The sequence below is a fragment of the Myxine glutinosa genome, chromosome 4 (genome assembly GCF_964187855.1).
Source record: "Myxine glutinosa chromosome 4, kmMyxGlut1.1, whole genome shotgun sequence".
Classification (NCBI taxonomy): Eukaryota; Metazoa; Chordata; class Myxini; order Myxiniformes; family Myxinidae; genus Myxine; species Myxine glutinosa.
Genome location: NC_136264.1, coordinates 27,814,078 through 28,102,435, shown reverse-complemented (window position 1 = coordinate 28,102,435; position 288,358 = coordinate 27,814,078). Strand labels below are relative to the sequence as shown.

The following is a 288,358-nucleotide window of genomic DNA, read 5'->3' as shown; positions in this document are numbered from 1 at the left end:
GTGAACTGGGGGCCGCGGTCGGATGAGATGTCTGAGGGGGCGCCGAACCGGGCGACCCAGGTGGCGATGAAAGCCTGCGCGACATCGGCCGCCGTTGTCGACGCCAAGGGCACGGCCTCCGGCCACCGGGTGGTGCGGTCCACCATGGTGAGGACGTAGGTGAAACCCCGCGAGGGGGGCAGAGGTCCCACCAGGTCCACGTGGACGTGGTCAAACCGGCGTTCCGGCACCGTGAACGGGGCCAACGGGGCTGGGTGTGCCGGTGCACCTTGGCGCGCTGGCACGCGAGGCACGTCCTGGCCCAGCCGTGGACGGCCTTCCGGAGGCCATGCCAGACGAACTTGTCGGCGATCAGCCTTTGGGAGGCCCTCGCGCCCGGGTGGGACAGGCCGTGGATGGCGTCAAACACCTGGCGCTGCCAGCCCGCGGGCACGATGGGGCGAGGACGCCCGAGGGAGACGTCGCACAAGAGGGCCGCGCCCGCGCCGTCAAACGGCACCTCGGTGATGCGGAGGCCCGTGACGGCGGTCCGCAAGGCCTGGACGTCGGGGTCAGCGGCCTGGTCCGCTGCCATCCGGGCATAGTCGATGCCGAGGTGGACTGCGTGGGCGACGGCCCGGGAAAGGCAATCCGCCACCGGGTTGTCCTTCCCCGCGACGTGCTGGATGTCCGTCGTGTACTCGGACACGGCCGAGAGGTGACGCTGCTGCCGGGCCGACCACGGCTCGGTGACTTTGCCCATCGCAAAGATCAGCGGCTTGTGGTCGACGAAGGCAGTGAACGCCCGGCCCTCGAGCAGATGGCGGAAGTGCCTGACCGCCAAGTGAAGTCCGAGCAACTCGCGGTCGAAGGTACTGTAACGGCGTTCGGGCGGGCGAAGCTGCCGGCTAAAGAACGCCAGCGGTTGCCAAGCTCCACGCACCCATTGCTCATGCACTGCGCCCACCGCGTAGTCCGAGGCATCGGTGGTGAGGGCGATCGGTGCATCGGGCGCCGGGTGCGCGAGCATGGTGGCGTTAGCCAAGGCGAGCTTCGCGCCCGTGAACGCCGTGTCCATCTGCTCGGTCCAGGTAACGTCGCCTTTGCCCGGCTTACCTCGGAGAGCTTCGTGCAGGGGGCGCAGGAGCTGGGCGATACGGGGCAGGAACCGATGGTAAAAGTTCACCATGCCCAGGAACTCCTGCAGCCCTCTGATCGTGCGGGGGCGCGGAAACCCCTTCACCGCCTCCACCTTGGCCGGTAGGGGGACGGCTCCGTGCCTGGTGACACGGTGCCCCAGAAAATCGATTGTGGCGGCGCCGAACCGGCACTTTGCGGGGTTCACAATCAGGCCATGCTGGCCCAGGCGTTCGAAGAGCGTGCGGAGGTGGCGTAGGTGCTCTTCGCGGGACGCGCTGGCGACGAGGATATCGTCCAGGTAAACGTAGACAAAATCCAAGTCGCGCAGGACGCTGTCCATCAGTCGCTGGAACGCCTGAGCCGCATTCTTCAGACCGAAGGGCATGCGCAAGAACTCGAAGAGTCCGAATGGCGTGATGACCGCCGTCTTCGGGACGTCCTCCGGCCTGACGGGGACCTGATGGTAGCCGCGTATGAGGTCCACCTTCGAGAAGAAGGACCTGCCCGCCAAACGGGCGGAAAAGTCCTGAATGTGGGGGACGGGGTAGCGGTCGGGAGTCGTGGCGTCATTGAGACGGCGATAGTCCCCGCACGGTCGCCATCCCCCGCCGGGCTTCGGCACGATGTGCAGCGGCGATGCCCAAGCGCTCTCTGAGCGCCGAACGATGCCGAGTCGCTCCAGGGTAGCGAACTCCGCTTTTGCCACCGCCAGCTTCGTCGGCTCGAGGCGGCGTGCCCGGGCGTAGACCGGTGGCCCGACGGTGGGGATGTGATGGGCCACCCCGTGCTTGACGGCCCCCGCCGAGAAGGTGGGCCGCGTGAGGGCCGGGAAGCCGGGGAGGAGGCGGGTGAATGCGTCCGCTGCCGGAAGCGTACAGACCAACGTGGCCGGAACCGAATCGTTCGGCAAGCCGCTTGGCAAGCCGCTCGTTGAGCTGGGCAACGCACAAGCGAGCGAGCTGAACGTCTCGGCCTGGACAAGCCGTCTGCGCTTGACGTCGACCAGGAGCCCATTAGCGCACAGGAAGTCCGCGCCAAGCAGTGCCATGGGCACGTCGGCGGTGACGAACGTCCATCGGAAAACCTGCCCTCCAAACCGCAGAGAGAGGCAGCGTTTTCCGTACGTACGGATGGGCGTCCCGTTCGCGGCAAGCAGCGCGGGGCCCCCACCCACGGCGTGCTTGTCTGACGTGCCGGCGGGAATGACACTCACCTGCGCTCCCGTGTCGCACAGGTAACGGCGCCTGGAGAAGGTGTCCGTTATGAACAGCAGGCTGTTCGAATGGCCGGCGCTCATCGCCACTATTGAGCGCCGGCCCGGGCGTTTCCCGACCCGTTGAAGGAGCACGGCGGATGACACCGCCGAGCTTCGTGGCCGAACTTGGCGTGGAACCAGCACCAGGTGGTGGAGCTGGAGGAGCGCGGCTGGCTCCGCCAGGCCGGTGGAGTTGGCGGGTTTCCCCGCGGTGGCGGTTTTCGCTGCGGCGGTGGGCGGGGCGTGGCGGCGTTCACGAGGTGCATATCAGCATGCTGCTGAACATCAGCGTGCTGTAGAAGCTGATGCTGTGGAACATGCTGCTGAACATCAGCGTCGAGGGCCGTGACGGCCACGCCGACGCTCGCCCGCATGTCCGAAGCGGCGAAGTACCTGTCCGCCTCGGCCGCCAATGCTCGGGGTTCCGTTAGCTCGGTCCCGGCCAACGCGAGGCGGACCTGCGCTGGAAGTTGGCGCCGGAAAAGCGCCCGGAATAGCGAACCGGGGGCTTCGTCGCCCAACAGTGACAGCATATGGTCCATTCGGACCGACGGGCGCGTCTCACCGAGCTCGGGGAGATCCAGGAGGCGGTCGGCCCGTGCGTCGTCCGTAAGGCCGAACGTGGCTAGGAGTAGCCGCTTGAGTGCCTCGTACTTGTGGCCGTTCGGTGGGTGGCGAAGGACGGACACAACTCGAGCGGCCGTGCCGGGCCCGAGGGAGGCGACGACGTGGCAATAGCGCGTGTCATCGCCGGTGAGGCGCCGAAGCTGAAATTGGGCTTCGGCCTGGACGAACCAGACTTCGGCCTGAGCCTCCCAAAATTCCGGAAGTTTGACGAAGTCGGCCATGGCGATGGCGTCGCGTGTGGAAGGATCGCTCCAGCAGATCCAACGTCGAGGGTCACCAGTAAAGCGCGGCGTTACGCGCGCTGCTTGTGAGCAAGGAGGAAGCGGACAAGCGGTAACATATAAACGTCTTTATTGTAAGACTACACTGTAACACTGTCCCGGGCTGGGCGCCCGGTGTATATCATGAGGCCACGCCTACCCCTGGTGCGTGGCCACCGCCCACTTGGTGCGCGGAATGATGTCACCACGCCAGTGGGCTTTTGTGTCCGCCACACTTTATTATAAAAACACAAAACCGCAACAATATATATTGTTGTGGTTTTGGAATAAAAGATAACTCCCTCGTAGGTAGACGCACCACAACATGTACCCTCGCGATAGTATAGTTATTTCTAAGTAAAGGTAAGGTAGTCTCCTTTCCTGTGTTAGTTTTGCGTTGAGCAGGCCAGTGAGCTTCGGTGTTCTTTTGGCGCCGAAATGCCACGTGCTCGGCCTGAACATGTCTGGCAAGGCCGAAGGGAGGAGCTGCAGGGGGAGTGGCCGGTAAGAGCGAGCCGCCAATCAGAGCTCGAGGGGAGTGGCTAACAACGGCAATGGGAGGCGGAGCATGGAACATTCGAGTATGGCCGGGGCGGAGCCATAAAACCCTGCCCCGGGTACCCCCGCCTCAGTTGAAAGTCGCGCAGCCCATGACTCGAGTCGAGTCGGGGAATCAGAGTTGAGCCGGAGTTGAGTCGTGTGCACAGTTCTGAGTTCAGATCAGTGGAGCTGGAGTGCGAGTTGAGCTTGAGAACGCGAGTTGAGCTGCAGAAAGAGTGAATTGAATTGCCTGTTATACACAAACTTTCCCCGTGCCCCGTGCCCTGCGCTCTGCGCTGTATTAATCGCACGTTCGAGAAGACGACCCGTTCCGGGCCACAGACGCGCGATCTCCTCCTGCCTGCCTTCTCCTGCATACGTGCCGTGACCGCCAGAGGGCCACGCCGGGCGAGCTGCCCCGGAGCGACCGACGGCAAAGTGCGTTTGGCGCATGAACTTCTCTTCTTCCGCTCCCCGTGGGCGCGAGTGGGCTCTGTGTCTGGGTATAAGTTAAGATTGATTAAGCTTCTGCTCTGTGTCCCCTTTCCTTTATCCGAATCCTGTACATTGTGTAAATAAATTGTGTTATTCCTCTTAGTTGACCGTTCCTGTCCCTTCCATTAAATTGGCCTCGCATGGTACGAATAGAACCGCTCGAATCTGGTTCCATAAAAGTAACGGCACGATTTACATGATACGCACACTGCTCGGGCGTACTCGATGAGCGTGACTTGTGTGAGGTCCGGTCCCCGCTTTTGTGGTAGCGTAGGTCAAAGGTACGTGTGGCGTCGACCCGATACCCTTTTTCACGCTTGCTGCGGAAGTGGCGATTCGGCCTCATGGACACGAAGACCCAAGGGGAAAAAGGGGTTTAATCCCCCCTTTTGTAACGTGGACGGGCTTCGGGAGATCCGCAACAAATTGGTGTCTCGGAGTGGGATAATTGGACCTTGAGTGCGCTTCACATGCTCAAAATTACGAGTGGACGAAATATAGTTTTACAAACCAAATTATATTCGTACCATGGCTGGCCAAGGCGGTCAAATGCCGGTGGGGGTAGTGGAAGAAGAACTAATGACCCAGGCAGTTGGCGAAGGAAGTGGTGGTGCCTCGCACGTGGCAGTGGCGGCCAGGCCTGCTGTGCGGGCTGGGTTCGACATCGAGTTATACCTGGCCCAAATAATGGCAAAAATGGACACCCAAGGGGATAACATGAAAAAAATGAAAAATGAGTTGGAAAACAAAATGGACGCCATGATAGACGAATCCAGGTGCAATAGGCAAAAAATGAAAGCAGTATCAAAGAGGGAGATAAAAAAAAATGGGGGAGGACATTGGGCGCAGGTTGAGCGGAAGGTCGCAGTGGTACACGACCCGGTGACCTGGTGTGGAGAATGCGTAGGGAGCGAGGTAGAGCAGAGGACAGCCAAGTTGACCGGGGCTATGGGAGTCGCGACACGGAGTGTAGAGGCGCCGACGATCGTCGAATTGGGAAATAAAATTTTGGGGGCGCCGGCGAAGGTCGAGTTAGAGGAGGAAATTTCGGGGGCGCCGACGATCGTCGAGGAAAAAGAAATAATTGGGGTTAAAAAGACGGGAGAATCAGAAAATAAGTCACAGAAGAAAGAAATGGAATCCGCGCAAAGTCTGTGTTTGCACCGTGATGCCGGACTTGCTAACCCAATGGAAAGTTTGCAGGTGCTGGCAGAGAAGGAGGGTTCCGAGGTGAGTAGCGAAAATGGCGCGAATGTGTTTGGAGCGAACAGGTGTTCCGTGCGCTTGGGACAAAGGCGAGACCTGGGCGTTCGCGATGGGCCCATTGTGCGGTGTGAGAGGGAGTCCGTACCAGAGCGCATGGAGCGAGAGAGTGGTACGCGCTATGAAAGAGAGTGCACACCAGAGTATGTGGAGAAGTGTGCACCGGAGTGTGCAGAAAGAAGGTGTGTACCGGAGTGTGCAACACCGGAGTGTGTGAAAGGTGCGAGTGCGCCTGGGTGGTGTGCACCGGAGGGTGCGATAGTGGAGAGTGAGGAAGAATGCACACCGGAGAGTGTGTGGGTAGAGTGTGTGATAATGGAGTGTGAGCGAGAGTGCACACCAGAGTGTGTGGAGAAGTGTGCACCGGAGTGTGCAGAAAGAAGGTGTGCACCGGAGTGTGCGACACCGGAGTGTGTGGAAGGTGCGAGTGCACCTGGGTGGTGTGCACCAGAGTGTGCAATAACAGAGTGTGAGGGAGAATGCACACCGGACTGTGTGCGGGAAGAGTGTGTAACGGAGTGTGTGGAAGGCGCGTGGGCGCCTGGGTGTGCGAATGTGGAGTGGGTCGCGAGGTGTGAGGACGCGGCTCAAGCATCGACACCAACCGGGGGGGGGGGGTGGAGGTAGAGCTTAGCGGGACGAGTAGCGTACGTGAGCCCCCGGTGAATTGTGTGCTGCTGGGACCAGAGGGGATCAGTGCCGCGTCGGTCTCACAAGGATCAGCGTGCACGATTCGTGCCTCCGGCCCCCGCACTGTATGGTTCATGCCGTATGGCGGCAAGGACGATCGGCCGGGTTCAAGGGGAAGTATGAGATTTCGGAGCCATGCACCTGGTCGGGTGCGGTGATCCGACCGTGGCCAGCTGGGCCATCATGCGTGGGACAGCGAGGCCCCGCGCAGGGATGGAGCCCGGCACCTCGGCCCATCAATCCCTCCTCCCTTGGATCGAAAATGTCGGACGGACACCCCATACAGGCGACCAACCACCTGCATGGATCGCTCGGCCCTTCGAGGCCGAGCTGTGACAATGTACGTCCTCCATAGATGGGGGCTCGTAGTGTAGCGGACTGTGAAGAGTAGTGTACCCCACGAAGGGGAATGGTAGTGTCACCATTCCTCCCACGAGGGGGCCCATGAGCATTAGTTTAGGGGGATGGCAGTGTTAGGCACATGGGGGTGCCAGCAATAGTTGCCTCCATGGGGCACCGAAACTAGCCGAGGGAGGGCTAGGATAATGTTGGGGATCTAGAAGACTGTAGAGACTGAGAATTAAGTCATGACACCTGGACTATAGAGGGGACGTAGACAGTTTAGGTGGTTGTTAAAGAAAAGGGAGTGCATAGTGTAAAGGGACGACGGGGAAGCACGAGTTGTAGGGGAACTTAGTTAGGTAGATGATGCTGTGTGTTTGAGGAATAGTGTGTGGAAAATAAAAGGAGTTGTGTAGTTGTGTTTGAGGAATTGTGTTGAGGTGTGTGAGCACAAAAGGTGTGTGAATAAATGGTGTGGAATGCTTGGTGTGGAATGCATGGTGTGGGTTTCATGGTGGGAAGGAGTGAATGGGGGGAAGTGGAACCCATTCATGAAAGCCCGGGGTGGGTAGTGTAAGGCCAGGTAGAGGGCATAGGTAAATTACATGGATATTGACACCTGTGGTGCGGACAGTGGAAAGAAGTGTTTTGCGGGGTGCATGAGTCTGTGGAATGGCTGGGCGTGTGGCTTACTTAGTGCGTATGGTTATTGAGGCACTCCGCCACTGGTAGTTTGTCAGCCAGGTGAGGCCATAGGTATACTCTGGGGGCCGGTTAGTTGTAGTGTTGAGTGGGGCCCGAGGATCCCAGGAGAGGACCCGGGTTGCCCAATGCGAAGGTGGGCATCAGGGGTTAAAGAGCCAGGAGGGGCCTTCCCCAGTTCAGGTAGTCGCAGGAGCAGGTAAGCTCGGGTGGCGACTTCAGTGGCGGAGGTGCGCAGGTAGTTAGACCTGCTGGTAGGGCCACACGACCCAACCCCGAAATTGTGCGAGGGCACAGTAAGAAAATCCGTGGGAGTGAGACCCAAATTTGGAGGGCACCACAGTGTGGGCAATGGGAATTCGGGTTCTTAGAACCACATAGTTTAAAGAGGCCGATTGGCAGGGTACGACCCCAGGTAGTTTAGATGAGTAATGCTATTAGTGTAGTTAGGATGAGAAATCCCTTCTCACCATTCACAGCCAATCACCAAGGAGGACGAGCTCCACACCGAGGCTCTGTAAACTGTTTGAGTTGTGAGACGCGTCATGACGTAATGAGACATTGTGTTTGTTCCATTCCTTCCTTCCTGGGAGGGATTGGGAGACGAATTTGGAGTTAGAGGGGGATATGGGCGACAAGACGTAGTGACGGATTGTAAATACAAGGGGCGCTAGGGTAGTGTAGCCAACGGTGGGGGTATGGACGGTTAGGGACGAGCCTGCTCTGCTCGCGCTTCCGCGTCCCTCGCGCCGCACCACCTTGTTTTTCTGTGTGCCACTGCATCCTTTCCGCTTGCTTGTTGTGCTTTGTCTCTCCTCCCCACCCCAGGACCATTTTGGAGGCCGAACTGTGCAGCACCATCGACCTGTGCAGCATCCCTTCTGCACCTTGCTGCCCTGTCCTTGTTCCACCTGGGCAGCCGAACTGTGCAGCACCTTGCTGCCATGTCCTTGTTGCACCTGTGCAGCCGACCTGTGCAGCACTTTGCTGCCACAAGCCTCTTGCTGCACCTTGTCACTCATGGACCACAAGCCTTGTGGCCTTGCACCTCTACTGTGCAGCATCTTGCTGCAAAATCATCTTGCACCTTCGGACCACTTGTTTGAGTGGCATTGATGCCACGCAGTTGGACCACGTGAGAACGGCCCTGCTGGCCAAATAAAAGCATTTTCATTTATTATTGTGTGCTAGGGGTAAAGAAGTTCTGCAAGTTTAGATGGCCCCGATGCTTCAAATGGCCTGTATGCCGGTCAGGGGGGCCAGCCGGTTTGTTAGGCGCACACAGAAGAAGCAAGATGCAAGAAGCAAGCAGCAAGTGCCACATTTTTGAGTGTTTTGTTGTGTTTCTCTCCCCTCCAATCTTCTCTTCCAAAAAGAACAGGTCCTGGGTCATGGCATTGTAAATAAAGTTAAGTTGCCCACCGGCTATGTGTTTAATTTGAAATTCCGGAAATACTCGGGTAGTTGTGGGCGTGAAACTGTTAGGTAGCTGCTCAACGCAATAGGAGGGACATATCTAATGCTAAAACTGTCGCACACATGGGTCAGAATAAATGCTAGGGGGAACCACACCTATGTGTCACATTTAAACGTAATATAAATTTTGCATGTCAGGCCCTACTGGTCGTTCCATTGGTGGGTTCGACTCGGGACGAGTCTGGTGAGAGAGGGGTGTAGTGTTGTGGTTTTGGAATAAAGGATAATCCCCCTCATAGGTAGACGCACCACAACATGTAGCCTCACGATAGTATTGTTATTTCTTAGTAAATGTAAGGTAGTCTCTTTTCCTGTGTTAGTTTTGCATTGAGCAGGCCAGTGAGCTCAGGTGTTCTTTTGGCGCTGAAATGCAACATGCTCGGCCTGAACAAGTCTGGCAAGGCCGAAGGGAGGAGCTGCAGGGGGAGTGGCCGGTAAGCGCGAGCCACCAATCAGAGCTCGAGGGGAGTGGCTAACCATGGCAATGGGAGGCGGAGCATGGAATATTCGAGTAAGGCCGGGGCAGAGCCATAAAACCCTGCCCCGGGTACCCCCGCCTCAGTTGAGAGTCGCGCAGCCCATGAGTCGTGTCAAGTCGGGGAATCAGAGTTGAGCCGGAGTTGAGTCGTGTGCACAGTTCTGAGTTCAGATCAGTGGAGCTGGAGTGCGAGTTGAACTTGAGAACGCGAGTTGAGCTGCAGAACGAGTGAATTGAATTGCCTGTTATACACGAACTTTCCCCGTGCCCCGTGCCCTGCGCTCTGTGCTGTATTAATAGTGCGTTCGAGAAGACGACCCGTTCCGGGCCACAAATGCGCGATCCCCTCCTGCCTGCCTTCTCCTGCATACGTGCCGTGACTGCCAGAGGGCAACGCCGGGCGAGCTGCCCCGGAGCGACCGACAGCAAAGCGCGTTTGGCGCGCGAACTTCTCTTCTTCTGCTCCCCGTGTGCGTGAGTGGGCCCTGTGTCTGGTTAAGTTAAGATTGATTAAGCTTCTGTTCTGTGTCCCCTTTCCTTTATCCGAATCCTGTACATTGTGTAAATAAATTGTGTTATTCCTCTTATTTGACCGTCCCCGTCCCTTCCATTAAATTGGCCTCGCATGGTACGAATAGAACTGCTAGAATTGGGTTCCATAAAAGTAATGGCACGAGTCACATGATACGCACACCGCTCAGGCGTACTCGATTAGTGTGGCCTGTGCGAGGTCCGGTCCCCGCTTTCGTGGTAGCGTGGGTCAAAGGTACGTGCGGCGTCGACCCAATACCCTTTTTCACGCTTGCTGCGGAAGTGGTGATTCGGCCTCGTGGACACGAAGACCCAAGGGGAAAAAGGGGTTTATTCCCCCCTTTTGTAATGTGGACGGGCTTCGGGAGATCCGCAACAATATATATATCCATATTATGTATATATTGTTACGGTTTTTAGAACCTTCACTAGTAAATTTTAGTAAATGTTTCCCTTATAAATGTTCCCCTGTAAATATCCCCACCAATTGGTTTGTTAAAGGTCGCACCCTAGTTAGTCCATGAACAACACGTAGCGAACCATAGGACCTCTTCGTAGGTATTTTGTTATTATGTGTTTCAATTAAGGATCTGTTCCCAGTAGTTGAATCTGCATTGCATTCATGAAATAAGAGTAGGCTCCAAAGTTCCCTTCAAAAGCGGTGCGAGTGATTTTCTATCTCCCCACAAGACGCCATTGCCCATGTGCTTCATCTCGGAGAAGAAGGGGGAGGAGTCGTCGGAGCTCCAGGAATAAGGCGTGGCCCCGTCAACGCACCGTCAGGGGGCGGAGTCGGTGAGCCCTTGCGACCAAACAGGGCCGAGGCGAGCTCACCGGTGGGTGTATCCTAAAAGCCGCGGCTTGATACGCAAAAACCCAATATAAGAGTGGTGCGTGGACTACATGAGAATGAGTGGTTGGGGAAGCAAAGAGAGTGGTGAGGAGAGAGTCGTGCGTAGGTCGTGAGCCAGGAGACAAGGGAGGAATGAGCCAGAGAGAAGGGACGGGTCGGAGACGAGTGAGGAAGCCCGAAGTACGAGTGGAGAGAAAAGCAATATACCCTCCCCGATTTAATAACCCTGCCAAATAAGGTCTGCTCGCGTGCAACCAATATCATCAGCGCTGCCTGCCAGGGTTTTCCCGCCACGACGTGAGTCGACTCCTGGAGCCGGACATCGACGCCCACCGTCTGCCTGGGCCTTCTCATCCCTTCTTCCAGTCATTCTTGCCTGCTATTCCCTTGTCGTGTAAGTCTGTTTGTCTGTCCTGTTTGTTGTCCTGGGGAAGAATATAAGACTGCTTAAGGCTGCCCTGTGTCTTCTTCTTCTTCACTGTAAATTACTTTCGTTTCTTCTTTGGTTCTTTGGTTTTGTAAATAATTAATAAATGTCTGTTATTTCTTACTTTGGCTTCTTCTTTCCCCCGATCACTTTAGTCCCTTCTTCCCATTGAGTACCTGTGGCACGATTTGGCCAACGCTCGGAATCGGGTTAGTCAATTGCTAACGGCTCGAGCGGCGGACTGCTAAACCGCTCGGCAAATACCATCTTGTCCGTGGTTCGAGCGGTACTTGTCTCCCTGTTTTGTGGAGGGATTGGTAAAGGTATTCGGGAGAACAGCTTGACCAATAACCCTGATCAATTCCACCCCGCAAAAGAGAGTTACAAGTACCAGGACGAGAGACGGCCAGCTTAACAGGCCAAGGGGATTAACCCTCCCCCCCCCCCCCCCGCTAAGGGGAGTGCCGTCTCTGAGATCCGTAACAATATATATATATATATATATATATATATATATATATATAGTTACGGTTTTTAGAACCTACACTTTGTAAATTTTAGTAAATGTTCCCTTATAAATAATCCCCTGTAAATATCCCCATTATTTGGCTAATATTAAAGATCGCACCCTAGTTAGTCCATGTACAACACGTAGAACACCATAGGACCTCTCTGTAGTTATCTCATTATTATGTGTTTCAGTTAAGGATCTGTTTCCAATAGTTGAATCTGCGTTGTATTAATCAAATAAGATAGGCCCCTTCAATTATCCCCAATCAGCTCTCTCTCTTCAAAGTGCAGTAGCAGTATGGCAGCGTTCGCTGCCCTTTTGGTTGTTTGCTGGCCCCAAGCCGCCATTACGCACGCGGTAATCTGGAGGTAAAAAGGGAGGAGTGGGTTCGAGCGCCAGGAACGAGGCGTGGCCTGTCAATGTCTCCTCAAGAGGTGGAGCCAGCGATCCTTCGCCGGCCAACCAGGGCCGAGGTGAGCCGACCGGTAGGCATGTCCTAGGAGCCGGCGGCTGGATACAAGAACGCCCAATAATAGCGGCTGGGAGGGACTGCTTCACCAGAGATGAGTGCGAAGGTCTGAAGTACAAGGTACCAGATGAGAACACGACGAATCGTAAGGCGGGAGAGTGGGTCCGTTGACGATGACAATACCACGGTATATTCGTATTGTCCGACCGTGTGAAACCGATATGTGCAGCTGCCGCTGGGTTTTGCCTCGAGCCCGGAGCGTGGACCGGAGCGTGGACTGGAGCGGACCTCGACGCTGTGCATCTGCCCGGACCTTCCTGCCCTGCCATCTGCTTGGACCTTCTCCCCCTTCCAGCCATTCCTTCCTGCCATTCCCTATTCGTGTAAGTCTGTTCGTTCTGTCTGGGCGTATGGTAACATAAGACTGTTTTAAGGCTGCCCTGTGTATCTGCTTCTTCCTCTCCTTGTAAATGCCCTTCTTTCATTTCCTCTTCGGGTTTCGTGTACATAATTAATAAATATCTGTTCTTCCTTTACTTTGGTTTCTTCTTCCCCCGATCGCTTTAGTCCCTTCCCAATTGAGTACCTGTGGCACAATTCGGCCAACGCTCGGAGTCGGGTTTAGTCCTTTGTTAACGGCCCGAGTCGCAGCTCGCTTCGCTCGGTGCATCCATTCACGCTGCGGCCCGGGTGGGGGTATCTCCTCGCTTACGGCCGGTGGTGGTAATTAGGTAGTAGGACGGATTGGGCTTACAACCCTACTCACCACCGACCGGAAATGACATCATACTTCCAGGACCGGCGGACGGCCAGCTTAACAGGGCAAGGGGATTAACCCCCCCCCCCCCCCTTGCTGACGGGAGTGCCGTCCCCCGGATCCGTAACAATATATATGTATATATATATATATTGTTGTGGATTTGAGAATTGTTGTAAATATCACACTGTGTAGTGTAATGAATTGTTGTAAATATCGCCCTCCGTAGTGTATAGGTCAAAGGTCGTCCTCCTAGTTAATCCATATACATGCACGTAGCAAATCATATATCCTTCTAAATAGTTATTTCCTTATTGTGTGTATTAGTTTAAGGCTGTGTCTTCCATTAATTGACACTGCATTGCACCAAATTCAAATAAGGTAGATTCCCTTTCATTCCCAAAGCCCCCATTCCCAAAGCCTCGATTGCCAACTGCATTCGCCCTCCATTAAACACGCGGTCGATTCGGAGAAGAAAGGCGTGGCCCCCACCTCATCATGAAGGGTGGAGCCCCGAACGACCAACCAAGGCTCAGGGGTATGGCTTGAGAGGGTGTGGCCTATAAAACCCGCGGCAGGACGCCCCCACCAGAGATGAGTCTTTGGAGAGCACGCGACGCACCCCACCTGAGACGAGTCGAGACCAGAAGAAGAGACGAGTGGAGGAAGGAGGTGATTGAGGGAAAGAGAAGCACGCATGAGCTTTGAGACCACCGCAGTTGTGACCACCGCAGCTTTGAGCTTTTGCGAAGCAACGCCGCTGGGCGAACACGATTGAGGAAGGGCGGCGGCTGCTCACTCCCGGCCCGGCCCTCCTCCCTTGTCCAGCTGAACCTTCCTCCCCTTCCAATCATCCGTGCCTGGCCTCATCCATCCATTCGTGTACGTGAGTTTGTTTTGTGTGTCTTGTCCTGGGGTTAAGTAAGACTGCATAGTATAAGCTAGTAATTGCACTGTGTCTTCTGGTCCTTCCATTCTTTCTGTCTTTATTTTATTATCCTTCCTTCTCCTTGGTTCTTTTGATTGTGTAAATAATAGTTAGTAATAAATCATATTTGTTCTTCCTACCTTGCCTTTCTTTCCTTTACATCCGTTTCGTTTTAGTGATTTCCCCATTGGATACCTGTGGCACGATTTGGCCAACGTTAAGAATCAGGTCAGTTACCTGCTAATGGTTCGTGCCGCGGTTGCTAAACCGCTCGGCAATTAACATCTGTCCGCGGTCGCGAACGAGGTTGCGCACCTACCTCTCCGGAGGGAGCTTGTGCAACTTCAGGACTCACGTCGGTCAGTCACAAACAAGGGGATTAATCCCCCCTTCTTAAGGGGAAGAAGGCCGACGGAGAGATCCGCAACAATATATATATATATATATTGTTATGGAATCTGGTGGACGGCACTCCCCTTACCGAGGGGGGTTTAATCCCCTCGTCTTTTTAAGCTGGCCGTCCGACCGGTCCTGGTACTTGTAACGCTCCTTTTTGAGGTGGGATTGTTCAGGGTTATTGGTCAAGGTGTTCTCCCGAATACCTTCACCAATCCCTCTGCAAAACAGGGCGACAAGTACCGCTCGAAACCACGGACAAGATGGTATTTGCCGAGCGGGTTAGCAATCCGCGGCTCGAGCCGTTAACAAAGACTAACCCGATTATAAAGCATTGGCCGAAATTGCACCACAGGAACTCAATGGGCAAATCACTAAAGCGATCGGACGAGAAAGAAACCAAACGGGTAAGAAATAACAGGGAATTATTTACTACTATACAAGACTAATCAAAGAAGAAGAAAACGAAAGTAATTTACAGAAGACACAGTGCAATCCTTATAACAAGCTTAACATTTTTTTTTTTTTATTTTTTTTTTTTTTTGTATACAAGACTTATACCCCGGGACAAGACAAAACAAGCCAAACTCACGTACACTAATGGGGAATTGAAGGCAGGAATGAATGGCTGGAAGAAGGTTCAGGTGGGCCACAGGGCAGGAAGGTCCGGGCAAAATGCGCAGCAGAGAGGTTCGCTCCAAGTTCACAGTTCGGAAGCGAACAGCCGGCGGCTCCACATGGCAGGGCTTTCTGCAGCAGCAGGTCCCTCCTTACTCGTCTGCCTCGAAAGCTGCTTGCCAATCTGTTGCGTGGCGGGACGTATATCTCTCCTCATCTGCGCACGCGTCTCTGAAGCTCTCTCCTCTCTCTCATCTGCGGTGGGGGCTTTTTGCAACGGGTTTTATAACCCCGCCCTTGGAACCCTCGCGAACCTGCTCGATGCTTCGCTCCACGCCCTCTCAAGCCAAACCCACTGATTCCTGGTTGGTCGTAAGAACTGGCTGACTCCACCTCTGATGACGATGAGGTGCCACGCCCCCCTTCTTCTCCAAGATAAGCACATGGCAATGGCGGCTTGCAGGAATGGGAAAACCACTCGCACCCTTTTTGGAAAGAACATGGGCCTACTCTTATTTGATTGATGCAACGTAAGGTCAACTAGTGGAAACATAGCCTTACTTGACACACATAATAAGGATATAACTATGGAGAAATCCTATGGTTCGCTACGTGGTGCGATGGACTAACTAAGGTGCGATTATTTCATTTAACAGCCAATTAAGGGGAAATGTACACAGGGGTTATTTATAAGGGAATTTAATACTAATTTTCATGTGAAGGTTCTAAAAACTGCAACAATATATATATATATATATATATATATATTGTAGCGGCTACCGCTGGGTATACACAATCGCCTTGCACCTACCGAGGACGCGAAGCGATCACCATGCCGGGCTCGCCCAGGCCGCCCGGGCACGCCCGGTCTCGTCTTTCCAGGGCTCACCCAGGACGCCCGGGCATGCCCGCTCTCGACTTGCCAGGCCTCGGCCGGGCATGTCCAGACTCGCCTTTCCAGGGTTCGCCCAGGACGCCCGGGCACGCCCAGCCTCGCCTTTCCAGGGCTCGTCCAGGACGCCCGGGCATGCCCGCTCTCGACTTGCCAGGCCTCGTCCAGGACGCCCGGGCATGTCCAGACTCGCCTTTCCAGGTTTCGCCCAGGACGCCCGGGCACGCCCGGTCTCGCCTTTCCCGGGCAAACGCTCTGGGATAATGTGTATATATATTGCTGCCCGATAAACGGGCTTGTCAGAGTACCCGAGTTGATTTGACACAATAAAGAAACTCGGACGAATTCCAGCTTTTTGTCGCGTCCATTCTTCCGATTTACGTTGGAGCCCAGCTCCTACATTGGTGACCCGACATGGACACGGCAGTTGCCCTCAAACTGCCTACCTTCTGGGAGGCTCACGCGGCGGTTTGGTTCGCCCAGGCGGACTCCCTGTTCGCCCTGCGAGGCATCACAGCCGACGACACCCGCTTCCACCATGTGGTAGCAACACTCGGCTCAGCCACCGCGGCCCACGCCCTGAGCCTCCTCGAGAGCCCGCCAGCCGCTGACAAATACGATGCGATTAAAAAGCTCCTCCTCGATGCTTTCACCCTCTCATCAGCGGAACGCGCACGGCGCCTGCTCGACCTGCCCGAGCTCGGCGACACGCACCCGTCCGAGCGAATGGACTACATGCTTTCGCTGCTCGGCGAGCACTCTCCGGCTTTCCTGTTCTGGGAGCTGTTCCTCCGTCAGCTGCCTAGCCAGGTACGCCTCGCCCTGGCAAGCACGACGATCACGGATCCCCGCGCCCTCGCCAGGGAAGCCGACGAGATCTCCGCGGCAGGCCAACGCATTGGAGCAGCGACCTGGAGCCCACCGCCGTCCGAAGCAACGCCCATGGCGCCCGAGCACCCGGCACGGTCGACGACCAAACTGCCGACGCAATTGGCGGCCGCTACGCTGCGCCGACCACCTCCAGCACGACGACCGGGGCCTCCACCTGACCAGGCGTGGTGTTATTATCATGCCAGGTTCGGACAGAAGGCCCGGACATGCCGACCCCCGTGCACCTTCGGCAAGCCGGGAAACGGCCGGGCCGGCGTTCATTACCAGCCATGAGCGCCGGCCACACGGGCAACTTACTTTTCATCAGGGACAAAGCGTCCGGATGGCGCTTCCTGTGTGACACCGGCGCCTAACTGAGCGTCATAACCGCCTCCGATCAGGACAGGCAGTCCGCGGTTTGCGGCCCCTCCTTGGTTGCGGCCAACAGATCGGCCATCCGCACCTTCGGCCCGCGCAACGTCACCCTCTGCTTCGGCGGCCAACGCTTTAATTGGACTTTTGTAACCGCAAGCGTGCCCATGGCTCTGCTAGGCGCCGACTTCCTCTGCGCACACGGACTGCTGGTTGATGTCAAATGGCGTCGCCTCGTCAAATCCGAGACCTTCAGCTCCCTGGCATGCACATTGAGCAGCTCCGCTCCGACCGAGCTGGCATGCGCCCTCCTGGCGGCGAACGAGTTTGCTCGCCTGCTCGCGGAGTTCCTGGCCCTCATGTGGCCGACGTTTTCGGCCGTCGCAGTACGACATGGGATCGAGCACCACATACCAACCATGGGCCCGCCGGTCTACGCCAGAGCCCGCCGCCTCGACCCAGCCAAGCTCGTCGTGGCCAAAGCCGAGTTCGACGCTTTGGAACACCTCGGCATCGTGCGGCGCTCCGATAGCGCATGGGCTTCGCCACTACACATCGTCCCAAAACCAGGGGGCGGCTGGCGCCCATGTGGCGACTACCGCCGCTTTAATGACGCTACCACCCCCGACAGGTATCCGATCCCACACATCCAAGACTTCTCCGCCCGTTTGGCAGAACGGGTCATTTTTTCGAAGATCGATTTAATACGGGGATACCACCAGGTACCTGTCAGGGCGGCCGACATCCCAAAAACGGCCGTCATCACGCCGTTCGGCTTATTCGAATTCCTGCGAATGCCGTTTGGCCTCAAAAACGCGGCTCAGGCATTCCAGCGCTTGATGGACGGCGTGCTGCGCGACCTGCCGTTCCTCTTCGTTTACCTGGACGACATCCTGGTCGCCAGCACGTCCCGGGCCGAGCACCTCCTCCACCTCCGAACATTGTTTGGGCGCCTCAGCGAGCACGGCCTCATCGTCAACCCGGCCAAATGCCACTTCGGCACGACGGCCGTTGATTTTTTGGGCCACCACATCACCAAGAACGTGGCCGTGCCGCTGCCAACCAAGATCGAGGCCATCACCACGTTTCCGCGTCCCCGCTCCATAAAGGCCCTGCAGGAAATCCTGGGAATGGTGAATTTCTATCACCGCTTCGTGCCCCGCGCTGCTCAACTCATGCGGCCCCTTGACGAAGCCCTCCAGGGCAAGCCGGCCAAGCACGACGTCGTCTGGTCCGCAGCAATGGACGCGGCCTTCAAAAACTCAAAGCGGGCCCTCGCCGACGCAACACTGCTCGCTCACCCGGTGCTCAACGCTCCCATCGCCCTCACCACGGATGCCTCCGACTACGCGGTGGGCGCCGTACATGAGCAATGGGTGAACGGGGTTTGGCAGGCACTTGCTTTTTTCAGCCGGCAACTCCGGCCGAACGAGCTCAAATATAGCACGTTTGACCGTGAGCTCCTCGGTCTACACCTGGCCGTTCGCCATTTCCGCCACCTCCTGGAGGGCCGACCCTTCACGGCGTTCGTCGACCACAATCCGTTGGTTTACGCAATGGCCAAGGTCACGGAGCCGTGGTTGGCCCGCCAACAGCGCCACCTCTCCGCCGTGTCGGAGTTTACCACGGACATCCGGCACGTCGCCGGCAAAGACAACGCCGTGGCAGACTGTCTTTCTCGGGCCAGCGCGAACGCGGTCCACCTCGGCGTGGACTTCGCGCTTATGGCGGCGGACCAAACCACCGACACCACGGTGCAAGCCCTCCGGGCGGCGGACACGGGCCTCCGCCTGGCTGACATCCCCTTCGCGGACACTGTCCTGCTCTGCGACGTCTCTCAAGTCCAGCCTCGCCCCATCGTGCCCGTTACCTGGCAATGCCGCATCTTCGCCTCCCTCCACGGCCTTTCCCACCCGGGCCGGAAAGCTTCCCAGAAGCTGGTGTCGGCGCGATTCGTCTGGCACGGCCTTCGACGGGACGTCCGCGATTGGACCAGCACATGCACAGCCTGCCAACAGGCCACCGACACACCCAGGCCCCGCTGGAACCTTTCACCGTGCCCGAACGACGTTTCGAGACCACGTCAACGTGGACCTGGTGGGCCCCCTCCCCCCATCACGGGGTTTCACACACCTGCTCACCATGGTGGACAGGACCACCAGGTGGCCGGAGGCCGTTCCCCTCATCTCCACCACCATCACTGACGTGGCGCAGGCTTTCATCGCCACCTGGGTCGCCCGCTTCGGCGCACCGGCGGACATCTCATCGGACCGCGGACTGCAGTTCACCTCCGAGCTGTGGGGCGCGGTCGCCCGCAACCTGGGGGTCAAGCTCCACCGTACCACGGCCTACCACCCCCAAGCCAACGGGTTGTGCGAGCGGTTCCACCGCTCCATGAAGGCCGTGCTCATGGCCGGCCTTCAGGACGGCGGTTGGGCCGACCGGCTGCCATGGGTCCTTTTGGGCCTCCGCACGGCCCCCAAGGAGGACCTCCGGGCGTCCACCGCCGAGCTTGTCTACGGCCAGGCGCTACGCGTCCCGGGCGAATTTGTGCCCGACGCTACCAGTCCCTGGTCCGTAGCTCACCAGCGCTCGGACCTCCAGGAGACCGCCCGACAGTTTGCCCCCGTGCCAACGTCCCACCACGGTGACCCCCAGTCCTACGTCCCCCCAGCGCTTCGCACAGCGGAGTACGTTTTTGTGCGTCATGACGCACATCGGGGGCCACTCCGGCCGCCGTACGATGGGCCCTTCCGGGTCCTGCGACGGGACGACAAGTCGTTCGTCATCGACATCGGCGGCAGGTCGGACCGGATTGCGGTGGACCGCCTCAAGCCGGCGCACCTGGACATCGACCAACCGCCATGGTTGGCCCTTCCGCCGCGGCGAGGCCGCCCCCCATCCACGGTGCCCCCCCACTCGACCACCCACCACCACACCGGACCCCCCCCCCCCCACGACCCGCCAGGGGTCACTTCGGCCGGGTCATCAGGACCCCCCTTAAATTGACCCTGCCGGTGCAAGTCGATTCTGGGGGGACGTGCGTAGCGGCTACCGCTAGGTATACACAATCGCCTTGCACCTACCGAGGACGCGGAGCGATCACCATGCCGGGCTCGCCCAGGACGCCCGGGCACGCCTGGTCTCACCTTTCCAGGGCTCGCCCAGGACGCCCAGGCATGCCCGCTCTCGACTTGCCAGGCCTCGTCCAGGACGCCCGGGCATGTCCAGACTCGCCTTTTCAGGGTTCGCCCAGGACGCCCGGGCACGCCCAGCCTCGCCTTTCCAGGGCTCGTCCAGGACGCCCGGGCATGCCCGCTCTCGACTTGCCAGGCCTCGTCCAGGACGCCCGGGCATGTCCAGACTCGCCTTTCCAGGTTTCGCCCAGGACGCCCGGGCACGCCCGGTCTCGCCTTTCCCGGGCAAACGCTCTGGGATAATGTGTATATATATTGCTGCCCGATAAACGGGCTTTTCAGAGTACCCGAGTTGATTTGACACAATAAAGAAACTCGGACGAATTCCAGCTTTTTGTCGCGTCCATTCTTCCGATTTACGTTGGAGCCCAGCTCCTACAATATATATATATATATATATATATATATATAATTATATATATATATATATATATATATATATATTGTTGCGAATATGGAATTTGACCTCCATATCCGCTTGTAAATATTCCCCTATCTTCTCCGATACTCCCCAACTCTCCCCTTACCCCATTCCCTAGTCCCATTGTCTGTAAACAACACCCATTAGAGCCGATCTTCCCCTTCATTCCCCCATTAAATGTCGTGCCCAGGTCCCCCGCACCACACGTAGACAATTATAGGACATCTTGCTAGTTATTCTTAATCTATGTCAGTTAAGGACTTGTTTCCATTAATTATGACTCTTCGTTGCACCAGAATGTGATGATATGGCACCAGTAGGAGTTTAGGACCTTCCCATACCTCCCCGCATCTCTTCCCATCATCTCAAGCTCCAACAACAACCACAACAACAGCGGCTTTGCGTCCTCACTCCGGCTCGGTTGGCCGCCATTGAACATGTGCTCGACGGGGTTACCCAGAAGGGGGCTCCCTGTCGGCCCCTCGTCAAGGGCGGAGCCGGTAACCCCCGCACCCAATGAGAAGCCATGGGCCGATGCCATATGGGGCGGAGCTAACGAGCGAGGGCGTGACTCCCCGCCGGATATACGCGGCCCCGCGCCGGACGTGACGTGAGATGCGCCCCGAGCTTGGAAGGAAAAGACGCCACCCTCCCGAGCGCTGAGCGACCTCCCCAGCTTGAGACCAAAGTCGCGACCCACAAGCGCTGTGATACCTTCACGCATCTCTGGACACCACCGTACGTGATCCTGCCCTGAGCACAGGTGCACCTGGAGCGATCGCTACCCGCTTTCCTGGCCATCAAACCCCGTGTGAGTGAGCCTTGTCCCGCGTTTACCTGTCGTCTGTCCGGGGATAATATAAGTGTGTTTAAGTGCCCACCTTCCTATGTTTCCCTCTTGTCCCTGTAATCTAAACCTTCCGCAATTGTAATAACAACCTTTGAGAACCGTATCCCTGGTGTCGTATTGTGTGATTGTAATCCAGCCGGGTGTCTTCTTTTTCTTATTGAGCCAGCATAGCGCGATTAGTCAACCCCGGGTGCAATCGGGGTAACTTGTACGGATACGGCGGCCATCCCGCTCGGCCCACCATACCATCAAAGTCGTATCTGTAACAATTGGTGTCTGGGAGTGGGATTCGAGGCCCGACCAAATTTTGAAGAAAAAAAAAAACGAATAGAGGAAAAAAAAAAATTTGGTCAAAATTTGGAGCGGCCGAAATTTGTTTTGTTTTACGAAACTCGAATTTTGCAAGTCGCGCTATGGCGGATCAAGACGGCTGGGGTCCGGTAGGGGAGAGTGAGGTAGGGTCGATCCAGGACCAAAATGAGGGACAGGAGGAGAGCGAAGCAGTGAGGGCGGCAGGTTCGCAAAATAGCGCCGTCACGCACGAAGAAGCGGGCGCGCAAAATGGCGCCTCGCTGATCACCGCGCCAGCGACCGTGGCAGCGCCCCCGATGGATTGGGGCCTTTTTTTCATACAAATGAAGGCCCTTATGGCCCAGAATAGCGAGAAAATGAGGGAGGAAACGAGGGCTGATAGGGAACAAATGGGGAACCGGATGGATGCTCAGAGTGAGCAATTGGGGGTAATGAGGGACGAAGCGAGGGCTCAGAGTGAGCAAATGGGGGTAATGAGGGACGAAGCGAGGGGTACCAGTGAGGGGTTAGACAATAATTTTGAGGAGTTAGACAAGAAATTTGGGAAGATAGACAATAATTTTGAGGGGTTAGACAACGGGATAAAAGAAGTGAAAAATGGGTTAATGGGGGTAGAAAACAGAATGGCCGCTCAAGAGAATCAAATGGAAGGGATGCAAAAAGGGTTAGAGGGGTTAGAAAACAGTATGGAAGGCAAATTGAGGGACATGAGGGACCAAGCGGAAAGGGAAGTTAAACAAATGGAGCAGCAGATAGAGGGGGTCAGAATGGGGGTAGAAACCAAACTGGATGCTCACAGGGAGGAAATGGAGCAGATGAGGGTGGCATCTGGGCAGGAGATGCAAGTGATGGGAGAGGAGATCAGAAGAGGAGTGAGTGAGGAGGTCGGAGGAGTGCGCGAGGAGGTGAGGCACTGTAAGGAGCGCATGGAGAAAGAGGTGAGAAAGGGGACTGTAAAATTGCAAGGTGGTATAGAGGAGTTGACGCTGGGAGTAGAACAACTGACAGTGGGACAAAAGGAGCTGGGGGACCAGGTAAAGAAGAACACAGCGGTAATAGAGGGTTTAAAATCGACACAGAAAGAGATGAAAAAGGACGTAGGGGTAATTAAAAAAGAGTGTCAGACGGTACATGAGGACCTGACGAGGAAAATGGACAAGGTGGTAGAGGTAATGGAGGTTAAAGAGCGGGAGGTGCGGGAGCACATAGAAAAAAATAAAGTGGAGTTAGAGGAAGAACTTAAAGGGGCGCACGAAGAGATGAAGGAGATGAAGCACAAATTAGAAGAAGTGGAAGAAGGGATGAGCGAAATTAAGAAGCGACGGAGAGGGGATAACAAAGAGATAAAAGAGGAGATAAAAGAATTGGTCCAAAGTCTGTGTTTGGATCGTGATGATGTGCTCATTAACCGGATGAGGGATTCGCAGGTGATGGAGGAGAAGCGAAGAGGAAGAGGACCCGGTGTAAGTGGTGACCAATATGGTCGCGCGTATGATGCGCCGGGGGATTTAAGAAGCTTGGGGGTCGAGATGGACCCGGGTGTTCGTGAGAGGCCGTTGGTGAAGTGTGCGACAGGTCTGGTGTGCGAAAGAGGAGGTGTGCGAGAAAGTCCGACTCTGGGGTGTGTGAGGAAAAAGTGCGTGCCAAGGAGTGAGGGTGCTGGCGAGAATGAGTCGGTCGTAGCGCGTGTGCGAGGGAGCACATGGAAGCGTGGTGTGGTGAGTGTTACAGAGGGTGTAACGGGAGAGTGTGCGCGAGAAAGGTGTGTGACGGACAGGTGCATGGGGAAAGACTGCGCTGTCAAGAGTAAGGGTGAGTGCGCTGTCAAGAATGGAGGTGAAAGTAGTGAGAGTGACAAGGAGCGTGAGTTAGTTGTGACAGGTGAGCGAGGATGTACACCTGGGATGGAAGGATGCACACCTGGAATGGTAGAGCGTGAGTGGGAATGCACGCTGGAGTTGGTGGTGAGGCACGTGGATGGGTGTGCGAATGAGGGCACACCTGTGATTGTCACAGAGGAGGTGACCGAGGAGGGGGCGCGAAGCGGTGTATTGGTGAGGTGTGCGAGCAACGAATGTGTGCCACAGTGTTCGGTGGTCAGGTGTGTGACCAAGGCTGTGAGTGGAATGGGTGTACCTGGGTGTGTAAGGAAAGGTACGAGGAGCATGGGCACGGCTGGATGTGTGAGCAAGGAACGGGCTGCGGGGTGTAAGCGTCCAGGTGAAGCATCGACGTTACACGGGTTAGAGGTTAGAGCGACTTTTAGCCGAAGCAGGCCCTCGGTGCGTGCCGGGCCTCGCTTTGAACGGCCGCGTCCAGGCTCCACTAGGCGGAGCTGGCAGCCCGATAGGAAGGGTCGTTATGGCAACCACGTTTTGTTGAGACGTGCCGGCAGGTCGAGATCGGGACATTGGATGGCTCCACGCCGAGGTGATGCATGGGATCTCGGCCCGGGTAAGCCCCCGTCCCTGCACCGAGTGCCGGACGCATCCAGCCGCTGGCACAAAACAACCAGCATCCATTGCTTGGCTTTACGAAGCCGGGCTTTGGACAGGGATTGGCGCACCGAGAGGTATTAGTGAGTAGACTGGGTGATGAGGTTAGTGTTTTGGACCCAAAATTAGAGAAAAACAAAATTTGATGATTGGCAAGGGATTGGCAGTAGTGATTGGCAGATGATGGGCAGTGATTGGCCAAATTTTTGATTTGTTGAAATTTGATGTGCAAAATTGGTAGTGAGAGACCCCCGATGTGGTGGGATGGCAAATCCACCATCCCTCACAGGTGGGGGGCAAAGGAGCACTAGATTATGGGGTGTATGGCAGTGAAAACTAGCCCGGGTGGGTTAGGATATGGTGTGTAGGGATCTAGCGAAGATTGACATTAGGTAACGTTAAGATTAGTTAGTGACTGATACCTGTAGTGGGGACGCAGGTAGATTAGTATGGATGATAATGACGTGGGAGCGCAATAGTTTAAAGGGACGACTGGGAAGCGCAAGTTTCAGAAGGGAGTAGTTAGCTGAGATGATGCCGTGTGTGTGAGAATTGAACAGGTGTGATTGCACAGGTGTGCAATTGGACAGGTGTGTGGAGCAGTGTATGAGTAGTGAGTGTGTGGATCAGCACGAATGCGCTTGGGGAGAGAAGGGTGCAGGTGGCACCAGGTGTGAGAGCACAGGTGTGCAGGTACAGGTGTGTGGAGAGAGTTGGAGTAAGTGGTACGGAGTGGTGCGAAGGTGTGGATGGGGGAAGAGTGGACCCCTTTCACGAGTACCCGGGGCGGGTAGTGTAAGTGTTAGGTAGAGGGTGCAGGTAAATTGTGGTTGGATATTGGCATTTGTGGTGCGGTTGCAGAATGGTGTTGTGAATGGGTGCATTAGTGTTGTGGAAATGGCTGGGCGTGTAGCCTGTTAGTGTGTGTAGTTGGTTGGGCACTCCACCACTGTGAGGATGTCGGCCAGGTGAGGCCGCAGGTGGGCTCTGGGAGCCGGTAGTTGTGAGTGGGTGCCTGAGGATCCCGGGTGTGGATCGGGCAGCCCAGTGCCAGAGAGGGCACGGAGTGGGGAGAGAGCCAGAGGGCCTTCCCCAGGTAGTTAGGTTAGGGTGAGGAGCAGGTAAGCTCGGAGGCAACTGCAGTGGTGGAGGGGTGCAGGTGGGTAGACCCACTGGGAGAGGTACACGCCGCAGCCCAGAAATTGTACGAGGGCACCGGGAGATGAATCGGGGGAGTGAGACCCCAAATTGAAGAGCACCACAGTTTGGCCAATGGGAATTGGTTTTTAGAACCCATAGCGTAAGAGGGCCAATGGTTTGGCCGGAGAAAGACCCCGGGTAGTGTAAAGTTGTTAAAGTCATTTAGGAAATAGTTAGGATTGATGAACCTGTCGCACCATACGCAGCCACTTACCTGTGGTGATGATGATGACTCCACACCTGTGTTTTCTTTGTTTTGTGCAGGAAATGAGAATTGCTGTTGGATTTGTGAGACGCATCACGACGTGGATGAGACATTGGGGTGATTCCATCTCTCCCTCCCTAGGAGGGACTGATGATGAATTGGTGATGGCAAATTTTGATGTTGAGTTGGAGATGGCAAATTTTGATGAGAGTTGAAAATGGCAAATTTGATTGGTTAGGAGGGAGAGAAGACGAATTTGGTATATGGGAGGAACGGGGAAGACAGTAGGGATGTTTGTGGATTTGTAAAGTAGATGTTTATGGGTAGTGTTGTGTTTTGTTGATACAGTAAGGGGTAAGGGAGGGGCCATGTAGGTTACCTGGTGGGGGGGGCGTACGGTAGGAACGTACCTGTCTCACCTGGTTCCCATGTGCCCCCAGTGTGCATCACCTTGCATTGCGTGCACTTTTGCGCCCTTACCACCTTGCTCACTTGTCTTGTTTTTGTCTCCCACCTCCGAGGATCTGGCTTTGGGGTAGAGAGAGAGGAGAGAGAGGTGCTGGCGACGCAGTTGTGGGCCTGCACTTTCGCTGCTTGCCGCCGGGATCGATACACCATATGGACCGCAATGTTTGTGGCCACCCACGATGGACCGCAGTTCGTTTGCGGCCAAGCACCACCCGGGGATGGACCTATGGGTCAACGTGGCACCTATGCCATACAGGTGAACCACTTTTAAGTAACACCAAGTGCACCACAAGAAGAGCAAGAGACACCTGCAGGGTTAGGGGTTGTCGAATTTATTTTTATTCCAATGAACAATGGTGACTGCACCGATTGGTGGTGGGGTGGTGCTTTTGATGCGCGGGAAGGGTGCTCTGCACGTTATTAAAGGCCGTCGGCCACAGAGCACTCGTGGGTTGGTGTATCGATGTTGGCAAGCGCGCTCTCTCTATGCATAACATCTGCATGTGTTCCTCCAAAGACAGGTCCTGGATCGTAGTGTAAATATCAGCGTAGTCTTGTAAATAATGCTCCCTACCGGCTGTATGTTTAGTTTGAGGATTCTTTCTTTCCGGATTCGGTTATCCTGTGGGTGTGTTTCTGAGAGGAGAAGGGTGCAACGTCGCAGGGGGACATATTTACTCATTTGTGAATATCTATAAAACTGTCGCACTCAGGGTAGAGTTAATAGTAGAGGGAACTACATTGCGTGCCACACTAAAGTAGGTAAAAATTTATCGGGTCGGGACGCCCCGAGGGTAGAGAAGGGTGCAATGTTGCGAATATGGAATTTGACCTCCATATCCGCTTGTAAATATTCCCCTATCTTCTCCGATACTCCCCAACTCTCCCCTTACCCCATTCCCTAGTCCCATTGTCTGTAAACAACACCCATTAGAGCCGATCTTCCCCTTCATTCCCCCATTAAATGTCGTGCCCAGGTCCCCCGCACCACACGTAGACAATTATAGGACATCTTGCTAGTTATTCTTAATCTATGTCAGTTAAGGACTTGTTTCCATTAATTATGACTCTTCGTTGCACCAGAATGTGATGATATGGCACCAGTAGGAGTTTAGGACCTTCCCATACCTCCCCGCATCTCTTCCCATCATCTCAAGCTCCAACAACAACCACAACAACAGCGGCTTTGCGTCCTCACTCCGGCTCGGTTGGCCGCCATTGAACATGTGCTCGACGGGGTTACCCAGAAGGGGGCTCCCTGTCGGCCCCTCGTCAAGGGCGGAGCCGGTAACCCCCGCACCCAATGAGAAGCCATGGGCCGATGCCATATGGGGCGGAGCTAACGAGCGAGGGCGTGACTCCCCGCCGGATATACGCGGCCCCGCGCCGGACGTGACGTGAGATGCGCCCCGAGCTTGGAAGGAAAAGACGCCACCCTCCCGAGCGCTGAGCGACCTCCCCAGCTTGAGACCAAAGTCGCGACCCACAAGCGCTGTGATACCTTCACGCATCTCTGGACACCACCGTACGTGATCCTGCCCTGAGCACAGGTGCACCTGGAGCGATCGCTACCCGCTTTCCTGGCCATCAAACCCCGTGTGAGTGAGCCTTGTCCCGCGTTTACCTGTCGTCTGTCCGGGGATAATATAAGTGTGTTTAAGTGCCCACCTTCCTATGTTTCCCTCTTGTCCCTGTAATCTAAACCTTCCGCAATTGTAATAACAACCTTTGAGAACCGTATCCCTGGTGTCGTATTGTGTGATTGTAATCCAGCCGGGTGTCTTCTTTTTCTTATTGAGCCAGCATAGCGCGATTAGTCAACCCCGGGTGCAATCGGGGTAACTTGTACGGATACGGCGGCCATCCCGCTCGGCCCACCATACCATCAAAGTCGTATCTGTAACAATATATTGTTACGGACGCGGTTAAAGATGTTATATTTGCCGAGCGGAGGCTCCGCGACCGAACAGTGCTTCCCTGACTAAAACCCGATTTACCCCAAACTTTGGCCGGATCGCGCCACCGCTATTCAATCGGGAAAACTCTAAAGCGACCGAATGCAAAGAGGAAGAAGACGTACAGAAGAGTAACTGGATTTATTATTTACACACATATAAGCAAGAAGAAAGCAGTCACGTTTATTTATAGGGACATGAGACGCAGGTGACACAGTGAAATCTTTAGCTTATACAGACTTATTGTTACTACCCAGGACAGCATGAACAAAACAAACTCACGTACGCAAATGGATGGAAATTGCAGGCAGGAATGACAGGAGGTGGGTGGCTGGAGGAAGGCACGGAGCTGGCTGGAGTTTTATTCTGCACGGGACGTCGGGCTGGACCTCGACGGCCGCCGTGTCACCGATCCTGTCGTGTGCGCGGGGTAGCGGGTCGGAGCTGCTTGGTGGAGCCAAGCCAACGCTGCTGGTGGGGGGTCTGGCGTGACGGGTTCTCTCTCCCTCTCTCACTAACTCCAGGACTCTTTCTCTCTTGCTTAGTCCAACTTTTCCTCACCACCGACAACTCAACGCAACCCCTCCACTCTACGCAACCACTGACCACCACTGACGACCAACCCAGCTCTGACCAAAAAAACCACACACTTCGCTCTTGTCGTTGCTAATTCCGTAAAAGCTCATCTGCCTCGGGAAACGCCCTGCCGTGGGTTATATAGGCCCCGCCCCTCAACCTTTTCGAACCTCCCCGATCGCTCTTCCTCCGCCCTCTCTAGCCAAACCCCTGGCTCATGGTTGGTCGAGTGGGGCTGGCTCACTCCTCCCCTCTATGACGAGGTGGAGACACGCCTTTCTTCTCCGACCCTGCCTCGTGGTCAATGGCGGCAATTGGAGGGGAGGTAATTGAAAATCGACGAAAGGGGGAATGGAGGTTTTTGGGAATGGGAATGAAGGGAATCTATCTCTTTCACTTGGTGCAATGGAGTATTTAAGTTAATGGGAGACACAGCCTTACTCTAAGACACATAATAAGATATAAGCTACTGAACAAGGGTATTCTATGATTAGCTGACGTGTATGCCTTTGGACTAATTACCGAGACGCCCTTTTTACCTTTATACAACTCTGGAGGCAGGAGGGGCCATATCCAACAATGTTCATCACCATCTCCAATATAATACAACACAATCAAAAAAATGCAATCCTCATATCCGCAACACTGCACCCTCCTCCTCTTAGGTACGTCCGGGCCTACAACTTTTATTTAGTGTGACACGTAGGTGTAGTTCCCTTTACTTTTAACCTGACCCTGAGTGCGACAGTTTTAAAACATAAATAAATGTGTCCCGCTGCTCCATTGCACCCTGCCTAACAGACTTACGCCCACAGTTAACCGAATTGCGGAATGGTCTTCAAACTATACATTGACGGTGGGGAGCATTATTTACAATTGACACTACTTTTATTTACAAAACTAACCCAGGACCTGTAATTGTTCTTTCTGGGGGGGAGACAGTCTGCTCTGCATCGACGCACCATGAAAGCACCTATAACGCACCAATACACCCACAAGCACCAATCGGTGCAGTCACCATTGTTCAATGAATGTTCATGAATGTTCAATAATAAAAATAAATCAACAACCCCTAACCCTGCAGGTGGTCTCTTGCTCTTCGGCTCCCTCTGCTGGCTATTATTATTTCTTCCAGTTGTTGTCTTTTCCTTCATTTTCTTACTGGCAGCCTATTTGCAATAAAGCTTGCCCAAACGTGTCCATTTTATTTATTTTATTTATGGCCCACAGGGCCGACTACGTGTGGTTCACCTGTGGGGCATCGGTGCCCTGTGGCCAAGGTCCGCCAGCAAGATTTCGGGCCCTCATGGCCGGTTCCAGCAGAGGGGCCATGCCCCAACCCATGGGGTCCATCAGTGGTGCTCGGCCACAGACATGTGGTCCATAATGTGGTGCATCGATGCAGACAGCTGGTTCTGAGAGTTCCGGGCGCACAATGGCCGACTCACGCACGCTCCCCTCGGCGCCCAATGGCGCACAGGTCATGTGGGAGACAAAAGGGGGAAGACAAATGAGCGAGGGGTAAGGTCACAAGGGTACACATCAAACAAGGCAATGCAAGGCGAAATGCGTACGGAGAGCGAAATGAGAAAGCTCGTCCCTACCGTACGTCACCCCCCCTGTCACCTACACTACCCTTGCCCTTACCCCATTTTTACAAAATCTACACATTTACAAATTCGTCACTACTGTCACGTCTTCCCATATTTCCCTTATACCAAATTCGTCTCCACAATCCCTCTAGCCAAAATTTGCCATCACCCAATTCGTCATCAATCCTCATAAGGAGGAAGAGATGGAACATCAAGCACAATGTCACACCCACGTCATGATGCGTCTCACATTCCAAACATCTGCACAATAAAGAATAATCAAAACATGGCATGGTGTGGAGTACCTGTCACCTCAGGTGAGTGGATGTAGATGGTGCGAGGAGATTTTCATCCTAACTACTTTCTAAATGACTTTAACACTCTTTACTCTACCCGGGGTCTTTCCCTGCCAATCCATTGGCCAACTTACACTATGGGTTCTAAAAACCAATTCCCATTGACCAAACTGTGGTGCTTCTCAATTTGGGGTCTCACTCCCCCGATTCATCTCCCGGTGCCCTTGCACAATTTCTGGGCTGTGACGTGTAGCTCTCCCAGCAGGTCTACCCACCTGCACACCTCCACCACTGCAGTTGCCACCCGAGCTTACCTAGCTCCTCACCCTAACCTAACTAACTGGGGAAGGCCCCTCCTGGCTCTGTCACCCCACTCGGTGCCCTCTGGCACTGGGCTACCCGGGTCCGTCCTCCGGATCATCAGGCCCCATCCACAACAACTACCGGCTCCCAGAGCCCACCTGCGGCCTCACCTGGCCGACATCCTCACAGTGGTGGAGTGCCCAAACCAACTACACACACTAACAGGCTACACGCCCAGCCATTTCCACAACACTAATGCACCCATCCAAATACCATTCTTTCACCTCGCACCACAGATGCCAATATCCAACCACAATTTACCTGTACCCTCTACCTAACACTTACACTACCCGCCCCGGGTATTCGTGATGGGGGTCCATTCTTCCCCCATTCACACCTTCGCACCATCCACTCCACTCCACAATTTCCATCATACTCACTCCACGACCATCCATTCCAATACTCCATATATTCCACACTCCATGTATTCCACACACCTGTTGGTGCACATCTGTGCACTCACACCTGGTGCCACCTGCACCTTCCTCCTCTTCCTGGACCAGTTGGTCAACACAACACACCTCACCATTACCATCACTCAAACACTGCTCCATCCACCTGTTCAGTTGCACACCTGTGCAATCACACCTGTTCAATCACACCTGTTCAATCCTCACACACTGCTCAATACACTTGAATACACCTCCAACACTCACACGGCATCATCTGAACTACCTGTTGCCCTGCTAACTTAGTGCTCCCCGTCTTCCCTTTAAACTAAGCACATACCACGTCATTATCATCCACACTAATCTACCTGCGTCCCCACTACAGGTATCCTTGTCACTAACTAATTTTAACGTTACCTCATGTCATCTTCTAGGTCCCTACAAACGATATATCCTAACCCACCCTCGGCGAGCTTACAGTGCCATAAACCCCATAAAACTAGTGCTCCTTTGCCCCCCGCTGTGAGGGATGGTGGATTGGCCATCCCTTCACATGGGGCATCTCCCACTACCATCCCCCCAGTCCTCTGACGCTATGAGCCCCCGTTGCAAGAGGTACTGGGTCCTGCCTCGACATCTAGAGCCGAGGCGATCCATGAGGGCGCCTGCTCGCCGGCATAAGGTCTTATCCGGTCGGCATGGACGATCCGAGGGGGGGGCCATGGCCCCATTTTGATCTTAATGACCACGTCACAGATTTGCGACAGGACGACTCCCGGGCCTTGCCAGGGGGAGGTGAGTTTTGGGCACCTGCCCTTCCGCCTCCGGGGATTAAAGAACCAAATCTTCATCCCTGGAGCGTATTGACTCCCCTGGCTCCGGTCGTCGTACCTGCGCTTCATCTTGGCCCCCGCCAGATGGAGCTGGCGGCGGGCGAAGGCATGGACCCGCTCCATGCCTTCCTCCAAGTGACGTGCGTAACCCTCCCTCGGCGGTGTATCCGTGGTGTCTGGCACGGGACCGCATAGCAAGTCGGCGGGAGCCCGTAACTCCCGCCCATACATAAGCAACGCTGGACTGCATGCTGTGGCCCCGTGCTGGCTAGTTCGGTAGGCCATCAACAGGTACGGGAGATGTTCGTCCCAGTCATCCTGACGGGTGGTGGTGAACAATGCCAGTTGTTGGATCAATGTTCGATTGAACCTTTCCACCATCCCGTCAGATTGTGGCCGCAAGGGCGTGGTTCTGGTTTTCCGAATTGACAGGAGTCTGCACACATATTTTAATAATTGACTCTCAAAATTTCGTCCCTGATCGGTGTGCAGCTCCTGTGGAATTCCGTGCCGACATACAGATCCTTCTACGAAGGCCTGCGCCACAACCCCGGCTTCTTGGTTGGGGAGGGCGTAGGCCTCCGGCCACTTGGTGAAATAGTCCATTACAACGAGGATATACTTATTACCTTGGCGGGTGTGGGGCAGCGGTCCTAGAATATCCATAGCCACCCGCTCAAGGGGGGCCCCCACCTGATGTAATTGAAGGGGGGCCCTCATGCTCCGTGCTGGTCCCTTTTTGGCAGAACAGGCGTCGCATCTCCGACACCAGTCCTGTATGTCGCGCCCCATATTCACCCAACAGAACCTCTGGCGGACCCGAGATATTGTCTTTGTCCTGCCCAAATGGCCGCCGGAGCGGGTACCATGCACCTGTTGTAAGATGACGTTCTTGAATTTGTCTGGGACTATCACCAGCCAGGAAGTTCTATCAGAGGGAACCTCCACCCACTTGCGATATAAGATGTTGCCTTTCAACTCCAGGGTCTGCCACTGAGCCCAATACGCCTTTGTTTGCGCCCTGAGGGGGGTGACCTCTTCCCCCTTTGGTCTTTGCCCCAATTTGACCCAATTGAACACCGGCCCCAGGACAGGATCCGCCTGCTGGGCCATGCTCCAAGCCAAATCTCCAAATTCCTCGTCCGCGGTTAGTGGCAAAATTGGCCCTCTCACCCGGGTTGCCCGGACGACGAGAATCAGGGCAGAGTCGCCCAATTGTTCCCTCTCCTCGTGTCTCGCACAAAATTTGCAGTTTTCCCCCAGACAAGGACGCCGAGAGAGTGCGTCCGCATTACCATGGGCCTTCCCGGCCCTATGGGTCACATTGAAATCGTACTGCTGCAACTTTTCCAACCACCTTGCAATTTGGCCCTCCGGTTCCTTGAACCGCAGGAGCCATTGCAGGGAGGAATGGTCAGTTCGAACCGAAAATTTCCGCCCATACAGGTACGGGTGGAAATGGTTCATGGCAGCCAGCATAGCCAATAACTCTTTACGAGTGACACAATAATTTCGCTCGGGCCTACTTAAGGCCCGACTATAGTAACCAATCACTCTCTCCACGCCCTCCTGTGTCTGAGACAAAACTGCGCCCAATCCTTCCTGGCTCGCATCCGTGTCCAGGGTAAATGCCCCGTTACTAGTGGGGTAAGCTAGAAGGGGTGCGGATGTTAGACACCCCTTCAATTTTTGGAAGGCCTCGTGGCACTCCCGTGTCCAATTAAATCGCGTCCCCTTCTCCGTAAGCCGGTGGAGGGGACGGGCCAACTCCGCAAATTTTGCCACAAAGCGCCGGTAGTAGGAGCAGAGTCCTAAAAATCCCCGCACCTCTTTGATGGTACGTGGCGCGGGCCACTCCTCTACCGCTTTAATTTTGTCTGGGTCCGTTTTTACCCCCTCGCAGCCGATCACGTGACCTAGATAGGCCACCTCGCTTGCAAACAAAGTGCACTTACTCGGGTTCAGCTTTAACCCTGCCTGCCTGAGGCACCCGAACACCTGGTCCAAAGCAACCCCCAAGCCGACTGAAGCTCCCCTCACATCATATACTGTACATTTCCACGTATATCGCCACTCACCTTGGCACCTCGTCTCCGCACCTCCTTCGCCACCTGCAAACTCTTTATTTGGTTAGTGAGCACGCCATTATGAGTTGAGCACCGACCTTGTACATATTCCATCACCTCCTCCTGGATTTCTCTTTTAGTTTCTGTCCGTCTCTTCTTAATTTCACTCACCTCTTCTTCCACTTCCTCTAATTTTTGCTTCACCTCTTTTATTTCCCGGTGCGTCTCCTCAAGTTCGTCCTCTAAGGCTACCGTGACCGTCTCTATGTGCGTCCTCACCTGCCGGTCGTTCGTTTCCATTACCTCTGTCACCTCGTCCAACCTCATTGTCAGTCCCTCACGTACCATCTGACATTGCCTCTGTGTCGCTATCAAGTCGTCCTTGATGTCTCTTTGTGTTGCTTTTAACCCTCCTAGTACCGCAGTGTTCTTTTGTACCTGCTCCGTTAGTTCTTTTTGTCCCTCCGTCAGCTGTTCCACCTCCTCCGTCAGGTCCTCTATGCCCCCTTGTAACCTAGCCGTTCCATTTCTCACCTCTTTCTCTATACGCTTTTCACCTCGCTTTACCTCCTCGCGTACCCCCGAGACCTCCTCACTTACACCTCGTCGTATCTCCTCTTTCATCTCCTCCCTCTATTTTGTAGATGCCACCCTCATCTGTCCCAATTCATCCCTCTGAGCATCCAGTTTGGTTTCTACCCCGATTCTCACCTCCTCTATCTGGTTCCCCATCTGTTCGATTTCCCGGGCGGATTTGCTCCCCTATTTCCCACAATTTGTCTTCCATCCTATTTTCTAACCCCATTAACCCCTTTTTCACCCCCTCTAACTGATTCTCCTGGGCAGCCATTCTATTTTCCACCCCCGTTAACCCATGTTTTACCTCTTTTATCCCGTTGTCTAACCCCTCAAATTTAGCTTCTAGCCGTTCCCCCATTTCTCCCATTTTGCCCCCATTTCGCCCATTTTGCCCCCCATTTCGCCCCTCATTTGCTCGATACTGTGTTTCAAACCTCCAATTTGGTCTCCCATACTCATCTGTACAGCTGCCTGTAGCTGCGCAATGAGGGCCTGCATGTCAATCGGCTGCATGTTAAAGCCCGCTGATACAGCGGGCTCGGCTACCGCGCGCTCGTGCGAGGCGCCTTTTTGCGCGCCTGAAACCTCGTGCGCGAGAGTGCCATTTTGTGCGTCTGATACCCCCTCAACCACATTGCCAATGTTCTTCTCTACTTCGTCCCTCTGATCCTGGGTTACTCCTAACCCCTCCTCTAGCTCACCCACCGGCATCCGATCGCCTTGACCAGCCATGGCGCGATTTCAAAATTCGGGTTTTCCTTTAAAAACAAAACAATTTCCAGCTGCTTGTAATTTTGAGCGCGTTAAGCGTGCTTCGGGCCTCGTATCTCACTCCCGACACCAATTGTTACGGTAATAACACAATTGGTGTCCAAAATTTTGGCTAAATAAATTTAGTCCCAGGTTCGAATCCCAACTCCTGACACCAATTGTTACGGACGCGGTTAAAGATGTTATATTTGCCGAGCGGAGGCTCCGCGACCGAACAGTGCTTCCCTGACTAAAACCCGATTTACCCCAAACTTTGGCCGGATTGCGCCACCGCTATTCAATCGGGAAAACTCTAAAGCGACCGAATGCAAAGAGGAAGAAGACGTACAGAAGAGTAACTGGATTTATTATTTACACACATATAAGCAAGAAGAAAGCAGTCACGTTTATTTATAGGGACATGAGACGCAGGTGACACAGTGAAATCTTTAGCTTATACAGACTTATTGTTACTACCCAGGACAGCACGAACAAAACAAACTCACGTACGCAAATGGATGGAAATTTCAGGCAGGAATGACAGGAGGTGGGTGGCTGGAGGAAGGCACGGAGCTGGCTGGAGTTTTATTCCACACGGGACGTCGGGCTGGACCTCGACGGCCGCCGATGCCACCGATCCTGTCGTGTGCGCGGGGTAGCGGGTCGGAGCTGCTTGGTGGGGGGTCTGGCGTGACGGGTTCTCTCTCCCTCTCTCACTAACTCCAGGACTCTTTCTCTCTTGCTTAGTCCAACTTTTCCTCACGACCAACAACTCAACGCAACCCCTCCACTCGACGCAACCACTGACCACCACTGACGACCAACCCAGCTCTGACCAAAAAAACCACACACTCCACTCTTGTCGTTGCTCATTCCGTAAAAGGTCATCTGCCTCGGGAAACGCCCTGCCGTGGGTTATATAGGCCCCGCCCCTCAACCTTTTCGAACCTCCCCGATCGCTCTTCCTCCGCCCTCTCTAGCCAAACCCCTGGCTCATGGTTGGTCGAGTGGGGCTGGCTCACTCCTCCCCTCTATGACGAGGTGGAGACACGCCTTTCTTCTCCGACCCTGCCTCGTGGTCAATGGCGGCAATTGGAGGGGAGGTAATTGCCAATCGACGAAAGGGGGAATGGAGGTTTTTGGGAATGGGAATGAAGGGAATCTATCTCTTTGACTTGGTGCAATGGAGTATTTAAGTTAATGGGAGACACAGCCTTACTCTAAGACACATAATAAGATATAAGCTACTGAACAAGGGTATTCTATGATTAGCTGATGTGTATGCCTTTGGACTAATTACCGAGACGCCCTTTTTACCTTTATACAACTCTGGAGGCAGGAGGGGCCATATCCAACAATGTTCATCACCATCTCCAATATAATACAACACAATCAAAAAAATGCAATCCTCATATCCGCAACAATATATATATATATATATATATATATATATATATATATATATATATATATATATGCAATAGTCCATCAACTTAAAATGCATTCAGGGAGGGGATGGAGATGTGGGGATGGGAACAGTGGGCACGTAGGGCACAGACATCATCAAGGTGTTCCATATGTGTACATTTTAGAAAGACCAAAAATATTAACAGTATACATATTACTCTGATTTAAAATACTTTTTGTGTTTAAAATACTGTTGCGTAGGCTTCCAAGCTGGCAGACGGGAAGCCTCCTCCAATGGGATATGTTTAACTTTAAGTCGATACACAAATTGAATCACAATTTCAAAGGTAATTATTCCATTTTGAATTTTTAGGGCAATCACAATATATAGTCAAGTTCACCATGTTTTTTCGTTCATAATTGTTGGAGATTAGCAAAACTATGCATTTGTGGAATATTTAGAGCATGAGGAATACAAAAATTAATGTTGGCATTTGCGAATTAATTTTGCCGAAAATGACACTCAGGACAGTGATTAAGATCTGTAAAAGCATATTCCTGAACGGTATAGACCTAGTAGATCCTGTGTATAGGACTTATAGTTCAATCTGATACTAACAAGGCTGCTTTCTTGCTTTATAAACCCATACCTATAACTTCAAAGGACTTGCAATATCATGTATTATGTAAAACAGTTATATCACAAATATAAAGACAATGGTTTTCAATTACCTTTGTTTGTTGCTTTTCTATAATCCTGAGCACTATTTTGAGGCCTTTATTGGATTCCTTGACCCAGAAAACATAGGATTAGCATACTTAATTCAGTTTCTAGGTTGACTAGAAGCCGAGATAGCACAAAATATGTATTTTATGGCGGCCATTTTGAAAATTCCAAAATGGCGGCCATGCAGGTGTCTGTGCAAATGCCAACATTGATTTTCAGATTCTCCATGCTCTGATGATTCCAAAAATGTATGGGTTTGCTCATCTCCCAAAATTTTGAACGAAATTATATTTGTTAACATAGTGAACCTGACTAATACAGTTGGGAGGGAGAGGAAACTCAAGGAACCGTCCACGACCGGAACCAGAACTCCCCCCACCGAGGCCATGAATATGCAATGGCGTGACCTCTTTCCTTTTACATAAAACGTATCCTTGCATTATTTAGCATTGCCAAAAAAAGGATGAATACAGGTACCCAAGCTGAATATATGCATACAGCTTATTTGCAACAAAATGATGTCGGACAAATACAGGTATGCAAAGCATACAACAATGGTATATATGCAAGGCATAGCTTCTGAGGATATTAACGCAGTTCACATTGGTGGATGACATTGGAATAAGAAAACAAGTATAAATTGTCCGCATGGAAAATACTGTCGTGTGACTCCCCTTGGTTAATACCGGGAGAGTCACGGATAGCCAAAGCCAGCTTTAACTCCAAGGCGTTCATTTCAAATAGTAGGTTTCACTATATATGCGTGGGAGGAGGAAAGAAGCAGAAGCAGCTGAAGTGCTTACCTGAGGGATCCCGCCGGGCACTCAAACCTGCGGAAAATAAACTCAAACAAAAACCGGGTTTATAAATGTACAGAAAATAATAAAAGGATTTATTAAAAGAAATGCCGATAACAAGAAAATGCGACAGCAAAACTAAATTCCTATAGGATCCTTCACACCAGACTTATAACACAGGCAAATGGGGGAATAAACTAGAAAATAAAAATGTGTGATTTAATTGTGGCACTCAACTCAAATTGGTGCCTCGACGGCAATCGTCCAGGCCCCAGCGTGCAGCCTTGACGCGGCTCCGGTGTTGGCGGGAAACCGCTCGTCGTTTGGCGCGTGCGCACAAAGCCAGGCCTCGCTGCACGGTCCGTCTCAGACGGCAGGTGTGCAGCTTGTCTCCCCAGCCGCGTCGGCATCCGTTCTCCCCGCACGCCAAAGGATCGTGTCAGCAAGTGTGTCGAGGACCAGGGTTGAGCGAGAGGCAGGAACGTCGAGGGACAGAGGAAGATGCGAAAGGTGAGGAAGGACAAAATTAAGGTGTGAAGGGCAAAAAGCAAAAGAGAAAATGTCCGTCCTCGAGTTCTTTTAACGTTGGGTCGTGACGTCATCAGTGCTTCTCCACCAATCAGCGGGCCGCTTCTTGCTCATCTCTGACGTCCTCGGTGGTCTTTGCCAATTGGCGCTCTGCTTCCTCCTCGGCCTTCTTTCCACCAATCAGCGGGTAGCTTCTTGCGCCATTCACGAGTCCCTTCTTACCCCGACCTTCCCGTTGGTCAACTCCCACCCAATAGCGAGTCGCTTCTTGCTCCGCCCTGGCCAATCACGAGTCCTCGGGGTGTGTCTTCGGCCTGCCTGCCTTCCGTGGCGATGTAGCTGGTGCGTCCAAAATGGCTGTGCTCAGAACTGGATTTAGGCTGGTTTTATGGTTATTATTTCGTGCAATTAATGGGCATTTCCTCCCTCGTGTCCATCGTGCAGTGCCAAAAGAACCAAAGGTTAAATCACATTGGGTAAGACATACAAGGGATAATTTATCCTTATCCCCTAAGCTAGTTAACATGCCCCGCCCCCTCATGACAGGGACGAAGATACATCTTACTCCGACATTCGGCTAAACAGAACTTATTACATGTGGATGGTTCTTACCCGACATCCGGAGCACTTACCTATACGAATCTACCTGGCTCTACATATCACTACCCCAACAAACATAACAATACATTGTTGGTGCAACCTTAAACTGCATAACAAGGGGTCAAATACCTTGCCTGTATACAATACAACAACACTCCCAGTGAGAACATAAGCATATGGAAAACCAAAATAGATGATGCATTATGTAGGAAGAAACACTGAGTGAAATACCGTGTTAGGAAAAAAAAAAAGAAGGATAAAACATACCCAATACAACACTTCACAATACGTCAATAAGAGCGAGTTTGCCTTACAGTTACACTAGGCATACGGTATAATAATTTCAAAACACCAAACGTTAAAAACAAAAATAATCAGTGGGTGTCATTGAGTCTTGGTATCCCGCATTTTGAATCATTAAGATAGGTGCACACAGAGCCTCTGCTGGGTATGTGGGGGCCCCCCCGCAAACCTCGTGTGGGGGGCCCTTTATATTGGAGGGCTAATAAGTAATAATATGGTGACAGATCTTCAGGCGAAGAATCGATTTATACCTCGGTTCCGGAAGGGTTAGCGAAGTATTGGAATGACCAATTCTGTCTCCGTATCTGCGTGTATCTGTCTTTCACACCATCATGGGTACCGTAATGTATTGTCTATCTCAGCTGTGCCTGTACCGATTGTAACCAAACTCGATAGGACAGTAGTGTGGGTCAACCAGAGTGTGACATGTGGCCAACAATGAACCAAGTCAAATGTCAATCGCTTGTTCGTTATTTGCCAGGATAACGTATGTGGGCCTAATGCTGAGTATCTATCTATAATTCCAGTAATCTCTGTGTGTCTGTGTGTGTGTATGCGACCGCTGTTTCTCGACAACCACGGGTCCGATATACTTGAAACTTGCCAGGTATATTGCTGGGGACCCGAGGATGTGCCTTTTCAAGGTTTCATATTAATCGGAGAAGTAGTTACCGAGCTATGGCGATTTCTTTACCAAACTCCGCAAGCCGTTCGCTTTGGACCAAACCATTTCATGTAAATAGAGGGGGGGGATTGTCAACGTACTCGCAAGCCGTTCGCTTTGGACCAAACCATTTCATGTAAATAGAGGGGGGGGGGGATTGTCACCGTACTCGCAAGCCGTCCGCTTTGGCTTTGCGAATGGACCAAACCATTTCATGTAAATAGAGGGGGGGGATATAATTTTGTACGGGCATGCCCTAGTCTCTCTATAATTCCAGTAATCTCTGTGTGTCTGTCTGTATGCGACCGCTGTTTCTCGACAACTACCGGTCCGATATACTTGAAACTTGCCAGGTATATTGCTGGGGACCCGAGGATGTGCCTTTTCAAGGTTTGAAATTAATCGGACAAGTGGTTCCCAAGGTATGGTCACCGTACTCGCAAGCTGTTCGCTTTGGCTTTGCGAATGGACCAAACCATTTCATGTAAATAGAGGGGGGGGGGTTCTGTGGTCGTTACTGCCACGTGGTTTCAAAGTTTTTTGTTGTTGTTGTTGTTTGCACGCATGTTTTTTTGCACGCACGTACGGGCAAGCACGTACGGGCAAGCACGTACGTGCGGGCACGCCCTAGTGTTAAGAATGAAGATAACGCTGACTGACGTCCAGAAGGTACTTCCTCAAGATGGAGGAAATGACGTAAAGTCGAGTAAATTATTCACAGTAACTTTCATTTTATTTACTTTGAGGTCGATTGAAAGCTATTTAACAAGTAATAAAAACTTCTTTTTTTTTAAAATGAAAAAGGATGTAGGGATGCTACTGTGAAAAAGTATGGAAACAAGAAGAAATTAAAACTGCGAGCAGTGATGCCCCGGGACCAAAAGCACCATTCTGATTGGACAGGTGTGCAACAACATGGTGACAGGTGACAATGGCAGCCCGGACCCGATTATGCAAAGTTTGAACTGGAAAATGAAGGAGGTGGTGCATTTTAGAAGTTTTTCATGAAATCCAATATGGCCGCAATGCCACATGACCTATGTCGTCATCCAGAGGATATACATCAAGTCAAGTGGCACACTATAAGTGGTCAAAGTTTCAATTCAATCGATCAAAAAATTAAGGTGGAGATGCATTTTAAAGGTTTTCATGAAATCCGATATAGCCGCCTGGTCACGTGACCTATGACATCACCAATTTTGATCAATTTTGTTTTCTTTTTCATTGCCAGACCATGTGACCGATGAAAAAAAAAGTTTAATATTCAAGTTCGTATTGATACGTTGATGCCACAAAAATTGTTTTGTGTTAATCGGATAGATTTTTTTTAACCTCGGAGAGATCTCGGAGACGGTGGGAGGGATTTTCGAAGCTCCACACGGTCTCCACGTTTTTCGAAGTTAAGTCTGTTCACAATTGTATTTTGTCGAAACTGTATTTATCTTTCGGTGTGTGAAGTTATTGTGTGCAACTTTGGTTGTTTCTCGGTGTTTATCTTTCATAAATTGATCGTCTGTTTGCCGTGTCGCGAGCAAGGCCTTTGCCGCGTCGCGAACGATTTGAAATCGAAGTTAAGTGATTGTTCCCATTTGTATTTTCGTTAAAACTGTATTTATTTATGGTGTTGTACGTATATTGTGTCCCGACGAAGATTTTTCGGTGCAAATCTTTCATACCTGTATTGAAAATCGTGTTAATTCGTGTCGTGTCTTGAGGCCTTGTACAGTGTGCACTGTACAACCTTGAGGCTTTGTTTTTCTCTCAGTGGTCCGTCGTTTGTGATCCAATAACTTTCGTTCTCTGTATTCCCAGTCTTTTCACCCATAGCCTACTTCCTTGTGTAAATCTCAACTCAAAAAAAAAAAAAAACAACAACAACAACAACAACAACAACATTTCCTTCTCTGTTCTCATTCGTTTATTCATTCTTATTCGTTCGTTCGTTCTTCGACCACATGTTTCTCCCCCATTTCGCCAGATAGTTTTCACTCATTAACCTTCAATGTTTACACTTTCCCCTCAAGTTATGTATTCCGTCATATTTTATAACACCTTTTTCTTCTTCTTCTTTAAAAGGCTGCTTTCGACTTGCTCACCAAATCAATTCATCCCAAAAAAAATATCCATCTCCTATAGTGCCTTTTTTCTACATTCCCTAAACTCTCCTGCACTCCATCCTCCATCCAGCGTCCTTAAACGTATTTTTAACTCGAAGGTCACAAGAAACTCATTTTGCAATAAATGTTCGTTTCCCATAAATCGTACACTTTCAAAAATCCAATCTCACCCCTCCCCTCCAAATCTTCCCCATAACCCCTCCCCTCCAAATCTTCCCCATCACCCCTCCCCTCCAAATCTTCCCCATCACCCATCCCTTTCAAATCCCCCCCCCTTGCCTCGTCCCTCCTAAACTACCCCCTCACCCCTCCCCGCCAAGACGCCCCCTCGCCCCTCCCCTCCTAGACTCCTGCCTCACCCCTCCCCTCCAAATCTCCCCCATATCCCATCCCTTTCAAATCCCTCCCCTTGTCCCTTCCCTCCCAAACTCCCCCCTCACCCCTCCCCTTCAAATCTCCCCACCCTCATTGCTTCTCAATTTCCCCCCTCTCACTCCCCCTCCTCAAAGCGTCCTCCCCGCTTCTTCCCCCTTCAAACTCTCACCTCCATCTCCCCCAACCTTCTGCCTCGCTCTTCCCCCTCCTCAAATAACACCTCATTGTGGCTCACCCAATCACCATCAAACCTTTTGTCCGCCCCATCCTTCCCTTTCTCCGAGCTATTCTGAAATCTCTGACACACCTTCATCAGCTCTCCCTACCTCTTCCACCTCTTCCACATCTTACCCTACCCCTCCTTCCCCCTGTTCTGTATCTGATGCTCCCCCTTCCTCTTCATTAACGGTATGGACCTCAAACATCCGGGGCCTTCGTTCAAACTTAACTGATCTCTCCATACAGGTTGCTTCTGTCAAACCAGACGTGATCTGCTTAACAGAAACTTTCCTCCTTTATGATGTCTCTGATTCCATAGTATCTCTCCCGGGCTACTCCCTCCTCCGGTATGATAGACCTGAGCCTCGTCCTGGAGGCGGGGTTGCTATCTTTATCAAAAACTCTCTTCCTCACTCGCCCTGCACTGCACTCTCTCCACCTCACCCCCAGGAATACCTCTGGCTACGGCTTCCCCTTCGCTCCCACCTCTTGTTCATATGTGTGTTGTACCGTCCACCAAACAGTGATGACTCCATCTACATCTCGCTGTCTGATGATATGGACCAACTTCTATCTACTCATCCCAACTCTCTCTTCCTCATATGTGGTGATTTCAACTGTCCTCATGCCAGTTGGCTGGGTGTGGGTACCTCTCTCACCAGCCATGGCTCCTCAGCAAAGGACTTCTGCGACTCACTGGGACTGACACAATCTGTCAATTTCCCGACCCGGATCTCAGTCAACGGAACATCTTCTCTTCTGGACTTGGTTATGACTAACTTCCCTGAAAATGTCTGCTGCTCTTCTTCTGCTCCGATCGGATCATCTGATCATGTCCTTGTTAAAGTGGACATCTCTCTGACCATCCTCAGGGAGCCTGCTCAGCGTCGACGAGTCTGGCATTTCACTCAGGCCAACTGGCACGGTTTTCAAGCAGCCATCAATCATCTGGACTGGTCTCCCATCTCTACCACCTCTGACATCAACTCATCCTGGGAATTCTTCCAAAGTAAATTGCTCTCTCTCATGCACAGATTTATCCCATCTCGTCTTCAGTTGTCATACCCTTCCTCCCGTCCATGGTACACGGAATCTTGTGGTGAGGCTGTTGCCCAGAAACAACTTGCCTTCGTCTCCTGGAAAGCAAATCCAACGGAAGGAAATCTCATTTCCTTTCACAAAGCCCGAAACAAGTGTGTGTCCACCCTCAGGAGAGCCAGGAAACAATATCTCTCCGTTCTCAAGACCGAACTCTCTTATCTGTCTCCCTCTTCCAAATCCTGGTGGCGTCTGGTCAAATCCGTTTCTGGTGTTTGTTCCCCCTCCATCCCCTCCCTTACCTCAAACGGCTGCACAGCTGACTCTGCACGTGAAAAAGCTGAATGCCTCAACTCTGTGTTTGCCTCTAAATCTTGTGTCCCAAACCCATCCCTCTCTGTACCCACCATACCCAGCCGTACCCTGCTGCTCCTGGACTCCGTGTCCTTTCCTCCTGACAAGGTGGAAAAGTTTCTGTCAACCCTCGACTCTGATTCTGCAACTGGACCCGACGGCATCAGCCCACGGGTCCTAAAATCCTGCTCTGCTGCTCTATCTCACCCTCTCTCTGTTCTCTTCACCCTCTCTTTTGCTCAAGGTCAACTGCCATCTGCTTGGAAATCAGCCAACATCACCGCTTTGCACAAAAAAGGTGCAAAAACAGATCCTAGCAACTACAGACCAATCAGCCTTCTCCCAATTATCAGCAAAGTCATGGAATCCATCATTGCTTCGGATATGAAATCTTTCCTCTTCTCCAATGGCTTGATCTCTGATCATCAATTTGGTTTCAGACCAGGTCACTCTACTCTGGACATGCTGCTTCTGCTGTCTCAACAATGGATGGAGGTCCTCAATGCCAAACAGGAAATTAGAGCTGTCTCCCTCGACATATCACGTGCCTTCGACACGGTCTGGCACCCCGCTCTGCTCACCAAACTCTCCTCCTTTGGTATCCATGGAAATCTCCACGCATGGCTGGCGGACTTCCTCTCTAGTCGTCGTCAACGTGTGGCCCTGAATGGGTTTCTCTCATCTCCTCTTCCTGTTCAGGCTGGAGTTCCCCAAGGCAGTGTTCTGGGCCCCGTGCTTTTTCTGGTCTTCATCAATGATCTCTCTGACTCTCTCGAAAATCCTCTCTATCTCTTTGCTGATGACTCCACTCTCTGCCGCTCCATTCCTCTTCCCTCAGATCGGCAGTCTGCTGCCTCCTCACTCTCTGAAGACCTGGACAAAATCACAGACTGGTCAAACAAGTGGAACATGTCTTTCAATCCTGACAAATCTCACACTCTTACTATGTCTCTCCGAAAAGATCGACTGGACAACCCTCCCATCTACTTTCTCAACAATCCTCTCCAAGAAGTTCTGTCGCTCAAGATTTTGGGTCTCACTATCTGCCATGATCTTTCTTGGGAAAACCACATTTCCAAGCTGGCCTCCAAAGCCAGTCGCCGACTGGGCATCCTCCGTCGTGCGAAGTCCTTCCTCGGCACACCTGAGCTCCTCACCACATACAAGGCTTTCATCCGCAGCTCAATGGAATACTGTTCTCCCCTATGGGCCGGTGCTCCTGCCTCACACCTAGCTCGGCTTCACGCTGTTGAAACCAAAGCTTTCAGAATTATTGGAATCTCCCGCGATGAAGCTATCTCTGAGGGCCTTTCACTCACTCACCGCAGGCAGGTAGGTGGTCTTTCTGTCTTCTACCGACTCCTCTCCGGCCTTGCACCCCCAGCTCTCTCTGTGCTCTGTCCCCCAAATATTCCTACAGGTCGCACAAGATCTGCCAGCAACCCTCTGATGGTTAAACTGCCGAAATCTCGGCTCTCTGCTCACCTTCACTCTTTCATTCCTCTTTTCTCCCGCCTCTGGAACAAACTCCCTCACTCCCTTCAATCCCACTCCTCCCTCCAGGTCTTTAAAACAGCTGTTCACCACCATCTCTTATCTTCCCCCATCCAAAACCGTGATCTTTTCTACCCCCGCTAATTCACCCCAGATCCACCTTGTTTGAAATTCCAACTTCTTTCCTGGAAGTCCTGGCAGTGTCCATATGTTTTATACCTCTCCCACCGCCCCCTTCCCATGCCCCCCCCCCCCCAAAGCCCTCGCCCTCTCTCAGATCTCTCGATGTCTCCATGTCTCTCGGTCCCTGCTCTCAAATGTTGTGTTTGTGTCCTTCCCCCTCTCTCCCCATCTTGTCTACCGCTCCCGATGTTATATGTTTTATGTGTCGGTTTGTCTTTGTGTGTGATTAATGTTCGCTCTTTCACGAGCCTCGATCTTGTATACAAAAAAAAAAAAAAAAAAAAAAAAAAACCTCAACGTAGCTGCCAAACGGCTTCACCAATGACGTCATCTTCTACAACTTTTTTGCACCATGGGTAGTCGATCATAACATGACAAGATTCAAATCGATAGCATTTGCGGTTTTGGAGAAGAATTTTTTTTTACGTTTTCGCTTAAATCCAAGCTAGTTGCCATGGTGATTGCAAAATCTAAATTCGGAAAAAGATGATGGCATCAATCAATGATGATGATGATGATGATGATGGCATCAATCAATGATGATGATGATGATGATGATGATGATGGCATCAATCAATGATGATGATGATGATGATGATGATGATGATGGCATCAATCAATCAATGATGATGATGATGATGATGATGGCATCAATCAATGATGATGATGATGATGATGATGATGATGGCATCTATTCCCATTGGCTCCAACATTCCTGGAAAGTTTCAACTTGATCGTTAATCGGAGCAACAGGGCAGACGCTGCAGCCTCCACAAAATTTGGCGGAAAGAATAATAATAAGGCCAAAAACAAAAGGAGACAAAGTCTCTTATAGACAAAAGGAGACCAAGTCTCTTATAGACAAAAGGAGACCAAGTCTATTATAGACAAAAGGGGACCCAAGTCTCTTATAGACAAAAGGAGACCAAGTCTCTCATAGACAAAAGGAGACCAAGTCTCTCATAGACAAAAGGGGACCAAGTCTCTTACAGGCAAAAGGGGACCAAGTCTCTTACAGGCAAAAGGGGACCAAGTCTCTTACAGGCAAAAGGAGACCAAGTCTCTCATAGACAAAAGGAGACCAAGTCTCTCAGAGACAAAAGGGGACCAAGTCTCTTACAGGCAAAAGGGGACCAAGTCTCTTACAGGCAAAAGGAGACCAAGTCTCTCATAGACAAAAGGAGACCAAGTCTCTCATAGACAAAAGGAGACCAAGTCTCTTACAGGCAAAAGGGGACCAAGTCTCTTACAGGCAAAAGGGGACCAAGTCTCTTACAGGCAAAAGGGGACCAAGTCTCTTACAGGCAAAAGGAGACCAAGTCTCTCATAGACAAAAGGAGACCAAGTCTCTCATAGACAAAAGGAGACCAAGTCTCTCATAGACAAAAGGGGACCAAGTCTCTCAGAGACAAAAGGGGACCAAGTCTCTTACAGGCAAAAGGGGACCAAGTCTCTTACAGGCAAAAGGAGACCAAGTCTCTCATAGACAAAAGGAGACCAAGTCTCTCATAGACAAAAGGAGACCAAGTCTCTTACAGGCAAAAGGGGACCAAGTCTCTCATAGACAAAAGGGGACCCAAGTCTCTTACAGGCAAAAGGGGACCAAGTCTCTCATAGACAAAAGGGGACCAAGTCTCTTACAGGCAAAAGGGGACCAAGTCTCTTATAGACAAAAGGAGACCAAGTCTCTTATAGACAAAAGGAGACCCAAGTTTCTTATAGACAAAAGGAGACCAAGTCTCTTATAGACAAAAGGAGACCAAGTCTCTTATAGACAAAAGGAGACCAAGTCTCTTATAGACAAAAGGAGACCCAAGTTTCTTATAGACAAAAGGAGACCAAGTTTCTTATAGACAAAAGGAGACCAAGTCTCTTATAGACAAAAGGAGACCAAGTCTCTTATAGACAAAAGGAGACCCAAGTTTCTTATAGACAAAAGGAGACCAAGTCTCTTATAGACAAAAGGAGACCAAGTCTCTTATAGACAAAAGGAGACCAAGTCTCTTATAGACAAAAGGAGACCCAAGTTTCTTATAGACAAAAGGAGACCAAGTCTCTCATAGACAAAAGGAGACCAAGTCTCTTACAGGCAAAAGGGGACCAAGTCTCTTATAGACAAAAGGAGACCAAGTCTCTTATAGACAAAAGGAGACCCAAGTTTCTTATAGACAAAAGGAGACCAAGTCTCTTATAGACAAAAGGAGACCCAAGTTTCTTATAGACAAAAGGAGACCAAGTTTCTTGTAGACAAAAGGAGACCAAGTTTCTTATAGACAAAAGGAGACCAAGTCTCTTATAGACAAAAGGAGACCAAGTCTCTTATAGACAAAAGGAGGCCCAAGTTTCTTATAGACAAAAGGAGACCAAGTCTCTTATAGACAAAAGGAGACCAAGTCTCTTATAGACAAAAGGAGACCAAGTCTCTTATAGACAAAAGGAGACCAAGTCTCTTATAGACAAAAGGAGACCAAGTCTCTTATAGACAAAAGGAGACCCAAGTTTCTTATAGACAAAAGGAGACCAAGTCTCTTATAGACAAAAGGAGACCCAAGTTTCTTATAGACAAAAGGAGACCAAGTTTCTTATAGACAAAAGGAGACCAAGTCTCTTATAGACAAAAGGAGACCAAGTCTCTTATAGACAAAAGGAGACCAAGTCTCTTATAGACAAAAGGAGACCAAGTCTCTTATAGACAAAAGGAGACCAAGTCTCTTATAGACAAAAGGAGACCAAGTCTCTTATAGACAAAAGGAGACCCAAGTTTCTTATAGACAAAAGGAGACCAAGTCTCTCATAGACAAAAGGAGACCAAGTCTCTTACAGGCAAAAGGGGACCAAGTCTCTTATAGACAAAAGGAGACCAAGTCTCTTATAGACAAAAGGAGACCCAAGTTTCTTATAGACAAAAGGAGACCAAGTCTCTTATAGACAAAAGGAGACCCAAGTTTCTTATAGACAAAAGGAGACCAAGTTTCTTGTAGACAAAAGGAGACCAAGTTTCTTATAGACAAAAGGAGACCAAGTCTCTTATAGACAAAAGGAGACCAAGTCTCTTATAGACAAAAGGAGGCCCAAGTTTCTTATAGACAAAAGGAGACCAAGTCTCTTATAGACAAAAGGAGACCAAGTCTCTTATAGACAAAAGGAGACCAAGTCTCTTATAGACAAAAGGAGACCAAGTCTCTTATAGACAAAAGGAGACCCAAGTTTCTTATAGACAAAAGGAGACCAAGTCTCTTATAGACAAAAGGAGACCAAGTCTCTTATAGACAAAAGGAGACCAAGTCTCTTATAGACAAAAGGAGACCCAAGTTTCTTATAGACAAAAGGAGACCAAGTCTCTTATAGACAAAAGGAGACCAAGTCTCTTATAGACAAAAGGAGACCAAGTCTCTTATAGACAAAAGGAGACCAAGTCTCTTATAGACAAAAGGAGACCAAGTCTCTTATAGACAAAAGGAGACCCAAGTCTCTTATAGACAAAAGGAGACCAAGTCTCTTATAGACAAAAGGAGACCCAAGTCTCTTATAGACAAAAGGAGACCAAGTCTCTTATAGAAAAAAGGGGACCAAGTCTCTTATAGACAAAAGGAGACCAAGTCTCTTATAGACAAAAGGAGACCAAGTCTCTTATAGACAAAAGGAGACCAAGTCTCTTATAGACAAAAGGAGACCAAGTCTCTTATAGACAAAAGGAGACCAAGTCTCTTATAGACAAAAGGAGACCCAAGTCTCTTATAGACAAAAGGAGACCAAGTCTCTTATAGACAAAAGGAGACCCAAGTCTCTTATAGACAAAAGGAGACCAAGTCTCTTATAGAAAAAAGGAGACCAAGTCTCTTATAGAAAAAAGGAGACCAAGTCTCTTATAGAAAAAAGGAGACCAAGTCTCTTATAGACAAAAGAAGGGGTCTGCAGGTGATTTTACCCCCTCCCCAAATAGGTATTTGCTCTTTTCTTCAAAAAAAAAAATCGGCTTCTAGTTTTTGATTGGTGAACTATTTCAGTGACCCAATATGTGTACTCTCCTTATTCTTCTTTTATTTTGAGAATATGGAGAAGAAAATTATTAATTTGGTCAAAAGGTCAAAGGTCAGCATCACATAAAATCATCAATTTTGTTCGAATTGACCTGAAGTTTTAAGAGGTTTTATTATCCATATTCTCATAATCAAGCTATGTTGAAAATTTGATGACAAAGCTCAAATGGTAAATTAAAATTTCAGATCAATTGGATGAAAATTGATGATTTTATGTGATGCTGACCTTTGACCTTTTGAGCAAATTATTAATTTTCTTCTCCGTATTCTCATAATAAATCTATTTGGAAATTTGATGACAAAGCTCAAAGGGTAAATTAAAATTTCATGTCAATTGGATAAAAATTGACGATTTTATGTGACGCTACCCTTTGACCTTTTGACTTTTCTAACACATTATTAACTTTTACCAAATGCGTCGGGGTGTCGTCAGCACGTATAAGATCGTCATTACGCACTTCTTTTGTCTGGCATGAGACGCACATGCGAAATTGTTATATATAAAAAAAAACTGTCGAGGAGAATACTTCGCTTGGCCTAGACCGAGACAAAAGGTCTTAGCCTAGACATTTTTTACCAAATTATTAACTTGCCATTACCATATTCTCAGAATAAAGCCATGTTGGAAATTTGATGACAAAGCTCAAATGGTAAAAAAAAGTTATGGCATGGACAGAGACACAAACACACGCACAGACACGCATATGATTGCAAAACCCCATCTCCCACTGCGCAGGGGACCAGCCAAAAAGACTAAGTGAAATAGAGATAAAACTGCATTTAAATTGTATTTGGCCATGAAGAAAAAGGGTTTCTCCCATACTGATGTTTTTATCATATTTTGCCACCAAAACACCATGCAATCATGGTGGCGACGCGGAGGCAGAGCTGCTGGCGGGGGTGCCGGGGGTCCGACCGCCGGGGGGCGGCCCTGACGCGGAGGCAGCGCTGCTGGCGGGGAGTGGTCCGGATCGAGGTGGGCCGGCTTGAGGCGGTCCACGGAAATGTGATCCGGGGCACCGCCGATGTCGACCGTGAAAAATTTGACCCCGGTCTCCAGCACGCGGAAGGGCCCGTCGTACGGGGGGCGTAGCGGTGCCCGGTGGGCGTCGTGCCGGGTGAACACGTACTTTGCCGTGCGAAGCTCCGGGGCGACGTGGGAAGGCGGGCAACCGTGGTGTGCCGTTGGCACCGGGGCGAACCTCCGGGCGGTCTCCTGAAGGGCGGGGCGCTGTTGCGCCGCGGACCAAGGAGCCGTGGAGTCGGGGATAAATTCACCCGGTACCCGCAGTGGTTGCCCGAAGACCACCTCCGCCGAGGACGCGCGCAGGTCGTCCTTGGGCGCCGTTCTGAGGCCCAGCAGGACCCAGGGGAGCCTGTCGACCCAGCCGCCGTCGCGGAGGCTGGCCCGGAGCGTGGCCTTCATGGAGCGATGAAAGCACTCGCACAGGCCATTGGCCTGGGGGTGGTAGGCCGTGGTGTGGTGTAGCTTCACCCCAAGCCCTTGCGCCACTGCGGCCCAGAGCTCCGAGGTGAACTGGGGGCCGCGGTCGGACGAGATGTCCGAGGGGGCACCGAACCGCGCAACCCAAGTGGCGATAAAGGCTTGCGCCACCTCAGCCGCAGACGTCGCTGCCAATGGGACGGCCTCCGGCCACCGTGTGGTGCGGTCGACCATGGTGAGGAGGTGGGTGAACCCTCGCGAGGGGGGCAGAGGTCCCACCAAGTCGACGTGCACGTGGTCGAACCGCCGCTCGGGCACCGTAAACGGGGCCAACGGTGCCTGGGTGTGGCGGTGGACCTTTGCGCGCTGGCATGCGAGGCACGTCCTGGCCCAGTCGCGGACGTCCTTCCTGAGGCCATGCCAGACGAACTTTGCCCCAACGAGTTTCTGGGATGCCCTCGCGCCAGGTTGGGACAGGCCGTGGATGGCGTCGAACACCGGGCGCTGCCAGCCAGCGGGCACGATGGGGCGAGGCCGGCTGAGGGAGACGTCGCATAGGAGGGCCGTGCCCGCGGCGTCGAACGGCACCTCGGTGATGCGGAGGCCCGTGACGGCGGTCCGCAAGGCCTGGACGCCGGGGTCGTCGGTCTGGGCCTCCGCCATCCGGGCATAGTCGACCCCGAGGTGGATCGCGTGCACGACGGACCGGGAAAGGCAATCCGCCACCGGGTTGTCCTTACCCGCCACATGACGGATGTCCGTCGTGTACTCGGACACGGCAGAGAGGTGGCGCTGCTGCCGTGCCGACCATGGCTCGGCGACCTTGGCCATCGCGAACACAAGGGGCTTGTGGTCAACGAAGGCCGTGAACGGGCGGCCCTCCAGCAGATGGCGGAAGTGTCGGACCGCCAGGTGGAGCCCGAGCAACTCGCGGTCGAAGGTGCTGTACCGGCGTTCGTGCGGGCGAAGCTGCCGGCTGAAAAACGCCAGCGGTTGCCAAGCACCACGCACCCATTGCTCGTGCACCGTGCCCACCGCCTAGTCCGACGCATCGGTTGTGAGGGCGATCGGTGCATCGGGCGCCGGGTGCGCCAGCATGGTGGCGTCGGCCAAAGCCAGCTTTGCGCCCGCAAACGCCGTGGCCATCGGCTCCGACCATGCGATGTCACCTTTGTCCGGCTTGCCCCGGAGGGCCTCGTGCAAGGGGCGGAGGAGCTGGGTGACGTGGGGCACGAAGCGGTGGTAAAAGTTTACCATGCCCAGGAACTCCTGGAGCCCCTTGATCATGCGGGGCCGTGGGAAATCCCTGACCGCCTCCACCTTGGCCGGTAAAGGGACGGCCCCGTGCTCGGTGATGCTGTGCCCCAAGAAGTCGATGGTGGCGACACCGAAACGGCACTTGGCGGGGTTGATGATTAGGCTATGCTGGCCCAGGTGTTCGAAAAGCGTGCGGAGGTGGAGCAGGTGCTCCTCCCGGGACGCGCTCGCGACTAGGATGTCGTCCAGGTCGACAAACAGGAAAGGTAAGTCGCGCAAGACGCTATCCATGAGCCGCTGGAACGCCTGAGCCGCATTCTTCAACCCGAAGGGCATCCTGAGGAATTCTAAGAGGCCGAAAGGGGTGATGACGGCCATCTTCGTGACGTCGTCCGGTTAGACGGGGACCTGATGGTAGCCCCGGATGAGGTCGACCTTAGAAAACATGGTCGTGTTGGCCAACCGGGCGGAAAAGTCCTGAATGTGTGGGACCGGGTAGTGGTCGGGGGTGGTGGCATCGTTGAGCCGGCGGTCGTCCCCGCACGGCCGCCATCCCCCGCCGGGCTTCGGCACGATGTGCAGCGGAGAAGCCCAAGCGCTGTTGGAGCGCCGCACGATCCCCAACCGCTCCAGCGTGGCGAACTCCGCTTTCGCCACCGCGAGCTTCGTGGGCTCGAGTCGGCGTGCCCGGGCATAGACCGGCGGCCTGACCATGGGGATGTGGTGCTCCACCCCGTGTTTAACGGCCACCGCTGAGAAGGTGGGCCGCGTGAGGGCCGGGAAACTGGCGAGGAGGCGTGTAAAGTCGTCCGCTGCCGGAAGCGTGCAAACTAAACTCGCCGGGACGGAACCCTCCAGCAAGCCGCTTGGCAAGCCACTCGGTGAGCCGCTCAGTGAGCCGCTCAATGAGCCGCTCAGCGAACAAGCGAGCGAGCTAAAGGTTTCGGCCTGGACGAGCCGTCTGCGCTTCACGTCGACCAACAACCCATTCGCACATAGGAAGTCCACACCAAGCAATGCCATCAGCACGCTGGCGGTCACGAACGACCATTGAAAGCACTGCCCTCCGAACCGCAGGGAGAGGCAGCGCTTTCCGAATGTGCGGATGGGTGTACCGTTGGCGGCAAGCAACGCGGGGCCCCGGCCCGCGGTTCGCTTGTCGGGCATGGAGGCGGGGATGACGCTCACCTGCGCTCCTGTATCGCAGAGGAAATGGCGCCCGGACAAGGTGTCCGTAATGAATAGGAGGCTGCCTGAATGGCCGACGCTCAGGGCCGCTAACGAGCGCCGGCCTGGTCGTTTCCCGACTTGTGAAAAGAGCATGGCGGGTGACACGTCCTAGCCTTGTGGCCGAACTTGGCGTGGAAATAGCACAAGGCTTGCGGCGGCGGGGGCGGCGGCGGCCGCGGTTTTCTCGGCGGCGGTGGTGGTGGGCGGGGCGCGGCAGCGGCCACGAGGGACGCAGTAGCATCTGCCTCGGGATCCACGACGGCCGCACCGTAACTCGACCGCGTGTCGCAGGCCGCGAAGAACTTGTCGGCCTCTACGGCCAGGGCGCGGGGTTCCCTGATTTTGGAACCGGCCAGCGCGAGGCGTATCTGTAAAGGTAGCTGGCGTAGGAAAAGCGCCCGGAATAAGAAATCCGGGGCTCGGTCACCCAGCAGCGACAGCATATAATCCATCCGCACAGATGGTCGTGTGTCGCCGAGTTCGGGAAGGTCCAGGAGGCGGTCGGCCCGTTCGATCTCCGTGAGGCCGAACGTGGCGATGAGGAGACGTTTGAGCGCCTCGTACTTGTGGTCGACCGGCGGGTGCCGCAGGATGGACACGACTCGGGCGGCAGTGCCGGGCCCGAGGGAGGCGACCACGTGGTAGTAACGGGTCTCATCCGCCGTTATGCCTCGAAGCTGAAATTGCGCTTCGGCCTGCACGAACCACACATGGGCCTGTGCTTCCCAAAACTCTGGGAGTTTTACCGCGACGGCGTTGTTGGCCATGGCGCGTTCGGTGGTCAGCAACGGCTGAACCAATCGGGGTCACCAGTGAAGTGTGGTGCTGCGCACACAACTTGCTTGCCAAAGAGGTAGGCCACAACACGTTTGATAAAACCAAAAGAGTCTTTATTATGAAAGCTCGAACTGCAGCACTGGGCGGGCTCGAGCTTAGAGCCCGCATATATGTGCCGAGGCCACGCCTAGTCCCAGGGCGTGGCCGCTCGGTCGAAGGGCGGGGCATGTACCATCGGTTCCCGCCTGGGCGCTCTCGCCACCCACTGGTGCGCTGAATTATTACCCCTTGTGCCCGCCACATCATATTGATTATTTTCTCACAGAATGGAACCGACCTATCGCAATAATGGAAACAAAATGGCGTCCACGGCCCACGTGACCTGAATGTTCCCAGACACGTCATGTCGACTCGTCTAACTCTGTATACAGGGTCCTGCAAAAGGCAAGAGGCAAAATTAACGCCCTTTACCCCGTGCCAGCCACTTTAAAAAGGTCTCGGTCATAAAACGTGCCCCACTGTCGGTGGGTCTGACCTGCCCGTTATTTTTGGTCATTTAAACCAGAAGCATCCCCGGTTGTGCAAGGCGGTCCTAAGCTTTGTGAAAGCGTGTGGGAGACCTATATAGTTTTATGGATATCCCATAGGCCTCCTTTTCAATACATTTTCTTTTCAACACAGTCATGTTCAGCGCGTGGCGTGTATAGAGCCTCACAGCTCTAAAAATGCCATGAACACAATAGGAGAAGAAGCAGAAGAAACGTTCCCCCTGCTCCGGCGTCTCTGGGAATGTGAGAGGTTTGTAAATAGAAAGCGAAGGAGTTCGGGAGAGATAAAAGGGAAGGGGAGTGGCTTGTACAGATTATCTTTATGACATTCCTTGTGTTATACGAAGGGCCAGGGAGAGGGGATTGGGTCAAAATTCTGCCACTTTTGCGTACATAATATATGGATGGTCGCAAGGTCCCTTGTATTCTTGTTCGGGCTGGTCTGGTCTATACGTTCTATCGCCGCCCATTCGAACGTTCTCAGTTTTCATAAATCAATTTTCACGTTAAATTTAATTGTTGCTTTCATGTATTTCTAGCGTTTGGTGGTAATTAATTGTTGTTTTAATATCGTTGTAGCGTTGGGTAGTAATTAAGTTGTTGTTGTTGTTTTAATATACTTCTAGCGTATGATAATAATTAAATGTATGCTTATAGTGAATTTATATTGGCTCTTTCAGTGAAAATATATTGTTTCGCAAAGATAGAGCTAAGTATTCTCCTCGACAATGTTTTTTTTTTTAATAACCATTTCGCATGTGCGTCTCATGCCAGACAAAGGAAGTGCGTAAGGACGTCGGACGATCTTATACGTGATGACGACATCCCGACGCATTCCTATGTAAGGCGGAGCGCATGCGCGTTCGGTCTCTTGTTTCATTATGTCTCCAGCGGTGGGTGGGTGTTTTTGTGCTCGTCGAATGCTGCTGTATTTCTTTCGCATTTGATATCACTATTTATTTTAGTACTTCGTTATTGTACGTTTTGTTTACTTGTTACTTACTTTTGTGCATTCACGTGTGATTGATTTTGTGCCCATTCTCGTTCCACGTGGTTCTTGCGGACATGGCGGATTGCGGGCGACATTTCTTAAATTTCATTTCCAAGTCGAAGCATCAAATTTTCCAATTTTTTTTCTCTTCTTTTCTCCAAATATATATATATTTTTGGTGTGCGACACTATTGTACTATTTTAAGTCCTGATACCGGCTACCTACGGTGGATTCCGTGAGTTGGCTTTCTTGGCCTAGTCGATGGGTTACGGCCTTTACTTTCTTGGCCTAGTCGATGGGTTACGGCCTTTAGTTTCTTGGCCTAGTTGATGGGTTACGGCCTTTAGTTTCTTGGCCTAGTTGATGGGTTACGGCCTTTAGTTTCTTGGCCTAGTCGATGGGTTACGGCCTTTAGTTTCTTGGCCTAGTCGATGGGTTACGGCCTTTAGTTTCTTGGCCTAGTTGATGAGTTACGGCCTTTACTTTCTTGGCCTAGGTGATGGGTTACGGCCTTTACGTTCTTGGCCTGGTCGGTGATTTGCAAATTCTAACCTAGTAAAAATGTATTTTCCTGCATCCGTCAATTTTGAGTGAAGTAATTTTAGCTTTGACTTCATAAATTATATGCAAGTTTTTTAATAAATTGGTATATTTGCAGAAAATAGTTTCATAATGTAGGTTTGTGGTCCTATAAATCAAGTTTTAAAAGGTCCGATAAATAATCTAATCTACTGGTTTATCAGAATGATGGGAACAAAGGGGAAGTGGGTCTGCAAGTGTAAGGGGGAGGGGGAAGCACGATGTTATGATTATTACTAACATTGATTGATAACATTCTAACATTAGATCTGCGATAACAGGTACAGGGTTATGTATACATAAACTTAAGTAGTTTATAGTGGAACATGCATGCACATGTTTTTATATCTGGGTTTTCTTTTCTTACCCACAATGCAATGATGATTTTTTTTTTACCGCCCCAGGCTGAATCCTGATAGATTGGTTGTTCTGAGTATTGTGGGCAAAATGTTGTACTGTAGTGTACTTTTTTTTTTTTTTTGTGGAAGATTACAAAGTAATGAAGGTGATCTCTGCAGGCCAGAAAGAGGTTGGTTGCTCAGAAGGTGAAAGGTGGCAAGAAGAAGCGACAACAGCTGCATTTCACACTGGACTGCACTCATCCCGTTGAAGATGGGATCATGGATGCAGCCAACTTTGTATGCACCTTCTATTCTTCCTTGACCCTCACCAACACCCCCTTTATTGTTAGGTTATTTTTTTCCCCCCAAATTCTTTTCTTGTTAGGTGTGTTACTGAATCCCTTGAAACCTGAGCTTGGTACCAAAACTGTTGAAAGGGCCAACGCCAAAACTGTTGAAAGGGCTAATGCCAAAACTGTTGAAAGGGCTAATACCAAAACTGTTGAAAGGGCTAATACCAAAACTGTTGAAAGGGCTAATACCAAAAATGTTGAAAGTGCTAATACCAAAAATGTTGTAACGGCCAATACCAAAAATGTTGAAAGTGCTAATACCAAAACTGTTGAAAGGGCAAATACCAAAACTGTTGAAAGTGCTAATACCAAAAATGTTGAAAGGGCCAATACCAAAACTGTTGAAAGGGCCAATACCAAAACTGTTGAAAGGGCAAATACCAAAACTGTTGAAAGGGCTAATACCAAAACTGTTGAAAGGGCAAATACCAAAACTGTTGAAAGGGCAAATACCAAAACTGTTGAAAGGGCAAATACCAAAACTGTTGAAAGTGCTAATACCAAAAATGTTGAAAGGGCCAATACCAAAACTGTTGAAAGGGCCAATACCAAAACTGTTGAAAGGGCCAATACCAAAACTGTTGAAAGGGCAAATACCAAAAATGTTGAAAGGGCCAATACCAAAACTGTTGAAAGGGCAAATACCAAAACTGTTGAAAGGGCAAATACCAAAACTGTTGAAAGGGCCAATACCAAAAATGTTGAAAGTGCTAATACCAAAAATGTTGAAACGGCCAATACCAAAACTGCTGAAAGGGCTAATACCAAAAATGTTGAAAGGGCTAATACCAAAACTGTTGAAAGGGCCAATACCAAAACTGTTGAAAGGGCCAATACCAAAACTGTTGAAAGGGCCAATACCAAAACTTGAAAGGGCCAATACCAAAACTTGAAAGGGCCAATACCAAAACTTGAAAGGGCCAATACCAAAACTGTTGAAAGGGCCAATACCAAAACTGTTGAAAGGGCCAATACCAAAACTGTTGAAAGGGCCAATACCAAAACTGTTGAAAGGGCCAATACCAAAACTGTTGAAAGGGCTAATACCAAAACTGTTGAAACGGCCAATACCAAAACTGCTGAAAGGGCTAATACCAAAAATGTTGAAAGGGCTAATACCAAAACTGTTGAAAGGGCCAATACCAAAACTGTTGAAAGGGCCAATACCAAAACTTGAAAGGGCCAATACCAAAACTTGAAAGGGCCAATACCAAAACTTGAAAGGGCCAATACCAAAAATTTTGAAAGGGCTAATACCAAAAATTTTGAAAGGGCTAATACCAAAAATTTTGAAACGGCCAATACCAAAACTGTTGAAAAGGCCAATACCAAAACTGTTGAAAGTGCCAATACCAAAACTGTTGAAAGGGCAAATACCAAAACTGTTGAAAGGGCCAATACCAAAACTGTTGAAAGTGCTAATACCAAAACTGTTGAAAGGGCCAATACCAAAACTGTTGAAAGGGCCAATACCAAAACTGTTGAAAGGGCCAATACCAAAACTGTTGAAAGGGCCAATACCAAAACTGTTGAAAGGGCTAATACCAAAATACCAAAACTGTTGAAAGGGCTAATACCAAAATACCAAAACTGTTGAAAGGGCTAATACCAAAACTTGAAAGGGCCAATACCAAAACTGTTGAAAGGGCCAATACCAAAACTGTTGAAAGGGCTAATACCAAAATACCAAAACTGTTGAAAGGGCTAATACCAAAACTGCTGAAAGGGCTAATACCAAAACTGTTGAAAGGGCTAATACCAAAATACCAAAACTGTTGAAAGGGCTAATACCAAAACTGCTGAAAGGGCTAATACCAAAACTGTTGAAAGGGCCAATACCAAAACTGTTGAAAGGGCTAATACCCAAATACCAAAACTGTTGAAAGGGCTAATACCAAAATACCAAAAATGTTGAAACGGCTAATACCAAAACTGCTGAAAGGGCTTATACCAAAAATGTTGAAACGGCCAATACCAAAAATTTTGAAAGGGCTAATACCAAAAATTTTGAAAGGGCTAATACCAAAAATTTTGAAACGGCCAATACCAAAACTGTTGAAAAGGCCAATACCAAAACTACTGAAAGGGCTAATACCAAAACTGTTGAAAGGGCCAATACCAAAACTGTTGAAAAGGCCAATACCAAAAATGTTGAAACGGCCAATACCAAAACTGCTGAAAGGGCTAATACCAAAACTGTTGAAAGGGCTAATACCAAAACTGTTGAAAGGGCTAATACCAAAACTGTTGAAAGGGCTAATACCAAAACTGTTGAAAGGGCCAATACCAAAACTGTTGAAAGGGCCAATACCAAAACTGTTGAAAGGGCTAATACCAAAACTGTTGAAAGGGCTAATACCCAAATACCAAAACTGTTGAAAGGGCTAATACCAAAATACCAAAAATGTTGAAAGGGCTAATACCAAAATACCAAAAATGTTGAAACGGCCAATACCAAAACTGCTGAAAGGGGTAATACCAAAAATGTTGAAACGGCCAATACCAAAAATGTTGAAAGGGCTAATACCAAAACTGTTGAAAGGGCTAATACCCAAATACCAAAACTGTTGAAAGGGCTAATACCAAAATACCAAAAATGTTGAAACGGCCAATACCAAAACTGCTGAAAGGGGTAATACCAAAAATGTTGAAACGGCCAATACCAAAACTGCTGAAAGGGCTAATACCAAAACTGCTGAAAGGGGTAATACCAAAAATGTTGAAACGGCCAATACCAAAACTGCTGAAAGGGCCAATACCGAAAATTTTGAAAGGGCTAATACCAAAAATGTTTAAACGGCCAATACCAAAACTGCTGAAAGGGCTAATACCAAAAATGTTGAAACGGCCAATACCAAAACTGCTGAAAGGGCTAATACCAAAAATGTTGAAACGGCCAATACCAAAACTGCTGAAAGGGCTAATACCAAAAATGTTGAAGGCCAATACCAAAACTTGAAAGGGCCAATACCAAAACTTGAAAGGGCCAATACCAAAACTTGAAAGGGCCAATACCAAAACTGTTGAAACGGCCAATACCAAAAATGTTGAAAGGGCCAATACCAAAACTTGAAAGGGCCAATACCAAAACTTGAAAGGGCCAATACCAAAACTTGAAAGGGCCAATACCAAAACTGTTGAAAGGGCTAATACCAAAACTGTTGAAAGGGCTAATACCAAAACTGTTGAAAGGGCCAATACCAAAACTGTTGAAAGGGCCAATACCAAAACTGTTGAAAGGGCCAATACCAAAACTGTTGAAAGGGCCAATACCAAAACTGTTGAAACGGCCAATACCAAAAATGTTGAAAGGGCTAATACCAAAACTGTTGAAAGGGCCAATACCAAAACTGTTGAAAGGGCTAATACCAAAACTGTTGAAAGGGCCAATACCAAAACTGTTGAAAGGGCCAATACCAAAACTGTTGAAAGGGCCAACACCAAAACTGTTGAAAGGGCCAACACCAAAACTGTTGAAAGGGCCAATACCAAAACTGTTGAAAGGGCCAATACCAAAACTGTTGAAAGGGCCAATACCAAAACTGTTGAAAGGGCCAATACCAAAACTGTTGAAAGGGCCAATACCAAAACTGTTGAAAGGGCCAATACCAAAACTGTTGAAACGGCCAATACCAAAACTGTTGAAAGGGCCAATACCAAAACTGTTGAAAGGGCCAATACCAAAACTGTTGAAAGGGCCAATACCAAAACTGTTGAAACGGCCAATACCAAAAATGTTGAAAGGGCTAATACCAAAACTGTTGAAAGGGCCAATACCAAAACTGTTGAAAGGGCTAATACCAAAACTGTTGAAAGGGCCAATACCAAAACTGTTGAAAGGGCCAATACCAAAACTGTTGAAAGGGCCAATACCAAAACTGTTGAAAGGGCCAATACCAAAACTGTTGAAAGGGCCAATACCAAAACTGTTGAAAGGGCCAATACCAAAACTGTTGAAAGGGCCAATACCAAAACTGTTGAAAGGGCCAATACCAAAACTGTTGAAAGGGCCAATACCAAAACTGTTGAAAGGGCCAATACCAAAACTGTTGAAAGGGCCAATACCAAAACTGTTGAAAGGGCCAATACCAAAACTGTTGAAAGGGCCAATACCAAAACTTGAAAGGGCCAATACCAAAAATGTTGAAACGGCCAATACCAAAAATGTTGAAAGGGCTAATACCAAAACTGTTGAAAGGGCCAATACCAAAACTGTTGAAAGGGCCAATACCAAAACTGTTGAAAGGGCCAATACCAAAACTGTTGAAAGGGCCAATACCAAAACTGTTGAAAGGGCCAATACCAAAACTGTTGAAAGGGCCAATACCAAAACTGTTGAAAGGGCCAATACCAAAACTTGAAAGGGCCAATACCAAAACTGTTGAAACGGCCAATACCAAAAATGTTGAAAGGGCTAATACCAAAAATGCTGAAAGGGCCAATACCAAAATGATTGTTGTACACCTAATAAGGAAGTTACAGCTGCCGTCCTGATTTTCAGGGTCAGCTGTGGCCATCTTGGAACTGCCGCAATTTTAACCCACTAAGTGGTCAGGCTTTTGGTAGACTTTTTCTTCTGTAGTTTCAAACACCCAACCCAGTCGGTTAAAAACAAAACAAAACAAAAAAACCTTTTGTTAGAATTTGTTGAGGGCCTGATGGTATATTGACCCATCCATGCAAAATGTATTCCTCGAGTTTCTTGCCATGGTTCTGTGATGACAATCGCCATATTATTGAGTCCTGATGTCTTGATTGGTTTTGCTGATTGCCATGGTGCTCGGTTTCTTAAAATAAAAAAAAGTGCAATTGTAAATTGAGGACAGTTGTGTAACAAGGTGTGGCCGCTGCATGACATTGGCCATGGTTGGGTGTGTCCCACTCTGCCTTGCTCATTTATCAACCAACTTGTATGGCTAGGGGGTCACTTCCCTAGCCGACTCTAGGGTTACCTTCCCTAGAATCTGCCCCCTCCACCACCTCTGACTGCAGGAACAGTTCCTAAAGGAACGCATCAAAGTCAACGGCAAGACCGGCAAGGTCGGAGACAATTCGTCAGTCCAGGTTGAGCGGAGCAAGAACAAGATCACGGTGTCTTCTCAGATCGCGTTTTCAAAGCGGCAAGTGTATTCATTATATTTTTTTGGGGGGGGGGGGTGTTTCTTTTTTGTTTTTGTGTATACAAGATCGAGTCTGGTGTAAGAGCTAACATTGATGACAAAAAAAAAAAACGGACATGCTTAATAAAGCGAGCGGGAGACAAGATGGAGAGAGGGAGGGAAGCACTCGAGGACAACATTTGAGACATGGGAGATCTGTGGGAGGTAGAGGGCTTGGGTGGGATGAGGCATGGGAAGGGGGGGGGAGGGGTGGGAGAGGTTAAAAAACATGGACACTGCAAGGACTTCCAGGAAAGAAGTCGATATTTCAAAAAAGTGGATCTGGGGTGAATTAACGGGGGTAGAAAAGATCAAGGTTTTGAATGGGGGAAGATAAGAGATGGTGGTGAACAGCTGTTTCAAAGACCCGGAGGGAGGAGTGGGATTGAAGAGAGTGAGGGAGTTTGTTCCAGAGACGGGAGAAAAGAGGAATGGAGTGAAGGTGAGCAGAGTCTTGATTTTGGCAGTTTAAGCAGAAGATTGTTGCTGGCAGATCTCGTGCGACCTGCAGGAATATTTGGGGGGCGGAGCACAGAGAGAGCGGGGAAGGGGAGGGGGGGGGGTCGTACCAATACCCCATTTTAACCTTTTCCAATTGCATAAAGTTGTGGTGACATTTTCCTCGGTTAACCTTGGCATCTGCTTTTATTCATTCGCTTGCAACTCAATACAATTTGGCTGATATTTGTATGCGGAGGTTGCTGTGGTCGTGATGACTAATACCGCCCCAGACTGAGTTCTGATTAATCGGTTGATCTGATTGCCACGGTGTCCTCGTATGTTGAGTGTAAACTGTAAAAGGTAATTTCCTTAGGTGCTGAGGCGTACCTTTGGTGCTGTGCCGTATGCTTCCTTGCTTGTAGACAAACTTTTTTTTTTGGTTGTCCTTGGCCTGCTGTTCCTTTCGGTTGTTTTTATGTTCCTGCCTGCTTTTGCTTACTTTGTCATGGAATTTTGTTTTTTAAGATACCTCAAGTACCTGACTAAGAAGTACCTGAAGAAGAACAACCTGCGAGATTGGCTGCGTGTCGTGGCAGCTGCCAAAGATTCTTATGAACTCCGTTACTTCCAGATCAACCAGGAAGAGGAGGAGGAAGAAGAGGAAGATTGATTTTGCCATGTTTTGATCATTGGATGTCCGTCCTTCCCATTGTACTCAAATAAAAATGGCTGCATGCATTTTCTTTCCGTTTTCTTTTGTCTGAACCAGATTAGTGGAACTCATTGGTTTGAGGTTTGCTCCTTTCTGAGCAGGTTTTATTTATTTATATACCCAAAATATGAAGGAAGGTATTTGGAAATTGGAAGAATTTGACCTACCTGTCTGGTTCGAGGGTGAAAAAAAGAAAAAAGTTTTTCCTCCATGTTGAAGAAACTTTGTATATGGAATGTAAATAAATTCTGTGGAATCTTAATTTGGCTGATTGTTTTGGGAATGATAAAGCACTTGCGTTGCACTTGGTTTCAAATATAAACGGATCCATGGGAATCTTGCGACATTTGAAAATTTAAACTTTGCCTCCACAATTAAATAGGTAACCATGTCCAACAGGCCACTAACGTAGGTAACCATGTCCAACAGGCCACTAATGTCGGTAACCATGTCCAACAGGCCACAAACAAGTAACCATGTCCAACAGGCCACTAACGTCGGTAACCATGTCCAACAGGCCACAAACAAGTAACCATGTCCAACAGGCCACTAACGTCGGTAACCATGTCCAACAGGCCACTAATGTCGGTAACCATGTCCAACAGGCCACAAACAAGTAACCATGTCCAACAGGCCACTAATGTCGGTAACCATGTCCAACAGGCCACTAATGTCGGTAACCATGTCCAACAGGCCACAAACAAGTAACCATGTCCAACAGGCCACTAACGTCGGTAACCATGTCCAACAGGCCACTAATGTCGGTAACCATGTCCAACAGGCCACTAATGTCGGTAACCATGTCCAACAGGCCACAAACAAGTAACCATGTCCAACAGGCCATTAACAGGTAACAATGTCCAACAGGCCACTAACAGGTAACCATGTCCAACAGGCCACTAACAGGTAACCATGTACAGCAGGCCACTAACAGGTAACTATGGCCAACAGGCCACTAACAGGTAACCATGTCCAACAGGCCACTAACAGGTAACCATGTCCAACAGGCCACTAACAGGTAACCATGTCCAACAGGCCACTAACAGGTAACCATGTCCAGCAGGCCACTAACAGGTAACCATGTCCAATAGGCCACGAACAGGTAACCATGTCCAACAGGCCACTAACAGGTAACCATGTCCAACAGGCCACTAATGTCGGTAACCATGTCCAACAGGCCACAAACAAGTAACCATGTCCAACAGGCCACTAACGTCGGTAACCATGTCCAACAGGCCACTAATGTCGGTAACCATGTCCAACAGGCCACTAATGTCGGTAACCATGTCCAACAGGCCACAAACAAGTAACCATGTCCAACAGGCCATTAACAGGTAACAATGTCCAACAGGCCACTAACAGGTAACCATGTCCAACAGGCCACTAACAGGTAACCATGTACAGCAGGCCACTAACAGGTAACTATGGCCAACAGGCCACTAACAGGTAACCATGTCCAACAGGCCACTAACAGGTAACCATGTCCAACAGGCCACTAACAGGTAACCATGTCCAACAGGCCACTAACAGGTAACCATGTCCAGCAGGCCACTAACAGGTAACCATGTCCAATAGGCCACGAACAGGTAACCATGTCCAACAGGCCACTAACAGGTAACCATGTCCAACAGGCCACTAATGTCGGTAACCATGTCCAACAGGCCACTAACAGGTAACCATGTCCAACAGGCCACTAACAGGTAACCATGTCCAACAGGCCACTAACAGGTAACCATGTTCAACAGGCCACTAACAGGTAACCATGTCCAACAGGCCACGAACAGGTAACCATGTCCAACATGCCACTAACAGGTAACCATGTCCAACAGCCACTAACTAATGTGGATCTGTTTGGGCTGAATCGAGCTTTAAGGATGCGTTTTGGTCGCTGCTCAACGAGACCAACGTATTGGTGCCAGTTTTGGGGTGTTGAGTGTTTAACGTTACCTGGGTCGGGCTGTTGATCAATAGATGTGAATGGGGAATCAGCGGCGCTTTGGAAGTTGACGCAATTAGGATTTCCCAGACCGGGTTAAGGAGGGAATGAATTGGGAGGATGATGCTCACCTCGTTCTGTGAAGTGCAGCACACGTCAACCCCAGGATTTAAACTTTCGTGCGTTTCCTACCGTGTGCGAGGCCGTTCTTCCTCTTCCCATGGTGTCCGAGGAGGGAGGAGTGAGGGACGCACGTAGAATGGGCGGCGGTGGTTGGGGAGGGGGGGGGGAGTAGTTGACTCAAACGGGTAAAGACGAGGAGACAGAGCGGAGACGAGCGGAATCGCCATGGACACGGCACGGGGTACCCGGGTACGGCGGCCGTGCCTCTCCTCCTCGTCCCTCGCCGTGCTGTGCGTGCTGTGCGCCTCGCTCTCGCTATGCGTCACCGCCGTACCCGCGTGCACGGAACCCGCGCTGCACGAGCGTGCGTCTCGCGCCACCGTCGTGCTCACGGGCACGGTGCGCGAGCTGCGGCTGCTGGGTCGCGCGACGCCCGCATGGCAGGTCAGTGTCGATGGAACCCGCGAACCCCGTCCAAACCTGTCCGCTCGGTACCTGCCCGCCCCATGCACCTGCAAACGTTTCTCATGTTTTGTCGTTCTCTTCATAAGGACTGTACATGCCTTGTGCCGTATTCCAACCTTGCTCCAGTGCGTAAATATATTATCCTAAACTCGATCGTTAAATCCATTATTGATGAACACATTGACTACTTTTAATACTTTATAAATATCTTAGCGATAAATAAATATTTATTATGCATTCCACATTTATTCCATATTGCTCCATCTGATTCCGATATGGCAAAAAATTCAATTGCCCTGGACCTTTGAAGTCAACTTTTGAACAAAATTGTAAACTGGTTACCTGGATGGGTTAGTTATTTCATCGGAATGAGTTATTAAACAAAATTGTAAACTAGTTACCTGGATGGGTTAGTTATTTCATCGGAATGAGTTATTAAACAAAATTGTAAACTAGTTACCTGGATGGGTTAGTTATTTCATCGGAATGAGTTATTAAACAAAATTGTAAACTAGTTACCTGGATGGGTTAGTTATTTCATCGGAATGAGTTATTAAACAAAATTGTAAACTAGTGACCTGGATGGGTTAGTTATTTCATCGGAATGAGTTATTAAACAAAATTGTAAACTAGTTACCTGGATGGGTTAGTTATTTCAACGGAATGAGTTATTAAACAAAATTGTAAACTAGTTACCTGGATGGGTTAGTTATTTCATCGGAATGAGTTATTAAACAAAATTGTAAACTAGTTATCTGGATGGGTTAGTTATTTCATCGGAATGAGTTATTAAACAAAATTGTAAACTAGTTACCTGGATGGGTTAGTTATTTCAACGGAATGAGTTATTAAACAAAATTGTAAACTAGTTACCTGGATGGGTTAATTATTTCATCGGAATGAGTTATTGTTTCTTTCACTGTGTGCGAAGGGCGATGAATCTGAAAATGTAATCCAATATATGGAATAATCTATACACTACTACTACTACTACTACTACTACTACTACTACTACTACTACTTTTCCAGCCCAATATCATTCGGACCTTGTGGGATCAGCTGGAGAACGATTCACGTTCAAGACTTTCACGAACCGGCTGGACAGTCCTGACGTTTTTTTGTTGTTTTTTTTTGTATACAAGATCGAGGCTCGTGAAAGAGCTAACATTAATCACACTAAAAGCCAAACCGACACAAACCGACACATAAAACACAAATAAGGGGAGCGGTAGACAAGATTGGGAGAGAGTGGGGAAGGATACAAACACAACATTTGAGAGCAGAGACATCGAGAGAACTGTGGGAGGGAGGGGATTGAGGGGAGGTGGGAGAGGTATAAAACATATGGACACTGCAAGGACTTCCAGGAAAGAAGTTGGAATTTCGAAAAAAGTGTATCTGGGGAGAATTAGCGAGGGTAGAAAAGATCAAGGTTTTGGATGGGGAAAGATATGAGATGGTGGTGAACAGCTGTTTTAAAGACCTGGAGGGAGGAGTGGGATTGAAGGGAGTGGGCGAGTTTGTTCCAGAGGTGAGAGAAAAGGGGAATGAAAGAGTGAAGGTGAGCAGAGAGCCTAGATTTTGGCAGTTTAACCATAAGAGGGTTGCTGGCAGATCTTGTGTGACCTGTAGGAATATTTGGGGGACAGAGCACAGAGAGAGCTGGGGGAGCAAGGCCGGAGAGGAGTCGGTAGAAGACAGAAAGACCACCAACCTGCCTGCGCTGAGTGAGTGAAAGGCCCTCGGAGTTAGCTTCATCACAGGAGATTCCAATGATTCTGAAAGCTTTGGCTTCAACAGCGTGAAGCCGAGCTAGGTGTGAGGCAGGAGCACCGGCCCAGAGGGGGGAACAGTATTCCATTGAGCTGCGGATGAATGAAAGCCTTGTATGTGGTGAGGAGCTCAGGTGTGCCAAGGAAGGACTTCGCACGATGGAGATTGCCCAGTCGGCGACTGGCTTTAGAGGCCAGCTTGGAAATGTGGTTTTCCCAAGAAAGATCATGGCAGACAGTGAGACCCAAAAGCTTGAGCAACAGAGCTTCTTGGAGAGAATTGTTGAGAAAGTGGATGGGAGGGTTTTCCAGTCGGTCTTTTCGGAGAGACATAGTAAGAGTGTGAGATTTGTCAGGATTGAAAGACATGTTCCACTTGTTTGACCATTCTGTGATTTTGTCCAGGTCTGCAGAGAGTGAGGAGGCTGCAGACTGCCGATCTGAGGGATGAGGAATGGAGCGGCGGAGAGTGGAATCATCAGCAAAGAGATAGAGAGGATTTTCCAGAGAGTCAGAGAGATCATTGATGAAGACCAGAAAAAGCACAGGGCCCAGAACACTGCCTTGGGGAACTCCAGCCTGAACAGGAAGAGGAGATGAGAGAAATCCAATTAGGGCCACACGTTGCCTATGACCAGAGAGGAAGTCCGCAAGCCAAGCGTGGAGATTTCCATGGATACCATAGGAGGAGAGTTTGGTGAGCAGAGCTGGGTGCTAGACCGTATCGAAGGCACGTGATATGTCGAGGGAGACAGCTCTGATTTCCTGTTTGGCATTGAGGACCTCCATCCATTGTTGAGACAGCAGAAGCAACATGTCCAGAGTAGAATGACCTGGTCTGAATCCAAATTGATGATCGGAGATCAAGCCATTAGAGAAGAGGAAGAATTTGATATCTGAAGCAATGATGGATTCCATGACTTTGCTGATAATAATTGGGAGCAGTCTGATTGGTCTGTAGTTGCAAGGATCTGTTTTTGCACCTTTTTGTGTAAAGCGGTAATGTTTGCTGATTTCCAAGATGCTCGCAGATGACCTTGAGCAAAAGAGAGGGTGAAAAGAACAGAGAGAGGGTGAGATAAAGCGGCAGAGCAGGATTTTAGGAACCGTGGGCTGATGCTGTCTGGTCCAGTTGCAGAAGTTGCAGAAGGACACAGAGTCTAGGAGCAGTTGGGTTCGACTGGCTAAGGTGGGAACAGAGAGAGATGGGTTTGGGACACAATATTTTGAGGCAAACACAGAGTTGAGGCATTCGGCTTTGTCACATGCGGTGTCAACTGTGTACCCATTTGAGGTGAGGGAGGGGATGGAGGGGGAACAAACACCAGAAACGGATTTGACCAGACGCCACCAGGATTTGGAGGAAGGAGACAGGTTTGAGAGTTCATTCTTGAGTGTGGAGAGATAGTGAGTGCTTCCTGGCACTCCTGAGGGTAGACACACACTTGTTCCGAGCTTGGTGGAAGGAACTGAGATTGCCTTCAGTTGGATTTGCCTTCCAAGAGGAAAAGGCAAGTTGGTTCAGGGCAACTGCCTCACCACAAGATTCAGTGTACCATGGACGGGAGGAAGGGTAAGACAACTGAAGATGAGATGGGATAAATCTGTGCATGAGAGAGAGCAGTTTGCTTTGGAAGAATTCCCAGGAAGAATTGATGTCACAGACAGTAGAGATGGGAGACCAGTACAGTAGAGAGACGTTCGACTGAAAGTGATTTGCGCAGGAATTTGTCATTTTTTTACGATGCTGGTGATACCTCGCCTACTCTTCACGAAAGACAGAGCAACCTTTAACGTCCACCAACGAGCAGCAGCCTCCTCACTCTCTGCAGACCTGGACAAAATCACAGACTGGGCAAACAAATGGAACATGCCTTTCAATCCTGACAAATCTCACACTCTTACGATGTCTCTCCGAAAAGACCGACTGGACAACCCTCCCATCCACTTTCTGAATAATCCTCTCCAAGAAGTTCTGTCACTCAATCTTTTGGGTCTCACTATCTGCCATGATCTTTCCTGGGAAAACCACATTTCAAATCTGGCCTCCAAAGCCAGTCGCCGACTGGGCATCCTCCGTCGTGCGAAGTCCTTCCTTGGTACACCTGAGCTCCTCACCACTTACAAAGCTTTCATCCGCAGCTCTATGGAATACTGCTCTCCCCTCTGGTCTGGTGCTCCTGCCTCACACCTAGCTCGTCTTCACGCTGTTGAAACCAAAGCGTTCAGAATCATTGGAATCTCCCGCGATGAAGCTAACTCCAAGGGCCTTTCACTCACTCACCGCAGGCAGGTTGGTGGTCTTTCCGTCTTCTACCGACTCCTCTCTGGCCTTGCCCCCCCAGCTCTCTCTGGGCTCTGTCCCCCAAATATTCCTACAGGTCGCACAAGATCTGCCTGCAACCCTCTTATGGTTAAACTGCCAAAATCAAGACTTTCTGCTCACCTTCACTCCTTCATTCCTCTTTTCTCCCGCCTCTGGAACAAACTCCGTCACTCTCTTCAATCCCACTCCACCCTCCAGGTCTTTAAAACAGCTGTTCACCACCATCTCTTATCTTCCCCCATCCAAAACCTTGATGTTTTCTACCCCCGCTAATTTCGGTCCCCTTGTGTTTCATAACTCTCCCCCCCCCCCCCCCCTTCCCACGCCTCCTCCCCCCAAGCCCTCTCCCTCCCACACTTCTCCCTGCTCTCAAATGTTGTGTTTGTGTGCTTCCCCTTCTCTCCCCATCTTGTCTTCCGCTCCCTCTTTTTATATATTTTGTTTGTCTGGTTGATTTGTTTGTGAAATAAATGTTAGCTCTTTCACGAGCCTCGATTCAGTATACAAAAAAAAAGAAAAAAAAAGTGCTGGCAGAGGGGTCTTCTTGAGAAACAAGGACATGGGCCAGGTCTCCGAGCTGCAAACTTGATTGTTGGTGATGACATAAAATGCCGTAATATTTTGTCCAAGTACTGCTAAACGGAAGGGGTTTGAAAGTTCCAAAAATGTGATTTGTGTTCAACAGTTTTCAAGTATGTAATTCATTTGAAATAAAATAAAGATTTTAAAGGTCATAAAAATAAGACTAATAATCTAGCAACGCCGTCGCTGAGCTTGTTTGATCCTTTAGTTTGATGACCTGGGTGGGGATACCAGATATCAGTTAGTAAATAATGTAAGTATTAAAAAAATTTTTCATCAATTCCACATTCCTCTGCCACCTTCAGTCGAACGTCATGCATTGACAGCAGGTTCGTGAAGTACTTGGACACAAAACGTACCCAGTCTCAATGTTGCTATATCCAGTCAATGGTGAAACTGCAAATGGGGAATCCGCGAATGTCACGGCCGGAAACCCTTACGTCATTTCCTCATGCCGCTTTAAATTCAATATCTCTATATTTTCATTCCAAACAGCATCATTCATCATTCGAATCACAAATTAATACAATGATGTTGATATATCAAAATATAATGCTAAATCACGATTGTATTGAGATATTATCAAACCAGCGAACCATCGTCATCTGTTCACTTCCGGATTTGGGAGCAAGGTCCGTGTCGATCATATTTCAAACTCGTAATTGTATTGAGGAATTTCTGAAACTTCCTACCTACCTTACGACACCTGCTGGGACCCCAAAACGTTCCACAGAAGGTTATTATATTTCCTTTTAGTAAAATATGCAACTGTAATTGTTACTAAATGCTGTCTCCCTGTCATGTGACCCGATCCTCAGCTCTGATTGGTGTACGTTTGTGAGGGACATACATACATACATACATACATACATACATACATACATACATACACCGCTGTAAAAAATCAATTCCAGAACTTCACTTCTGTCTTTTACACCACCTTATCTAATACGTTACATTAGTTATTCGTAGCTGTTGTTTGTGTCCTTTATACTGTCACGGAAAAAAGATAGTTTCCGCTTTGGAATGACTTTCAATTTCGTTTTACCTCTCTGTGCACGCATGATCGGAAACAAATTCAGAGCCAAAGTACTGCTAAACTACAGGTTCGTTTTCCGATCCGTGTTCAAAATATAACACTCAATTGAAATTAAGTTGTTCCTCAATCATAAACATGTTTGTAGACAGACAGACAAACAGACAGACCCAGATATGAACCGTCATCCCGGTGTTTCACATGTCGGGTGATAGACACATTGATGTGTGCGCCATCTATCGTAAGAACATTAAGCCAGATGCCCCATCTGCCAGCACTGGTCATTGGTGGACATTAAAGATCCCATGGTGTCTTTCCCGAAGAGTAAGTGAATTATCCCCAGCACCCTGAACAACTTACAAATTCCTGGCCAAATCAGCTTCAGCCACACGTCAGGCCTGGCCAGGTGGGTTGTGAATGACTTGACCCAAAAAAGTTTCCTGTCCGACTGCACAAGAAGATGGGAAAAATTGGGATAATTAAGGTAATAGTAGTAGGTAGTAGTCGTAGGAGTAGTCGTAGTACTAGCAGATCTTTTGATAGATTTTTTTAAAATCTTAGCTGTCTCAACCTTGTCCATTTTCTATCTCGTATTCAGACAAATGCAGTCATTCAATGCTTCTATAGGAGTCTTAGATTGCTTGTTTTTCCAATACAGTAGTTCTCATAATGGCGTCATGTTTCAAACACCTGTGATTACAAACAAATGAGAGCTCGGTACTCTGCGTTCCTCCAGCGAACACCGATGCCATGGAGAAAAACGAAGAATATTTCGTCCTTCCTGAAGCACTTCTGTCAAAATGTCCTCTGTGACTCACAACATCGCCGCTTATGCCATTGAGAAAGCTCGATTTGCTTACGATATCGCAACATGGCCTGAAACACCTTCTTTTTTCTTTTTTTTTGTATACAAGATCGAGGCTCGTGTAAGAGCTAACAATCACAAAAACACAAACTGACACATAAAACATAAGATAAAGGGAGCAGAAGACAAGATGGGGAGGAGAGGGAAGCACACAAGCACAACAGCAGAGAGCAGGGACATCGGAAGATCTGTGGGAGGGAGAGGGCTTGGGGGAAGGGGGCACAGGAAGGGGGGCTTTCTTCAATGTCACGAATATCTCATACAGCCCATACCTAGCCACCTCTATACGGAGAAATGAGGGTGTTTAAGTAACTGGAAGCACAACAGTTTTGATGCTGTGGATGGGTTAGGGTTATGGTTAGGGTTATGGTTATGGTTAGGGTTAGGGTTAGGGTTAGGGTTAGGGTTAGGGTTATGGTTAGGGTTAGGGTTATGGTTAGGGTTAGAGTTATGGTTAGGGTTATGGTTAGGGTTAGGGTTAGGGTTAGGGTTATGGTTAGGGTTAGGGTTAGGGTTAAGGTTTGCAGTGTGTTTCTCATGGTGCTCAGATCTCTTTTCATGTTGAACTCGCTTTTCCATTCCCAGAGCTGAGTAAACTGATCCACGGACTTTATCGTTCCCCGGATGGCTCAGGGAAAATGATCCATTCACATTTCAGCCAGACTAAAGTTTTGATTTCATGAAGCTGCCTTGAGTTTGGACTAGGCCCCCAGATGTCCCATGAACCATGAGATGTACCATATTCTTTACGGACGGAGCGTTGGTGCTACCGAAGCAGTTCCTCAGGGCACCTGCAATAACCCGATTACTCTTAGCGAAGGACATCGTGGGATCTTAAAGTCCACCTACAGCCCTCCATGACCCATATTTGATAGTGTAAAATACAAATTAACTGTGGTTGGTCCACTGTAAGGTTGAAAATGATCTTCAACCAACAGAACTCTACTAAAAATGCTGATACTTATCACTCCAGACTAGAAAGGCCTTGCTTGATATACAATTCAAAACGTTGACTCACAAATGGATGTCAATTGTTATATTTACATGAACAAATGTTCTTCTTTCTTCCTGTTTCCCCGCCCCCCCCCCCCCCCCTCAACGATGCTCACGTGCTCAGGTGCAAGTCTGGCGTGTCATGAAGGGCATTGAAGTGCTGGGGGTGGACAACCCTTTGGATAAGACCTCCTCGGTGCTTATTCACAGTACACCAAGCAGCGCACAGATCTGTGACGCTGAAGCCCATGTGGGTGACACAAGGATTTTTTTCCTCGAGTTCGACCCAACAAGTACCCTGCAGTTGTCTTCGAGCCTTGTGCGGATATCTCTCAGGAACCTGCAAAATGTGGACAACGCCATTGTGGGTGAGTGCCAATTTCACAGAGTTGCTCTGTATGGAAGTCCTGATGATGCAAATGGGACAGATGATTATCAGCCTTTTTTTGGTTAACACGTATGTTTGTATTTGGCTACATGTATGTACAGTGTACACTCACTCAACTCTGAGCTGTTAGCCTCGGTTCGAACGTCGACCCGGTTATATCTGGTGTTTTGCAGGCAGGTGAATCGTCAATGTGTGTGCCGTCCCTCGGATGTGTGTATGTATGTCCTATGTTTGTGCAGGGTGTGTGTTTGGTGGTGTCCTTTGCGAAGAGTCATCGAGTTATCGCCGGCACCCTGGGATAAATTGTAAATTCCTGCCACCGTTTGACTGCCGGGGCGGCAATGGCAAACCACCCAGCATAAGACGTACCAGGAAACTGCTTCGGCAGCACCGACTCTCTTTAAAGAGTGTGGTTCATCATCTCTTCTCAACATTCACTCTTCTCAACCAGTCACTTTCATCCTTCCTCAACACATGACCAAACCATCTCAACCTGTTTCTCTTCACAGCATCCATCACAGGTTCTATCCCCACTGTTGTATAATTTTTTTGTTGTTGTTGTTGTTTAAAATGTAAAAGATTATATTAAAAAACAATAAAATGTATTTTAAAAAATTAATTTTTTTTACTTTATTTACAATTATTTTTAAAATTTAAAATTTATTTTATATTAAATTTATTTAATGTATTTAATTTTATTTTATTTATTTAATTTACAATTATTTATTTAGATTTATTGAAATTTTTTAAAATTATTACTCCCGCTCGGGAGTAATGCATTCGATCGTGTCCGTCAGTGTGTGTATTCGTGTGTTTGTGAACAAGATTGTATCTGGAAAAGTTCTGAACGGATTTGGATGAAAGTTGGTGGGATGATTGCCCTTGGGATAAGGAAGAATTGATTAGTTTTTGGTAAAGCTCAGGATATTATTCCGGCTCCAGGAATCTTTTGAAGGATTTTTTACCATTGGAAGATAGGGCTCATTTTTTTTTAACATTATCTTCTATATATTCTATATTTAACATTGTGATATGAAAATAGTTTTCATATTTGTTGTAAATGTAGTTTAAACTCGTGGTTATGCGTTAGAGCGGTGTATTTTGTTAGCAGCGTCGTCTTCAATGTTCATTTTTTTCTTTCTAATAAAGACATATTCTGTCATTTTAAAACCACCAAAGTGTGTATTAGGTTTCCCCGTTTCATAAAATGTATCGTTTGATACGTATAATGCTTTAAAACATTTTTTTTTTTTTTTTTTTTTTAAACCTCAGAAGAGATAATTTACCTCAGTGAATGTCAATCGCGGTGTCAGTATTTGATTAACTTATAAAGACTTAGGTGACTTATAAGTGTGACCAGCATGTGCACGGGATTCTTCCCAGAAGAATGAGTGGTCGCATTAGCTTGTACGACTTAAAATGAGCGAGTTTTGTTTTGACGTTTGGGCCAGTTTTACATGTTGTATCCCTAAGGAATGAACCGAACGTTTTCCGGGCTTACAATTTTATTTGAAGTCACACAGGCCTCAAAATACACTCACTTATATAGAATTGAACGCTGAATCCGAAAATGTAAGTGAAATTGCCTTGTTTTTTTTTTTTAACATTAACTTCTATATATTCTATATACAGTATATATCTCTATATATAAGTCTGTGTGTGTGTGTGTGTGTGTGTGTGTGTGTGTGTGTGTGTGTGTGTGTGTGTGTCTGTCTGGATGTCCGCTTATAACTCAAGAACTACACATCGGAGAAAAGTTTTAGACACAGATTCGGAATCAGCATAAAATCTCGGTGGTTTTAGGCTACGTTCTATTTTAATATCAATGGTTTAAAAAAACCGCACCAGCTGCAATTCCATGGTGTAGTTTGTGGCGGCGTAGACGTTTGGGGTGTATTGCAATGGTTTGTCGGGTTTGGCTGTGGGTCCAGAATAGCTCCCATTTCCTTATGTTCTTCCACTTTTATTTTGATTCTTCTGTTACAACGCCTTCCTTATCTACCTTATATCCCCCCGACGAGGCCTCTACATAATTTAATGCGGCAGAATTTCGTGCATTTTGAGTGAAAGAAGTGAGACGAAGTTGTAGGAGGAAGAAGAGGCGCGGTCACTGTGGAGGCCTCGATCGTGAGTGGAAATGGCGGGAATTGCGTTTGTATCGCAAAGTAAAGGATCTGCATTCATTTCTGAACTTGCATTGGTGGATTGTTATACATCTGCATTATTTTTCATTAAAAAACTTTATGTTGAACTTGAAGGCTCCAAGCACGGACTATATATATAGTCCTCATTGAGGTAAAAATAAAAGTAAAAAGCCTGCTATCGCTTGCCAAGCTAGCCGTTCCCCCCTCCCCCTCCCCCTCCACTCCCCCTCCCCTCCCCCCTCCCCCTCACCCCCCTCCCCCCTCCCCCCTCCCTCCCCTCCCCCTCCCCCCTCCCTCCCCTCCCCCTCCCCCCTCCCTCCCCTCCCACTCCACTCCCCCTCCCCTCCCCCCTCCCCCCTCCCCCCTCACCCCTCCCCTCCCCCCTCCCCCTCCCACTCCCCTCCCCCCTCCCCCCTCACCTCCCCCCTCACCTCCCCCCTCTCCTCCTCCCCCTCCCTCCTCTTCTCCCCTCTCCTCCTCCCCCTCCCTCCTCTTCTCCCCTCCCCACCCTCTCCTCCCCTCCCCCCCATTCCCCTCCCCTCCCCCCCCATTCCCCTCCCCTCCCCTTCCTCCTCCCCTCCCTTCCCCCGCCCGGCAATGCCGGGTACTTCCCATGGCCAGCTGTACGTGGGCTGCTCGAGGGTTGGAAAACCAAGCAATCTTTATGTCTTGGCACCAAGTAAGAAAACCAGAAATGTTGTATACCAAGAGGTTTTGAGAAATTGAAAATTGACAAAACGTCATGTAGGAAATGTACTGTGATATTGCTCTAAAATATACATGTTCTTTTCATCATATATTTGTATTATTCTTATTCAACCCGGGCGAAGCCGGGTACCTCAGCTAGTATATATATATGCAGTGTCTGTCTTGTGTTGTCTTGTCTTGTGTTGTCACTGAACTACTCCCTCAAACTTTTGTGAAATCGTACTATTCGAACTTGACCCATGGCGGGAGTATGCGCTCTACTGAGTGGCGTTCTAGTTTTATATTATTATTACAAAAAAAAAATATTAAAAAGGAAAAAAAAGTGTTTAATTTTAAAATTTAAACATTTTATTGTTGTTAAAAAATGTTGTATTTAAAAAAAATGTTGTAAATAAAAATTTTCGGACCACTTGTATTAAAATTGATGCTCAACTTATTTGAGACATCAGCTTGAGTAAGTACGATGCAGGATTGTATTATGATATATATTTTAAAAGAGGATGGATGAAATATGTTCGTACAATGGCATAAAGGTTGTGTACGCTCTGTACGCTTGTGGCATTGCAAGCGCAGGGCCTCTGATGACTGGAGTGACCACAATGCTTTGTGCCATTGATGACTGATGACTCGAGGGCAGCATTTTTCTGTTGGATAGAGATTATTTAGTGTCAATAATGGTACCCTCGAGCGAGCTGTCTCATGTTATCACAGCTGTTAACCAGTTAGGTCTTGCTGTGTCAAAAATGAGCTTTAGACCCCACCCACCATCACCTCCCCAAACCCCCAATCTCCCCCGCATCTCCACTGACCGTTACTTTCATAGTATAAATAAATACATTTCAGTATCAACGCAAAGGTAACAATAATCCTGATCCAGCATAACCCTTCCAGAAATTCTCAAGAAATCTGATGAGAATGTTGTCAGATTTATGTCGGTTATATACAACCAGTGAACCAATATATATAAGAAAATTTCAGGAGGAAATATCCATCACTCTCAGCCGTGCTCACCAATATAGGAGCAACATCCGTAAGCACTTGGAAAGTCAAAGAACTGACACACAAACCAGCATGAACCGAATTTGAAAAATGCTTCCCGGAGTGAGAAATTCCCTGAAAAATAAATTTCAAATCGATCGAGTTTTATTCAACTGATAAAAGGTTTCTTGGAGTTCCATTTGTTATACACTGAGGGAAGTCCCACGAAAAGGTTTATGACATGAAATACTTTCGGCATTTACTGTAAAAGTTGGTGTTTAGTAAATAAATAAATAAATAAATAAACAGTATTGTAAATAAATGTGATATTTTTGCACAATCGGACGTGTTATCGTGTCCACCGATATCTGATGCTGTGGAGGAAACCAGGTGACCTAAAGTCATGTTATGAAGCAGGTCCCATTTCCTCTGCACAAAGCCATTGGTTTGATTGGGGACTCCGTATGTTTCCTTCCAATCATTTGCCAGGAATGTCACGGTAAACTGCAGCTGATTACGGGGAAATGCCAGCAGGCTGCGAGCCTCAGAAGCTGCTGGAATAATAAATAGCCATGTAAGTAGAGAAATAAATAAACAAACAAACAACGAAACAAAAAAATAAACAAGAATGGCACTCGGTGGAGCACATATACCTCCGTCTGCCTGAACGGTTTACGTGTTGTATCCACGGATTGGCTCGATCTGGATCCGGACATGAACCAAAATCGAATTGGCTTATTCTTGTCACTTACCAAACTCATCCACCAAGTTTTGTCATAAATGTTTTGAGATATCGTGCTATGCATCGTTTTAGGCCCTATCTCCTCTCCAATCTCCTCTCCTCTCCAAGATCCTCTCCAAGAAGTTCTGTCACTCAAGCTTTTGGGTCTCACTATCTGCCATGATCTTTCCTGGGAAAACCACATTTCAAATCTGGCCTCCAAAGCCAGTCGCCGACTGGGCATCCTCCGTCGTGCGAAGTCCTTCCTTGGCACACCTGAGCTCCTCACCACATACAAGGCTTTCATCCGCAGCTCAATGGAATACTGCTCTCCCCTCTGGGCTGGTGCTCCTGCCTCACACCTAGCTCGTCTTCACGCTGTTGAAACCAAAGCATTCAGAATCATTGGAATCTCCCGCGATGAAGCTAACTCCAAGGGCCTCTCACTCACTCACCGCAGGCAGGTTGGTGGTCTTTGTGTCTTCTACCGACTCCTCTCTGGCCTTGCCCCCCCAGCTCTCTCTGGGCTCTGTCCCGCAAATATTCCTACAGGTCGCACAAGATCTGCCTGCAACCCTCTTATGGTCAAACTGCCAAAATCAAGACTCTCTGCTCACCTTCACTCCTTCATTCCTCTTTTCTCCCGCCTCTGGAACAAACTCCCTCACTCTCTTCAATCCCACTCCACCCTCCAGGTCTTTAAAACTGCTGTTCACCACCATCTCTTATCTTCCCCCATCCAAAACCTTGATCTTTTCTACCCCCGCTAATTTCACCCCAATTCCACTTTTTTGAAATACCAACTTCTGTCCTGGAAGTCCTTGGTGTCCTTGTGTTTTATACTTCTCCCTCCACCCCCCCCCCCCCCTTCCCACGCCTCCTCCCCCCAAGCCCTCTCCATTCCACACATCTCCCTGCTCTCAAATGTTGTGTTTGTGTGCTTCCCCTTCTCTCCCCATCTTGTTTTCCGCTCCCTCTTTTTGTGTGTTTTGTTTGTCTGGTTGATTTGTTTGTGAAGTAAATGTTAGCTCTTTCACGAGCCTCGATTCAGTATACAAAAAAACAAACAAAAACAAAAACAAAAAAAATCTCTCAATTGTGAAGAATCACTTTAAAAAAATTAAATTCTAATATTTGGATCCGGATCTGGATCTTTACCAAAATCTAATCATTTTGTCCTTGTTACACACTGAACCTGTCCACCAAGTTTCCTCTGAATCCGTCCGTAACTTTTTGAGATATCGTGTTATATATCGTTTTTTTGGCCTTATCTCTTAATGGTGAACAATCAGTTAAAAAAATGTAATAACTCTCGTAACCGAATCCATATTCAGATCTTACCCCAGAATTAAATCAATTCGTCGTTGTTACGCACCCAACCTGTCCACCAATTTTCGTTCAAATCCGTCTATAACTCTCCGTCTTGTTCAAATCCGTCGTTAAAATCTGTCTTGAGACTTGAAAATTTTTGAATACACTCCTGAATTCAATAAAAGATTTTCCCACAAAACCTTGAAATATGTACCTACATCCTGTAAATATTTTGTTTGATTTTGTTTCTTAGCAACCGAATTACAGGGGTTCAAAACCGGGAATAGATCAATGGCCCACCCTGTGTAAACAGCAGGGACGGTTGATGAAGGTCGGTAAAGCAACCGGTAGTTTTTCTAGTACGAACTGTACATTGGTCAATGTAAACACGATAGTGTGGACAAGCTTTTTTGCATCATGCTTTTTTTTTTGCATCAGCATGCATCAGCTTTTTCGTATACAAAGTCGAGGCTCATGGAAGAGCTGTGACATAGAGTCAATGTTTTATTTTTCATACCAAATCTCGGTTCATGGAAATAGTGAGGTGACGGTGTATAAAGACAACATATTGAGAGTGGGGCATTGCAGACACAGTTGGACAGAAAAAGCAAGAGAATGTACGGACAGGAAAAAGGAGAGGAACGAGGACACAATAACCTGTAAGTATCTTAATAAAGTTGGGTTAGTTTAGTTAAATGGGGGTAGAGAAGATTGTGGGTATAAATGGATGGATGGCATGTATCCATTGTTTTGACAAGGAAGCAGATCTTTTGGTGCTTGGTGAAAGTTTCCTTTGTTTAATGCACACTGACATCTCATTATCCAGGAACGTGCTTATCTTGGCCACCTTTCAATCAATTCAATGCATATTCCCTTTCTTATCAGTTACGTTAATAACTAATCACAGAATTGAACTTGCTTACACTTACATATCACTCGCCTCTAAGCCATCTAGCCTGGGTTCGAATTCCGACCCAGCTACAAACTGTCATTCTGGTGTTTCACAGGAATCGATGTGCTTGCTGTCACTTGGATAGACATTAACCTGGGCGACACTTCAGCTGGCATTAATTACCCTGCGCTCGCGGAGCGAAAACAGGGTTAGGCATTCGGTTGCGTACGTGTGGTGTACATACGCGCGTGCGTGTCTGCATTTTTAGAATTCATTTTCTCGGCAACCGTTTGTCCGATTGACACGAAATTTCGACCATAGGAGCGCCTCCTCCAGTAGAATTTTTTACGTTAATTATGACGTCATAGGTCACATGGTAAGGCGCCATCTTGGAAAAATCGAAAAACGTTGCACCTCTATATCTCCAAATCTGCACAATGGAAAAAATGTAAACGTGACTCATTGTAAAGAACTCCGCATGGGGAACTAGAACAGCACTCAGTAGAGAGCATACGTCCGCCAGGTGAACAGTTTACATTTTGTATCATAGAGTAGACCAGAAAATCACAATACAGAATCACATTTAATCAAAATCATCCGTCCACAACTTTTTGAGATATCCTACTTTGTATCGTTTTTGGCCCTTTATCTCCCAATGGTGAAGAATCATTTAAAACTTATACTATCCGGATCCGGATCCGGATATTCACCAAAATCGAATCGATTCTTCCTTGTCACACACACAACCGATCCACCAAGTTTCGTCCAAATCCGTCCATAACTTTTTGAGATATCCTGCTATGTATCGTTTTTGGCCCTGTCTCTCAATGGTGAAGAATCACTTAAGAAATTAAATAATTCTCATATCCGAATCCATATTCAGATCTTCACCAAAATGTGATGCGAGAATGCGAGATATTGCTGAGCCTGGCCAAAATTCCAAATTCCTGCTCTAACTTACAGGATGTACACGTTAATTTACTTTCATATGCAGCCTGTGGCTCCAGTTTCATCATTACTGGGAGTGCATATTTGCTGCTGATGCAGCTGATGCAGTGCCCCTTGTAGGTTCGAGCAGGAATTTGGAACATGTTCAGGCTGCCGGCAAAAGCTTGCCTACTCTTCCTGAAGGACATCGTGGGATCTTTAACGTCCATCGACAAAACGCCAGAAGACGGGGCGCCCAGGTTAACGTCCATCCGACAGACGGCGCACACACATTGATGAATCACCCTGCCTGGGAAATTTTAGCAGGAATTTGTAATTTGTTCACGGTGCCCACGATTACTCCCCCTCCTCTTCGTGAAAGACACTGCGGTATCTTTGACATCAGCCAGCTAATTCTAGCAGATGGGTCACCGTCGAGGGACGAAGCTGGACACACAGCTGGACACACGAAGACAATGGACACAGGACACGCATATTTATGCCTGGGACGGGAATTCAAACCCAGGCTAGACGGCTCAGAGGAGAGCGTGCATACATCTAGGCCTATGGCTTAGGTTATCCCGCTAGCCTTGCAGGGTGCTCCAGCTCCCAGCAATGATTTAACCAGCAGCCATGGGCTGCATACGCAATGAATGAACGGCCCTCTAAATGCTGAGCATAAGTGAAAAAGCAGCTCATAGCATTTTTCAAATCTTCGGTGTGGCTCAGCCGGGCCAGAATTCAACCGCTGACATACCAGACTCGGAGCAGAGGCTCTAACCACAATACCACCGAGAATGGTGTGGAGGTGCGCACAATGATCTTTTGAGCTGTCTGATCTGGGTTCAACCCGACTGTAAACTGTTGGATTGCTGCTTCACAGACAGGATGTCCCAAAGCAAAGCGCAACATGGGGTTCAGGTCGGCGGTTAATGATGACTGGTGCAGGGTCAGAGTCTACAACTGCCAACCTATCAGACTCGGAGCTCTAACTCGAATGCAAGTGACGTCGGAAGGAAGTAGGAGTATGTGGAATGGGGAGAGGAGAGGAAGGGTCTTGAGGAACAGGTGAAAATGGCCATTTATACCTATTGGATACACCTATTGAACCCCTTTCCAACCCACCAATTTTATTTTCTGTCCTTATAATGCCGTCAAATAATTATATATTGAAATGACAATATATATATTTAGTGCAAACATGAAATTTATAATGTACTTGGTTATTTCTGTAAATTTAATAATTTTGGCACCAACAGCTGAATCACAACTTCCATTTCTCTTACACTACTCACAATAAGTGAGGGATATCGGCGGGTTCTTCGGTGTGGTTGATTTTGTGTATTAATTATGTTGAAAAAAGTTGTTGGTCCTAATTCTATGGTTATTAATGAGTGTGAAAAAACACAGCATTCTTGATTTCAATACCCGAACCCCTAAAAAAAAACAAAAAAAACTCACTCCCACAATATCCCGAACTTATTGTGGGTAGTGTAAATTATGGACCAGTCGTGCAAAAGAATTGTCGACCAGAAACAAAGGGCCTAGTTGTTGGCAATGCCGGATAGTTTTGGCTTTTCTTCACAAACCCACCAAATGTGTTTTATACCTCCCACCCCCCGCCCCCCCTCCACCTTCCTGCGCCTCCTCCCCCCAAGCCCTCTCCCTCCCACAGATCTCCCGATGTCCCTGTTCTCTGCTGTTGTACTTGTGTGCTTCCCTCTCCCTCCCCATCTTGTCTCCCGCTCCCTTTATTGTACGTTTTGTGTGTCCGTTTGTCCTTTTTGTGATTAATGTTAGCTCTTACATGAGCCTCGATCTTGTATACAAAAAAAAAACAAAAAAAAAACGACAAATAATAACTAAATGGCCACACACGATGGATACAGCACGGCCCACAATCTTTAATGTCCACTGCAACCTAAGTCCACATCGGACTTATTCAGGCTACGTGCCCCGATCTGGACAGAGTGGTGCCAATCGTACCCACACTTGGGTATCCGTGCCATGCCTAACCCCCCGAGCGTTCTCATTTATGATTTTGTTTGCGGTTCTGTCCGTCAGAGCACGTATAAATGGAGCTTGGTCATCCATTAGCCTTGCCAACAATGAAGAGGTTTCATTCATTTCTGTTCAGTTATTTCAGTACTGGAAAACAGCTTACCGGTACATCCAGAAATAGAAGTACAGGTAACTGCATTATTGGGCAATCGCTTCTGACAATTACAGTGATGGTCGGGTGTCCGTGCCGTTGCCCGTATGATGATTGAGCCGTTGCATCACGCCCGCTGTTGCAATGGAGAATGGGAATCTCCCGAGGTTAACCTGTCTGATACAATGGCCAGAGCAAGTGTCTTCAAAGCTTTTGTCTCAAGGGCTCGGGAAGTAACAGTAGTCTGGGAAACAAACGGACATGCAGCTGTCTCCTTTTCCCTCCAGAACCATCACGAACTCAGAAGCTCATTTTCCCCGCTCATCATCAACTTCTTCATCATTCCTCTACCTGAAAAAACATGATATATTCCCCACAACACCCTCCTGTATGTATGTCTCGGATGTATTTTGTCGAGGTCTTTGGGGAGCATTTATGTATTATTTGTGCATACACAGCGATGGGTGAGGAAGAGGTGCGTACATCATGGGTGTGTACGCATTGGGAGGTGGCTAACAAAAAAATTGTCCTCAACATTTGTGTTCATTAGAGATAGATGGTGCTTTGTCATTTGTTGTTTTTTTGTCTCTCACAAATCCTTACTCATACGGTTACCCTCAGCTCACCAAAAAGTGAAGAAATCGAGACTATTAAGTTAGATTATTGCTTTGAAGTCATTCCTTTAATTTTAGCGCATTTAAAATCAGGGTTTGTCCGACAGGTTGGTACAGAGGTAGTGCACTTACAATTGAGTTGTTTAGTCTGGGTTGGATTCCCTCCCACCAAACTATAAACTGTTGGATTGGTGCTTTGTAGGCCGGGCGTTACATCACAAAGTGCTTCGTCCCTTGAGAACGACCCGTCTGCTAGAATTAGCTACTGGACCTTAAAGATCCCACGGTGTCTTTCACGAAGAGGAGGGGGAGTTATCGCCGGCACGTTGAATAAATTGCAAATTCCTGCCCAAATCAGGTCCGGCAGAACATCAGCCCTGGCCAGCCGTCTCGTGAAAGACTTGGGCCAAAAAAGGCTCTCTCGCTCTCTTTTGTTGTGTTATTTCCTAATCCGTTCTGTGTTCTCGCTCCTCCATGAGCTTCCACTTTGCATACAAACAAAATCTCCTGCTGAGATTCTGCAGACAATGGACTTTGTACATGTCAAGTGGGCAGGAAGCAAGCGAACTTTGTTCACAAAAATTTGGCTTGATGTCAAAAAGGACGTCTTCGTTGCTTTCCATCAGCATCGCGCGGAACTCTTCCATGACCATAACTTGGCAGCGGCGTGAGATAACTTCTGTCCCATCTTGATGTCTGCGGCGTCTTGCTAATCTCTGCGGTTTTTTTTTGTAAAGCTGACAAAACAAGCATTGTCATGTGTGGTGTCTGAGATCCTCTAGCTTGGGGAGATACTTATTTATTTATTTATTTTGTCTGTCTATTTAGTCTGGATGATTCGGGTGTCGCACTGCATTTCCATGGGGAGTATTTTAGTATGCATCCCAATAAACCATGAGGGCAAACAGTGTGGGTCGTCAAGACCATTACATCCCATGATTCCATATCCATAAAGGATAAATTGGGATACATACACAGCAAGACACCAATTAGCAAACATTGTCCTGTTTCATTAAAATATGTCTGCAATGCCATGGTTGACTCTTCCTCGGGCATATGCTTTGCATTGGATGGAAGGAACACGCAAACATGATGCTGACGTCTCTTGCTTCGAAGGGCTGGCGTCCAACATGGCAGTTAGCATACCTTTCCTCCCGCCACTATCCATAAATATGATTATGTTATCGGCACGAATTGCTGATGCGTCGGAGCCTTTCGTTCCAGGCACATTTTGGATAAGCCTTCTGAAGGACATTGGATCATGCTGGTGGATAACTTCAGGGCTTCTTTTATTTTGCAGAACCAATCCTAATTGTGATTTAAAAATCCCAATTACAAATATATTATGAATACAGTGCTGTAGTAATGTGTCGTGTCATTCCATCTTGGAGCTTGTGCCATACATACATTACAAGCTTGTAGACAATGGAGCCCAATCCAATGTACCATACTCTATGCTACAGAGCATTGGTTCTGCCGAAGCAGTTTCTAGGTCTGGGTCGTGCTGGGCAGTTTACCATCCATCTCCAAGCAGTAGTTAGGGCAGGAATTTGGAATTTGTCCAAGGTGCCTGTGATAGCTTGCCTACTAATCACAAAGGACACCTTGGGTCTTTAACGTCCACCAACTGATTTCAGCAGACGGCACACCAGTTTAATGTCCATCCGAGGAACAGCACATTGATGGGTCAGGATTCAAACCCAGGCTAGACAGCTTAAAGGCGAGTGTGCATACCTCTAGGCCAAGATAATGGACACACATATGTACTCGAATAAATGCGTTTTGTACCTTGCTTCCCAGGATCGTGCGCTGATGAGAGCACTAAACAGACCAACTCAATATAGCACAATTTTTTGGGGAGAATTTTATTATGCGCGCAATTATAGTGGAATTTTTATTTATTATGCACGCAATTATAGTGGAATTTTTATTTATTATGCACGCAATTACAGTGGATTTTTCATTTATTATGCACGCAATTATAGTGGGATTTTTATTTATTATGCACGCAATTATAGTGGAATTTTTATTTGTTATGCATGCAATTATAGTGGAATTTTAATTTACTAGGGCATGCCCGTACTATATCTATATCTAAAATTATATCCCCCCCTCTATTTACATGAAATGGTTTGGTCCATGAAATGTTTTGGTCCATTCGCAACGCCAAAGCGAACGGCGAACGCTTTACATGAAATGGTTTGGTGCATGAAATGTTTTGGTCCATTCGCAACGCCAAAGCGAACGGCGAACGGCTTGCGAGTACAGTGACAATCCCCCCGGGGTTTTTATTAGTTTTAAAACGGAGCTTGGCAACCGCTGGCGTTCTTTAGCCGGCAGCTTCGCCCGCCCGAACGCCGTTACAGTACCTTCGACCGCGAGTTGCTCGGACTTCACTTGGCGGTCAGGCACTTCCGCCATCTGCTCGTGCGAGTACAGTGACAATCCCCCCCCCCTCTATTTACATGAAATGGTTTTTATTAGTTTTAAAACATAGTTTAACGCCAACATAGCGCCAACATAGTTTGCAAACGTGAAATAAATGAATACGCTCTCAAATGTGCCATCCGAGGCAGAGTGTGTCCGCCACGTTCGGCACACGCGATAGTTCGCTGCTCTCTGATTGGTTGAATCGTTTTTTGGACATAGCTCGGTAAGTAATTGTCCGATTAATATGAAACCTTGAAAAGGCACATGCTCGGGTCCCCAGCAATATACCTGGCAAGTTAAAAGTATATCGGACCCGTGGTTGTCGAGAAACAGCGGTCACAGACAAACAAACAAACGTACAAACGTACAAACGTACAAACATACAAACGTACAAACGTACAAACAAACACACAGAGATTACTGGAATTATAGATAGATTATGCATGCAATTATAGTGGAATTTTTATTTATTATGCACGCAATTATCATGGAATTTTAATTTATCATGCATGCAATTATAGTGGAATTTTTATTTATTATGCACGCAATTATGGTGGAATTTTTATTTATTATGCACGCAATTATAGTAGAATTTTTATTTATTATGCGCGCAATTATAGTGGAATTTTTATTTATTATGCATGCAATTATAGTCGAATTTTAATTTATTATGCACACAATTATAGTGGAATTTCTATTTATTATGCACGTAATTACAGTGGAATTTTTATTTATTATGCACGCAATTATAGTGGAATTTTTATTTATTATGCACGCAATTATAGTGGAAATTTTATTTATTATGCACGCAATTATAGTGGAATTTTTTTTTGTTATGCACGCAATTACAGTGGACTTTTTATTTATTATGCACACAATTATAGTGGAATTTTTATTTATTATGCACGCAATTATAGTGGAATTATTTTTTATTATGCACGCAATTATAGTGGAATTTTTATTTATTATGCACGCAATTATAGTGGAATTTTTATTTAGTATGCACGCAATTACAGTGGAATTTTTTTTTATGATGCACGCAATTACAGTGGAATTTTTATTTATTATGCACGCAATTATAGTGGAATTTTTATTTATTATGCACGCAATTACAGTGGAATTTTAATTTATCATGCACGCAATTATAGTGGAATTTTTATTTATTATGCATGCAATTATAGTGGAATTTTTATTTATTATGCACGCAATTATAGTGGATTTTTTATTTATTATGCACGCAATTATAGTGGAATTTTTATTTATTATGCATGCAATTATAGTGGAATTTTTTTATTTATTAAGCACGCAATTATAGTGGAATTTTTATTTATTTTGCACGCAATTACAGTGGAATTTTTTATTTATTATGCGCGCAATTATAGTGGAATTTTTATTTATTAAGCACGCAATTATAGTGGAATTTTTATTTATTATGCACGCAATTATAATGGAGTTTTTATTTGTTATGCGCACAATTATAGTGGAATTTTTATTTACTAGGGCATGCCCGTACTATATATATGCCCGTACTATATATCTATCTAAAATTATATCCCCCCCCTCTATTTACATGAAATGGTTTGGTCCATTCGCAACGCCAAAGCGAACGGCGAACAGCTTGCGAGTACAGTGACAATCCCCCCCCCTCTATTTACATGAAATGGTTTCGTCCATTCGCAACGACCACAGAACCCCCCCCCCCCTCTATTTACATGGAATGGTTTGGTCCATTCGCAACGCCGGCACACGCGATCGTTCGCTGCTCTCTGATTGGTTGAATCGTTTTTTGGACATAGCTCGGTAAGTAATTGTCCGATTAATATGAAACCTTGAAAAGGCACATCCTCGGGTCCCCAGCAATATACCTGGCAAGTGAAAAGTATATCGGACCCGTGGTTGTCGAGAAACAGCGGTCACAGACAGACAAACGTACAAACGTACAAACGTACAGAGATTACTGGAATTATAGATAGACTAGGGCATGCCCGTACTATATATATGCCCGTACTATATATCTATCTAAAATTATATCCCCCCCCTCTATTTACATGAAATGGTTTGGTTCATTCGCAACGCCAAAGCGAACGGCGAACGGCTTGCGAGTACAGTGACAATCCCCCCCCTCTATTTACATGAATGGTTTGGTCCATTCGCAACGACCACAGAACCCCCCCCTCTATTTACATGCAATGGTTTGGTCCAAAGCGAACGGCTTCCGGAGTTTGGTAAAGCAATCGCCATCGCGTGCACAAATGCGCAGGAAAGCGAATGAATCGCAAATTCGTTTTTATTAGTTTTAAAACTTTATTAAAACATAGTTTAACGCCAACATAGTTTGCAAACGTGAAATAAATGAATACGCTCTCAAATGTGCCGTCCGAGGTAGAGTCTGATCGCCACGTTCGGCACACGTGATAGCTCGCTGCTCTCTGATTGGTTGAAGCGTTTTTTGGACATATCTCGGTAAGTAATTGTCCGATTAATATGAAACCTTGAAAAGGCACATCCTCGGGTCCCCAGCAATATACCTGGCAAGTTTCAAGTATATCGGACCCGTGGTTGTCGAGAAACAGCGGTCACAGACAAACAAACACACAGACAGACACACACACACACAGAGATTACTGGAATTATAGATAGATTATGCACACAATTATAGTGGAATTTTTATTTATTAAGCACGCAATTATAGTGGAATTTTTATTTATTATGCACGCAATTATAGTGGAATTATTATTTATTATGCACGCAATTATAGTGGAATTTTTATTTATTATGCATGCAATTATAGTGGAATTTTTATTTATTATGCACGCAATTATAGTGAATTTTTTACTTATTATGCACGCAATTACAGTGGAATTTTTATTTATTATGCACGCAATTATAGTGGAATTTTTATTTATTATGCACGCAATTATAGTGGAATTTTTTATTTATTATGCACGCAATTATAGTGGAATTTTTATTTATTATGCACGCAATTATAGTGGAATTTTTATTTATCATGCACGCAATTATAGTGGAATTTTTTATTTATTATGCACCCAATGATAGTGGAATTTTTATTTATTATGCACGCAATTATAGTGGATTTTTTTTTTTTTTATGCACGCAATTATAGTGGAAATTTTATTTATTATGCACGCAATTATAGTGGAATTTTTATTTGTTATGCATGCAATTATAGTGGAATTTTTATTTATTATGCACGCAATTATAGTGGAATTTTTATTTATTATGCACGCAATTATCGTGGAATTTTAATTTATCATGCATGCAATTATAGTGGAATTTTTTTATTTATTATGCACGCAATTATAGTGGAATTTTTATTTATTATGCACGCAATTATCGTGGAATTTTAATTTATCATGCACCCAATGATAGTGGAATTTTTATTTATTATGCACGCAATTATGGTGGAATTTTTATTTGACCCCAATCCCTCGCTATATGTAATATATTGTTATAGATCGCGGTTAGATGTTATAGACCGAGCGGTGGTGTAAGACCGCGACCTAACAAAACTCACCCGATTCCACCCGAACTTTGGCCGTATCGCACCGTAGCTGCCCAATGGGGAAAAGACAAAGGCGACGAATGCAAAGAGGAAAAAGAAGGCAAAGAAAGGTTTGGAAATACGACTGAATTTATTGGCTATTTACACACAAGCAAAAAGAAAGCAATCAAGGTTTATTTACAACACATAAGACGCAGGTGACACAGGGAAAATACTAGCTTATACAGACTTAATTAACCCAGGACAGAACAAACAAAAGACGGACTCACGCGGGGAATTGCAGGAGGTGGATGGCTGGAGGTGAACGCTTGGTGGAGCCAACGCGGAGCTTGGTGGAGCTGAACGCTTGGTGGAGCCAACGCGGAGCTTGGTGGAGCTGAACGCTTGGTGGAGCCAACGCGGAGCTTGGTGGAGCTGAACGCTTGGTGGAGCCAACGCGGAGCTTGGTGGAGCCAACGCGGAGCTTGGGGGATTGGTGTGACGGGTTCTCTCTCCTTCCTTAGTCCCACCCAGTCCAACAACTTCCTCTCGTGCTTCAGGACTCTTTCTCTTTCTTTCTTGGTCCCTCACTCTTTACCACCGACTCCTCACCGCAACCAACGCAACCACTTGACCACCACCTCTACTGACTGACTCTTCACCACTCTGCACTTGACGACCGACTCCCAACCAACTCAGACCAACTCAAAGTCCAACTCCAGGCCTTTCTGTCTTCTGCTCTCCTCTGTAAAAACGCATCTCTCCTGGCCACACCCCTGCCTTGGGTTATATAGGCCCCCGCCCCTCAACCTTTGCGAACCTCCCCGGCCGCTCTTCCTCCGCCCTCTGTAGCCAAACCCCTGGCTCATGGTTGGTCGAGCGGGGCTGGTTCACTCCTCCCCTCTCTGACGAGGTGGGGAAACGCCTTCCTTCCCCCAACCCTGCCTCGTGGTCAATGGCGGCAATTGGATCGGAGGTAATATGGGCAATCGAGGGCTCAGCGGTGACGAGAGGGGATGTAATATGGGATGGAGATTTTGGGGATGGGAAGGAAAGGGGATCTATTCTCTTTCACTGGTGCAATGGAGTATTTCAATTAATGGAAGACACAGCCTTACGCTAATACACATAATAAGGATATAACTGTCAAAAGAAAGGATATATCGTGTCCTGCATGTATGTTTTATGGACTAACTACGGAAACGCCCTTTGACCTTTATACAACCACAAACGGAGGGAGGAGGGGTGATATTTTACAACAACCTTTTACAACAACCTTTTACAACAACATTTTACCACAACAACAAAATAAAAAAACATTCTCATATCCACAACAATATAAAGCTCATTCTAACCCACTGACTGATATTCATGTTCAGTACCTTCCGGGTGACATAAAAAGCTGAAATTTGGTGTGCCGATGGACATCGAAGCCGATACCCTGGGAGAAATCACAGATCCGTTGGAAAGAGTCCGTAAATTAAAATTTTACGTAAAACACCATAAAAGCGTCCGTAAAAAACAAACCTCAATCGATATCTGGTAGGAGGTCAGTGATTCTTGCCCATAATGATAAATCTTCTACTTATTATGTACGTACATGGTTCGTTGTTGCTTCCAATGTGTAAGCATACCCCACTAGTACAGTATATGGCATTTCCCATCCCCATTTGTTTCTTCCTTATCTCAAACCTCTTTCCTTTCTCCTTCCCTCCCCCCACTCCTCCCATTTGTTCTTGCTCCTATTATGCCTCCTTTGATGCCGATTGACAAATTTTGAGGAAATTTCTATTTTCATGTTGGTAAAGTCAATATATGCACAACCACGTGTTTTCTGCTTTATTGAATGCGAGAGTGGAGAAGGTGACGAGTGAGTTAACACCTCGGGTGGAACGACGAGTGTGTATTAAATGTCATGGAGGCATTGCGATAGGTTATTGGTTTTCATACAAACGAGACGGGTTATTAATTGACGTTGGACACGTGAGGGGTCTAAAAATGGTTTGCATTTCCGCTTCGATTGAGCCTGTGTCCCGTTCGCTTCCTACATCCTTCCTCTTCTACCCCAAACTTATCTCAAGAGTCAAGAGTCATGTTGGTTGCCTTTCAACATGAGTGATGGATCCCGAACACAATGGCAGTAAAGGGGAATTGAGGAAATGGTAATGCAGCCATGAAGACTGGATGGGGGTTTTGTTGTTGTTTGTTTGCTTGTCCAACCACCTGGCAGTGAGAAATGGTGTTTTGAAATCGTGTGTGTGTGTGTGTGTGTGTGTGTGTGTGTGTGTGTGTGTGTGTGTGTGTGTGTGTGTGTGTGTGTGTGTGTACGGGACGCTAGTACGGGAGCTCCCTTCTTATTCCACCTTCGGGGGTAAACGTGCTGTGGCACAGTCTTGGAAATTTATGCGGCATTTCATAATTTTTGTCATGTTTTTCAAAGAAATTTTATTGATAACAACATACGATACTCTATATATCATACGATAAAGGGAGATGATTTGTAATATCGGCCACCACCAAAGGTGGCGCTATTTTCACCACTTGTCAATTTTGAAGTTTCGGTGACGTCCACGTTTGCTCCATTAAAAAAAAAAAAAAAAAAAATTAGAGGCCATTTTTTTGCCCTGCATGGCAGCGGTTGGCCTTTTTCTTGGGCACCTTGGTCCCCTTTTTGAAGCAATGTTTTGCAGCTGGATGCCCTTCCTGCCGCCAGCCCTGTTGGTCGCCTCTTGTGACACACAGGTAATTACCAGTGAGCTGGTACTCAATTTGCTGACCTTGGAAGGATGCCAGGCTGAGTCAACCCACTTGGCGTTAATTCAGCGATCGACCGGGATTCAAACGCAGGATCCATAGTATCCCAAGCCGGCACCCTAACCGCTAAGCCAACACCAGGCTCCATTATAGTGAATAAAAATATATTAAGAAAACTAATTAATAATTGGGTCAAAATCACAGCAAGGTGGCGAAGTCACAGTAAGTACCACTTGGCCTGATTAGCCCATTGGCCATGCAGTGTGAAACGGCCGGGTTTTGTAATCGCTTGTTTTTCTTTATTTACCATTTGAGCTTCACTGTGTTTGTCTGTGTTGACTAAAACGGTTTTCTTTTACCATTTGAGCTTTTCACCTGAAATTTTGAACAAACCTTTATTTTGAGAATATGGAGAACACTAATTACTAAATTGTAATTGTATTTTTAGGTGTTGTTTTCGTCAGGTTTACTTCCGAGTACAAAGAGGACTCATACGGGCTTTGCATTTTGAGATGCTTTCCAGTTCGTTTTTGCTATCAGGTTATCTGCACATGACTTGATCAACTTAGAAATCTTGGATCTTCCTTTACAATAAAACTTCCAGATCTGGCCTGCTACGCCAATTTGCACTAAAATTTTTTTGACATTTCCAGTAATATCTGCAGGTGCTTTGCTGACGGCAATGGACCCACACAGCTTCAGCAAACAATGAACAAGTGCCCACGGCATTATGACCGATTTTATTCGCTCATACTAGGTGTCGTAATGCACACGAAGGGACAGAATACACATGAGAAACTTAATGAACGACTCCACAAATTAGCCCGAATGATGAATGCAAAACCAGGCCAACCATTTCAAGTTTCATTTTCCCAATTGAATCTCAGTGCTTATCCCTGGAAAGTCCCCAATCATAAACAGAGGTGCCCTTTTATGTACAATTTTCAAAAATATATCTAGAATCTTTCATGTATATTCACAAACATAGGTGCAATACCCCTGGCACTCACCTGGTAGAATAAACATGATACTGCACTGACTAGAGGTATTTTAAACCAATTTCTATGCTTGTTAGAAGACAGGGCAGCATGTAGAATCATACTAACATAATCGTAAGACTTTAAACAAACAACAACCTATTTTGGGGGGCAAATCCTCTCACCCCGTGTGCTTCCTCAAACCCGAATTTTTTCAATGCCTTGAACAAACATTGGTACATCATGGATGATGAAGGTTGTGGTGAAGTTTCATCAAAATTGTGTTTGTAGGTTCTGAGAAAAAAGCAAATACCTATGTTGAGGGGCAAGGCCCCCCCCCCGCCCCCACCCCCATCGACCACCTAAGAACCCGATTTCTTAAATGCCTTGAACAAATATTGGTACATCATGGATGATGAAGGTTCTGGTGAAGTCTCATCAGAATTGCGTGTGTAGTTTCTGAGAAGAAAGCAAACACAGATTTTGGGGGGGCAACCCACCCCCTCTCCCCCGTACAACCCTATAGGGGCCTATTTTTTTTAATGCCGTGAACAAACTTCAGTCACAACACAACAAATATAATTCGTGCCAAGTTTGGTCACAATCCGTTCAGCGGTTTCGGAGAAGAAGCTGTGTTTATGGACTGACGGATGGACGACGCGCCATCCCATAAGCTCACCGGAACTGCGTTCCAGGTGAGCTAAAATCATTCCAAACAGTAAAGGTGCTATTTTTAGTAACATCAGAAAGGACACAAACAACAGGTACGAATAACCTAGAGTCCCTGTATATAGAGAGTTGTGTCAACTCAAATTTGGACGCCATTTTGTGTCTAAGTGTGTCGGATTAGATATACATGTACATTCGCGATATGGGGTGATATATTCTAAACCTGCTAAAAAAAAATTTACTACACATATTTAGTCTTATTATTACATACAGGTGATATTTGTTTTGTCAAAAACTCAGCTATTGCCGTGAAAAAGAGCTGTGTGGTGATATTAAAAGTGGTATGGCAATGCATATTACAAGCCAACACTGCATATAAGAGCTAACATTATAAGTAAGACAAACCAATGCTGTCGTTCTCTGAATTTTAATAACTTTTAGAAAGGAGTGTGGGCATATCCAATATTTTTAAAAGGGTGCCGAGAGCAATTCCGGTGTAGGACTTCCAGCCGACATATAGTCTAACACACTTAAAACAAATTCTGTACGTGGTATTGCCATATTTCTATAGTGTACAACTTTAGTTTTATCGACATTTATATTCAATTTCCATTGTAATGATTTAACGAGCTGCAAGTCAGCTTCTGTCTCTGACATAAGGAAAACGTCATCGGCATCTAGTAAGATTGAAACGTTCATTTATTACTACACCCTTGCCCAGAACTCTGATGGATATTGCCTGATCGATTAATGTTTCATAGCTGGCGACTTAATTAACACTTAATTTTCGACTGCGCCAAGCCGTAATTAAACAGAGAAAAAACTTTAAAAAATACCTGCAGTGTGCACGGTTCGTCTAGTCGAACAGATATGGAAAAGCACAGATAAGACGTCGTATTCACCATAACTTGTTTAATTTCCCAAAAATGTCCCAAATTTGTCTTCTGACTTTATCACTTGGAAATCTATACATCTTATATTTCCCAGATTGGTTTGAACAACCAAAAGCAGAACAACCAGTCATTTTGTTTGGCAATAAACAACATTCCCGTACCAAGCTGACGTTCACGCACGGTGAAGTTAGACACAAAATGGCGCCACGAAATCACGTGACCAGAAATCTCGGGTCAGCGCATGGCGCAACTCTCTTTATACAGGGACTCTAGAATAACCTATTTACTGGGTTAAATAAGATGGTGTAAGTATCAACGGTGCTAAACTTGCGAAAGTTTTTTTCCCTTCACCCTGGAAAACTTTTACTTTATTTCAAGTTAGTTATTTACTTTAACACTGTAGGACACAAATTGTCTTCTTTCACTTCCAAAAACTTCCAGTTTAGCTGTACTTGGACAAAAGATTACGCCATTTTATGCCATCTCGACCAATGAAATTTGCCTTTCGCGCTCCCAACGTTGGGGAATATCAAGATTCAGACAAAATTGCGGCTCGTTGGAAATATAGACCGTGCTCAGGAACGCAAAGCAAGAGTTTAAAAGACCCTTCCCACGTCCTATTTCTCAAGACTGGGTGGGGTATCATAAGGTGTTCTATGAACTCTCTAGTTACCCTCGCCAGAGGGGAGGGTATTGCATTTGAGTCCGTTTGTCTGTCTGTTTGTTTGTTTGTCCATAAATATGATTTTCTCTGCAACCGTTGGTCTGATTGACAGGAAATTTTCACCAAAGGTGCAACTCCGCTGCTTTAATTTTTAATGATAATTATGATGTCATAGGTCATGTGGTACGGGCACCATCTTGGAAAAAACGAAAAACATTGCACCTCTATATCTCTGAAAGTGCTGCATCAACAAAACTGAGACATGGCTCATTGTAAAGAACTCTCCATGGGGAATAAAATATGTTAATGACGATGTCATTATGTTATGATGTCAATAAAATATGTTAATGATGAATGATGATGTCAATTTATGATGATGTCATAAAATATGTAATGATGAAAATATGTTAATGATGGTGCCTCCATTGTGACGTCATAATTCGACAATTACAAAACGTCATCCGATCAAGATGAAATTTCTTGAGCGTCATCTAGGGATAAATTGGTGGAGAATAAATTGTAATGATGACGTCATCGGTCACGTGGTTCGGCCGCCATATTTGTTTTAACACAAAAGCCTTAAAACCACTAAAAACACGTCCTGGCGAGGGTCTGCAATCTCTGATTGCTCTTTCTTGTTGTTATTGTTGTTTTACATCCCTCCCATCCTAGAGGACGATTTAGAGCCATGCTAAGTGCCGTTTTTAATTGATTGGCGTTTAAAGGCATATAAATTTTTTATTAAAAAATTCTACCTGATACAGTATTTGTACTTTAGGTAACCTGAAATTCAAACTCTCCCGTTGTTTGGAGGTCAGTGGAGACTTTGTGGATGAAGGAAACAAAAAGCGACTCGAAAATGAGCTCTGCGAGCATTCAAGCCATTTCCCTCCCCTACCCCCCAATCCCCACACCCTCCAGTTTTCCCACACTCTCCCACACTTGATGAATCCCTCAAGCTCCGTATCACACGGCCTGTGTTGCAGCTGGGGCAGGATGGCAGAAAGTTTAATTTTGGGGTCATGTTTCTTCATCACCGTCATTACAACACTCATACCCCCACCCCCACGACCCTTTCCTTGGGAATCCTTATCCCTATTCCCAAACCAAGCCCAGCTTTCATGGCCTCACCCGTTCCCTCTTGGACAAGTCCAGGGCCTTTGTCCCTGTTCTGCCACCACAGGCTAGTTGCCATAGTCACCATGCTTCAGTCGACCTCAAGGGCAAAGGTGGCGGGGGTTGTGGTCTCACCACACCACCCTTTTACCCTCTTCTAGACTCCTCCCTCATCTTTTCCCCACCAGTCTATCCTCTTCCTGCTCATTAAACCAAGATTCATGTTAAAGTTGGAACACTTGCTTTTTATACTGCTTATACATCTCAAACTCTTTCATCCTTTGGTTTATCTGTATTATTACAGCGGTTCTTAAAACACGTCTTTGTTATTATTTTTTATGGCTGTTGCTCTCACTTTGTCCTTGCTGTCTGCTGTCTGTCTGTCTTCCTTTTGTGTGTCTGGGCCCAATCCTCTCACGGCCACAGTATCACTTTCAAAGGGGATTCTTATTGCTCTGAGCTCTCCCTAGCCCATTCTAACTCGCCTTTCCTTCCTTTCAGGAATCTTTCTGCCCACATCAATGTTCCTGCAAATATTTATATTCCGGTTATAATGGAGCATGGTAGTACTCCATATGGAGGGATGCTTTAATCTTTGCTGTAAAAAGTTATCGTAGTTGACAGAACGTATACTCTCTTGCTTTATAGAAATCCTTTTCTGGTAGTGATCGTGGAGCAGGGATTCAAGACAAACAGAAGGCAGTATTCCACATTCCCTTTGACTGCGAGTAAAGGATTATCACTGGGTGGTTACCTGTGCAGAGAATGTGACACTTGTCTGAAGTCCACCACCCCTTCCCAGAGCCCCCACACCCTACACTCGTACACATTGTCTTTGTCGTTCCTTGTCCCCGATCTTCTCTCTTATCCTTTATGAGCTCATCAGTGAGATCGCTTTAGAAAACCATAACTTACAGCAACAGTCGTTAAATAACATGACAGAATACACGGTGACTTGGTCCGAAGAAAATCGAGCATTCATAACAAAAATGAATGTGTTCTTATCGGAGTTATTGTACAAAGTCGATACAATATTGTGCAATAGGTGTTTGTACAATTTTTTAAAATGTATTGGTGAGTGAGAACGGAAAGCGTAAATCGTTTGGAAAACACAAACTTGGGGGGGGGGGGGGGGGGAAACTGAGAGCTCCAGTTGAACAGAACGGTTGGACTTTGAAATGGGGATGGGCCTTGAGGAATGAACACAAAGGCCCTTATCTGTCTTCACCCTGCAGGTGCATTCCTGACACATTTTTAAACAGTTAAAAGTAAAAATAAAAATAAAAATATATATAAAAAGGAGACTAAAATGGCAACTTCATTGGAACATATTGATATATTAATACTATTTACCCGTTCTGATTTAGGAGAAAACAATAAAGACGTACACGGAAAAAGGGAAAGTATATTTTGGGAGCAGCCAGATTAACCTGTCTTCCAGGTAAAGTTTTAGTGGCTTGCCCCAAAAGGCTTTTTTGAGACCCCCCAGCTTTTCAATTTGACAATGACTGCCGGACATGTCTCCGGACGCATGCTCACCCTTTACTGGGAAAGATCTTACGATTATTCCATCTTATGGGCTTCTTCTTCATTTTGCATATGTAACATTCCGTATTACTATAATAATAATAATAATAATAATAAGATAATATTTTAATAATAAATATTTTAATTAATAATATTTTAATAATAATTAATATTTTAATATTTTAATAATAATATTTTATTATTTTTAATATTTAATATTTTAATAATATTTAAATTTTGTAATATAATATATTGTTGCGGATCTCACCGTCGGCCCTTTTTCCCCTTACCAAGGGGGCATTAATCCCCTTGTCTGCGACTGACCGACGTGAGTCCTGAAGCTGCCCAGCTCCCTCCAGAGAGGCAGGTGAGCAACCTCGTTCGAGACCGCGGACAAGATGTGATTTGCCGAGCGGATTAGCAGCCACGGCTCGAACTATTAGCAATACTACACCCGATCCTAAACGTTGGCCAAATCGTGCCACAGGTATTCAATGGGGAAATCACTAAAACGAAACGGATGTAAAGGAAAGAAGGCAAGGTAGGAAGAACAGGGATTTATTACTAACTATTATGTACAAGACCAAAGAAACCAAGGAAGAAGGAAAAATACGAAAATAAAGACAGAAGGAGAAGAAGACACAGTGCAATTATTAAATTATACAAGCTTACTTATACCCAGGGACAAGACACACAAAACAAACTCACGTACACAAAAGGATGGAAAGGCAGGGATGGTACGGGTCGGCAGAGGAGGGTCCAGGTAGATGGTGGCGTCGAGGTTCGGCTCCAAGCTCGCGCTTTGGTCCACGCTTGTGGGTTCGAGGCGAAACCCGGCACACAGCTCCACGTATTCGGTTTCACACCGGCAGCTGTCTCACGCGTCCTCCGCCTCCTGCGTCTCCGACGCTCTTTTACTACTCCGCCGAATCTGCCTCTGGTCCAGCGCACCTCCCTCAAAACCCTCTCTCCGCTTCTCCTCAACTGGACTCTTACGCACTTCTCCCAAAAAGGCTTGCGCGGGCGCTTTTATATCGCGCTCTTAGATCAATCCGCGCCACGCCCGTGATGGTATCTCACCAGCCCTGATTGGCTGGTGGGGGCTCGCTGGCTCCACCTTCTGATGACATGGGGCAGGCAATGCCCTTGATGTAGCTCCTCCCCCCTTCTTCTCCGAGGCTTGACCACGTGCGTAATGGCGGCAAAGGCGCTGACAATAAGCCAAAGCAGTAGTGGCGAATGCCGCCGTACTGGCGCTTTGAAGAGGCCATGGGGGTGTTGGAGGGATCTATCTTATGTCATTTGGTGCAATGCAGGGTCAACTAGTGGGAAACAGAGCCTTAAACTACATAGAATAAGAAATAACTATTTAGAAGGGTATATGATTATCTACGTGCATGCGATGGACTAACTAAGGGGACGACCTTTGACCATTACACAAATGGAGGTATTTACAAGAATCATGACACTATTTACAGAGGGTGATATTTACAACAAAGGATTCTCAAATCCGCAACACTGCACCCTCAGCCTCCAGGCACGGCCCGGGCCTATAAAACTTTACTTAGTGTGGCACGTAGGTGTAGTTCCCTCTACAATTAACCTGACCCTGAGTGCGACAGTTTTAAAACACAAATAAGTATGTCCCTCTGCTGCATTGCACCCTGCCTAACAGATTCACGCCCACAGGATAACCGAATTGCGGAATGGTTTTCAAACTAAACATGTACGGTGGGGAGCATTATTTACAAGTGACGCTGATTGTATTTACAAAACGTAACCCAGGACCTGTGATTTTTCTTTTTGGGGGGGGGGGCAGGGGGGGGGGGAGACAGCCTGCACTGCATCGACGCACCAGCACCAATAAAGAGCACCAAAAAGCAACAGTCAGTGCACAGTCACCACAGTTCAAATAAAAAAACAAACCCCTGTTGGTGGTCTTGTTCTTCGGCTCCCTCTGCTGGCCGTTGTTCTTCCAGATGTTGTCAACTTCATCTTCTTGGTTGCGGCCTATTTGGTGGATATAAAAATTAAAAAATGCACAAAACGTGTCCGTTTTTATTTATGGCCCACAGGGGCCGACTATGGGTGGTTCACCTGTGGGCTTGGTGCCACCTCACCGGGTCTGCAAGCAAGATCTTGGGCCATCGTGGCCGGTTCCAGCAGAGGGGCCATGCCCCAACCCGTGGGGTCCATGAGTGGTGCTCAGCCACAGACATGTGGTCCATACGTGGTGCATTGATGCAGGCAGCTGGTTGCGGGGGTTCGGGCACACAATGGCGGACTCCCGCACGCTCCCCTCAGTGCCCAGAGAGCACGATCCATGGGTCGGGGAAGGAAGACAGAGAGGGCAGGTTAGTGAGGGGTAAGGGCGCAAGGGTACACATCAACGAAGGCAATGCAGAGTGAGGTGCGTCTGGAGACTGAGCGGAGAAAAGCTCGTCCCTACCGTACGTCACCCCCCCCCCCCCCTGTTACCTACTCTACCCTTGCCCTTACCCCATATGTACACAAAAAACCTACACATTACCAATTTGTCGCTACTGTCACGTCTTCTCCATATTTCCCCTATACCAAATTCGTCGCAATCCCACTAATCCAAAATTTGCCATCACCAATTCCTCATCAATCCCTCTTAAGGAGGGAGAGATGGAACATCAGCACAATGTCACACCCACGTCATGATGCGTCTCACAATCCAAACATTTGCACCAAAATAATAAAAATATGGCATGGTGTGGAGTGGCGTCACCGCAGGTGAGTGGATGTAGATGGTGTGAGGAGATTCTTAATCCTAACTATCCTCTAAATGACATTAGCACACTTTACACTACCCGGGGTCTTTCCCTGCCAATCCATTGGCCATCTTACTCCCTATGCGGTTTTAAGAACCAAATTCCCATTGACCAAACTGTGGTGCTTCCTCAATTTGGGGTCTCACTCCCCCGATTCAACTCCCTGTGCCTTTGCACAATTTCAGGACTGGGTCGTGTGGCTCTCCCAGCAGGTCTACCCACCTGCACACCTCCACCACTGCAGTTGCCTCCAAGCTTACCTGCTCCTTACCCTAACCTATCTACCAGGGGAAGGCCCTCTGGCGCTCTCCCCACTCGGTGCCCTCTCTGGCACTGGGCTACCCGGGTCCGTCCTTTGGATCCTCGGGCCCCATCCACAACAACTCTACCGGCTCCCAGAGCCCACCTGTGGCCTCACCTGGCCGACATCCTCACAGTGGCGGAGTGCCCATTTAACTACACACACTAACAGGCCACACGCCCAGCCATTTCCACGACACTAATGCACCCATCCAAACACCATTCTTCCACACGCACCACAGATGCCAATATCCAACCACAATTTACCTACTCCTTCTACCTAACTCTTATACTACCCTCCCCGGGTATTCGTGATGGGGTCCATCCTCCCCATACACACCTTCGCACCATCCACTCCACTCCACAGTTTTCACCATACTCACTCCACACCATCCATTCCATACTCCATATATTCCATACTCCATGTATTCCACACAACCATTCTCCATACACCTGTTCACTTGCACACCTGTGCAATCATACCTGGTGCCTCCTGCACCCTCCATCCTCCCAGGGTTCTTCAATCATTCAATACAATGCACAACCACAATTGTTCCTCATACACTGCTCCATACACTTCCACGCTCAATACAATTCACAATGACCTCACACTTTCCACAATACACTTCAAAATCTCCAAACCATTGCCTCAGGCATCCAAATTCTCCCACGCTCACACACACATCCTTCCCGAGCATTGCCCCACAATTCCTCATTTGCTCGATATCAAGACTCTCACACACACACGGCATCATCTGATCTACCTACTCTCCTCTGAAACTCGCGCTTCCCCGTCGCCCCTTTAAACTAAGCACATACCACGTCGTTATCATCCAAACTAATCTACCTACGTCCGCACTACCTGTATAATGTTGCTACTTAAATCTTGTCACCTATGGTCATTTCTCTAGATCCCTATCATTTTATCCTAACCCTCCCGGGCTAGTTTTCACAGCCAAACCCCATAAAACTATAGCTCATGTGCCCCATTTGTGAGGGATGGCAGAGTTGCCATCCCACCACATCGGGCATCTCCCACTATCAATTTGGCCCATCCAATTCCAGGCAATCAAAATTTGCCAATCACTGCCAATCATTCTACCAATCATTTGCCAATCATCAAATTTTGCCAATCACTTCTGCCAATCCTATTCACTATTCTAAATTTCGAATCCAAAACACTATCATCATCACAGTCCGCTATATCTGAGCCTCGGTGCGTCGTTACATCATTAAAACTCGGCTTCGCAAAGCCGAGCAATGAATTCGGGTGGTTTGGTCGCCTGCAGGTTGAATCCGTCCGGCATTCGGTTCAGGGGAGGCGGTTTGGTCGGGCCGAGATTCCACGCACCATCTCGGCGCGGATCCTTGCGGTCTCCGGCCCGATGGCTCAATCTCGCCCGGTCGGAACCCCGCCCCCGCCAGGGGGCACCGGTCCGCTTCCTCCTACCTGCCCTTGAACCGGACCGGTCGCCTTGCCCGACAAGGCCCGGACTCGACCGTGCGGGGTGGGGCCAGGCCCGAATCGGCAACGACGCTTCGAAGAGAAGCGCCGCAGCACCGACCCGCGCAGGGCCTCGCATCCAACAAAGCGCACCGCGCGCCGAGTGTTCGCGTCGGCTATCCATCGCCCTAAACGCTGCCCCGTTTAACGTCGATGACTCCTCTGCATGCTCACACCACGCGTTCCGTTTGTTGCTCATACATCCCATGCTCTTCGTCAATTCCACCACCGTACTCCCTGTTACACACCACACCTCTCGTGCACACTCGTCGTTCGCACACTTCGTTCCACACCTCTCCTCCGTTACGTCCTCCGTAACACTCACAATGGGCGTGCACTCTCGCATCCACCCACTCATGCGCTTCAATGTGCTCTCCCACACCCGCGCCACAACCAACTCAGGTGTGCTCTCTCGCACACGTTCCTCCACCACCTTACTCTCCGTGTCACACTCCGTACACTCCGACGTGCATTCTCGCTCGCACTCGGTTTCACACTCGCGCTCCGATGTGCCCTCTCACACCTGCGCCACCACCAACTCACTCTCCGTGTCACACTCCTTACACCTCGACGTGCATTCTCGCTCGCACTCGGTTTCACACTCGCGCTCCGATGTGCCCTCTCGCACCTGCACCACCACCAACTCACTCTCCGTGTCACACTCCGTACACTCCGACATGCATTCTCGCTCGCACTCAGTTTCACACTCGCGCTCTGATGTGCCCTCTCGCACCTGCGCCACCACCAACTCACTCTCCGTGTCACACTCCGTACACTCCGACGTGCAATCTCGCTCGCACTCGGTTTCACACTCACGCTCCGATGTGCCCTCTCGCACTCGCACCACCACCAACTCACTCTCTGTGTCACACTCCGTACACTCCGACGTGCATTCTCGCTTGCACTCGGTTTCACACTCGCGCTCCGATGTGCCCTCTCGCACCTGCGCCACCACCAACTCACTCTCCGTGTGACACTCCGACGTGCATTCTCGCTCGCACTCGGTTTCACTCCCATACTCTGTCGTGCATTCATTCTCCGACGCACACTTTTTTTTCACAAGCGCGCCATTCCCACTCACACAGCGCACCACGGACCCTCCACCAACGCCCGGGTGCTTTCTCGATCCCAAGCGCGCGAAAATTCTTTCTGCGCCAAACATCCTCCTGCAAAATCTCCCCGCACAATGTACAGCACGACTCACCTGGGGGATTCTTCTCCTTCGCTCCAACACCATCTGCAAACTTTCATTGGTGTTATTAAGCACAGCATCGTGATGTGAGCAGGGACTTTGCACATTTTCCATCTTTCCCTGCCGCGAGTGCTTTTCTCAGTTCCCGGTCTCTCCAATTTCAATTCCCACTACTTTTTCTTTACTCACCCCGACGACCGCTGGCTGTATTAAAATTCCCTCTACCTCAGCGGTCGCTGGCTTTTCCATACCCCGGGTCGCGATCTCTATACCCGTCATTTTACCCGCGCTTTTCTCCACCTCGCTCCACCAGCGCTTCTCGACCTGCTTTACCTCGTCGTGCACCGATGTGCCTCTCCCACCTCCCATGCTGTCTACGATCTCCCCCATTTTTTTTATGCTGGCGTTTATTTGCTCCCGATATCCCTCCGGGTTGTCCCTTGCTTCCTTCCTCCTTTTTTCCATGTCGATTCCCTGGGTAGCCATCATTGCATCCAATCCCCTACTGTCACCCTTCATAGATGCAATGAAATGCGTCATAAATAGGCAAAAGTCCATTGGCACTGCGGGCTCGGCTGCCGCGACCATGTGCGCGGCGCAATTTGGTGCTGCTGCAACCTCGTGCGAGCCGCCATTTTGTGCGCCTCCAACCTCATGCGAGGCGCCGCCATCTCGTGCACCTGATACCCCCACAACCCAATGCGTATTGCGCTCCTCCATTACTCCCAAATCCTCCCCGGGGTCCAGGGTCGATTCTAAACCCCTTCTAACTCCACTCCCACCGGCATCCGGTCGCCTTGATAATTATCCATGGCACGATTTTTAAAATGTGGATGTTTTAATAAAATTTTGGCCACTCGTAATTTGAGTGCGCTAAGCGCACTTCAGGTCCGAATCTCGCTCCTGACACCAATTGTTGCGGATCTCACCGTCGGCCCTTTTTCCCCTTACCAAGGTGGGATTAATCCCCTTGTCTGCGACTGACCGACGTGAGTCCTGAAGCTGCCCAGCTCCCTCCAGAGAGGCAGGTGAGCAACCTCGTTCGAGACCGCGGACAAGATGTGATTTGCCGAGCGAATTAGCAGCTGCGGCTCGAACCATTAGCAATACTACACCCGATCCTAAACGTTGGCCAAATCGTGCCACAGGTATTCAATGGGGAAATCACTAAAATGAAACGGATGTAAAGGAAAGAAGGCAAGGTAGGAAGAACAGGGATTTATTACTAACTATTATGTACAAGACCAAAGAAACCAAGGAAGAAGGAAAAATACGAAAATAAAGACAGAAGGAGAAGAAGACACAGTGCAATTATTAAATTATACAAGCTTACTTATACCCAGGGACAAGACACACAAAACAAACTCACGTACACAAAAGGATGGAAAGGCAGGGATGGTACGGGTCGGCAGAGGAGGGTCCAGGTAGATGGTGGCGTCGAGGTTCGGCTCCAAGCTCGCGCTTTGGTCCACGCTTGTGGGTTCGAGGCGAAACCCGGCACACAGCGCCGCTTCGGGCTGGCAGCGAGGAGCCGGCAGCTCCACGTATTCGGTTTCACACCGGCAGCTGTCTCACGTGTCCTCCGCCTCCTGCGTCTCCGACGCTCTTTTACTACTCCGCCGAATCTGCCTCTGGTCCAGCGCACCTCCCTCAAAACCCTCTCTCCGCTTCTCCTCAACTGGACTCTTACGCACTTCTCCCGAAAAGGCTTGCGCGGGCGCTTTTATATCGCGCTCTTAGATCAATCCGCGCCATGCCCGTGATGGTATCTCACCAGCCCTGATTGGCTGGTGGAGGCTCGCTGGCTCCACCTTCTGATGACGAGGGGCGGGCAACGCCCTTGATGTAGCTCCTCCCCCCTTCTTCTCCGAGGCTTGACCACGTGCGTAATGGCGGCAAAGGCGCTGACAATAAGCCAAAGCAGTAGTGGCATACGCTGCCGTACTGGCGCTTTGAATAGGCCATGGGGGTGTCGGAGGGATCTATCTTATGTCTAACCCTAACCCTAACCCTAACAACCCTAACTTGGTGCAATGCAGGGTCAACTAGTGGGAAACAGAGCCTTAAACTACATAGAATAAGAAATAACTATTTAGAAGGGTATATGATTATCTATGTGCATGCGATGGACTAACTAAGGGGACGACCTTTGACCTTTACACAAATGGAGGTATTTACAAGAATCATGACACTATTTACAGAGGGTGATATTTACAACAAAGGATTCTCAAATCCGCAACAATATTTTGCATATGTCGAAGATCGTATTTCCCTCCTCATATCACATAGACATGTTATGTTGAACAAGAAGAAGTGTTTCCTTCCTCTCGAGGCTTGCATTGTCCAAATGTAATCGGTAATCTGTCAGACCTTTCAGGATGTAGCGATAGAGGAAAGAAAGAGAACATGGGAGCATTCCACCGGATAGATGTTGGAATTAAAATTCCCTCCTCGTATTAAAATTCCAATGTGTGAAATCCTTTTAATCTTGTATTTATAAAAGTTTTTTGCTCCTGATGTTTTGGGGAAATTATTTTTGATCCAACAGTATTATTTTTTTGGCCTTGGCTGAAAACTGCCATTCAAGATAGTCTTTTAGAGTTGTTAGGATTTGGGTGAGAGGGTGTGTGTGTGTGTGTGTGTGTGTGTGTGTGTGTGTGTGTGTGTGTGTGTGTGTGTGTGTGTGTGCTGGCAGGGTAGCCAAGAGGTATGTACACTCGCCTGAGCTGTCTAGCCTGGACTTAAATCTCGATCCGGCCATAAACTGTCATCCTGGTGTTTTGCAGGCTGGGCAAGGCATCAATGTGGGCGCCGTCCCTTGGGTGGACGTTAATCTGGACATCCCGTCTGCCAGTTAAAGATCCCACGGTCTCTTTTGTGAAGCGCAGACGAGTTTTCTCCAGCACCCTGAACAAATTACAAATTCCTGTCTAAAACTGCGGGTAGCATTTGCTCTGGTCTTCTTGGCTATCCCTTGATAGCAGGTTACAAAGCTTACGATGTTAGTGGATGTTGTCTGGTTCAGCAGCTTCTATGCTACAAACAAATTCAAGTTTCCAGATTGCTCGCACGTCAAGTTTGAACAGCTGCCTTCCACTATGAAGGGCAACCATGATGATGATGATGTGTGTGTGTGTGTGTGTGTGTGTGTGTGTGTGTGTGTGTGTGTGTGTGTGTGTGTGTGTGTCCATCCCCACCGCCACCCACTCTATCCTGACAAACTGAATCACTGAAATAAAATCCTGGCTTCATCCTCAAACTTAGCTGTGATAAATCTGAAATAATCATCATTGGCCCAAATCGCTCACAAAATCCACCCATAACTTTGCCCTCAACATCGACGGTTTCCCAGTATCCACCTCCCCTCACATCCGGAATCTTGGCATCATCTTTAACCAAACCCTCTCCTTCGACAAATACACTAAACAGATCACAAAGACAGCCTTCTTTCACCTGAAAAACATCGCCCGTCTCCGTCCATCCCTCTCCTCCACGGCTGCAGAAACCCTCATCCACGCCTTCATCACCTCCCGTCTGGACTACTGCAACAGCCTCCTCTATGGTTCACCCTCAATAATCACCAATAAACTCCAATACATTCAGAACTCCGCTGCCCGTCTACTCACCCATTCCCGGACCCGTGACCACATCACCCCCGTCCTTTACAAGCTTCACTGGCTCCCCATCCCCCAGAGAATCCAGTACAAAATCCTCCTCTTGACCTACAAAGCCCTCCATGCATTTTCATCTTTGTGCAGTCTTTTTTTTGTCTAATTATAATTTCGACAAATTTGTAATCACTAACAAGTTGCCCGTGAACACACGGGATTTTAAACGGGGTAGGGATGGAGGCGGAAAAATGCAAATGGCGGCTTCTGTCGTCGAGCCGTCAAGCTGGGAGCAACAATTCACATTTATTGCCACATCTGATGCAATTTAAATGCTCTAATGGCGACGAGGTGCTCCATTTGAAACCGACGAGTTTGTTCGATATATTTTGTAGCTTTTTGATGCCTGTGGGGTCCGTAATAAAAACTTGTATTGGTGTCAAAGACCAATTGCAAATTAATTGTAGGATTTTTTCACCACTCATATCTACCTTCGCCACCAAAGGTGGATGGAGGTTATGTTGTCTTGTCTGTCTGTTTGCCTGTCCGTTTGTCCGTTTGTGAACAAGATATCTAAAAAATTTGTGGACGGATTTGGACGAAATTTGGCAAAGATGTAGCGTATGTGACAAGGACGAAATTATTATATTTTGATGAAGATCCGGATTCGGATCCTGCTAGTAGAATTTTTTAAGTGACTCTTCACCATTGGGAGATAGGGCCAAAAACGATACATAGCAGGATATCTCAAAAAGTTGTCGACGGATTTGGACGAAACTTGGTGGAGAGGTTGGGTGTCTGACGAGGACAAAGTGATTCGATTTTGGTAAAGATCTGAATATGGATTCGGATATGAGAATTATTTAATTTTTAAGTGACTTCACCATTGGGAGATGGGGCCAAAAACGATACATAGCAGGATATCTCAAAAAGTTGTCGACGGATTTGGACGAAACTTAATGGAGAGGTTAGGTGTCTGACGAGGACAAATATATTCGATTTTGGTAAAGATCTGAATATGGATTCGGATATGAGAATTATTTAATTTTTAAGTGACTTCACCATTGGGAGATGGGGCCAAAAACGATACATAGCAGGATATCTCAAAAAGTTGTCGACGGATTTGGATGAAACTTGGTGGAGAGGTTGGGTGTCTGACGAGGACAAATAGATTCGATTTTGGTAAAGATCTGAATATGGATTCGGATATGAGAATTATTTAATTTTTAAGTGACCCTTCACCATTGGGATATAGGGCTTAAACCAACATATAGCAGGATGTCTCAAAAAGTTATGGACAGATTTGGATGAACTTCTTGGACAGGTTGTGTGTGTGAAAAGGACTAATCGTTTCGATTTTGGTGAATATCTGAATATGGATTTGGCTACAACAATTATTTAATTTTTAAGTTATTCTTCACCATTGAGCGATCGGGTGAAAAGCGATATATAACATGATATTTAAAAAAGTTATGGACGAGTTATGAATAAACTTGGTGGATGAGTTGGTTCGGTGACAAGAACGAGCCGATTAGATTTTGGTTCAGGTCCGAATCCAGATCCGGCTTATCAGTGGGATACAAAACGTAGACTGTTCACCAGGCCGAGGTTGTTCTCTACTGAGTGCCGTTCTAGTTATTTAATGAGACACTACCACTTCATCATCTTTACCAGTTAGTTAACCTGACATAGGTTAACACAGGTTAAACAGGGTGTCCATAAAGTCTTTGTGCAACTTTGAACTTTTATAACTTTTGATGTGCACATGACTAATTAATTAATTGAAAACAAACTGTAACTAATTAGTTGATATATGTGGGAAAATTACGCACCCCAGCTGGGAATCGAACCCAGGTCCTCTGGTGAACCTACCAGTGCTCTGCCATCTGAGCTATCTGGGCGACCCTGACCGATAAATTTTCCCACACACAGAATTTCCACTCTCTTTCCGTCAATGCTTCCGGGGCACTCGCTGCCAGCCATAGGAGCACCTAAAAGCCTGATCACGAGAGGGTCTTCCTCCAATGGGGGAGACAAATCCATGTCCGCTATTACAAACACCACTGGAGGCGTAGAAACACAATTAAATAAATGAACAGGATCATAACTAATTAATTGACACATGTGGGAAAATTACGCACCCGAACCGGGAATCGAACCCGGGTCCTCTGGTGAAACATTCCCCGCGGTTCACCAGAGGTTGTGGGTTCGATTCCCAATCTCACTGTGTAATTTTCCCACATTTGTCAATTAATTAGTTATAATCCTGTTCATTTATTTAAACTGTAACTGGAATATGAAAGCATAATTCATCAAGTTTTGCTCATGTTGTTGTTGCTGTTGTTAAATCCACAATACCCCTGGTTTTCTTAACAAGTTGACATTTTCTGAAGAGACAACTTATACATCAGTGGTAAAGTCAACCTCCACAATTACCGCCTTTATTTCACAAACTACTACAATTAAATCTTTCACCTATCACCTTGTACCAGAAAGATTAGGCCCACTCCAGCTGTGCTCGGATTGTGCGACGGTTCTTGAATGATGTCTTCCGGTAGATGTGGACCAAGTAAGTAAGGTTGTGATGCAATAGCCCCCAAGACCCGCTAAAGCCGCACTTGTGTGATATTGTCTTATGGGAAGGCATAAAATGGCTTTATCGACATATACCGGTATTTGAAGTGATCACATGATCAATGGTGGTCGAAGTAGATGTCCACAACTAGTAATAGATGCCCACAACCATTCATAACCTTGCTTTGTGGAATGTCGGCCAAGGCCCTCACTTTGTGTTCTATCTTCCGCCCTCACTTTTGTACACCGCACATTTCCTATGCCATCTCCAGGCGCTGCATGACGTCATTGCCGGGCACCGAAGGGGCTCGGCAATGACGCACGGTGAAAGGGAGTACTCAGTTTTCACTCTGGTTGTTTGTTGTACACCGCTCCTTTCCTATGCCATCTCCAGGCATTGCAAATCGTCATTGCCGGGCACCAAAGGGGGCTCGGCAGTGACGCACGCTGAAAGAGAGTACCCAGTTTTCACTCTGGTTTCTTGTTTGTTTTCTTTCTTTCTTGTTGTACACCGCTCCTTTCCTATGCCATCTCCAGGCATTGCAAATCGTCATTGCCGGGCACCAAAGGGGGCTCGGCAGTGACGCACGCTGAAAGAGAGTACTCAGTTTTCACTCTGGTTTCTTGTTTTCTTTCTTTCTTGTTTTCTTTCTTTCTTGTTTTCTTTCTTGTTTGTTTGTCCGGACGATATCTCAGCCATCCTTTGAGCTAGGAAGCTGAAATTTCGGCACAATAGTGAGCAAGTCCTTTGTCAAAAACGGTATTTTTTTTTTTGATTAATCAATAAATTGAGGAGTTATTTAATTATTAGCGATTAATTAAGTACTTATTTAATTAATTAAATTTCCTTTCTCTTCTGACCATTAACTCAGGCACCTTTTGAGTTAGGAAGCTGATATTTGGACATGCCAATGACCAGGTGATTTGGCTGCAAAGGATATTTTTGATTTATTAATTAATCAATTAATCGATTAATTATTTAATTATTCGATTAATGACAAAAAAAATTTTTTTTTAAAGTTACAGATTCTGATGAAATAGTGGTAGTTTATGTGTTCTCTGACCAAATTGATTAATAATCTAATTTTTTTATGATTATTATTTATTTATTTTCATTATTAATCATTTATTTATTTTCTTTCTCATTTGGCCAATATCTCAGGCACCTTTTGAGCTGGGAAGCTAATATTTGGACATGACAGTGACCAAGTGATGTGGCTATCAAGGATATTTTTGATTTATTGATTAATCATTTAATCGATTAATTATTTATTGATTAATCGATTAATTATTTATTGAGTAATCAATTAATTATTTAATTTTTTATAAATGACTTATTTAATTAAATTTCTAAAAGATACATCTTTGGATGAAGCACTAGTGGTTTAGTTATGCGATTAGCCAATTGATTATGAAAATATTTTGTGATAATCTTTTATTTATTTTAATTATACAATTAATCAATCAATTAGTGTACACCTCTCCCTCCCAATGCAGCCTCAATGAGCTGCACTGCGGTATTGCCGGGCGCCGCAGGCGCCCCGGCAATGCCGCGCTGCAGCATATTTAATTATTTGGCATGGGGCGGTGTACTTTGAATGTATGTGTACTTGTTTGTTTGTTTGTTTGTTGGTTTTCTTGCTTTCTTGTTTGTCCGGGCGATATCTCAGCCATCCTTTGAGCTAGGAAGCTGAAATTTTGGCACAATAGTGAGCAAGTCCGTTGCCAAAAACGGTATTTTTTGTTTTTTGATCAATCAATTAATTTAGGAGTTATTTAATTATTAGCGATTAATTAAGTACTTATTTAATTAATCAAATTTCCTTTCTCTTCTGACCATTAACTCAGGCACCTTTTGAGTTAGGAAGCTGATATTTGGACATGCCAATGACCAGGTGATTTGGCTGCAAAGGCTATTTTTGATTTATTAATTAATCAATTAATGAATAATTATTTAATTATTTGATTAATGACGATTTTTTTTTTTTTAAAGTTACAGATTCTGATGAAATGGTGGTGGTTTATGCATTCTATGACCGAATTGATTAATAATTTAATTTTGTAATGATTATTATTTATTTATTTTCATTATTAATCATTTATTTATTTTCTTTCTCATTTGGCCAATATCTCAGGCACCTTTTGAGCTAGGAAGCTAATATTTGGACATGAGTGACCAAGTGATGTGGCTATCAAGGATATTTTTGATTTATTGATTAATCATTTAATCGATTAATTATTTATTGATTAATCAATTAATTATTTAATTTTTTATTAATGCCTTATTTAATTAAATTTCTAAAAGATACATCTTCGGGTGAAGCACTAGTGGTTTAGTTATGCTATTAGCCAATTGATTACGAAAATATTTTGTGATAATCTTTTATTGATTTTAATTATACAATTAATCAATCAATTATTGTACACCTCTCCCTCCCAAAGCATGCCTCAATGAGCTGCACTGCGGTATTGCCGGGCGCCGGAGGCGCCCCAGCAATGCCGCGCTGTAGGATATTTAATTATTTGGCATGGGGGCGGTGTACTTTAAATGTATCTGTACTTGTTTGTTGTACACCGCTCCTTTCCTATGCCATCTCCAGGCATTGCAAAACGTCATTGTCGGGCACCGAAGGGGGCTCGGCAGTGACGCACGCTGAAAGGGAGTACTCAGTTTTCACTCTGGTTGTTTGTTTTCTTGTTTGTTTTATTGGTTGTTTGTTTTCTTGTTTGTTTGTCCGGGTGATATCTCAGCCATCCTTTGAGCTAGGAAGCTGAAATTTTGGCACAATGGTGAGCAAGTCCTTTGTCAAAAACGCTATTTTTTGTTTTTTGATTAATCAATTAATTGAGGAGTTATTTAATTATTAGCGATTAATTAAGTACTTTTTTAATTAATCAAATTTCCTTTCTCTTCTGACCATTAACTCAGGCACGTTTTGAGTTAGGAAGCTGATATTTGGACATGCCACTGACCAGATGATTTGGCTGCAAAGGCTATTTTTGATTTATTAATGAATCAATTAATGAATTAGTCAATTATTTAATTATTCGATTAATGACTAATTTTTTTAATTTTTTAAAAAGTTACAGATTCTGATGAAATGGTGGTGGTTTATGTGTTCTGTGACCGAATTGATTAATAATTTATTTTTTAAATGATGATTATTTATTTATTTTCATTATTAATCATTTATTTATTTTCTTTCTCATTTGGCCAATGTCTCAGGCACCTTTTGAGCTGGGAAGCTAATATTTGGACATGACAGTGACCAAGTGATGTGGCTATCAAGGATATTTTTGATTTATTGATTAATCATTTAATCGATTAATTATTTATTGATTAATTGCTTAATTATTTTTTGATTAATTAATTAATTATTAATTTTTTTATTAATGACTTATTTAATTAGATTTCTAAAAGATACATCTTCGGATGAAGCACTAGTGGTTTCGTTATGCTATTAGCCAATTGATTAAGAAAATATTTTGTGATAATCTTTTATTGATTTCAGTTATACAATTGATCAATCAATTAGTGTACTGGTTGTTTGTTTCTCCCTCCCAATGGGAATTACCTCTCCAATTCCCTCCCAATGGGAATTACCTCTCCCTCCCAATGCAGCCTCTATGAGCTGCACTGCGGTATTGCCGGGTGCCGGAGGCGACCCGGCAATGCCGCGCTGTAGGATATTTAATTATTTGTCATGGGGGCGGTGTACTTTGAATGTATCTGTACTTGTTTGTTTGTTTGTCCGGGCGATATCTCAGCCATCCTTCAAGCTAGGAAGCTGAAATTTCGGCACAATAGTGAGCATGTACTTTGTCAAAAACGGTATTTTTTGTTTCTTGATTAATCAATTAATTGATGAGTTATTTAATTATTAGCGATTAATTAGTACTTATACATTACCTTTCTCTTCTGACCATTATCTCAGGCACCTTTTGAGTTAGGAAGCTGATATTTGGACATGCCAATGACCAGGTGATTTGGCTGCAAAGTCTATTTTTGATTTATTGATTAATCAATTAATCAATTAATCGATTAATTATTTGATTAATGACTATTTTTTTTTTTTTTTTAGTTACAGATTCGGATGAAATGGTGGTGGTTTATGTGTTCTATTAGCAAATTGTTATTTATTTAATTTTTTTATGATTTTTATTTATTTATTTTCATTATTAATTAATTATTTATTTTCTTTGTCATCTGGGCAATATCTCAGGCACCATTTGAGCTAGGAAGCTAATATTTGGACAAGACAATGACCAAGTGATTGATTTGGCTGTAAATGGTATTTTTTATTTATTGATTAATTAATTAATCGATTAATTATTTAATTATTCGATGAATGACTTAATTAATTATTTTTTTAAAGTTACAGATTCAGATGAATGGTGGTGGTTTATGTATTCTATTAGCCAATTGATTAACTATTTAATTTTTTATGATCATTATTTATTTATTTTCATTATTTATCATTTATTTATTTTCTTTCTCATTTGGCCAATATCTTAGGCACCTTTTGAGCGAGGAAGCTGATATTTGGATCAATTTGCTGATATTTGAATTAATCAATCAATTATTGTACACCTCTCCCTCTCAATGCACTCTCTATGAGCTGCACTGCGGTATTGCCGGGCGCCGTAGGATATTTAATTATTTGGCATGGGGGCGGTGTACTTTGAATGTATCTTTACTTGTTGCACCTTTATTCCATTTTAAATTAGTTTTCTCCGCAAACTCTGAGCGATTGACACGAAAATTTCAACGTAGGAGCGCCTACCCACGGACAATATTTCTTTCAACAAAGTTACACGATGATTGGCTGGAAAACGCGATCGGCGTTCCAAAAAGTCTATTTTCTCTCGGCATGGGTTGCAGGGTGTTTCATATTTCAGGAATAATTGGCCTTGACCTCGCAGGTTTCCGCCCCTGTTTATATCTGCCGCATGCAAGAGTTGTGCAGCAATTTAATCTTTCCTACAGTAGTACAAAGAGCAAGTCTTGCTCGTAAAAGGCCAATGTCAACCTATGTCGGCAAACAGGTGGAACAGTGAATGGATTTTGGATTCAGGTATGCTAACTGCCGTCGGAAGCAAGGTGAAGCTGAGGTTTTGGGCTCTTTTGCTCTGACGGAGGGTTAACACCTGAAACAAACCAAGAGGATCAGGCACATTCTCAAATTGCAAAATTACGAAGCGGTCATCTTTCTCCACTTTCTGATTTTTATCTCTTATGGAATTGCTCTTCACGGTTTCTCCAGTTCGTCTCACTATCTCCAGTAAGTCGGCCTCTTGAAGAAGCAGCTCGATGTCTTTGACGCCCTAAAACGTCATGATGGGTTCTTTTTCGCTACGATTCATGGAATTGAAATTGCGAGTGATAACCAGGAACTGGTTATTGAAGGAACCCGCAAAGTTGGCATTATATGTGGTGGGTGAAAGTTGAATGGTGGATGCCAACCTTTACCATCTCTAACTCTCCCAATGGAGTGTTATATGAACCACATTCATACACAAATCAAGTCATTTTGTAGCATTAGTCCTTTTCGAGTATATTGCATTGCAATCTAAAATATTTTTAACTTTTTCTTCGCAAGTAATTTTTTTTTTTTTTTTGTATACAAGATCGAGGTTCATGTAAGAGCTAACATCAATCACAAAAAAAAAACATACAGAAAAGGGAGCGGAAGACAAGATGGGGAGAGAGAGGGAAGCACACAAGTCCAACAGCAGAGAACAGGGACATCAAAAGATCTGTGGGAGGGAGAATGTTTGGGGGGAGGAGGCATGGGATAAGTATAAGACACATGGACACTGCTGGAACTTCCAGGAAAGAAAGAAGTCGGTATTTAAAAAAAAAAAAAAGTCGATTTGGGGTGAATTAACGGGGGTAGAAGAGATCAAGGTTTTGGATGGGGGAAGACAAGAGATGGTGGTGAACAGCTGTTTTAAAGACCTGGGGGGAGGAGTGGAATTGAAGAGAGTGAGGGAGTTTGTTCCAGAGGTGGGAGTCGGGCGGTCAGGCCTCACAGATCTCGGTAACACAACGGTGGAATTTCTGCATATCTCATATGTCTGGCTATTAATGTGGTGCTCACCGAAGATGCTGACTTCACGTACCTCATTCTAAAAGCTTTGGTTTCTTCAGCGTGATGCCGAACTAGGTGTGAGGCAGGAGTACCAGCCCAGAGGGGCGAGCAGTACTCCATCAAGCTGTGGATGAAAGCTTTGAGCTTCGTATGTGGTGAGAAGCTCAGAAGTGCCAAGAAAGGACTTCGCACGATGGAGGTTACACCACTATTACAACCATTACACCGACAGTCAATTTCACCAAAAACACTTCCCGACACTCACTAATGAACCTCTGAAAGTTTGACGAAGACCCGTTTGGCCATCTCTAAGAAAAATTGCGACAGACACAGACAGACAAATATTTCTCTTATCGTATACAGTAGATGGTCCCAGTGATATGGATGTGGGATACAGTGAGCATGTCGTCGGCAATAGTCGATGGAAACGCCCAGTTAAGACCATTTTTATTAAGACCATAGGGGAAGATTTCAAGCCTAAAATTAACAGGGGCCCCCTTAAGTGAAATATAAAAAAAAGATTGGAAAATGTAGGCTGGAGGTGCTGTAGATGATTGGGCCACAGTAAAATAAAGTGGGGTTGAGGGGCTTCAGGGAACATTGTAGAAAACAAGAAGTGTTCCGAATGGCGCAAACAGAGCTCGCAACAGAAAGAGCAAGCACTACCTTGTAAGGGACAGGTGGTGATACCCCCCTGTCCGGCTGCGAGCAGCCTACCACCTTTTTTGATTGATGGAAATCCTGATTAACAGTTTGAAAATGAGTGAGTTTGTCCCAAGTGTCCAATGAGGGTCTTGCATGAAGGACAGCAGGCACGCATAGGCAGGTCCAGCGACTAGGTCTGTATGGCCATGTGATAATTGGTCTTTGGGAAATGAGAGGTTGTGGTTGGATAGACAGTTGTAGATAGAAATGAGAGGGTGTGGATAAAAAGAGCATGGACCTGCAGCTCGGGTGGTCATCACTCTCCCTAACGCTCACTCTCACTCTAACATACTGTTCCTGATACTCACCCTCACTTTCACAGTCCTCTTCAATAGTGTTGGCACATTCAGGCAGAGAGATATCACACAGGTTTGTCATTGCATTGTGGCGCTACAGGTGTCCCACTCAGCACTTGAGAGCTGGCATTCGTCATCCGGACCTTTCCATCCTTGGAGCAGATGGCTCAACCCAACGTGGTTCTTTGATCAATGCACGTTACATCTGCAAGTTTTTTGTGATCCTAGTGATAGTACTCGATGCTGTTAATTGCGTGTTAGGAGGTGGGGTTCCTCCTTTGTGAAAATCTTGATACCTGGATACTTCTGAAAGATGGCAGCCATTGTGATCTGTGCCCCACTACTTATTTGGTCTGAATGGGAGTCATTAATAGGCCTCATGTTTATGTAGTTTTCTCATTCTATAACTGAGAATGGTAGCTGTATTCTTTTTTAATAATTATTTATTTTCACCTTACCGTCCATTAACCAGTATGGCAGCTACATTCAAATGTAAGGTGTGCACAGAGGGAGCTGCAGATGGAGGAAATGTTGAGTTGGATCTTGGAGACGGCATGAAGCTGGAAGGTGTGAAAACATTTTGCTACCTCGGAGGTGGAGACATGTCTCTAAAGGTGGAGACATGCTGAATGGAGAAGGTGGATCAGACTCGGCAACGGTTACTGGAGTGAGATGTGCATGGAAGAAGTTTCGGGAACTGAGTGGCGTGCTGATGAGGAGGGGAGTGTAGTTGAAGCTGAAGGGAAAGGTGTATGCTGCATGTGTGAGAAGTGTTATTATTTATGGGAGCGAGACATGGGTAATGAACGTAGAGCAGCAACGAAGGCTGGAAAGGGTGGAAATGCGAATGGTTTGGTGGATGTGCGGAGTATCGTTGAGAGAGAGGAAGACAAATGGTGAATTGCGAAAGATGATGGGAATATTGCCTGTGATTGATGCTGTGAAGAGAAACAGGTTGAGATGGTTTGGTCATGTGTTGAGGAAGGATGAAAGTGACTGGTTGAGAAGAGTGATGGAAATGAATGTAGAAGGAAGTAGAGGACAGGGAAGACCGAGAAAAACTTGGCTAAAGATGGTGGAAGAAGAAATGCGGGCAAGGGGGTTAACAAGGAGATATGCAGAAAATAGGGCAAGATGGAGAAGATTGTCATGGGGACAGCAAGGCTAACCCCCGCTCTAGCAGGGAAAATGGCCTTAAAATGCATGTTGTTGTTGTTGTTGTTGTTGTTACCGTCCATGTACTACGTGCGAGTCCTGTTTTTCTAGTAATTGGTTAATTGGATTTTTATTAACCGTTTAGTTTCAGAACCGTCGTACAACAGGATGGTACAGGGGGCAGTGTACTCCTCTTTGAGCTGCCTCGTCCTGGTTTGATTCCCAACCCTACAACAAATTGCTGGGTTGGTGCCTCGCAGGCTGGGAGTTACATGTCAAGTTGGGTGTAAAGTGCGCCATCCATCAAATGCATGTTGAGCTGGATGTCCCTTGCCCAGGCATTAGTTGGTGAACGTTGAAGATCCCACCGTGTCTTTCATGAAGAGTAGGAGAGTTACTGCCAGCACGCGGAAGAAATTACCAATTGCTGCCACCTTCGGTCGAATGTTAGGCCTTCCCAAGCAGTTTGTGAAAGACTTGGCTCAAAAACCTCTCCTGGCTGACCCCAGAAAAGCAGGAAACAAAACTGGATTTTTCAAATGTAACATTTTTTGCATTTTATAATGACGTGAAGGAACTGCGCTCCAACGCGAGTCGAAAGAATTGACGCGACCAAAGACGGAATTCGTCCGAGTTGCTTTATTGAAACAAAACAGCTCAGGTATTCTCACAAGCCCGTTTATCGGGCAGCAATATATATACAGATTTATGTCGGGAAGTTTGCCCGGCAAAAGCTATACCGGGCATGCCCGGGTGTCAAGGGCGAGCCTTGGAAAGGCGAGTCTGGACCTGCCCGGGCGTGTTTGGCTGCGGCCTGGCAAGTCGAGGCTGGGCGTGCCCGGGCGCTCTGGACGAGCACTGGAAAAGCGAGAGCGGGCATGCCCGGGCGTGTTTGGCTGCGGCCTGGCAAGTCGAGGCTGGGCGTGCCCGGGCGCTCTGGGCGAGCACTGGAAAGGCGATAGCGGGCATGCCCGGACGCTCTGGGCGAGCCCTGGAAAGGCGATAGCGGGCATGCCCGGACGCTCTGGGCGAGCCCTGGAAAGGCGATAGCGGGCATGCCCGGACGCTCTGGGCGAGCCCTGGAAAGGCGATAGCGGGCATGCCCGGACGCTCTGGGCGAGCACTGGAAAAGCGAGAGCGGGCATGCCCGGGCGTGTTTGGCTGCGGCCTGGCAAGTCGAGGCTGGGCGTGCCCGGGCGCTCTGGGCGAGCCCTGGAAAGGCGATAGCGGGCATGCCCGGACGCTCTGGGCGAGCCCTGGAAAGGCGATAGCGGGCATGCCCGGACGCTCTGGACGAGCACTGGAAAAGCGAGAGCGGGCATGCCCGGGCGTGTTTGGCTGCGGCCTGGCAAGTCGAGGCTGGGCGTGCCCGGGCGCTCTGGGCGAGCACTGGAAAGGCGAGAGCGGGCATGCCCGGACGCTCTGGGCGAGCCCTGGAAAGGCGAGAGCGGGCATGCCCGGGAAAGACGAGACCGGGCGTGCCCGGGAGGTTCGGGCGTGCCCGGGAACAGTGAGTCCGGGCATGCCCGGGAGAGGCGCGTCTGGCCGTGTTCTGGCCGGTGCAAGGCGATTATGTACATCCAGCGGTAACCGCTACAGACGCACCTTAATGATGTTTATTCTTGCACGTATGAAGGTTATTTTGATATACACACTTCTAGATGTTAGGCTGCCACCATACCTTGTGTTTATTTGTTGAAGAAATCTGGATAGTCATTCAACACTGACTGGTGTTGGCTTTCGTATTTCTAGTGTTTGAAAGATTATTATGATAGAGCTTTTGTTAGTAATTGTTTTTTCTTACTTCCTGTGAGTCAGCGCTCCAAGCCTGGTGTTGGCTTAGCTGTTAGGGTGCCGGCTTGGGATCCTGGGTTCGAATCCCGGTCAATCGCTGAATTAACACCAGGGGGGTTGACTCAGCCTGTCATCCTTCCGAGGTCGGCAAATTGAGTACCAACTCACTGGTAATTCCCTGTGTGTCGCAAGAGGCGACTAACATGGTTGGCGGCAGGAAGGGCATCCGGCCATAAAACATTGCTTCAAAAAGGGGACCACGGTGCCCGAAAAAGGCCAACCCCTGCTCTGCGGGGGAAAAATGGCCTCTAAAGATGGCTCTCTCTGTGAGTCAGCTCTCCGGTGCCCGAAAAAGGGGACCACGGTGCCCGAAAAAGGCCAACCCCTGCTCTGCGGGGGGGGAAATGGCCTCTAAAGGTGGCCCTGTCTGTGAGTCAGCTCTCCGAGTTTTAGCCCTGGGTTGTTAATCGCTGTATCACCTGCTTCATTTATGTGTAATTGTACACTTCATCAGGCATCTTTGGATCTACTGATATGTAACCTCAATATTGAAAAAGAACATTTTTAGTTTCTTCTTCTTTATTTCTCTACTATATAAGAGAGCTGTTGGTCTGTCTCTTTGTTGCCATTTTTCTCAGAGATGGCTGAACGGATCATCGTCAAACTTTCAGAGGTTTATCAGTGAGTGCCTGGGAGTGTTTGAGGCAAAAACAAAGAAATAAATGAATAAAAAACCATTTTCGTTGAAAACAAAACTTCGTTTGTTTTTTTGGATTTAAAAAAAAAATCGCTTTATAGGGCCCAAGCCTTTTTGATTAATGACATTTCTATACAACAAGTACACATTCGCATAGATAAATACAAAACAATTACCAGACATTTGAACCCAAATAATCAAACAATTCCAGAAGCGGTCGAAGTTGGTTGAAGGGCTTCTTCTTCTTCCTGAACGTAATCATACTTAACTCAGAAACGTGATCAATGGTACATTCAGCAGCATATATTCAATGAAAAGGTGAAATGATGATTTGACATTTGTGATGGATTCTGATTTGGATGTAATTGCTTTTCCATTATATTTGCCCTCATTTGAAATATGTTTCTTGTTCGCTTGAGCAACCATTGACAAGCCAGGTACTCCAGCTATAAACGCTTATATACTTTAGTCAGGGTACAAATACACATACAACTTTGTCTGGGGGGTAACTTAGGCTATGTGGTCGCGGCCTCATTTAGGGGTGTGGGGGACCGGGGTAGGGGCGTAAATTCTCTATGTAAATGTGTACCTGGTGATGGTGGCAGAGGGTATTACAATTTCCTTTTTTACCTGGGCAACACTGCGGTTAAAGGACTCTTTGCACAGGTAAATTTTTCCTCCTTCCCTTCGCCCCCTCCCCCAAAACGGAGGGGCCTGTCAAAGCCACCCCCACCCCAAAAGATGTACTGTATATGTAGTATATCTTTCCCCTCACCTCTCCCTTCCACTCCCCCCACTCCCTTCCTCACCCCTCCCTCTCCTGCATACCCCCCCCTGGCAAAGCCTGGTACTCCTGCAAGTATAATAAAATGAATCATATAATTATTCCCACGCTGCCATTTGCCTAACCACCAAATTGTGGATTCTGGCTAACACTGTCTGGATTAACCACTCTGTGTGAAGCTATTCCAAGTATTTGTTACTTCCTGCTTAAAGTATGACATTGCTTGTTAATCTTTAACACTTGTTTAATTATCCACGTTATATTACGCTACATTTATGTGGAATGTTCGGTTGAACTCTTGAATGGGTCCAACCATACCCAGCATACCTTGGACCCATACCCAGCATACCTTGAGTGACGCCACATTATGTGGAGAGGGTGACAGTGTGGCCTTGACTACCATCACTGTGATACATTACAGTATCATAACATTATCAATCCCTATTATGCATAAAATACCATGGGGTGCATCACACTTAAAATTTTCCAATGAGATCATTTGGTGGATCTGAGGGGCATTGTTCCAGTTTTATATATTGCCTTCCTCCCTCCCCCACCCTCTCGTCTTTATATGCACAGCACACAATTGTCGTCTTAGGTATTCTGTTTCATCGTTCCTTTTAGGGGACAGGGAAACGTAGTTTAAGGTTGACTTGGATTGGAGAAAAAAAAAAAAGTACAGCGAAGTTGAAACTTCAGGTATGCAGCGTTTTCAGTACATGCTTTGAAGTATTCATCATTCGTGAAGTTGAGGCCCAACCAGACATTCTTTGGGTGGTCCAGAGAGATTTACTTCGGAAGGTGACAAGTCTGGAATTTATGGGGGATTTTTTTTTTTTTTTTTTTTTTTTTTGTATACTGAATCGAGGCTCGTGAAAGAGCTAACATTTATTTCACAAACAAATCAACCAGACAAACAAAATATACAAAAAGAGGGAGCGGAAGACAAGATGGGGAGAGAAGGGGAAGCACACAACCACAACATTTGAGAGCAGGGAGAAGTGTGGGAGGGAGAGGGCTTGGGGGCAGGAGGACACCGAAAGATAGATACAGTCTCGACAAAACCACAATTGAGAAAGATCACTTAGCTTCGAAAGCGTGAGCGCATGGAACAGCTTCGAAAAGACGTGACCTCGCCGTGATCTCCGGGATGATTCAAAACTTCCCAATACATATCTGCTGGAGCAGTAGATGTCATATTTGTTGTGTGAGGCCAAGCATGGTTGTGCAGTAAAGTCACGCCCTGATACAGACGCCATATCGGGCCATTTTGTGTATTGCTAGTCTGGCTTCATTGTGCAACAAGTAACTCGTGGTACTTACTGTGCATTGAAATCCCACGTTAATTAAACCTTTGGAGTCCCAAAACCATTGCCATCAGCTGGAATGAGAATTTAATGACCCTCGCCAGAGGAGAGGGTATTGCATTTGAGTCCGTTAGTTTGTTTGTCTGTTTGTCCGCACAGAATAAATATGATTTTCTCTGCAACCGTTGGTCCGATTGACAGGAAATTTTCACCATAGGTGCAACTCCACCTGTATCATTTTTAATGATAATTATGACGTCATAGGTCACGTGGTTCGGCCGCCATTTTGGAAAAATCGAAAAACTTTGCACCTCTATATCTCGGAAAGCACTGAATAGAAAAAATTGAGACATGGCTCATTGTAAAGAACTCTCCATGCGGAATAAAATATGTTAATGATGATGTCATACGTGCCGCCATTATGACGTCATAATTCGACAAGTACAAAACTTCATCCGATTAAGATGAAAGTTCTTGAGCGCCATGTCGGCATAAACTGGTGGAGAAAAAAGATGAAAGTTCTTGAGCGCCATGTCGGCATAAACTGGTGGAGAAAAAAGATGAAAGTTCTTGAGCGCCATGTCGGCATAAACTGGTGGAGAAAAAAAAAAAGATGATGTCATCGGTCACGTGGTTCGGCCGCCATCTTGGAAAAACCGAAAAATCTTGCACCTCTATCTCTCCGAAAGCACTGAATAGAAAAAATTGAGACATGTCATTGTAAAGAACTCTCCTCGGGGAATAAAATATGTTAATGATGATGTCATAGGTGCATCCATTATGACGTCATAATTCGACAAGTACAAATCTTCATCCGATCAAAATGAAAATTCTTGAGCATAATCTAGGAATAAATTAGTTTAGGAAAAAAATAATGATGACGTCATCGGTCACGTGGTTCTGCCGCCATATTTGTTTTAACACAAAAGCCTTAAAAACCACTGAAAATACATCCTGGCGAGGGTTTGCAATCTCAGATTGCTCTTTTTCTTGCTTATTTTGTGGTGGAGACCAAAATTGACGAGTATGATATGACGCATCGAGGTTTCATAACACGGCACAATATTTTTCAAGAAATCATCTCCCTCAGTCCCTCTGGTAGCATTCCTGGAGTTCTGTTATATTGGCCACTTGAGTTGCCTTTTGGTTAACCATGATTGTCACCTTGCACTAACCTTATTGAATTTAAAGGAAGAATTAACGATTGAACTACACTTCCAACACTGACATCCTACTCTGCGATGTCACGTATAGTAATCCAGTGATTCGCTAAAACTTCCTGTTCATGACTTTTAATGTTCTCTTGAGTGACAGAAGTTGGTTACGTAGGAATCCTCATGATCCCTCACAAATTGACTACCATTTTTGAACTCACTGCTCCGTTCAAACACGCGACTACTTGTAAGACATAAATGTTTATCATGAACTTGTGCAGACAACATCCTGTGAGATACAGGTAGTTTGAGGTCCTTCTCATGGAACTTGATGATACACTTCTGTTCCACTGCACACATGATGTCACTACATAGGCCATCATCTTGGTTTGACCCAGAATCCTTTGACCAGCAATAATGTCACCTTTTGTGTAACTTTATCATTGAACCCATATCACTGCACAAAATTTCAACTTTGAATTATTATTTTTACATGTTTATAATAAAAGGTCCACGTCGACCTTGCATCTTGTTATTACTTGTGTAGAAATTGCAGAATTTTTCTATTTTTGGAGGACAATTGAATCCTTTCAAATCTCTCAACGAAACCTCCTTCCTCACACAATTGCTGTCTGACACATACTAGAAACCACCTCCACCCAGGTTGTTTATTAAAACCATTTTTCCCACAGAATTATGAAATTCTCCACTAATTCCCCACAGAATTACGGACAGGTAAATTCCCCCTGAATATACGGACTTGTTAATTCCCCAGCTTTATGATGCATATGGTTATTTTAGTCTGACTTATAATACAGATTTCCACCAGATGGCGCTATATGATAACTCTTACAGTGGCTTGCAAAAATATTCACGTCCTCAAAAGTTTTCACATTTTGATGTCACCTGAGCTTACTTCATGATGCTATCAAATCACACTTAACATATGAATTGTTCACAAACTACTCCAAAGTGATAAAGCTAAAAAAATGCAGATAAAATGTGAATAAGTTAGATTAACAGAGAAAATCAGATGATTCTCAGTTACACGCAGAATTGGTTTGAAAAAACGCAGAATTGATGAGACCTGATCATTTTGAGATATTTATGTTCTTCATTATACTAAAATGCCTGGTGTTGGCTTAATGGTTAGGGCGGTGGGCTTGGGATCCTGAGGCCCTGAGTTTGAATCCACATTCAGCTGTTGAATTAATGCCAGGTGGGGTTGACTCAGCCTGTCCATCCTTCTGAGGTCGGTGAAATGAGTACCAGGGTACTGGGTCCTCTCTCAAGGAGGTTGGGGTCAGGATTTGCACTCCTGCCGCCGTAAAAACACCTCATTTCGTAGTGTGTCGGGATGGTGCTGAGGAATTGTGTAAGGATGCAGCGAAGTGCTGATGCAGCGTACGCTCCCATATATGTATATGTATGTATTATACGAAATAAGAATTTCATTTTTCCACGAATCCATAAATTCAGTCGTCTCGGTTTGTTTGGCGGTCCCACCTGAGCACGTGTAGCCATCCACCTACACTAGCATCAGCACTCCCGCCCTCCGGTGGGCAAACTGGGTGGGAGTGCCCATCTCAGCCCACCTTGGTGGGCAATTTAGAATAGTGATGTTTCCACAATGAAACTTTCTTCTGGAACATACTGTACAATTGAGAAAAATTGGGATATACTGTGACCATATTTGGCCTTGCTGGTCCATACTGTAATGTTTTTGTTAAATCCAACAATGACTGAAAGATCTGCAAGGCTCTACGTCCCAGATGGAGGTCAGTCAGTGTTCATCTCTGCTAGGCTAAACATAATTTGAATATTGAATTTTTTCTGAATACTGAATTTTTTATTTATTTTGAACGTTCCAGACACGGACTATGTAGTCCTCATTGAGGACAGGCCTTAAATATATGAGCTGCATTGATAGAAAAGTGAAGAAAGAGAGAATAGTCGAAGAGTTTTTGAGGAAGTAAAAAATCTGCTTTTTTAAAAAGGGGAAGATCATAAGTGTTTGGAACGACATGAGAACATAAAGAGTTCCAGAGTTTGGCAGTGGAGAGGAAGAAACAAACATCATAACGGCCCACCCTTGAGTTGCCAATGGCCACACAGTAATCATGAGATGTAGTGGCTTGTGGAGTATTCCGTGGTCTCGCTAATGGCGGAGGTACACAAGCAGCAAGTTATTGAGAGCATAAACCGAAGTAATATCTGTAGAAAAGAGAAAGGGAGCCAACTTTGTGGCGTTATTCGAGCAGGACGAGTTTTGAGGTCAGATTGGGAGAGTTCATAAGGCGATTACTTTTAATTCAATTCCGTCCAGTAAGTATGTGGAGCTAGATCCGCCCCAGATGTGAGAGCAGTACTCTATACAAGGACGAATCAATCCTTTATATAGTTGAAGCAACTGTTGAGAGGAGGAGAATCTTCGACATCTGAACAGGGCTCCTAGTTTCTTCGAGGCAGACTTAGGTTCTTGTGTAATGTGTGGATTCCAGGATAAATTTGATGTTAGGGTAATACCTAGTAGGTTTTTTGTATCACATGGTGTAATTGTGGAATTAATTCACATGGTTCACCAATCAAAAACTAGAAGTATATTGTTTTCGAGGTCAAAAACTCAAAGGGTCAAAAGTCATGGTCAAAGAAAATTATCAATTTACATCCGATTTAGCCTGGTGTTGGCTTAGCGGTTAGGGTGCCGGCTTGGGATCCTAGGATCCTGGGTTCGAATCCCGATCGATCGCTGAATTAACACCAGGGGGGTTGACTCAGCCTGTCATCCTTCCGAGGTCGGCAAATTGAGTACCAGCTTGCTGGGATGAATGATCCCGGTGTGTACCCCGGTTTAGAATAGGTACACCGTATCCCTGCGCATCGTAAGAGGCGACGAAGGGTTGGCGTCAGGAAGGGCATCCGGCCGCAAAAACATTGCCTCAAACAGGGAACCATGATTGTCATGGGGCCCGCAAGGCTAACCCCTGCTTTAGCGGGGAGAATGGCCTTAAAACGATTATTCTCATATTCATTCATTCATTCATTCATCCGATTGACTTGAAATTTGACTATTAACTTGAAAATTTGCATATTGGGTCACAGTTGTGGTTCATCAAAATGAAACGATCGATTTAGCCATTTTGACATGCCAACGCTTTATGTGACAACAATTTCACCCCATTATAATGAAGTGGGACTTTTTGTGAATTTATTATTATCAAACTTAAAATTTTTTTCAAGATACCAAATTGAAACTTACACAGCTTATGTGTAGTATATGTGAGTAAGGTTTGGTAAAACTTATTCAAAGGTCAAGGTCAAGGCCATCCAAAACATGCAAAACACCGATTAGGCCACAATTAAGAAAATGTATCTGCCAAATGTGTTATGCATAACAATTAATCATGTAAAACACTTGATAGGTCAAATTTTAGAAATTACCAAATTGCTGTCTCCATGGCAACTATTGTTTATTTGGATCTCACATGCATCGTGCTGTGCACGACATCTTTCTTTTTCTTTTTTTTGTCCTGTCTGTCTGTCTGTCCATCTGTCACACCATCTCCGAAACGGTTGTGCAGGGACAGGGGCGCCGTAAGGGGGGGGGGGGGGGGGAAAGTTAGGATGATTCCAAGGGCCCTGCACTGACAGGGGCCCTAAAAATTATGAGAACATTAGGTAAAAATGTGCACATGTGCTTCATAGGGGCCCATTGTGATATCTTTTCATGGGGCCCAAAATCCCTGGTGGCGCCCCTGTGCAGGGAGATTCAACTAACTTGGTAGTTATGATCACCACTTGGCACAAAGGTGCAAGAGCAGTATCATTTTCGGCCCCGCCTCTTGGGGCGGGGTTTAAAGGTGAAATACTTAAAAATGCATTTACAGGCACATTTTTAAACATTGTTTCATGAAACTTTGTATGCAGTGGTCGGCAAAAGTGTTTACCTCCATCCAAAATTGTCATATTTAATGCCACCTGAGCGCTTTTTTCATGATGCTTTGAAATTAAACTGAAGATATCGAGTCTTCACAAACGACTCCAAAGTGATAAAGCTAAAAAATGCTGATAAAATGTGAATAAGTTAGATCAACAGAGAAAATCAGATGATTCTCAGTTACATAAATATTCAAACCCTTTGCCAAATTAACCCTAAATGACTTCATAAGGAAATTATTTGTTTGAAAGGTAACAAAATAAGTGTAATATGTTTCGCCTGAATTAAATCAGTGGTTTAAGTTAAAATTAATCTCTCCTACTTATCTTAGGAGTTTTAAGCTGCAATTCACTTTATTAACGAACAAGGCAAACATGAAGATCAAAGATCTTTTCAAAGAAGTCAGACATAATGTGGTGGAGAAGCACCATTCAGGAGAGGATTATAAGAAGATTTCAAAGTCACTCGTTATCGCTTTGAATGCGGTGAAATCCATCATTAAGAAGAGGAAGACGTAACACAGACTACCCAGATCAGGTCGCCCATCCAAACTCAGCAGCCGGGCAAACAAGGAGTTGGTTTGGAATGTTACTGTAAATCCACCAATGACTTTGAAAGATCTGCAAGGCTCTATGTCCGAGATGGCGGTCAGTGTTCATCAATCAACAATATTCCATTCCCTTCACAAAGCTGGCCTCTATTGACAGGTGGCAAGAAAGGAGCCATTACTGAAAAAGATGCATTTGAAGCTCGTATGAAATTGGCAAAAAAGAAAATTATCTTAATGATACTGCCAGCTTGTGGAGAAAAGTTTTGTGGTCAGATGAAACAAGCAAGTTATTACACAGGCTGTGTAAACTTTTTGTTTGAACTTTTTGGTCTAAATTCAAAGCGTTACTTCTGGCGTAAGCATAACATTGCACATCACCCAATCAACACCATCCCTACTGATAAGCATGGTGGTGGCAGCATCATGTTATGGGGATGCTTTTCATCAGCAGGGACTGGAAAGCTTGTCAGGATAGAAGGGACAATGGATGGTGCAAAATACAGGAAAATCCTTGATGAAAACCTGCCTGAGCTTCCACTCCATGCCATACCCCTTGCCACGCTACACCAGTTACAATATCCTCTCTTTCGGGCTACGCTAAAAAGTCTGTGCATTTAGTAGATGAAGCTTGCTTCTTGTTACCCTCGCCAGAGGGTATTGCATTCGAGTCCGTTTGTTTGTCTGTTTGTTTGTTTGTTTGTTTGTGTGGCTGTTTGTTTGGCCGCTCAGAATAAATATGATTTTCTCTGCAACCGTTGGTCCGATTGACAGGAAATTTTCACCATAGATGCAACTCCACCTGTAGAATTTTTTTTAATGATAATTATGATGTCATAGGTCACGTGGTACAGGCACCATCTTGGAAATACCGAAAAACTTTGCACCTCTACATCTCCAAAAGTGCTGCATAGAAAAATTGAGACGGTTCATTGTAAAGAACTCTCCATGCGGAATAATATATGTTAATGATGATGTCATAGGTGCCTCCATTATGACGTCATAATTCGACAAGTACAAATCTTCATCCGATCAAAATGAAATTTATTGAGCGTCATCTAGGGATAAATTGGTGGAGAAAAAAATAATAATGATGACGTCATCGGTCATGTGGTTCAGTCGCCAATTTTTGTTTTTTTAAAAAAGGCTTAAAAACCACTAAAAACATGTCCTGGCAAAGGTCTGCAATCTATGATTGCTCTTTCTTGTTGGCAATTGAAACTTTTTTTCTTGGTTTGGGAAGAAACATTTTGACTGCAGGAAGCCGGACATGTAAACAAGGTAGATCGATCATAAAGACATTACCCAATTGTATGCTCCAAGCCGTCCATCAACTTCATAAATAGACTTGGTTATAGAGAGAGCATTCTCATCACTTTACATTATGCCTCCTTCCTTCCACACTTGAAAAGCACAAACCCATGGTTGCTCAAACTCCCAGCTATGATTGGATTTGCTTGGGGTGTTATGAACGCATCCTGCAATGCCAGTATCACGAGGCAAGTCGTCAGAGGAGAATAACAGTTTTCTGTGCTTTTTTGTTAGCTCACTTGGAACGTAGCTCAGGTGAGCTTCGGGGATAGCACATTGTCCATCCGTCTGTCCATAAACACTTGCAACTTCTTCTCCAAAACTGCCGATAGGATCGTGATCAAACTTGGCTAAATTGATCTTTGGTGTGGTAGAAGTCATGGTAGGTGTGGTAGAAGTTCATGGTATCCTCCCCCAAAACCTAAAAGTAGGTCATTGTAAAGTTTAGAGGTTCCTATTAAAATCTTCTCTGAAATCGCTTAACTGATTAATGCAAAACTTGAAATTTCTGATGGACTTCCCATAGAAAATATTATTTGTAGCAATGATGTCATGAGTCACGAGGTATGGTAGTCATATTGGATCATAAGAAAACTTTTACAAACACTCTTCTCTAAAACTGCTTAACTGATCAAAGCAAAACTTTAAATTTCTGATTGACTTCCCATAGAAAACATTATTTGTGAAAAATGACATCATCAGTCACATGATATTGCAGCCATACTGTATCATAAGAAAACCTTTAAAAACCGTCTTCTCTGAAACTGCTTAATTGATTGATGTGAAACATTACATTATGCGATCGACCACAGGTAGGACATATTAATTTAATAACAATGACATCATTGGTCACATGGTCTGGCAACCATGTTGGATCATATGAAAACCTTTAAAATTCATCTTCGCTTTTTTTTTTTTTTTTTGTATACAAGATCGAGGCTCGTGAAAGCGAACATTAATCACACAGAAAGACAAACCGACACATAAAACATATAACATGGGGAGCGGTAGACAAGATGGGGAGAGAGGGGGAAGGACACAAACACAACATTTGAGAGCAGGGACATCGAGAGATCTATGGGAGGGAGAGGGCTTGGGGGGGGGGGAGGCATGGGAAGGGGGGAGGGGTGGGAGAGGTATAAAACATATGGACACTGCAAGGACTTCCAGGAAGGAAGTTGAAATTTCCAAAAAAGTGGATCTGGGGTGAATTAGCAGGGGTAGAAAAGATCAAGGTTTTGGATGGGAGAAGATAAGAGATGGCGGTGAACAGCTGTTTTAAAGACCTGGAGGGAGGAGTGCGATTGAAGGGAGTGGGGAGGGGGGGGGTGTTGTTCCAGAGGCGGGAGAAAAGAGGATTGAAAGAGTGAATGTGAGCAGAGAGCCTTGATTTTGGCAGTTTAACCATAAGAGGGTTGCAGGCAGATCTTGTGCGACCTGTAGGAATATTTGGGGGACAAAGCACAGAGAGAGGTGGGGGAGCAAGGCCGGAGAGGAGTCGGTAGAAGACAGAAAGTCCACCAACCTGCCTGCGGTGAGTGAGTGAAAGGCCTTCAGAGTTAGCTTCATCGCGGGAGATTCCAATGATTCTGAAAGCTTTGGTTTCAACAGCGTGAAGCCGAGCTTGGTGTGAGGCAGGAGCACCGGCCGATAGGGATTTGAAGCCTTGTATGTGGTGAGGAGCTCAGGTGTGCCAAGGAAGGACTTCGCACGCCGGAGGATGCCCAGTCGGCGACTGGCTTTGGAGGCCAACTTGGAAATGTGGTTTTCCCAGGAAAGATCATGGCAGATAGTGAGACCCAAAAGCTTGAGCGACAGAACTTCTTGGAGAGGATTATTCAGAAAGTAGATGGGAGGGTTGTCCAGTCGGTCTTTTCGGAGAGACATCGTAAGAGTGTGAGATTTGTCAGGATTGAAAGACATGTTCCACTTGTTAGACCAGTCTGTGATTTTGTCCAGGTCTGCAGAGAGTGAGGAGGCTGCAGACTGAAAGTGCTTAATGGATCAATGTGAAACGTAAGGTATATGATAAACTACCTATGGGATCATCTCATTTAAAGAAGCTGTTTGAAACACAATATGGCCACCAGTGACGTCTTAATGCACAAAGTGGGCAATATCTCTCAAAATATGCGTTGTAGACACCTTGGAGTTGCACCTTATCAAATAGGGCTAATTTTGATACAACAATAAGTGACATCATCATACCAGAAGTGGGAAATATTTCGAAAACTAAGGCTCATAGACAGTAAGGAATTTCACTTGGGTGAACATCACGTCAATACTAAAAGACCTAAATCGTGTATTTTAAATCCAGCTCTAATTTTTACCGTGATTCATCCATCACTCCACCTTTTGGTAACCAGCCAGGTGAGCTAAGGGACCATTGGTCCTCTTTTTTTCTCTTCTTTTAGTCCTTTTTTAGAAATCAAGTAACGTGTTTAACTTATAATGTGATATGAATGTTACTGTATTGGTGGAGAGAATGGGGAAGGGCAAGGGCATTGAGGGAAGTAGGGGTAAGTTGTTGTCTTGGGGCAGAATGAAGATTATGAGAACAAAATATTTGTGAAGAATGTCAGATGCTCAGGGAGGGAAATCAGATTTGAGGTGATGAAAGCGTTGAAACATGGAGGGAACGTTCGAGAGGAATTTTGGAGGGTTTGTGCTGGATTTGGGATCGGTGTTATTGTGGGGGTGGTTGGAGGGTTGGGAGGGATGGGGGTGGGGGGATAGAACCAGGATGAAAAACTTGGTGAAATTTGTGGATGAGGCGGATGGAACCCAAGCCTTGTGATGATTGAGGGAGGGTATGTAAAGTAAATCTACCTCGTGTTTACCTGCTGACCATATGTTTATCTGTTATGTTTTGCCACTGTACACGAAACTGTGACTAAACAACCAAGAGCTCTGGACATTCTTTAGTGACCCCGTGGGAGGGGGTTGAGGGTGAGTCTGCTGAAGAGTTTTGGATGGGGTAGCAGTACCCTTTAACTCCTTAAGAGAAATTACATGTGTGCTATTTACATCCATCACCCCCATTGGGTTATTTACATCCACCAAACCAGTGGGTTATTTATAATCCACCAAACCAGTGGGTTATTTATAATGCACCAAACCAGTGGGTTATTTATAATCCACCAAACCAGTGGGTTATTTACATCAATCAAACCAGTGGGTTATTTATAATCCACCAAACCAGTGGGTTATTTACATCAATCAAACCAGTGGGTTATTTATAATCCACCAAACCAGTGGGTTATTTATAATCCACCAAACCAGTGGGTTATTTACATCAATCAAACCAGTGGGTTATTTACATCAATCAAACCAGTGGGTTATTTACATCAATCAAACCAGTGGGTTATTTACATCAATCAAACCAGTGGGTTATTTATAATCCACCAAACCAGTGGGTTATTTATAATCCACCAAACCAGTGGGTTATTTACATCAATCAAACCAGTGGGTTATTTATAATCCACCAAACCAGTGGGTTATTTATAATCCACCAAACCAGTGGGTTATTTACATCAATCAAACCAGTGGGTTATTTATAATCCACCAAACCAGTGGGTTATTTACATCAATCAAACCAGTGGGTTATTTATAATCCACCAAACCAGTGGGTTATTTATAATCCACCAAACCAGTGGGTTATTTATAATGCACCAAACCAGTGGGTTATTTATAATCCACCAAACCAGTGGGTTATTTATAATCCACCAAACCAGTGGGTTATTTACATCAATCAAACCAGTGGGTTATTTATAATCCACCAAACCAGTGGGTTATTTACATCAATCAAACCAGTGGGTTATTTATAATCCACCAAACCAGTGGGTTATTTATAATCCACCAAACCAGTGGGTTATTTACATCAATCAAACCAGTGGGTTATTTATAATCCACCAAACCAGTGGGTTATTTATAATCCACCAAACCAGTGGGTTATTTACATCAATCAAACCAGTGGGTTATTTATAATCCACCAAACCAGTGGGTTATTTATAATCCACCAAACCAGTCGGTTATTTACATCAATCAAACCAGTGGGGTATTTACATCCATCAAACCCTTGGGTTATTTATAATCCACCAAACCAGTGGGTTATTTATAATCCACCAAACCAGTGGGTTATTTATAATCCACCAAACCAGTCGGTTATTTACATCAATCAAACCAGTGGGGTATTTACATCCATCAAACCCTTGGGTTATTTATAATCCACCAAACCAGTGGGTTATTTATAATCCACCAAACCAGTGGGTTATTTATAATCCACCAAACCAGTCGGTTATTTACATCAATCAAACCAGTGGGGTATTTACATCCATCAAACCCTTGGGTTATTTATAATCCACCAAACCAGTGGGTTATTTATAATCCACCAAACCAGTGGGTTATTTACATCAATCAAACCAGTGGGTTATTTATAATCCACCAAACCAGTGGGTTATTTATAATCCACCAAACCAGTGGGTTATTTATAATCCACCAAACCAGTCGGTTATTTACATCAATCAAACCAGTGGGGTATTTACATCCATCAAACCCTTGGGTTATTTATAATCCACCAAACCAGTCGGTTATTTACATCAATCAAACCAGTGGGGTATTTACATCCATCAAACCCTTGGGTTATTTATAATCCACCAAACCAGTGTGCTATTTACATCCATCACCCCCATTGGGTTATTTACATCCATCAAATCAGTGGGTTATTTACATCCATCACCCCCATTGGGTTATTTACATCCACCAAACCAGTGGGTTATTTACATAACCAAACCAGTGGGTTATTTACATCCATCAAATCAGTGGGTTATTTACATCCATCACCCCATTGGGTTATTTACATCCACCAAACCAGTGGGTTATTTATAATCCACCAAACCAGTCGGTTATTTATAATCCACCAAACCAGTGGGTTATTTATAATCCACCAAACCAGTGGGTTATTTACATCAATAAAACCAGTGGGTTATTTATAATCCACCAAACCAGTGGGTTATTTATAATCCACCAAACCAGTGGGTTATTTATAAATCCACCAAACCAGTCGGTTATTTACATCAATCAAACCAGTGGGGTATTTACATCCATCAAACCCTTGGGTTATTTATAATCCACCAAACCAGTGGGTTATTTACATACATCAAACCAGTGGGTTATTTACATCCATAAAACCCTTGGGTTATTTACATCCATCAAACCAGTGGGGTATTTACTTACAACAAACCAGTGGGTTATTTATAATCCACCAAACCAGTGCGTTATTTACATCCATCAAATCCTTGGGTTATTTACATCCATCAAACCAGTGGGGTATTTACCAACATCAAAGCAGTGGGTTATTTATAATCCACAAAACCAGCGGGTTATTTACATCCATCAAACCAGTGGGGTATTTACATCCATCAAATCCTTGGGTTATTTACATCCACCAAACCAGTGGGGTATTTACCAACATCAAAGCAGTGGGTTATTTATAATCCACAAAACCAGCGGGTTATTTACATCCATCAAACCAGTGGGTTATTTATAATCCACAAAACCAGCGGGTTATTTACATCCACCAAACCAGTGGGTTATTTATAATCCACCAAACCAGTCGGTTATTTACATCAATCAAACCAGTGGGTTATTTATAATCCACCAAACCAGTGGGTTATTTACATACATCAAACCAGTGGGTTATTTACATCCATCAAACCCTTGGGTTATTTACATCCATCAAACCAGTGGGGTATTTACTTACAACAAACCAGTGGGTTATTTATAATCCACCAAACCAGTGCGTTATTTACATCCATCAAATCCTTGGGTTATTTACATCCATCAAACCAGTGGGTTATTTATAATCCACCAAACCAGTGGGTTATTTACATACATCAAACCAGTGGGTTATTTACATCCATCAAACCCTTGGGTTATTTATAATCCACCAAACCAGTGGGTTATTTACATACATCAAACCAGTGGGTTATTTACATCCATCAAACCCTTGGGTTATTTACATCCATCAAACCAGTGGGGTATTTACTTACAACAAACCAGTGGGTTATTTATAATCCACCAAACCAGTGGGTTATTTTCATCCATCAAACCCTTGGGTTATTTACATCCATCAAACCAGTGGGGTATTTACCTACATCAAAGCAGTGGGTTATTTATAATCCACAAAACCAGCGGGTTATTTACATCCATCAAACCAGTGGTTCAGTATCCTTTTTATTTATTTATGAAAATCAATCACTCACCAATTTATGGACATACCATTTTATCATCTCCGCTTCTCCATCTTTAGCCTTAAGACGGACAATTTACTTTTGACAATTGGGTTTCTTTTTTCTCACCCTCAGGACATCAGCTAACTGAGATGGCTAACTTTCATGATCAATGGACATACCCACGTGATCAAAGGTTTTTGCCACTAACCTTCATTGGGCACCCATTAACACACCCGCAAGGCCAAAGCGAGGGTCGCGCTCCTTGTACCAGATCATGTGACAATGAGGTTGTCCCGCAAACATAATTGGAAGATGCTACAATAACATAAATATTTCAAATAGTACGCATTTTGATGGCAATACAAATGAAGTAAAGGAGAAGGTCACCGTTGCGCACATTTGGCTAATTTTCCTTTATGAAAATTTTACTTTTATTTTTATTATTTTTAAACGAAAGGAGTCGTGAGCTCGTCAAATTGACATAACCTGCCAGGATCACGTTCAACGAGTCTTCAAGGTTGGATTGGAAGCAAATCAGGTGGCCCGCAAGTCCTTTACCGACACTCCAAAGCTCCTAGTGCTTCCTCGACTCACTAAGACGCACGATTATTGGAGATGTGTACAGACATATGGACAAAAGAGAAAACAACGATTCTGTAAGTGTAGTATTGTTGTCTGCAACCTCGTACATTTGCTTCTTAGAAAATACAGCCATGCAAAATATTTTCAAACTAGACCACTCCTCTGGGGTTTCACTCCTCGCACCACACCCAGGCACAGCTGCAGGCAAAGCAAGAGGAATTCTGCCACTGATTTGAATGTGTGGGGTAGGGGGGAAATAGGGGGCAGGATTGGGGGTATGGGATCGAGAGTGATTAGCAGAGGCTGTAAGTTACATATCATTTATAATGTAGGATTTGAGAAAACAATGCATTATATATTTAGTTCCTCTTGAATTGATATGACGTTTGTTTTGTGTTATTCGGATGGGCGTGGCTTGTTTCAGGGAAAGGAAGGATTCTCTGAGTTGGAATTTCGAGCATAATGGTCTTGAATAATTAAATTAAAATCACATGAACTTCTTCACAATAAATATTTACCTTCGCCACCGAGGGGGAATGGAAGTGATGATTTCACCCCTGTCTGTCTGTTTGTTACTTGGCAATTGTTGTTTTTTTCTTTTTAACAAGTATGTTGATCACCGGTTTTAGGACCGGCAGAGAAGATAACTGAGAAGGAAGTTGAGGAAGCGATAAAAGCAATGAAGAGTAGAAAAGCAGGAGGGCCGACGGGAGTTGTGGGAGATATGTTGAAGGCAGCAGGAAGTTGGGGTGTGAAGAGAATGACAGAGATCTGTAATCTGGTGGTGAAAGAAGGCCGCATTCCAGTGGATTGGGAACTGAGTACCCTCGTCCCTCTATACAAGGGGAAAGGTGACCCTCTGGAGTGTGGCTCGTATCGAGCGATAAAGTTATTGGAGCATGGAATGAAGGTATTGGAAAGGGTGTTGGAGAGGAGGATCAGGAAGAAGGTGAAGATTGACGAAACGCAGTTTGGATTTATGCCAGGAAGAGGAACGACAGACGCGCTATTTATTGTGAGGCAGTTGCAGGAGAAGTACATGGAGAAGAGGAAGAAGTTGTTTCTTGGGTTTGTTGATCTGGAAAAAGCATTCGATCGGGTTCCACGCAAAGTATTGACATGGGCATTGAGGAAGTTAGGAGTGGAGGAATGGTTGATCAGAGTAGTGATGGCAATGTACAAAAGAGCGCGCACAGCTGTAAGGACGAAGGACGGGAACAGTGGTGAGTTTGAGGTGAAGGTGGGAGTGCATCAGGGGTCGGTACTAAGTCCACTACTATTTGTAGCTGTGATGGAGGTGCTGGCTCAGAACGTAAAGGAGGGTTTACCGTGGGAGTTGTTGTATGCAGATGATCTGGTGTTGATTGCGGAAAGTATGGATGGACTGAAGGAAAAGATGAACAAGTGGAAGGAATCTATGGAGACAAAAGGTCTGAAGGTGAATATCGGAAAGACGAAGGTGATGGCAAGTGGTAAAGCATGTGGTGAGGTGGAAAGAACTGGGAAGTGGCCATGTGCTGTGTGCAGGAAGGGTGTCGGAGTGAACTCCATTCAATGTACAATGAGCGCTGAGTGGGTTCATCAAAAATGTAGTGGTCTGAGAGGGTCATTTACCAGTGTGGCAGCTACATTCAAATGTAAGGTGTGCACAGAGGGAGCTGCAGATGGAGGAAATGTTGAGTTGGATCTTGGAGACGGCATGAAGCTGGAAGGTGTGAAAACATTTTGCTACCTCGGAGACATGCTGAATGGAGAAGGTGGATCAGACTCGGCAACGGTTGCTGGATTGAGATGTGCATGGAAGAAGTTTCAGGAACTGAGTGGCGTGCTGATGAGGAGGGGAGTGTCATGGAAGCTGAAGGGAAAGGTGTATGCTGCATGTGTGAGAAGTGTTATGATTTATGGGAGCGAGACATGGGCAATGAACGTGGAGCAGCAACGAAGGCTGGAAAGGGTGGAAATGCGAATGGTTCGATGGATGTGCGGAGTATCGTTGAGAGAGAGGAAGACAAATGATGAATTGCGAAAGATGATGGGAATAGAGCCTGTGATTGATGCTGTGAAGAGGAACAGGTTGAGATGGTTTGGTCATGTGTTGAGGAAGGATGAAATTGACTGGTTGAGAAGAGTGATGGAAATGAATGTAGAAGGAAGTAGAGGACCGGGAAAACCGAGAAAGACTTGGCTAAAGATGGTGAAAGAAGAAATGCGGGCAAGGGGGTTAACAAGGAGAGATGCAGAAAATAGGGCAAAATGGAGAAGATTGTCATGGGGATATGCCGCTCTAGCAGGGAAAATGGTCTTAAAATGCATGTTGTGTTGTTGTTGTTGATCACTCCGGTTTGTGTTTGTTTGTGTGTGTGTTTGTTTGTGTGTTTGTCTGTCTGCTCACTTATGCTTGCCTACAGGTCCAAATGGTAGAGATTGTGGTACGACAAAATCCTATATATTTTTTAGGTCAAAAGGTCGAAAGGTCAACATAGGCCAAAGGTCAACCACTTTTTTTCAAATTTCTAAAATCCTCAATTTTCATCCGATTGACTTGAAATTTGAATAGGATTTACATATCGGCTAAATGAATTCAACCACCAACTATTTTTGAGATCAAAATCGGCTAAAAGGTCAACATAGGCCAAAGGTCGACCACCTTTTACGAATTTCTAAAATCTTCAATTTTCATCCGATTGACTTGAAATTTGAATAGTATTTTCATATCAGCTAACTGAATTCAACCACCAAATATTTTTTTGATCAACATAGGTCTTAAGGTCAAGATAGGCCAAAGGTCAACCCCTTTTCTCAAATTTCTAAAATCCTCAATTTTCATCCGATTGAATTGAAATTTGAAAAGGATTTTCATGTCAGCTTCGTGAAACCAACCACCAACTATTTTTGAGGTCAACATAGGCCAAATTTCTACAATTGTCAATTTTCATCCGATTAACTTAAACTTTGAAGACGATTTGCATATCAGGTCACTGAGTTCAACCACTAATTATTTTTGAGGTCAAAAGGATGCTCCACTGAGTGCCATGCTACTTTGTTCTGTTTTGCCAAGTGTCGCTCTGAGTGATTTTTCATTTGTCTGTTTGTCTGCTTGTTTGTTTCTCTATTTGTCTGTTTGTCAGTTTGTGAACAGGATATCTCAAAAAGTTGTGGACGGATTTGGATGAAACTTGGTGGATGAGTTGGGTAGGTGAGAAGAACAAGCCGATTCGATTTTGGTTCAGGTCTGAATCCAGATCCCGCCAATCAGCGGAATAAAAAACGTCATCTATTGAGCCTGGCAGAGGTATACGCTCTCTACCGAGTGCCGTTCTCTTTACCTCCACCACCAAAGATGGATGGAGGTTATGTTTTCACCCCTGTCTATCTGTTTGTCCGTTTGTCTGTCTGTCCGTTTGTGAACAAAATATCTCAAAAAGTTGTGGACGGATTCAGCCGAAATTTGGTGGAGATGTAGCGTATGTGACAACGACGAAACGATTATATTTTGGTGAAGATCCAGAACCGGATCCGGCTAGTGGAATTTTTAAAGTGAATCTTCACCATTGAGTGATATGGCCAACCAGGCGGAGGTATGCTCTCTACTGAGTTCCGTTCAAGTTTCCTTCTGTAATCGTTATTTAATGCGTTTGTTTATTTTCTTTTAATTCTTCTTTCCTTCTCTCCTTCTTTCTTGCTTTGTCTGACCATTGGCGATGCAAGTAATTTTTATTGTAATTAAAATTTTGTTCTGAGAAATTTACATATTTTGATTAAAAATAATCCATCACTATGTAATGACAAATCATTTTCTTAAAATGGATTCCCTTCCAATACCACTGTCGTGACCAAATGCACGATTTGCCGAAAGCGTCTCTGCCGTTAACCTCTGGGCGTCGAATGTATGGTGCAGAGGTTCTGATTGAGTGAGATTGATCATGATCCGTTCGAACAGATTCTTATGATATTTTTGTTGTTCCTTTGTCTCGCCCTCTACACATCACAGCTGTTTCACGTGTGCTGTCAAACATATGGACGAGCCTTGAATGATGTTTTTAAAATGCAAAGGAAATAATCGGACTGTCAAGAGGAATAGCAGCTGTAAGGTTAAGAATTTGGCGAGCTTGACTAGCTCAGCTGTGCATCTGGCCCTCCAGGGGAAATGGAGGGGGTGGTGGAGGATGTGCGGGAGAAGAGGTTCTGCAGAGCACCCTGGGACATCGTGGGCTAGTAAATACAAATGGTAGAACTTGTTCTAAATAATATAGTACTTAATGGGACTTCCTTTCCTAATCAAAATACCTTAATTATCCATCTGCGCATTTAGGGGAACATATGTATAGGAATTTTGAGGTTTTCCCTACAAGGCCAACTCTATTTGATAAGTGATGCCTCATGGTTGGCAAATCAATGAAATCAAATTTTTTATATTTATTTAATTTTTTCTGCTCTGATGAGACTTCCGAGATGATGATGCCAATATATGTTCCCTTACAAGGAATTTCCTTACAGGAGGACGCACGGCTTTCGGCCAATCAAAGCCTGAGCTACGATTGCCAACTTATGGTTGTTTGTCCATGCTCTATCCTATGGAAATACTCAGGGTCAAACAAGGAAACAGCATGGACCATTTGTTAAAGTCTCTTGCATGACTCCTCGACTCAGAGCGGACACTCTAACCATCAAGCCTCATCCTCTGGTTGATTGTGCGAGATCTGCGCGTCTTAAGGACAGTCTTTGCATGTCAATTTAGAGTTTCACCATGATAATTGTGACGTCATAGACTACATCTTCTGTAAGGCACACTGCATTTGCTGTTTATGCTGTTGGACTGCATCTTCTTCCCCTTACTAATCGGCTGTTCTACTTTCTGGTTTCCTGTGAGACCTTGTGGAGCTTGGAATGACGGGGGAGGTATCGCGGCTGTTAGCCGAAGGGATGGGGAACCAGTGAGAAAGGAGGCCCGTGAAGCTGCGAGCTGAAGGGATGAGTTGTCAGAGAATCTCCGGGCAAGGTGTTTTAAAGAGGGCTTGCCTCCAACTTGGATAAACTGGTGGGTCCTCAGTGCAAAAGGAGTTTGTGTGAAAGTCTGTTGGGTTGCAGTTTCAGGAGAAAGCTTCGTCTGATATACGATACGAGCGGAGCTCCTTTAGAAACGCACACGTCCCCCGTTTTGTGCAGCCGAGCCCCAATGTCGCCTTTGGGATTGCGGCAGAACCAGCCACCAGGACCCAAGGTCAAGGCCCCCATTTTAGGAGTTGGTGATGGACATGTAAAAACAGGAGTTACGAGATATCTGTCCTCTCAACCCCCACTTCTTGCATCGTCACTGCTGACCCATCTTTTCCCCCTTGTCTTCCCCTTCTAACCGCTCCCCTTCCGACCCCCACTCCTCCCCTTATTTCCCTTTGCTTTTTCTTCCCAGTTCATGGCAGCGCCGGATTAGCTCAGAGCAGGTGTTTCGAAGAGCGTGACCCAAACAGCGATATGTCTTTTGGAGGAGTTGTCTCATCTCGAGTAAACCCGTATCATTTTGTCTTCCACTGTCTGGCATCTCTGTCTATACTCGCAACAAATCTTGTACCTCTCTCCCTTTCTACGTGATTTTGCTGAATATATTTTTCGTTTCTTTTTTTCCTTTCTCTATTTTTGGTCTCTTTACGTCCTCATCATTCACTTTACTTGTATTTTCTTCCTGGGTGGGGCCTTGGTGGTGCGCTGTGGACCACCAGCAACCTGAGAACGTTTGCGAAGTGATGGGGGGAGAGCGCTTAGCGTATGGGGTTCAGGCGGCCCTAACAGCTTGCAATGTGTTGCTACTCGGACTGGCAGCTGCTACATTTGCCTTTGCTGCGCTTCTGCTCACTCACCGTACGTTTTCCTGATACTTGTTGCTCAATGTACTGTGGGGTGGGAATTATTCGCCAGCAAATGCAATGAGAATTTGATTCGTGTTTTTGACCCGTCTTACTTGTTCATGGCATTTGGTGAGCTGAAGTTGGTAACTCATGGGTTAATGTTGATGCCTTGCTGCTTGTTTTTAATTGGATAATCTGTTTGGAGACATAATGCAGTGTTGCAGTTCCTGAACGTTTAGGACATGGACATGTATGATGATGCTAGGCCTGTATTCATGAGATTGTTGCCACAAATTGCAAGAGGATTTGCCTATGGCGAGCAGTTGCTGAGTGCCTTGTGGTGGCATGTGTACTTGAAACGCACACTCACACATGTACCTGTAACGCACACTCACATGTGTACCTGTAACGCACACTCACATGTGTACCTGTAACGCACACTCACACTTGTTCCTGTAATGCACACTCACATGTGTACCTCTAACGCACACTCACACATGTACCTGTAATGCACACTCACACGTGTACCTGTAACGCAGTCCACGCACACTCACACGTGTACCTGTAACGCACACTCACACATGTACCTGTAACGCACACTCACACATGTACCTGTAACGCACACTCACACGTGTACCTGTAACGCACACTCACACGTGTACCTGTAACGCACACTCAGTCTCCCTAAATCCCCCCATTACAGCCCATCATGCTTGTGCAATTTCAGCTTGTGGGATTTGCGGTTTTACAAAGCGGTCGAGCGTCTAGGCCTCATATGTCGGTGTACTTGCACACGGATCACAAGGACATTAGTACGGACAGAATGAAGTCAATACAGTATCTTTCTTTTCTTTTCAAGTAGCGTCATCGATCCGAAGGTTCCTAATCACAGATCTCCATTCCTCTTTCTTTTCCGCTTCCCTCTGCTGTTGCCCATACTTCCCTTATATCATCCATCCACATTCTTCTTGGTCTTCCCGGTGCTCCTTTTCCTTCAATCGTACCTTACATTTTATTAACAAACAATTTTCCACAGGATAAATCTTCTTTTTTTCTTTTCTTTCTATTAGACACTTTTACATCCTCTGTTACACTTATTCCAATATTTGTGTAACTTGAAGCTTGTTTCGGAACTTGTCCTTGCGACCTCATGGTAACTTTTGCATCCAGTGTCTTCTCAAAGACCATAACTACGTTTGTCTTAATCCATCCCGCACTCATTGGAAGCCTTGTTTATGTTGTCAATCACGACCTGTAGCTCTTATTCAGAGTGGCAATCACGACGGTGTCCTCTGCATACCTGATATTAGGAATACCTTCAACATTAATTTTTTTATGCCTGGGGTATTTTGCAATGCAGCTTGTTCTTCTTCTTCGCTATACGTATGGACACTAGTAGGGCACTCGCCAGAGAGCATACCTCTGCCAGGATGAACAGTTGATGTTTTGTATCCACTGATATGCTGGATCTGGATCCGACATGAACCAAAATGGAAGTCGCTCCGACACTTTTCCATCATTGGTGTCATCCTCCCTGTTATCAGGTGTAGTAGTTCCTTCGATGCACGTGGGATGAAGCTAATTGATCGATGTTCACTATATTCTGCAGTGTTACTAACTTTGGCGATTTCACAAAACATCCACGTCGGAGAATCCTTTGGCATTCACGTGTATCTAGCATGTACCTGTTTTCTAGCATGTGTTACATATTTATGTGAATGTATGTGAATTACCATTCAGGTCTTTGCTTATCCGTGTGTCGTATATTAAGTTGTTGTGTAGTTGTTGTGGTTGGAGGGTCAGGAGCCCTTCTGAGGGAGTGGCCGGAAACGGAAGTGACCGGAAACGGAAAAGGAAAAGACACGAGGAAAAAAGGACGAGCATTATTCTTCCTCGCCCGGCTCCGACAAAAGGTGGGATCGACCTTGCGCTGCGTGGAAAAGCGGCGTTCCGATCCGAAGCCTGTCTGGCGAGAGGAATTACCGGGACTTGTACCTGCCCGGTGGAGGCGGCAAGTTGACGTGGGGCCGTGCATCGACCCCGCGCCTGGCCTCGTTCGCGGCACCGTCCAAACAGACGCGTGCGGGTCGCACGTTGGGGCCTAACCCGCCTTGCAAGCGGCGTGGGGTTTGGCTTGCTTTACCGTATCCGCCTCGCGTGGCCACGAGGGGCTGCAGCCACGGTGCCTGGTACGATACCTGCCCGGTGAAAACACGTCCACCCGGGGTTCGTTCTACCGCCCGAGTGCGGTGACGGCGACCATCATCTTGGTCAGGAGGGGCCCAGAGACATTGTGCTGGACCGAGACCAAAAGGGTGTCGTGAGTACTCACCGGGACACACGTATATAAGATGGCCATCTTACTCATAGGAAAGTGCTTGTGAATTGGGAATTGTTGATGGTTGTATATGGTTGATTGCTCGGGGAAAATCTCCGTGGTGGTGTCATTGCAATTGTATGGTCATTCCCATTGAAATATATCCTTGAACGTCAGTTGTCTCTTGGGTGAAATTCCTATGGATTGCGTGGCGAAAGCGCATATTTAATACAACTTTCTGGCGAAGTTCCTCTCACGGTCCGGGGGTCACCGAGACCAGGTATTCACCGAGGGGACCACGTAACAGAATTGGGGGCTCGTCCAAATTACGATTTGCGGTTTCGCAATTGGGTCTACGTCCGGGATTTAAAATTGTATAAAATAATAAAATAATAATTTTTTTATTAATTAAAAATTATTAATTAATTATTAATTGGTAAAAAAATTTTTTTGAGAAATTGGGGTAAAGTCTTGGGTGAAGGTTAACAGGTGTTAACGATAGGCACCATGGCGTTTGTGGCACAGAACTTTGGGGTAACCCCGAGTGAGGCACAGTTCCGAGCGTTGCTAAAGTCGGACCTCTTGAAATTGGCCAAACATTTTAACTTGGAGGTCCGAACTAATTTGAGGAAGGCAGAGTTGCAGGCCACGGTGATACAATCTATGGTGGGATTAGGAACATGGGACGAGTTAGCCTGGGAGTGGCTACCCGAAGAACCAGAAGACGTTGAGCTCCGGAAACTGGAGTTGCAATTACGGAGCCAGGAACGGATCAAAGAAGAAGAAAGGAAAGCAGAAGAGAGGAGAGAAGAGAAACAAGCAGAGGAAAGGAGAGTGGAACGAGAACTCCAGGAAAGGTTAAAAGAAGAAGAAAGGAAAGCAGAAAAGGAAAGAGCAGAAGAAGAAAGGAAAGCAGAAAAGGAAAGAGCAGAAGAAGAAAGGAAAGCAGAAGCGAGGAGAGAAGAGAAACAAGCAGAGGAAAGGAGAGTGGAACAAGAACTCCAGGAAAGGTTAAAAGAAGAAGAAAGGAAAGCAGAAAAGGAAAGAGCAGAAGAAGAAAGGAAAGCAGAAAAGGAAAGAGCAGAAGAAGAAAGGAAAGCAGAAAAGGAAAGAGCAGAAGAAGAAAGGAAAGCAGAAGAGAGGAGGGAAGAGAAACAAGCAGAGGAAAGGAGAGTGGAACGAGAACTCCAGGAAAGGTTAGAAGACAAAAAAGCAGAGGAAAGGAGAGCTGCAAGGGACCTCGAAGCAGAGGAGAGAAAAGCGGAAAGGGAATTAAAGGAACGTGACATGGAGCTTCAGCAAGAAATCAAATTCAAGGAGCTGGAGTTAATAAGAGAACGGGGAGAGGCACCACCCTTGCTGACGGGGTCGACACCTAACCAGAAAACCTGGGATGTGGGCAGACATGTGAGGCTGGTTCCACCGTTCAGTGAAAAAGAAGTCGCGAAATTTTTCCCACACTTTGAGAAAGTGGCTCGACAATTAAACTGGCCGGAGGAGGCCTGGACCATACTCGTGCAAAGTGTGCTGGTGGGGAAAGCTCAGGAAATTTATTCGGCGCTACCAATGGACCAATGTGCAGATTATGAGGTACTGAAGAAGCACATCCTCAAGGCCTATGAGTTGGTTCCGGAAGCTTACAGGCAAAAATTCAGGAATGCCAGGAAGAGGGAGAGTGAGACCCATGTGGAGTTTGCCAGAGTGAAAGAAAACATGTTTGATCGGTGGTGTGAGTCAAAAGGAGTCGGGAAAGACTTCGAAACATTGCGGGACTTGATCCTGGTGGAGGAATTCCAGCAGTGTGTCCACGAGGACATCAAAGTGTACCTGCAGGAAAAGAAGGTACCAAAGTTGTGGGACGCAGCCACCATGGCAGATGATTATGCCTTAACCCACCGAATAGGGGTCCACGAACCTAACTCCTCGCCTAGATCTCCGCAGGGGAGGTGGGGAACAGCAGGTGCGGAGAACGACCATACATGGCGGCGGCCTCGAGATGATTATGGGGACAACTATGATACCCCACCGGTTCGAAATCAGAGGGATGCGGGCCCAAGACCAACTTATAGTTCGGGGGGCCCGAGGCAGACCCCGAGTTTTTCCTCCGGGCCTACTTGCGCGTTTTGCAAGAAACCTGGACACTTGATGTCCAGTTGTTACCTCATGAAAAGGGACAACCCAGAGCGGAGTCCGACTATTACAACTCCGAATGCGATGGCTAGCGTAAGAAATCGCCATCAAAAGGGTTACCAACCATTTATTTCAGAGGGATTTGTGTCACTGGATGGAGCCTCGACTAACCGGAGACCGGTTAGGATATTGAGGGACACAGGGGCCCATCAATCTTTAATGCTTGAAGGCATTTTGCCATGGTCCGAGGAGACGGCAACGGGGGATAGTGTTCGTTTACAGGGGATCGGGGGCGGTGTTAGTGCTCCCCTTCATGTCATCCATTTGGAGTCCGATTTGGTGTCAGGACCGGTCACCGTCGGTTTACAAGCCACGCTTCCTGTAGAGGGTGTATCGGTGGTTATCGGGAATGATTTGGCCGGGGGTCAAGTTTATGGTAACCTGAGGGTTGGTAAAAAGCCCAGCAGGGAAAATAACACCACACCAGCTCGGGATGGCGACAAAAGTGCCAAGTTATTTGTAGGGGGACTGAACTTCAAAACAGAGGAAGAAGTTCTGACCTCTGTCTTCAACAGATATGGGCCGCTGGTGGAAGTGCGGTTGGTAAGAGACTGGGAAACGCAACAGTCAAGAGGGTTCGGCTTTGTCACGTTTGCCAGCACAAAAGACGCCAGAGAGGCAGAGAAGAATTGGAATGGCAAGGATTTGGAGGGTCGGACCATAACAGTAGGGAAGGCATTTCGTAGGCGTCGAGAGGTCTACAGGAGAGGACAACTGGGCGGTAGTTTTGGTAGTGGCCGAGAAGGAGACCGCTATTCATGGGACTACAGGGACCAGTGGTCCCACCCTAATTATTAGGGAAGTTCTGAGAAGTTGAAGCACTGAAGGCGGCGGAGCCGCCGAGCCAAGATTCCTACACGAATTAACCGTGAACGCCGTTCCTAAAGGCGTCCATGTAGTGAACTTTCATGCACGGACTAACCGTGAACTCCACGTTCCTCAAGGCGCCCATGTAGAGACCTTTCCTGCACGGACTAACCGTGAACTCCGCGTTCCTAAAGGCATCCATGTAGTGAATACTCGGCTTGGCTTCCCGGAAAAAGTGCTATCGAGTTGCTTAACTTTGGATCTTTGATCAACCCCTTAACCTTCATTCCCAAAAAACTGACGGTCAAAGTCAGAGGGTCATGAGATGGAGTTTGATTTGGCAGGGACAATGTCGTTGTTGGTACTTAGTCCAGAGGGAGTAATCTGGAGGGGTTGTGGTGAAATTTTGGTTGCTTTATTTTTAAGTGATAACTGTGCCCGGGGGGAACGGATAATGTGGGGGGGGTTGAGTTATCTGGTTTGTTTCTCCAAATTGGCCGGCAAAGAAAGTTTTCGCTGGGTTCAAACTTTCTTTCTTGAAGAGGGGGAGTGTTACATATTTATGTGAATGTATGTGAATTACCATTCAGGTCTTTGCTTATCCGTGTGTCGTATATTAAGTTGTTGTGTAGTTGTTGTGGTTGGAGGGTCAGGAGCCCTTCTGAGGGAGTGGCCGGAAACGGAAGTGACCGGAAACGGAAAAGGAAAAGACACGAGGAAAAAAGGACGAGCATTATTCTTCCTCGCCCGGCTCCGACAAAAGGTGGGATCGACCTTGCGCTGCGTGGAAAAGCGGCGTTCCGATCCGAAGCCTGTCTGGCGAGAGGAATTACCGGGACTTGTACCTGCCCGGTGGAGGCGGCAAGTTGACGTGGGGCCGTGCATCGACCCCGCGCCTGGCCTCGTTCGCGGCACCGTCCAAACAGACGCGTGCGGGTCGCACGTTGGGGCCTAACCCGCCTTGCAAGCGGCGTGGGGTTTGGCTTGCTTTACCGTATCCGCCTCGCGTGGCCACGAGGGGCTGCAGCCACGGTGCCTGGTACGATACCTGCCCGGTGAAAACACGTCCACCCGGGGTTCGTTCTACCGCCCGAGTGCGGTGACGGCGACCATCATCTTGGTCAGGAGGGGCCCAGAGACATTGTGCGGGACCGAGACCAAAAGGGTGTCGTGAGTACTCACCGGGACACACGTATATAAGATGGCCATCTTACTCATAGGAAAGTGCTTGTGAATTGGGAATTGTTGATGGTTGTATATGGTTGATTGCTCGGGGAAAATCTCCGTGGTGGTGTCATTGCAATTGTATGGTCATTCCCATTGAAATATATCCTTGAACGTCAGTTGTCTCTTGGGTGAAATTCCTATGGATTGCGTGGCGAAAGCGCATATTTAATACAGCTTTCTGGCGAAGTTCCTCTCACGGTCCGGGGGTCACCGAGACCAGGTATTCACCGAGGGGACCACGTAACACATGTATTAAATAAACTAGCGGGCCCACCCAAATGGGCGGGGCTTCAATTGGGAGGCCCAAATGAAAAGGCAAAATATCAGAAATTGAAGGGATTTTTTTTATTTTAAACGATTTATATAAACATCCGTTAAATCACATCACACGCAAATCATCAAAATCTAAACAGTATTTGTAGAATTTCAATAAAAGCCACATCACTGTTCATATCGGTAAATATTATTCCATCGTGTTTGGAAAAATTGGAAAATTGGACAATTGGAAAAACAATTTTGCCTATTTTACTCCAGGGTGTCCCAGGATTACCCACCCAAAATTTCGTTGCGATCAGTTCAGCCGTTTTTGCGGTACCTGGGAACAGACGGACAGACAGACATTTGGTGAATTATAGTAAGATTTGGCAGTATTTCAATTCAGTATTAAATCTGTGATACATAGGGTAAGTGCTTAGATGGGAACGCCAGTCAGGCCGGCCTGTAGTTGACTGGTAAGGTCCCTGAACATGAGGGGACAGGTACGCAGCTGTCAAGAAGCACATATAGACAAGGTATTGATGCTGGTGTGGCCTACAGGCTACAGAGGAATCATTGCAAACCTGTTATGTGTTGCAGACCACAACCGAGTCTTCGTCAAACCTGAGCCTCCAAGCCTGCAGCATTGTGAGTAAACAATGAACTTTGTTGGCCTTTTCTGTATGAGCTGCCCATGGAGTGTTGCCCAACCAAAAGACATTTCCCAAATGTTGTCATGAGATGAATTATTTAGTAATTTTCCTCCTGTTTGCGATAATTTCATAGGATAGTGCAGAGATACTTAGCTCTGAGACGTCTCGTCTGGATTCGATTCCTGACCCAACCATAAACTGTCGGATTGGTGCTTCACTCGCAGGGCCTTGCCGATAAGTGGGCCATCCCCCGGATGGGAGTTAAGCCGGGTGTCCCATCTCCTAGCATTAGTTGTTGGATGCCAATAAAGATCCCACAGTGTCTTTAAGGAAGAGTAAGCGAGTTATCGCAATTACAGATTTCTACCCAAATCACCTTCCGTCAAACATCAGGCCTGGTTGAAAGCTTTCTCGAGCCGACCCCACAAGAACATTTGAATAAATTGGGCTGGAGATGAAGTTATCGTAGCGGAAGTCTTGTTTGCGAACATCGGCTGAGAGAACCCTGCTTTTCCCCTTTCTGAGTTGTACGAAGTACAAAGTCTTGGGGTCCATCTCTTCAATCCAAGGTGTGGCGAAAGTACCTTTATACCTGTACGTAAAGGATTTTCAGCATTCACCTTTACATATGTACATATACATCTTCCAGTTGGCTCAGGTTCAAATGAAAGTCTGGCCAATTAAGAAAATTTCAACCTTGTCAATGGATTGCCCTATTTGTTGTGAAATTCCATTGCCGTACATGCTGCGTTGTCACTGTAGCGAAGCAATTTGTCTTACACGTATCTTCTGCCAACAGCTTGCCCTCCTTGAGCATTCAGATGAGCATCTGTGAGCATCTGTTCAGATGCTGATTTATTTGTTACAACTTAAATTTGGCATCATTATAATTTTTTTGACTTTCAATGCATGTTTTGGATGCATGCCTCATTTGCTTCATACGAGCCCTTGAGATGTAGACGGGCTGCCCCACATCCGGAGTCGCATGCTGCGTTAAGCACGCTAACGCAATCCTTCAAGGTCAGTGCACCTTTGGTGTTTGTGACAGTTTTCAACGACCTTTGTAAGGCCGATAACCGATCTATGTGCAACGTGAAGTTTAACTGGGATTCTCAACTGGAAGTTGAACAGGCCTGCAAGCCCACATGCCTGGAAGTAGGGAACAAAATCACTGCCTGTTTGATTGCTGTTCATCAATGCAACTGCATTTATTTTTTGTCCAACATTGTCTAACATAACATTGGGTTTTTTTGGTATAATTAGCCCGTGCCTTGCATAGAAGGAGACAGGGTTTTGTAATCACTTCTGTGTGTCTGTCTGTGTCTGTCCAGGCCGTAAGTTTTTGCGCATTTGAGTTTTGTCATCAAATTTTCACCAAAGCTTTATTATGATAATAGGGAGAAGGCAAATTAATAATTTTGTCAAAAGGTCAAAAGGTCAAAGGTCACCATCCCTAAAATCATCAATTTTCATCCAATTGACCTGAAATTTCAATTTACCATTTGAGTTTTGTCATCAAATTTTCATCAAAGCTTTATTATTATAATACGGAGGAGGTAAATTAATAATTTTGTCAAAAGGTCAAAAGGTCAAAGGTCACCATCCCTAAAATCATCAATTTTCATCAAATTACCTGAAATTTCAATTTACCATTTGAGTTTTGTCATCAAATGTTCAACTAAGCTTTATTATGAGAATATGGAGAAGGCAAATTAATAATTTGGCAAAAAGGTCAAAAGGTTAAAGGTTAGCGTCACCTAAAATCGGCAATTTTCATCCGATTGACCTGAAATTTCAATTTATCGTTTCAGTTTTGTTATCAAATTTTTTCACAAAAGCTTTATTAGGACAACATGGAGCAGTCAAATTTATACTTTGGTCAAAAGGTCAAAGGTCACCATCACTAAAATCATCAATTTTCATCAAATGACCTGAAATTTCAATTTAGCATTTGAGTTTTGTCATCAAATTTTCAACTAAGCTTTATTATAAGAATATGGAGAAGGCAAATTGATAATTTGGCAAAAAGGTCAAAAGGTTAAAGGTTAGCGTCACCTAAAATCAGCAATTTTCATCTGATTGACCTGAAATTTCAATTTATCATTTCCATTTTGTTATCAAATTTTTTCACCAAAGCTTTATTAGGACACCATGGAGCAGTAAAAATATATACTTTGTTCAAAAGGTCAAAAGGTCAAAGGTCACCATCACTAAAATCATCAATTTTCATCAAATTACCTGAAATTCAATTTACCATTTGAGTTTTGTCATCAAATTTTCAACAAAGCTTTATTATGAGAATATGGAGAAGGCAAATTTGTACTTTGGTCAAAAGGTCAAAAGGTTCAACGTCAGCGTCACATGAAATCGTCAATTTTCATCCGATTGACCTGAAATTTAAAGAATGTGCATATAGGGTCACTAAATTGGTTCACTAATCAAAAGCTAGAAGATGATTGTTTTTTAATATCAAAAGGTCAGAAGTCAAGGTTGTGTAAAATCACCAATTTTCATCCGATTGACCTGAAATTTAAAGAATTTGCATATTGGGTCACTGAATTGGTTCACTAATCAAAAGGTAGAAGATGATTGTTTTTTAATATCAAAAGGTCAGAAGTCAAGGTTGTGTAAAATCACCAATTTTCATCCGATTGACCTGAAATTTAAAGAATTTGCATATTGGGTCACTGAATTGGTTCACTAATCAAAAGCTAGAAGATGATTGTTTTTTAATATCAAAAGGTCAGAAGTCAAGGTTGTGTAAAATCACCAATTTTCATCCGATTGACCTGAAATTTAAAGAATTTGCATATTGGGTCACTGAATTGGTTCACTAATCAAAAGGTAGTAGTTGATTGTGTTTTTTAGATCAAAAGGTCAAAGGTCAAAGTTGCATAAAATCATAAATTTTTGTCCAATTGACCTGAAATTTTAAGAATTTGCATATTTATGTCACTGAATTGGTTCACCAATCAAAAGCTAGGAGCTGATTTTTTTTTTTTTTCAGATCTAAAGCTCAAAGGTCAAGCTCAAAAGGCAGTTTTCATTTTGTATGTTTGTTTTAAACTGTTTTCGTTATTTTGAGCATACGGAGAAAGAAGACGACGTCTGAATACAAATGGACGTGAACGGGCTTTGCCTTTTCAGATGCTTTCGAGTTATATATGTTTTTCACGGTACTGAAGTCGTGAGGTGTGCCGGTATCATTCTCTAGCCTTCTTGTTCTTCCCTCATTAACTTTTGCTCAATCCTCCATATCCTCAAAGTATGTAATATTTATCTACTATTGACTCTCCTTTTGAGATGTTTGAGAGCTGTCTGGTCTAACAGCAAATCCCACCACTCTCTGCAGTGTGCATGGAGCATTTGTGCTCTTATGGCGCCGTGTGTGAGCGGGATACGAAAGAACCGCACCGTGCCACCTGTGTGTGCCACCAGTCCCTTTGCCCAGCGCACGCCCACCCCGTATGCGGACACAATGGGCAGACTTACAAAAACGAATGCGATCTTCGAATGGAGGAATGCAGCTTGCAGCGCAGAATTTGGATACTCTCACAAGGGCCTTGCGGTGAGGCCTCCAGGGTTAGTTTAAAGGGGTATACTTGGGGTAAAGGCCGAGGATGGTTGAGTTGTGATCTGAACAGTGTCAGGGTAAATTAAATGGACTGGTCGATTACGGCGGTTTTGATGATTTTATTTAAACTCTATGAAAAGGTTAAAAGTGAATGGACCATATTATTGTCCTTGATCTTTTTGACTTTTCCTTGGGATGACTTCAGCAGTCGTTTCCTAAATTGTATTTTGAATTACAATGCAGTGTCGAATAAATTATATATTCTATATAAACCTATTTTCAAATTATTTCTGCATATTGTATTATGTTTTTTCCTGGTGTTGGAAATGGATCCCTGGAAATGGAAAAATGGAAGAAAAAAAATCCCTGGTGTTGGGCTAGCGGTTAGGGTGCCGGCTTAGGATCCACGGATCCTGGGTTCGAATCCCGGTCGATCGCTGAATTAACGCCAGGGGGGTTGACTCAGCCTGTCATCCTTCCGAGGTCGGCTAATTGAGTACCAGTTCACTGGTAATTCCCTGGTTGTCGTTAGAGGCGGCAAAAAGGGTTGGCATCAGGAAGGGCATCCGGCCGTAAAACATTGCTTCAAATAGGGGACCGAAAAACAACAACAACCACGGTTCCCGAAAAAGGCCAACCCCCGCTTTGCGGGGAAAAATGGCCTCTAAAGGTGGTTTTTTAATATTTTTTTTATTGTATTTTTTTTTTGTTTTTTTTACATTTTTGACTAACTTAAAACTTATGGACTTTAAAAAGTTTTCAAAACTTAAGGAACCACGAGCTAGTATATCTGTTCAGCAGACAAGGCTCCGGCCTAATTTTTCAACCACCGAGTGGTCTTCATCCGGCACTGTGCTGGCATCGTGTGCCTGGTGTTAAGTATCCTCAGTATAGGCTTCACGTGACTGCAATAGGTCCCTATGCATTTGGCAACCAAATACCTCTTTCTCCCTCTTGGAGGTTACTTGACACGTACGCAAAATTTCCAACATCTCCCTCTTTACGCTCTCATACATTGTCCCCCACCTTCCTTTTACTCTCATCTCCTCTCAACTGCCCCTTCCCTTTTCTCTTGTGTTCTTCTACTTTCCTTCTTTTTCTCCAAGTCTCTTTCTTTTTGTCATTCCATAATTCCCATTTTCTTGCGTACTCTTGGTATAAATGGCTCACATTTACACATAACTTGTGTCCTCAACAACTTTAACAGCACATCTTGTATAGTGAATCGAACGACGATATATTTCGCAGCCGCTGCTAATTAAAGTTTGTAAGGCCCATTTTTATAATACACCAGGACAATGATACACAAGGAACTTTGGTGCAGGAGGAGGCCATTTGGCCTATCATGACTGCACTGCACCACTGCCAGTGTCATCACCCATCCACACACAAGCATACCTACAAGTCTTGCCAATATCGCCATACTCCTCTATCTCCATATCATCCAATATCTAATTCCCATTTAAACCTACCCACCCCCTCCACTGCCACTACCTTTCCAACAAGACCATTCCATGCATTAACCACTCTCTGACCGAAAGATCCCTGCCTTAAAACTGTCCTAACTCTCATCTATTTAACCCTGAAGCTGTGAGCCCGGGTGCTAACACTGTCCCTTCTGCTGAAAACTCCACTTCCCCTATGTTGTCTACACCCTTCATTATCTTAAACATCTCTATCAGATCACCTCGTAAACACCTCCTTTCAAATGTATAAAGTCCTGTCTATCCAACCATTCTTCTTGGCTTAGTCTAGATAGGCCCAGAATCAATCTCGTAGCTCTACACTGAACCTTCTCCATGGCAGCTAATGTATGTTCTTCCTGAGATTTGGTGACCAAAACTGAACTAACACAATATTCCAGATGAGACCTCACTAACATCATATACAGTGTTAGCACCAACTTTCTATTTATAACGAGAAAATACCACCCGTCGCTTCGCTGATGGGAATATTACGAGAGGGGGGGGGGGGAGGAGAGGAAGAGGGGAGAGAGAGGGCTGGGAGAGGGAAATGTGGGAGAGAGAGGGAGAAAGAGAGAGGGGGGAGAGAGAGGAAGGGTGGGGTAGTGAGGGGGGAGCTATGAAAAGGGTAGCGCGGGGAAGGGTGTGGGAGAGCAAGGAGGCGGATTAGAGGAGTGGAGGGGGGGGGGGGGGGGGAGAGCGATGCCTCACCACATGTGGCAAAATCCCGTTGACTAAATGTATCAAAGGGGGAATGCGTTCCTGATGGAAGAAAAAAGACCAGTGGAAAATTTTCAAAGGGTAAATTAATTAAAATATTCTAACAATCTATAATATTAGATTTCAGTGTGTGGGTGTCCGCCATAACTCCAAAGCCGTGAAACCTAGTGACCCCAAACTTTGCCTACATACTTTCCGAACTCCAAGAGGGTGCATGAATGAAAACTGGGTGTCTGGGTATGTTAAAACACCTTTGTTGAAGATGATTAATGGGGTACTCATAACCAAAAAACCCAAAATAAGCCTTATCAAGGTGGCTGTGCGTCATCTTGGTCAACCCTCACATCCCTGGGTTCTTTCACCACCATTTTTTTTGGCCAATTCAAACGTGGGCCTATATCGGTGAGAATGTGGGTGAAGGTGGGGTGGCGGGATGTCCACATGGGTGTGCTATGGTTGGAGGAGGATTCAAATGGGGGTGATGACGTTGTGGTTGCGGTCGATGCAGTCGGAGGTAGGAGTGCTGCAGGTGCAAGAAATGACGGGAGGAATGATAGAAGGAAAACGACACAAACCTGTATCCTTGTGACAAAATGGAGAGTTCACATTTTCAATACCCTCATGCCCAACAAAAACGATCTTCCTGGTTACCCTCCCTCCACCCTCAGTGCACCTCCAACTGCAACAGCACACTCAGTAATCCCATCATCACCCACACCATCTGCACTTGTCATGGCACCCCCACCAGCCACACCCCCAATGCCACCGACACACCCACCCAGTGGCGTAGTGATGGTTTGTGGCGCTCGGGGCGAAGGTCAAAAATATCGCCCCCTGCAGGTACTGACATAGTCAGAAATTCCTATTGAGGGGCCATATGAAAGAGCTTAAGCTTCCCCAGCGGGTTCAGCAGCAGAGCCCTGGTAGATGTTCAAAATGAGAATAGATTTAGATATTATCTGAGATAAAAAAATCTGATATTATCTGAAACAAAAAGTAAAATAAAAAAAGACCGACTGGACAACCCTCCCATCCACTTTCTGAATAATCCTCTCCAAGAAGTTCTGTCACTCTAGCTTTTGGGTCTCACTATCTGCCATGATCTTTCCTGGAAAAAACCACATTTCAAATCTGGCCTCCAAAGCCAGTCGCCGACTGGGCATCCTCCGTCGTGCGAAGTCCTTCCTTGGCACACCTGAGCTCCTCACCACGTACAAGGCTTTCATCCGCAGCTCAATGGAATACTGTTCCCCCCCTCTGGGCCGATGCTCCTGCCTCACACCTAGCTCGGCTTCACACTGTTGAAACCAAAGCTTTCAGAATCATTGGAATCTCCCGCGATGAAGCTAACTCTGAGGGCCTTTCACTCACTCACCGCAGGCAGGTTGGTGGTCTTTCTGCCTTCCACCGGCTCCTCTCCGGCCTTGCTCCCCCAACTCTCTCTGGACTCTGTCCCCCAAATATTCCTACAGGTCGCACAAGATCTGCCAGCAACCCTCTTATGGTGAAAGGGCAAAATCAAAACTGTCTGCTCACCTTCACTCTTTCAATCCTCTTTTCTCCCGCCTCTGGAACAAACACCCTCACTCTCTTCAATCCCACTCCTCCCTCCAGGTCTTTAAAACAGCTGTTCACCACCATCTCTTATCTTCCCCCATGCAAAACCTTGATCTTTTCTACCCCCGCTAATTTCACCCCAGATCCACTTTTTTGAAATACCAACTTCTTTCCTGGAAGTCCTTGGTGTCCTTGTGTTTTATACTTCTCCCACCCTTCCCCCCCTTCCCACGCCTCCTCCCCCCAAGCCCTCTCCCTCCCACAGATCTCCCGATGTCCCTGCTCTCAAATGTTGTGTTTGTGTGCTTTGCCTTCTTTCCCCATCTTGTCTACCGCTCCCCTTATTATATACTTTGTGTCTGTTTTGATTTTTTTTTGTGTGATAAATGTCAGCTCTTTCATGAGCCTCGATCCTGTATTCCAAAAAAAAAAAAAAGGAGATGATTAGGGTAATTAACTACAAAGAATCCAGAAGAATTCCTATGTTTCTAAACACGCACCATGTTAAGGCGTATCGAGCAGTTTAATAGGTTCTTCCATGACATGGTATTCCTATTACAAAATAAATAACAAAAACAATGATAACATTGTAACAAAGCTTTTATTAACCCTTTGAGTACGGACTTTTTATTTTTTAATAAAAATACCCCCGGTACGGGATTAATTTGGCATTTTGGTACGGGAATGCAACTACATACTCTAAGGGTTAATACGTACAACTACGTACTCGACTACGTACTGACGATCTATTTATAGGTATAGTCGATGACCTGCAGTAATGTCATCCGTACACAAAACTTTTTCGCGGGTTGCGGCACTGGACGTCATCCATATTAATCTATCTATAATTCCAGTAATCTCTGTGTGTGGTCTGTGACCGCTGTTTCTCGACAACCACGGGTCCGATATACTTGAAACTTGCCAGGTATATTGCTGGGGACCTGAGGATGTGCCTTTTCAAGGTTTCATATTAATCGGAGAAGTAGTTACCGAGCTATGTCCAAAAAACGATTCAACCAATCAGAGAGCAGCGAGCTATCACGTGTGCCGAACGTGGCGAACAGACTCTGCCTCGGCGGCACATTTGAGAGCGTATTCATTTATTTCCCGTTGGCAAACTATGTTGGCGCTATGTTGGCGTTAAACTATGTTTTAAAACTAATTAAAACTAATTTGCGATTCTTTCGCTTTCCTGCGCGTTTGTGCACGCTATGGCGATTTCTTTACCAAACTCCGCAAGCCGTTCGCTTTGGACCAAACCATTTCATGTAAATAGAGGGGGGGGGGGGGATTGTCACCGTACTCGCAAGCCGTTCGCTTTGGACCAAACCATTTCATGTAAATAGAGGGGGGGGGGGATTGTCACCGTACTCGCAAGCCGTTCGCTTTGGCTTTGCGAATGGACCAAACCATTTCATGTAAATAGAGGGGGGGGGGGGGATATAATTTTACATATATATATAGTACGGGCATGCCCTAGTACTAATAATATTAAAACAATAAAAACATTCATACCATTTGGCAATAATAAAATGAACGTGTAATCCCCACCCTGGCCCAAGCAGACCTGGGCTTGGTGAAAGGTAAACTAATGCTGAAGCAGTACAGAAGACAGTTATGCTACAAGGTAGTGAACAAAAACTACATCAAACATGCATGCAGCAAGGTGTGGTATTTCTATGGCCTGGAGACTGGAGCTGATGAGACAGAGCAGCAGAGGAAGACAAGGAAGTTAAAGAACTCACTTGACACGTGATCCTGGCCATTGCTGATTGGGACATAATACCGTGAGATATCTAGATTTGATCGACGTAATTAAATAACAAACGTCCAACAGTTACACCCCTCCATCCCTTGGGCCAATTGGCGATCTCCGTGATACCGTGTGCATATTAAACCTCATTGTACAAGATAAGAGATCGACGCAGCGGGCAGCCCGATAATTACTAACATCGGAACACGGATTTAATTACTGTGCGATAGAAATAGGAATTAGGGAAAAAGTGAATCCGGATTGAAAGGAGTTTGTAAACATCGACCTGACACATTTACACGTAGCACGGAGTTTAAACTGTAAAACGTGGTTCTGAAAGTTGCTTCTCGTGATCTCACGAGTTCGTTGTATTATAATTTATATACAATACAACCAGATGGAGCATTAAAACGTTTTTGAGGATGTAATTTGGCACCACATCCACTTCGTGCCAGGTGCAGTCGCCCCCTCCGCCCCACTCCCCCAGGGTTGTCCACAACCCAATCCGAAGCTCAACCAATCCGACACCCAAGCGACACATCTCTCCGATGTCACTCCTCAAAGAGCTCCCGTTGTGAGACGTACTCTCTCCACACCTGTCTTTCAGCCCTAAGCCAATGTGCTCATCTCCATTAGAATCGCACCCACCAGACCCACATCAATGTGACATCCAAATCCCATGAATGACCCCCTACCACATGGTCTCCCTCCTCGAGTGCACCAATGTCCCCCAAGAGGCTGCTCAGTGACGTCATTAGAAAAAACTTCATCCATTTTTTCAATCCATTTGTTGGGATGAGTTCCGGATTGCCGCCTTGGACCCCTCTCAGAGAAGACGCTGCGCTCAGACCTGCTGTCAGGCTCCAAAGGAATCCCCGTTCAAGTGCCACCTGTGCAGGATGGATCTGCCGGCTGTCGTGCTGCCGACCCTCCCTCCTGCGCCTGGCAGTAGCAAGGTGACTCTGCAGCTCCAACTTTGCGACACTAAGACTCGGTAAAGGCCCCTTGTCCTCCCCGGAAGGTTGTTTGGCCAATGCTGTTGCCTTGTTAAACTCTCAGAATCCCCTCTTAGCCTTTATTATATTTAGCGGATCCGAGTTTTCATCCAATAAATGATTGTACATTATTTGTCCACAGATTTTGAATATTTCATATGTGCAGTATATCTAACTTTTTTGAAAATACAGTCTTTTGTTACAATTGTGTTTTATACCAAAATCCATGTGTTTTATACTGCCCCCCCCCCTTCCCGTACCTCCTTCCCCCAAGCCCTCTGCCTCCCACAGATCTCCCGATGTCTCTGTTCTCTGCTGTTGTACTTGTGTGCTTCCCTCTCTTTCCCCATTTTGTCTCCTGCTCACTTTTTTGTATGTTTTGTGTGTGTCCATTTTGTTTTTTTTGTGATTGATGTTAGCTCTTACACGAGCCTCGATCTTGTATACAAAAAAATGGTTTTTTCAATCTCTCCCACCCCCCCCCCCCCACCCCCACCCACTTCCCATGGGTCCTGCCCCCAAGCCCTCTCCCTCCCACAGATCTCCCGATGTCCCTGCTCTCCATCTTGTTCTCCCGCTCCCTTTATCATATGTTTTATGTGTCAGTTTGTCTTTTCGCGATCAAGGTTAGTTCTTACACGAGCCTCGATCTTGTATACAAAAATAATAATAATAATAATAATTGGCCTATCTACAAATTTTGTTTGCAAACATGGCAGAATTTTTGACCCTCCACCTCCTCCTCTTTCCATCTCCAACCTCTCTATGTGGCATATGTGTTCCTTCCCTCCCTTCTCTGCACTCCTACATTCCTTCCTCTGACACTCCCTGACCCCCCATTCCTTTTTATGAACGTTGCAATGACCTATGACCTATGACCTCTGAATTGTATGACCTGTGACCTATAACCTTTCAAATCTTTCATTCATCTGTGCACTACAGACCCAACATCAACTCAAGCGGCCCCAATGGTAACACCCCGACGTTTCCAAAACCGTGGTAACTTCACACTATCTTTTTTAAACAGAATGCTTTTGAGCGCATTGTATACGTCTGTACGTCGCATTGTATACGTCTGTACGTTGTGTACAAAATGCCATTGTTCCACTCACCTTGTTCAGATTTTTGCGATGGGGTGCGGTGCCATCACGGAGCACACTGCATTGCGGGGAAATGTAAGTGTCCGGAGTGCGAGGCATCACCTGGAGAGCCCGTTTGTGGAAACGATTCAATTACATACTCCAGTGAGTGTGAGCTCAGGAGATCTGCATGCCAGATGCAGCGCTCACTCACGGTAACCTCCACTGGTCCATGTGACGGTGAGGGATAGCGTTATCACGGTTTGGTTTTGTTCCTTCGCACTCACGTGCTGCACGTTTGTTTCGTTGGAGATGAGACAAAATGTGCATTTGAGCTTTCATTTTGACTCCACCTAGACTGCATGGAGGGCTCTGGCAATGGAGAGGGAAATGCGCAGAGCGACGATTGCTGGATGGAGAGATGTCATCGTTTCGGTGGTCGCTGGGACGTGGATGCGGAGGATGGTCCATGCCTCTGCCTTTTCTCCTGCTCGGAAGCAAATCGCAACCCAGTGAGGAACCTCGCAAAATATGCATTCTTCCATTGAGACATCTCGAGCTTTTTCATTCGTAACAAATTTTTTCGTTTCAATTTATTTACATTCGTAACAACTTGGTGGTGATGGCCACAGGCATGCCAGGTGTTGAGGGTTCAACCATCTAGGGCTTGCATTCTACAGTGCTAGTCTTGGGGGAATCACCATGGAAATCATGGATTGTGGGGATTAAATAAAAAATACTTCTGGCTAACTCGTGACCATCAGGGAGGGTTAACTTGCTTGCCTTGCCTCATCCCAACGATAAATCAGTGTGGACAGACAGACATTGAGAACATCGCCAAATATGGAAGAGGAGGAGGAGGAGGGACATAGCCAAATAATGAAGCGGCTTCACCGCTGTAAAAATGTGCTTAATGCACACAATTAAAATGCAGATTTGACAGAAAAGATGTTGTCGGAACCTGCTTGCAGGTGTGTGGTTCGGATGGAATCATGTACCCCGGGGAATGTGATTTGCGTTCTATGCGCTGCAAAACCCAGAAGAACATTGCGATCAGCCCGACAAAGTCTTGCAAGGATGGTAAGACGATTGAACGCTGCTCACATGTCTCAGCTTTCTGTCTGTTACCCCGACCGATTTTTTCTTGCAAAATCGAAGATTTTTCAAGTATATTGGTTGGGTCTTGTGCGTTATTCTGTCTGTTTGTCTGTTTATCTGTGTTTGTCAATCGCCTGCACGTCACAATTTTAAACTGAATCTTCACGACACTTCACCAGATGGTAAAGTTGGTCAAAAGGAAGAAGCCTATTGATTTTTAAGTCAAAAGGTCAATTCTAGGTCAAAGATCCAAAATCATCAATTTTCATCCGATTGATGACAAATAAATAGCAATTGCACATTGCCTTACTGAATTGGAAAACCAACTATTTTAAAGGTGAAAAGGTCAAAGGTCAACTCAAGGTCAAACTTCCAAAATCATCAATTTTCATCCGATTGATTTGAAAATTAAACAGCAATTGCATATTACCTCACTAAGTAGGGAAACCAACTATTTTTGAGGTCAAAATGTCAATTCTAGGTCAAAGATCCAAAATAATCCATTTTCATCCGATTGACTTTACAAATAAATAGCAATTGCACATTGCCTTACTGAATTGGAAAACCAACTATTTTAAAGGTGAAAATGTTAAAGGTCAACTCAAGGTCAAACTTCCAAAACCATCAATTTTCATCCGATTGATTTGAAAATTAAACAGCAATTGCATATTACCTCATTAAATAGGGAAACCAACTATTTTTGAGGTCAAAAGGTCAATTATAGGTCAAAGATCCAAAATCATCCATTTCATCCGATTGACTTGACAAATAAATAGCAATTGCACATTGCCTTACTGAATTGGAAAACCAACTATTTTAAAGGTGAAAAGGTCAAAGGTCAACTCAAGGTCAAACTTCCAAAACCATCAATTTTCATCCGATTGATTTGAAAATTAAACAGCCATTGCATATTACCTCACTAAGTAGGGAAACCAACTATTTTTGAGGTCAAAATGTCAATTCTAGGTCAAAGATCCAAAATAATCCATTTTCATCCGATTGACTTTACAAATAAATAGCAATTGCACATTGCCTTACTGAATTGGAAAACCAACTATTTTAAAGGTGAAAAGGTCAAAGGTCAACTCAAGGTCAAACTTCCAAAACCATCAATTTTCATCCGATTGATTTGAAAATTAAACAGCAATTGCATATTACCTCATTAAATAGGGAAACCAACTATTTTTGAGGTCAAAAGGTCAATTTATAGGTCAAAGATCCAAAATCATCCATTTCATCCGATTGACTTGACAAATAAATAGCAATTGCACATTGCCTTACTGAATTGGAAAACCAACTATTTTAAAGGTGAAAAGGTCAAAGGTCAACTCAAGGTCAAACTTCCAAAACCATCAATTTTCATCCGATTGATTTGAAAATTAAACAGCAATTGCATATTACCTCATTAAATAGGGAAACCAACTATTTTTGAGGTCAAAAGGTCAATTATAGGTCAAAGATCCAAAATCATCCATTTCATCCGATTGACTTGACAAATAAATAGCAATTGCACATTGCCTTACTGAATTGGAAAACCAACTATTTTAAAGGTGAAAAGGTCAAAGGTCAACTCAAGGTCAAACTTCCAAAACCATCAATTTTCATCCGATTGATTTGAAAATTAAACAGCAATTGCATATTACCTCACTAAATAGGGAATCCAACTATTTTTGAGATCAAAAGGTCAATTCTAGGTCAAACATCCAAAATCATCAATTTTCATCCGATTGACTTTACAAATAAATAGCAATTGCACATTGCCTTCCTGAATTGGAAGACCAACTATTTTAAAGGTGAAAAGGTCAAAGGTCAACGCAAGGTCAAACTTCCAAAATCATCAATTTTCATCTGAAAAAATCATGAACTTTGATCCGATTGACCGGAGCTTTGATTAAGTCAATTTGATGAAATGATCATAATGAAATGGTCAATTTGATGTATCCATGGCAACCTTTTTGGGGGGGGAGGGGTGGATTTTGCAAGTACCGTGCTCTGCATGACGTCTTCTTGTTGATTTTGTTTGGCCTTTTTTATTTCCACCCTGCTTCATTTATCTTCTGATCCTTTCTTCACTCTAATATTTTTGTTCTTCCTCTTTCTTCGCTCTTATTGAAATCCTGCACCCAAACAGCAACCTGTGACATCATATCCAAACAAAATCTGTGATTTCCATCATGAGGGTCAGACTTTCACGAAATAGACTGTTTGTTGGAGATATTTTGCTCTTTAATGAATGGCCGCTTTCCATTCCTCGGTTTCCAAATGTTGGTGATTTCACCTGTTACAATAAATTATTTTTCATTAACCACTATTTTTCCACGCCTTCTATGTCTTTCTCTTTAGCCTCCTGCAACTGTAACGAGCATGGCTCGTTCTCCAACACCTGTGACCCACGCACTGGACAGTGCCCCTGTCGCATCGGAGTCGGAGGTCAAAATTGTGACCGTTGTGATCCAGGGTTTTGGGGTTTTCGCAGCCTGGCCTCTGGGAATGATAGTTGTGCCCGTACGTAGCACATATTGCTGTGATTCTTGCCACTAATGCCTTGTCTCCATTGTTGTTCTTGCTCCGCATCTATGCTGTGTCTCTGATCTCCATATCAGATAAACCAAACGTAATTTATTCACATTAAACTGCATTTTAATAACAGTGCCACACACGGACAAGCTTGTTTCTATGTGTACAAATAACACCTCCTTAGAAACAGATTTACACGTGTGTTTGTAAAACAAGAAAAATGGCACCCGCTACAGCCATTAACTAGAGACTTCTTGAACCCGATACAGTGTTCAAGTACATTCAGTACTGTAGTTAAATTTTAATAAATAATTGTTTTGGGGATCGTTTTAAAAATCCGGAAGTTTAGTGCTTTTGAAGTCGTCCAGAAGCAGTCCCGAATACCACCCTTATACACCACCCCATCGAACCTTTACTGAACTGCAAAACTGAAGGTTCATGAAAGTATTATGGCAGACGATTTGTGTAATACAAGGTCAAGTATATATTTCAAATTTAAATAAAACAGAGATTGGAAAAGTCATATAAATAAATTAATTATGGGGTTTACCGCCGTTTTCGCCAGTGTCTGTTACACCACCCTATTGAACATGTTACATTAGTCATTCATTAGTGTTTGTGTGCTTTGTGACGTCTTTAAAAACCATAGGTTTCCTGTTTGGAATGATTTTCAATTTTGCTCAAATGCCAGGCAGGCAGACAGAGGAATACGGCAATACTATCTCACTCCTATGTGCGCATGTGCAAACTGGATAAAATCAAAGCAAATATACGGTAAAACGAGAAACTTGTCTTCCTATTCATGTTCCGATTCATGTTCAAAATATAACATTCAATTTAAGTACTGAAGGAGTTGTGCTCCCACGTAATCGGAAGAATGGACGCGACAAAAAGCTGGAATTCGTCCGAGTTTCTTTATTGTCACAAAACAACTCGGGTACTCTGAAAAGCCCGTTTATCGGGCAGCAATATATATACACACATTATCCCGGAGCGTTTGCCCGGGGAAGGCGAGAGGGGGCGTGGCCGGGCGTCCTGGCCGCGGCCTGGCAAGTCGAGGGCGGGCATGCCCGGGCATGCCCGGGCGTCCCGGACGCGGCCTGGCAAGTCGAGAGCGGGCGTGGCCGGGCATGCCCGGGCGTCCCGGCCGAGGCCTGGCAAGTTGAGCGCGGGCCTGCCCGGGCGTCCTGGACGAGCCCGGCATGGTGATCGCTCCGCGTCCTTGGTAGGTGCAAGGCGATTGTGTAAACCCAGCGGTAGCCGCTACACACGTCCCCCCAGAATCGACTTGCACCGGCAGGGTCAATTTGAGGGGGGTCCTGATGGCCCGGCCGAAGCGACCCCTGGCGGGTCGTGGGGGGGGGGGGGGTCCGGTGTGGTGGTGGGCGGTCGAGTGGGGGGCACCGTGGATGGGGGGCGGCCTCGCCGCGGCGGAAGGGCCAACCGTGGCGGTTGGTCGATGTCCACGTGCGCCGGCTTGAGGCGGTCCACCGCAATCCGGTCCGACCTGCCGCCGATGTCGATGATGAACGACTTGTCGTCCTGTCGCAGGACCCGGAAGGGCCCGTCGTACGGCGGCCGGAGTGGCCCCCGATGTGCGTCATGACTCATGACGCACAAAAACGTACTCCGCTGTGCGAAGCGCTGGGGGGACGTAGGACTGGGGGTCACCGTGGTGGGACGTTGGCACGGGGGCAAACCGTCGGGCGGCCTCCTGGAGGTCCGAGCGCTGGTGAGCTGCGGACCAGGGACTGGTAGCGTCGGGCACGAATTCGCCCGGGACGCGTAGCGCCTGGCCGTAGACAAGCTCGGCGGTGGACGCCCGGAGGTCCTCCTTGGGGGCCGTGCGGAGGCCCAAAAGGACCCACGGCAGCCGGTCGGCCCAACCGCCGTCTTGAAGGCCGGCCATGAGCGCGGCCTTCATGGAGCGGTGGAATCGCTCGCACAACCCGTTGGCTTGGGGGTGGTAGGCCGTAGTACGGTGGAGCTTGACCCCCAGGTTGCGGGCGACCGCGCCCCACAGCTTGGAGGTGAACTGCGGTCCGCGGTCCGACGAGATGTCTGCCGTTGCGCCGAAGCGGGCGACCCAGGTGGCGATGAAAGCCTGCGCCACGTCGGCGGTGGTGGTGGAGACGAGGGGAACGGCCTCCGGCCACCTGGTGGTCCTGTCCACCATGGTGAGCAGGTGTGTGAACCCCCGTGATGGGGGGAGGGGGCCCACCAGGTCCACGTTGACGTGGTCGAAACGTCGTTCGGGCACGGTGAAAGGTGCCAGCGGGGCCTGGGTGTGTCGGTGGACCTTGGCCTGTTGGCAGGCTGTGCAGGTGCTGGTCCAATCGCGGATGTCCCGTCGAAGGCCGTGCCAGACGAATTGCGCCGACACCAGCTTCTGGGAAGCTTTCCGGCCCGGGTGGGAAAGGCCGTGGAGGGAGGCGAAGATGCGGCGTTGCCAGGTAACGGGCACGATGGGGCGAGGCTGGCCTTGGGAGACGTCGCAGAGCAGGACAGTGTCCGCGAAGGGGATGTCGGCCAGGCGGAGGCCCGTGTCCGCCGCCCGGAGGGCTTGCACCGTGGTGTCGGTGGTTTGGTCCGCCGCCATAAGCGCGAAGTCCACGCCGAGGTGGACCGCGTTCGCGCTGGCCCGAGAAAGACAGTCGGCCACGGCGTTGTTTTTGCCGGCGACGTGCCGGATGTCCGTGGTAAACTCCGACACGGCGGAGAGGTGGTGCTGTTGGCGGGCCGACCACGGCTCCATGACCTTGGTCATTGCGTAAACCAACGGCTTGTGGTCGACGAACGCCGTGAAGGGTCGGCGCTCCAGGAGGTGGCGGAAATGGCGAACGGCCAGGTGTAGACCGAGGAGCTCACGGTCAAACGTGCTATATTTGAGCTCGTTCGGCCGGAGCTGCCGGCTGAAAAAAGCGAGTGGCTGCCAAACCCCGTTCACCCATTGCTCATGTACGGCGCCCACCGCTTAGTCGGAGGCATCCGTGGTGAGGGCGATGGGAGCGTTGAGCACTGGGTGAGTGAGCAGTGTTGCGTCGGCGAGGGCCCGCTTTGAGCTTTGGAAGGCCGCGTCCATTGCTGTGGACCAGACGATGTCGTGCTTGGCCGGCTTGCCCCGGAGGGCTTCGTAGAGGGGCCGCATGAGTTGAGCAGCGCGGGGCACGAAGCGGTGATAGAAATTCACCATTCCCAGGAATTCCTGCAGGGCCTTTATGGAGCGGGGACGCGGAAACGTGGTGATGGCCTCGACCTTGGTTGGCAGCGGCACGGCCCCGTTCTTGTTGATGTGGTGGCCCAAAAAATCAACGGCCGTCGTGCCGAAGTGGCATTTGACCGGGTTGACGATGAGGCCGTGCTCGCTGAGGCATCTGAACAATGTTCGGAGGTGGAGGAGGTGCTCGGCCCGGGACGTGCTGGCGACGAGGATGTCGTCCAGGTAAACGAAGAGGAACGGCAGGTCACGCAGCACGCCGTCCATCAAGCGCTGGAACGCCTGAGCCGCGTTCTTGAGGCCAAACGGCATCCGTAGGAATTCGAATAAGCCGAACAGCGTGATGACGGCCGTTTTAGGGACGTCGGCCGCCCTGACAGGTACCTGGTGATATCCCCGTATGAGATCGATTTTTGAAAAAATGACCCGTCCTGCCAGACGGGCGGAGAAGTCTTGGATGTGCGGGATCGGATACCTGTCGGGGGTGGTAGCGTCGTTAAGGCGGCGGTAGTCGCCACATGGGCGCCAGCCGCCCCCTGGTTTTGGGACGATGTGTAGTGGCGAAGCCCACGCACTATCGGAGCGCCGCACGATGCCGAGGTGTTCCAAAGCGTCGAACTCGGCTTTGGCCATGGCGAGCTTGGCTGGGTCGAGGCGGCGGGCTCTGGCGTAGACCGGCGGGCCCGTGGTTGGTATGTGGTGCTCGATCCCATGTCGTACTGCGACGGCCGAAAACGTTTTGATTTTCAATTTGCAAATTTGAAGTACGGATTGAATGCAAATTTGAAGAGGATTTACACATCAGCGAACTGAATTCAACCACCAACTATTTTAAGATCAGCGTAGGCCAAAATGTCAACATAGGCGAAAGGTCAACCACTTTCTTTTAATTTGTAAAAGCCTCAATTTTCATCCGATTGACTTGAAATTTGAAAAGGATTCACATATCAGCTAACTCAATTCAACCACCAACAATTTTTGCGATCAGCATAGGCCAAAGGTTCAACAAAGGCCAAAGGTCAACAACAATTTCAGATTCTCTAAAATCCTCAATTTTCATCCGATTCACTTGAAATTTGAAAAGGATTCACATATCAGCAAACTGAATTCAACCACCAACTATTTTTGAGCTCAGCATAGGCCAAAAGGTCAACATAGGCCAAAGGTCAACAACCATTTCAAATTTCTAAAATCCTCAATTTTCATCCGATTCACTTGAAATTTGAATGGGATTTACATATCAGCTAACTGAATCCAAACACCAACTATTTTTGAGATCAGCATAGGCAAAAAGGTCAACATAGACAAAAGGTCAACAACTATTTCAAATTTCTAAAATCCTCAATTTTCATCCGATTGACTTGAAATTTGAAGAGGATTTGCATATCTGGTCACTGAATTCAACCACCAATTATATTTTAGGTCAACATAGGCCAACAGGTCAACATTGGCCAAAAAGTCCACATCGGCCAAAGTTCTAAAATCCTCAATTTTTGTCCGATTGACTTGATATTTTAAGAGGATTTGCATATCTGGTCACTGAATTCAACCACCAAGTATTTTTGAGGTCAACCTCGGCCAAAAGGGCAACATAGGCCAAGTTTCTAAAATCCTCAATTTTCATCTGATTAACTTGAAATTATAAGAGAATTTGCATACCAGGTCACTAAATTCAACTCACAATTATTTTTGAGGTCATCATAGGCCAACAACTTATTTTAGGGATTTCGCAAGTATCATGCTGTGCACGACATACTTCTTGTTTGCTTGTTTGTTACTTATGAAAAATGTAAGCTTTTTCAAGTCCTGTATATTGATTGGTCATGTGTGTTATTCTGTCTGTCTGTATGTCAGTCGCCCACAAGTCACAATTTTAAACCGATCTTCACGAAACATCATCAAATGGTAGAGTTGGTCAAAAGGAAGAAGCCTATTGATTTTGAGTTTAAAAGGTCAAAAGGTCAACAATTTAGGTTATAATTCTAAAATGCTCAATTTTCTTCCGATTGACTTGAAAATTTAAGAGGATTTGCATATTTGGTCATTTAATTCAAACACCAATTTTTTTTGATGTCAAATTTGTTTTATGGATCCCGCAAGTGTCATGCTATGCATGACATCTTTCTTGTTTGTTTGTCTGTTTGGCCACACAGAATGTACTAACGTAGGCCAAAACGCCACCTAGTGGTACGCAGTAGTACACGTTCTCTTTTTTCAACCGAACACCTGTATAAAGTATGTACAGAAGAATTAGAATATGAGTACGTCTATAAGTATGTGCAATTAGAAGGTGAGTATGGCTTTAAAGTATGTTTCACACATGTCTGATATATGTACACATACAGAACACAGGGACTGCTGGTGTTTCCAGCAATATCAGGGGAATTGCATGGCTGGTAATTTTGCAACATTCACAGAACATATTGTCGCATGGACCCTCCGGTTAAGACCAGGGACCGTGGATGGACCAGAACGGATTTACTTGAGGTGACGACCAAAAACGTATTTGGCTATAAAACGCGGGAGGAAGAAGGAAAGTGGAAGCTGCGGTAAAAGCACGTACCTGTGGAAGGCGAACAAACTCAAACGGCACAAGATTTGCAGGGAATGGAAAATAATACAAGGGTTTATTTGCAAAGGTCGGGACAGGGAAAAGCACGCGATACTAAATAAAAGTCCTAAGTTGGGATCCCACACACCTCACTTCAGAAACGAGACACAGGAATGAGTTACGAAAAGAATTGTCTCGTCGTGTAATGCAAAATGTTCTGTGGGTGCGGCCTTATCTCGTCTGTAGTCTTGTCCGTCGTCATCCCAAGCGGCTCCCTCCGTCCGCCTCCGAGCACCAATCCAAAAGCACCATGCGTCCAACGCACCAAAAGCACCACGCGTCCAACGCACCAAAAGCACCACGCGTCCAACGCAGGCTAGCGAGCTCCACACAAGGTCGGTCTCCAACACGAGGCACAAAGAGACAGGCACGGAGAGATTGCAGGAGGAGAGAACAGCGTCGAAGAGAGGAACAGAGCCAACAGGAATCCAAGCCAAGCGCAGCGCGAAGCACGATCCAAGCCACGAGGGAAGAGAAGGATCCAAGTCAAGAACAAACCGGGCGAAGAGAGCTAGCTTCAATGTCGTCTCTGAGAAAAAGCTCCCAAATCGGTGCAGCGCCCCCTTATATCACTTCGCCTGGTGACGTCAGACCGAAGCTTCTCGTCGTTCCCCGAACTTTCCAGCATCTTTCCTCCAATGAATCCCCTCCTCCTCAGTTGCATCCACGTGCTTCCCGCGCTGATTGGCTGAGGTTCGCGCCTTCCGCGCCAACCAATCACTCGTTCCCTGTAGCGTGGTGATAGCTCGTGTCACTCTATGGTGCTAGGCCTGCCGGAGGTGTAGCTGGCTGCGGCCCATGCGGCGGTGCCCCGAACTGGCCTCTTGCCTGTTTTCTTCCGAAGTCATTGTCAGGGAAGGGAATTTAATTACTGTGTGCACTACAGGGCCTGTCTAAGTGTTTATATGGGTATGCATTGCCATAAGGGACAAATGTTTGATTACCAGGTGTGACACACAGGGGTTTATCTTAATCCCTACACTATCTAACACCCGAACATCCTGGTATGTTCACAAGCAGACTCTTACCCGACAAACTGGACTACACACAGGACTTATTACAGGTAGATTCCCTATCACGACAGTCGAAGCATGTTACCTATTCAGATCTACCTGGCTCTAGATATTGCTCTACCCTACCGACATAACAATATGTATTGGCCAAGGATTTGCACAGACATTAATACATCATAGTTATGATCACCATATGACACAAAGGTGCAACAGCAGTATCATTTTTAGCCCCACCCCCGTGGTGAAATTCCCGAAAATTATAATTATGGGCACATTTTTAAATTACATTTTTGCAATGGCACGCCATCGTTTTCGCTCTAGTTTTTGGTTATAACTTGTAGCGAAGCAGTGGGTTCTTGAAAAAATAATCAGGTATGTTTATCATGTGTTACTAACCTATGAAATTTACATGTTTTCTCTTCAAGGTAGATTACCTTATACCAAGAATATAATTTGAGTTTTTAGCTTCTAGCAGTCCTTCAGATACAATGAAATAAAGATTAAGATAATAATAGAAACAAGTCAGGAGACGACGATGGTTCACGAGCGAGCGGTATCAATGACAAAGGACGGACTATAACTGAAACAGGCCCGGACTGGGGGGTCGGGGGCCCACGTGGCAGGAAGTCGGCCCCCGACATGCGGTGTACATGCCTATTTACAAAGGGCCCCAATGCGCTGTGCGCGGGCCTTTAAGAGCCAGCTGTACGTAATTGTGTGTGGTGCTGGCCTGGAAATGTCAAAACGAAGGTTACTGACCTTGAAATGAGATATAAAATAATGTATAATCAGTTATGAGGTTAGTTAGCTACACAATACCGAAAATTCGGTTCGATTCCGACAACTTTGAAAATTTGACCTTTGTGACCTTCAAAGGTCAAAGATCGAAGATTCTGAAATTTGTTGGAAAACTTGTATTTCATGATGTATGTGATAATATAAGATCATGTACGACATTTCACCCCATCAGGAAGCGAACAATGTAATAAAACCATCAAAAATAGACTTTTCTAAATTTCGTGACCTTGTGACCTTAACCTTGGGGTGAAAATGAAAAATCGAGCTCCGTGGGGCTAGACACATGACATTGGCCTAACCAAATACCGAGACCCCTGTCAGATTCCCCCAAACCCCTCGGAGAAGATGTAGCTTGAACTCGATTACCCCCTAAAAAGGCATCTTTTTCGGGCGTGGCTCCACCCACAATGGGCGCAATACGCCCACTCCAGGCAGGACACAACTAGATCATGATATCAACCTCCCACTCAAGTTTCATCAAGATCGGATGATATCATCGGGTAGTTATGCTGCGGACAGACAGACAGACAGACACGCACCCATGACGAATATAGTGGTCACTCTGTTTGATAACTCGTGAACCAAAAAAGTATTTGGATTTCTCACCTGATTGTTTTTTCTCCATGCTTTTCAGCATGTAAGTGCGATCCCAAGGGGTCTGTGCGGGTCGATTGCAATCAGATGAGCGGTAAATGCACATGTTTGGAGGGCGTCCGGGGTCACCATTGTGACATCTGCCCTCCTGGACATAAACTCCGTCGTGGTGGCTGCCGGGCAGGTAAATGCGCACAAATTTCCATTTATTTATTGATCTACACTATTTATTTATTTTTAATTCTCTGGTAAATAAACCGATTATTTGTAGGCATAAACAGGACCTGGCTGGATAGGCTTGGACGTATGGATACTCAACTTCAGGTCACTCTGTTGTTTCGCATGCAGCGTGATTCATCCATCGGATGTGTCCTCCATCGGAACTACATTAAGTCAGAGGACCCGTCTGCCAACACTGATTGTTTTGGGATATGAAAGATCCTACAGCGTCTTTCGCAAAGTGTAGGCGAATTATTTCCAGAACCCTGGCTAAAAAATTCAAATTCCTGCCGAAATCAGTTTCAGTTGAATGATTGGAGGATGGAGGGTTCATAAACACTTTGGCCAAAAGTTTTCCCTGGGCCAACCCCACAAGTTGGGAATATTTGGGTCTGTTCAAATCAGTAGTAGTTGTAACATGGGTCCCCATTGAATGAGCAATTCCGCCCCTGACTTGTCATGATTTTCTTTCAGAATAAGCTTCCTGACATGACATTACTTTTACTGATTTGCTTTACTCATGGATATTGTCAACTATCCCTCATCAAAAAATGAATGTAGTAACTGTGCCATGTACCCCCACCTCCACCCCTCTGGTTCAGACACAGGTGCTCTCGCTCGGGAGGGAATGCGCTGTGGCCCCGGAGAGGAGTACGTGCTGATCACTGGAAAACCTGCTTGCAAGTGCAACAAACATTGCAGCGAGAGCAATCCAATCCCGGTATTATAGACGATGTGTTCGACAACGACCAGTTGTTCTGTACGTGTAATTGTGTGTATGAGAGGAGGAAAAGCCCTGTCCAGCTCAGGCCTAATGATCGAGGAGGATTATCCAGAAGGTTTCTCAGAGCAGCGATGACCAGGAAAGCCACTGGGCAATCACCTGTAATTTTCCCAAACGTTTATCCTCACTTGAGTATGAGCGGTAAAGTCCGAAGTCCTCACAGTGAAGTCCGAAGGATGGCGCAGACGCAGCCCACTTACCCTCGAGCTGCGTCGTCTGGGTTTGATTCCAGAAATCGCATCATCTTGCATTCAGGAATTGCATCATTTTATTCCCGGTCGACGTTAAGCCGGGTGTCCCGTCTGCCAGCATTAGTTCGATGGAGTTTTACAATCCCTCGGTCTTTCGCGAAGACGAGGTGATCAAGGGACAGATTACAAATTCCTGTCCTAACTACCACTGGGAAGGCAAAGGCAAACCAAGTAGTGTGATCCTTGCCAAGGGGTTGATCTGGTAAACCTGCCGCCTTCAAGCCAAGCAGTGCAGAGTGAGAATGATCAAACAACCGTACTACTCCCAATACCGTACTACTCCCAATATTTCCTCAGATTTACATCCTGCTGCGAGGTTCTGTTGAAGGATTACAATATTTGTTATATCGTAGTTTTCCCAGTTGTGTTCAATATAAGATTTACAGCCTCAGGGACAATTTTCAAACATGACCCCTATATGGTCCCACTGTCTGACCAGTCATCGTCAGTTTATGATTGAGGAACAGCCTATTTAAATTGAACGTTATATTTTGAACACAAATACAAATCTGCAGTTTTACCGTATTTTGACTTGCATTCGGCCCGCCCTGGTGCACATAATCCCTGGTGTTGGGCTAGCGGCTAGGGTGCCGGCTTAGGATAAAAAATAAACCAAGGATCCTGGGTTCGAATCCCGGTCGATTGCTGAATTAACGCCAGGGGGGTTGACTCAGCCTGTCATCCTTCCGAGGTCGGCAAATTGAGTACCAGTTCACTGGTAATTCCCTGCTTGTCGCTAAAGGCGGCAAAAAGGGCTGGCGTCAGGAAGGGCATCCGGCCGTAAAACATTGCTTCAAAAAGGGGACCGAAAAACAACAACAACCACAGTTCCCGAAAAAGGCCAACCCCCGCTTGCGGGGAAAAATGGCCTCTAAAGGTGGTTTTTATTCGGCCCAATCACACATGCGCAGAGAGGAGTGAGATAATTTTTTAGTGGTGAAGCCGCTTCAATATATGGCCATGTCCTTCCATCCGTCCATCCATCCATCAAAAAATGAAGACGAAGAACCTTTATAACCCACCGTATTTAATGCTAAAGGGTTCTAAAGAGTACATCTAGTGGGTTATAAAGGGTAATTCTAATGGGTTTCGTTCATTTCTACGCTTTGCCTATTTTATATTAAAAATGCCGAACTGAATCACCCTTCAGACACGGGTGCGATATTATTTATTTATTTTACTCTATCTGCCGGCCTGTCAGTCAAAGAAATTTGAAAATCAATTCCAACCAGGAAACGTACTGTTTTAAAGGATGTCATAAAGGACACAAACAACAGGCAAGAATAACTGGTGTAACATAATGTGTTAGATAAGGTGGTGTAATAGCCGCTGGGAAAATGACAGTAAAACCTGGAATTAATTTATTTATAGGCCTATAAACCTCTTTAAACCTTTATTTAAATTGAATTACAAACTTGAAGATGGGAGAACACAAATCACCTTCTTAATACTTCCAGGAACCATGCAATATATCGATATACAGTCACGTGAAAAAGTAAGTACACCCCATGTAAAGTTTTGACTTTTTCAACATATTTCAACAAACAGCTATTTGATCTTCATTTCAACAATATTGATAGATAAAGGTGATATAATATAACAAATATCATGAAACATTTACATCGTGTAGTCCATTGTATAATTTAAATAAACATAAATGCAAATTTTGCATGAGGAAAAAGTAAGTACACCCCATGAAATGTTTTTAAAATCTTTTTAACATATGTGGACATATCAATATTTGATCTTCATTTAAACAGTATCTATAGATAAAGGTGATCTAATTGAACAAAAAACAATGAGAAATTGACTTTGCAATAATTTATTCAACAAAAAATTAACAGAGATGCCATTTCCTTGTGTGGAAAAAGTAAGTACACCCTTGGCTCTAATAGGTGGTATTTCCCCCTTTGGCAGAAACAACTTCAAGTAGGCGTTTCTTATAACTGTCTACCTGTCTCTGACATCGACTGGGAGAAATTTTTTCCCACTCCTCCATGCAGAATTCTTTCAGCTGTGCGATGTTTGAGAGGTTTCTTGCATGCACAGCTCGTTTCAAATCCCCCCACAACATCTCGATGGGATTTAGATCCGGGCTTTGACTTGGCCATTCCATAACCCTCCATTTCTTTCTTTTCAGCCATTCCTTGGTGGAGTTACTGGTATGTTTAGTGTCATTGTCATGTTGCAAGGTCCACCTTCGGTTGAGCTTCAATTTTTCGACAGATGGCCTCACATTATCCTCAAGCACCCTCTGGTACAATGAAGAATTCATAGTGGATTCTATGATGGTGCACCTGATGCCCAGGCCCTGATGCAGCAAAGCTGCCCCAAACCATAATATTTCCACCACCATGCTTTACAGTTGGTATCAGGTTCTTGTGGTCAAATGCTGTCTTTGTTTTTCGCCAAACATGTCTTCTGGTACTGTGGCCAAATAGCTCTACCTTTGACTCATCTGTCCAGAGCACATTGTTCCAGAAGTGCTGGTCTTTGTCTATGTGTTCATTGACAAACTTTAGTGTTGTCCTGATGTTCTTCTGGACAGCAAAGGTTTCCTCCTGGCACACCTCCCATGTAGATCAAATTTGTGCAGCCTCTTTCTAATAGTAGACTCATGCACTTTGACATCAACAGTGGCAAGAGCTAACCTTAGGTCCCGTGATGACATTCTGGGGTTCTTAGAGACTTCTTTCAGCATCTTGCGGTCTGCTCTCGGGCTGAACTTGCTGGGGCGGCCTGGCCTGATCAAGTTGGCAGTTGTTTGGATTCTTCTCCACTTGTAGATGATCTTCCAGACAGTCGAATGATTGATTTCAAATTGTTTGGAGATATTTTTAAATCCCTTCCCAGACTCGTAGGCATCTAAAACCTTCTTTCTGAAGGCCTCAGAGAGCTCTTTTGATCTAAGCACGGTGATGCCACACACTTCAACAACAAAGAGCAAACCAAACTAAATGTCTGAGGTTTAAATAAGACAGGTTCCTCCAAGATCCTCTCTAACGATGTTCTAATCATTTGCACCTGAGCTGGTGCACCTGATTCTAATTTTAGGTATTTGAAGTAGTGATAAATGTAGGGGTGTACTTACTTTTTCCACATACGAAATTTGCATTTATGTTTATTTAAATAATTATACAATGGACTACAAAATGTTCATGTTTCATGATATTTGTTATATTATATCACCTTTATCTATCAATAGTGTTGAAATGAAGATCAAATAGCTGTATGTTGAAATATGTTGAAAAAGTCAAAACTTTACATGGGGTGTACTTACTTTTTCACGTGAATGTATAGCATGAGAGGGTGTGGCATGTGTATCGGGTGAAGAAGAGGTCACCAATTTGGTTGTGTATGATGCTGACTGATGCTGCATTCTATGGTGATTAATGAAGCCTCCATCTCCTAAATTGTCATCTTATTACAGTGCATAACTGTGGTTGGTGTATTAGTCTGGTTCAGGAGCGCTAAAACTTCCGGAATTTTAAAACTATATTTAACCCTTGGATGCAGTGATTGGGAGGCCTACAAGGTTTTTTTGTTGCAAAAACTATGCTGTACAATTTGTTTTGGGAATGAGCCTCATTTTCACCGACTTTCATGTTGTTGCACAAAATTCAGTAAAATTAAAAAAAAAATAGATTCAGGCTTGTGGGAAAAATCTTCATTCTTCACTTACAACCTGAAAATCGGACACCAATGCAGGCCTGGGTCCTTTGAGGCCCTGTATAAATGTTGTTGTACTACTATGTTATATCATTATTTTCTTGATATGAACCTCATTATATGCTCCTATAACTTGGTTATAAATAATTCAGTGACAAAAATATGAAAATTAAAAAACGTTACACGAATACATTTGTGGGGCCTCCAAGGCCCAATGGCTGCATTGGTGTAGGATTTTTGACAGTTGTGGACATACACATTCTAAATAAAAGGATTTGTGAATCATATTTTTTCAGCAAATACTCCTCCATGAGCCTCAACTTTTTCGAGAAAAAAAGTTGAAAAACCAAGAACAAATTTTTTTTTTTGAAAAAAAAAAAAAAGATTCAATAATTATTTGGGATTCTTCCAACTAATGGGTTCAATGATTCACATTTTCTGAGCAAAAACACATCCATGAGCATCGACTTGGATTGAAAAAGGATATGAAAGAAAAAAGTCTATAAAAAATAAATACTAAAAAAAACTTCACACGAATACATTCGTGGGGCCTCCGAGGCCCAATGGCTGCATAGGTGTAGGATTTTTGACAGTTGTGGACATACACATTCTAAATAAAAGGATTTGTGAATCATATTTTTTGAGCAAATACTCCTCCATGAGCCTCAACCTTTTAGAGAAAAAAAGTTGTAAAACCAAGAACAAAAAAATTTTTTGGAAAAAAAAAAAGATTCATTAATTGTTTGGGATTTTTCCAACTAATAGGATCAATGATTCACATTTTCTGAGCAAATACACATCCATGAGCATCGACTTGGATTGAAAAAGGATATGAAAGAAAGAAAATCTAAAAAAAAAAAATACTAAAAAAAACCACGAATACATCTGTTGGGCCTCCGAGGCCCAATGGCTGTGTTTATGTAGGATTTTTGACGCCTGCATCTAAGAGTTAAAATCATTATTTTATTTAAATTAAAGTATAGGAGGGCCTTGCTGTTCGTGGGTTTCCCCTTCGTGGATTCGCTCTACCGCGATGAATTTATTGAGGCAATGTTTGTGGATTGCGGTGAATGCGCTCCAATAATCGCGGGTTGACAGACCATTTTCCACATTTATTCACCTAATTAACATGAGCCGCCAACACAATAACCCCCTAAAACCACTCAGCACCATTTTCACCATTATCTCCATCAACTCGTCTTTATCGTCGTCTTCATCAACTTCGCCATTGCATTATTGGATTATGTTTATCATCATTATTACCCTGCGCTCGCTAAGTGAAAAGCAGGGTTCGGCAATTGGTTGCGTACGTGCGACATACATGTCTGCATTTTAAAAAATCATTTTCTCGGCAACCGTTAGTCTGATTGACATGAAATTTTACCATAGGAGTGCCTCCGCCTGCAGAATTTTAGTGATAATTATGACGTCATAGGTCACGTGGTATGAACGAAATCTTGGAAAAACTTCGCACCTCTATCTCTGGAACGGCTCCATGGAAAAAAATTGAAACATGGCTCAATGTCAAGTACTCCTCATGGGAATAAGATATGTTAATGATGATGTCATCGGTGCCTTCATTATGACATCATAATTCGACAAGTACAACGCTTCATCTGATCAGTATGAAAATTTCTTTTTCCGCGACAGTTGGTCTGATGGACACAAATTTGTCACCGCAGGGGCGCCTCCTCCTGTAGAATATTTCAATGATAATTGTGACGTCATAGGTCACGTGGTGCCAGCGCCATCTATAACTCTAAAATCGCTCCATGGGAAAAATTGAAACGTGGCTCATTGTAAAGAACTCCACATGTGTAATAAGTGTTGTTAACGATGACGTCATTGGTGCCTTAATTATGACGTCATAATTCGACAAGTACAACGCTTAGTCTGATCAGTTTCAAATTTATTTAGTGTGATCTACGCAACAATTATATTAGAGAATATAAATTTATGATGTCATCGCTCACGGGGTCTGGCAGCCATATTGGACCATAGAAAAAAACCCTTTAAAAACAGAAGAGTTGGCGCGCACCAAGTTGACCCGCAAGGTAAGTATTCTATGAAAACCATCTAGTTGATAAAGGTACATTTCATGATCTTAATAACTCAAGAAAAGAAACTTTCTTTTATGTTCTTAATACAAGAAAATAATAAATAGCACAAAAACAATGCAAGGGATCCCTGTGAAACAGAAACTAATCAAATAAATCGACTGTTGTAAACAAGTAATTCACTTTGTGTAATAAAAGCAAAGCTCATGTGGCAAAATATTATTTTTGGGATTTTATTCCGGTCTTTATATCCTGACCTCACCAGCTGGACCCCTAATGTAATGATCGTTTACCCACGCAGGTGTGCGGCTCAGATGGCATGACCTACAAGAGCCGTTGCCACCTTCTTGCTTCCGCCTGCCTTGGCTTTGACGTCACTACGGTCCATGTTGGGTCATGCACCGGTCAGCTGCACATCACCCAACGCAAAACCATTCCCTTGCACTGACTGTGGTGGCTTCGTTCTTTCAGCGTTAACCCTTAACTGCCAAGCCATGGAAGTTGTCGGCCACCATGCTTCATATCTAACCCCAAGCTTCCATTCAATCAGCTACTCATCTTTTAATCTAAGGCCCAAGGAGAGACTTGCACCTCGACCTCGGATCTAACAAGTCGGTTGCCAAAACGATTCACCTAATGCTACTTCAAACGACGACCTTTTTCAAACACCAAGCTGACCCCTCATATTTAATTTCTTTCATTTTCTTGCCATTTCTGTGTGCCATTCTTGCTTTTCCTTCTCTAGTATTGCATGGCTTATAAGGTAATCAACGTCGCTGTAACAACAGCTTTACCTGTATCTCCCAACTTCCTGTATGCTCTTGCCCTCACCAACTGGCCGCCCTTCCATTCCTACATTATCCACAGCTTGATGGACCTTTTGTTAGTAATATGATTTTGCATGTTCCACATGTGTATCACTGCATTTCTTCAGGCTGCATGAACAGGGTGCAAGGTGAAGATTTACAGGTTGTTTTGCACAGCGACACGTTGCACGTTAACTAATCGTAAGGAGCTGAGGCTGAATGGTGTGTGATCCTCGCAGTTATTTGAGTGCCATTTGATGCAGATTAAAGACCATTGATCTTCATTTCCATTTTGCTCGTTGCCTCTCCGTACACGCATTCATTCATACAGGTGCCAGGTTTTCAGGATCATGTTTTACTCTGTGTGAGCGCAACGGTCATGTGCCCCTTTCCCCTGCTCTCCAATATTTCTTCAACGATCCTTCAGGCATCCCAATGCCCACAATTCCTGCTACGCCGCTGTCCGTGCCCACAACCAATGCGTCATGGTCGGACGATGATCAAGGAAGTGGGGAACTGGAGGGGAGTGGCAGGGACACAGAGAGCAGTGGAGAGTTGCCAGTTGGTAAGTCCTGTGGTAGTCTCTGTTTATGATTGGTATTTTGTGTGTGACCCATGAACCATGTGTAAAAATGTCAGTGTTTATGACCCAAAACTCGTCACTTGGTAGAGATTTCCTGTGAAGCTTGTGGCTTCTTCTCTTGCCTCCTTGCAGGTGCTGCTGCTCTTGATGGGATGACCATCCCTCTTGCTACACCTGCGTCGTCTATCCTCGCGCGCTCCACCTGCGATAAAGCTCTGCATGGTTGCTGTCCAGATGGACGAACGGCAGCTCAGAACAAACAGGGATTAGGCTGCCCTGGTAAAAACTGCAAAAATTACTCCAATAAATGATAACAACCACTACGGTACCCGAGTGGTGCCAGCGCACTACTAGCACTGGTACTCCTAGTGAAATCGATCCTGAAAGGCAAAATTGGGCATGTTAATATATGACCAGAATGATGGCGGGTGGTGGATTAAGGTGGTGGATATACATATACCCTTTAGACCCCGAGAACCGTTAGACCTTTACACCTGTTAAGTCCCATTCGAGCCCTTAGACCTCAACACCATTTAGACTCCTTCTACCCTTCAAACAGATTAGACAGCTTGGACCCTTAACCATATAGAGCTTTGCACCACTTCGACCATTTTAGATTGCAAATAAATTGCAAATCAATAATATCACCAATATTACAAATAAATTACAAATCAATAATATCACCAATATTACAAATAAATAATATCACCAATATTACAAATAAATACAAATAAATAATATCACCAATATTATAAATAAATTACAAATAAATAATATCACCAATATTACAAATAAATAATATCACCAATATTACAAATAAATTACAAATAAATAATATCACCAATATTACAAATAAATATAAATAAATAATATCACCAATATTACAAATAAATACAAATAAATAATATCACCAATATTACAAATAAATAATATCACCAATATTACAAATAAATTACAAATCAATAATATCACCAATATTACAAATAAATAATATCACCAATATTACAAATAAATACAAAAAATAATATCACCAATATTACAAATAAATACAAATAAATAATATCACCAATATTACAAATAAATTACAAATAAATAATATCACCAATATTACAAATAAATTGCAAATAAATAATATTGTTGCGAATATGGAATTTGACCTCCATATCCGCTTGTAAATATTCCCCTATCTTCTCCGATACTCCCCAACTCTCCCCTTACCCCATTCCCTAGTCCCATTGTCTGTAAACAACACCCATTAGAGCCGATCTTCCCCTTCATTCCCCCATTAAATGTCGTGCCCAGGTCCCCCGCACCACACGTAGACAATTATAGGACATCTTGCTAGTTATTCTTAATCTATGTCAGTTAAGGACTTGTTTCCATTAATTATGACTCTTCGTTGCACCAGAATGTGATGATATGGCACCAGTAGGAGTTTAGGACCTTCCCATACCTCCCCGCATCTCTTCCCATCATCTCAAGCTCCAACAACAACCACAACAACAGCGGCTTTGCGTCCTCACTCCGGCTCGGTTGGCCGCCATTGAACCTGTGCTCGACGGGGTTACCCAGAAGGGGGCTCCCTGTCGGCCCCTCGTCAAGGGCGGAGCCGGTAACCCCCGCACCCAATGAGAAGCCATGGGCCGATGCCATATGGGGCGGAGCTAACGAGCGAGGGCGTGACTCCCCGCCGGATATACGCGGCCCCGCGCCGGACGTGACGTGAGATGCGCCCCGAGCTTGGAAGGACAAGACGCCACCCTCCCGAGCGCTGAGCGACCTCCCCGGCATCTCCACCAAAGTCGCGACCCACGAGCGCTGAGCGACCTCCCCGCATCTGCTGGACACCACCGTACGTGATTCTGTCCCTGAGCCAGGTGCACCTGAGCCATCGACTGCCGCTTTCCTGGCCATCAAACCCCGTGTGAGTGAGCCTTGTCCCGTTTATCTGTGGTCTGTCTAGGGTTAATATAAGAGTGTGTTTAAGTGCCCACCTTCCTATGTTTCCCTCTTGTCCTTGTAATCTAACCTTTTTCCGTACGAATATACTTGAGAACTGAACCCCTGGTGTCGTATTGTGTCATTATAACCCAGCCGGGTGTCTTCTCTTTCCTATTGAGCCAGCATAGCGCGGCTTCGTCGACGTTCGAGTACAATCGGGTAACTTGTACGGATACGGCGGCCATCCCGCTCGGCCCACCATACCATCAAAGTCGTATCTGTAACAATTGGTGTCGGGAGTGAGATTCGAGGCCCGACCAAATTTTGAAGAAAAAAAAAAAACGAATAGAGGAAAAAAAAAAAATTTGGTCAAAATTTGGAGCGGCCGAAATTTGTTTTGTTTTACGAAACTCGAATTTTGCAAGTCGCGCTATGGCGGATCAAGACGGCTGGGGTCCGGTAGGGGAGAGTGAAGCAGGGTCGGTCCAGGACCAAATTGAGGGACATGAGGAGAGCGAAGCAGTGAGGGCGGCAGGTTCGCAAAATAGCGCCGTCACGCACGAAGTAGCGGGCGCGCAAAATGGCGCGCTCGCTCACGTGGTTGAAGGGTCCCAAAATAGCGTCGCCGCGGAGGGCGAGCCTGCGGTGGCGGCTGGGGACGCTGGGCAAACCGGGTTTGACCTCAGATTATTCTTGACCCAACTGAATGCAAAAATGGATAGGATGGAGGGCCAAATGAGGGTTAATAGTGAGCGATTAGAGGGCCAAATGGGGGTAATGGGAAACCAAATGGGGGTAATGAGGGACGAAGCGAGGGCTCGGAGTGAGCAATTGGGGGTAATGAGGGACGAAGCGAGGGCTCGGAGTGAGCAATTGGGGGTAATGAGGGACGAAGCGAGGGGTACCAGTGAGGGGTTAGACAATAATTTTGAGGAGTTAGACAAGAAATTTGGGAAGATAGACAATAATTTTGAGGGGTTAGACAACGGGATAAAAGAAGTGAAAAATGGGTTAATGGGGGTAGAAAATAGAATGGCTGCCCAGGAGAATCAGATAGAGGGAGTGAAAAATGGGTTAGAGGGGTTAGAAAACAGTATGGAAGGCAAATTGAGGGACATGAGGGACCAAGCGGAAAGGGAAGTTAAACAAATGGAGCAGCAGATAGAGGGGGTCAGAATGGGGGTAGAAACCAAACTGGATGCTCACAGGGAGGAAATGGAGCAGATGAGGGTGGCATCTGGGCAGGAGATGCAAGTGATGGGAGAGGAGATCAGAGGAGGAGTGAGTGAGGAGGTCGGAGGAGTGCGCGAGGAGGTGAGGCACTGTGAGGAGCACATGGAAAAGGAGGTGAGAAAGGCGACTGTAAAGTTACAAGGGGGCATAGAGGACCTGACGCAAGAGGTGGAGCAGCTGACGGTGGGACAGACGGAGTTAGTGGAGCAGGTTCAAAGGAACACTGCGGTATTAGGAGGTTTAAAGGCGACACAGAAAGAACTCAAAAAACGACTTGGTAGCGACGAAGAGGGAATGTCAGATGGTACGTGAGGGACTGACAACGAGGTTGGACGAGGTGATAGAGGTAATGGAGACGACGGACCGGCAGGTGAGGACGCACATGGAAACGGTCAAGGTAGCCTTAGAGGACGAGCTTGAGGAGACGTACCGGGGAATAAAAGAGGTGAGGCACAAATTAGAAGAAGTGGAAGAAGGGGTGAGCGAAATTAAGAAGCGACGGAGAGGGGATAACAAGGAGATAAAAGAGGAGATAAAAGAATTGGTCCAAAGTCTGTGTTTGGATCGTGATGATGTGCTCATTAACCGGATGAGGGATTCGCAGGTGATGGAGGAGAAGCGAAGAGGAAGAGGACCCGGTGTAAGTGGTGACCAATATGGTCGTGCGTATGATGCGCCAGGGGATTTAAGAAGCTTGGGGGTCGAGATAGACCCGGGTGTTCGTGAGAGGCCACTGGTGAAGTGTGCGACAGGTCTGGTGTGCGAAAGAGGAGGTGTGCGAGAAAGTCCGACTCTGGGGTGTGTGAGGAAAAAGTGCGTGCCAAGGAGTGAGGGTGCTGGCGAGAGTGAGTCGGTCGTAGCGCGTGTGCGAGGGAGCACATGGAAGCGTGGTGTGGTGAGTGTTACAGAGGGTGTAACGGGAGAGTGTGCGCGAGAAAGGTGTGTGACGGACAGGTGCATGAGGAAAGAGTGCGCTGTCAGAAGTAAGGAAGAGTGTCCACCTGTGGTGAGTGTTACAGAGGGTGTAACGGGAGAGTGTGCGCGAGAAAGGTGTGTGACGGACAGGTGCATGAGGAAAGAGTGCGCTGTCAAGAGTAAGGGTGAGTGCGCTGTCAGGAATGGAGGTGAAAGTAGTGAGAGTGACATGGAGCGTGAGTTAGTTGTGACAGGTGAGCGAGGATGTACACCTGGGATGGAAGGATGCACACCTGGAATGGTAGAGCGTGAGTGGGAATGCACGCTGGAGTTGGTGGTGAGGCACGTGAGTGGGTGTGCGAATGAGGGCACACCTGTGATTGTCACAGAGGAGGTGACAGAGGAGGGGGCGCGAAGAGGTGTGTTGGTGTGGTGTGCTACCAACGGATGTGTGCCAAAGTGTTCGGTGGTCAGGTGTGTGACCAAGGCTGTGAGTGGAATGGGTGTGCCTGGGTGTGTAAGGAACGGTACAAGGAGCATGGAAACGGCTGGAGGTGTGAGCAAGGAACGGGCTGCGGGGTGTAAGCGTCCAGGTGAAGCATCGACGTTACACGGGTTAGAGGTTAGAGCGACTTTTAGCCGAAGCAGGCCCTCGGTGCGTGCCGGGCCTCGCTTTGAACGGCCGCGTCCAGGCTCCACTAGGCGGAGCTGGCAGCCCGATAGAAAGGGTCGTCATGGCGACCACTTTTTGGTGAGACGTGCCGGCAGGTCGAGATCGGGGCATTGGATGGCTCCGTGCCGAGATGGTGCGTGGGATCTCGGCCCGGGTAAACCTCCTTCCCTGCACCGAATGCGGGACGCACCCAGCCGCTGGCACAGAACAACCAGCATTCATGGCTTGGCTTTACGAAGCCGGGCTTTGGACAGGAATTGGCGCACCGAGAGGTATTAGTGAGTCGACTGGGTGATGAGGTTAGTGTTTTGGACCCAAAATTAGAGAAAAACAAAATTTGATGATTGGCAAGGGATTGGCAGTAGTGATTGGCAGATGATGGGCAGTGATTGGCAAATTTTTAATTTGTTGCAATTTGATGTGCGAAATTGGTAGTGAGAGACCCCCGATGTGGTGGGATGGCAAATCCACCATCCTTCCCATATGGGGGGGCAAAGGAGCAATAGTTTATGGGGTGTATGGCAGTGAAAACTAGCCCGGGTGGGTTAGGATATGGTGTGTAGGGATCTAGCGAAGATGACCTTAGGTAACGTTAAGGTTAGTTAGTGACTGATACCTGTAGTGGGGACGCAGGTAGATTAGTGTGGATGATAATGACGTGGGAGCGCAATAGTTTAAAGGGACGACTAGGAAGCGCAAGTTTCAGAAGGGAGTAGTTAGCCGAGATGATGCCGTGTTTGTGAGAATTGAACAGGTGTGATTGCACAGGTGTGCAACTGGACAGGTGTGTGGAGCAGTGTATGAGTAGTGAGTGTGTGGATCAGCGCGAATGCGCTTGGGGAGAGAAGGGTGCAGGTGGCACCAGGTGTGAGAGCACAGGTGTGCAGGTACAGGTGTGTGGAGAGAGTTGGAGTGAGTGGTACGGAGTGGTGTGCATGGTGCGAAGGTGTGGATGGGGGAAGAGTGGACCCCTTTCACGAGTACCCGGGGCGGGTAGTGTAAGTGTTAGGTAGAGGGTACAGGTAAATTGTGGTTGGATATTGGCATCTGTGGTGCGGTTGCAGAATGGTGTTGTGAATGGGTGCATTAGTGTTGTGGAAATGGCTGGGCGTGTAGCCTGTTAGTGTGTGTAGTTGGTTGGGCACTCCACCACTGTGAGGATGTCGGCCAGGTGAGGCCGCAGGTGGGCTCTGGGAGCCGGTAGTTGTGAGTGGGTGCCTGAGGATCCCGGGTGTGGATCGGGCAGCCCAGTGCCAGAGAGGGCACGGAGTGGGGAGAGAGCCAGAGGGCCTTCCCCAGGTAGTTAGGTTAGGGTAAGGAGCAGGTAAGCTCGGAGGCAACTGCAGTGGTGGAGGTGTGCAGGTGGGTAGACCCACTGGGAGAGGTACACGCCACAGCCCAGAAATTGTACGAGGGCACCGGGAGATGAATCGGGGGAGTGAGACCCCAAATTGAAGAGCACCACAGTTTGGCCAATGGGAATTGGTTTTTAGAACCCATAGTGTAAGAGGGCCAATGGTTTGGCCGGAGAAAGACCCCGGGTAGTGTAAAGTTGTTAAAGTCATTTAGGAAATAGTTAGGATTGATGAACCTGTCGCACCATACGCAGCCACTTGCCTGTGGTGATGATGATGACTCCACACCTGTGTTTTCTTTGTTTGTGTTGCAGAAATGAGAATTGCTGTTGGATTTGTGAGACGCATCACGACGTGGATGAGACATTGGGGTGATTCCATCTCTCCCTCCCTAGGAGGGACTGATGATGAATTGGTGATGGCAAATTTTGATGTTGAGTTGGAAATGGCAAATTTTGATGAGAGTTGAAAATGGCAAATTTGATTGGTTAGGAGGGAGAGAAGACGAATTTGGTATATGGGAGGAACGGGGAAGACAGTAGGGATGTTTGTGGATTTGTAAAGTAGATGTTTATGGGTAGTGTTGTGTTTTGTTGATACAGTAAGGGGTAAGGGAGGGGCCATGTAGGTTACCTGGTGGGGGGGGCGTACGGTAGGAACGTACCTGTCTCACCTGGTTCCCATGTGCCCCCAGTGTGCATCACCTTGCATTGCGTGCATTTTTGCGCCCTTACCACCTTACTCACTTGTTTCTTCTTTTGTCTCCCACCTCCGAGGATCTGGCTTTGGGGTAGAGAGAGAGGAAAGAGAGGTGCTGGCTACGCAGTTGTGGGCCTGCACTTTCGCTGTTGGCTGCCTGGATCGATACACCATATGGACCGCAATGTTTGTGGCCACCCACAATGGACCGCAGTTCGTTTGCGGCCAAGCACCACCCGGGGATGGACCTATGGGTCAACGTGGCACCTATGCCATACAGGTGAACCACTTTTAGTTGACACCAAGTGCACCACAAGAAGAGCAAGAGACACCTGCAGGGTTAGGGGTTGTTGAAGTTATTTTTAATCATTGAACAATGGTGACTGCACCGATTGGTGGTGGGGTGGTGCTTTTGATGCTGGGGAAGGGTGCTCTGCACGTTATTAAAGGCCGTCGGCCACAGAGCACTCGTGGGTTGGTGTATCGATGTTGGCAAGCGCGCTCTCTCTATGCATAACATCTGCATGTGTTCCTCCAAAGACAGGTCCTGGATCGTAGTGTAGATATCAGCGTAATCTTGTAAATAATGCTCCCTACCGGCTGTATGTTTAGTTTGAGAATTCTTTCCGGATTCGGTTATCCTGTGGGTGTGTTTCTGAGAGGAGAAGGGTGCAACGTCGCAGGGGGACATATTTACTCATTTGTGAATATCTATAAAACTGTCGCACTCAGGGTAGAGTTAATAGTAGAGGGAACTACATTGCGTGCCACACTAAAGTAGGTAAAAATTTATCGGGTCGGGACGCCCCGAGGGTAGAGAAGGGTGCAATGTTGCGAATATGGAATTTGACCTCCATATCCGCTTGTAAATATTCCCCTATCTTCTCCGATACTCCCCAACTCTCCCCTTACCCCATTCCCTAGTCCCATTGTCTGTAAACAACACCCATTAGAGCCGATCTTCCCCTTCATTCCCCCATTAAATGTCGTGCCCAGGTCCCCCGCACCACACGTAGACAATTATAGGACATCTTGCTAGTTATTCTTAATCTATGTCAGTTAAGGACTTGTTTCCATTAATTATGACTCTTCGTTGCACCAGAATGTGATGATATGGCACCAGTAGGAGTTTAGGACCTTCCCATACCTCCCCGCATCTCTTCCCATCATCTCAAGCTCCAACAACAACCACAACAACAGCGGCTTTGCGTCCTCACTCCGGCTCGGTTGGCCGCCATTGAACCTGTGCTCGACGGGGTTACCCAGAAGGGGGCTCCCTGTCGGCCCCTCGTCAAGGGCGGAGCCGGTAACCCCCGCACCCAATGAGAAGCCATGGGCCGATGCCATATGGGGCGGAGCTAACGAGCGAGGGCGTGACTCCCCGCCGGATATACGCGGCCCCGCGCCGGACGTGACGTGAGATGCGCCCCGAGCTTGGAAGGACAAGACGCCACCCTCCCGAGCGCTGAGCGACCTCCCCGGCATCTCCACCAAAGTCGCGACCCACGAGCGCTGAGCGACCTCCCCGCATCTGCTGGACACCACCGTACGTGATTCTGTCCCTGAGCCAGGTGCACCTGAGCCATCGACTGCCGCTTTCCTGGCCATCAAACCCCGTGTGAGTGAGCCTTGTCCCGTTTATCTGTGGTCTGTCTAGGGTTAATATAAGAGTGTGTTTAAGTGCCCACCTTCCTATGTTTCCCTCTTGTCCTTGTAATCTAACCTTTTTCCGTACGAATATACTTGAGAACTGAACCCCTGGTGTCGTATTGTGTCATTATAACCCAGCCGGGTGTCTTCTCTTTCCTATTGAGCCAGCATAGCGCGGCTTCGTCGACGTTCGAGTACAATCGGGTAACTTGTACGGATACGGCGGCCATCCCGCTCGGCCCACCATACCATCAAAGTCGTATCTGTAACAATATCACCAATATTACAAATAAATTACAAATAAATAATATCACCAATATTACAAATAAATTACAAATAAATAATATCACCAATATTACAAATATATTTGTTTTGCCAATCTTTGAGGTCAGTCAGTTCAGCACTGGTACGGTTTTCCAGAGGGCCTGGGTGCGATTCCTGGTCTGGGCATGTAATTTTCCCTCATAAATCAATTGAATTATTTCATCCTTTTAATTAATCTAATTGCTTCACTGCACCCCCAGTGGTGTTTGTAATAGCGGACATGGATTTGTCACCCCATTGGAGGAAGACCCTCTCGTGTTCAGGCCATTGGTGCTCCGATGGTTGGCAGCGAGTGCCCCGGAAGCAGTGACGGAAAGAGAGTGGCAATCATATGCGTGGGAATAATTGCATGCTCAGCCAGTCAGGGTCACCCAGATAGCTCAGATGGCAGAGCATCGGTACGGTTTTCCAGAGGACCTGGGTTCGATTCCTGGTTTGGGCATGTCATTATCCAATATATATCAATTTAAATACATTTGTACAAAATAAACGTTTGTATTATGATTGGTGTAAAATCTGACAACACAGCAACTCACATACAGTCATTACCCTCAGTTACACAAGCCTGTTCCTCTTTAATGCGGTTTTGGAGATGAATGTTAAAAATTCCATGGGTTGCAAGACGAACAATCAAATCAGTATTTAGAATAAATTATCCCACCATGTACATTAGAAGTGTTGATGCCAAAACAGAAACTGTCATACATTGGACACATGATGCTTGCAGAAAACAAAAGTCTGGAGAAATCAAACATGCTTTGTATGGTTCAGGGAAGGTTCGGCCACGACTTTACGGAACTAGACAACATGATAACTACTACCAGATAATGAATCATTCATTTGGGTTCAAGTAAATGTAAATCTAAGAAGGTTTTGTGGCTCAGGAGTGCATGCGAGACATGTTCGGCGAGGTAGGGATCATTGGTAACTGTGCTCATGGTACATAGAATGTACTTGATCCCCACACCTTGATTTGGCCAATTTGTGGAGAATAAAGATGTTCACTCATCTGCATTGTGGTTCAATAGCTTGTTTAATGTGGTATAATTAACATGACTGATGGTGTGATTATAGGCTGGTTTCGGTGTTCATTGACAACATCGTGACTTGGTAAATGTGGAAGGCAACATTGAAATGGTTGGTGTTCTAAGAAAGATCTTACATTGTGGAGTGTACTGCGGTGAGCAGAAACTCGTTTGTTGGCGGGCACTGTACACCTGGAAGGTCCAGAGCTCGGACCTTGGCTAAGTGACCCTCAGTCGGAGCAGGCCGCGGAGGTGCTAAGCAGCGTGAGCGGAATGGTAAGGCATCAGGTCGTGAGATATTTACTGCTTCGTTTATAATCAGAGCTGCTTAGTTTAATTGGTATTTTACAGAGCAGAGTTTGTGACCCTCTGGCCTGTGAGACATACTTGCATTCATTAGCCATTTTAGTCAATAGCAGAGTACCCACCCTATGGGTGATCTTGTTTTATACATGCAACACATTCTTATAACACATACCTTTATTTGGGCAGTGTATAGGCAATTGACAGCTGTCTCAATCGCTCCCGACAAAAAAAAAAAAAGCAACCCAGGTTACGTGCAAAAATCAAAAACATGCATACTGCTTATAATTCAAAATGTCTCACTGCACTGGAAAATGTAGGGACAGGAATACGGTACATACTGTAAAGGGTGGTACTTGTAATACCTTCTCACACCGAGAGGTGGCGCTGCACGATGCACATTTACATAAAGAATATGCTTCACACCTTCATTCCCCAAAGACCACCGGAAAAGTTTTTTTTTTTAAATACCCATTGACACTAATTAGGGTCATGCTGATCTTACGTGGCAAGTCTGGATGTAATCGGGCTACAACTCTAGAAGGAGTAGAGCTACAAACAAACAAACGAGAAGACGTCATGCGGAGCACGATACTTGCAAAATCCGCCCCCCATCCCCAAGAAAAAAAATTCCATTGATACAGCAAATTGTCCATTTCATCAAGATTTAAATTGACAATCTTGATCAAAGCTCGGGTCAATAGGAAGAAAAGTGACGATTTTTCAGATGAAAAATGATTTTGGAAGGTTGACCTTGAGTTGACCATTGACCTTTTGACCTCAAAAATAGTTAGTTTCCCTATTTACTAACTCAATGTGCAAATGCTGTTCAATTTTCAAGTCAATCGGATGAAAATTGAGGATTTTTAAAACTTGGCCTATGTTGACCTTTTGGCCTACGTTGACCTAAAAAAATGGCTGGTGGTTGAATTCAGTGACCATATATGCAAATCCTCTTAGAATTTCAAGTCAATCGGATGAAAATTGATGATTTTAGAAATTTGGCCTATGTTGACCTTTTGGCCTATGTTGACCTCAAATATACTTGGTGGTTGAATTCAGTGACCAGATGTGCAAGCCCCTTCAAATTTCAAGTAAATCGGATGAAAATTGAGGATTTTAGAAATTTGGCCTATGTTGACCTTTTGGCCTATGTTGACCTCAAAATGGCTGGTGGTTCAAATTCAGTGACCAGATGTGCAAGTCGCCTTCAAATTTCAAGTCAATCGGATGAAAATTGAGGATTTTAGAAATTTGGCCTATGTTGACCTTTTGGCCTACGTTGACCTCAAAAATGGCTGGTGGTTCAAATTCAGTGACCAGATATGCAAGTCCCCTTAAAATTTCAAGTCAATCGGATGAAAATTGAGGATTTTAGAAATTCGGCCTATGTTGACCTTTTGGCCTATGTTGACCTCGAATATACTTGGTGGTTGCATTCAGTGACCAGATATGCAAGTCCTCTTCAAATTTCAAGTCAATCGGATGAAAACTGAGGATTTTAGAAATATGGCAAAGTTGGTGAACTTTGGCCTATGTTGACCTTTTGACCCCAAAAACAATAGGCTTCTCAATTGGGACGACCTATACAACTTGGTGACGTTTCGTGACGATCGGTTTAGAATTGTGACCTGTAGGCCGGTGACAAACAAACAGACAGAACCACAAACGCAACCAACCAATATACTTGCAAAGCTTCGATTTTGCAAGAAGCAAACACCGGTCAGTGAATTATAGTGAGGATTCCGTTTTCTACAAGTTACTGGCTTTCTTGTTTCGCATTCCAAAGAGGTTGACTACAATATTGCGTCTTTGCTTCGCACTAATACAAGTCATCGACTATATTCTGCCGAAGGCAAGAAATAAATGCGTTAAATCCCTATATCCGCGGTTCCCTCGATTCGTTTTCTTACATATGTCAGATAACCAGATATATGATTTAACATGCCAAGATCACACCATCCCCAGGATTTAACACATGTTAATGAAAAAGCAATTGATGTTGATGTTACAGTCTCAAGGTAAACACGTTTTTCGAGCAGCCAGTCGATTGACAACATAATTCTATTTTCCTGTTTCATGTCCTGCTTTGCTGTGCTGTCATGCACTCATTGTCATACAAAGTGGTTTTGTTGCAGCTTTCAGATATTATTCGAGAATCAGAGGCGGGTTCTTCGCTCCTCTCTCTCCAGCTTCTGTCCCTCTCCCATATTCCCGAGAAACAGCAAGCCCTCGCCACCTTCCATGCTCACTTTGACACCGGTACGTTGGTTGAATGGGGATTGGACGGATGCGTGCTGGGAAAGTCAGGGATGTGGTATTCAAACTATTTCCATATCCATGTTTCCACAGGACCACATCTGCATATTAGGTATGCAAAGAAGGTGGATTCACCACTCTTGCTTCTCTTCTTTATCCCATTTTCCCACCTCAAATCTGCCCCTATGCTTTGCTTTCAGCCTACATAATATGTAAAGGGTCACACCATTCTTAGGATTATTGTCCCCTTGCGTCGTGCCTAGTATAGGATCACACCATCCCCAGGATTATTGTCCCCTTGCGTCGTGCCTAGTATAGGGTCACACCATCCCCAGTATTATTGTCCCCTTGCGTCGTGCCTAGTATAGGATCACACCATCCCCAGGATTATTGTCCCCTTGCGTCGTGCCTAGTATAGGATCACACCATCCCCAGGATTATTGCCCCTTGCGTCGTGCCTAGTATAGGATCACACCATCCCCAGGATTATTGCCCCTTGCGTCGTGCCTAGTATAGGATCACACCATCCCCAGGATTATTGTCCCCTTGCGTCGTGCCTAGTATAGGATCACACCATCCCCAGGATTATTGCCCCTTGCGTCGTGCCTAGTATAGGATCACACCATCCCCAGGATTATTGTCCCCTTGCGTCGTGCCTAGTATAGGATCACACCATCCCCAGGATTATTGTCCCCTTGCGTCGTGCCTAGTATAGGATCACACCATCCCCAGTATTATTGCCCCTTGCGTCGTGCCTAGTATAGGATCACACCATCCCCAGTATTATTGCCCCTTGCGTCGTGCCTAGTATAGGGTCACACCATCCCCAGTATTATTGCCCCTTGCGTCGTGCCTAGTATAGGATCACACCATCCCCAGTATTATTGCCCCTTGCGTCGTGCCTAGTATAGGATCACACCATCCCCAGTATTATTGCCCCTTGCGTCGTGCCTAGTATAGGGTCACACCATCCCCAGTATTATTGCCCCTTGCGTCGTGCCTAGTATAGGATCACACCATCCCCAGTATTATTGCCCCTTGCGTCGTGCCTAGTATAGGATCACACCATCCCCAGTATTATTGCCCCTTGCGTCGTGCCTAGTATAGGGTCACACCATCCCCAGTATTATTGCCCCTTGCGTCGTGCCTAGTATAAGATCACACCATCCCCAGGATTATTGTCCCCTTGCGTCGTGCCTAGTATAGGATCACACCATCCCCAGGATTATTGTCCCCTTGCGTCGTGCCTAGTATAGGATCACACCATCACCAGGATTATTGTCCCCTTGCGTCGTGCCTAGTATAGGATCACACCATCCCCAGGATTATTGTCCCCTTGCGTCGTGCCTAGTATAGGATCACACCATCCCCAGTATTATTGCCCCTTGCGTCGTGCCTAGTATAGGATCACACCATCACCAGGATTATTGTCCCCTTGCGTCGTGCCTAGTATAGGATCACACCATCCCCAGGATTATTGCCCCTTGCGTCGTGCCTAGTATAGGATCACACCATCACCAGGATTATTGTCCCCTTGCGTCGTGCCTAGTATAGGATCACACCATCCCCAGTATTATTGTCCCCTTGCGTCGTGCCTAGTATAGGATCACACCATCCCCAGGATTATTGTCCCCTTGCGTCGTGCCTAGTATAGGATCACACCATCCCCAGGATTATTGTCCCCTTGCGTCGTGCCTAGTATAGGATCACACCATCCCCAGGATTATTGTCCCCTTGCGTCGTGCCTAGTATAGGATCACACCATCCCCAGGATTATTGTCCCCTTGCGTCGTGCCTAGTATAGGATCACACCATCCCCAGTATTATTGTCCCCTTGCGTCGTGCCTAGTATAGGATCACACCATCCCCAGGATTATTGTCCCCTTGCGTCGTGCCTAGTATAGGATCACACCATCCCCAGGATTATTGTCCCCTTGCGTCGTGCCTAGTATAGGATCACACCATCCCCAGGATTATTGTCCCCTTGCGTCGTGCCTAGTATAGGATCACACCATCCCCAGGATTATTGTCCCCTTGCGTCGTGCCTAGTATAGGATCACACCATCCCCAGTATTATTGCCCCTTGCGTCGTGCCTAGTATAGGATCACACCATCACCAGGATTATTGTCCCCTTGCGTCGTGCCTAGTATAGGGTCACACCATCCCCAGGATTATTGTCCCCTTGCGTCGTGCCTAGTATAGGATCACACCATCCCCAGGATTATTGCCCCTTGCGTCGTGCCTAGTATAGGATCACACCATCCCCAGTATTATTGTCCCCTTGCGTCGTGCCTAGTATAGGATCACACCATCCCCAGGATTATTGTCCCCTTGCGTCGTGCCTAGTATAGGATCACACCATCCCCAGGATTATTGCCCCTTGCGTCGTGCCTAGTATAGGATCACACCATCCCCAGGATTATTGCCCCTTGCGTCGTGCCTAGTATAGGATCACACCATCCCCAGGATTATTGCCCCTTGCGTCGTGCCTAGTATAGGATCACACCATCCCCAGTATTATTGCCCCTTGCGTCGTGCCTAGTATAGGATCACACCATCCCCAGTATTATTGCCCCTTGCGTCGTGCCTAGTATAGGGTCACACCATCCCCAGTATTATTGCCCCTTGCGTCGTGCCTAGTATAGGATCACACCATCCCCAGGATTATTGTCCCCTTGCGTCTTGCCTAGTATAGGATCACACCATCCCCAGGATTATTGTCCCCTTGCGTCGTGCCTAGTATAGGATCACACCATCCCCAGGATTATTGTCCCCTTGCGTCGTGCCTAGTATAAGATCACACCATCCCCAGGATTATTGTCCCCTTGCGTCGTGCCTAGTATAGGATCACACCATCCCCAGGATTATTGTCCCCTTGCGTCGTGCCTAGTATAGGATCACACCATCCCCAGGATTATTGTCCCCTTGCGTCGTGCCTAGTATAGGATCACACCATCCCCAGGATTATTGTCCCCTTGCGTCGTGCCTAGTATAGGATCACACCATCCCCAGGATTATTGTCCCCTTGCGTCGTGCCTAGTATAGGATCACACCATCCCCAGTATTATTGCCCCTTGCGTCGTGCCTAGTATAGGATCACACCATCACCAGGATTATTGTCCCCTTGCGTCGTGCCTAGTATAGGATCACACCATCCCCAGGATTATTGCCCCTTGCGTCGTGCCTAGTATAGGATCACACCATCACCAGGATTATTGTCCCCTTGCGTCGTGCCTAGTATAGGGTCACACCATCCCCAGGATTATTGTCCCCTTGCGTCGTGCCTAGTATAGGATCACACCATCCCCAGTATTATTGCCTCTTGCGTCGTGCCTAGTATAGGATCACACCATCCCCAGGATTATTGTCCCCTTGCGTCGTGCCTAGTATAGGATCACACCATCCCCAGTATTATTGTCCCCTTGCGTCGTGCCTAGTATAGGATCACACCATCCCCAGGATTATTGTCCCCTTGCGTCGTGCCTAGTATAGGATCACACCATCCCCAGGATTATTGTCCCCTTGCGTCGTGCCTAGTATAGGATCACACCATCCCCAGTATTATTGCCCCTTGAGTCGTGCCTAGTATAGGATCACACCATCACCAGGATTATTGTCCCCTTGCGTCGTGCCTAGTATAGGATCACCCCATCACCAGGATTATTGTCCCCTTGCGTCGTGCCTAGTATAGGATCACACCATCACCAGGATTATTGTCCCCTTGCGTCGTGCCTAGTATAGGATCACACCATCCCCAGGATTATTGTCCCCTTGCGTCGTGCCTAGTATAGGATCACACCATCCCCAGTATTATTGCCCCTTGCGTCGTGCCTAGTATAGGATCACACCATCACCAGGATTATTGTCCCCTTGCGTCGTGCCTAGTATAGGGTCACACCATCCCCAGGATTATTGTCCCCTTGCGTCGTGCCTAGTATAGGATCACACCATCCACAGGATTATTGCCCCTTGCGTCGTGCCTAGTATAGGATCACACCATCCCCAGTATTATTGTCCCCTTGCGTCGTGCCTAGTATAGGATCACACCATCCCCAGGATTATTGTCCCCTTGCGTCGTGTCTAGTATAGGATCACACCATCCCCAGGATTATTGTCCCCTTGCGTCGTGCCTAGTATAAGATCACACCATCCCCAGGATTATTGCCCCTTGCGTCGTGCCTCGTATAGGATCACACCATCCCCAGGATTATTGTCCCTTTGCGTCGTGCCTAGTATAGGATCACACCATCCCCAGGATTATTGCCCCTTGCGTCGTGCCTAGTATAGGATCACACCATCCCCAGGATTATTGCCCCTTGCGTCGTGCCTAGTATAGGATCACACCATCCCCAGGATTATTGCCCCTTGCGTCGTGCCTAGTATAGGATCACACCATCCCCAGGATTATTGCCCCTTGCGTCGTACCTAGTATAGGATCACACCATCCCCAGTAGTATTGTCCCCTTGCGTCGTGCCTAGTATAGGATCACACCATCCCCAGGATTATTGTCCCCTTGCGTCGTGCCTAGTATAGGATCACACCATCCCCAGGATTATTGCCCCTTGCGTCGTGCCTAGTATAGGATCACACCATCACCAGGATTATTGTCCCCTTGCGTCGTGCCTAGTATAGGATCACACCATCCCCAGGATTATTGTCCCCTTGCGTCGTGCCTAGTATAGGATCACACCATCACCAGTATTATTGTCCCCTTGCGTCGTGCCTAGTATAGGGTCACACCATCACCAGGATTATTGCCCCTTGCGTCGTGCCTAGTATAGGATCACACCATCCCCAGGATTATTGTCCCCTTGCGTCGTGCCTAGTATAGGATCACACCATCCCCAGGATTATTGTCCCCTTGCGTCGTGCCTAGTATAGGATCACACCATCACCAGGATTATTGCCCCTTGCGTCGTGCCTAGTATAGGATCACACCATCACCAGGATTATTGCCCCTTGCGTCGTGCCTCGTATAGGATCACACCATCCCCAGGATTATTATCCCTTTGCGTCGTGCCTAGTATAGGATCACACCATCCCCAGGATTATTGCCCCTTGCGTCGTGCCTAGTATAGGATCACACCATCCCCAGGATTATTGCCCCTTGCGTCGTGCCTAGTATAGGATCACACCATCCCCAGTAGTATTGTCCCCTTGCGTCGTGCCTAGTATAGAGTCACACCATCACCAGGATTATTGCCCCTTGCGTCGTGCCTAGTATAGGATCACACCATCCCCAGGATTATTGCCCCTTGCGTCGTGCCTAGTATAGGATCACACCATCCCCAGTATTACTGCCCATTGCGTCGTGCCTAGTATAGGATCACACCATCCCCAGGATTATTGCCCCTTGCGTCGTGCCTAGTATAGGATCACACCATCCCCAGTATTATTGCCCCTTGCGTCGTGCCTAGTATAGGATCACACCATCCCCAGTATTATTGCCCCTTGCGTCGTGCCTAGTATAGGATCACACCATCCCCAGTATTATTGCCCCTTGCGTCGTGCCTAGTATAGGATCACACCATCCCCAGTATTATTGCCCCTTGCGTCGTGCCTAGTATAGGATCACACCATCCCCAGTATTATTGCCCCTTGCGTCGTGCCTAGTATAGGATCACACCATCCCCAGTATTATTGCCCCTTGCGTCGTGCCTAGTATAGGATCACACCATCCCCAGTATTATTGCCCCTTGCGTCGTGCCTAGTATAGGATCACACCATCCCCAGTATTATTGCCCCTTGCGTCGTGCCTAGTATAGGATCACACCATCCCCAGTATTATTGCCCCTTGCGTCGTGCCTAGTATAGGATCACACCATCCCCAGTATTATTGCCCCTTGCGTCGTGCCTAGTATAGGATCACACCATCCCCAGTATTATTGCCCCTTGCGTCGTGCCTAGTATAGGATCACACCATCCCCAGTATTATTGCCCCTTGCGTCGTGCCTAGTATAGGATCACACCATCCCCAGTATTATTGCCCCTTGCGTCGTGCCTAGTATAGGATCACACCATCCCCAGTATTATTGCCCCTTGCGTCGTGCCTAGTATAGGATCACACCATCCCCAGTATTATTGCCCCTTGCGTCGTGCCTAGTATAGGATCACACCATCCCCAGTATTATTGCCCCTTGCGTCGTGCCTAGTATAGGGTCACACCATCCCCAGTATTATTGCCCCTTGCGTCGTGCCTAGTATAGGATCACACCATCCCCAGTATTATTGCCCCTTGCGTCGTGCCTAGTATAGGATCACACCATCCCCAGTATTATTGCCCCTTGCGTCGTGCCTAGTATAGGGTCACACCATCCCCAGTATTATTGTCCCCTTGCGTCGTGCCTAGTATAGGATCACACCATCCCCAGTATTATTGCCCCTTGCGTCGTGCCTAGTATAGGATCACACCATCCCCAGGATTATTGCCCCTTGCGTCGTGCCTAGTATAGGGTCACACCATCCCCAGTATTATTGTCCCCTTGCGTCGTGCCTAGTATAGGATCACACCATCCCCAGGATTATTGTCCCCTTGCGTCGTGCCTAGTATAGGGTCACACCATCCCCAGTATTATTGTCCCCTTGCGTCGTGCCTAGTATCGGATCACACCATCCCCAGGATTATTGTCCCCTTGCGTCGTGCCTAGTATAAGATCACACCATCACCAGGATTATTGCCACTGGGAACTCAAACTCACCAGTGACAGCCACACATGACACTTACAAGTAAACATACTGTAGGCCATCAAAGGGCCTTGATGATTGAACCCAAAAGCCCAGGAACGATACTCTCTCAGTTAAAACATCCACTCTGCGTTTGGAAGGTAGACGGTTTGAATCCCGGCCGAGTCATCCGAAAGGCTTTAAACATGGTACACGCTGCTTCCTTGCTTGATACTCAGCATTTAAAAGGATCGAGCACAGACAAAGCACAGATGTGATGGGCCTCATGGCCTTTTCCTCTGTTGAAGTTCCTTTCCTTATAAGGGAACTAGTTTAGGAGTCGCGGAAGGCGAGAGAACGAGGCCATTCGTAGGGTTCGAAGATGGTTTATTGTAACAGCAAGAACCAGCACACTAAACTCGAACGGAAGTCGGCACGCTTATATAAAGCCGAAAGCCCTCTTCGGAGGGCGTGGCTCCGGCAACCGCGCGTGCGTCACGTCCGCACAACCACAAGTCCAACAGGCCCGTGCACGTGTATTATGCCCAAATAAGGTAATCACATAAGGTAACCGCCACATGCGGTTACCTGCACATAAGGTAACCGCCACACTAGTATTATATTATTACTAGTGTGACTCGGCGCGCTCCGCGCGCCTCACCACACGTCGTTTCAGAGGGATAGGCATCTTTCACCATTTCGGTGTCTTTTGGGTCTTCAGGGTATTTTGAGTCTTCAGGGTCTTTTGGGTCTTCATTGTGTTTTGGGTCTTCAGGGCCATTTGGGTGCTCAGAGTGGTTTGGATCCTCTAGGCCTTTAAGGATATTTTGGGTCTTTGGGGTCTTTTGGGTCTTCGGTTTCTTCAGGGGCTTTTAGGTCTTAATGGGCTTTTAGGTCTTAAGGGTCTTTTGGTTCCTCTGGGTCTTTAAGGGTGTTTGGGGCATTTTGGTTATTCAGAGTTTTAAGGGTGTTTTGGGTATAAAGGGTCTTTAAGGGCCTTTGGGGGTATTTTGGGTCTTCAGGGTCTTCCAGGTCTTTTGGGTCTTCGGGGTGTTATGGGTCTTTTTGGGTCTTCTGGGTCTATTGGGTCTTCAGGGTGGTTTGCGTCTTCAGGGTCTTTTGGGTATTCGGGGTGTTTTGGGTATTCAGGGTCTTTTGGGTCTTCGGGGTGTTTTGGGTATTCGGGGTGTTTTGGGTCTTTGGGGTCTTTTGGGTCTTCAAAGCAATTTGGGTCTTCAGGGTCTTTTGGATCCTCTGGGCCTTTAAGGGTATTTTGGGTCTTTGGGGTGTTTTGGGTCCTCATGGCGTTTTGGGTCTTCAGGGTCTTTTGGGTCGTCTGGGTCTTCCGGGTGTGTTGGGTCTCCTGGGTCTTTTGGATCTTCGGGGTGTTTTTGGTCTTTGGGGCGTTTTGGGTCTTCACAGTATTTTGGATCTTCAGGGTGTTTTGTGTCTTTGGGGTGTTCGGGGTCTTTTGGGGCCATTTGGGTCTTCAGGGTATTTTGGTGTCCCAGGGCCTTTAAGGGTATTTTGGGTCTTTGGGGTGTTTTGGGTCTTCGGTGTGTTTGGGGTCTGTGGGGTCTTTGGGGTCTTCAGGGTCTTCAGGGGCTTTTGGAGTGATCCACCGATTTTAGTTTCACAGCAACCAGTAAGGTCGAAAGAAAAAGAAGAGTATCCAGAGGTGTGCGGAAATAACGTTAGGCTGGAGACCAAACCTGAAATTGGAAGATTTGCATTTTGCCTATTTTACTGCGGGGGTTCCAGGCCTACACTCAAAAAATCGTTGCGAACGGTGTAGCCGATTTTGCGGTACCTGGGAACATAAGAAGATGTTGGAGCAGGCCGTTATTCTGGTCGGAATACTGTACAGTATAAAGGCCGAAATCTCCTATCTGTATTTTAGTTGTAAAGGTTAACTGTACCCATGGTACCTCCAGGAAGGTACCAGTACCATACCCACAGTATCTTCCAAGAATAATTGTGTGTTGGTACCTGGACAAATTGTCTGTTTGGGGTTTGCTGTACAATTGGCTTGCTCTTCTTCTTGCTCTTTGTCGTTTTCCTTATTTATTTTTTTTACGGCTAGTAAGCCGGACTCAGAGATTGATCCTCAGCTTCCATTCCCTGTACAATTCCTCAATCTCCAGGTCCATGCATCCTTTTTCAACATGTTCATGTCATTCAGAGCTGGTCTGCCCTGCTTTGGCCTTCCAGGTGTACTACTCACATCAAGTGGGAGTGATAGGATGTGGAGACAGCACAGGTCTCCTGTGTCTAGGCTTCCTTGTATTTCCTTATGTATTTGCACTCAAGCTGTAACCTGTATTATTCTCTGTCCAGGTGTGCTGTTGGCTATTATACCCACAAAACGGATCGATTCATTACACATTTGTGTTCCCCTTCACCTAGACTCTGCAGTAAATGCTGAGGTGGTGAAACAAGTGCTCCAATCAGCTGGACATAAAGATGGACCCCAGCTCGAGATGTCACTTGAGCTCACGGAGCCAATTGTGTGGCTCCATAAGCATGGTAAGCAACGCACCTGTTCCTTGGACTAACATTGAATTGTATCAAATGGCGGAAGCTCCAACCATGACACCACAGAGTCTGGTGATGTCGTTCATCGCCCTGAAACACCTCCTCGAATACATCGCCATTTCCATTGATTGATGGTCGGTGCTGTCTGCAGCCCCCATTAGTCAGACGTTGCTCTATCTTGTGACACCATTGAGGTCAGATATAGGAGTCCGGAATTTGAAATTGACCCAAAGGTACCATCCCACAGTAGCTCGCTCTTTTCGTAAAAGGAGTACTCAGTTTTCACTCCGTTTTCTTGTTTATTTGCTTGTTTTCTTGTTTGTCTGTTTGTTTGTTTTCTTGTTTGTTTGTTTGCTTGTTGACCTCTCAGGTGACCCAAATAATAAAAAAGAATTGATACCATTGTTTCTTGCTTTTCAGAATTTCACCTGACTTCTGAGCAGTCCGATGCCGAAAGTCCTCCTGCCCAGTCTTTGGCCGCCCCGACCTTAATGGCAACTTTGGAAACTCAAAAGCCGAAGCATCTTGAAGGTATATGGAGTTTACTTGTCGGTCTCACTGTGCCTCCTCTTTTTGCCGATCCCTCCATGGACTGGTGGATAAGGCACATTAAGGTTTCCCTTTAATATACTTCAGGGATGTGATGGGTGCACAGTAAACACTCCTGCATGAATATACTTTTCATGAGGGGAGGGCAGCAATATATTTATTTGCAGTTTTGCTCGGATTAATCCGCATGTCCAGACGGAATAACTCCGAAGTATCGGATTGAATGATATTATTAAACAATTATAGCTCTTATTGTGTGTGTATCATCAAACAATTATAGCTCTTATTGTTTATGTATGATCAAACAATTATAGCTCTTATTGTGTGTGTTTGATCAAACAATCATAGCTCTTATTGTTTATGTATGATCAAACAATCATAGCTTTTATTGTTTATGTATGATCAAACAATCATAGCTCTTATTGTTTATGTATGATCAAACAATCATAGCTCTTATTGTTTATGTATGATCAAACAATCGTAGCTTTTATTGTTTATGTATGATCAAACAATCATAGCTCTTATTGTTTATGTATGATCAAACAATCATAGCTGTTATTGTTTATGTATGATCAAACAATCACAGCTCTTATTGTTTATGTATGATCAAACAATTATAGCTCTTATTGTTTATGTATGATTAAACAATTATAGCTCTTATTGTGTGTGTATGATTAAACAATTATAGCTCTTATTGTTTATGTATGATCAAACAATTATAGCTCTTATTGTTTATTTATGATCAAAAAATTATAGCTCTTATTGTTTATGCATGATCAAACAATTATAGCTCTTATTGTTTATGCATGATCAAACAATTATAGCTCTTATTGTTTATGTATGATCAAACAATTATAGCTCTTATTGTTTATGTATGATCAAACAATTATAGCTCTTATTGTTTATGTATGATCAAACAATTATAGCTCTTATTGTTTATGTATGATCAAACAATTATAGCTCTTATTGGTTATGTATGATCAAACAATTATAGCTCTTATTGGTTATGTATGATCAAACAATTATAGCTCTTATTGGTTATGTATGATCAAACAATTATAGCTCTTATTGTTTATGTATGATCAAACAATTATAGCTCTTATTGTTTATGTATGATCAAACAATTATAGCTCTTATTGTTTATGTATGATCAAACAATTATAGCTCTTATTGTTTATGTATGATCAAACAATTATAGCTCTTATTGTGTGTGTATGATCAAACAATTATAGCTATTATTGTGTGTGTATGATCAAACAATCATAGCTCTTATTGTTTATGCATGATCAAACAATTATAGCTCTTATTGTTTATGTATGATCAAACAATTATAGCTCTTATTGTTTATGTATGATCAAACAATTATAGCTCTTATTGTTTATGTATGATCAAACAATTATAGCTCTTATTGTTTATGTATGATCAAACAATTATAGCTCTTATTGTGTGTGTATGATCAAACAATTATAGCTCTTATTGTGTGTGTATAATCAAACAATTATAGCTATTATTGTGTGTGTATGATCAAACAATCATAGCTCTTATTGTGTGTGTATGATCAAACGATCATAGCTCTTATTGTGTGTGTATGATCAAACAATTATAGCTCTTATTGTGTGTGTATGATCAAACGATCATAGCTCTTATTGTGTGTGTATGATCAAACAATTATAGCTCTTATTGTGTGTGTATGATCAAACAATCATAGCTCTTATTGTGTGTGTATGATCAAACAATCATAGCTCTTATTGTGTGTATATGATCAAACAATCATAGCTCTTATTGTGTGTGTATGATCAAACAATCATAGCTCTTATTGTGTGTGTATGATCAAACAATCATAGCTCCTATTGTGTGTGTATGATCAAACAATTATAGCTCTTATTGTGTGTGTATGATCAAACAATCATAGCTCTTATTGTGTGTGTATGATCAAACAATCATAGCTCTTATTGTATGTGTATGATCAAACAATCATAGCTCCTATTGTGTGTGTATGATCAAACAATTATAGCTCTTATTGTGTGTGTATGATCAAACAATCATAGCTCTTATTGTGTGTGTATGATCAAACAATCATAGCTCCTATTGTGTGTGTATGATCAAACAATCATAGCTCTTATTTTGTGTGTATGATCAAACAATCATAGCTCTTATTTTGTGTGTATGATCAAACAATCATAGCTCTTTTTGTGTGTGTATGATCAAACAATCATAGCTCTTATTTTGTGTGTATGATCAAACAATTATAGCTCTTATTGTGTGTGTATGATCAAACAATCATAGCTCTTATTGTGTGTGTATGATCAAACAATCATAGCTCCTATTGTGTGTGTATGATCAAACAATCATAGCTCTTATTTTGTGTGTATGATCAAACAATCATAGCTCTTATTGTGTGTGTATGATCAAACAATCAAAGCTCTTATTTTGTGTGTATGATCAAACAATTATAGCTCTTATTGTGTGTGTATGATCAAACAATCATAGCTCTTATTGTGTGTGTATGACCAAACAATCATAGCTCCTATTGTGTGTGTATGATCAAACAATCATAGCTCTTATTTTTTGTGTATGATCAAACAATCATAGCTCTTATTGTGTGTGTATGATCAAACAATCATAGCTCTTATTTTGTGTGTATGATCAAACAATCATAGCTCTTTTTGTGTGTGTATGATCAAATAATCATAGCTCTTATTGTGTGTGTATGATCAAACAATTATAGCTCTTATTGTGTGTGTATAATCAAACAATCATAGCTCTTCTTGTGTGGGTATGATCAAACAATTATAGCTCTTATTGTGTGTGTATGATCAAACAATCATAGCTCTTATTGTGTGTGTATGATCAAACAATTATAGCTCTTATTATGTGCGTATCATCAAACAATCATAGCTCTTATTGTTTATGTATGATCAAACAATCATAGCTCTTATTGTTTATGCATGTTCAAACAATTATAGCTCTTATTGTTTATGTATGATCAAACAATTATAGCTCTTATTGGTTATGTATGATCAAACAATTATAGCTCTTATTGTTTATGTATGATCAAACAATTATAGCTCTTATTGTTTCTGTATGATCAAACAATTATAGCTCTTATTGTTTATGTATGATCAAACAATTATAGCTCTTATTGTTTATGTATGATCAAACAATTATAGCTCTTATTGTGTGTGTATGATCAAACAATTATAGCTCTTATTGTGTGTGTATAATCAAACAATTATAGCTCTTATTGTGTGTGTATGATCAAACAATCATAGCTCTTATTGTGTGTGTATGATCAAACGATCATAGCTCTTATTGTGTGTGTATGATCAAACAATTATAGCTCTTATTGTGTGTGTATGATCAAACGATCATAGCTCTTATTGTGTGTGTATGATCAAACAATTATAGCTCTTATTGTGTGTGTATGATCAAACAATCATAGCTCTTATTGTGTGTGTATGATCAAACAATCATAGCTCTTATTGTGTGTATATGATCAAACAATCATAGCTCTTATTGTGTGTGTATGATCAAACAATCATAGCTCTTATTGTGTGTGTATGATCAAACAATCATAGCTCCTATTGTGTGTGTATGATCAAACAATTATAGCTCTTATTGTGTGTGTATGATCAAACAATCATAGCCCTTATTGTGTGTGTATGATCAAACAATCATAGCTCTTATTGTATGTGTATGATCAAACAATCATAGCTCTTATTGTGTGTGTATGATCAAACAATCATAGCTCTTATTGTGTGTGTATGATCAAACAATCATAGCTCTTATTTTGTGTGTATGATCAAACAATCATAGCTCTTATTGTGTGTGTATGATCAAATAATCATAGCTCTTATTGTGTGTGTATGATCAAACAATTATAGCTCTTATTGTGTGTGTATGATCAAACAATCATAGCTCTTCCTGTGTGGGTATGATCAAACAATTATAGCTCTTATTGTGTGTGTATGATCAAACAATCATAGCTCTTATTGTGTGTGTATGATCAAACAATTATAGCTCTTATTATGTGCGTATCATCAAACAATCATAGCTCTTATTGTTTATGTATGATCAAACAATTACAGCTCTTATTGTTTATGTATGATCAAACAATTATAGCTCTTATTGTGTGCATATCATCAAACAATCATAGCTCTTATTGTTTATGTATGATCAAACAATCATAGCTCTTATTGTGTGTGTATGATCAAACAATCATAGCTCTTATTGTTTATGTATGATCAAACAATCATAGCTCTTATTGTTTATGTATGATCAAACAATCATAGCTCTTATTGTTTATGTATGATCAAACAATCATAGCTCTTATTGTTTATGTATGATCAAACAACCATAGCTCTTATTGTTTATGTATGATCAAACAATCATAGCTCTTATTGTTTATGTATGATCAAACAATCATAGCTCTTATTGTGTGTGTATGATCAAACAATCATAGCTCTTATTGTGTGTGTATGATTAAACAATAATAGCTCTTATTGTTTATGTATGATCAAACAATCATAGCTCTTATTGTGTGCGTATCAACAAACAATCATAGCTCTTATTGTGTGCATATCATCAAACAATCATATCTCTTATTGTTTATGTATGATCAAACAATCATATCTCTTATTGTTTATTTATGATCAAACAATCATAGCTCTTATTGTGTGGGTATGATCAAACAATCATAGCTCTTCTTGTTTATGCATGATCAAACAATTATAGCTCTTATTGTGTGTGTTTGATCAAACAATCATAGCTCTTATTGTTTATGTATTGTTACGGACCGCGGATAAGATGTTGGTTTTGCCGAGCAGAGGCCCCGCGGCCCTAACAGTTACCCCGACTAACCCGATTCGTGAACATTGGCCGGATCGCGCCACAGATATTCAATAGGGAAAAGACTAAGGTGACACGGATGTGAAGAAGAAGAAGACAAAACTGTTGGAAATACGAATATAATTTATTTACTATTTACAGGCTCAAAAAAACCAAGGAGAAGGAAAGATAAGAAAATAATATACAGAAGATATTAGAGACACAGTGCAAATTCCTTATGCAAGCTTAATTAAATACCCAGGGACAAGACACACAGAACAAACTCACGTACACAAAAGGATGGAAAGGCAGGAGGTGGATGGCTGGAGGGAAAGGAAGGTCCACGAATACTGCAGCACGATCGGCGCATTTGGCAGCCGCCGTTCCTTTGCGGCCCCGCTCAAAACTGCAGTCCAGGCCCCAAGCTGCTGTATCTGAAGCTGCTGTGGCTGTTGCTCCTGCTGCGTGGATGTCGCGTGCTTTCTCCAGGACTCGTCTGACTCGTCTGGTCCAACCACTCAACTGAACAACGTGCTTGCTTCTTGCCCAACTCTCTTGCTTGGTCCAACTTTGGCGAGCAAGGCGACGAATAGCAGGCTTTGTGCTTCCCTGGATGATCTCTTCAGTACCTTGCACGCGCGCTTTTATAGCGCCTCCGGCGATCAAGCCGACGGCCTTCAGGACACGCCCATCGGTGTGCTCACCTCGGCCCTGGTTGGTCGCGCGACCCTCTGGCTCCGCCCTTGATGACGACGGGCGGGCACGCCCTTCTTCCCCGACCCGAGCACATGTTCAATGGTGGTTTTGGAGGGGATGTAATTGGCAATCGTGGCTTGGCAATGATGAAAGGGGAAAGTGAAAGGAATCTACTCTATTTCGCTTGGTGCAATGGAGTGTCATCTTAATGGAAGACAAGGCCTTACCCTAATACACATAATAAAGATATAACTATCAACCAGGGGGAAATCTATGATTGGCTGACGTGATTGTTTATGGCCTAATTATGGGACGCACTTTGACCTTTATACATAACTGGAGTAAGGAGGGTCCAGACTAAAGCAATAATTTACAACAATTACTATACAATACAACACAATAAAAAAAACACAATCCTCATTTCCATAACACTGCACCCTCCTCCTCTTAGGTACGTCCCGGGCCTATAATTTTAACTTAGTGTGACACGTAGGTGTAGTTCCCTCTACTTTTAACCTGACCCTGAGTGCGACAGTTTTAAAACATAAATAAATATGTCCCGCTGCTCCATTGCACCCTACCTAACAGACTCACGCCCACAGCTAACCGAATTGCGGAATGGTCTTCAAACTATACATTGACGGTGGGGAGCATTATTTACAATGACGTTACTTTATTTACAAAACTAACCCAGGACCTGTGATTGTTTTTTCTGGGGGGGAGACAGTCTGCTCTGCATCAATGCACCATGAAAGCATCCAAAACGCACCAACACACCCTCAAGGTCTCTTGCTCTTCGGCTCCCTCTGCTGGCTATTTGCTCTCTTCCAGTTGTCATTTTCTTTGCTGGCGGCCTATTTGCAATAAAACTTGCCCAAACGTGTCCATTTTTGTTTTATTTATGGCCCAAAGGGGGCCGACTAGTGTGGTTCACCTGTGGGGCATCGGTGCCCTGTGATCAAGGTCCGCCAGCAAGATTTCGGGCCTTCATGGCTGGTCCCAGCAGAGGGGCCATGCCCCAACCCATGGGGTCCATAAGTGGTGCTCAGCCACAGACATGTGGTCCATAATGTGGTGCATCGATGCAGACAGCTGGTTCTGGGAGATCCGGGCGCACAATGGCGGACTCACGCACGCTCCCCTCGGCGCCCAGTGGCGCACAGGTCCTCATGTGGGAGACAAAGGGGGGAAAGACAGATGAGCGAGGGGTAAGGTCACAAGGGTACACATCAAACAAGGCAATGCAAGGCGAAGTGCGTATGGAGAGCGAAGTGAGAAAAACTCGTCCCTACCGTACGTCACCCCCCCCTTGTCACCTACTCTACCCTTGCCCTTACCCCATATTTACAAAATCTACACCTTTACAAATTCGTCACTACTCTCACGTCTTCCCCATATTTCCCCTATACCAAATTCGTCTCCACAATCCCTCTAACCAAAATTTGCCATCACCCAATTCATCATCAATCCTCATAAGGAGGAAGAGATGGAACAACAGCACAATGTCACACCCACGTCATGATGCGTCTCACATTCCAAACATTTGCATCAAAATAATAAAAACAACCTGGCATGGTGTGGAGGTACGTCATCACAGGTGAGTGGATGCAGATGGTGCGAGGAGATCTTCATCCTAACTATCCTCTAAATGACATTAACACACTTTACACTACCCGGGGTCTTTCCCTGCCAATCCATTGGCCAACTTACACTATGGGTTCTAAAAACCAATTCCCATTGACCAAACGGTGGTGCTTCTCAATTTGGGGTCTCACTCCCCCGATTCAACTCCCTGTGCCCTTGCACAATTTCAGGACTGGGGCGTGTAGCTCTCCCAGCAGGTCTACCCACCTGCACACCTCCACCACTGCAGTTGCCACCCGAGCTTACCTGCTCCTTACCCTAACCTATCTAATTGGGGAAGGCCCCTCCTGGCTCTGTCACCCCTCGGTGCCCTCTGGCACTGGGCTACCTGGTTCCGTCCTCCGGATCCTCAGGCCCCATCCACAACAACTCTACCGGCTCCCAGAGCCCACCTGCGGCCTCACCTGGCCGACATCCTCACAGTGGTGGAGTGCCCAAACCAACTACACACACTAACAGGCTACACGCCCAGCCATTTCCACAACACTAATGCACCCATCCAAATACCCTTCTTTCACCCGCACCACAGATGCCAATATCCAACCACAATTTACCTGTACCCTCTACCTAACACTTACACTACCCTCCCCGGGTATTCGTGATGGGGTCCATCCTCCTTTCCCCAATCCACACCTTCGCACCATCCACTCCACTCCACAGTTTCCACCATACTCACTCCACGACCATCCATTCCAATACTCCATATATTCCACACTCCATGTATTCCACACTCCACGTATTTCACACAACCATTCTCCATTCACCTGTAGTTGCACACCTGTGCAATCTTACACCTGGTGCCACCTGCACCCTCCTTCCTTCCTGGACCATTTGGTCAACACAACACACATCACCATCACTCACTCAAACACTGCTCCATACATCTGTTCAGTTGCACACCTGTGCAATCACACCTGTTCCTCACACACTTTTCACAATACACTTCTAAATACACCTCCAACACTCACACGGCATCATCTAAACTACCTGTTGCCCTGCTAACTTAGTGCTCCCCGTTTTCCCTTTAAACTAAGCACATACCACGTCATTATCATCCACTCTAATCTACCTGCGTCCCCACTACAGGTATCATTGTCACTAACTAATCTTAACGTTACCTATTGTCATCTTCTCTAGATCCCTATCATTATATCCTAACCCTCCCGGGCTAGTTTTCACTGCCATAAACACCATAACTAGTGCTCCTTTGCCCCCGCCTGTGAGAGATGGCAGAGTTGCCATCCCATCACATCGGGTATCTTTCACTACAAATTTTGCTCGTCCAAATTCAACAAATCAAAAATTTGCCAATCACTACCCATCATCTGCCAATCATTACTGTCAATCCTTTGCCAATCATCAAATTTTGTTTTTCTAATTTCGGGGCCAAAACACTATCCTCGTCATCAGTCTACTCACTAGTGCCTCTCGGTGCGCCAATTCACTTCTAAAGCTCGGCTTCGTACAGCCGAGCAATGAATGTGGGTTCTTTGGTGCCGGCGGTTGGATGCGTCCGGCACTCGGTGCAGGGAAGGACGCTTACCCGGGCCGAGATCCCATGCACCATCTCGGCACAGAGCCGTCCAATGGCCCGATCTCGACCTGCCGGAACGCCTCAACAAAAAGGGGTCGCCATGACGACCCTTCCTATCGGGCTGCCCGCTCCGCCTAGTTAAGTTCGGATGGGCTCCGCCTAGAACGGACGCGGCCGTTCAAAGCGCGGCCCGGCGTGGATCGCGTACGGCGGTTCTTTCGAAACCGCCGTGGTTCGGATCCCTGCTGGTCCTCGCGGCACGCGAAGCTGCCCGGCGCGCACCGAGGGCCCGATTCGGCTATAAGTCGCTCTAACCGCTAACCCGGTTACCGTCGATGCTTCACCTGCATGCTCACACGCATACGCTACCCCTTTCACCCTCACCGAGCTCGGTGCTCCAACGCCGCCCGTACACCCCGCGTACTTCGCTATTGCACTCGTTCTTTCGCTCACAGACTGGTCACAAACCTGACCACCGCACACCTTTGCACACACTCGTCGTTCGCACACCTCACCAACACACCTCTTCGCGCCCCCTCCTCGGTCACCTCCTCTGTGACAATCACAGGTGCGCTCTTACTTGCACACCCAACCACGTGCCTCACTACTAACTCAAGTGTGCATTCCCACACACGCTCTACCATTCCAGGTGTGCATCCTCTCTCACCTGTCACAACCAACTCATGCTCCGTGTCACTCTCACTACTCTCACCTCCACACTCGGTCGCGCACTCACCCTTACTTTTGACAGCGCACTCTTTCCTCATGCACCCGTCCGTTACACACCTTTCTCGCGCACACTCTTTCGCACACTCTCCCGTTACACCCTCCGTAACACTCACCACAGGTGTGCATTATCTCGTTACATCCTGTGTAACACTCCCCACTCCGCACTTCCATGTGCCCCCTCGCACACGCGCAACAACCAACTCACTCTCGACGGCACACTCACTCCTCGGCACGCACTTTTTCCTCACACACCCCAGAGTCGGACATTCTCGCACACCTCCTCTTTCGCACACCGTACCTGTCGCACACTTCACCAACGGCCTCTCACGAACATCCGGATCCAAATTAGCCCCCAAGCCGACTGAAGCTCCCCTCACATCATATGCATTTCCGAATATATCGCCACTCACCTTGGCACCTCGTCTCCGCACCTCCTTCGCCACCTGCAAACTCTTTATTTGGTTAGTGAGCACACCATCACGATTTGAGCACCGACCTTGTACATATTCCATCACCCTCTCCTGTATTTCTCTCTTAATTTCTGTCCGTCTCTTCTTAATTTCACTCACCCTTACTTTTGCTTCCTCTAACTTTTGCTTCACCTCTTTGATTTCCCGGTGCGTCTCCTCAATCTCGTCCTCTAACGCCACTTTAACCGTTTCTATGTGCGTCCTTACCTCTCGGTCCTTTGTCTCCATTACTTCTGTCACCTCTTCCAACTTCTTCGTCAACCCCTCATGTACCATCTGACATTCCTTCTGTGTCGCTATTAATTCATTTTTTATGTCTTTTTGTGTCGCTTTTAACCCCCCGATTATTGCAGTGTGCTTTTCCACTTGGTCTACGAGTTCTTTTTGTCCCACTGTCAGCTGTTCTACTCCCCTCGTCAGACCCTCTATTCCCCCTTGTAACCTCGCCGTATTATTCCTCACCTCTTTCTCCATACGCTTTTCACCTCGCTTTACCTCCTCGCGTACCCCCGAGACCTCCCCGCTTACACCTCGTCGTATCTCCTCCTTCATCTCCTCCCTCTCTTTTGTAGATGCCACCCTCATCTGTCCCAATTCATCCCTCTGAGCATCCAATTTGGTTTCTACCCCGATTTTCACCTCCTCTATCTGCTCTCCCATTTGTTTAATTTCTCGGGCGGATTGCTCCCCTATTTCCCGCAATTTGTTTTCCATCTTGTTTTCTAACCCCTCTAACCCATTTTTCACCCCCTCTATCTGATTCTCCTGGGCAGCCATTCTATTTTCCACCCCCGTTAACCCATGTTTTACCTCTTTTATCCCATTGTCTAACCCCTCAAATTTAGCTTCTAGCCGTTCCCCCATTCTGTTTTCCAATCCACCGATTTGGTTTCCCAATTGCTCACTATTCTTGGCCATAAGGGCCTCCATTTGCATCATAAAAAGGTTCAAATCCACCGGTGGCGCTGCTACGGTCGCGGGCGCGGTCGCCGTAGCCATGTGCGAGGCGCCATTTTGCGCGCCCGTAACCTCGTGCGCGAGAGCGCCATTTTGCGCGCCTGAAACCTCCTCAACCACCTCCTCATTGCCCTCCTCCACATACATTTCCCCGAGGTCCTGGGTCGATTCTACCCCGTCTATCTCTCCCACCGACATCCCGTCGCCTTGACCAGCCATGGTGCGATTTCAAAATTCGGGTTTTCTTTAAAACAACACAAATTTTGGCAGCTCGTAATTTTGAGCACGTTAAGCGCGCTTCGGGTCCGACCCCGCTCCTGACACCAATTGTTACCGCCAATAGTACAATTGGTGTTCCAAAATTTGGCCTAAATAAATTTAGTCCCAGGTCCGAATCCGACACTCCTGACACCAATTGTTACGGACCGCGGATAAGATGTTGGTTTTGCCGAGCGGAGGCCCCGCGGCCCTAACAGTTACCCCGACTAACCCGATTCCTGAACGTTGGCCGGATCGCGCCACAGATATTCAATAGGGAAAAGACTAAGGCGACACGGATGTGAAGAAGAAGAAGACAAAAAGGTTGGAAATACGAATATAATTTATTTACTATTTACAGGCTCAAAAAAACCAAGGAGAAGGAAAGATAAGAAAATAATATACAGAAGATATTAGAGACACAGTGCAAATTCCTTATACAAGCTTAATTAAATACCCAGGGACAAGACACACAGAACAAACTCATGTACACAAAAGGATGGAAAGGCAGGAGGTGGATGGCTGGAGGGAAAGGAAGGTCCACCGGTACTGCAGCACGATCGGCGCGTTTGGCAGCCACCGTTCCTTCGCGGCCCTGCTCAAAACTGCCGTCCAGGCCCCAAGCTGCTGTATCTGAAGCTGCTGTGGCTGTTGCTCCTGCTGCGTGGACGTCGCGTGCTTTCTCCAGGACTCGTCTGACTCGTCTGGTCCAACCACTCAACTGAACAACGTGCTTGCTTCTTGCCCAACTCTCTTGCTTGGTCCAACTTTGGCGAGCAAGGCGACGAATAGCAGGCTTTGTGCTTCCCTGGATGATCTCTTCAGTACCTTGCGCACGCGCTTTTATAGCGCCTCCGGCGATCAAGCCGCCGGCCTTCAGGACACGCCCATCGGTGTGCTCACCTCAGCCCTGGTTGGTCGCGCGACCCTCTGGCTCCGCCCTTGATGACGACGGGCGGGCACGCCCTTCTTCCCCGACCCGAGCACATGTTCAATTGTGGTTTTGGAGGGGATGTAATTGGCAATCGTGGCTTGGCAATGATGAAAGGGGAAAGTGAAAGGAATCTACTCTATTTCGCTTGGTGCAATGGAGTGTCATCTTAATGGAAGACAAGGCCTTATCCTAATACACATAATAAAGATATAACTATCAACCAGGGGGAAATCTATGATTGGCTGACGTGATTGTTTATGACCTAATTATGGGACGCCCTTTGACCTTTATACATAACTGGAGTAAGGAGGGTCCAGACTAAAGCAATAATTTACAACAATTACTATACAATACAACACAATAAAAAAAACACAATCCTCATTTCCATAACAGTATGATCAAACAATCATAGCTCTTATTGTGTGTGTATGATTAAACAATAATAGCTCTTATTGTTTATGTATGATCAAACAATCATAGCTCTTATTGTGTGCATATCATCAAACAATCATAGCTCTTATTTTTTATGTATGATCAAACAATTATAGCTCTTATTGTGTGTGTATGATCAAACAATCATAGCTCTTCTTGTTTATGTATGATCAAACAATCATAGCTCTTATTGTGTGTGTATCATCAAACAATTATAGCTCTTATTGTTTATGTATGATCAAACAATTATAGCTCTTCTTGTTTATGTATCATCAAACAATTATAGCTCTTATTGTGTATGTATGATCAAACAATCATAGCTCTTATTGTGTGTGTATGATCAAACAATCATATCTCTTATTGTTTATTTATGATCAAACAATTATAGCTCTTATTGTTTATGTATGATCAAACAATCATAGCTCTTATTGTGTGTGTATGATCAAACAATCATAGCTCTTATTGTGCGTGTATGATCAAACAATGAGAGCTCTTATTGTGTGTGTATGATCAAACAATCATAGCTCTTATTGTGTGTGTATGATCAAACAATCATAGCTCTTATTGTTTATGTATGATCAAACAATTATAGCTCTTATTGTGTGTGTATGATCAAACAATCATAGCTCTTATTGTTTATGTATGATCAAACAATTATAGCTCTTATTGTGTGTGTATCATCAAACAATTATAGCTCTTATTGTGTGTGTATGATCAAACAATCATAGCTCTTATTGTGTGTGTATGATCAAACAGGACACGAACAGCGCTGGGTGCAATCTTTCATTCCCTTCTTCAACGGAAAGACATCTTTCATTGAGAGACCAAGCCTGAAGTCCGTAATCAACAATTATCCGTGAGTTTGTTACTTGCGATCATATTACTTGGCAATGTTGTTTTTTTTTTTTTTTTTGCAAGTATGTTGATCCCTCTGGTTTGTGTGTGTTTGTGTGTGTGTGTGTGTGTGTGTGTGTGTGTGTGTGTGTGTGTGTTTGTGTGTGTTTGTGTGTGTGTTTGTGTGTGTGTGTGTGTGTGTGTGTTTGTTTCCACTCACTTATACTTGCCTACAGGTCACAATTTTAAACCGATCTTCACGAAACTTCACCAAATGGTGGAGTTCGTGGTCCTACAAAATCCTATATATTTTTGGGGTCAAAAGGTCAACATAGGCCAAATGTCAACCACTTTTTTCAAATTTCTAAAATCTCAATTTTCATCCGATTGACTTGAAATTTGAATAGGATTTACATATCGGCTAATTAAACTCAATCACCAACTATTTTTGAGATCAGCATAGGCCAAAAGACCAACATAGGCCAAAGGTCAACAACCATTTCAAAATTTTAAAATCCTCAAATTTCATCCGATTGACTTGAAATTTGAATAGGATTTGCATATCGGCTTACTGAATTCAACCACCAACTATTTTTGAGATCAGCATCGGCCAAATGGCCAACATAGGCCAAAGGTCAACCACCTTTTTTGAATTTCTAAAAGCCTCAATTTTCATCTGATTGACTTGAAATTTGAATTGGATTTTCACAACCAGGTCACTGAATTCAACCACCAATTATTTTTGAGGTCAAAAGGATTCTCTATTGAGTGCCATTCTACTTTGTTCTGTTTTGCCAAGTGTCGCTCTATGAGTGAATTTTCATTCTGTCTGTTCGTCTATCTGTCTGTCTGTTTGTCTCTCTGTCTGTATGTCAGTCGCCTACAGGTCACAATTTTAAACTGATTTTCATGAAACTTCACCAAATGGTAGAGTTGGTTTTAAGCAAGAAGCCTGTTGTTTTGGGGGTCAAAAGGTCTAGCGGTCAACTTAGGCCAAAAGTCACCAACTTTGTCAAATTTCTAGAATCCTCAATTTTCATCTGATTGACTTGAGATTTGAAGAGGATTTGCATACGAGGTCAATGAATTCAACCACCATTTTTTGTTGAGGTCATCGTAGGCCAACAACTTATTTTAGGGATTCTGCAAGTATCGTGATACACACAACATATTTCTTGTTATTTAATTGCCCTGTGTTTTGTGCAGCTAAAATTATTAATGATAGACTCGGTGATCATTTATGAGGGTTTTATTTATAATCAGTGCATTCAGAAAGTATTCAGACCCCTTCACTTTTTTCACATTTTGTTATGCTGCAGCCTTATGCTGAAATCGTTTAAATTCATTTTTTCCCTCATCAATCTACACTCAATACCCCATAATGACGAAGAAAAAACAGGATTTTAGAAAGTTTTGCAAATTTATTAAAAAGAAAAAACTGATATATCACATTGACATAAGTATTCAGACCCTTTGCTATGACGCTTGAAATTTAGCTCAGGTGCCTCCCATTTCTCTTGATCATCTTTGAGATGTTTCTACACCTTGATTGGAGTCCACCTGTGGTAAATTCAATTGATTGGACATGATTTGGAAAGGCACACACCTGTCTATATAAGGTCTCACAGCTGACAATGCATATCAGAGCAAAAACCAAGCCATGAGGTCGAAGGAACTGCTTGCAGAGCTCAGAGACAGGATTGTGTCGAGGCACAGATCTGGGGAAGCCGACGAAAAAAATTCTGCTGCATTGAAAGTTCCCAAGAGCACAGTGGCCTCCATAATTCTTAAATGGAAGGAGTTTGGAACAACCAGGACTCTTCCTAGAGCTGGCCGCCCGGCCAAACTGAGCAATCGGGGGAGAAGGGCCTTGGTAATATAGGTAACCAAGAACCCGATGGTCACTCTGGCTGAGCTCCAGAGATCCTGTGTGGAGATGGGAGAAACTTCCAGAAGGACAACCATCACTGCAACACTCCACCGATCTGGGCTTTATGGCAGAGTGGCCAGACGGAAGCCTCTCCTCAGTGAAAGACGCATGAAAGCCCGCTTGGAGATGGCAAAAAAGCACCTAAAGGACTCCCAGACTGTGAGAAACAAGATTCTGTGGTCTGATGAAACCAATATTGAACTGTTTGGCTTCCGTCTGGCCACTCTGCCATAAAGCCCAGATCGGTGGAGTGTTGCAGTGATGGTTGTCCTTCTGGAAGTTTCTCCCATCTCCACACAGGATCTCTGGAGCTCAGCCAGAGTGACCATCGGGTTCTTGGTTACCTATATTACCAAGGCCCTTCTCCCCCGATTGCTCAGTTTGGCCGGGCGGCCAGCTCTAGGAAGAGTCCTGGTTGTTCCAAACTCCTTCCATTTAAGAATTATGGAGGCCACTGTGCTCTTGGGAACCTTCAATGCAGCAGAGATTTTTTTTGTAGGCTTCCCCAGATCTGTGCCTCGACACAATCCTGTCTCTGAGCTCTGCAGGCAGTTCCTTCGACCTCATGGCTTGGGTTTTGCTCTGATATGCATTGTCAGCTGTGAGACCTTACATAGACAGGTGTGTGCCTTTCCAAATCATGTCCAATCAATTGAATTTACCACAGGTGGACTCCAATCAAGGTGTAGAAACATCTCAAAGATGATCAACAGAAATGGGAGGCACCTGAGCTAAATTTCAAGTTTCATAGCAAAGGGTATGAATACTTATGTCAATGTGATATTTCAGTTTTTTATTTTTAATAAATCTGCGAAACTTTCTAAACTCCTGTTTTCTCTTTGTCATTATGGGGTATTGAGTGTAGATTGGTGAGGGAAAAAATGAATATAAACGATTTCAGCATTGGGCTGTAACATAACAAAATGTGAAAAACGTGAAGGGGTCTGCATACTTTCTACTGTACTTATGAGAAACCCCAGGTTTCTGCAGGGCACAAACGGTCCACCATTAACCCCTTTCTGATGAAACTCCGGGAAAGCAGGGGTTGGCAGGGGTGACCAAAATCCAGGATCACTGGTCACCTCCACTCATTTGTTCCTCTTTTCTCACACATGTGGAACCAACTTCTACATTCTCTTCAATCCCACTCTCCCCTCCAGGTCTTCAAGACAGCTGTCTACCACCATCTCAGATCATCCCCCATCCAAAACCTTGATTTTTTTCTTCCCTTTCAACTCCACCCCCACCCTCACCCCCACCTCCGTTTCAATTTACAGTTTTTCCATCCGGAGAGTGAATGAATGAATGAATGATCGTTTTTTAAGGCTATTTTTTCCCCGCTAGAGCGGGGGTTAGCCATCCCATCCTGAGAGTGTACTTCTGTATACATTTTCTCCACAGCACCTTCCCTACACTCATTCCTCCCTACTTCCCTTATTTATCTGGGTCTCCCTCTATTTTGTCCTTCAACCCTGCTGTTGGTGTTGCCTCCCTCTTTTTAATATTCCTTTTCTTCTGATGCATCCTGATCCATTCATTGTTCTAGCTCTTTCACGAGCCTTGACTTTGTATACAAAAAGGGGGAAGAAGGAAATAGAGATAGCAGCAGAGAGAGTGTGTGTGAGAGAGAGAGAAAGAGAGAAAGAGAAAGAGAAAGAGGAAGAGGAAGAGGAAGAGGAAGAGGAAGAGGAAGAGGAAGAGAGAGAGAGAGAGAGAGATATAGATATTGTTTCAGAAGAGATGGTACCCGAGCAAGAAATGAAAGGAGTAAAGAGAGAGGTGCCAGGATGTGTGATGGCAGTAGGGCGTGAGGTGTACATGGCACTACAAGTGCAGAACTCCATTCTTGAAGCCCCAGAAGATGGGTGCAATTGTCTGGTGGAGCCCGCAGTTGCCGAATGGTACTTGGATGCATCCATGATTGGCGAGAAGGAGGAACACACCCAGGTAACGGGACTGGATGGGTTCTCCTCCCAGCGGGGTGTGTGCTGGGATGCTGAACCACCAGTGTGCAAAGCATGCACTCCAGTACACGCTGAGCTCCCAGCACAGGAGGTTGAGATTGCTCCGCTTATGGTGATGTCACAAGCGAGTGTGAATGTAAAGGCACATATGTGAGTGCAAGTATGGTGAATGCTGCTGATGCGGTTAACATGGACGAGGAGGAAGAAGGAACACCACCAGTAGCGATGGACTGGTTTGGGTCAAGACCGGGGTGGCTCCCCACCGAGTTTATGGAACTGGCTTCAGTTGAACCAACGGGAAAGCAGGACGTGCCATATGTTGGAGCATGCATGCGTGCAATCCTCTCTGATATAGTTCAAGATAGGAAGGAGGTCGTGCTCCCTGAGTGTCCTTTGGACGCCCCGGAGGATGAATAGAAGACGGCACCAGATGTGTGCACCGTATGGCCCCCATAAGATGCCAGGCAAATTGGGTGTATATCCCTCACGAGCCCTGGAGAAAGGAAGGGGCAACGACTGCAGGCAAATTTTAAAGGTGTGCTCCACTAAGATTTGCGCAATGGTGGAGACACCAAGAAAGTTACCGTGGGTCCCTGTGTGAGTCATGTGGAGGACTCACCAGAATGGTGGCAGTGGTGACCAAGGTTGCAGGGCTCCATCTCACGGTGGCCCCAAGAATAAGCCAGAAATTGAAATTAGAGTAGGCAGACTAATGAACAGCAGAAATAGAGGACATTGAAAAATGACGAGAATTTGTGACACAGGGGAATTGGAATTTTAAGCTCATATTTTACATGGGTCAATTGCATGAAATTTGGAGGACATAGCTTAGGATGTCTTCCTCCTCCCATCTCTTGCTTCCGCAGAATTCTGGATGCATGTATGGATGAATGAACGATACAGGAGATGGTGTGAAGCTTTGGAGTGCATGGAGACCAAATTTTAGGTGTGGAATGGTGTGACGTGAGTGTGCACTGAGTGGTGGGAGTAGCTCCCCCTACTGGATCAATCCACATTTCAGTCAGGTTAGATTGGGATGGTTTGGAACAGTTTAGGAACAGATTCAGATGGTTTGGAACATGGGAGCTGCAAGGATGCCGGTGACTAAGTATGGCAGGGTGAATAATTTATTGAGTGAAGTGCAAATGTGTAGTGAATAGCTGGGAGAGTGGCTCAGTGGTTAGAGTTGAGTGGTGAGGAATAAATACAGGGCCTGGGGCCTCCTGGGTGGCTGAAAGCCACTGGAAACGCCAGGCCCCTTCTTATCCGATGGCTAACTAACCGAAGGATAAACAACGATTGTTGAAATGGTGGATAATGGAAGGATAGCTATCCGCAGGATAAGGGCTGGATAAGTTGTGATCGACTCGTCATAGGTACATGGCATCCCACAATGCATTGCACTTTTGTCTGCTGGTGAAACAACCATGACGGCCGAAGACAGTCAAATGAGAAAGAGGAAGACAAACTTTCGGCCAACTGAATGGGATATGCTGTGTCAGGTGACAGAAGACTATGTAAAGGTCATTAGGAGTAAATGTTGCAACACCATAAATAACGATGACAAGAGGAAGGCCTAGTTGGTGATTGCAACGCCTTTTAACCTACGCCATTTGAATTTGGCAAACCTATGTACGCCTTAGTAACCATGGATGAGGCGTTATCCGGACCAAAGGAGACTTGAATAAAGTTATCTGGAAAATCACTACTTTATCCAGCGGAAAAGATATCCAGGGTTTGAGCAAGGGAAATTATCTAGAGGATCAATTTTATCCGCTGGATAAGTAATGTATCCGCAGGATAGTGCTTATCTGAACTTTGAGCAACCGGGGGCAGGTGGGTAATTTAGTTAGGGAGCCCTGATGTTCTGAACCCCAGGTTAGGGAGCCCTGATGTTCTGAACCCCAGGTTAGGGAGCCCTGATGTTCTGAACCCCAGGTTAGGGAGCCCTGATGTTCTGAACCCCAGGTTAGGGAGCCCTGATGTTCTGAACCTCAGGTTAGGGAGCCTTGATGTTCTGAACCCCAGGTTAGGGAGCCCTGATGTTCTGAACCCCAGGTTAGGGAGCCCTGATGTTCTGAACCTCAGGTTAGGGAACCCTGATGTTCTGAACCCCAGGTCAGGGAGCCCTGATGTTCTGAACCTCACAGGGAGCCCTGATGTTCTGAACCTCAGGTTAGGGAGCCCTGATGTTCTGAACCCCAGGTTAGGGAGCCCTGATGTTCTGAACCCCAGGTTAGGGAGCCCTGATGTTCTGAACCCCAGGTTAGGGAGCCCAGATGTTCTGAACCTCAGGTTATGGAGCCTTGATGTTCTGAACCCCAGGTTAGGGAGCCTTGATGTTCTGAACCCCAGGTTAGGGAGCCCTGATGTTCTGAACCCCAGGTTAGGGAGCCCTGATGTTCTGAACCCCAGGTTAGGGAGCCCTGATGTTCTGAACTCCAGGTTAGGGAGCCCTGATGTTCTGAACCCCAGGTTAGGGAGCCCTGATGTTCTGGACCCCAGGTTAGGGAGCCCTGATGTTCTGAACCCCAGGTTAGGGAGCCTTGATCTGATCGTCTGATCGATCGGTTGCGAATCGAACCCAGAGTAGAGAGATCAAATGTAAGTGCGCCACCTCTGCATGATCCTGTTGCACTCATAAGTTCATAGCAATACAGATGTTAATTGTTAATATATGTTAAATTTCGATATGCTGGTTTGTGACATGGGCTTGCTTGATGGGCCAAAATGGCTTCTTCCTGTTTTGCTTTCCTTATAAACCCCATGATTCTTTAACTTTGCAGCTTCAAGCTCGGTGCGCACGGCCTAAACAACATTCCCTTATCTTCGCTCTCTTTCCTCTTTATTTTGCTAATATCCTGTCCCCTTGTTTCCTGTCTTTCCACATCCTCAGGCAGAAGTTGACTTTGAAGGTGATTTTTCTCACCGATGGTAAAGATGGGATGCTCATGTACAACGGAGATAGACGGGATGGCCAGGGAGATTTTGTGTCCCTCGCTCTTTCGGATTCCATCCTGGAGTTTCGTTTTGATCTTGGAAAAGGCCCCGCCATCATCCGGTCAGTTTCGTGTTGGTCTTTTTGCTCTTGACACGAGGGATCTTGTGGATGATAACATGTTATGCAGGATAGCCTAGGCCCTAGAAGTATGCAAACTCATCTCTGAGCTGTCTCGCCTGGGTTTGAATCCCGGCCCAGCTATAAACTGTCACCCTAGTGTTTCACATACAGGGCAAGGCATCAATATCTGCTCTCCCTCAGGTGGACGTTAAACTGGGTCTCCAATCTCCCAGGATTGGTTGGTGGACTTTAAAGGCCTCATGGTGTCCTTCCCGAAGAGTAGACGAGTTTCCGCTGGCACCCTGAACTAAATACAAATTCCTGTTATAACATACAGGGGGCAATGCATCAGTGGTACTGCGACATCCTTAGACGATGATGTAATCTGCAGCCACCTGCTGCACAGGAAAGCAGAATAAATTGTTGTCATAAGTTCAGTGTGCACTATCATTGGTTAATAGTTAGTACAGTAAATAAATGTGGCAAAAGTCAAGGACAAAATCCATATTCTCTGGTTTTAGAAGGATCTCGGTCAGTGTGATGGTGCACCCTGACACTGGTCGAAAATGTGCCGGGGGATTGCTGGGAGATTTTTGCAAGTTGGCTTCCCTCGGCTAAAGTTGAATTTACGACGCAGCATCAAAACACAACAGGGGGAATGTGTGGCATTACCTGACCAGATATTTCAAAATGGTCCTTTTAAAATAAAGTGTGCTGAAAGTTCTCCAGCAGAAAAACTGTGGAACGTACCTGGGATTGGATACTCTTAAAGGATGCATCTGCTGGATTTTAAAGTTAGATTCTGTTTGTTAGACATTCAAACGCTACAGTTTTCATCACAATTGTTTTTAGTGATCGAAGGCCAACTGAGGGCTGGCATGATTACCTATAGGTATTCCAACTCGCCCGTAAGGTGTCCAGCCTGGATTTGAAAAACCCAAACAGCTATAAACTGTCCTGGTGTCCTGGTGTGTCGTACTTAGGGCGTGTGTGCCGTCCCTTGGACGGATGTTTAACTGGGTGTCCCATCGACTTGCTTTAGTTCATGGATGTTATAAAGATCTCAAAGTGTCATCCGCATAGAGTTTACGAGCTATCGCTGGCACCCTAAACAAACTTGGATAAAAAGCCAGGGGCATAGTAAAAGGTCCCTTTATATAAGGGTATGTGCCATGTAGCAAAGTAGAGAAAAGAAGGGACATTCCATAGCTTATAGAAAATGCCAAACAATACAAAATAAGGGGCATTCAAAAAATCTCGTGTGCATGCTGGACTACCCTTGTGTTCTGAGGAGGAACCAAGTAATGCTCTAGAAAAGTTCATATGAAGGGGCGCCAATTTGATTCATACACCTGAATGAAGAAGTAAATGTATTTTATTTGCCAGATGTAGGGAGCCTTTATACGCCATTTGAAAGGCCGGGCGGATGCAACACACCTTCTCTGAAACACCAATCTGGAAGTTTATAATCTGGTTGGTAATTGAACCCAGGCCAGACAGCTCAAAGGTAAGTGCGTTAAGTTTGCATTGTCCTCTCACGTGCGCAGTTTATACCGACCTGACAAATGAACATTCTTTACAAACAAACTGTCTGAAGTTATTTTGCTATTCTATTAAATGTTATTAAGTGACCCACTAAGATCTTCAACTGCAGTGACAATAATTGTTGTGGTACAAAGGGAGCACGCGACAAAATCTGGTTGATCACGTGCTGTGTCATGTGATCTCTGGAAATGCTTGGCTGCACAATTGCAAAAAGTAGCAAAAAGTCAAGTTCGACGTTGACAATCCTGATCTTGTAATCTGTTCTGCTCAGCAATGAACTGACTGGAAAATGAAAGTGAGACATTTGAATGAACCCTTTAGGCTGAATCACATTTTGATGAAGGAGGGCTTTCCCTATAGAAAAAAAGTTGATGAAAAGTTAATGAACTTTCCTAAAAAAAAAGTTGATCAAAAAGTTAATGGACTTCCACTAAAAATAAGTTGATGAAAGGTTGAAGAACTTCCCTAAGAAAAGTTGATTAAAAGTTAATGAACTTCCCTAAAAAAAAGTTGATGAAAAGTTGATGACCTTCCCTAAAAAAAGGTTGATGAAAAGTTAATGAACTTCCCCCCCAAAAAAGTTGATGAAAAATTCATGAACTTTCCTAAAAAATAGTTGATTAAAAGTTGATGAACTTCCCTAAAAATAAGTTGATGAAAAGTTAATGAACTTTCCTAAAAAAAAAGTTGATCAAAAAGTTAATGGACTTCCACTAAAAATAAGTTGATGAAAAGTTGATGAACTTCCCTAAGAAAAGTTGATTAAAAGTTAATGAACTTCCCTAAAAAAAAGTTGATGAAAAGTTGATGACCTTCCCTAAAAAAAGGTTGATGAAAAGTTAATGAACTTCCCCCCCAAAAAAGTTGATGAAAAGTTCATGAACTTTCCTAAAAAATAGTTGATTAAAAGTTGATGAACTTCCCTAAAAATAAGTTGATGAAAAGTTAATGAACTTTCCGAAAAAAAAAGTTGATCAAAAAGTTAATGGACTTCCACTAAAAATAAGTTGATGAAAAGTTGATGAACTTCCCGAAGAAAAGTTGATTAAAAGTTAATGAACTTCCCGAAAAAAAAGTTGATGAAAAGTTGATGACCTTCCCTAAAAAAAGGTTGATGAAAAGTTAATGAACTTCCCCCCCAAAAAAGTTGATGAAAAGTTCATGAACTTTCCTAAAAAATAGTTGATTAAAAGTTGATGAACTTCCCTAAAAATAAGTTGATGAAAAGTTAATGAACTTTCCTAAAAAAAAAGTTGATCAAAAAGTTAATGGACTTCCACTAAAAATAAGTTGATGAAAAGTTGATGAACTTCCCTAAGAAAAGTTGATTAAAAGTTAATGAACTTCCCTAAAAAAAAGTTGATGAAAAGTTGATGACCTTCCCTAAAAAAAGGTTGATGAAAAGTTAATGAACTTCCCACCCAAAAAAGTTGATGAAAAGTTCATGAACTTTCCTAAAAAATAGTTGATTAAAAGTTGATGAACTTCCCTAAAAATAAGTTGATGAAAAGTTAATGAACTTTCCTAAAAAAAAGTTGATCAAAAAGTTAATGGACTTCCACTAAAAATAAGTTGATGAAAAGTTGATGAACTTCCCTAAGAAAAGTTGATTAAAAGTTAATGAACTTCCCTAAAAAAAAGTTGATGAAAAGTTGAAGACCTTCCCTTAAAAAAGGTTGATGAAAAGTTAATGAACTTCCCCCCAAAAAAAGTTGATGAAAAGTTCATGAACTTTCCTAAAAAATAGTTGATTAAAAGTTGATGAACTTCCCTAAAAATAAGTTGATGAAAAGTTAATGAACTTTCCTAAAAAAAAAATAGATGAAAGGTTGATGAACCCTAAAAATAAGTTGATGAAAAGTAAATGAACTTTCCTAAAAAAAGTTGATGAAAAGTTGATAAACTTCCCTAAAAAGAAGTTGATGAAAAGATGATGAACTTCCCTAAAAATAAGTTGATGAAAAGATGATGAACTTCCCTAAAATTAAGTTGATGAAAAGTTGATGAACTTCCCTAAGAAAAGTTCATGAAAAGTTAATGAATTTCCCTAAAAATAAGTTGATGAAAAGTAGATGAACTTCCCTAAAAAAATAAGTTGATGAAAAGTTAATGAACTTCCCTAAAAAAAAGTTGATGAAGTTGATGAACTTCCCTAAAAATAAGTTGATGAAAAGATGATGAACTTCCCTAAAAATAAGTTGATGAAAAGGTAATGAACTTCCCTAAGAAAAGTTCATGAAAAGTTAATGAATTTCCCTAAAAAAAAGTTGATGAAAAGTTGATGAACTTCCCTAAAAATAAGTTGATGAAAAGTTGATGAACTTCCCTAAAAATAAGTTGATGAAAAGTTGATGAACTTCCCTAAAAATAAGTTGATGAAAAGTTAATGAACTTTCCTTAAAAAAAGTTTATGAAAAGTTGATTTACTTCCCTAAAAATAAGTTGATGAAAAGATGATGAACTTCCCTAAAAATAAGTTGATGAAAAGTTAATGAACTTCCCTAAAAAAAGTTGATGAAAGGTTGCTGAACTTCCCAAAAAATAAGTTGATGAAAAGATGATGAACTTCCTTAAAAATAAGTTGATGAAAAGTTAATGAACCCTAAAAAAAGTTGATGAAAAGTTAATGAACTTCCCTAAAAAAAGTTGATGAAAAGTTGATGAACTTCCCTAAAAATGTTGATGAAAAGTTGAACTTCCCTAAAAAAGTTGATGAAAAGTTGATGAACTTCCCTAAAAATAAGTTGATGAAAAGTTGATGAACTTCCCTAAAAAAAGGTTGATGAAAAGTTGAACTTCCCTAAAAAAAGGTTGATGAAAAGTTGATGAACTTCCCTAAAAATAAGTTGATGAAAAGTTAATGAACTTGCCTAAAAAAGTTGTTTTTATGTTATAATCAACATTCTTTATACATAGTTTGTTATTTTGATTTAATGAAATATTGTTGATGCATCAGTTTTAAAAAACAACACCAGAACATGCCAACAAGATGTTATCGCTTCATTATTCTAACACACCCATCGCCATAAATCTTTCTTCCACCTGTGTAAATGTTTGAGTTTCTCAACCATGAACTCGTCTTCCATCAGCGATCCATGAGCTTGACCTGTGCTGAAAAAACATACCGACTCAGAGGTCATTGTCACCTCCTTTTGCCAGGAAAACACCTGATAATGGCAACCTAATGTTCTGCCTGCAAGTGTAAATCAAGTGTGGTCAGATATCTGTTTCCACCTGATGTGGAGGTATGTGCACTCATCATTGAGCTGTCTCACCTGGGTTTGAATCTCGACTACCCAGCTGTAAACTGTCACTCGAGTGTTTCGGACGTAGGGTGGGACATCACCCGGTGTGCCATCCATTAGAGGGACGTCAATCCGAAGGACCGTCCGCCAGCACTAGTCGTTGGTGGATGTTTAAAGAAGAGCAAGCTTTATCGCCGGCACCCTGAACAAATTGTAAATTCCTGCCCAAACTTTCTCGCCCAACCTGCACTTAGCAAGAAGATGCCAATATCCTCAACGTGAGCTGAGCGAAGCCTTCACCCTGCATTGGATTGAAAACAGAGTTTTGATGATGATTTTACGGATGATGCATTTTGTGGGGTCACTTTAAAATGTATGTGCAACTCATTAAGCCTTGTATTTGTGTTGGCAGGAGTCGAAACTCACTTGCGCTTGGCATGTGGCACGAGGTGCGGCTGGAGCGGGTGGGACGCAAAGGGACCATGTGGCTGGATGACGGGCACGCTGTGAGCGGGGAATCACCGGTCTGTCGTACAAACTAAACAATTAAGATGATACAGTTGGTAACTTAACTAGAATGCAATGCATGCATGGTCTCTTTTTGCATTCAGTGAGTCTGTCTCAAGGCAATGCCGCGCTGGAGGATGTTATTTCTTTATTTGGCATGGGGTGTGTACCCCGGTTTAGAATAGGTACACCGTATCCCTGCGCATCATAAGAGGCGACTTAGGCTGCTGGGCCATAGAAGTTCACGGTTCACGTTTCACGTTTCACGGTTCACGCGTGTAAAGAAAAGTGGACAAACGTAGTATGACTTGCTCTGGGCCATAGAACGCCTTTCATGTTTCACGTTTCACGTGTCACTTTTCACGCGTGAAAGGCGGAATGAACATGCACACTTTTTCTATGCGTGAACACGGAGATCTCGGTCGACCTGATTATTTTTATGTCGGTCTTTTGGAAAAAAATTAAGACTGAGTTTATGACAACACAAATCTATAGATTGAATTTAATGAAAACAAATATAACTTTGTAAGCGCAAGAGAAGAGAGGTCTCACCACCCAGTCTGAACGTTTTCAAAAGTAGACTCGCTAGACTACTAGACAAATTACCCTAGCCTAGATCATCACGACCAACACCACATTATCCAAATTAATAGGTACCACCTTGTTACATATTTATGTGAATGTATGTGAATTACCATTCAGGTCTTTGCTTATCCGTGTGTAGTATATTAAGTTGTTGTGGTTGTAGTTGTTGTGTAGTTGTTGTGGTTGGAGGGTCAGGAGCCCTTCTGAAAGAGTGGCCGGAAACGGAAGTGACCGGAAACGGAAGAGAAAAAGACACGAGGAAAAAAGGAGGAGGTTTCTTCTTCCTCGCCCCGCACCGACGAAAGGTGGGATTGATTGAGCCGTGTGGAAAAGCGGCGTTCCCGAGCCTGTCTGGCGAGAGGAGTTACCGGGACGGATACCTGCCCGGTGGACGGCAAACTGTCGTGTGGCTGTGCACCGATCCAGCGTTTGGCGCCGTGCGCGACACCGTCTAAAAAGACGCGTACGGGTCGCCCGTTGGGGCCTAACACGCCTGGCAAGCGGCGTGGGGCTGTTGGCTTGCTTTCCCGTCCCCGCTTCGCGTGGCCACGAGGGGCTGTAGCCGGGGTGCCTGGTACGATACCTGCCCGGTGGAAACACGTCCACCCGGGGTTCGTTCAACCGCCCGAGTGCGGCGACGCCGACCATCATCTTGGTCAGGAGGGGCCCAGAGACATTGTGCGGGACCGAGACCAAAAGGGTGTCGTGAGTACTCACCGGGACACCCGTGTATAAGATGGCCATCTTACTCATAGGGAATTGATTGTGGCTGGGGAATTGTTGATGGTAGTGTATTGTTGATTGCTCGGGGAAAATCTCCGTGGTTGTGTCATTGAAATATTGTTGATGGTTGTGTATTGTTGATTGCTCGGGGAAAATCTCCGTGGTTGTGTCATTGAAATTGTATGGTATCATTACCATTGGAATATATCCTTGAACGTCAGTTGTCTCTTGGGTGAAATTCATATGGATTGCGTGGCGAAAGCGCATATATAATACAGCTTTCTGGCGAAGTTCCTCTCACGGTCCGGGGGTCACTGAGACCAGGTATTCACCGAGGGGACCACGTAACAGAATTGGGGGCTCGTCCAAATTACGATTGGCGGTTTCGCAATTGGGTCTACGTCCGGGATTTAAAATTGTATAAAATAATAAAATAATAATTTTTTATTAATTAAAATTTATTAATTAATTATTAATTGGTAATTTTTTTTGAGAAATTGGGGTAAAGTCTTGGGTGAAGGTTAACAGGTGGTAACGATAGACACCATGGCGTTTGTGGCACAGAACTTTGGGGTAACCCCGAGTGAGGCACAGTTCCGAGCGTTGCTAAAGTCGGACCTCTTGAAATTGGCCAAACATTTTAACTTGGAGGTCCGAACTAATTTGAGGAAGGCAGAGTTGCAGGCCACGGTGATACAATCTATGGTGGGATTAGGAACATGGGACGAGTTAGCCTGGGAGTGGCTACCCGAAGAACCAGAAGATGTTGAGCTCCGGAAACTGGAGTTGCAATTACGGAGCCAGGAACGGATTAAAGAAGAAGAAAGGAAAGCAGAAGAGAGGAGAGAAGAGAAGCAAGCAGAGGAAAGGAGAGTGGAACGAGAACTCCAGGAAAGGTTAAAAGAAGAAGAAAGGAAAGCAGAAGCGAGGAGAGAAGAGAAACAAGCAGAGGAAAGGAGAGTGGAACGAGAACTCCAGGAAAGGTTAAAAGAAGAAGAAAGGAAAGCAGAAGCAGAGGAAAGGAGAGTGGAACGAGAACTCCAGGAAAGGTTAGAAGGGAGAAAAGCAGAGGAGAGGAGAGCTGCAAGGGACCTCGAAGCAGAGGAGAGAAAAGCGGAAAGGGAATTAAAGGAACGTGACATGGAGCTTCAGCAAGAAATCAAATTCAAGGAGCTGGAGTTAATGAGAGAACGGGGAGAGGCACCACCCTTGCTGACGGGGTCGACACCTAACCAGAAAACCTGGGATGTGGGCAGACATGTGAGGCTGGTTCCACCGTTCAGTGAAAAGGAAGTCGCGAAATTTTTCCCACACTTTGAGAAAGTGGCTCGACAATTAAACTGGCCGGAGGAGGCCTGGACCATACTCGTGCAAAGTGTGCTGGTGGGGAAAGCTCAGGAAATTTATTCGGCGCTACCAATGGACCAATGTGCAGATTATGAGGTACTGAAGAAGCACATCCTCAAGGCCTATGAGTTGGTTCCGGAAGCTTACAGGCAAAAATTCAGGAATGCCAGGAAGAGGGAGAGTGAGACCCATGTGGAGTTTGCCAGAGTGAAAGAAAACATGTTTGATCGGTGGTGTGAGTCAAAAGGAGTCGGGAAAGACTTCGAGACATTGCGGGACTTGATCCTGGTGGAGGAATTCCAGCAGTGTGTCCACGAGGACATCAAAGTGTACCTGCAGGAAAAGAAGGTACCAAAGTTGTGGGACGCAGCCACCATGGCAGATGATTATGCCTTAACCCACCGAATAGGGGTCCACGAACCTAACTCCTCGCCTAGATCTCCGCAGGGGAGGTGGGGAACAGCAGGTGCGGAGAACGACAATACATGGCGGCGGCCTCGAGAGGATTATGGGGACAACGCGGATACCCCACCTGTTCGAAGTCAGAGGGCTGCGGGCCCAAGACAAACTTATTTTTCAGGGGGCCCGAGGCAGACCCCGAGTTTTTCCTCCGGACCTACTTGCGCGTTTTGCAAGAAACCTGGACACTTGATGTCCAGTTGTTACCTCATGAAAAGGGACAACCCAGAGCGGAGTCCGACTATTACAACTCCGAATGCGATGGCTAGCGTAAGAAATCGCCATCAAAAGGGTTACCAACCATTTATTTCAGAGGGGTTTGTGTCACTGGATGGAGCCTCGACTAACCGGAGACCGGTTAGGATATTGAGGGACACAGGGGCCCATCAATCTTTAATGCTTGAAGGCATTTTGCCATGGTCCGAGGAGACGGCAACGGGGGATAGGGTTCGTTTACAGGGGATCGGGGGCGGTGTTAGTGCTCCCCTTCATGTCATCCATTTGGAGTCCGATTTGGTGTCAGGACCGGTCACCGTCGGCTTACAAGCCACGCTTCCTGTAGAGGGTGTATCTGTGGTTATCGGGAATGATTTGGCCGGGGGTCAAGTTTATGGTAACCTGAGGGTTGGTAAAGAGCCCAGCAGGGAAAATAACACCACACCAGCTCGGGATGGCGACAAAAGTGCCAAGTTATTTGTAGGGGGACTGAACTTAAAAACAGAGGAAGAAGTTCTGACCTCTGTCTTCAACAGATATGGGCCGCTGGTGGAAGTGCGGTTGGTAAGAGACTGGGAAACGCAACAGTCAAAAGGGTTCGGCTTTGTCACGTTTGCCAGCACAAAAGACGCCAGAGAGGCAGAGAGGAATTGGAATGGCAAGGATTTGGAGGGTCGGACCATAACAGTAGGGAAGGCATTTCGTAGGCGTCGAGAGGTCTACAGGAGAGGACAACTGGGCGGTAGTTTTGGTGGTGGCCGCAATCAATATTATTATGGAGGCTCCCTGAGTTACGGCTGCTCCCGAAGGAAGGATTGGCAAAGTAGTGGCCGAGAAGGAGACCGCTATTCATGGGACTACAGGGACAAGTGGTCCCACCCTAATTATTAGGGAAGTTCTGAGAAGTTGAAGCACTGAATGCGGCGGAGCCGCCGAGCCAAGATTCCTACACGGACTAACCGTGAACTCCACGTTCCTCAAGGCGCCCATGTAGAGAACTTTCCTGCACGGACTAACCGTGAACTCCGCGTTCCTAAAGGCATCCAGGTAGTGAATACTCGGCTTGGCCTCCCGGAAAAAGTGCTATCGAGTTGCCTAACTTTGGATCTTTGATCAACCCCTTAACCTTCATTCACAAGAAACTGACGGTCAAAGTCAGAGGGTCATGAGAGGGAGTTTGATTTGGCAGGGACAATGTCGTTGCTGGTGCTTAGTCCAGAGGGAATAATCTGGAGGGGGTGTGGTGAAATGTGGGTTGCTTTATTGTTAAGTGATAACTGTGCCCGGGGGGAACTGATAATGTGGGGGGGTTGAGTTATCTGGTTTGTTTCTCCAAATTGGCCGGCAAAGAAAGTTTTCGCTGGGTTCAAACTTTCTTTCTTGAAGGGGGGGGAGTGTTACATATTTATGTGAATGTATGTGAATTACCATTCAGGTCTTTGCTTATCCGTGTGTAGTATATTAAGTTGTTGTGGTTGTAGTTGTTGTGTAGTTGTTGTGGTTGGAGGGTCAGGAGCCCTTCTGAAAGAGTGGCCGGAAACGGAAGTGACCGGAAACGGAAGAGAAAAAGACACGAGGAAAAAAGGAGGAGGTTTCTTCTTCCTCGCCCTGCACCGACGAAAGGTGGGATTGATTGAGCCGTGTGGAAAAGCGGCGTTCCCGAGCCTGTCTGGCGAGAGGAGTTACCGGGACGGATACCTGCCCGGTGGACGGCAAACTGTCGTGTGGCCGTGCACCGATCCAGCGTTTGGCGCCGTGCGCGACACCGTCTAAAAAGACGCGTACGGGTCGCCCGTTGGGGCCTAACACGCCTGGCAAGCGGCGTGGGGCTGTTGGCTTGCTTTCCCGTCCCCGCTTCGCGTGGCCACGAGGGGCTGTAGCCGGGGTGCCTGGTACGATACCTGCCCGGTGGAAACACGTCCACCCGGGGTTCGTTCAACCGCCCGAGTGCGGCGACGCCGACCATCATCTTGGTCAGGATGGGCCCAGAGACATTGTGCGGGACCGAGACCAAAAGGGTGTCGTGAGTACTCACCGGGACACCCGTGTATAAGATGGCCATCTTACTCATAGGGAATTGATTGTGGCTGGGGAATTGTTGATGGTAGTGTATTGTTGATTGCTCGGGGAAAATCTCCGTGGTTGTGTCATTGAAATATTGTTGATGGTTGTGTATTGTTGATTGGTCGGGGAAAATCTCCGTGGTTGTGTCATTGAAATTGTATGGTATCATTACCATTGAAATATATCCTTGAACGTCAGTTGTCTCTTGGGTGAAATTCATATGGATTGCGTGGCGAAAGCGCATATATAATACAGCTTTCTGGCGAAGTTCCTCTCACGGTCCGGGGGTCACTGAGACCAGGTATTCACCGAGGGGACCACGTAACAGGCATGGGGTGTGTACCCTGGTTTAGAATAGGTACACCGTATCCCTGCGCATCATAAGAGGCTACGGTTGGCGTCAGGAAGGGCATCCGGCCATAAAAACATTGCCTCAAACAGGGAACCATGATTGTCATGGGGCCCGCAAGGCCAACCCTCGCTATAGCGGGGAAAATGGCGTTAAAAACGATCATTCTATTATTCTATGGGGGCGGTGAACTTTGAATGTACCTGTACTCGTTTTGTTTTTAATTTTGTCCACTTGCATTTTAAGATTCTTTCTAGTTTACTATTTGGGCTTTTTGTCATCAAATTTTCCATTATTATGAGAATATGGAGAACACAAATTAATAAATTAAATACACTAGTGTAGCGGTTCCCGCTGAATGTACACAATCGCCTTGCACCTGCCAGGACGCGGCCAGGGCGCGATCACCATGCCGGGCTCGTCCGGACGGGCCCAGACGCACCTCTCCTGGGCATGCCCGGACTCGCTGTTCCCGGGCACGCCAGAACCTCCCGGGCACGCCCGGTCTCGTCTTTCCCGGGCATGCCCGCTCTCGCCTTTCCAGGGCTCGCCCAGAGCGCCCGGGCACGCCCAGCCTCGACTTGCCAGGCCGCGTTCAGGACGCCCGGGCATGTCCAGACTCGCCTTTCCAGGGCTCGCCCAGAGCGTCCGGGCATGCCCGCTCTCGCCTTTCCAGGGCTCGCCCAGAGCGCTCGGGCACACCCAGCCTCGACTTGCCAGTCCAGGACGCCCGGGCATGTCCAGACTCGCCTTTCCAGGACTCGCCCTTGACACCCGGGCATGCCCGGTCTCGGTTTTCCCGGGCAAACGCCCCGGCATAAATGTGTATATATATTGCTGCCCGATAAACGGGCTTGTCAGAATACCTGAGCTGTTTTGTTTCAATAAAGCAACTCAGACGAATTCCGTCTTTGGTCCAGTCAATTCTTTTGACTCGCGTTGGAGCGCAGCTCCTTCACTGGTGACCTACCGACATGGACACGGCAGTGACTCTTAAACTGCCTACCTTCTGGGAGGCTCACGCGGCTGTATGGTTCGCCCAGGCGGACTCCCAGTTCGCCCTGCGAGGCATCACCGTGGACGACACCCGCTTCCACCACGTTGTGGCAGCACTCGGTTCCACCACCGCGGCCCGCGCCTTGAGCCTCCTCGAGCACCCGCCGGCTGCTGACAAGTATGACGCACTGAAGATGCTCCTCCTCGACGCTTTCGCCCTCTCACCGGCGGCACGCGCACGGCGCCTGCTCGACCTGCCCGAGCTCGGCGACACGCGCCCGTCCGAGCGCATGGACTATATGCTCTCGTTTCTCGGTGAGCACTCTCCGGATTTTCTGTTCCGCGAGCTGTTCCTTCGCCAGCTGCCTCACCCGGTACGCCTCGCCCTGGCTGGCACGTCGATCACCGATCCCCGCGCCCTCGCCAGGGAAGCCGATAAGATCTCCTCGGCGGGCCAACACATCGGCGCGGCTACCTGGAGCCTGCCGCCGTCCGAGGCGACGCCCATGACGCCCGAGCGCCCTGCGCGGTTGGAGGCCAAACTGCCGGTGCAACTGGCGGCCGCCACGCCGCGCCGACCGCTTCCGACACGACGGCCGGGGCCTCCACCTGACCAGGCGTGGTGTTATTACCACGCCAGGTTCGGACACAAGGCTCGGACGTGCCGGCCCCCGTGCACTTTCGGCAAGTCGGGAAACGGCCGGGCCGGCATTCATTCCCAGCCATGAGCGCCGGCCACTCGGGCAACTTGCTTTTTATTCGGGACAAGGTGTCCGGGCGGCGTTTCCTTTGTGGCACCGGCGCCCAACTGAGCGTCATACCCGCCTCCAAGCAGGACAGGCGGGACGCCGTTTGCGGCCCCTCTTTGGTCGCTGCTAATCGCTCGGCCATACGCACTTTCGGCCCGCGTGACGTCATCCTCTGCTTCGGCAGCCGGCGCTTTCAGTGGACCTTTGTGACCGCCTGCGTCCCCATGGCTTTGCTGGGCGCCGACTTCCTCTGTGCGCACGGGCTGCTGGTCGACGTCAAACGACGTCGCCTTGTCAACGCCGAGACCTTCAGCTCCCTGGCGTGCACGATGAGCAGCTCCGCGCCGACTGAACTGACGTGCGCCCTCCCGACGGCGAACGAGTTTGCTCGCCTGCTCGCGGAATTCCCGGCCCTCACGCGGCCGACGTTTTCGGCCGTCGCAATGCGGCATGGGATCGAGCACCACATACCCACTACGGGCCCGCCGGTCTACGCCAGGGCCCGCCGCCTTGACCCGGCCAGGCTCGCCGTGGCAAAGGCCGAGTTCGACGCGTTGGAGCACCTCGGCATTGTGCGGCGCTCCAATAGCGCGTGGGCCTCACCACTGCACATCGTGCCAAAGCCGGGGGGCGGATGGCACCCGTGTGGCGACTACCGCCACCTCAACGATGCTACCACCCCCGACAGGTACCCGATCCCGCACATCCAGGACTTTTCCGCCCGTTTGGCAGGACGGTCATATTTTCCAAAATTGACCTGATACGGGGATACCACCAGGTACCTGTCCGGGCGGCCGACGTCCCGAAGACGGCCGTCATCACGCTGTTCGGCCTGTTCGAATTTTTGAGGATGCCATTTGGCCTCAAGAACGCGGCCCAGGCGTTCCAGCGCTTAATGGACGGCGTGCTGCGCGACCTGCCATTTCTTTTCGTCTATCTGGACGACATCCTTGTCGCCAGCACGTCCCGCGCCGAGCACCTCCTCCACCTCCGAACACTGTTCGGTCGCCTCAGCGAGCACGGCTTAATTGTCAACCCAGCCAAATGCCACTTTGGCACGATGACCGTTGACTTTTTGGGCCACCGCATCACCAAGACCGGGGCCGTGCCACTGCCGACCAAGGTCGAGGCCATCACCACGTTCCCGCATCCCCGTTCCATCCAGGCCCTACAAGAGTTCCTCGGCATGGTGGATCTTTATCACCGATTCGTGCCCCGCGCTGCTCAGCTCATGCGGCCCCTTTACAAGGCCCTCCGGGGCAAGCCGGCCAAGCATGACATCGTTTGGTCCGCGGCCATGGACGTGGTCTTCGCGAGCGCAAAACGGGCCCTCGCCGACGCAACGCTGCTGGCTCACCCAGTGCTCAACGCGCCCATCGCCCTCACTACGGACGCCTCCAACTACGCGGTGGGCGCCGTCCATGAACAATGGGTGGACGGGGTTTGGCAGCCACTCGCTTTTTTCAGCCGGCAACTCCGGCCGAACGAGTTAAAATACAGCACGTTCGACCGCGAGCTGCTCAGTCTATTCCTGGCCGCTCGCCATTTCCGACACCTCCTGGAGGGCCGCCCGTTCACGGCTTTCGTCGACCACAGGCCGTTGGTCTACGCAATGGCCAAAGTCACGGAGCCGTGGTCGGCCCGCCAGCAGCGCCACCTCTCCGCCGTGTCGGAATTCACCACGGACATCCGGCACGTTGCCGGCAAAGACAACGCTGTGGCCGACTGTCTTTCTCGGGCCAGCACGAACGCGGTCCACCTCGGCGTGGACTTCGCGCTCATGGCGGCCGACCAGATCACCGACACCTCGGTGCAGGCCCTCCGCGTGGCGGACACGGGCCTCCGCCTGGCCGACATCCCCTTCGCGGGCACCGTCCTGCTCTGCGACGTCTCCCAGGGCCAGCCTCGCCCCATCGTGCCCGTTTCCTGGCAGCGCCGCATCTTCGCCTCCATCCACGGCCTTTCTCACCCGGGCCGGAAAGCTTCTCAGAAGCTGGTGTCGGCGCGTTTCGTCTGGCACGGCCTTCGACGGAACGTCCGCGACTGGGCCAACGCCTGCACGGCCTGCCAGCGGGCCAAAGTCCACCGCCACACCCAGGCCCCATTAGCACCTTTCACCGTGCCTGCACGGCGTTTCGACCACGTCCACGTGGACCTGGTGGGTCCCCTGCCCCCATCGCGGGGGTTCACCCACCTGCTCACCATGGTGGACAGGACCACCAGGTGGCCGGAGGCCGTGCCCCTCACCTCCACCACCACCGCCGACGTGGCGCAGGCGTTCATCGCCACCTGGGTCGCGCGCTTCGGCGCACCGGCGGACATCTCGTCCGACCGCGGCCCACAGTTCACGTCCGAACTTTGGGGCGCGGTCGCCCGCTCGTTGGGGGTCACGCTGCACCGCACCACGGCCTACCACCCCCAAGCCAACGGGTTGTGCGAGCGGTTTCACCGCTCCATGAAGGCCGCACTCATGGGCCGGCCTTCAGGACGACGGTTGGACCGACCGGCTGCCGTGGGTCCTTTTGGGCCTCCGCACGGCCCCCAAGGAGGACCTCCGGGCGTCCGCCGCCAAGCTCGTCTACGGCCAGCCGCTCCGCGTCCCGGGCGAGTTCGTGCCCGACGCTACCAGTCCATGGTCCGCCGCACACCAGTGTTCGGACCTCCAGGAGGCCGCCCGACGATTTGCCCCCGTGCCAACGTCCCGCCACGGTGGCCCCCAGTCCTACGTCCCCCCGGCGCTTCGCACAGCGGAGTACGTCTTTGTGCGTCATGACACGCACCGGGGGCCACTCCGGCCGCCGTACGACGGGCCCTTCTGGGTCCTGCGACGGGGCGACAAGTCCTTCGTCATCGACGTCGGCGGCCGGTCGGACCGGATCTCTGTGGACCGCCTCAAACCGGCGCACGTGGACGTCGACCGACCACCACGGTTGGCCCTTCCTCTGCGGCGAGGCCGCCCCCCGTCCACAGTTCCCCCCGCTCAACCAACCACCACCAGATCGGACCCCCCCCCCCCCACGAACCTCCAGGGGTCGCTTTGGCTGGGTCATCCAGACCCCCCTTAAATTGACCCTGCCGGGGTGCAGGTCGATTCTGGAGGGGCGTGTGTAGCGGTTCCCGCTGAATGTCCACAATCGTCTTGCACCTGCCAGGACGCGGCCAGGGCGCGATCACCATGCCGGGCTCGTCCGGACGGGCCCAGACGCACCTCTCCTGGGCATGCCCGGACTCGCTGTTCCCGGGCACGCCCGAACCTCCCGGGCACGCCCGGTCTCGTCTTTCCCGGGCATGCCCGCTCTCGCCTTTCCAGGGCTCGCCCAGAGCGCCTGGGCACGCCCAGCCTCGACTTGCCAGGCCGCGTCCAGGACGCCCGGGCATGTCCAGACTCGCCTTTCCAGGGCTCGCCCAGAGCGTCCGGGCATGCCCGCTCTCGCCTTTCCAGGGCTCGCCCAGAGCGCTCGGGCACGCCCACCCTCGACTTGCCAGGCCGCGTCCCGGACGCCCGGGCGTGTCCAGACTCGCCTTTCCAGGACTCGCCCTTGACACCCGGGCATGCCCGGTCTCGGTTTTCCCGGGCAAACGCCCCGGCATAAATGTGTATATATATTGCTGCCCGATAAACGGGCTTGTCAGAATACCTGAGCTGTTTTGTTTCAATAAAGCAACTCGGACGAATTCCGTCTTTGGTCGCGTCAATTCTTTCGACTCGCGTTGGAGCGCAGCTCCTTCACTAGCAACGGTACTCATCCTATGGGCGGGGCTTCAATTGGGAGGCCCAAATGAAAAGGCAAAATATCAGAAATTGAAGGATTTTATTTTATTTTAAACGATTTATATAAACATCCGTTAAATCATATCACACGCAAATCATCAAAATCTAAACAGTATTTGTAGAATTTCAATAAAAGCCACATCACTGTTCATATCGGTAAATATTATTCCATCGTGTTTGGAAAAACTGGAAAATTGGAAATTGGAAAAAAATTTGGAAAAACAATATAGCCCATTTTACTCCAGGGGCCCCAGGATTACACACCCAAAATTTCGTTGCGATCGGTTCAGCCGTTTTTGTGGTACCTGGGAACAGACAGACAGACAGACAGACAGACAGACATTTGGTGAATTATAGAAAGATTTATATTTATCTGTTGTTTTCATGAAGTTTAGTTCGGACGTGGATTGGCTTTGCATTTTGGGATGATTTCTAGTTATTTCCACATGATTCTGTTTGCATTTGTCCAAGTTTTATTAATACTACTAGGGCGTGCCCGTACTATATATATATAATAATAATAATAATAATTCATTTATTTTGTATAGCGCTTTTCCAGAAGCCCAAAGGCGCTTTGACAGAGTGGCAAACATAATGCATAACAATACATGAAAACAACAATTTCAAAAAAGACAAGAATCAATAGGGAAATATTTAAAGCAAAAGGAGGGAGAAGGAGAAGAGATAGTCAGGGGTTAAATGCTGTGGGTTGAATGTTGAATGCAGTGTTGAACAGGTGGGTCTTTAGTGATGTTTTGAATGTGGTGAGTGAGGAGGAGTCTCTGATGGTGTGAGGTAGTGAGTTCCAGAGGGTGGGCACAGCGATGGAGAAGGCCCTGTCCCCCCAGGATCTGAATTTGGTCCGGATGGAGGGGGTCAGGAGGTTTGTACCAGCAGAGCGGAGGTTGCGGGTGGGAGTGTGTCTGGAGAGGAGGTCAGCCAGGTAGGATGGGGCCAGGTTATGGAGGGCTTTGTATGTCAAGAGGAGGATTTTGTACTGGATTCTCTGGGGGATGGGGAGCCAGTGAAGCTTGTAAAGGACGGGGGTGATGTGGTCACGGGTCCGGGAATGGGTGAGTAGACGGGCAGCGGAGTTCTGAATGTATTGGAGTTTATTGGTGATTTTTGAGGGTGAACCATAGAGGAGGCTATTGCAGTAGTCCAGACGGGAGGTGATGAAGGCGTGGATGAGGGTTTCTGCAGCCGTGGAGGAGAGGGATGAGCGGAGACGGGCAATGTTTTTCAGGTGAAAGAAGGCTGACTTTGTGATCTGTTTAGTGTATTTGTCGAAGGAAAGGGTTTGGTCAAAGATGACGCCAAGATTCCGGATGTGAGGGGAGGTGGATACTGGGATACCGTCGATGTTGAGGGCAAAGTTATGGGTGGATTTTGTGAGCGTTTTTGGGCCAATGATGATTATTTCAGATTTATCACAGTTAAGCTTGAGGAAGTTGATTTGAAGCCAGGATTTTATTTCAGTGATGCAGTTTGTCAGGATAGAGTGGGTGTCGGTGGAGACGAACTTGGTGGAGATGAAAAGCTGGATGTCATCGGCGAAGCAGTGGAATTGGAGACCATGACGGCGGATTAAGTGACTGAGCGGGGACAGGTAAAGGATGAAGAGGAGGGGGCCAAGAACTGAACCTTGGGGGACACCTTGGGGGAGGGGAGCAGTGGGGGATTTGCAGTTATTGATGGAGATGAACTGGCATCTGTCATAGAGGTATGATTTAATCCAAGAGAGGGCAGTGCCGGTAACGTTAAAGGTGGATTCAAGTCGGGTGAGGAGGATAGTGTGATCGATGGTGTCAAAGGCAGCGCTGAGGTCGAGGAGGACGAGAATGTTGAGGTTGCCAGCGTCAGAGGAGAGGAGAAGGTCGTTGGTGATTTTGAGGAGAGCAGTTTCAGTACTGTGGTTGGACCGGAATCCGGATTGGAATGTTTCATACAGGTTATTGGCAGAGAGATGATGTTTGAGTTGAGTGGCTACAGCGCGTTCCAAAACTTTTGACAGAAAGGGTAGGTTGGAGATGGGTCTGAAGTTGTTTAGGGTGTCAGGGTTTAGACCAGGTTTTTTTAGAATGGGGGTAACAGCAGCAATTTTGAGGGAAGGTGGGACGATGCCTGTAGACAGGGAGGAGTTTATTGTTGCAATGATAAGTGGAGAGAGAGCAGGGAGGGAGGCTTTGACAAAGCTGGAGGGGATGGGGTCAAGAGTGCAGGTGGCAGTTTTCATTCCTATGAGGAGTTCAGAGAGGTCAGTAGGGGAGATTGGGGAGAACCGAGACAGGGGATGGCAGGACAAGGGGGGGGGGGGGCAGGTGGTTGGAGGGGGAGCGGGTGCGGCGGTGGTCAAGCTGTTGTAGATGTTGTCAATTTTGCGTTGGAAGAAAGAGAGGAAGGAGATGCAGTTGTCTACTGTGAATGACTGGGTGGTGGTGTTCAGGGGGCGGAGGAGTTTGTTTATTGTCGAGAAGAGTGCTTTTGGGTTTCCGGAGCCAGAGTGGATAATTTGAGAGTAGTAGGCAGAGCGGGCGCGGGAGAGGGCATCTTTGTAGTGTTGTAGGTGGTCCTTGTAGGCTTGGGAGTGAACTGTGAGACCCGTTTTATTGCGGAGTCTTTCAAGTTGGCGAGCACGAGTTTTCATCAGGTGGAGTTCAGGGGTAAACCAGGGAGCAGAATGGGTGAAAGAAACTGTTTTGGTTTTTACAGGCGCAAGCTGGTCAAGGCAGGAGGAGAGAGTGTGGTTGTAGTAGTCAGTGAGGTCAGAAGGGGTGTGGAGGTCAATGAAGGGAGAAGTGGACATTTTTTCAGAGAGGGTGGATGAGAATGAGGTAGGTGAAAGAGCGTTTAGCTTACGGAAGTTGATTGTGCGATAATGCCTTGGTGTTGGGGCGGGGATGTTGATGGTCAGAGTGATGGCTAAGTGGTCAGAGAGGGTGAGGTCAGAGCCATAGAGATGGTGCAAATTTAATCCAGTGGAGCAGACAAGGTCCAAAATGTGACCACGGATATGGGTAGGAAAGTCGACATGTTGAGTGAGGTTAAAGCAGGTGAGTAAATCAGTGAAGTCAGTGGTTATTGTGGAGTCAGTGGAGTCCATGTGGATATTGAAATCACCAAGGAGGAGGATTGAGGGGGAGAGGGAAAATAGCTGGGTCAGAAAGTAGGAGAAGTCAGACAGGAATGATGGGTGTGGTTTGGGAGGGCGGTAGACGACAGCCATGACTGACTGCGTGCGACCAGAGAGTTTTAAAGCCAGGTGTTCAAATGATGGAGCAGATGAGATGGAGATGAGGTTGGTCTTGATGTCTTGACGGTGGATAACGGCAATTCCACCACCTCGGCCCTCCGAGCGTGGTTTATTGACGTAGGAATATCCATTGGGTGTGGTGAGGTTAAGTGTGTAGTAGTCCAGAGGTTGTTGCCAGGTTTCGGTGAGACAGAGAAAGTCCAGTTTGTTATCCAGGATGTATTCGTTCAGGATGAGGCATTTGTTGTTGAGGGACCGGGTGTTGAACAGGGTGAGCTTGATGTTGTTTTGAACAGCAGGGATGAATTCAGGTGATTTAGCCAGGGTTCGTAGGCAGGAGGTGCGATCGTGTGCGTTGCTGTGACCAGGTGCGCTGGGACGAAGAGTGAGAGTGCGCTGAGCCGACCAGAGGACGGGGATGGAGTGACCTGATTGCAAATAAACAAACTTACGACCGGAGCCACGGTGAATATACCTGGGTCGTCGGAGGAGTCCATTTGATTTGATGGCAGAGATGCATGATGGGGTGGAGCGGGTATTGAGCAGAAGAAGCCTTGCGGCGGAGTACCTCAGAGCCATGCCAGGCAGGAGCGAAGGGACGAGTACGAGGCCAAGGTCGAGGAGGCAAAGCGGCAAACGCAGCGGCAAACGACTGCAGCCGCTAATCAAGACCACAGCGGCAAACAGCCACCGCCGCAAACAACGGGAGCGGGCCTGAGGAAACAGTGGAGGAGCCGGGCAGGCGAAGCCAGGAGCAGAGCCGGGACCGAGCAGAGGGCAGACCCAACGGTCAAAAATCCGCCACGACCACCAGAAAAGCAAACTATGTACAATGGCCCAGTCGGAGAAGCGGCGAACAAGTAACGCCAGCGTCCTCTCCAGACCGGACCGGAAGCGGAAGTGTATCCTCATATCTAAAATTATATCCCCCCCCTCTATTTACATGAAATGGTTTGGTCCATTCGCAAAGCCAAAGCGAACGGCTTGCGAGTACGGTGACAACCCCCCCCCTCTATTTACATGAAATGGTTTGGTCCATTCGCAAAGCCAAAGCGAACGGCTTGCGAGTACGGTGACAATCCCCCCCCTCTATTTACATGAAATGGTTTGGTCCATTCGCAAAGCCAAAGCGAACGGCTTGCGAGTACGGTAGAACCCCCCCCCCCCCCCTCTATTTACATGAAATGGTTTGGTCCATTCGCAAAGCCAAAGCGAACGGCTTGCGAGTACGGTGACCATACCTTGGGAACCACTTGTCCGATTAATTTCAAACCTTGAAAAGGCACATCCTCGGGTCCCCAGCAATATACCTGGCAAGTTTCAAGTATATCGGACCCGTGGTTGTCGAGAAACAGCGGTCACAGACAAACACACAGACAAACACACAGACAAACACACAGACACACACACACACACAGAGATTACTGGAATTATAGATAGATATTCAAGCAAAAATGTAGCTACTGCATTCTGGAAGTCTTCTGCAGGATATGTTTTTTGCTTTAAGATTGAATAACATGGTTGCTTGTGTTTTCCTGAAGATGCTTTGTTTGAAACATTTTCGTCAATGATGTATTCCTTGCGTCCCTGGTCTGAGCGAAGCTTGATTCTTCCATGTCCATGCACACGTCTCTCGTGTAGGGAGAGCACACGTCTCTCAACGTGAAGCAGCCGATGTACCTCGGAGGAGTGCCAAACTACCATGAGCTCTCTAAAAATGCAGCCATTTCCAAAGGTCTTACTGGAGCCATTCAGCAGGTAAGGTGCCAAAACCCAAAATCCACACACAAACTGAGATTATTATTATTAGTGAGAGTTCGGCCATCTTTGTAGACGATTCAGTCGGAACGTAAGAATGCTTCATTGAGCATGTTGCCACACTGGACTTTAACTGTTGCCTTTACTGAGGGTCATAATGTTGCAGTCAAGAGTCCTCTTCTTCAGTCTATTTTGGTTGGCGCAGGACCATTTTCATGATGCGGACACAAATGTTAAATATTAGTCTGCCTTCCTTCCATATCCAAGCCCCTCCAAGCCCCACATAATCTCCTTGCTGCTATCTCCCCCCAATTACCCCCTTACTCATCTCCCACACCTTACTGACTATTTTCAGTTTATGATGCCTCTGCCCCCCCAGTCCCCTCCGCCCCTCAATCTCCCTCCGCCCCCCAGCTTCCCTAAACACATAATATATATGTCATCCTTGATCATTTGTCATCACTTTGTATTCTTGTATTTGCTGACGCGATGGGATCCATCCACCTGGCACACTTGTGCCATAAATTTGTCGCTTTCGCTCGATTTTTGGTCAGAGGTCAATCTGCACCTCCGACAAACATTACTCTGATATTGTTTCTTAATTGTTATAGAAGAATTGCCATTGGGTACTCTGGTGGTGATGGTGTTGCACTGGCATCCCAGAGATATTGGATTCCGATACATTTGAAGGATTTGAATTTTAATCATCAGGAAATTGAGCCTGTGCAGGAGGGATGATCAAATGTTGTTATCGGATCATTGATTGAAAACCCAGTTGGCCAATTAATGATCTTCAAGGATGGGCTAATTACAAAGTCAAAACTGCTCACAATTCTCCATATTTACATGACAAGTGCTGAGGAAAAACTCCATATTATCGTTCAGTAATGAGTAGACTACGGATTTTTATGTTAAGAAAATAGGCCTTTTATGTTTTGAAAAGCGGGATTTTTTTTTTTTAATGTGAAAAAATCCCGAAATATTTTTTTCCCCCGTTTTATTCATTTTTTATTATTATCAAGTTTTTCAGAAATCAGTCAAAAAAAGAACAAAAAATGGTAAGCTTTTTCCTGCACAACATTAAGCACTCTGGTCTAGTAAACAGGTAAAAAATGACGTTCAGGTACCTTTATTGCAACCGCATTGTTTGATAAGTAGAGGACTAGAATAAATTGACAAGACCCTTTTAGGAACGGTTAAAGTAGGTGTTTGAAATCATTATCTTGGTAATGTTCTCCTTGGTGAGGCGGTGTCAGCGGTCGGTGAGGACGTTTCTGTAGACGGAGAAGGACCTTTCCACGTCGACGCTGACGATGGGGCAGTACCTCAAGAGGGGGATGTCGGCAAGCTTGACTCCAGCCGGCACACCAACCTCAGATCCGTGCTGATCTCCATCCAGGATCAAAGCCACTGTCCTCAGCACACCACTGTCGGGATTGCGCTGCAGCACCGCCTTGAACTTGGTGAGCAGGATCTCCTTACGGCAGCCTCGGATCTTTTCGAGCTCCTCCTTGGCCTGATCAAGGAGCTGGAAGGCCTTGGCCAGCTCCATGCCGGCCTCCTCCAGCTGCTTAAGGATCTTCGGGATGAACGACACGTGGGCATTTAAGAAGACCAAACTGAGCTTGATGTCCGCCTTTCCGAACAGGTCCTTGGCACTCCGGATTGCCATCGCGTCGTCATCGTTCAGCTGGTCCACAATGTCCTTGACGGCCTCGAAGTGCTCGGCGTAAAACACCGCGGCGTCGATCCACGTCCCCCACCGAGTCAGAATGGGCTCCGGGGGGGAGATAAAGATTGGGCTGCTGCTCCTTCCAAAGGACAACACGCGACGGGGCTTTGACGAACACCTTCTTTGTCGTGGCAATCAGGTCGTTGACGTCCTTGAACATTTCTCGGACTGTCTCGCAGACACGGTGGAGCACGTGGGCAACGCAAGTCACATGCAGCAAGTCCGGGAAGAGTTCCTTCACGGCATGGCCGGCCTTGATCATATAGGCCGCGGCGTCGCTGACGAGGACCTTGAGGCACTCCGGCTTGAAATCAGGCCAAAGATAGCGCAGCGTGTCATTGACTGCGCGCACGATCTCCCCGGAGTTGGTCTTCTCCAGAAACATGCACTGGACGAGGTGGGGACGAAAGTACCCCTCCTTGGACAAGTGTCCCGCGATGATGTTGGCCACATATCGACCTGCCGAATCTGTCGTCTCGTCGACGGACAGCCAGATGGGCTGCTGTCCGAGGTCGGCCCGGATCCCCGCCAAGGCCTCGTCGTAGCACTTGTCGAGGTAGTGCTTTCGAATCCAGCTTTCATCGGGGATCTGGAGAGTGATGTGCTTCTCCAGGAACGACCGGAGGGCAGGGTTTTCCAATTTCGACCATGGGATGCCAGCGGCCAGCATGGCCTGGCACAGCTCCTGAGCCACGACGTCGCACTTGTGCCTCTTTCCACCACCAAAGTCCTCCATGGTGGCTTGCGTGACCGTCCTCTTCTTCTTCAAGGCCAAGTTGTTCTTGTGGCGGTCTCCTTGGACATGTTGGGCCAGCTCAGACTTCTGCTTCGCCCGGAAAGTCTTTTCACAAGCTCGACAGAAAGCCGTGTCACTCGACACGTACTTGAAGGTGGCCCCATCGCCGCCAGCGTTGAATTCCTTCAGCCACTTGTCACGAAGAGCAGCACTCATCTTGATAGGAGACTTGTTCACACTTTGTGTACACTCTCTCACTGTAGTACACCACCTCACTGCTGTACACGCTGGGGACGCAACGCACGCAAGTGGACGCAACGTTTTGTTTTTGAGATTGATCGCAGTTAAAAATTTCGATCGCAGTTAAAAATTTCGATCGCAGTTTAAAATTTCGAAAAATTCCCTAATTCTTTTTAGCATTGCCAGACATTTTCGACCAAAAAGGGCATTTTATTTTATTTTTCCCGAAAAAGGGCGAAATATTTTTTTTCTCCGAAAATAGCAAAATATTTTTTTTGCACGCAAAAAAGCGGTTTTATGTGAAAAAATATTTTTTATTTTTTCACATAAAAATCCGATGTGCAGTAATGAGAAAGCAGCCAATAATTTCCAAGGAAATTTGATGTAGTTTTAAGGAATATTGCTTCTGCTTCACACTCTGCTGTTGAATTACAGGTAGTGGACAAAGAATGGAAACACCTGACTAAATGAGGGACAACCAAGAGGCTTCCACACAGGTGTGGGTGGCCCCTGTGTTAATTAAGCAAACAACATCCCAGCATGCTTAGGGTCATATATAAAAATGCTGCACATGCCTGTTTGATTATACCTATGGCAAGATGGCCGACTGGTGGTGATGACATGACATGATATGTGACAAAAGTGCCATATTGGCTGCACATGGTGGCCCAATGGCCGATAAAGTGACTTTACATTGGTGTTTCCATTTTCTTGTCCACTACCTTTGTATAGCTCTGGTCTTTGGTTTGAATGCAAAACACTTACAACAGATACCCTCTTAAAGTCCTTCTCCAACCCCCATTCTCCCACCAACAGACATTTGCACTTGGCAAACCCCACCAACAGTCAGCAGTTAACTTGTATCACGTTTTCCTATTCCACTTCCTCTCACCCAGCTGACCATTGGACACGTGTCAGCATCAAACCTGCGTGATAGAAGCAGCCGCTTGGTGGACGTGACAAACTTCCGCAGGCACCCTTGTACGCGTGGGCGCAGCCCCTGTAGACATGGAGGTCATTGCCAGCCTCACCATGCCAACTTCTCCTGCCTATGCCCTCATGGTTACTCTGGGAAACGTTGTCAGAAAGGTTCGAATAGCTTGAATATGGAGCTCGTTGTGTTACTACCTGTTAGTTGGGGAATAATCAGGCCAGGCTAGTAAAGTACATGATATAAGGCAACATATACTACATACGACATTTACTACATACCTCAGCAAAATGTTTTTTTCTCCTATTTTGGGGTTTGCACCTATTTCCTCCCAACCTCCCATCTATATACGATTGGGTGCCAGCGATGTTTTCCCATTTTAAAAGCTTGCGGATGAGACCCATGCATTTTATTTGCAGAAGGACAGTTGAGATCATTAGGGGAGGAACTGCCGATCGCGTTCAGTGGACAAACTTTCCTGGAGTTTCACAACAGAATCTCACACAGGTGGGTAATAAATACAACCACAGGGATGCCTGCGTTGTGGGGGCATCCACACAGGTGTGGCCCATGTGTTAATTATTAAGCAAACAACAAATGTTATTTTGTGCAAGGTCATCACCTGCTTCAAACCACTCAGCAAGTACACACCTTCCTATAATATAGGCCCATCACCATCCACGATGAATTTTAGGGAAGTTCATCAACCTTTCATCACCATTTGTTTTTTAGGGAAGTTCATCAACCTTTCATCACCATTTGTTTTTTAGGGAAGTTCATCAACTTATTTTTTTAGGGAAGTTCATCAACTTTTCATCAACTTGTTTTTTAGGGAAGCTCATCAACTTTTTTTTTAGGGAAGTTCATCAACTTTTCATCAACTTTTTTTTTTAGGGAAGTTCATCAATTTTTCTTCAACTTATTTTTTTAGGGAAGTTCATCAACTTTTCATCAACTTATTTTTTTAGGGAAGTTCATCAACTTTTCATCAACTTGTTTTTTAGGGAAGCTCATCAACTTTTTTTTTAGGGAAGTTCATCAACTTTTCATCACCTTCTTTTTTGAGGGAAGTTCATCAACTTATTTTGTTAGGGAAGTTCATCAATTTTTCTTCAACTTATTTTTTTAGGGAAGTTCATCAACTTTTCATCAACTTATTTTTTTAGGGAAGTTCATCAACTTTTCATCATCGTATTTTTTTAGGGAAGTTCAACTTTTCATCAACTTATTTTTTTAGGGAAGTTCATCAACTTATTTTTTTAGGGAAGTTCATCAATTTTTCTTCAACTTATTTTTTTAGGGAAGTTCATCAACTTTTCATCAACTTATTTTTTTAGGGAAGTTCATCAACTTTTCATCAACTTATTTTTTTAGGGAAGTTCATCAACTTTTCATCAACCTTTTTTTTAGGGAAGTTCATCAACTTTTCATCAACTTATTTTTTTAGGGAAGTTCATCAACTTTTCATCAACTTATTTTTTTAGGGAAGTTCATCAACTTTTCATCATCGTATTTTTTTAGGGAAGTTCAACTTTTCATCAACTTATTTTTTTAGGGAAGTTCATCAACTTATTTTTTTAGGGAAGTTCATCAATTTTTCTTCAACTTATTTTTTTAGGGAAGTTCATCAACTTTTCATCAACTTATTTTTTTAGGGAAGTTCATCAACTTTTCATCAACTTATTTTTTTAGGGAAGTTCATCAACTTTTCATCAACTTATTTTTTTAGGGAAGTTCATCAACTTTTCATCAACTTATTTTTTTAGGGAAGTTCATCAACTTTTCATCAACTTATTTTTTTAGGGAAGTTCATCAACTTTTCATCAACTTATTTTTTTAGGGAAGTTCATCAACTTTTCATCAACTTATTTTTTTAGGGAAGTTCATCAACTTTTCATCAACTTATTTTTTTAGGGAAGTTCATCAACTTTTCATCAACCTTTTTTTTAGGGAAGTTCATTAAATTTTCATCAACTTTTTTTAGGGAAGTTCATCAACTTTTTTTTAGGGAATTTCATCAACTTTTTTTAAAAGAAGTTCATCAACTTTTTGTTAGGGTAGTTCATCAACCTGCCAACGGGGCAGCATTTTGGAATGATTTCGGACAAAATTAGTATACCAAGAATGTGTACATTACCCCCAAATTTTTCAGAATTGAAAGGGTGTAGTATGTTTAATTGGGGAAAACATGCTTCCCATCAGCAAATGGAAATTCCTGAAAGTCCATAATCATAACACGGATGATCGAAAGGCAATGGCGAAACAGATGTTGTCAAAAAGGTTATATAGTAGTGTTCAAGCTTGTCCAGCTGTGAGAGGTTTAGGCCGTATCGTAAAACTATTTTGAACAAGTACAGATACATTCAAAGTACACCGGCCCCATGCCAAATAAATAAATAACATTCTCCAGCGCAGCATTGCCAGGGCATCTTCGGCGCCCGGGGATACCGCCATGCAGCACAAATAGACGGTATTGGGAGGGAGGGGTGTACAATATAATGTATTGATTAATTGCATAATTAAAATCAATAAATAATAGTCGTAAAATAATTTCGTAATCAATTGGCTAATAGCATACTTCAACCACCACTGTTTCATCTGAAGCTGTAACTTTTTGAAAATTAATTAAATAAGTCATTAATCGAAAAAAAATTAAAAAAAATTGACTAATCAAATAATTAATCAATTAATTGATTAATCAATAAATCAAAAACATCCTTTATAGCCACATCGGTTGGTCACTGTCATGCCAAATATTAGCTTCCTATCTCAAAAGGTGCCTGAGACATTGCCCAGATGAGAAAGAAAGTAAATAAGTGATTAATAAGGAAATTAAATAAATAATAATGGTAAAATGATTAAATTATTAATTAGTTGGCTAAATGTCGAAGTGTCGTTGTATAATTTCAAATCCATCGTTTATTAATTGAAATTAAACTCAGGCAAACTGCCCCGAAAACAGACCATCTTTCGACTGTTTGTCACATTTGGAGGAATTGGCAATTTCTGGAGGGTCACGTGACCTGCTGAACGTGGGCCGCCATTTATTTCTGTTGACGGTCTCCTGCCTCGTCACTGGCCTGTGGTTCAAATTCTTGGATTTGTCTTTGAACCATCTTTGTGTTTGAATGGTAAGCTCTTCTAGGCACATGGGGTCGAAGCAACTTGATTGAAAGCTAGGGTTACGAAATGAGCTTCAGAAACGGCATCAAATTCATTATTAGCCCCCGTTGGAATTTGTCCGAAACGGGGGCTTATGAATTGGGTCTCGTCTATTTGTGCGTGTTTCCGTAACCATATCTCGGACATGTACGGACCAATTTTGTTCATACTTGACATAAAGACAACACATGATGGTATGCATAAGCACATTTTGTTTCACAATACGACCAAAGATGGCTGACTGGCGGCCATTTTATTTGTAAAAAAAAAAAACCGATGTTGAGCACGTCCTCAACCATTTCTCGGACATGCATTTATCAATCTTGTTCATATACTTGGAACACAGATAATGAATGAATGAGGGCTCAGAGTTAGGGCTAGGAGTTAAGGGAAGGAGTTAGGGCTAGGAGTTAAGGGAAGGAGTTAGGGCTAGGAGTTAAGGGAAGGAGCTCGGGCTAGGAGTTAAGGGAAGGAGCTAGGGCTAGGAGTTAAGGGAAGGAATTAGGGCTAGGAGTTAAGGGAAGGAGCTAGGGCTAGGAGTTAACGGAAGGAGTTAGGGCTACGAGTTAAGGGAAGGAGTTAGGGCTAGGAGTTAAGGGAAGGAGCTAGCGCTAGGAGTTAGGGCTAGGAGTTAAGGGAAGGAACTCGGGCTTGGAGTTAAGGGAAGGAGCTAGGGCTAGGAGTTAAGGGAAGGAGTTAGGGCTTGGAGTTAAGGGAAGGAACTCAGGCTTGGAGTTAAGGGAAGGAGCTAGGGCTAGGAGTTAGGGCTAGGAGTTAAGGGAAGGAACTCGGGCTTGGAGTTAAGGGAAGGAGTTAGGGCTTGGAGTTAAGGGAAGGAACTCGGGCTTGGAGTTAAGGGAAGGAACTCGGGCTTGGAGTTAAGGGAAGGAGCTAGGGCTAGGAGTTAAGGGAAGGAGTTAGGGCTAGGAGTTAAGGGAAGGAACTCGGGCTTGGAGTTAAGGGCAGGAGCTAGGGTGAGGAGTTAAGGGAAGGAACTCGGGCTTGGAGTTAAGGGAAGGAGTTAGGGCTAGGAGTTAAGGGAAGGAGCTAGGGCTGGGAGTTAAGGGAAGGAGTTAGGGCTAGGAGTTAAGGGAAGGAGCTAGGGCGAGGAGTTAGGGATCTTTGTTCCTTTCACATTTCTTTATACTTTTTCACATTTCTCCTTATTCATTCTAAGTCTTGCTTGTTCTTTATTTCTCTCTTCCTTTATCTGTCCAAAGAGAAGTGAATTATTGCAGAGATTTTTCTGAAAGGTTCACTTGGTTGCGCCTGGATGGGTTTGAGGGTTGTGGAGTAGCGGCTGAAACCCGAATCCTATCGAGGTTCCTTCTGATGACTCCATCTTTGTTTTTTACTTATTCGGGTTCCTCCTGATGACTCCATCTTTGCTCTTTACTTATACGGGTTCCTCCTGATGACTCCATCTTTGTTGTTTACTTATTCGGGTTCCTCCTGATGACTCCATCTTTGCTCTTTACTTATTCGGGTTCCTCCTGATGACTCCATTTTTGCTCTTTACTTATTGGGGTTCCTCCTGATGACTCCATCTTTGCTCTTTACTTATTCGGGTTCCTCCTGATGACTCCAATGTATTATTTGGTTTTCCGTTTCATTACATAGGCACGTCATTTATTTTCGAGCTCAGATCCAAGATTGCCGACTGGCGGCCATTTTGTTACTTAAAACGTGTCCCCAACCATTTCTCAGCCATGCATGGACGAATTTTGTTCAAACTTGGCACAGGCACAGCACATGAGGGCCTACACGTGCACCTCACTTTATTTTGCGATCTGATCAAAGATGGCTGACTGGCGGCCATTTTAGTTGAAAAAAACCAGTATGGTGTAGCGGTTACCTTATTCGCATGTAGCGGTTACCTTATTCACATGTCACGGTTACCTTATTCGCATGTCGCGGTTACCTTATTTGCATGGAGCAGTTACCTTATTTGGTCATAATCCACGTGCACGGGCCTGTGGGGCTTTTGGTTGTGTGGACGTGACGTACGCGCGGTTGTTGGAGCCACGCCCTCCGAAGAGGGTTTTGACTTTATAAAAGCTGTACGAGTTCCGTTCGCGATATCAGTGCGGAGTATTTCTGTTCGAATAAACGAGCTTTGAACCCTACGAAATGGCCTCGTCTTCTGCAACTCCTAAACTGGTGACCCCGGCTTCTCCTGAACGGATTCGGGCGCTGCAAACGAACGTGGCAATCGCAGTTTCGATCGACCTGCCGGAGTTTTACAAAAAATTTCGGGGGCTTCCAACGAGCATGGCGACACCTACACTGGTGACCCCGGCTGCTCCCGAACGGATTCGGGGGCTTCAGACGAACACGGCAAACGCAGTTTTGATCGAACTGCCGGAGTTTTGGGAATGATGGGCGGCCTTTTGGTTCGTGCGCACTGTGCTCGGCTCCTCCTCTGCGACCTCAGGGGTGAGCCTGCTCGAGGATCCTCCGAAGGAACGCAGTTACGAGACGTGGGTGGCACTATTGCTCATCTCCTGCGCGCGCACTGACGTTGGCGGCACGGCTGCTTCATCACCTTCGCACGCACAGCTGCTCGTAACTTCGCGCGCACTGCGCGTGGCACCTCCTCTGCGAACAGAGGGGTGCGCCTTCTTCAGGATCCTCCGACGAGACGTGGCACTGCTGCTCATCTCCTGCGCGCGCACTGACCCGAGCAGCTCGGCTGCTCGTCACCTTCGCGCGCACTGACCCGAGCAGCACGGCTGCTCGTCACCTTCCTGCGCACTGACCCGGGCAGCACGGCTGCTCGTAACTTCGCATGCACTGCGCGCGACACCTCCTCTGCGAACAGAGGGGTGCGCTTCCTCCAGGATCCTCCGATGGGATGCGGGTGGCACTGCTGCTCGTAACTTCGCGCGCACAGGCCGAGTACTGCTGCTCGTAGCCTTCGCGCGCACTATGGCCAAGCACCTCCTCTGCGACCAGAGTGGTGAGCCTTCTCCAACGAGCACTGCTCGTCACCTTTGCGCAACTACACACTACAACTACACCTCGTGAAAACTGTACAACTACAGCGACAGCTCGCGTGTAGAAAGCTGCAACTCGCGCAACTACTTCTCCTACTCTGCATCCTCGGGAGGCCTGAGAGGAACCTCGGCAGCCTACCCTGAGGCCTTGAACAGCCCCTCGGTTGGCTCAACCCCTTTTCGCGCGCACCGAGGCCGAGCACTACTCGAGCCTTCTCGGCACTGCCGAGCGCACCCACGAACTGCAACCTCGGGAGGCCCGCGAGGAACCTCGGCAGCCTCCCCCGAGGACTTGACCAGCTCCTCGGTCGGCTCAACCCCACGGCAGCGTTTTTTCGCGCGGACCGAGGCCGAGCACTGCTCGAGCCTTCTCGGCACTGCCGAGCGCGCCCGCGAACTACATGCACGCCCGTGCGAGTGCATTCTGGGAGGGCGCATGTGGCGGTTACCTTATTTGCATGTAGTGGTTACCTTATTCACGTCACGGTTACCTTATTCACATGTCGCGGTTAACTTATTTGCATGTAGCGGTTACCTTATTCGCATGCCGCGGTTACCTTATTTGCATGTAGCGGTTACCATATTTGGTCATAATCCACGTGCACGGGCCTGTGGGGCTTTTGGTTGTGTGGACGTGACGTACGCGCAGTTGTTGGAGCCACGCCCTCCAAAGAGGGTTTTGGCTTTATAAAAGCTGTACGAGTTCCGTTCGCGATATCAGTGCGGAGTATTTCTGTTCGAATAAACGAGCTTTGAACCCTACGAAATGGCCTAGTCTTCTCGTCTTCCGCAACTCCTAAAATGGAACACTTCCTCAACCATTTCTCGGACATGCGTTTATCGATCTTGTTCAAACTTCGCACATAGATAATGAATTATAGCTTACATGCGCACGTCATTTATTTTAGAGATCAGATCCAAGATGGCCGACTGGCGGCCATTTTGTTACTTAAACGTGTCCCCAATCATATGCATGGCCCGATTTTGTTCAAACTTGGCAAAAAGACAATACACGAGAGTATACATATGCAGAATATTTTGTTTTGTAACCTGACCAAAGATGGCTGACTGGCAACCTTTAACAGCAAAATTGCTAAAACTGTGAAGAAGAAGGCTCTGACATTTTACGTCTTTTTCTCCTTGTTCCTTTTATTTCTCACTGTTGATGTTGTTAACCTGTCGCTCTTGCTATTTTCTTCATACAGTGACAAATCCCAGGCAAACACATCAGTGGAGCTGTGGATAAAGCCCAATTCAGCCCCCAGTGGCCTTCTTCTGTGGAGTGGGAATCCAGTACCTGGGGCTGACCTCCTGGCATTGGGACTTGTAGACTGGCATGTCGAATTGGCACTAAACCTGGGTTCAGGACTTTTGCAGTTGAGATCGACTGTGCGACTGAAGCCTCAGCACTGGTTCCACATCAGAGTTGGCAGGTAGCCTTGGTGGGTGGGATTATACTTTCTTTCAAGTCGCAATAACAGTAATATTATTAATAATGATAAATTTTAAAATATCAGATTAGTGTGGGAGCTATGGCCGTACGCACGTGTGTGCAGGTATTTGCGCAGTGCGTGGTTACAGGTAGGCAACGAGAACCCCGTGCTTGGTAAGACACCAGGCAAGGCTGCTCGACTCGATACCCATGGGGGTCTTTGGATAGGTGAGTAACAGCAGCTTAGGTACCTCCATCACATCAGATCGTGGATGTGCTTTGCTCTTTAATTGCATTTATTTAATTGTCTCCATCCACGATATCATTACATTTCTTTTTAAAGGCAACTGTGCAATACCTTCCTTCTGTTTCCCATTCTGACCTCAGGTGCCACAGCATCCCCTATCCCATCGGACCTTCTACCCTCCCCAGCCTACGATGTGGGATTCCGCGGATGCCTGCGAGCCATGGAGCTGGGAGGCCAAACGGTTTCACTCGTTCGCCACTTCATCCACACTTCTGGCTTCTTGTATTGCCCGGTGTAGCTTCATAAACCAGCACCAGCACTCATCCTTTCTCCATTGTTTTCATCTACCCCACAGCACTCCCTCTTTATACCTCTTTTCACTCCGAAAGTCATCATTATCCATCCTTTTCATAAACTCTCTGGCATTGTCCATTAAACCTTTTATTAACTTTTGCACTACAACTGAATCCTCCCTCGCCATCCCGTACCTTCTCGTATTTTCATTCAGCCTTTGCACAGATCTGTTTACAAATACCGAGGGCAAATTGCAACAAAATTAGCACAAAATAAAACGTCCAAGTTCAGATAAGCCACATTTTCGAGCTTCTCTCGACGGTTATGATTTCATTGAAGTTGAAATTGAAGAAGATAATTACGCAAAGGACAAGTCGTGAAAAGCACACCTTGGTATCGGAAACATCCAAATTGCAGATTGGACACCATATTGTTTTTTTTTACTGAAGTTGCCTTCCCATTGTTCTGGGTATTTGACTATCGACACGTCACATACGCATGACAAAATTTAGGGGGTGGAAGAGGGTATGCATTACGCAAAAAAAAAGGGAAGAGAGGAGCGAAGGGAGAGGAGAAAGAGGGGAATGGTAATGGGGAAGATTCAAACATTCCCCCATGTCGCGGATGTAATATGTAGATGGCTCCTGATCTAGCCGTGTGCAGTTCAGGGGTATTTTATTAACATAGGAACAAGTTCACAAAGGCTTTGCCGTCCCCTCTCGAATCCACAGCAAAGGCACAAACGCGCTAGAGATTCGTTCACGAGGAGGAGGTTTACGATGTAAAAACAGGCACGAGTTCCACACCAAGTTGCACAGCACTGATGACAAACGTTATTTAAACCGGGTTTTGTACCTGGGAATATGGAAACGCACACCCACAATATAGTGCGTGACCGGAGGGTGTGTAAGGAGGGAGATTTTATTACAATCGGTTTTTTATCTTTACAATTCTTACCACTTCCTGCGGTAAATAAATAACTATTCCAAAACATTTTTTTTTTTTTTTTAAGAAAAAGGAATTTTAACATTTTTACCCAAATCAGAACATTTTAAAGCTCTCAAGGCCTCTGGCCTGGGCTTCAGGAATTCCCCCAAAAAGCCAAAATCCAGCCGGAGCGTTGAGCGCATTTTGTCCAAGAACGTTTATTTGACATTTTCTCCATCTCGCCCTTTTACGAACCTACCATCTGTATTATATCAAATTGTTTTCATTTTGTATGCTGAGGGTTTTGTATATGTGATATAACGGGAGACATAAAATTTGATTTCGTTTAATTACCACTTGTCTGGCTTCATTGCGATTGCTCGGTCAGCTGGAGCTTCGTCTTCATGATTCGAGGATTGTCTTCATGCGAAGACCTACGTTGTGTGACCTACCTCCAGCTTCGTCTTCATGATTCGAGGGTCGTCTTCATGCGAAGACCTACGTTGTGTGACCTACCTCCAGCTTCGTCTTCATGATTCGAGGGTTGTCTTCATGCGAAGACCTACGTTGTGTGACCTACCTCCAGCTTCGTCTTCATGATTCGAGGATTGTCTTCATGCGAAGACCTACGTTGTGTGACCTACCTCCAGCTTCGTCTTCATGATTCGAGGATTGTCTTCATGCGAAGACCTACGTTGTGTGACCTACCTCCAGCTTCGTCTTCATGATTCGAGGATTGTCTTCATGCGAAGACCTACGTTGTGTAACCTACCTCCAGCTTCGTCTTCATGATTCGAGGGTTGTCTTCATGCGAAGACCTACGTTGTGTGACCTACCTCCAGCTTCGTCTTCATGATTCGAGGATTGTCTTCATGCGAAGACCTACGTTGTGTGACCTACCTCCAGCTTCGTCTTCATGATTCGAGGGTCGTCTTCATGCGAAGACCTACGTTGTGTGACCTACCTCCAGCTTCGTCTTCATGATTCGAGGATTGTCTTCATGCGAAGACCTACGTTGTGTGACCTACCTCCAGCTTCGTCTTCATGATTCGAGGATTGTCTTCATGCGAAGACCTACGTTGTGTGACCTACCTCCAGCTTCGTCTTCATGATTCGAGGATTGTCTTCATGCGAAGACCTACGTTGTGTGACCTACCTCCAGCTTCGTCTTCATGATTCGAGGATTGTCTTCATGCGAAGACCTACGTTGTGTGACCTACCTCCAGCTTCGTCTTCATGATTCGAGGATTGTCTTCATGCGAAGACCTACGTTGTGTAACCTACCTCCAGCTTCGTCTTCATGATTCGAGGGTTGTCTTCATGCGAAGACCTACGTTGTGTGACCTACCTCCAGCTTCGTCTTCATGATTCGAGGATTGTCTTCATGCGAAGACCTACGTTGTGTGACCTACCTCCAGCTTCGTCTTCATGATTCGAGGATTGTCTTCATGCGAAGACCTACGTTGTGTGACCTACCTCCAGCTTCGTCTTCATGATTCGAGGGTTGTCTTCATGCGAAGACCTACGTTGTGTGACCTACCTCCAGCTTCGTCTTCATGATTCGAGGGTTGTCTTCATGCGAAGACCTACGTTGTGTGACCTACCTCCAGCTTCGTCTTCATGATTCGAGGGTTGTCTTCATGCGAAGACCTACGTTGTGTGACCTACCTCCAGCTTCGTCTTCATGATTCGAGGATTGTCTTCATGCGAAGACCTACGTTGTGTGACCTACCTCCAGCTTCGTCTTCATGATTCGAGGATTGTCTTCATGCGAAGACCTACGTTGTGTGACCTACCTCCAGCTTCGTCTTCATGATTCGAGGGTTGTCTTCATGCGAAGACCTACGTTGTGTGACCTACCTCCAGCTTCGTCTTCATGATTCGAGGATTGTCTTCATGCGAAGACCTACGTTGTGTGACCTACCTACAGCTTCGTCTTCATGATTCGAGGGTCGTCTTCATGCGAAGACCTACGTTGTGTGACCTACCTCCAGCTTCGTCTTCATGATTCGAGGATTGTCTTCATGCGAAGACCTACGTTGTGTGACCTACCTCCAGCTTCGTCTTCATGATTCGAGGATTGTCTTCATGCGAAGACCTACGTTGTGTGACCTACCTCCAGCTTCGTCTTCATGATTCGAGGATTGTCTTCATGCGAAGACCTACGTTGTGTGACCTACCTCCAGCTTCGTCTTCATGATTCGAGGATTGTCTTCATGCGAAGACCTACGTTGTGTGACCTACCTCCAGCTTCGTCTTCATGATTCGAGGATTGTCTTCATGCGAAGACCTACGTTGTGTAACCTACCTCCAGCTTCGTCTTCATGATTCGAGGGTTGTCTTCATGCGAAGACCTACGTTGTGTGACCTACCTCCAGCTTCGTCTTCATGATTCGAGGATTGTCTTCATGCGAAGACCTACGTTGTGTGACCTACCTCCAGCTTCGTCTTCATGATTCGAGGATTGTCTTCATGCGAAGACCTACGTTGTGTGACCTACCTCCAGCTTCGTCTTCATGATTCGAGGGTTGTCTTCATGCGAAGACCTACGTTGTGTGACCTACCTCCAGCTTCGTCTTCATGATTCGAGGGTTGTCTTCATGCGAAGACCTACGTTGTGTGACCTACCTCCAGCTTCGTCTTCATGATTCGAGGGTTGTCTTCATGCGAAGACCTACGTTGTGTGACCTACCTCCAGCTTCGTCTTCATGATTCGAGGATTGTCTTCATGCGAAGACCTACGTTGTGTGACCTACCTCCAGCTTCGTCTTCATGATTCGAGGATTGTCTTCATGCGAAGACCTACGTTGTGTGACCTACCTCCAGCTTCGTCTTCATGATTCGAGGGTTGTCTTCATGCGAAGACCTACGTTGTGTGACCTACCTCCAGCTTCGTCTTCATGATTCGAGGATTGTCTTCATGCGAAGACCTACGTTGTGTGACCTACCTACAGCTTCGTCTTCATGATTCGAGGATTGTCTTCATGCGAAGACCTACGTTGTGTGACCTACCTCCAGCTTCGTCTTCATGATTCGAGGGTTGTCTTCATGCGAAGACCTACGTTGTGTGACCTACCTCCAGCTTCGTCTTCATGATTCGAGGGTTGTCTTCATGCGAAGACCTACGTTGTGTGACCTACCTCCAGCTTCGTCTTCATGATTCGAGGATTATCCGCTTGATTTTTGCGTTTGCCTCATTATTGGTATAAATCTGTCAATTTTTATATTTAATTTGGCAATTTTAACATTTAGTTTCTGAAATGCACTCGTTATAAAGTTTTAAAGATAAAACCACTCCATGGTGTAAGAAGCCAATTACACAAATAAGTGGACTTGAAGCCCCATACCCTCCCTCAACCTTATTTTGTTCCCCATGCAGTCCTATTCCCATCCCACCTCTTACGCCAAGCTATTTCCCTTCTCTCCCATTCCCTTACCACCCTCTCTCCTTCCCTTCTCTCAATTTTCCTTCTGGTACCACCCCTCTACCTCCTCCACCCCCAATTTCCCCCTCACAAACATGAATGACCATTCTCATTCTGATGCACCATACAGTTTCTTGGCAAGGGTGGGGGAGGTAGGTTGGACGGTTTGCCATTGGCAGGAATTTGGCCAGGGTGCTGGCGATAGCTCGCCTACTCTTCATCAAAGACACTGGGATGTTTAACATCCACCAACTAATGCTGGGAGGACAGGACTCCTCTTTAACGTCCACCGGAGTCGGAACACGCATTGATGAACAACCGTACCTGTGATTTTCCCCTTCGCTACCCACTTTCAATCTTCTCAATCCATCAAACCCTCTTTCATTTCATTGGAAATGACAAAGAAGAACCTTCCAAATATCTTACAAAGCATTCCCAGGAATATTACTGTGATGTACTCCAGACAGAGAATGTTTGGAGAGAACGACAGCCTTGGTTTATTCCACTCTCGGGCTCGGTATAGGGCTGCAGATTGAGCATGAAAATGAGGGTGAAGTGGCAACTAGCTTCCTACCAGTTAATTTTGATATTTTTTTATAAAGTATGGGCCCTGCCTACTTCACACACCAAAAATACCCAGAATCCCTTTGGGGGAACATGTTCAAGTGACGTCATCAAGATGGCCTCCATTCTTAAGTTTTTGTATTTTATTTTTACATTGAGGGTCCCTGTGTCCTGATATGTAATAAAATACTAGCATCTGATTTAAATATTCTATTTAATAATATTAAAAAATAATATTATCAATAATATTCAATCAATAATAATATCAATATCAATAATAATAATATCAATAATAATATCAATGCCGTTATCCACCGTCAAGACATCAAGACCAACCTCATCTCCATCTCATCTGCTCCATCATTTGAACACCTGGCTTTAAAACTCTCTGGTCGCACGCAGTCAGTCATGGCTGTCGTCTACCGCCCTCCCAAACCACACCCATCATTCCTGTCTGACTTCTCCTACTTTCTGACCCAGCTATGTTCCCTCTCCCCCTCAATCCTCCTCCTTGGTGATTTCAATATCCACATGGACTCCACTGACTCCACAATAACCACTGACTTCACTGATTTACTCACCTACTTTAACCTCACTCAACATGTCGACTTTCCTACCCATATCCGTGGTCACATTTTGGACCTTGTCTGCTCCACTGGATTAAATTTGCACCATCTCTATGGCTCCGACCTCACCCTCTCCGACCACTTAGCCATCACTCTGACCATCAACATCCCCGCCCCAACACCAAGGCATTATCGCACAATCAACTTCCGTAAGCTAAACGCTCTTTCACCTACCTCATTCTCATCCACCCTCTCTGAAAAAATGTCCACTTCTCCCTTCATTGACCTCCACACCCCTTCTGACCTCACTGACTACTACAACCACACTCTCTCCTCCTGCCTTGACCAGCTTGCGCCTGTAAAAACCAAAACAGTTTCTTTCACCCATTCTGCTCCCTGGTTTACCCCTGAACTCCACCTGATGAAAACTCGTGCTCGCCAACTTGAAAGACTCCGCAATAAAACGGGTCTCACAGTTCACTCCCAAGCCTACAAGGACCACCTACAACACTACAAAGATGCCCTCTCCCGCGCCCGCTCTGCCTACTACTCTCAAATTATCCACTCTGGCTCCGGAAACCCAAAAGCACTCTTCTCGACAATAAACAAACTCCTCCGCCCCCTGAACACCACCACCCAGTCATTCACAGTAGACAACTGCATCTCCTTCCTCTCTTTCTTCCAACGCAAAATTGACAACATCTACAACAGCTTGACCACCGCCGCACCCGCTCCCCCTCCAACCACCTGCCCCCCCTTGTCCTGCCATCCCCTGTCTCGGTTCTCCCCAATCTCCCCTACTGACCTCTCTGAACTCCTCATAGGAATGAAAACTGCCACCTGCACTCTTGACCCCATCCCCTCCAGCTTTGTCAAAGCCTCCCTCCCTGCTCTCTCTCCACTTATCATTGCAACAATAAACTCCTCCCTGTCTACAGGCATCGTCCCACCTTCCCTCAAAATTGCTGCTGTTACCCCCATTCTAAAAAAACCTGGTCTAAACCCTGACACCCTAAACAACTTCAGACCCATCTCCAACCTACCCTTTCTGTCAAAAGTTTTGGAACGCGCTGTAGCCACTCAACTCAAACATCATCTCTCTGCCAATAACCTGTATGAAACATTCCAATCCGGATTCCGGTCCAACCACAGTACTGAAACTGCTCTCCTCAAAATCACCAACGACCTTCTCCTCTCCTCTGACGCTGGCAACCTCAACATTCTCGTCCTCCTCGACCTCAGCGCTGCCTTTGACACCATCGATCACACTATCCTCCTCACCCGACTTGAATCCACCTTTAACGTTACCGGCACTGCCCTCTCTTGGATTAAATCATACCTCTATGACAGATGCCAGTTCATCTCCATCAATAACTGCAAATCCCCCACTGCTCCCCTCCCCCAAGGTTCAGTTCTTGGCCCCCTCCTCTTCATCCTTTACCTGTCCCCGCTCGGTCACTTAATCCGCCGTCATGGTCTCCAATTCCACTGCTTCGCCGATGACATCCAGCTTTTCATCTCCACCAAGTTCGTCTCCACCGACACCCACTCTATCCTGACAAACTGCATCACTGAAATAAAATCCTGGCTTCAAATCAACTTCCTCAAGCTTAACTGTGATAAATCTGAAATAATCATCATTGGCCCAAAAACGCTCACAAAATCCACCCATAACTTTGCCCTCAACATCGACGGTATCCCAGTATCCACCTCCCCTCACATCCGGAATCTTGGCGTCATCTTTGACCAAACCCTTTCCTTCGACAAATACACTAAACAGATCACAAAGTCAGCCTTCTTTCACCTGAAAAACATTGCCCGTCTCCGCTCATCCCTCTCCTCCACGGCTGCAGAAACCCTCATCCACGCCTTCATCACCTCCCGTCTGGACTACTGCAATAGCCTCCTCTATGGTTCACCCTCAAAAATCACCAATAAACTCCAATACATTCAGAACTCCGCTGCCCGTCTACTCACCCATTCCCGGACCCGTGACCACATCACCCCCGTCCTTTACAAGCTTCACTGGCTCCCCATCCCCCAGAGAATCCAGTACAAAATCCTCCTCTTGACATACAAAGCCCTCCATAACCTGGCCCCATCCTACCTGGCTGACCTCCTCTCCAGACACACTCCCACCCGCAACCTCCGCTCTGCTGGTACAAACCTCCTGACCCCCTCCATCCGGACCAAATTCAGATCCTGGGGGGACAGGGCCTTCTCCATCGCTGCGCCCACCCTCTGGAACTCACTACCTCACACCATCAGAGACTCCTCCTCACTCACCACATTCAAAACATCACTAAAGACCCACCTGTTCAACACTGCATTCAACATTCAACCCACAGCATTTAACCCCTGACTATCTCTTCTCCTTCTCCCTCCTTTTGCTTTAAATATTTCCCTATTGATTCTTGTCTTTTTTGAAATTGTTGTTTTCATGTATTGTTATGCATTATGTTTGCCACTCTGTCAAAGCGCCTTTGGGCTTCTGGAAAAGCGCTATACAAAATAAATGAATTATTATTATTATTATTAATATTTAAATAATAAATTAATTTAAATGCATGCTTTGCAAATGCATGCAATGCATTTAAATTAATTTAATTTAAATAATATTTAAATTAAACGCAGCTGATGCATTAAGATCAATTTCTTGTGTATTAGGGTATTCCGTTGTTGGTTGTAATTTTTCTACGTCTCTGCGAATAATACTACACGGTGAAGTATTTGGGAATCATTGTTGTCATCAGAACCATTGTTGGAAGCACATTCTCACGAGCTTCTGCTGGCTTCATATTCGCTGCTGTAAGTTTTATTCCTTTCTTTTTATTCTCTGGTTCTCCACAAATGTTTCCCCCAGAGGTATTCTGGGTACTTTTGGTTGGTGAACTTGTCAAGGCCCCTACTTTATAAAAATACCAAAAGTAGCTGGTATGAAGCCAGTTGCCAGTTCTGCCATTTTAAAGCACTTTTTGACAATAATCTGCAGCCCTAGTAGAGCAACGGAATAAGAACGGGTCACGTGCCACTTTTACCATGCCCACATCACCCGTATGCACATTAGCCTAAACTACTCGACACATCCCTACATCCCCCACCACTGCAGATAAAGACGCTCAAGGGGTTCACGGACTTGATTTGACCCAAGGGCCAGTGGAGGCCTGTCCTTGTTTGCGACGGCTGTGGGCTTCTGAATTGAGGGTTCTTCTGAATTGGGTTCGAGAGAGGGATCCGATACATTGGTGGGTGAAAAGTGTACATGAGGAGGCATCTCAGGGTCAAATTACAGGTGGTGCTAATACAGGAGTGGGTGACATAGGCACGTGAGCTGGTTCAATGGTTGGCTCCCCATGACGCAACCTGAGTTGACCAACATGTCTACGTATGCAGCACCATCTGACAACTTCAAATGGAACATCATCTGACCAATGCTGTCAACAAAAATGCCAGATAACCACGTGACAACATTAAATGGAGCCTTCCTTGACACAGTTTAGACCGTTCTTGATGATCTGAGCAGCACATTCGGCGTGGCCATTGCTGGCGTGTTGCGTAAACATGGTACCAGGTACGCGTGGTTCAATTGTTACTGCAGAGGATGAGGATGGTACAAGAGCTTCGATCCATTTGGACTGGGCATCAACTACAATACGGAAAAGCCTTCCCTGAATTGGACCAGCATGGTCGGTGTAGCCTGGACCACAGCTTTGATGGTCACGACATGGCCAGTGGAGACTGTGGCGGTGTCTTGGCCTGGACTTGACGAGTGGGACAATGGCGAGTACTGGACCCAATGTCACGGTCCAAACCGCACCACCAGACATGTGCTTGAGCAATCAATGGCCTTCATGGTCACTATACCTGGATGAGCATTGTGGAATTCACCAACAATTTTTCCACTGAGTTTAGGCGGAATTACCACTTGGCTACCCCAAAGCAGGCAGTCCACATCAAGAGGCAATCCGTCCTTTCAGATCAGGTATGGTTTCACCCCTTCCGGTCGTGATGCCCAGTCATCTGACATGACACAACATTTGACTTGTGACAATTCTGGATTACTATTAGTAGCACAAGCAATCTGCACTATTGGTAGCACAAGCAATCTGCACTCTTGGTAGCACAAGCAATCTGCACTATTGGTAGCACAAGCAATCTGCACTATTGGTAGCACAAGCAATCTGCACTATTGGTAGCACAAGCAATCTGCACTATTGGTAGCACAAGCAATCTGCACTATTGGTAACACAAGCAATCTGCACTATTGGCAGCACAAGCAATCTGCACTATTGGTAGCACAAGCAATCTGCACTATTGGTAGCACAAGCAATCATTACAATTGGTAGCACAAGCAATCTGCACTATTGGTAGCACAAGCAATCAGTACAATTGGTAGCACAAGCAATCTGCACAATTGGTAGCACAAGCGATCAGCACAATTGGTATCACAAGCAATCTGGACGATTGGTATCACAAGCAATCTGGACGATTGGTATCACAAGCAATCTGGACGATTGGTACCACAAGCAATCTGGACAATTGGTATCACAAGCAATCTGGACAATTGGTAGCACAAGCAATCTGCACAATTGGTAGCACAAGCGGTTGCAGGTGCTGCATTATGAATGACGGTAACCATGAGATTAGCAATAACACCAGATTGAGGAGGTTCTGGGATAGTTATAGGAAGTGGCAAAAGCGACTGAGCGCATCAGCACAATGCATTTCCTTACTTGGGCAGAAGACCAATGAATAGTCATAGCCGGCAAGTGTCAACAGCCACCATTGTCCACGACCTGACGATATGGGCAGAATGTCTCTGGCTTCTCCCAAAATAATTAACAAGGGTTTGTGATCAGTCTTACTGGAAAAATGTCTTCCAAAGACATATTGGTGCATCGTGGAGGTGCCCACCTGCACGCTAATACCTCCGCTTGACTTGAGCATAGCGACGTTCAGTGTCAGATGGGGTTCGGGATGCAAAAGTAACAGGTTGGAGATTACTACTTTCGTTGGTTTGCAGGTACACACACCCAGCCAACTGGCATGGTTACAATTGAAATCACCACATATGAGGAAGAGAGAGTTGGGATGAGTAGATAGAAGTTGGTCCATATTATCAAACAGCGAGATGTAGATGGTCATCACTGTTTGGAGGACGGTACAGAACACATATGAACAAAAGGTGGGAGCGGAGAGGAAGCCGTAGCCAGAGGTACTCCTGGGGGTGGGGTGGAGAGAGGGCAGTGCAAGGAGAGTGAGGAAGAGAGTTTTTGATAAAGATAGCAACTCCACCACCAGGGTGAGGTTCGGACCTATCAAATTGGAGGCAACAATAACTGGGGAGAGACATTAAGGAGTCAGGGACGTCCTGTGGGAGGAGGGATTCTGTTAAACAGATGATGTCCGGTTAATCGGCAGCGGCCTGAGTTGAGAAACCTGTCAGGTTGGAGCGGATATCTCAGATGTTTGGGATCCACACAGTTAGGGATCGGAGGGAGGATGACTGGGGGGGTGGGAGAGGCTTTGCCAGAGTAGATTCAGGCTTTGAGGGGTAGGGTGGGGTGAAGGGGAAGGTTTGAGTGTGTGGGGTACAGAAATGAACAAAACAGGGAAGTAATGGAACACAAAAAAAAATTGGGTGGAGGAAGAGGAGAGAAAATATAACATGAAAAGGGTCGATAGTGCAAGATTAAAACAAGTGGTGGATGGCAGGAGGCTACCAACCTCTGGGATGCAGGAATCACAGGGCCCAGAGATTCAGTTTCAGCATGGAATATTCCAATTATTTTGAGGGCCTTGGTCTTCACGACCCTGCACCAAGCTGCAGATTAAGGCCTTGTAAGTTGTTAGAAGTTTATTTTGCCATGGAAAAACCTAGCATGACAGGAAACCCAAACAAGCGTTTTGATGTGCCTGAAGTTACTCTTCATTTTCTTTCAGAACATACCAAGGGGTAATTAAAAAAATAAAGTGTAAAATTTTCCTACCCCGGCAAGAACCAATGAAATAGGCGCCTCCCCTTTTTTGACCCCAACAGGAGTGTGCTCAGTTACAGAGGGTACTGGACCTGGCTCAAGTCAGAGGATATGATATGACGAAGAGCTCCTGAAATATGATGTCGTGCTATCATCATATCTACTTAGTGATGAAGGTCTGATGACAAAGCCAGTCAAATCTAGTCTTGTCTTGGAACTAGAAAAACTCATGAGCCCTGATGAGTATGTCCGGCCATCAAGATGGAGCAAATGTGATACTACATACATAGATGATGTTATGGCTAACCTCCAAACAAGCAGGACCAAGGAACTCAAAGCATTTGGACAACTAGGTGAAGGTTTATTGGATTCAGCTCTGAAATCATCTAAAACCGCATCTAGACTTGATTTTGTGTTTGATACATATATGGATGGTTCGGCAAAATATGGTGAAAGAACACGTAGATGTGAAACCAAGCCAACAGAACTTGGAACAGTACAACCTGATAATATGGACCCAAGGAAGGAATGACTGTAGGCCAAAAACATGTGTGTCAGTCCCAAATTCCCAGTTTTGATCCAGACATAGAGGAAGCTGATGTTCGCATAATCAGCTTTCATTTGATTTGCATATTGATAGGGGTTGCAAAAAAACATCATTACTTTCATTGATGGAAAAAGGAGCTTCAGCTGAAATTCTTCAAACAGATTGTCAAGGAAGTAGCTGGGAGGTTCTTTGAGACCAAAAGAGGAAGCCAGGGTTGTGGTGGTCTGTAGGAAGCTTATGGCTGCATCACTCTCTGGGGACGTGGGTGTGCCGCTGATGCAATTCCCCTCTTACCAGTAAGCTGGTACTCATTTTGCCGACCTCGGAAGGATAGCAGGCCGAGTCAACCCACCTGGTGTCAATTCAACGACCCGACAGGGGCTTCAACTCAGGACCCTAAGATCTCAAGCTAGCCACCTTAATCGTTAAAGGCTATGCCAGGGATGAAAAACATATTGGAAGTGGAGAAACAGCTCTTGCTTTCAAGGTCAACAGAGAGGGTAGATGATGCTGCCTCCATAATCTGAAGACTGAGCGATGCTGCAGCAATTGATGGAGTCATCAGCAAAGAAGCGGGGTTCCAGTAAATCAAAGACCATTGACAAAGATGAGAAACAGCACTGGACCCAATAATGCCCTGGGATACTCCAGGCTCTACAAGGAGAGGAGACGAAAGGGTCCCTTGGAGAAGTGATGACGGAGAATCTAAGAACATTGACGTGTGTGTGGGGGGGGGGGGGGGGGGGTATTTGGTGTTTGTAGCGAGGCTCGTGGAAGAGGGTAGTAAATACACTGAATGGATGAGGACGTAACAGACGAAAACAGGACACAAAACACGCATGCATATGGTGGACAAGATGGATACAGAAGGAAACACCAAGGAGGGGAAATTGGAAAGAGGAGGGAGTTGGGGTTGGTTAGCGAGGGTAGAAAAGATCATGGTTTTAGATTGAGGATGATGTGAGACGGTGATGAACAGGAATGAAATTGAAGAGGACGTGTAAGTCAATTGCACAGGTGGGAGGAAAGAGGAACAAATGAGTGGAGGTGAGCAGTGATCCTGGATTTAGGTAGTTTCACCGGAAGGGGGAGGTGATGGTGAGCCCTGCAAAAACCTGTAGGTGGACAAAGCATGAAGAGAGAGCAGAGGGTGCAAGACATAGACCACCGATCTGTCTGCGATGGCGAAGTGATGGACCCATAGACTCAGCTTCAGTGCGGAGTTTCAGTTTTATTGGTTACTCATCCACATTATTCGTCTACCAATGAATGATCTGTGTTCTAGTCCCATGGACCACTGACTCTTTTGCACAGTATATCAAGTACCATCATTTTGGAAAGAGGACATATAGTGTGCGAGACGGCTTCTTCTTGTACTATTGTACACGTAGGTACTATTGGAATGTACCTTTCGACCTTTTAAACTGCTGAGACCTCTTAGACATTTGAAGACCCTTAAATACCCCGAAAACCCAAAAGACCCCAAAGATCCTTCAGACCCCTCAAGACCACTTTTACCTTTAAGACCATTTCAATACTTCAGACACCTTCATCCTTTAGACCTTTTATACTCTCGTACCTTCGACCTAAACACCATTTAGACCCCTTACACCATTCAGACAGATTAGACAGCTTGAGCTTTTAGGTCTTTAGACCACTTGGACCTTTTTAGATTACAAACAAATAATATCACCAATATCACAAAAGAAATGTTTGTATTTTGATTGGTGGAAATCATCACAACTTACGTACAGTCATTAGCCTCAGTTAAAACAAGCCTGTGCCTCTGCAGCGACATGTGGTGGGAGCGAGCGGATCCACACCAGTATCGATACTGTATATCTTATATTATAAAAGGAACCATGTCTGTCTGTCTGTCGGGTTATAACTTGAGAGTGAATTAACGGATTTCAATAAATCCAACTACTTGAATTCGGGGAACTCCCAGAAAAGTCTATGACACCAAATTTTTTTTCCCAAATAGTGGTCGGTTTGTGTGTGGGTACATCGGCACACGTGTCAAAAATGCAAACGCCAACTTGTGACGCTGGTTGTCCCCACATGGAGGGCAGGATCTCCCAGGAATCCTTTTTTGTTCTTGCCCCATAGATTAACAATCGCAGCAAAGATTGGTATTTCCATCAACAAAGTGACGGCGTCTTATAGTCTAGTATATATAAAACCGAAAAATACTAGCTCTTTGAAGAATACCTGAAGTTTGGAACTATGATCCTCCCACAAAAGGTCGCAGCAGATAATGCTCCAAGCCACTGACCAGTGGCATATGTTTCCCAGGTCTGAGGAAATCAAAGGCCTGGGAGATATCCAGAGTGATGGGCCAAATCTCGTGTTTGCGGTTTAGAAGGGGCCCGGGGAGGAGGGGTGGGGCGTGTGATGGCGTGAAAGCCAAGAGGTCAATTGTTGAGGAGATGCTTTGTTAGGGCTACAAATGTTGTTTGCAACTTTCAAAAATGAAGGAAGTTGCCCATCCAAGGACTTATGACCGAGAGGCAAGAGAGGACGACAGGAGTGAAGCAGACTTGCTCAGGGCCGTTTGTGGAAAAAGTGTCGAACAGGGTAAGAAACTTTACCATTATGGGAGGGGGAAAGTCCACATGCCATGGGCAACAACAACAACATGCATTTTAAGGCCATTTTCCCTGCTGGAGCGGGGGTTGGCCTTGCGGTCCCCATGACAATCTTCTCCATTTTGCCCTATTTTCTGCATCTCTCCTTGTAAACCCCCTTGCCCGCATTTCTTCTTCCACCATCTTTAGCCAAGTCTTTCTCGGTCTTCCCCGTCCTCTACTTCCTTCTACATTCATTTCCATCACTCTTCTCAACCAGTCACTTTCATCCTTCCTCAACGCATGACCAAACCATCTCAAGCTGTTCCTCTTCACAGCCTCTATTCCCATCATCTTTCGCAATTCATCATTTGTCTTCCTCTCTCTCAACGACACTCTGCACATCCACCGAACCATTCGCATTTCCACCCTTTCCAGCCTTCGTTGCTGCTCTACGTTCATTACCCATGTCTCGCTCCCATAAATCACAACACTTCTCACACATGCAGCATACACCTTTCCCTTCAGCTTCAACGACACTCCCCTCCTCATCAGCACGCCACTCAGTTCCCGAAACTTCTTCCATGAACATCTCACTCTAGCAACCGTTGCCGAATCTGATCCACCTTCTCCATTCAGCATGTCTCCAAGATCCAACTCAACATTTCCTCCATCTGCAGCTCCCTCTGTGCGCACCTTATATTTGAATGTAGCTGCCACACTGGTTAATGACCCTCTCAGACCACAACATTTTTGATGAACACACTCAGCGCACATTGTACATTGAATGGAGTTCACTCTGACACCCTTCCTGCACACAGCACATGGCCACTTCCCAGTTCTTTCCACCTCACCACATGCTTTACCACTTGCCATCACCTTCATCTTTCCGATATTCACCTTCAGACCTTTTGTCTCCATACATTCCTTCCACTTGTTCATCTTTTCCTTCAGTCCATTCATACTTTCCGCAATCAACACCAGATCATCTGCATACAACAACTCCCACGGTAAACCCTCCTTTACGTTCTGAGCCAGCACCTCCATCACAGCTACAAATAGTAGTGGACTTAGTACCGACCCCTGATGCACTCCCACCTTCACCTCAAACTCACCACTGTTCCCGTCCTTCATCCTTACAGCTGTGCGCGCTCTTTTGTACATTGCTATCACTACTCTGATCAACCATTCCTCCACTCCTAACCTACTCAATGCCCATGTCAACACTTCGCGTGGAACCCTATCGAATGCTTTCTCCAGATCAACAAACCCAAGAAACAACTTCTTCCTCTTCTCCATGTACTTCTCCTGCAACTGCCTCACAATAAAGAGCGCGTCTGTCGTTCCTCTTCCTGGCATCAATCCAAACTGCATTTCGTCGATCTTCACCTTCTTCCTTATCCTCCTCTCCAACACCCTTTCCAATACCTTTATTCCATGCTCCAATAACTTTATCGCTCGGTACGAGCCACACTCCAGAGGGTCACCTTTCCCCTTGTATAGAGGGACGAGGGTACTCAGTTCCCAATCCACTGGAATGCGGCCTTCTTTCACCACCAGATTACAGATATCTGTCATTCTCTTCACACCCCCAACTTCCTGCTGCCTTCAACATATCTCCCACAACTCCCGTCGGCCCTCCCGCTTTTCTATTCTTCATTGCTTTTATCGCTTCCTCAACTTCCTTCTCAGTTAACATGCCATGGGCAACATTCTGTAATGGGAGACAGGATGCATACAGGAAGGAACAGGGCAGATTTAAGACCATAGCCTTTTGAGTGAAGACAGAGTTCAAAAGGTTTGCTTTTTCCAGAGCAGTGTCCAGCATGATTTCACCCTTGACGGAAGGAGGGGATGCATACCTTAGACAGACGTGGCCTGCTTCCACCAGACAACAGTTCTAAGCTGTACAGAGAGTGAGAGAGTGAGTGTGAGTGAGAGTGAGAGAAAGAGAAAGAGAAAGAGAGCGAGAGAGATGAATGCTTGGATGGGATGACCATCTGGAGAGAAATTAATTCATTGTAGAAATGCTGAGCACTCAATGTTGTGATGATAACCCAGTCTGGACTGGAAGTGGTGAGTTTTAGGCCAAAGCAATCAGCTTTACCAAACTGCATTACACATTGCACCTTTGGGGATTGGGGTGGTGGGGGTGTTTCGGGGGGTTTCTATTTTAGTTGCCAAAGGAACCGTCCAAATATATAATTTTCATTTACATTCCCCTCTATTTACATTCTATAAACGGGTGCTGACACACTGGCAATTATGACTTTCAGTTTATTAATTTTGACCTTGTGAAGAAACATTTCCATGAAACAATTCAGTTGAGTTGTCATCACTTACTGTTCTACAAGGTGTTTCAGATTTGCTGTCCCCTATTATAATTATAGTTCCTGTCATGTAATCATGTAATAATTTACAAAGACAAAAAAAACAAAAAAAAAACAACGAGAAAATTACGAGACAATCCCCTTAATATTGCGCAATCCCAGTCGTGACGAATAATCCTCAAAACAAAAAAATGTCCACAGATCGAATAGATTAGTCTCACCAAGACCACTGCAATTTCATGTCACCTGATACCGGTACAATTGTTCCGGAACACCGCGCAGCCGCTTACAAAAAAAGGAGGCATGGCGTCGGCGGTTATTTCAGAACATCTGTCTTGAGTTTTAACATGTGGCACGACCAAAGGCAGCGAGCGGTACTGCAAATGGGAGGGAGAATGGTGAAATATTAGATGCATAATTGAAAACATCGGCAGACAGACATCAAGAAAAATACTATCATTGCAAGATCCTCTTTATTCCATGTTGCTTTCAAAGTGAAAAGAGGGTATAACCTTTATTAAATATTTTTTTCAATTCGGCATCTCATATGTACAAACCCTAAATTGCATTTTTCCTTTTTCCAATGAATTAAATCGAGGACACCGGTGGAACTGTGGAGGCTTTACCTCACCCCACAAACACCAATGTATGGACAACATATCCCTCCATCAGCTACACGCATAAAGGGGGGAAGACAGCTGCTCAACTGACTGCACCTGTCCAAATTTGCATGCTCCGCTGAAGATACAACAGGAAAAAAGGGTGTATCAACCAAAAGTCCAACCATAGTCTACTGCCCCCCCTCCCTCTCCCGAAATACTCCCAAATCCATAACTCCTCATCCAGTGCCCTTCTCCCGCACTCCCCCCCCCCCCCAACCCCCCCACTGCATCCAACCGTAACGTGGGATGTTTTGTTATATCGTACAGTGCCGTATTAAATATAAATTCTAAGTTGTCGAAAAAAGATAACATGTCTGGGCTTCAAAAATAAACTAAGGAGCCTCATTTCCTTGTTTTGTCACAAGTGTTACGAAATCGGAGCGATTTGTCTGCAGCGGACAGAGCGAGATGTTCAGATGAACCAGCCCCAAAGATAATAAATACAGCTTCTCGCCTGACCATGCTACGAGACGTTGTCTTATTCATTTCCATCACATTGCGCAGCAGCTCAGGGATAGTGTAGATGTGGTGTCAGGTAAGAATGGGAAAGGACGTGGGGGGCATGGATCATGGGGTTGGGAGAGGGAAACATGGTTTGTGGGGGGAAAAAAAATCATTAATACAAGCACCCCAGAAAGTACAGCTTTTCAAGTTTGACCGAATTAAATGCAAACAAGCAGCAGGTGGCCACAGGCCAGACCAGAGTCCATCTCAATCAACATGCAGCTCCGATCTTGCACGTAGGAGCTTACCGAGGTGAAGACAAGCGAGGAATCTTCGATCTCCGGCATCTCCCCTTCCTCCTTTTTTTTTTTTCTTTTTTTTCCTCCAAACGGTTTTCTCCTCTTCAAGAATGGAGGTTGATTGGTTGGCATAAATGATATAAAGGCAAGTTGCACGTCGTGCTTTTAAATCAGGAGCGACTTTTGTAAAACACGAAGAGGAGATGAAAGAAGGGGGAGAAAATAAAAATAAAAAGTACGAACAAAAATGCACAGTTTGCCTCCGAGCAATGGCTGCTTGGCGGTCCTAGGTGCCTCGCATATCATGGTAGAGTAGTCTCATACCCCAAGATCGGGTGCTGGCCAACTGAATTAAGATAGGGCAATAAGAGTGGGAATGAGGACCGGGAAAAGGTGGGGTGAAGGTAAGATTCCTCAGCTGTCCTCAGATTCCTCATCGGCCTCGCGAAGCCAAGTAAAGAAGGCTGTAACAGACTTGAGCGCAACACCCTTTCCCTGCTGCTCGGCAGGGTCCTTGCTGTCTTCCCAACGGTAAAACGCATCTTCAGAGATGACGTCCTCGTCATAAAGATTGTCAAACAGAATTTTCAGTAAAACTGGTTCGAAAAAAAGAAAAACAAGAACCAAAGGTTGGGAAAGAAAGGCCCCAAAAGCATCGCATTGTACAGATACTTAATTCGCACAGCACACCGTCGTGTTCAAATTGTCATTTCTACTCCGTAGATGTGCTCAGGCGATAAGTGTGATGAGAGTCTCAATAAACCACAAAAGACGTGATGAAGCAATCTTGAACGAACAAGCTAACTAACGGCATGTATGTGTGAAAGTTCCACCTTCGTGACAAAATGAAATGTTTGACAAGATATTCATGTTCACACACTGGGTGGAAGGGGGGGGGGGGGGGGCGGTGGGGGGAATCAACATGCGTTGATATTACACTTCAACATGCGGAAATATGTTTATTCATTCTCCAGCTCAGCAAGAAAATAAATATGCAAATCAAAAGTGCTCATGATATAAATTGCTGACTGATCATGCATAACGGAAGTGGAAGAGCAGGGGCTTCGGCACCAATTTTTGCTTACATTTAGTGGTGAACATGACTAATTTTTCTAATTGCAAAGTTATCTGAGTTCTGAGCCGATTCAGGACCCGGAGGATTCTTGCCAAAATTACCAAACCGGTTCCGAACCAAGTTTTTCTTACCGAGTCCCAGCGCTAACACGCTCTTTTCCAACCCACCCCCAAATTTTATTTCTTTAACAAAAAATCAAAATATTAAATATATCAAAATCCTAAATGAAACGAATGTCTTTTGAAAAACAATGTGTCAGTCAATAATGTAATAAACAGTGAAGTGGAAGAGAGGTTAAGACCGGCTAAATATCACAGCACAACTCACGTGGAGGCTGGTCCAACGCAAACACGAGGGCCTGCAACGCATATAGGGCCTGCAGCTGCCGCTGTTCATTTCCATTAAGGTACTTAACAAGTACACTGCCACGACTCTGTATCCCAGCTGAGTCCACGCGGTATGTTTTGTCCTCTTCTGCAAGATGCAATGAGAGACACGACAACGGAGCTGCAAATGAATCTCGAATGCATGATGGAACTAGATGATATTCATAGAATACTTACCCTGCACAGTCAACTTGTTGCGAGCCAACTCTTCTGTCTTTGAATATTTTTTTTCTTTGATCCAATATGGCTGCCAGACCACGTGAGCGATGACATCATAAATTTATATTCTCTAATATAATTGTTGCATAGATCACGCTCAATACATTTCTAACTGATCAGACTAAGCGTTGTCCCTGTCAAATTATGACGTCATAATTATGGCATCAATGACGTCATCGTTAACAACACCTATTCCCCATATGGAGTTCTTTACAATGAGCCATGTTTCAATTTTTTCCATGCAGCGGTTTTGGAGATGTAGAGGTGCAACATTTTTCGTTTTTTCCAAAATGGCGCCTTCACCACATGACCTATGACATCAGATTATCACTAAAATATTCCACATGAGGAGGCACTTCCATGGTGAAAATTTCATGCCCATCAGACCAATAGTTGCTGAGAAAATAAATTCACAATGATCGGATAAGTGCTGTACTGTCGAATTATGACGTCATAAGGAAGGCACCGATGGCATCATCATTAACATATCTTATTCCCCAAGGGGAGTACCTGACAATGAACCATGTATATCAATTTTTTCCATGGAGCGGTTTTTGAGATTATAGAGGCGCAACTTTCTTCGATTTATTTGAAGATGGCGTCTGTACCACGTGACCTATGACGTTATAATTATCATTAAAAAAAAATCAACAGGAGGAGCCGCACATATTCTGAAAATTTTGGGTCCATCGGACTAACAGTTGGAGGAATTTTTGTTATATTCATACTGATCAGATCAAGCATTGCACTTGTCGAATTATGATGTCATAATTAAGACACCGATGACATCACCATCAACGGTGATGCTTATTCCCCATGGTGAGTACTTGACAATGAGCCACGTTTCAATTTTTTCCATCGAGAGGTTTGAGAGATATAGAGGAGTATCGTTTTCCAAGATGGCGTCCGTACCACGTGACCTATGATGTCATACTTATGAATAAAAAAAATTATACAGGCGGAGGTTTACCTTCTATGGTAAACTTTCGTGTCAATTGGACCAACGGTTGCCGAGAAAATGAATTTTTAAAATGCAGACACGTACGGCACATGCACACACCTGAATGCTTAACCCCGCTTTTTGCTTCGCGAGCGCAAGGTAATGACAACATCAAAACCCCCAACGGCCATTGATGCACTGCCCACTGGGCCTAGCAGAAGTTAAATGTGAAATCAAATATATCACAATAACATTTGGCAATTCCCTGTGGGTATGTATGCATATCTGATATTTATAGAATTGAAAACAGTTTGCCTCATTTCCACCAAATTTTGCATACCACGGTCAGGTGAGGGATACAGAATAACCCCCATCTGTGAGGATGGGGAGATAACTTGTGATTTGCACCTGCATAGTGCAAGTGGTTTAACCACAGACCCCACTACAAGTAGGGGGTACCGACACCACATTTCAACCTCGTAATTAAATAACCAAGCAGACCAGTGTTCTATATCTACAGGCCCCAAAAATAAACTGTGTTTTATGAGGTAAGAACGTGTGTCTCACACAGTTATGGTTCATTTTGCCTCTAACAGTGGAAACATCTGTAGTTTAAACAACCTGGAGGGTTATACCTGTGTTGAGCTCTCCAGGTATTCTTTCACAGACATGATTGCCTTGTCTGCAGATATGTAGGTTATCTACCAACAAGGCTCCATATTCATATGAATATTTTATTTACCTATTGTGTACAGGTCTTCTGTTTGTCTGCTCGATGGGGGAGGATGAGCTTTTATGGGTAACCTGTACGGGTCCATGAAAACCCAAAAAGCCAAAATACCTACACTGCCACTGTACGGTTTGATGCAGTAAGTGGGGGGAAAGAAATTGACCAACTTTCGGCGTATAAAGAAAAGAAAGGAAGATTTAATTCTGTGGGATGAAAGAACTCCGCCAACCAAGAATGTTCAAGCAGCAATTGTATACAATTGAAAATGCGCCCTATTTAATGTACTAAGATTTTCAATGGCAGTATGATTTATATGCCTTATCTATACTATAAGAGTAACACACAGACATTCCCTGTGTGTTGCAAGAGGCGACTAACAGGGTTGGTGGCAGGAAGGGCATCCGGCCATAAAACATCGCTTCAAAAAGGGGACCAAGGTGCCCGAAAAAGGCCAACCCCCGCCCTGCGGGGAACAATGGCCTCTAAAGGTGGTTCTATACTATAAGAGAGCCGTTTGTCTGTGAGCCGGTGGGTCGCCATTTTTCTCAGATCGCTGAATGGATCTTTGGCAAACTTTGAGAGGTTCATCAGTGAGTGCCTGGGAGTGTTTGTGCAAATCTTTTTTTTAATTTTGAAAAAAGAAAGTTCTTTTTTTTGGGGGGGGGGGGGGGGGGGCGGGGGGCAAGGGGATTTATAAAAAATGGCTCTTTCGTGCATGTAGCCGTTGTAGCTATGTGAGAGGTAATATTAAATTAGCGTGTGTGTGTGTGTGTGTGTGTGCGTGCGTGCGTGTGTGTTATCATACTAAAATACGCAATTTTGTGCATGTCTGTCTGTGACGATTTTTGACCGCAAAACATTCTGTCGTTGCTTGTTCAATCTCAACCAAACTTGACAGGACTAAGGGTCACATGACAAAGGTTGTAGCAAATTAATTCCCCCCCCCCCTCCAGAAAGGGGTTTCTCTGCCAATGGGGTTTATGCCACCAATGGGGTTGAGTGTTGAGGTGTATCGGTGTTACGATAGCTTTATCGTGGCGTTTTTCCAAGGACACTTCGAATAACAAAAGCATAATATTGTCTTGTCACCCGAAAGCATAATAACACCATTGGATGACGAATAGCCGCAACGGTCCTTAATTCCGAGGTGCGCAGCCGAAACTGGCGGTTGGTCCGTCACGGGCAAGTGACGGAAGCAAAGCGCTTAACTTAGACGGAAGCCACACGGGTTTATTCTGGGACCCATGAACAAATAAACACACAACAAATGAAATAAATGCCACAACAATGAATTTGATGAAATAAATCATGGCAATAAAAGGAATAAAAGGAATAAAATAAATAAAAGGAAGGTAAATTAAATCCTACTTCGAGACGTCTCCACTCAGACACAAATACACAACAGGGGAATGATAAAGTAAAATAAATTGGTTTCTCTGGCCGGCCAGCACTCAGCTTGCTCAATGAGATCGTTGAATGAAGTTGGCAGTACAATTTGGCCCGAAGTCGCTCGCGCGGTAAACGTGCCAGCAATGGCGCCGAGTCGCTCTCCACAGCCCCACGGACCTGAGGTAACTCGTGCGGGCGGTCCTCTTTCGGTCCCCACTCCGCCCGAAGCGCCAAGAATCCCACAAATCGCCACCAACACCTCCTCCTCAAGATCGCAAAACTTCCACACCGCTCTATCAGCACCAGCGCACCGAGCCAGAAGAGCCAGCACGAAAGCGACCGACCGAGAACAAAGACCGAGACTGAGACCGAGACTGAGACCGAGAGAGAGAGAGAGAGAGAGAGAGAGAGAGAGAGAGAGAGAGAGAGAGAGAGAGATAGAGAGAGAGAGAGAGAGAGAGAGTCTTCTTCTTCCTGCTCTCGAACCTTCTAGATCTGACGTCACTCTTGACGTCACGCCGACAAACGGCCGAGCTCTCTTGAAACACCCCACGTCCTCTCGACCAATGATGAAGCTCGGGGCGTGGCCTCTCGGCCATGATCCCTGTGAGGCGGGGTTTATTTGCCGATCGGCAAATCTTAAGCTCCAGTTTCCCTACGTTATACATCGAGATGTCTCCTACGCGTCCACGGTCCATGCTATTACTATACAATCCTGTCTTTTCTATGAGATTTAGTCATCTACCCCCAGAAACTTAACAATATTAATGTTCTTAGAAAACAAAATTACGACTCATATCTACCCCTCCCAAGGGGTGTTTCCTCCTTGAACAAACGCTGTGTTAACGTTTATAAATAGCTTATCGTCTTGTTTCATGGGAGCAACGGCCCCTACCAGAAGTAAAAAGATCATAAACCACAAACATGTATAATTACCTTTTTAAACAGTTGCTAATGCTGTTTAACACTAAATTGAAAGAAATATGGAGGAATCCCAACATCCCCAAGGCAATTTTTACTTAGGAACTGAGTGAAGATCTACTGTAATCTATATACCCCACAAAGGTTAACATGACCCTTCCTGCTGCTAATGTGGTGGCCTTTTGAAACAGTTGCTCCTGCTGTAACACAAAACTGAAAGGGAGGGTGTGTTCATTTACCAAGCCGCTAGCTAGGGCTTGCCAAGCTGGCCGTACCTCATCAATGTTTTTGAATGGAGTGGTTTCCCGAATGCTTAAGCCACTTGGCGAGCACTCTACAATAAACTTGGTAAATGAACATGTCCATGACACAGCACCCCCACCCCCAATCAATGTTATTGAAGCCAGACCATTGATCTACTGTAATTTATATATCCCAGAGAGGAATGATCTTTCCTGCCACCCCTGTAGGGAACGCGAGGGAACGGGTGTACTCGTAATATTAAATATAAATTTTCCTTAGTGAGTGTAGTGAAGTGAAGTGTTTTCGGCACCGACAAAAATATAGGAAAAAATTAATTCAATCATTCAAAATGCCAACAGAATTAGATCACTGGGCACTCCTGCTAGTTCTAAAATAAAACTCAGACTGACACACATAATGAACAACAGTAATGTTCACCTCAAATATAAAAGGGAACAAAAATTTTTTTTCCCTGAATCCCACCAGTTTTGCAATTGAAGATTGATAGCAGTTTTCACTTGGTGGTAACAAATTAACATCGAGCAAATATTACTTGTCTGAATGATGTCCCACCTGACTGTGCTTGTGGTAGTGACAATATGAGTTGTCACAACCACAGGCACAGTCTGAGGACCAAGTCACAATATGAGTTACTGGCAGCTTACGAGATAGGACTGAATTGCAGATGGCAGTCATCAACGCTCGAATAAACCACGGAGATTTTGTTTGGTTTTCATCCAACTGGGCCTGCAAACATCAAATCACAACACAGAGCACTAAGCATCAGGCTTTACAACATCTAATTCAGAATTGCATCATTATTCTGACACTAACAATGGTTGACCAACCTCGATCCAGTCGAATATGCGCTCGTTATCAACTTTATCCTGCAGCAACCTCTCGAGCTGTTTTTGCACCTCCCCCGGGCTCAACATTGGCTTTATTGCCGCATCTCCTGGGGCTGGCGTCTCGGCAACTGTGAACTCCAGCTTCTGCAAAGCACGTGCACCTCTCTTTGCTGCGCCAGTATACCAACACAGGGCCCTCGCTCACCACCAGGGCAACATCTTGAAGAGACCGTCCTCGTCAACAAAAACAAAGCAACAACAACAACATGCATTTTAAGGCCATTTTCCCTGCTAGAGCGGGGGTTAGCCTTGCAGTCCCCATGACAATCTTCTCCATTTTGCCCTATTTTCTGCATCTCTCCTTGTTAACCCCCTTGCCCGTATATTTCTTCTTCCACCATCTTTAGCCAAGTCTTTCTCGGTTTTCCCCGTCCTCTACTTTCTTCTACATTCATTTCCATCACTCTTCTCAACCAGTCACTTTCATCCTTCCTCAACACATGACCAAACCATCTCAACCTGTTCCTCTTCACAGCATCAATCACAGGCTCTATTCCCATCATCTTTCGCAATTCATCATTTGTCTTCCTCTCTCTCAACGATACTGCGCAAATCCACCGAACCATTCGCATTTGCACCCTTTCCAGCCTTCGTTGCTGCTCTACGTTCATTACACATGTCTCGCTCCCATAAATCATAACACTTCTCACACATGCAGCATACACCTTTCCCTTCAGCTTCAACGACACTCCCCTCCTCATCAGCACGCCACTCAGTTCCCGAAACGTCTTCCATGCACATCTCACTCCAGCAACCGTTGCCAAGTCTGATCCACCTTCTCCATTCAGCATGTCTCCGAGGTAGCAAAATGTTTTCACACCTTCGAGCTTCACGCCGTCTCCAAGATCCAACTCAACATTTCCTCCATCTACAGCTCCCTCTGTGCACACCTTACATTTGAATGTAGCTGCCACACTGGTTAATGACCCTCTCAGACCACTACATTTTTGATGAACCCACTCAGCGCACATTGTACATTGAATGGAGTTCACTCCGACACCCTTCCTGCAAACAGCACATGGCCACTTCCCAGTTCTTTCCACCGCAACACATGCTTTACCACTTGCCATCACCTTCGTCTTTCCGATATTCACCTTCAGACCTTTTGTCTCCATACATTCCTTCCACTTGTTCATCTTTTCCTTCAGTCCATCCATACTTTCCGCAATCAACACCAGATCATCTGCATACAACAACTCCCACGGTAAACCCTCCTTTATGTTCTGAGCCAGCACCTCCATCACAGCTACAAATAGTAGTGGCTTTGTACCGACCCCTGATGCACTTCCACCTTCACCTCAAACTCACCACTGTTCCCGTCCTTCGTCCTTACAGCTGTGCGCGCTCTTTTGTACATTGCCATCACTACTCTGATCAACCATTCCTCCACTCCTAACTTCCTCAATGCCCACGTCAATACTTCGCGTGCAACCCTATCGAATGCTTTCTCCAGATCAACAAACCCAAGAAACAACTTCTTCCTCTTCTCCATGTACTTCTCCTGCAACTGCCTCACAATAAAGAGCGCGTCTGTCGTTCATCTTCCTGGCATAAATCCAAACTGCATTTCGTCGATCTTCACCTTCTTCCTTATCCTCCTCTCAAACACCCTTTCCAATACCTTCATTCCATGCTCCAATAACTTTATCGCTCGAGCGAAATACTTTACGAGCCACACTCCAGGGGGTCACCTTTCCCCTAGTATAGAGGGACGAGGGTACTCAGTTCCCAATCCACTGGAATGCGGCCTTCTTTCACCATCAGATTTACAGCTCTGTCATTCTCTTCACACCCCAACTTCGTGCTGCCTTCAACATATCTCCCACAACTCCCTTCGGCCCTCCCGCTTTTCTACTCTTCATTGCTTTTATCGCTTCCTCAACTTCCTTCTCAGTTATCTTCTCTGCCGATCCTAAAACTGGGTGACTCTCTATGTTGCCATCCCATTCATTCTCTGTATTCAACAGCATTTCCATATATCTTTTCCATCTTCCTTTAATTCCATCTGGGTCCACAACGATTTGTCCAACTTCATCCTTCAAGCAATTCACCCCCATCACATCACACCTCTCTTTCACTATCTGCTTTGCAATCCTGAATACCGCTCTCTGACCCTCTTCCGAATCCAGGCGTTCTCCGAACATTTTCCTACATGCCTCCTGCGCCTTTGCTACCTCTTTCTTTGCAGCCTTCTTGGCTGCCTTATAACTTTCATGCTCTGCTTTTTCTGCTCCCATACCCTTCGCCTTCTGCCACTCCTTGAACTTCTTCCTCTTCTCGTCAATCCTCTTTCCAACTTCATCATCCCACCACCATGTTTCTGAGTGTCTCGGTGGTCCTTTTGTCCATCCACATCCCTCACCAAAGGCTCCCAACAGACTATCTTTCATTGACATCCAACCACATCTTCCTCTACCCTACTCAGCCTCTCTTTTAATGCCTCCCTTACTGTCACCTCTTTCAACCTCCACACCTTCATTCTCGGTTTGTAGTTCACCCGCCGAGCTCTCCTCGCACCTTTCACCCTTATGTCGCAGACAACTAAGTGGTGCTGTGAAACAGCCTCCTCTCCCGGGATCACCTTTGTGTCCCGGAGGTGCCCCCTATCTCGCCTACGCACCAACAGGTAGTCAACGGTTGTCGTCGACCCACCTGACGTGTATGTAACAAGCTTATTATCCTCTTTCTGGAACTGAGTATTACAAATCAACAAATCAGCTCCATCAGCAAACTCCAAAATCCTTTCACCATCTCCATTTCTCATACCATATCCGTAACCCCCATGAACTCCCTCAAAACCATCCATACTCCTTCCCACATGTCCATTTCGGTCTCCTCCTACCATAACAACTTCCTCATCTTTCACGTTTTCCATCAGCTTCTCGATCGCACACCAGAACTTGTCCTTCTCTTCATCGCTCCGACCAACCTGCGGAGCATATCCTGAGATGACGTTCACCAAGAGTTTTCCAATCATCATTTTCACCATCATCAACCTATCACTCAATCTAGTCACACTCACCACACTGTCTACAAACTCCTCAGAAAACAGGACACCAACACCATTCACGCCCTCCGGGCACTCTTGCCACACAAACTTGTATTTCTGTCCCTGCCTACCCTTCACCATTCTCACACCACTTCCCTTCCATCTCGTCTCTTGCACACAACATATGTCCACTCTTCTTCTAACCAATACTTCCACCACTTCTCCTGATCTCCCTGTCATTGTCCCTACATTCCATGTCCCAAACCTCAGAAACCGATCTCCATTTCGGGCTGTACCCTGCCCATATGTAGATGTAATTGTCATGGTTCTCTTTTTGAGGCAATGTTTTTATGGCCGGATGCCCTTCCTGACGCCAACCCTCTTAGTCGCCTCGTACGACACGCAGGGATACGGGGTACCTATTCTAAACCAGGGTATACACGGGGATCTCGTCAACAAAAACACTTAATCCAATTACCGGATGATGATTACAAATCAAAATAAAGACCAATTACTGCACTGTAGTTACAAGAAGGAAGCCACACATTAACAATACACACATACACGTGTGTGTATATATACATATATATAAACACATACATATACATTATACATATACATAAAAACGCACCTATACAAACACACATACACAGATACATTATGAACTTGTTAGTACTTGTAAAAGCTATTTTATATTTGAAGTTATAACCTTAACTTATAAGCAATTGACTGGTTTTCCAACTGCCTGGATCATCAGCTGGGCACCGTTTTTCATCGAGGTTTCGATTCTTTCAGCCCAGAACCTCTCAAAACGGCGGATCCACAACCCTGACTGCAGGTCCACATCAGTATATTACTCAACATCAATGGACCCACAACCTCAAAGTTGTGTCCAGACAGTTAGTCAACACAGCAATGCAATATCCTTATTCAAACTTATCTAATTACTACTTTTATTTGAAGTATTAACACAAACGAATAACTTAATCATAAATCACTTTATATAACAATATACTAAGCCATAAACACTTTAGCTGATGGACATTGGACATGTCCATGACACAGCCCCTCCATCACTCAAACTGCCATTCAAATATTCAAACTGTCATCCACAACCGATTCCACCACGCTGCACTGCGTATCCTCGCAACCACCAACCAATCACATTAATGCTAACTTATAATACATTTTATACATATTATTTTTAAATACATACCTCCATTATTTAATACTTGTATCAAATGCAATGCAATAGGTGACGATGAATCAAATACCAAACCAAACTTACACAAAAGGTGACGATGGAATTTAAAGACATTCTCACAAGACCTGATCAACCAATCAGCCAAATATCCTCTATTTAACATGATTGAAAATACCTTCTCAGCATGTTCCACAAAATCACCCTTCACTGAACAAATTCTTGCAAATCTAAGTAGCTGAGATGAGAAGACATTGTAACTAATTTTAATTGGTACATTGCCACCTGCCACCTGCCGTTGAGAGAGAGGAAGACAAATGATGAATTGCGAAAGATGATGGGAATAGAGCCTGTGATTGATGCTGTGAAGAGGAACAGGTTGAGATGGTTTGGTCATGTGTTGAGGAAGGATGAAAGTGACTGGTTGAGAAGAGTGATGGAAATGAATGTAGAAGGAAGTAGAGGACGGGGAAGACCGAGAAAGACTTGGCTAAAGATGGTGGAAAAAGAAATGCGGGCAAGGGGGTTAACAAGG

General features: G+C 46.4%; 3 protein-coding genes and 1 non-coding gene across 10 annotated transcripts in view; 3 read left to right on the top strand and 1 right to left on the bottom strand.

Annotated features, from left to right (window-relative positions):
- The first annotated feature begins 56,364 nt into the window (after positions 1–56,364).
- Positions 56,365–64,123, top strand: RPL22 (ribosomal protein L22). 2 transcript variants are annotated; one of them, XM_078775539.1, is made up of 4 exons: positions 56,365–56,413; positions 57,610–57,729; positions 62,778–62,905; positions 63,911–64,123. In XM_078775539.1, exons 1-4 carry the CDS (start codon positions 56,402–56,404, stop codon positions 64,053–64,055), a joined length of 405 nt encoding a protein of 134 aa, XP_078631665.1. In that variant the 5' UTR covers positions 56,365–56,401; the 3' UTR covers positions 64,056–64,123. The 2 variants fall into 2 exon arrangements, with proteins under 2 accessions (XP_078631665.1, XP_078631666.1); XM_078775540.1 differs by having other exon boundaries at positions 56,394–56,417.
- Positions 57,462–57,530, top strand: LOC144891879 (small nucleolar RNA SNORD31). Its single transcript, XR_013623290.1, has one exon. It is a non-coding gene; the product is annotated as a small nucleolar RNA SNORD31 (small nucleolar RNA).
- Positions 64,124–66,149: 2,026 nt separating the features above from the next.
- LOC137424534 (agrin) lies at positions 66,150–259,790 on the top strand. 2 transcript variants are annotated; one of them, XM_078775570.1, is made up of 27 exons: positions 66,150–66,600; positions 74,320–74,563; positions 151,369–151,416; positions 154,774–154,989; positions 162,426–162,482; positions 162,605–162,802; positions 162,920–163,074; positions 163,534–163,642; positions 166,004–166,165; positions 174,451–174,594; positions 175,232–175,350; positions 181,692–181,794; positions 182,624–182,761; positions 182,912–183,058; positions 192,758–192,870; positions 195,036–195,159; positions 204,228–204,347; positions 204,777–204,887; positions 218,143–218,242; positions 225,011–225,175; positions 230,378–230,489; positions 246,627–246,743; positions 250,348–250,540; positions 250,802–250,889; positions 257,746–257,973; positions 258,097–258,200; positions 258,360–259,790. In XM_078775570.1, the coding sequence occupies exons 1-27, from the start codon at positions 66,382–66,384 to the stop codon at positions 258,515–258,517; spliced, it is 3,792 nt and encodes a 1,263-aa protein (XP_078631696.1). In that variant the 5' UTR covers positions 66,150–66,381; the 3' UTR covers positions 258,518–259,790. The 2 variants fall into 2 exon arrangements, with proteins under 2 accessions (XP_078631696.1, XP_067968191.2); XM_068112090.2 differs by lacking the exons at positions 66,150–66,600; positions 74,320–74,563 and adding exons at positions 143,564–143,631; positions 143,847–143,985.
- A 16,081-nt stretch (positions 259,791–275,871) lies between these two features.
- Positions 275,872–288,358, bottom strand: part of LOC137425734 (uncharacterized) — a 331,211-nt gene continuing 318,724 nt past the window's right edge. For 3 of the 5 annotated variants that reach the window (XM_078775548.1, XM_078775549.1, XM_078775551.1), the window contains 5 exons: positions 286,476–286,562; positions 283,574–283,717; positions 283,391–283,472; positions 278,225–278,371; positions 275,872–277,418 (listed from right to left, as the gene is read on the bottom strand). In XM_078775548.1, the coding sequence (XP_078631674.1) occupies positions 277,237–277,418; positions 278,225–278,371; positions 283,391–283,472; positions 283,574–283,717; positions 286,476–286,562 (642 nt within the window). In that variant the 3' untranslated portion in view covers positions 275,872–277,236. The remainder of the gene's footprint in view (positions 277,419–278,224; positions 278,372–283,390; positions 283,473–283,573; positions 283,718–286,475; positions 286,563–288,358) is intronic. The other 2 variants (XM_078775550.1, XM_078775552.1) reach the window with 1 other exon arrangement.

What these genes read in the sequence shown, in the direction of transcription:
- LOC137424534 (XM_078775570.1), top strand. Translation starts at nt 66,382, where the DNA reads ATGGACACGGCACGGGGTACCCGGGTACGGCGGCCGTGCCTCTCCTCC. An exon ending in TGGGAATGATAGTTGTGCCC is followed by an intron (nt 166,166 to 174,450) that starts GTACGTAGCACA and finishes CATGCTTTTCAG; the next exon opens with CATGTAAGTGCGATCCCAAG. An exon ending in TTCCACATCAGAGTTGGCAG is followed by an intron (nt 257,974 to 258,096) that starts GTAGCCTTGGTG and finishes ACGTGTGTGCAG; the next exon opens with GTATTTGCGCAGTGCGTGGT.
- RPL22 (XM_078775539.1), top strand. An exon ending in TCATGGATGCAGCCAACTTT is followed by an intron (nt 57,730 to 62,777) that starts GTATGCACCTTC and finishes CTCTGACTGCAG; the next exon opens with GAACAGTTCCTAAAGGAACG. An exon ending in CAGATCGCGTTTTCAAAGCG is followed by an intron (nt 62,906 to 63,910) that starts GCAAGTGTATTC and finishes TTGTTTTTTAAG; the next exon opens with ATACCTCAAGTACCTGACTA.